Raw genomic sequence first — 288,358 nt, forward strand, 5'->3', positions numbered from 1 at the left:
GCTCTTCTTAGCTCCACCTTCAACAAAGAAACTATCCTGTCCTTCCACTGTAAAGAACTACTCAAGGGCATGACACTTCAGCAGATGCCCTCTCTTAGGAAAGGATCACTAAGGTTTAAACTCCATGTGACATCCATTTGATCTTTTGTGTGCTTGAATCAACAAACTTCATACCTTTGGTAGAAAGTCTCTAGTGTGTTTCCATAGGACAAGACAGGCCCTGATTTTTGAGCTCAAAACCTGCCTGTACATCCACGTTTCTCTAGGAGTATTGAATTAACTCAAAAATAGAAAAATGGAAAAAAAAATAAAAATACATTAAAGTTTTGTAATCTATGGTCCCAGTAGAGAACATCCAGAAAAGATGGTCCTAAACAGGTAGAGGTTTCAACACTTATTTGACAGTGGGCTTCTGAGTGATTGTCTCTGTTTAAGCTTTTCCCAGAGCCCAGAAGCCCAATGGAACAGATTTAGGTTGCCTCCTCTCTCCCCTTTCTCAGTAAGAAAAAAAATTAGGCAGGGGAAGAAGAGGTAAAACAACCACAGAACAGTCTTGCATCAATTTGGAAGTAAAAAGGTAAGTTTAAGAAAAAAAAAAAAGGTATTTAAGTAAAAGGGAAAAGGGTAAATAAAAATATATACAAAACCAGATGCAGCTGGCAAAGGATTCTCTCAATGGAAGATGGATTCTCTTTAGACGCAGTCCACTTATGTATCTGGGACCATGTGGAGCAGGCCAGGCCACAAGGTTAACAGTTCACAACAACAGCAGAAAGGTGTCATAGAGCCCATGCCAGAAGAAAGAGACAAGAAATTGCCCCTCTTAAATAGGGTTGTTCATAAGAAGTGGGAGTGGAATAAACTTTGACTCTCCCCCTGGGAGGGGGACAGGTTTCCCTGCCCACATGGGGTCAGGTTTCTTTGCCCACCTAGGGCTATGTTTTGTTTTTTTTCCAGCCTATCCCTCCTGGGCTGGGCTTAACCCAGCACAGTGATTTATGTGCTTGATTCATTCATGGGAAGAGCCAGCAAAACCCAAGGCAAACAATAAGCACAAGGTCATATTATAGGGTCATATAGGTTCATAGAGTTAACTAGTGAAAAACACCAGAGCCAGTTTTACTGGCAACATGGGAGAAGCTGAGTGAAAGTGTGGAAGATGCATCTGTCTCTCTGGTTGCCAAACTACTGGCTTGATAAGGCTGAGGTTTTGAGCTGCACACTGCTGACCCTGTCAGCTGGTCATTGCTGTGGTGCAAAGAGTGCAGCCTGAGAGGCCAAGGCAAGTGAGAGCTCACTGCAGCTGTCTTAAGGAAAGTATGAACTATCTGTGAAACAGAGGAAGGCATCTGTCCGATAAAGGCAAGAAAGTTTTGTGATGTATTGATTCCTCAGTGTGAATGGATTTAGAGAGAGACCACAATGTTTGGCACTCAGTGATATGGAGGCTGTGATAAGGCATTTGGGAGTTGGGGTGGCTGCTGCACTAGCAGCTCTGATAAGATATGTATAGGGTTTCTGGGACCTTTCAAGATCTTGGTACAGCAATGCTATAATGATATGGATATCAATGAACTGATGCTTGACCAGTGAGACACAGAAACAAAATGTACTGTAAATTAGATGATTTGGGCTTTAAAAGGCAATGACAGGAATAATTTTAGAAATGCCTCCCAAGCTCATTGCCTCTACTTCTGTCCTTTCTCTTTGTCTGGCCAGAACAGCAGGTTGTGAGCATGAAAAGCATAATAAGCTAATACAAAGCTGCCCTTTCTGATTTTTAAAAATATATATTTGCAGTTATAAACATGAACTCTACATTCTGATTTCTGCTTAACTAAGCTTATAACTTCAGTGTTACACTCTTAGGGCAAGTGAACCAAATAATTCCTAGCTAAAATAAGATGACTAGTGTTTATTGAGACTGTGTCCAAACTCAATCTAATCAAATGGAAATCTGTGTGCTTCATTCCAGGAGCAGTGGGACTAAATTAAAATCTGAAAGTTTACTCCAGATTTCCTGGCCGTTGAGTTTTCAAATCGTTAAGGTTTGAGTCCAGATGTTGATATGGAAAACCTGAAACATAGGAAAGCTGGCAGTAATGTTCTATCTCTGAACTTTGAAGGCTGTCATGTTTTTTTTTCCCTGTGGTAAGTGTAAGTAATAGCACTCATGGCATGACACAAAGCCCATAGGACCAATATTTTTATGACATCAGGCTTTTCTTTGGATGAGAAACCTACAAGCAATGCCAAAATGATACAAGAAAAACTGCTCAAGTGGAAGGTTATTTATCTGGAGTCCTACCCCAGTGCTGGAGCTGACCTACATACCTCTCAGTTGTAGCTTCAAACAGGAGCCAAGATGGTTACTCATTGCCAAGACATCTTTCTTGAGGAGATTCCTCTAAAGAGCTGTTCCTGGGAGACCTTTCCACTGGACTGAGGTAGCTGAACAATGGGAGCTCCTTGAAGTGGCCAGGAGAATGAAAGCCCAGATGGAAGTAGCTGGGGAAGTGAAGGGGGCCAAGTGGAAGGAGGACCTGGAGCAGAAGCAGCTAGAGTAACAGAAATTGTACAGCAGACTGATGAATGAGGCAAAGGAAGCAGAAGATAGCTGTGCAGTTCAGCTGACTGAATGCTGCTGCACAGAAGGAAACTGCTCCTTCCAGGAAAGGGCAACCTGCAAGGTCCTGGAGTGGGTGCTGACACCAGACCTCTCACAGAGGCTCACCAAGTGCATTTTTCTGGGCTTGTCCTGAATGTTGTGACCTGATCTGGAGATCGTGTATCTACACGAGTTACAGCCAAAGCTCATGAGAGTAACTTCTTAATCCACATATAATGCAAAGTACACTGAAATCGAAATTAGCAGGGTTGTTTTGGGTTTTTTTTAGTGTTCGTGTTGTGTTGGGGTTTGCGTGTGTGTTTTTGTTTGTTTGTTTAATGTTACTCAAGATCTCAGCTCCTTCATCTCCTTCATCTCCTCCTCTCTCCTTCATCTTAGAAGATCTTGAAAAACAATTATAATTTGTAAATCATTCAAATACTGAAGTAATATATAGCATGGAAAATCACATAGGGGCATTAAACATTGTTTTGAAAAGGGGAACAGAACAAGGTGCTGTTAACAAGGCTCATGGGACCACTTTGATTTCACCTAAAAAAATATGCACTTATTCACCTGAGACTCCGTGCTGAAAAAAGGAGAGAAAGAAACACCTCCAGAAAATAACTCAGATTTTACACTGAACTGAAAAACCCTGAGGAAGGGTTTCTAATCTATCCAGTGTATCTCCACAGACTCCAGAGAGAGCTCTGGACAACTGGCCCCTAATTTCAGCACCAGTAAACTAGGCCAAAGGCTGAAGACTAAGGCAGGATAAAACAATGTGCTGAGAAGCAGCAGCTCTTGCATAATCAGCACTCTTCCTATTTGTGCAGATTAAGGCAGAAATTCCTTGCAGCAAAAATAGCCAGGGAACCAATAGCTAAAGACATGTCTGTACAAAGGGGAAAAGTAAAGGTTGTCTGTGTAAGTTTTTTTCCTGGCATTTCCTAACTTTCGAAAGGTCCAAAGCCTTCATGCTCTTTTAGCATAGCTTGTTGTGCAGATGACAGCTATTATTTCTTCAGAGTATCTCTGTTGCTAGATCTAAATATGATAGTCTCAGCTTCCCGGCCAAAATGGTAATCAAAGCCTGGTAACAGTACTTTGCCATTTGTGTTACCTTTCCATTTTCAGTTTTCATTGGATATGGGATTTTTTTAAGCTTCAGAAATACTCAATGAACTTGTGAACCTGGTTTTAGATCAGGCAATTTCTTATTTAAAGCACAGTATGCTTTCATATATGTGTGTGTGTGTGTAAGAAAATATATTATAATACCCTGTATATTTAGGAGGGCATTAGATAATTAAAACATACCTCAAGCAAGCAGGATTTTTTAGGAGAAATAATACTTCTGTCATGTCTGGATTCTGTTTTTTCATTAGAAGTGTATTTGACGGCTGCTTTCCTCCCTGTTCTGCACCTGTGTTAAAGGCAACCCAGATATTCCCCGTGTCTGGCTGAAAAAGAGGTTACAGACAAGCCCCCTAATTCAAGCATAGGCTGTTTCTGGAGAGGATGTAGAGCACATATCTAAAAAGTGGTGTTCAGCAGCTTCAAAGGAAGCTTTGCAAGGGGTCACAGAAAAGTTCGTCCTGCAGCAGCACCGCACAGCAAAATGCCTTTGACCAGAGCTGCTGCTGAGGTACCATTTCTCATCTTCCCCTTTTCCTGCAGCTCTGGGTGGAAAAGACACATCACAGCATATGCAGAACATACATAATTATATATGGAAACATTATTTATAGAGTATAATTACATAAGTATCACTTTCTTTGGCATGAATTGCATACAGCACCATTCTTCCTATAGTCGTCTCTACTAAGGGAATTAGTTGCTGCATTGATTTACAGACTTGAGCACAAACATTTGAGTTAAAATTTTGAGTTACTAAAGTTATTTTAGGGAAATAGCCATGTTCCACTAAGCTATTCTGGTGAAGTTTCATTGGAATAAAAGATACTTTAGGAAAGATCATTTTGCTCCCATTTCCAACATATCCCACCACATACCTGGACAGGTTGGAGAGCTGGGTGCAGGCAAACCTCATGAAGATCAATAAAATCAAGTGCAGGGTCCTGCATCTGGGGAGAAATAACAACAGGCACCAGTTCAGGTTAGGAGCTGCCCTGCTGGAAAGCAGCTCCACAGAGAAAGACCTTGGAGTGCTGGTGGACAGCAAGTTCTCCATGGAACAACAATGTGCTCTTGTGGCCAAGAGAGCCAATGGGATCCTGGGATGTATCAAGAAAGGTGTGTCCAGCAGGTCTAGGGAAGTTCTTCTACCTCTCTACTCTGCCCTGGTAAGATCACACCTTGAATACTGTGTCCAGATTTGTGCTCCCCAGTTCGAGAAGGACAGAGACCTGCTGGAGAGAATCCAACGGAGAGCCACGAGGATGATTAGGGGACTTCAGCATCTCCCCTATGAAGAGAGACTGAGATCCCTGGGGCTGTTTAGTCTGGAGAAGAGAAGACTGAGAGGGGATCTGATCAATGTCTATAAATATGTGAGGGGTGGGTGTCAAATGGAGGGGGCCAGGCTCTTTTTGGTGGTGCACAGTAATAAGACAAGGAACAACAGGTTCAAACTTGAACATAGAAGATTTCACCTCAACATGAGGAGAAACTTCTTGAGGGTGATGGAGCACTGGAACAGGCTGCCCAGGGAGGTTGTGGAGTCTCCTTCTCTGGAGACTTTCAAAACCCATCTGGATGCATTCCTGTGCGGACTACCCTAAGTGATTCTGCTTTGGCAGGGGGGTTGGGCTCAATGATCTCTGGAGGTCCCTTCCAATCTCTAATGTACTGTGATACTGTGATGTAAGTGGAGAGAGATACAAGTTACACATATTAACACCTGACAACACCCAGAGATTGGGATAGCAAACAGTGCATCATCTCACACAGCAAATACAACAGGAAACCTGCTTGTCTTATGCTCTCTCTTGTGCCTTTTCAGGAACACAGTGGGAATTACCAGATCATTACAATTATCAAAATATTACTGCCACAAGTACTGTGCCTATTTTGCAATCTCCAAGTAATCCAGCATACAAACTAGAATCAATTACACAAATGAAGCTTTAGTAAAATAAAGGCTGCCTTCCTCCTTTACTTATTTTTCCAAATATACATCCAGCCATGGTCTGTCAAAACTTGTCGTCACTGTCTAATTACTGACTAGTTTGTGGCCAGAAGTCAAAATTTGAACCCATTTTGCTCCAACTCAGTAATTTCTTGCTCTGCAGTAGTTTTAAGTGTGGGCAGTGCTTGTTTTCAGTCATTTCAAGATGAGTATCTTATTACATCCATAATCTGATTCCATTTTTATAACATTGACTAAGGACACCAGAAATGTTCAATGTTACTTTCAGTTCTCAGTGATGATTCCTATCTAAACAGTATCTTGCTGTGAATTCTAGGAAAACTGGAAGACACTATTATAAAAAAAATAACTTGTTAGTAAAGTGGGTCTATTCATAGGATCATAGGATGTTAGGAGTTGGAAGGGACCTTCAAAGATCAAGTCCAACCCCCTGCCAGAGCAGGACCATAGAATCTAGCACAGGTCACACAGGAATACATCCAGATGGGTCTGGAAAGTCTCCAGAGAAGGAGACTCCACAACCTCTCTGGGCAGCCTGTTCCAGTGCTCTGCAACACTCACAGTGAAGAAGTTCCTCCTCCTTATGTTGAGGTAGAACCTCCTGTGCTGTAGTTTATATCCATTACAGGGTGCAACAGAGAAGAGCCTGTCCCCTCCTTCTTGACACCCAGCCCTCAGATATTTCTAAACATTTATTAAACCTCCTCTCAGTCTTTTCTTCTCCAGACTAAAAAGCCCCAGGGCTCTCAGCCTCTCCTCACAGGGCATGTGCTCCAGTCCCTTCATCATCCTGGTAGCTCTCTGTTGGACTCTCTCCAGCAGATCCTTGTCCCTCTTAAACTGGGGAGTCCAGGTGAGGTCTCACCAGGGCAGAGTAAAACTCCTGAAATAGACCTCCTGCTAGTGACAAATTGTACCTAACTTACAATCTGTGTAGTTTTACTTATATCACATGCTTGTTTTATAGTAAAACAAGGAAAGCAGGCATGTCTAAGGCAGTGTCTGACAAATTTCAGACATTTAAATAGGAATCATGCCCCAACATCTCTGTCTCTCTCTAGTCACTCTATATCACAACTAGCTGAGACATAGACATTGACATGTGCAATTTGATCAGAAGAATCTTACCCAATAAGTTTACCTTAAAATGTCAGTATATCAAAAGCTCATAGCTAGATGAAAATAAAGGCTTGATCATGTGTATGTTTGCTGAGAGCAAAGGTAAAGCATGTGTGCAGAGCCCAAGGAATAGGACTTATCCTGACTACAAGCACACAGTGAGTTCCCAATTTTCTCCTAAGTGCTACAGCTGCTTAGATGTGTGATTCCATGAGATATGCCTTTTCATCTCTCCCTAACTGTTCAGCAGCATAAACAGCTTAATCTCACACATCATGGTCTAAAATCTAGGGAAGCCAGAAAAAGCTATTGCAGCTGTGGTCTTATTTTCCTTTTTGTTGGTTCATGATCTGGCAGGAAGAAACCATTAACTCCCTTGGATTATCTGGAGGACTTTAACAGGAAAAAAAAATTGTCTCTGTGCTCTTAAACTCCATATTGCTAAACTCAAACCAGGTATTGATTTCAGAGCTTCTGAGAATATCACCAGTTCAAAACCTTTTCCTCACAAAGCAAATGTATCAAGTATGATTTTTAGGACCAATTAAAAATTTTAAGCAGAAAGCTCCCAGCAGCAGCCAAAATAAATCTTTCCTTTGTGACTGCTCTTACCTGCAATTGTTCCTAATCATATTTTCACACATTGCAGTATCTCCCCCACTGGAGAAGCATATGGACACAAGGTTCAGTAATGCTTTCCAACCACTCATATTTTTCCTGCCTTATGGCAGGCCCATACAGTTTAATAAATGCATCTCTGGCTGACCAAGGGTCTGCCAGTGAAAATGCTTACAGTAACAGCATGCCCTGCAAGCCTGGTTATAGCTGCTGCTGTCTGACTTGTAGGTGGGCATTCAGAGCTGATATGTGTTGATAAAGGAAGACAACAGAGGTGGAAGGTGGACAGGGCAGATTCCCAGCACATCCCATCTGCTTTTCTACCTTCAACCATCCAACACAATCAGAAACCAATCCTAACTGCACTGTTAAACTGAATTAATGACTACTTTTTGTCATTCAGATGAAAAAAAGCATCAAGAGTCCTGGATGTTGTCAGCATATAACCATTGTATTTGAACTGACTGGGCCTGGCATCTTGGGCATAAATGCCACCAAAACCAATCTCTATAATTATTTTTCACTGGCAGGGGACATGTGACACCACAGATGGCAAAACACCACATATCTGGTGTACTTTGCTATGAACAAACGTGATTCTCTTGCCTTCCAAACCTGACGTCCCCAAGAGAGAATAAGTTCGTAACAAAATTGAAAGCAACAGCTCCCTATTTCTTTGGTGCACTCTCAAAGAATCTAAAATTATGAAATTACTCTGAAAACTGCTTTAATTTGCAGTAATAAGCCACTGTGAGCTGTACATTGCAGGAGTGGGAGACAATTCTGTCACTTCCTGAAATAAAACTGCCAGCACAGAGGTGCTGAATTAAGAAGTTTTCTCCAAAATCCTTCCACTGTTTTAAACAGACTGCTTTGCACTAACTCTTTCTCTTAATTTTGCCCTAGGCTTGCTTTTCTAATCCAGAAGATGTTAAGTTTTGAGGTCTGAAACCCTTTCAGCAAAAGGGACATAGCACACTGTCTCCTTTGGTTCACTGCAAGTTTGGGTGCCCACCAGGCCAAACACAATGATCCACCTTACAATTTGTGGTTCAAAACATAAAAGACTGTGGTGGGTGAAGTAATTACAATATATGAAACTCTCTGAACAAACTTATATACATTTATGGGAAAAAAAAATTCAAGTTCTGTATTTAAAAATACTGTAAGGACACACACAGAAGAACAATATGGAAAAAAAGCCAGAGTTCAGCAGCACTTTACTGAAAGATTGTGTTCACAGGATCACAGGATGCTAGGGGCTGGAAGGGACCTCCGGAGATCATCGAGTCCAACCCCCCTGCCAGAGCAGGATCATAGAATCTAGCACAGGTTGCACAGGAACACATCCAGATGGGTCTGGAAAGTCAACAGAGAAGAAGACTCCACAATGCCTCTGGGCAGTCTATTCCAGTGCTCCACAACCCTCACAGTGAAGAAGTTCCTCCTCATATTAAGGTGGAACCTCCTGTGCTGTAGTTTATATCCATTACCCCTTGTCCTATCATAGGGTGCAACTGAGCAGAGCCTGTCCTCTTTCTCTTGACCCCCAGCCCTCAGATATTTCTAAATATTTACTAAATCCTCTCTCAGTCTTCACTTCTCCAGACTGAAAAGCCCCAGGGCTCTCAGCCTCTCCCCACAGGGCATGTGCTCCAGTCCCTTCATCATCCTGGTGGCTCTCTGTTGGACTTTCTCAAGTAGATCCCTGTCCTTCTTCAACTGGGGAGCCCAAAACTGGACTCAATATTCCAGGTGTGGCCCCACCTTGGCAGAATAAAGGGGGAGGAGAACCTCCCTCGATCTGCTGGACACACTCCTCTTAATGCACCCCAGGACATTGTGTTGATGTTACTTAACAAATAGTTGAATACCACATTATGATTTTTTAATAAATTATGTCATGGTTGTAGAGATGATAAAGATTAACAAACTCTATTTTTTAACATTTTTTGTTGCTTCCTATTACCTCAAGGTATAACAAAGTGGGAATTGCAAAATACGTAATATTCACAGTCAAGATGGGGAAAAATATTCTGTAGCAAAGCATTAATAATTCAGGTTGTACTCAAGTTCAGAGTTTACTCAGTGGTTAGTATAAAATCACTAGAATGTCAGGTGCATCATGATTCCCCCTTAAAAAGTGGGAAATCCCTCTTACAGTGAGACCCCACTTTGAGTTAGAGCCCAAGCCCCAGAATGCCAATGTGCCCATCTGAGGTGCTGTCATGGAACAGCTCCCACACCCAGGCTCACATGAATTACTCCACAAGCAGGATATCAGGGCAGGGATCATGATAAGGCTTTAGGATTGGCTGCAAGGGCTTCTGCACCCAGTATTTGAATTTCCAGATTGATTTTTACCCTGTGTACAGAGGTGTGTCTGTGCCTGGTTCTTCTCCAGCCAGCAAAAGACTTCTGCACAGGGCAGACCAAGCCCGGGACTGCTTCTTGTCTCATACTAAAAAAATTTTGCTGGATGAATGGATTTGTGTAAAAGGAGTTTTCATTTCAAACAACTGGCATTTTGTGATGACAGTTGCTTTGATGAAAAGTTCTTGGCCACCTCTCATCTTCATAGAAAACTTTACTGAATGTCTCTTTTGCTTTTGCTTTGTGTTTCATTCTCTCTCTGGCATAAATACACTTCTGTAAAACATCAAGGTCAAAGAGGCCACACTCCCACTTGAGGCTTCCACATGTAAATTAAGTGTAACACTAATTGTGGTGCATACAGAGTGTGTGTCATTATCTGCACAGAAATAGTGTCCCTTCTTCTGAGTTCAAGGAGTTCAGATTAAAGATCACTTTTCCTGGAATTCTGCATGCTTTTCTTAAAATCCTCCTGAAAACTTATTCTGAGGCACTTAACCAAGGTCAGATGGACTCTGTTTTTTCAGTCTGTTTGCATATTTGGACAGAGGTTTAAAAAGCTCTTGTCAGTTCGTTCACAGAGTGTAAAGCAAGGAAAAAATTAATTGGGGAGAGAAAAAAAAAAAAGGCAGACAGACAATCACTTCATGAATGAGACAATTAATAGGTAAATTAGACTTCTTGGTTTGAGTCCTCTCCTTCCAGATGTACCCATCTTACACTAAAACCCAAATTCCCCCAAGCATCCTTGGGCTCCTTGAATGACCACAAAAAAGTGCATATTGGGGCAGAAGCAATGTGTTATGATCTAGGTCTGCTTGTTTATTCCCCAACACAGCTTTTGTTCATCTCTCTCTATAACTGCCAGTTTCCACAAATCTGGTAGGAGCATAATTGTTTTGGAAATCTTTATCCCTTTGTTTCGTTTAGTTGAAACAGGCCAAGGAGCTTAAAAGTCATTTACCAAGCAGATGTGAGAAGAAGGCCCAAGAAAAGAAGTGGTATTTTTTTAAAGCTGGTTTAAAAAAAAAAAACAGGAAAATGCAGAGAGTGAGGAACTCCCACAAAAGAAGAACAGAGAGAAATAGAACTGGGATTATTATTAGCATGACCAGAAAAGAGAGAGGTAGTCAGTAACAAGGATACCAATAATTAGACATCCGGGTTAAAGGATTCTGAAAACAATTTGCATTTTAAGTAATCCAGTGCATATTGAAAAAAATAATATCCAAGGTCTTTTCATTTTATTTCGTTTTTATGTCACTGTTCTAAACAGAGATCAAGATTAATTTTTTTTTACTTCTGTTTTTTAATATCTTAAATGTAATTTGAATGTCCAGAAAAGTTACTGATTTGAACTTAAATCTAAGTGCTCAAAGGCTGTGTTCAGCTTTTCCTGATACAGCCAGAGAACAGATGTTTCTTGTTCTTTGTACAAATCAGAGTAAAAATAAGAATTAAATGTAAATGAAACCTATATGCTCTGATGAAAATCACCTGAAAACTTCAGCCATCATAGGTTGTTCATATGTATATTATGGTATTTCTACACACACCTCCAAACAGACAACCTCAAGTTATAATTATTGAAAAATTATCCAATAGCTCAGCACATTTCAGCAGTTCATCATGCTGTTGCTTTGTAAGCTGCAAGGTTCCCATGAAGCCCAGCAACCAGTGATGGATTCACTCCATCAAACAAGGGTTTCTGTGACAGCCACCATCCTAAACTCCTACTATAATCAGAAGAAAGAAAGAAAGATTGTCTGGTTTAATTTATTTTGTCCTATAGCAGAGACAAAAAATAAATCACCCCTCAAAATGATGATTATTCTCCACTGTTTATGAAAGACACATGAGTGATTGTATACATTTAAACTGTACATACCTAAAGGTAGGAAAGATGCTTCCACCTGTAATGCCTGCTTGTGCAGGGACTACACCGTGCCTCACTGAGGAACACACGTTTCTCTAAGCTCGCATCACTACAAACTCCACTCACTGCTTCAAAGGACACAGAAGACTGGCTGAGGGAGCTGGGGTTGTTCAGCCTGGAGTAGAGAAGGCTCCGGGCAGCCTAACAGTGGCCTTCCAGTACCTGAAGGGGACCTACAAGAAGGATGGAGAGAGACTGTTCACAAAGGCCTGTGGTGATAGAATGAGGGGCAATAGCTTCAAACTGGACAAGAGCAGATTTAGATTGGATGTTAGGAAAAGGTTCTTTACTATGAGGGCGATGGAACACTGGAACAGGTTGCCCAGGGAGGTGGTTGGGGCCCCATCTCTGGAGATATTCAAAGTGAGGCTCATCAGGGCTCTGGGCAACCTGATCTAGTTGAGGATGCCCCTGCTTACTGCAGAGGGGGTTGGACTAGATGACCTTCAGAGTTCCCTTTCAACCCAGACCATTCTATGATTCTATGAAGTTTAGGTTCATTTTGCAATTCTGAAGAGCTTCTTGCTTTTGGGGAATTAAGCCAGATTCCTCTTTATATCCTACATTGTGAAAAGACTCACTTTAAGCCTGACATTCTTCATATAGGTTTACTTCTGTCCATATTAATTTGCTTATGTAATTTGTGTTTGCATCTGAAATGTTTTCTCATAGAGTAGAAAACAAAGAATGCACGTGCTGAGAAGACTAAGGTTCAGTTTGAACTGTACTTATTGGTTCATAATTTAATTCTTACCTATGTTGCTTCATGCAACTCCACCCTGTCAAGCTTCTTGTTGCTCAAAAAGAGAAACAAATATAGCTTCAACTCTAATTTAAAACTTCCTTAATTTAGGCTGTAATACTGAAGTTGAGCTGAATCCCTAATTTATTATCTCCAAGGACAAACCAGTATTAGTTTGGTTTTTTGCTTCACTGTAACTTATTTTTGTCTGGCTAATTTACAGGTTTGATTAGCCATTTGGATTCAAAGATTCAGGAAGAAGAAATAAATTTTTAAAAAAAGGGTTAACATTTTCTTTTCTGAAACTGGGTAGAGGATAGAAGAGAACTGGCTTAAACAGGACTGTAACCATAGCTCCTCAAAAAGAAATTTCACTAAGAATGAAAAAAAGCCAAAGAAGGAGCTTCTGAAGAACAAATCTCTATATATGAAGCCACTGAAAGGGACAAAAACACAAAGGAAATGCTTTTGGCAAACTGGAGCTGGGAGAAACTCTTCTTGAAATTTCGAATGGTTCCATTCCAGCATTCGCAATATGAAGCTTGCATGCAGAAGTTCAGGCGGCTTCCAGATTAACAAATATCTATTTTGACCACACCTCATTTAGCCCCATTTTGCTTGTTTTTCTGTTCACTGAACCATGCTAATCAGTACCCTTATCCCTGTTGCATGTTCTGTCACTTGTCAGGCAAACACACTTAGAAGTCGCAGGCCTTGCTTCAGTCCCCTGGCAGCAAGTCAACCAGTCAGCTGGCAAAGCTGGATAATTACTGCTTAGCCCTAAAGAGCTTAACGTCTGTTTGCATAGACTTGTGTCCTGGCAACTGCAAGGCACTGAACCGGAGGGCAAACTTTCTTATCCCTGAACATTTTCTGTGAGGGAAAGGATACAAGAGCCTTTAAGACTGACAAAAAACGGTGGTTACCAAGGAGGATTACCAGGGACTGAGACATGTGGACTAACCTCTATGGTTGACTTGCTGTCATTACAGTGCTGAAGAAACTGCTGGGCTTCATTCTTCCTTGTCTTATGCCTTTATGAAAATGTGTACATGGCTCCACTGGCCCAAAGATGTTTGTTTGTTGGTGTTTTTTTTTTTTAATTGTCTTTGCAGAACTGCTTAGAAGAAAGCCTAACGAATAGGTTGTGGTAGAGACAAGAAAAAGCCCACAAGAAGACATCAGGTTACACATTTTGTGTAAAGCTGAAGCATTCTTTCTTTATTCAGAGCATCATGCTTATGACAAATTCTGCCTTTTTTGTTTCTCCTGATTGTTATTGCTGTTTTTCATGGCTGAAGCATCCTGACTGGCTCTAGCCACTCAGGACGATAAGGAAGATGCTTAAGCAAGATTCAGCCATATTCAGCACTGCTCATCTACTGAGCTGGCTGCAGCCTTTCTGTAATCATAGAATCATAGAATGGTCTGGGTTGGAAGGGAACTCTGAAGGCCATCTAATCCAACCCCCTCTGCAGTAAGCAGGGGTTTCCTCAACTAGATCAGGTTGCCCAGAGCCCTGATGAGCCTCACTTTGAATATCTCCAGAGATGGGGCCCCAACCTCCTTCCTGGGCAACCTGTTCCAGTGTTCCATTGCCCTCATAGAAAAGAACCTGTTCCTAACATCCAATCTAATTCTGCTCTTGTCCAGTTTGAAGCCATTGCCCCTCATCCTATCACTGCAGGCCTTTGCGAACAGTCTCTCTCCATCCTTCTTGTAGGCCCTCTTCAGGTACTTGAAGGCCACTATTAGGTCTCCCGAGAGCCTCCTCCAGGCTGAACAACCCCAGCTCCCTCAGCCTGTCTTCATAGCAGAGGTGCTTCAACCCCCTGATCATTTTCATGGCTCTCCTCCAGACCTGCTCCATCAGTGATGGATGTTCAATCAGTGTTCAATGTGCAGGATGCTGCATTGAAGCAATGGCAGCAGCTGCAGTATGGCTGCCCCACATGTCACACTCGTGCAGGAAGTAAGGTGGTCCTATGACCACGTAGTGGAAGTCTTGAAGGACATCCTTGGTCACTAAATCATCTGAAAACCAAGCTATAGAATCTTGTTCATGTTCTGAAATCTAAAGTATCAAAAGACACTTCAGTATTCAAGTGCAATACCCTCTCTGCTGCTATGTTGCTTGCGCTCCCTTTTAACTCCACCAGCACTTATGCAATTGCACTTACATGCATCCTCACAATCTGTGTTAAACATGATGGATGCAGAGAGACAGAAGTAAAAGGACAATTTAGAGCCCAGTGTGAGCACAGTCAAAATAGTGAGAGGAGCTGCATCCTACCCATTACCAGCACTGCTCTGTGAGTGCAAACTTAAACTCAGGGCTGGATTTTCAACCTGTTTGTAATAAGCTGCGGAGGTCTTCAGAGGCAGCCTAAATTGTTTGTCCAAGGGAACCCATACCTACTTTCTCAAGGTGTTTATCAGCCCTAGGAACTGACCTCATGGTGCCTGACCTCTCCAAAGCATCTTAGATCACATGGCCAAGAGACAAAACAGTTCATGGTCTTTCCTGGAGAAACACTGGCCCTGCTTTGAGCCAGGTCAGATGGGAATCATAAGCAACCTTATACTGGGATAGGAGAGATGTGTATGTTCAGGGAGACATTTCAGAAATGCTTTAAGCTTCAGGATTGCAGCAGAAGCTTAAGAGATCTTCATAGTTTTTGTAAGGTTTTGAGAACCTGTAGTTTGGTGTGTGCACCCCTTGACCTTAAAACTTAGGCACCATGAATGCGTTGTGCCTAATCTTTTTTATCTAATCTCATTTTTCAAGTATATTGTACCTACATTCTCTAAAATGTAGACTTAGAGCCATTGGCCCCACAGGCATACTGGTGATCTGGAAACAGCATTTGGAAACAGGTTGGGAAACACAGTCAAGGTCTTGAGAAACTAGACCTATGTGCACATTGAGACTGAGACATTGATGAGATGCAAATCAAGAATGTTAGATGAAATATTCTGCTCCATTGCTAAACCATAAAGCACAGTTTGTATCTACAATTCCAGTAAATAAATTTTACTTAAGTTATATGTTCTTGACATTAGAATTAGGATAAAATTACTATTTTGGCAAGGCTTCTTTATTATCCCAACCTTTCTCCGGACAGCAAATGCTTCCCTAAATGGCAGAACTTCCGTCACACATTTTACAGTCATCTTCATTTTTCCATTGGAAGAGAAACTGACAGGGTGATTGATGAACCATCACACATGGTGACTTGCAGTTATCAAAACACAGGAAAAAGCTGTGAAGTGCAGTGTGAGCTATTCCCCAGTCTACCAAAAAAAAAAAAAAAAGAACATTGAAAACCTTGAAGAGGTCTAGAGACCCTTGTCACTGGAAAAGATTGAGTTACAGGAATATTTCAAATGAAGCTGAGAACTCAAATTGTCTGTGGTCCAAAGAACTCCAGCTTTACAACTTCAGCTATTTCCTTCGAGCAATTTCTTTATTTTTCTTTCCCCATGTATTGTGAGAACTAATGGTTACACATCTCTTTGGGGAAAACACAACATGAGTTTAAAAGCAAATAATAAATTCTATTTCCATATCACATTTCCTCCAAAGAGTGCTAAATACAGTACAGAGACATTGACTCAACAGCTATCTGCTGACACAGGAGTATTTGAATTAACTATGTATTTTTAAAGTCATTGATGGAAAGGATTAAAAGATTTTAACGTAATGGGATATATTAAGCTCCTGGAGCATAAACAGAATGTGCATAACAAGGCACATGCTTAAGGCAATCAGAATTAGAAATGTGGTCAGAATTAGAAAGGTAATAGGGCAGCTAAGTCTTCTTCGGCTGTTCACTTGTTCTCAAAAGCAGATTAATAATGCCAGGAAGAAGCTGAAAAATAAAAACTTTCAGGCTGACAATAAATAGAGATGCTTTAGGGATGTTCAATTCCTCAAGTATATTCAGACGTTTGGCTTAGTGGATTCACCTTCATTTCAAACCCTTGCTTTATTTTTTTGACTTTATTGTTTAATAAATCTGACCATCTATTTCTCTCATGCATGGCACTTTGTGCCATCTTTACATCCAAGATATCACAGATGGGTGCAGTATTTGAAGTGTATCAAAATCTGTATATGGAACACATACTCTATAGTATGTATATAGCATAATACTATAACATTTCTAATGGCAATATAGTAATTTATACATAATATAAAAAATGCTTCCTTTGTTAAGCTAGCTGTTTCTGTATGTTTTAGGATAGTATATATAAAACAAGTTCAGTGTTAGATCCAGTGTGGGTTTTGGAAATGTCTGGCTGCCCAGCTAGTCTTGCATCACATTTCCTAGACTATCACAGTACCACAGTATATCAGAGATTGGAAGGGACCTCAAGAGATCATCAGGTCCAACCCCCCTGCCAGAGCAGGATCACTTAGGGTAGTCCACATAGGAATGCATCCAGGTGGGTTTTGAAAGTCTCCAGAGAAGGAGACTCCACAACCCCCCTCGGAAGCCGGTTCCGGTGCTCCATCACTCTCACTGTAAAGAAGTTTCTCCTCATGTTGAGGTGAAATCTTCTATGTTCTAGTTTGAACCCATTGTTCCTTGTCTTATCACTGTGAACCACCAAAAAGAGCCTTGGCCCCCTCCACTTGACACCCTCTTGACTAGTACAAAATCATCAGTCCCTCTGACCTTAATAGAGAGTAGTCCTCACATCAATGAACAGCAATGATACTTCCATTAAAAACAAAACACCAAAAGAAGAAAAAAACAATCTCAGAAACCATTGAGCACTTCCTCACAGGAAGTAAAAAGGGCATATGGGTGTTATCTCAAAGCTAGACACATAATTAAACATCCTCTACATAAGGTCACAGACTAAAGAAGAGTTACTTGGGGTCAGGGCAAAGTTTTATCCAGCGAGTGCTTTCTCTCCAGCACTAGCAAAATCTGTTCCTTGGCAGAGAGTATTAGGAAAAAACGAGGTAAGTAAATATGAAACTTCCTTTAATTATTATCCTAGCCTTCAAGCATTTGTAGCTCACAGACTTCCTGAACTGAAGACTGTTGAGCAGTCTCACTTGACTGCTGTCCCTTGGCTTGTTCATGCAAACTTTCAGCAGTCGCAGAAGCTTGTAACAGGAAGCTCTCTGGGTTCAATTGAAAAAGGGAAAATTCTTTTTGTTTGAACTCTTACAAGTAGTGCTGAAAATAAGAAAAAAAAATTCTGACTGTTTTACAAGTTGACATTTTGATAGCAATCAGAAATAAGATAATATTGATCCTGCTTTCGGATAAAATGGAATGCTCGTTTCATCTATGTTGTTCTTTTTAACATGTATTCATAAAACAGCTTCTTGATTTTGTATAGCTTTTCAACAACCCACAGAGTGACTTTCAAATTACTGCCATTACTGCCAAAGAAAACCCCATACTGTTTTTAAGACATTTTTGTCAAGTAATATAAATCCCACAAAACCTGAGATATCAATGTCATTATGTGTTGTAAGGTTACTGTATAAAGGCCAATGTTAAAGCATTAGTTTTAAATCAGCAATAACTTCGTCTTTTAATCACAGAGTTACAGAACTAAAGGCAATTTAGTGAAAATTTTATACCTCATCACATATATGCCATGGTAATTTTTACAATTTTCATATATAAGCTTAAAATTGCTTTATTCATTAGGTCAAATGAAGTGTTTCTAAGATGTCTGCTCTACAGAAAGCAGATGATGATAATGGATATGGTAAACTATTCACATAAAGCTTTCACACTCTTTTATCTTTTATTTATTGCTAGAGTCTGATAATGGAAAATCAATCTACTTTATCCTGGCCATTACTGGATTCAGTCTAACCAATTTTGGTTTGGTTTGGAATTACAAATCAAGGATGCAAGTTCATTTTCCTATTCCAAAACCATTTCAGATTTCTACACATATCTTCAGTGAGAGGCCCAGGTGATTACACCAATGTCACCTTCTTCCAGATGACTGAATAGCTGCATAACTTGGATCAGTTCTTTGCAAGAGTACTTTATTCAATCTCTTCCAGTCTAACCTAAAAAAAAACCCAACTTTCATTCTTTTCCAGATTTTGCTCCCTTGGATATTTTTCTGAAGATAACTTCACAAAGTGCATGCAAAACATACCTACCCACAATACATCAATAATAATATTTATTTTTTTTCAAATTCAACTCTACATATGTACCTTTGCTTAAAGCCTTGACCTCCACATTCTTCTTTCCTCCGGCCTTTGCAATAGAAATAAAACTTGAGGCAAAGCTTAAGTGTGACTCCGTAACCCATTATAACTGGACACAACAGCCTGAACACTTGACCCCTGAACATCCAGGCTGCTTCTTATCTGATTTCCTGGCAGACTTGGCCTGTGTCAGCCAGCAGAGTTCAGGGATAACGCAGTGTTTGCAGTGGGTTCTATGGACAACACTGCTGCAAGACTGCTCCCTACAGACTCTCTCAATGCTGTCTCAGCAGGCTTTGCCCTTTCAAACACTTCATGCTTTCAGTAATGTGCCTTGCATCCACTTTTCTTAAAAAAATGTGAGGAAGAAAACTTAAAAAAGAAAAATCAACAAAATATATTTAAGAGGTCAAAACCTTTAAACAAAAGACAATAAACAGTCACTTCCAAACACAATGAAAGGATACCCCCCCCACACGCCCATCCCAGGCATTTCAAGTATTATGTCTGAAGGTCAAAAGATGTTAAAACAGCACTGAGTAGCTTCACAGCAAAAAGCTATGTAGTGCAGATTGGCCAGCCTGATCTTAAGAGAAATGCAGCCCTAAATAACATGGACATGAGGTAGGACATGCACCCAGGCTTCAGGGTCAGAGGCTGTGTCCTGGCCACTTACTGTTCAGCAGAAGTGCATTCAAATCTGCCTGTGATCTTTGAACAAGAACAAGAATCAGCTGTATGTTATACTGCTTGTCTCTTATCACTAAAGTAGGTAACTCAAAAAATGGCAAAAGTGGTACTGTTAACTGAAAACATGACATTTTAACATGCCCCATTTTAATATTAGTTTGCAAGGACAATGCTCTAAAGCTCCTTACAAAGCGCTATATCTCTTCTGATACCCTGCCAGGACAATTCAAGTCCAAGTTTGTATTGAACAGTTAGATCCTATATGAAGTTCACCATCTAATCTAAAGCTATTTTAGCAGCTTACTGAAATCACTGAGACCACAATAGACAATGTTCTATTTGAACTATTGAAGAACCTCCACCCTTCTGGGAATTCCCAGTTCCCAAAACACTGTGTGTGTATTGCTGTTTCATTTATTGCTCCACATAAAGACTAAATTAAGGGCAATGAACAATATAAAAATTTGCATCACATTATAACTAAATGTCTGACTTGCTGAGGCCTTTGTTTGACAGGATGAGTATACTTAGCCAGATCACATATGTGTGTTAATTATAGCAAGAAAGACAACAAAATGACAATAGTTAAAACAAATTCTACCAACAGGAAATGGTTATCAAGCTGTGATAAAATGTTTATCAGGAAATGTTGTTATGCTATCCAAAACATTTCCTGTCTGTTACACTTTTTGTGGGAAAAAGAATGTCTGTGGTCCTAGAAATAGTGTCTTTGTAAGGAATTAACAGTACTTGTGGAAAATGGTAGAAGTCACAATACTAGTTTCTGTTCTGTTTGCTTCTTTGTATGTAGTACAAAGTAACTTGTAGAGAAAAATGCTTTCAGATGGTACATGGACATTCATTAAACTCTGAATTTCAAACATCAAAAAAAATTAAAGCAAATTTTTCTTATGTGTATCTGAGTGATGCAGTCATGCAGGTATGGAGGCCTTGCTCCTTCTTTTACTGAGACTGACAGTGAATTGTTCTTTCTGTTAATGCATTTTCAAAAGATCAGAAATAATTAATTAGGCTGAAAAACAATACTACTGAAAATGTCAAAAGAGCTATACTCAAGGGGAAGGGGAGATAGGGATTAACTGTTGAAATATCTACTCTAAACAATAATAATGAATTGTATTTCTATAACCATGACTTTTCAGAATTAGAAAAGAATTTTTTTTTTTTTTTAATATAATGGGAAGTACCACAAAATCACAACAAAAGATTTGCCAGGACCAACCTGTAAGACATTACCAAACACACAAGCAAAACATATGATTCTTTCTAGATTTATTGCTCTGGTAGCTGTGTGAATACTAACCTGACTGTTATCCCATTCTTAAAATATCACAGAATCATAGAAGCATAGAATGGCTTGGGTTGGAAGAGACTTTCATGACAACTTAGTTCCAAACCCCTCGCCATAGTCAGGGACACTTTCCACTAACCCAGGTTGCTCACAGGTCCATCCAATCTGGACCCCAACACTTCCAGCGAGGGGGCATTTACAACTTCTCTTCCAGCGCCTCACCAACCTCACAGTAAAGAACTTTCTCCCTACATCTAATCTATATCTCCCCTCTTTCAGTTTAAAGCCTCTTGTCCTATCACCACATGCCTTTGTAAAAAGTCCTTTGGCTTTCCAGTAGACCCTGTTTAGGTACTGGAAGGCTGTAAGATCTCCCTGAAGCCTTCTCTTCTCCAGGCTGAACTTCAACTCTCTCACCCTGTCTACTGGACTCTGTTTTCGTCGCCCTCTTCTGGACTCACTCCATCAGCATTTCAGTCATAGAATCATAGAATCTCAGGTTGGAAGGGACCTCAAGGATCATCTGGTCCAACCTTCTTTGGAAAAGCACTGTCTAGACAAGCTGGCCCAACACTCTGTCCAACTGCATCTTGGAAGTGTCCAATGCCGGGGACTCCGCCACTTCCTTGCGGAGATGATTATGGTGGCTGTGTTCTTGTGAAAAGTTTTCCTCTTGTGTCCAATGAGAATCTCCCCAGTAGTAACTTGTACCCATTACCCACCATCTTTTCCACGGGACTCCTTGTAGAAAGTGGGTCTCCATTTTTGCAGCCTTGACTTTGTAGGTCTGTGAGAAACGTGAACCTGAACAATAATACATCATCTGACTCTGTGGTGGTTTTAACACTATGTCTTTAATTTTCCTTCACAAAGTGAAGGAAGAACAACAGACTGTTTTAAGGAACACAGACCTGAAAACACCCTTGAGCCTGCAAGAACCTTCCGAACAAGTAACTAACAAGAGGACAAGAGGAAATGGCCTCAGGCTGCACCAGGGGAAGTTTAGACTGGATATGAGGAAGAATTTCTTTACTGAAAGAGCGGTCAGCATTGCAACAGGCTGCCCAGGGAGGTAGGTGAGTCACCATCCCTGGAAGTATTCAAAAAACAAGAAGATGCTGCACTTTGGGACATGGTCCAGCGGCCATGGAGGTGTTGGCCAGAAGGTTGGACTTGATAATATTAGATATCACCTCCAGTCTTAATGATTTTCTGATTCTATAACAGGTCCACGTGCTTCTTATTTTTGGAACCCCAAATCTGGATAGAATCTTACCAGAGCAGAGGGAGAGAATCACCTCCCTTGACCTGCTGGCTACATTTTTGTTTAATGCAGCCCAAGAAACAACTAGCTTTCTGGGCTGTGTGGCCACATTGCCATCTTAACACAGAATCACAGAGTGGTAGGAGCTGGAAAGGACCTCTGGAGATCATCTAGTCCAACCCCCCTGCTAAACCAGGTTTGCCTTGCTTAGGTTGCATGGGAACATGCTGAGGCAGATTTTTAGAGTCCCCAGAGAAAGAGACTCTACAACCTCTGGACAGCCTGTTCCAGTGCTCCATTACCCTCAAAGTAAAGAAGTTCTTCCTTATGCTTAAGTGTCACCTTGAGCTTCTCGTCAAGCAACACTTGGATTTTTAAATGGACTTCAGCCACTTAAAGTTTTTAACTATTTTTAGTAATTAGGTTATTGTGAAGTAATCTTTTGATTAAAATTTATATGAAAGACATGTTGCTTTGATTAAAAATTGCTCTTTGTTTGTATTTTAACTACAAGTTGTATCACTTTTATTGCAAATATTTTTCAATTTCCTGTACAATAAAATGGAATTAATGGATGAATCCTAAAAGTGGCAAGGACTTCAACAGGTCATCTGATGGACTTCCATGATCTGAATTAGGATGAACAAAAGTTATTTTATTGCTAATAAAATCTCAAGAGATGGAAACTACAACCTCACTGGGCAGTCTATTGATAACTTCCTTGTTGTTACTGAGCATTTTCCTTATTATGAAAGCTGAGTCTCCTTTATTTCAATTTTTCTCCTGATAATGTAGGGGGAAAAAATTCCCTTTCTTCTGCAATATCATTTTATCTTTTTCAAAACATCTTTTCTTCTTCAGTCTGAGAAGCCCTTTCTGAGCTCTGTTTTAATTGTTTATTAAGTTTAGCCTCCCTTGAACTACTCAGTTGCTTTACAACTTTCTTGAAACACAACTTTCCTGAAACACAACTTTCAAAAACTATTCCACAATTTTCTGGAGCTCCCATAACTGGGAATAATATTCCTTTGAAACTTTCACAGAACGAAAAAAAAGGGCAGCATTTCTTTTCTATCTTAAGTTCCTCTTTTTAAACATCCTAGTGTGATGTTTGCTTGTTTTGCAATGACATGATGTTACTGTACTAGTTAAAATTAGACTGCCTTCTGATGCACTGCTAGTCCTTACCGGCTTCATATCAGCCAAAAATTTAATGAGTATCATCCAGGAAAATATTGTAAAGAACCATGACAAATACATTGGTTTGGACAGAAAACCATTGCTGACTACTATGAACAAAGTTGTCACCATGTATGGCAATGGATTTTCTCCTTCTATTATCTGAGTAAGATCCACAGCTATGAGTACCTCTAATGAAAGACATTGCAATGCAAAATGTCTGACATAGTATCAGAAGCTATAGAAATATCTCCTTTCCTCTGTATTTGACTGGTGTAGCCATCAAACAATATACATCTGTCAGCTAAAATGGGAGAAGCAAAAATAACTGAAGAAAGGCTAGCACTATTGGTTTTACACTACTAATATTTTCTCTAATTTTATTTGAGTCTATCATAGTAGGCTAGTAATATAGTATAGATTAATGAGGCAAGCTGCAAAGAACAAAGCTAGGGAGCATTAAAGTAGTGCAATCAGAATTTTAAGGATGGCTTGGATCTTGGTCACCCTGAGAAGAAAACACATTAAAAGGCAAAACAGTCAAGATAAAGCTACTTAACAATAGGAAATTACCACAAAATTACTTGATGTATTGATCCACAGCAACTCTAAGGTACTTCATGTCCAAGTCTTCCCTTGAAATGAAGCAGGGATATAGTCAGAAAACATAATGAGACTTCATGAGTTTGAAAATTCATGGATCCATCAGCATAAAAGAGGCTTCTTAGACTTTATCTGCTAAGATGCTTTTTACTGTCAGGAAGCAACCTGAAAGCATATTAAAATGTCCAATTGCTTTTTTGGACCTTTGTCCAACAGAAGAAGACAACTGTTATTAAATGTCTGCTTCTTGGCAACTTCCCCTTTCTTTAATTTGCACTGCATCAGTTCTAAAAGCTTTACATAAACTCAGCCCTAAGTCTCTTAAACTTGCATCTCACATCTGTTGAAAGAACTTAGCAGTGTACAGTTGCCTTCCACTTAGATTAATTTGCTTCCAGAAAGGTTAAAATAGGCCTCTTGTGCTGTCTAATAACTCTGCAGATAACAGCAGTTTCCTCTAATGTTCATAACTGAAATGCCAATCCCCAAAAGAACAACACAGGTAATGGGAACTCTGCTACTGAGGTCAGCAGTTGGTTTTATTTTGACCTGAAAGGACTCCTAGCTTTCTCACTTCCTTCCTTCTGACAGACTCTCTAAGAAACAACACCATAAAAGATTTATTCAGCACCTTCATTTTGCAACTGGGTTTAGCAAAATAAGTCTGTATCTCTGCCACCTCTGTCCAAGTTGGGCCCAAGCACAGAAATTGTAACTGCTAAATGAGGACTACAGAAGTCCATGTTTTTGTAGCAAGCCCCAAAATGATACATCAGTTCAAAGCTTTCTTGTCCTCTAGGAAGTACTGAAACCTCTTCCACTGCCTCAGATACTTCAGGGACATCTGTGAATGAAAGTCTATTTGGAACCACGTTTGATGGAGCTGGATGGGTGGAAGTGGCAGCATTCAAGACTGTGTGTTTTGAAGTACTCGAGTCAGAATTCTGTAGCTGATTTTGAACATCAGATTTCTGTGAATTCAAGACAACAGAGGCAGGTGATGTCTTAGGACAATTTGCATGTGAGAAGAGATGATGCTTCAAAAAATACAGAGCTATATTTAGATGTTGCAGACCATAATTTTATTATTTAAAAAAAATTAATTACTACCTCCAAAAAATCTCCACTTTTACTAGGTGGGTCTCTAAAAAAACCCAAACCAAACCAAACCAAAAAAAAACCCCAAACCAAACCTGTTTCACTCTCCTTTTCCCTTGTCTTTTTCTGAGGGAATTACTTAGTAGTAATTCCTCCATCCTTCTCCTTGTAGTATCATGATTATACCAAGGTGTAGTAGACACTATAAGCCGAGTGCTTGGATGCAAAAACTCTCCCTGCCTGAGCTATATGGGATAAGCCCTTCCCTTTCTTTTTTTCTTTTTTTTTTTTTTTGTAGTCCTGGAGAAGAGCATGACCATGCTGCTTTTAGTTATGTAGTCACGTAAGAGCATGATCTCCAAAAGCAGCTGGCATGTGTCTGTAGCCTCCCTCAGGGGAGGCTCCAGACCACTGTACTGTGGCACTTGCTGCTGTTACAGATCTGCCCAGTGATTCCTGGAGAGCTTACAGAATGTGGACCCTGCTGGGAGAACTTGCATCCTGAAACACCACTGCTGTGCTGAACTGGTGCTATGATACTGAAAAAATTAACAACTTCATGCTGAAGACATTGTACTGAAGAGAAGCAGCAGAGATTCTGCACGGAGGACTTTGGAGCTTGGACTGGTAAGTCAGTTAAACGATTTACAACTATTTACAATTCCTGGTACATTCTCAATTAATGTCTAATTATATTTCTACAGTGTACAAAACAATTCTGACAAATTGAAGCAAAACTGACAGTCAATCGGAAAAGAAAAACAGGTCAACTTCAATAAAGTTATTCTAAAGACCAAGAGGGAATGCAGAAATCCAGGTTAAAGGTAAATTAAGAAAGAGACAGGAAGCTCAAGCTGCTGAGGCCAACAATACATTGCAAGAAGGAAAAAAAAGGAAAATACAATCCTGGTATATACTCATAAGAGTGTTTGTAAGATGAGAGAGGCACATACTTCATTCCGTGCTGTTGGGCTCTACATCTGACACTACCTTTAAGAAAGAAAAAAAACGAACTGGAGACAGCTCAAATGAGAGGAAGAAAATGAGACAGGTGTAGAATTTGCATGTAAGGAAATGCATAAACAACTGGATTGGGTTTTTACTTGAAGTCATAAGAGACAGAGACCACTTTTTCACTGGAAAGTGGAGAAATTTGTGGTCCATTTCTGGTTTGACTTTTAGTGGTTCTCTGTTACTTCTTGTTATGTCTTTTTCCATTAAATTAAAATGCTGCTCAGTACCTGATATTTTCTCATTGTAAGGAACCTGTAACATGTAATCACCTTTAAGCCTTTTTTAATAAACAATCTCTTTATCTCTTATTTTCAAACCATTGATTATCTTCATGCAGTCTATCCCATTTTCAGATTCTCTGTCAAAATGTATAGTAGCATTATACACAATGTCTTATTAGTTGGCTTATAATACCAATTACTGGAGGAAAATTAACTCTTAACTACTGTTGATTCCTCTATACATTCAGGACTGATACTAGCCTTTTTTACTTCTACATCCTATGGCATTACACTGTCAGTTTTTGCTCACTGACTTTAGCCCTTTACCTAAATGTTCCAGAATGCAGTTTCTTTGCTTGTGGATCTGTGCCCATTGCTTCTAGATTTAAGGAATTCACTGCATTAAACTGCACTTTCAGTGGGTCAAATACACCACCGGTTCCATTGATTCTAAGTGTGCCCTGCAGCCTAGCTCAGTACATAGCACATTCTTGAGTTAATTAGAGTATAATTTTTAGCAAAATATCCAATACTGTTTTCAAATGTGCACAGAAGAATCAATAAACAGCTCACAGCCCAAGATGAAACTTGTTTTAGGGGACAATTACTCTTTGCTTTACTGCCAGTCTGAAAATTAATAGCTTCAACTGGCTCTAGTTGTTGCCATCTGCTTAGCTGAAATTACCAGGTATATTGTTATATTTACACATGCATCTAAGATCCAGCAAGTTTTTAACCCCTGAACTGTGTTCAAGAAAACAGAAAACTGAGAAGGGAACATGGTAACAGACAACAAAGTTGCTTTGTGTTATAGAGTATTTTATTCCAATTAAAGAAAAAAAACAAAACTGTTGGGCATCACATATAGTCCTTATTGCTTCCACTGCCCCAAAAATTGTCTTCCATACCATGCTCTACACAAATCATTAGGGATATTAAGACTAGGGGGAATGGAATAAAGACGGAAGGGGGAAGATTCAGGCTGGACGTGAGGAAGACATTCTTCCCCATGAGAGTGGTGAGAGCCTGGAATGGGTTGTCCAGGGAGGTGGTTGAGGCCCCATCCCTGGAGGTGTTTGCAGCCAGGTTGGATGAGGCTCTGGCCAGCCTGATGTAGTGTGAGGTGTCCCTGCCCATGGCAGGGGGGTTGGAACTAGATGATCCTTGAGGTCCCTTCCAACCCTGACTGATTCTATGATTCTATGATCTCTTTCAAATGAACAAATTACTCCTGTCAAAAAAACCAACCAACCAACCAACCAAAACCAAAACAAAACAACAACCCCCCAAAAAAACAACAACAACAACAACAAAAAAAACCCCACAAAACCAAACAAACCAACCAACCCTCTCAATTTTATCTTGGGAGAATCAGAAAACATACACCCTTTGCAGATTACAACGAATTTGGATTTCATGCATAGGAAGTTGAACACATTCTGAAGTGTAAAAAACAGTTGGCAAACAAAAAGGAGATAATGACTCCACAGAACATGAGTCAGTGGCAGAGCACAAACCGCTGCAGTAACGTCATTGAACACCACAGCAAAGGTCTCCGGACGTGTACTGTAACAAGACAGCAGGGCAGTTATCACATTCAGGGTAAGAGGCATAACCAAGCGAACGGTCAGCTGTTGCTTTTAGGAAAACTTTTCAACTCTATCCATTTTGGGACCACGTAATTTGAAACATAAGTGTTAGGAGAAGTAGCTACTTTGGTTCCTTCATTTCATTTAGGGATGGGAAGAATATGATTCAACGTCAGAAGAGTATAGCAATGTTTCATACTCCCTTAATAGTCATCTTTGACCATGTGTCTCTCACTATGTGGTGTAGTCACATGCATTTAGCCCCAGACAACCGCTTCAGGCTTGGTGGAAAGTGCTGTTACATCCCTCAATACCACGTTCCCTCTGAGCATCTAAGCCCTCCCAAGGCAGCTACACCATCAAGAGACGAGCATTGGCAGGGAGGACATTAGGAATTCCCTTGTCTGCTCGTCGCCTCGGCTCAGCAGGAATAAAGTACTCCTTGGTAGAAAGAAATCCACTTTGCAGTTAGGACCAACACCCGTTGGGTAGCCTTCTCAAGAGCCGTACCCAAGCTGGGCTCGAAGGACAGAGGCTGCCGCTTCCCACGCCGCCGCAGCAGTAGGTGGATCCCTGGGAGGCGCTAACCCCTTTCATTCCCTCCCATCCCTTCGCTGTCGAGGAGGCGCCTGAGCGCGGCGGCATCTTCCCCTTGTCTCGTTGGAGGGAGGAGCCGCGGCCGCCGCCGCTTGCGGGGAAGGTAAGTGACGGAGAAAGGGGATCGCCGCCACCTGCTCTCCCCCGCCCCCCCTCCGCCCCCTTCCTGCGGGCAGACCACTGCGCGCCTTCCTGCTGAGGAGACACCGTGACACGGCCGCCGGCTGCCGGGCAGCGGCTGGCACCGTTACGCGGGGCTCTGGCGCACGTTCCCGCCCCGCCTCGCGCCAGCCGCCGCCGAGGGGGGCGGTGCGCTCGAGCGCTACCCGCCCAACGCCAGCCACCGTTGGCTGTAGGCGCGCGGCGGGGCGGGCCGGTGGCAGCCATCTGCGGTGCGCGGGGCCTGGGGCCTGCTTCAGCCTCCCTTCGAAGCTTGACCGTGTCGGGGTAGGGCGCTTTCCTTCGCTCTGCCGCCCTGAGCCAGCCCACTCATGGTCGTAACTGGCGAGTAAGGATTAGGGAAAGATGGTGGCGCCTGTTCTGCATGGTCGGGTCCGGTGTGGTGTTGTATTCCCTTGAATTATGTTTCCCAGGGAGCTGGTTTGTAAATGGCTGGTAACAGGGTGTTGGCAGCTTTGTTAGGAGTTCATGTAGTGTTGGAGACCTCTGTCTGTGAGCGTGCATAGGACGTGTGAAGCTTGCAGTATATGCAGTATTGTAGACAAGTGTAGCTTCTTAGCCAGTTACAGTTTTAATGAAGAAGAAGAATACTTTGGGAAGCCAAGGATTATTATACTGGGAGATGGGAGGTTTGGTTTGTACTTCCTTTTGGAGATGAAGTTTCTATTGTCAGTGGATAAGAAGAGAGGGCACAATTAGCAAAGAGGTTTTACTCCAGGTTATAAGTTGAGTAAGGTCTGTAGACAGTTGTGTTTGTGCGTAATCAGAAACCATTTGGGCTGAAGTAACGTTGAAGGATATATAAGCAGACATGGAGGAATAAAAATCCGGCTGAATGTGAGGTAGGAGAACTAATACTGTGCAGATACAAGAAATAAATGTGACAGAATGACATGGGATAGACTGTAAAGTAATAGGAAAAGATTGTGTGGAGAAAAAAGAGTGAAGTACCATTGCTTTGAGAAAAGAAAATTGTAAGAGCTGTTGATGGTATCTGCCATAGACCACAAGTTGGATCTGGGTAAAGGATATTGCTTACTGAGAAATACTATTGGGAATTATGTCACGGGAATTATGTTATAGGTTTCTTTAACAGCATCATTTGGGAAGGACATAGTGATCCTATTGGTTTTACACACAACTACTGTAAGCTTACCGAATAAGCACTTAATTGCTTTAGACTTGCTCTCAGTAAGTAGAGCAAAAAATTCTGAGAACTGGTAAGCTTGTGATTAGATCTACTTAGAGGGGACAGAACAAAATGTGTGCACAACAGCTGTTTCTTTCATATATTTATTGCATTATTCTGAGTTATTCTGTTACATGATTAATATTTTAAATAAAAAAATTTTGAACTCAAATCTTTGGAATCCTTTTGTTTCCCCAAAGCTGGTTCTTTGAACTCATGTCAAAAGGTCAAAATGAAGTTTCAGTTCTACCAAATCAATTATACGGTAAATTAAATTTTATGTAGCATTTAAAATAGACAAGAGCTAACAATTGCATCAGTTGTACTTTATTATATTTGCCTGCATGTATGGATTGCAGGAACTGAAGTGTTTAGAATTTGGCTAGCAATTCAGCAAAGAGAAAGCTTTTCCAATTAATTTTCTGAAAATCTTGTGTCAGTCTCACTAAAAAATGCTGGCAAATGTTTTTCTTCAGCATCTCAAGGTAGATTTAGATTACATTAGATCAGATTTAGAATCATGAAGGTTGGAAAAGGCCTCTGAGATCGTCAAGTCCAACTATCAGTACACCACCATGCCCACCTAACCAAAGTGCCATGTCTACATGGTTTTTTAACACCTGCAGGGAAAGTGACTCCACAACTTTTCCTGGTTAGGCTATTCCAATGCTTGACCACTTTTTTGTAAAGAAATTTTCCCTAATACCCAATCTAAACCTCCCCTTACACAACTTGAGGCCATTTCCTCTCATTCTCTCTCTAGTTACCCCCACCTCACTACACCCTTTCTGGTAGTTGTAGAGAGCAGTAAGGACTGCCCTTGGGCACCTTTTCTCCAGGCTAAACAATCCTAGTTCCCTCAGCTGCTCCTCATAAGACTTTTTCTCTAGACTCTTCACCAACCTCATTTCTCTGGACATTGTGGCAACTCAATGTCTTCCTTGTAGTGAGGGGCCCAAGGCTGAACTTAGTATTTGAGGGGCACAGAGTCTCAATCACTTCCCTAGTCTTGCTGGGCGCACTGTTCCTGATCCAGGCCAGGATGCTGTTGGCCTTCCTTTTAGATAGAGAAATGACATCATGTTCCCAAGAGACTAAGAAAATGATTGTTTTAATATACTTCAAGGCCTGGAGGTAATGGGGGGTTTTGTGGTTTTATTTTTTGTTGTTTGTTTGTTTTTTATTTGTTTATTACTTTTTATTTTACTGCAGAAGTAAACCACTAATTATGTGAATATGACTCTCCCATCCTCCTATAATTCTTTTAAACATTGAAGGCAGTTCTTGCATTGTTCCAGTGAGCTGAAACACTTGATCACCTTCAAAAGTTATTTGTACACTTGTGGCAAGAAGTGTAATTATTTTTAAGTGGAAATATTTTCTGACTGGCACCTTCTTATCAGACTAATTTTGCTGTTGATCTTGGCATGTCAGTTTATTAAAGGTGTTATTTAGTATAAAGTTTGTTACTATTTTCTAGTCTTTGTATTTCTGGCTTTCATTAGGTATATAGTTTCAATTAGTTGTTGTTATGTTCTGTTTATTCAAATCTTCATTGGTTTTCAGTCAAGTAGCCTGAACAGCCAAGGCTTTGAAGTTATTTTTTGAGGATGACTGTAGAGCTTTTAAATGAGGAAAGAATTTGAGATTTTTTTTTTTACTGCTGCTTTAAACATCTTCCTGCTAGTGGATGATGATGCATTTTTTTCAATCTCTTCCACTCTTGTTGCTTGTTGGTAAATAATACACCATTGTATATGTCAGTGATGATGATAGACAACAGTTCTAGGAGGAAAAAAGTAATTGGAATAGGAATAGGAGAAATAGAAAGTATGGGCAGTGTGTCTTACCATCATACAGGACTTTTAAAAGTCCTACGTGATTTTATAAAAATCACACTAGTCAAATTGTGTTGCTAGCCCAAAATCTCAAGATGAGGTTTTTTGGATGAGAGATAGGTGTCTCAGGAATCTACATACGATTTTTCAAAGCAGCTTTGTCACTTACAGCAGAAATTCCGCACCAGACTCCTAACACTTATTTTTAAACCATTGTGGACTTGAAAGATCATGCTCTCTGTTTTCTTTTCTGTCTTCTCACTTCTTTCAAAACACTTCTCCCTGATGTTTGAGCTCTCTATCGCAGTGGTATTGAACCTGCGTTGAAGAACAGTGCTAAGCATGGGTAACAAAACAATATTTCCAATATATTCCTTGCTTTTCATGTGCCCATGTTTTCTTTTGTGTTGTTTGCATCTTTACTGCTTTTGTTCTTTGAAATAGATTTCTAATTAATGGTTATGACATTATAAGGAAAAAGTCCTACTGCATGAGATGGGCCTCTGAAAACTTCAGTGCAGTCATGCTGAAGGTCTGTGCCTGTAGCTAACAGGTGAAACTGGATGTCATGCTAGACAGAGGTCATGACAGACAAGATGCTTTTGGCCAAGTTTTGTTGCTGGAGATTGAAACAATGAAGCTGTTCTATGTCAGATAATTTCAATTAGAAATTTCTATTGGCACTTGCCTACCTTGCAAGGTCAAGGATGGCAGTCTTTCACACTGTAAATACTGCAGTCTTTCAGAGTTTCTTGGATCTAGCCTCTACACTGCATGCAAATTTGCTCTTGGAATTAGTAGGCAGCCAGTGGAGTTTGCATCAGGAGCCAAGAAATCACAGTGTGGTGTCAAGAAACAAGAAGGAGAGAACACTGTGCTTCAGCTGGACTTAGCAGATTTTCAAACAACTGTTTACTGTTTCTCAAGGTCTGCAGTTTCTTGGCAATGGAAAATGCCACATCAACAGAAGAATAAATGACAAGCTAAGTTCTGTCAAATTATTGTCAACACCTGACCAAGTCATGACGTTTCATTGTAAATGAAGACGACCTGGAAAGGAAATGTGACCTGTTCAATAAGAGTGACTGTCTTCTACTGCAAGACAATTTGGATGAGTTAGCATCACTTCATGACAACTCTGGTAGGAAATTGCTGGGAAATTAAGAATAGCAGAGAAGATTACATTCCTTTCCTAAAAGTGTCAGCAAGTCCCCTTGTTTATGACATTTTCTTTCTAGTTTTCCTAAGCCTGTGGTTGGGGTCCTTGGGGAAGAAACTCCAGACAGGCCTTTGATTCAGCAGATGAGTTTCATAAATGCTCAAATTAAGTGGGAGGAAATCTTAAGTGGAGTTCTGAAAATTGTTGTTTGCTTGCCAAGTTCCTAGAGAGACCATCTACAAGCATGTTTACATTCAAATGAGTCAGTGAACCTGTTTTAAGTATTTAGGACTAAATAGTCTTAGACTGCTAATAAAACTTGGCAATTACAACTATTATTTGAGTTCCTTTACTCAGTTTTATCTGTACTGCAGAAGCATATGTGCCTTACCCAAAGACCTTTTGTAGCTGGACTGAAACCAGGCTCAGAACTTTCAGATTCTGAGACCTGAACACATACTGACAGAGTAGGCTGTCCAGATACTTAATTGTACTTGGATTCCAGATACGAGATTTGTGAAAGTTTAATATAAATGTTTTTGTATTAAACTGCTGTCCACTTCCTCAAGGAATGGGTGTTTACAACAATGAAGTTTTCTCCTTTAGATCTTGTGCTTTAGAAATTTTTTGGAAACATGTCTAGTGAAAATGTGTATAAAGTTTTAATACATGAGATACATTTCTTGCTTAACTTTTTGCTTTCTATAATATTTCCTTTTTTTTTTTTTGAGAACATACTGGCTAGGTGTTTTAAAGTATGGTTTCTTAGCAATTATTAGCATGTTATAGGAGTTAGTAGATGAACAACCCCAGTAACTTGTCTGAAATAGCTAGGGTAGTTTCTTCTGCTGTACCTGAAGTATTCATATAGGTTTTTTTCTTGATTTTTTTCATGAAAACACTGGTTTTTTTCTTTACTGCACTCCATATATACAATTGTTATTTTTCTGGAGGGAAGATTCCTATGAGTAGCCAAATATGAATTATTACTATTTTTTTGAAAGTATACAGATAAGAATGATTCTTAGACAGGCTTAGTATTTTGTATGTGTCTTTATTTTCAGTATCCCAAGGTAAATACGGGCTCTCAATTACAGGTTTTTATAACCAACACTTTTGCATATGCAGACATTTAGCAGTCAGTATGTTCTTGTATTAGAATGCATGAGTTTGAATAAAAATACATGCATAGTTTGAGTCATGTACTCCTATGAGGCTACTCAGAAATAAGGTGTCTGCAGAACAGCTTGAAGAATGGAGCTGCAGGGTAATTTTATATAGAAGATGAGACATGTTGCAACTTGTGAGGTCTTGTATGTGATATTGAAAAGTTAGGGCAAAACTGTCAGCATATCTGTGGGACTATGAAAAGTAGCAACCTGGAGAACCTTTTGTTAGGAAACAGATCATAGAGTCACAGAGTGTTAGGGGCTGGAAGGGACCTTGGAAGATCATCTAGTCCAACTCCCCTGCCAGAGCAGGATCACTTCTACCAGGTCATACAGGAACGCATCCAGATGGGTTTCGAATATCTCCAGAGAGGGAGATTCCACAACCCCCCTGGGCAGCCTGTTCTAGTGTTCTGTCACCCCCACAGTGGAAAGATTTTTCCTCATGTTCACATGAGGAAAAATGCCTCAGCTTCCACCCATTGCCCCTTCTCCTGTCATTGGGCATCACCAAGCAGAGCCCGATTCCATCTCAGCACTCACCCTTTGCATATTTGTAAACATTAATGAGGTCACCCCTCAGTCTCCCCCAAAGTAAAGATCCCCAGCTGTCTAAACAGAAGCAATTGATTTGCTTCATTCCTCTGTGGGCTGGTTGAAGGCTAAGGATGGCCAGAAAGTAACATGTCAGCATTGTCATAGAGTGCTGTTAATTGATGCTCTAAAAGCCCTTTAGGCTTTTCTAGTTGAAATGCAATATAACTTATCTTCAAGTTATTGCAGTTGGGTTGGTTGGTTGAGCCTTAAGCTCAACATGGACAAGAAAGTAGCTGGACTTTCACACATGAGCTGAATTTATCATTTAATGTCTCAAACTAAGTGCATTATTAAATACAGTGTGTATTTAGATTTGTGGGTTTTCTTAAAACTTAAGTGTACATGTTCAGTATAGTTGAGCTGCAGCAGTTGAGTTTTTATTCATTTCAAGTACACAAAAATAGGTTTTGGGGTTTTTTTTCAGTAAATTGTATTTGTTAAAGCATAAATTATTATAATATCTAAATCGTTAATTTCATGTATTTTATGTCCTTGATCTAGGCCTTATGACATGAAGTCCTATGTAAGAAGCATGTGTAGTAGTAAGTTAGGTATTTTTTTAAAGGTACTTTGATACTTTGAGTGTAGTATTCCTGTGAAAAGCAAATAAGTAAAATGGTGGCTTCTCGTTTGTTGGATGTTATTCTGTCTGTAGTCAAAATTTGAAAGACATTTAAGTGCAAAGTAACCAGATTTTTAGCATTGGCTGAACAAATGTACCTCTGAGGGGAAGAAAAATCTGTACTACTTTCTCTTGTTGAGTAAAAAAAGAAAAGCTTCAGAGCTACTTATTCATTTTTGCAGTTTTACTGAAAATAGAGTTGCATGGCTCTATGTCAGGAATAATTTAAGAATGGTACAATTGTACATATTTGTTTGTGAAGAAACATCTGATGTGAAAATATGTTTCTAGTCATAATGCATGTCATAGAAATTACACAAGTAATTTACAGGATTTGAAGTATTTTCTGAAGGAGAATAAGTATTTTAACAATTCACAGAAATACAAAAAGGCCCAATTTTTTCTTAACATTGTTTTTCATAATGGCACTGGAATAAAAGCATTTGATGGCTTAACCTGGAAATGGAAAGCTCCAACCAGTGTGCCTGGGAAAAGTGGCTTGAAAAATTATGTCAGCAAGATTCTAAATTTATTTTCACTGCGATAAAGAGAATTTGGAGTATTGTGTTTAAAAAAACTTCCTTTGCAATCACAGTCTGGTTATTGTTACTGTGTGTTTAAGAAAGAAATAAATTTCTATCCAATGATTATTAATTCAGATAAGAATGTGGAAGAGGATAATCTTAACTAATCACTATACAGTTGAATATAAAGCCACAAATGACTGAGCTTTGTGTTGCTTGTTTCTTCACCCCAAATAGTTCTAGTTTAATATTGTGTGTAGTTCCATAAAGTATTGTTGCAGCAATATGGTATGGTGTTTTTACCCACAGTTCTCTCTCTGCAGGGGAACACAAGTACAAATCCATATGGAGGATGAATCTCATCCTTCTCAAGCAGTCGGTGAGAAGGTCAGTGTGTGTATTTGTTTTGAGAATTCTGTACTGCTCTACTCAAAAGGAAGAATTTTGGTTCAGTAGTTCAGTACATTCTAGTAGCTGGTAAGCAGAAAACCAAAGCTATAGGTAGAAAAATGATACTAGCAAAATAAATGTTACTTTCATGATCCATAAAATATTAGGAAAGCAATATATTCATTTTAATTAGAGTGAATTGCTCCTTTGGCTTAGAAGGCTGATTTAATTTAGTTTTAAGATCTAAAGTTACATGTTCCAGCTTCATGTTTCAGCAAAATAAACTTGTTAAAGTTAACTTCTGTAGCATAATTCGAGGAAAAAGCTTCCTCCCATTTTTGTCTTTTATTTCCTTTGAAGACTCTGCATGTAAAACTTTGTGAAACATCATTCAAACTTCAAGCTTAATGATGATGCCTTTTAAGGTGATCTGTATGACAAATCAAACTGAATAACCAGTTTTCAAAGTGATTGCTGAGGTCAAATGAAGTGTAGACATTTTAGGAACTGTTAAGGCATAGCTGATATGCCTTTGGCATAGGTAGATGGACCATATGAAATCTCAGATTCTGGTCTACCTCTGTCTTTCATAATTTTGTGGAATGTAATGAGGGAACTGATCACGTACAGGGCGTAAATATTGGCAGGCTGATAGTTCAAGCTTTTTCATATTTTGGGGAAAAAATGTGATGGAAAAGTGTGAGAGGGAAGAAAATCTTGAAAGTTGAGAGCACATCTCACTAATAATTCCAAAGATATGATTTAGATTATGCATATTTTTTGGTCTGACAAAGTTTATTACTTCTTTTGTTAAAACCAAAACCAAAATCAAAACCAAATCTCTTATCATAAGTGTTTCCTTGGGTGTGTTTTATAATACTAGTTTTCTTTCTTTCCTTCAGTGTATTGTTTTAGTGTTAAGAAATGCTATGGTGTGGGTTTGTTTAACCCTTTAATTATGAGGGTAGAGCATGAGTGCTTTATAGAAGGAGGTTACATAAAAACAGTGATGAATAGATCTGATCCCACTGTGTGCTTGGAATTTAGAACCCACATTTTGAAGAAACCAATATGCTTTTCCAGTAAGGAAATATGTACAATGGAGGGACACGCTGATTATCCTTTGGAACATTAGGATTCATCAGTTTTGAGCAAAAGTGAGATAAAATTTTGTTGATGTAATTGGAAGACTAGTCTGTAATGTTTTCAGTATTCATTATCATATTTTTTGAGTGCCTAAAATCTTCCATAGAATTAATGCTAACCTTTTGACACAGACCAAATTGTTCTGCAATCAGCAGATGAACAAAGCCTCATTCTATATGAATTCATGTCCTTTGAATCTTATAACCCTGCTGTATGTCATGAAGGACAGTATTTGCTAGGACTAGTTTGGACCTACATTCTTGCTGACATTTCGTAACATACATGTCTGATGTCCAGCTCCCTAGTGCCAAATGGATTGTGTCAGCAGAATCTTACTTCCCTTTGACATGTAAATTTGGCTGAAATTGGTCAGTACTTGGTATCAGGAGATGGGGAAAGAACTGGTGTGATCAAAAGCACTTTTCTTTAGTGAGGATGACCAACCCTCCTTTCCCTTCCTCAGAAGTATATTATAAAGAAATGTGATTAGCTGCTATTTGTTTAAATATTTTAATTCAGGATTAATTCAGGATTTATTTCTGTAGTTTCAAATATGATCTATGTTTCTGTGTACATTTTTTCATAGTACATGATATTAATCAGAAAAGCAATATCCTTTGATATAACATGCTGCACACTCCAAACTAGATTTTTTTTCACATCTTTGTTTCACTCAGATGTTGGAAAAATCATGTTCTGCGGTAGATCATTTTGTAAGTTTCTACTTGCTAGAAATAAACTAATTATGCAGTCCTCACTGTTACGTGGTAAACTACATGCCTATCATAGGCAAAATCTGTTTGTACTTACTTTCAGATCTGAAAAGTCAATGCTGCTTTTCTTTCATGTCCAGAGCTTATTTTAGTTTCAGTAAAGGAAGTTTCATGCATGCTTCCTGCAGAATTTGCTATTAAATTTTGATACGGCAACATTTTTCGGATTTGTGTTCTACTAAAGCAGTAGAAATGTTGTGTGAGAATCAAACATTAGCTTGGCTACTTTTAATGCCTGAAGAGACTTGTTACTCTTGTCCTTTAACTGTGAACTCGTCATTTCTCCTTGGATAATCTGGACAATACAAAATTATCTTTTTCCTGTTATTATATATCTACTTATATAAAATACAAATATTCTTAGGAAGTTCCCAAAGATTCAATAGTTGTTGAAGCACAGAAGTATATTTCAGAAATAAAGAAGAAATGAAAAGGTTTCTAAGTTTTCTCAAGCTTCCATTTTCAATGCATGAAAACAAATGTGTATGTTTTTCAAAGATAAGTATGTTCCTGGGCAGATTTTTTAATAGCTTCTTCTTTTCACAGTAATTTTAGTGCCAGAGGAAACACAAAAGTTATTTTCAAGTTTCAGATGATTACTTTACACTTTGTATTAGAATCCTATGCACTGAATTCTCTAAGCTAGTAGCTATGGTTTATGAATATAGTGAAACTACAACCTCACCATGTAACCTCTGATATGGTACTTCTCTCCATGCATACAGATCCTTTCTTTCTGGATCACAGTATATTTTATTCATTTACTTTAATGGCTTCTCTTCAGTATTGTTCTAGAATTAAAATATTGGTTAGTGGCTGAAAAAGTAGATGGTGGTGTTTCTCTAAGTGTTCCTTTTTACTGTGCAAAGATATACATCTCTCTCTGTCTAGGTATTTGTTAACCTTTTTTTATAATACCAGGTCTTGGAGGCATCATTATTGTCAGCCCTGAAGATGCTGGATGTTGGAAAATGGCCAATTTTTTCTCTCTGTTCCCAAGAAGAGCTGAAGTTAATTCGTCAAGCCTGTGTATTTGGCAGTGCTGGGAATGAAGTGTTGTATGCAACTGAAAATGATGAGGTAGTTATCCAAGAGCCTATATTAACATGACATATTTAGTTATCTATGTATCAAGCTGTTCTGAAAGCCAGTTCTATCACAGTGTACCTAGAAAAAATTCCATGCAAAAATGCGTGATCACTTTGCCACTAAAACATTTTCACTTTTAATTAATAGCTTCCTACCACAGAGGATAAAAACAAGATGAAGTCAGACATTTCTTGAAGGTGCATAGTGACAGGATGAGATGCAGTGAATGCAAACTGGAAGATGAAAGATTCTGATTCAGTGTTAGGAAAATAAAATTCCATGAAAGTGGTTAGATCCTGGAGGAATTGTGAGATCTTTTTTCCTTAAAGATGTTCACAACATGTCTGGACATAGCCTTGAGTTAACTGATCTGTTTAGACATTTGATAAGCTGAGGGTTGGACTAGTTGACCTCTGGAGGATGTCCTCCTTTCCAGTTATGTTTCTGTGATTCTTTTATAACAGGTTTTTGTGCTTGGCATGAACTGCAGTGGGTGTTTGGGAACAGGTGACATGCAAAGCACTATTGAACCAAGGAGGCTAGACTCCCTTTGTGGCAAAAAGATAGCCTGTCTGAGTTATGGAAGTGGCCCTCATGTGGTTCTTGCTACAGAAGGTAAAGTATGATCTGAGTATTGTTTTTGCAGATACTCCACTTTTAACTAGTCTAGCAGGTGTGAAAGGTTTGTGCCAGTAACATAAGGATTCCAGGCTGTCAAGTCCAACATATTTTTATTGCTGAATATGATGTGTCAGCTAGCTCTGTTCTTAGATAGTTCTTTTCAAAAGTTTTTCAAGCTCTGTGTTGATCTTGTTACTACATTTGGAAGTTTTTTTTCTTTTTACTTTGCAGTTAAATTTGGAACTTCTGATGGATTTTTAAATTAGTGGCTACATTATGCCCATGTATTTTTGTGCCAACAAAAAACTTTTTGAGTAGTCTAGATTAAATAGCTAAAGGTAGGTGAGGGCAGTTGTGTTGCAAATGTGTGACTGTTGTTTATATTCAGTTCCACCATTTTGTGCAGACTTCAAGATAGACCATTGTGGATGCTTTTATATATGTATCTGTATTCCTCTGAGATTAAAAAAAAAAAAGAGTTTGTAATTTTATATTGTGTATGCATTGGAAAAATAGATTTTAAACTAGTTTCTTACATTTTTATTATAGAAGGAGAAGTGTATACATGGGGTCATAATGCTTATAGTCAGTTGGGCAATGGCACAACAAATCATGGTTTCATTCCCTGTCAAGTCTCTACTAACTTGGTGAACAAGAAAGTCATTGAAGTTGCCTGTGGCTCTCATCATTCTATGGTGTTAACATCTGATGGAGAGGTGAGAATAGCTGGACTAAATCTCTTTCTCTTAATGAAATTCACATATGTGAGAAACATGAAAACATTTTGCACCTAGAGCATTAGACCTTGCTTCTTGCTGTCTTCACAGTGCTGATGCAACAGGAATGTTTCATAAAAATAAAAAACCTGTTAGGGTCTAGCTGCTTTGAAGTGCATGCAGAGTATTGATTTTTGTGCTACATCTGCTTGTAAAAACAAGTTATAATTTCTTTGTAGAGGGCAGCCAGTTCTTTCTTATGCTATACTCTAAATGCTCAGTGCCATTAAATCTGACATTAATATAAATCATGTTCATATAGGAGTTCTACCCACCAAAGTAGAAGTTTTCTATCATTTACTTTGAGATGCTCTTTGTGTCTAGTTAGGTATTCTGCTTTGATTTATAGAAAGCTGGAGATGACAGGTGCATTAATGCTGCAAGATTCCATGTGCCCTTTTACCTTTGATTGGAGGAACATTTCAGAATTTAAGAATGAGTGCCATATTTCTGATAGAAACAATTAAACTGCAGACCCATATATTTTCCTAGATTTTAAAAGAATACTTGAAATCAAAATCTGATTTTTTTTTTCTTTAATGCATATAACTTTTTTCCCTCTTTCAAATATGTGCTTTCAACTGTATGTTATATAGCCTTCTTTCATGGCAATTCTCCTACAACAGGTATACACATGGGGTTATAATAACTCAGGCCAAGTTGGATCTGGTTCAACAGCTAATCAGTCAATTCCTCGAAGAGTTACTAGCTGCCTACAAAATAAAATAGTAGTTAATATAGCTTGTGGACAGATGTGCTCTATGGCTGTGGTGGAGAATGGAGAGGTAAGAAACTTTAAGTGAATTTTCTACTGAATTTTATGTAATACCATGGGATGTAGGTCATTTCAAACTGTCAGTAATGAGCTACTACAGTGAGAAGTATGCCTTTCCAAACTTCCTCAAATCTGTTTAGTTATACTGCCAGTAAAAGCATTTGTCATATATTGTCCTGCACATTCTGATGTCCATCAGCACATCTTTCTATTCTATGGTTTCTTATTGAGAAAGGAGGTACAGTGAAACAGGAAAATTGTTCACTAACATTTAGTTAGTGGCTTTTTCATTTATTAGATTATTTGTAAGATTTAGCAGCTGTTACTTCATATCAACTGCTGAAGTTGACTTTGAGTTGAAGGAATTCAAGTATCAGATTTCAAATTTACTTCAAAATACAGTTTAGAAGTAAAAATAGCATTGTGAAGGTCAGGAGATTTTACTGATTTGGGGGATTAAATCATATCAAAGCTATATACGTATACTTAGCACTTCATGTTAGTTTCATTTTCTCATATGTGAAAAAAACCAAGTCTCTGTCACTGATTTACTGATTTTTAGAGCTGGTATAACAGTCCCACAAAAATGAAAGTGTTGTTTAATGCATTATCCCAGTGCTTCCTTCACAGAAAAATAAATTATTATCTATACTAGAATCTTAAGAGTGTGAGAATAATCAGTGAGTGCTGTTGTAATTTTTATGCTCATATATGCACACTTATCTGAAGAGGAAACAGAATAAAAGTACATTGCACCTACTTGTTTTACTGCAGTACCCCTTGAATCTCTCTCATATTTGTTATCCTTGTTGAAAAGATACAAAGAGGTTGCAGTGTTCTTCTTGGTTTAGTCCTTATGAGCTGAAGATTTTGAACAGCCTGCATCCTGCCTCATTCCATTGCTCCAAACATTTCAGTTTAGACCCTAAGTAGGTGTTGACTGTTTGCAGTAGAACATATGCCACTGAAATTATCAGAGCTCAGTATTTTCCTTTTTTTTCCTTATGTTGAGCATAAAGCTGTTAACAGCCTACTCAAACTGTTGTGCATAGCTTCCTGTTTATACTTGGTTTGGTATGTTTTCTGAAAAAATAGAGGATTTCTTAATGAGATTCCCTTTGTAAAAGGGAAGTATACATGCTGAATTAGCTCTGTGCTGGGAACCAGCCCTATCAATCATTTATTTTCTACTCTTTGCGTTAAAATACTGTTGCTTTACATAATCTCACTCTTAAAGAGCAATATGAACATGTAAGTTTAGAATTTTAGATGAGCGTGCAGTTGGTATTTTAAACAGAAACAGCATCCAAAATTGGCAGTGCAGGAAAAACATGCATGTGTGTCTGTATATATGTATGGTTATATAGGTAGGTATATGTGTGTGTATATATATACGTACATATATATATGTATGTTATATATATATGTGTATATACACATACATATATATGCGTTATACATATATACATATATATACACACATATACATATATATGTATATATACATATATGTACACATATATATATATATATGTATGTGTGTGTGTGTCTGTGTTTGTGTGAATCTACATAAAAAGTATGTGTGGGGACAGGAAGTACTGAAGAAAACTATTATTGTAACTCTGAAGTTGGTTGGATTGCTTTCAAAAAAGAAGTAGGTAGTAGCAAACAGTGAAAATCCCTGCCTCTGTTTTTAAGGTCTATGTCTGGGGTTACAATGGCAATGGCCAGCTTGGACTGGGCAGCAGCGGCAACCAGCCAACACCCTGCCGAATAGCAGCTTTGCAAGGCATTCGTGTACAGCGGGTATGTCTGTGATGCTCCCTGTCAGACTCTTTGTGTGCAGCTGAAAATATGCTCGGGCATGTTCTGCCTTTAACAAAGATATTCCTGTATCTCTTTGTTTAAAGTGCATTTTATCAGAGTAAAAACAAAAAATACAATGGACCTGTCAGTAGTGGAGAAACTGTGACTCCATGGAGTTCAGTGAGAATACTGGCATTGACTTCACTGAGGTCAGGATTTTATTTAGAGGACTTAGAGTGTTAAAAATGCTTGGTCTTTTCTTTCCTGTGAAATGTAGTTTAAAAAAATACATTGTTATTTTAGTAAATAAGGATGTCTTCACAGGCTACTCTATTCTTCATTAACCCTTTTCATCTTTTTTGGTAAAATGCTGCAGTTTAGCATTTTATCTTTCTGCAGACTGAATATTGCTTTAGAATTGCACTCCAGCCACAGTGACTAAATGATGTTCAGAGTATGAGCAAATTTTATCTGACTGCTTTTGTTCAGCAGTTGGTATGATACCATGGTAAGTCTTGCTCTTGGGTGTTTATTGTGCTTTACCAAATAGCTGGACTGCCATCAGTGTAACTGATAACTTGTCTGGCTGATATTTAAAGTACTGCAGAACTGATTCTGAAAGTCTTTAATTGTTTTTTTCCAAAACAGGGGAAACTATCAGGAAAATGACACATTCTGCCAGAAAACATTCATTTTGTAACATATAAAAAATTAGAACCTTGAATACAATTTATTACATTTACTCAGGAAAGTTATGGATTTTGTAAGTCTTTTAAAATAAACTCATTTAAACAGTTTCACATTTAGTTCCTAGGATGTAAACAATAGCTTTGCTGGTAACAATTGCTGTTGGAGAATAAATTCATAAAGTGAATAACCACAGAATGTCAGGTTGGAAGGGACCCCAAAAATCATCTGGTCCAAAATCTTTCTAGGTAATAGAGTAGTTTAAATGAGGCAGTCCAGCACCATGTGAAGCTGAATCTTAAAACTGAACTGTGTAGGAGAATCCACTACGTCTCTTGGGAGATTATTACAATGTCTAACTGTTCTGATGAAAAAATTTCTTCTGAATTATAGATGGAATCTCCCCAGGAATAACTTGTACCCATTACCCCTTGTCTTTTCCATGTGAGTCCTTGTAAAAATGGAATCTCCATTGTCCTGCAGCCACCCGTTATGTACTGGTACATTCTCCCCTAAGCCTTCTTTTCTCAAGGCTGAACCAACCCAGCTCTCTCAGCCTTTCCTCATACAGAAGGTCTTCCAGTCTTCTGGTGGCCCTTCTTTGGACACTCCAGCCTGTTTGCATCTTCTTTGTACAGCAGGGACCAAAACTGAATGAAGTACTCCAGGCATGGCCTGACCAGCCCTGAGTAGAGTGGGACTTCTTTATCCTTGCTGGTAATGCCCTTGTTGATGCAACCCAACATCCTGTTGGCTTTGTTTGCCACAGCAGCACACTGTTCATTCATGCTGAGCTTGTTTTCCATCAAGACCTCCAGCTCCCTTTCTACAGGGCTGCTCTCCAGCCAAAGGGATCCCAGTCTGGGCTGCACTCCTGGGTTATGTATTCCTAGTTGCAAGACCCTACATTTGTCCCTGTTGAACTTCATAAGGTTCTTCCTTTCATTCAGTCTGTCCAGGTCTTCCTGGAGGGTGGCTCTCCCTTCTGGAGTGTTAACCTCCCCACTCATTTTGGTGTTGTCAGCAAACTTCATCAGGGTGCTCCTGATCCCAGCATCCAGATGACTTATGAAGGTATTGAACGTCATTGGGCCTAATATCAATCCCTGAGGGACCCCATTTGTGACTGGCCACTAGGCTGAGAAATAACTACTTACCACCACCCTCTGGTTATGGCCTGTCAGCCAGTTCCCCACTCACAGAATCACAGAAACATTCAGGTTGGAAAAGACCCTCAGGATCACCAAATCCAACCAATAACCCTACCCTACGAAGTTCACCCCTAAACCACATCCCAAAGCACCATGTCTAAACAACCTTTAAACACATCCAGGGTTGGTGACTCACCCACCTCCCTGGGCAGCACATTCCAATGCCTGACCATTCTTTCTGTGAAAAATGTTTTCCTAATGTCCGGTCTAAACCTACCCAGTCGTAGCTTGAGGCCATTCCCTCACCACACAGACCACCTGTCTAGGCTGTAACATGTCAGTTTCTCTAGGAGGAGGTTGTGGGGGGACCATGTCAGAACCCTTGGAGAAGTCCAGACAGACAAAGTCAACTGCTCACCCTGCATCAACTAAGCAAGTTATTTTGTCATAGAAGGTGATTGGGTTCATCAGGAATGATTTGCCCCTGGTGAATCCATGGTGGTTTTTCCCACTCATGTGCTTCAGTTGACTTGTGAATCCCCAAAAGGATTTGTTCCAGAAATTTCTCAGGGATTAAAGTTAGGCTAGTGGGTCCTCCTTGGATCCCTTCTTATAGATGGGGGTGACATTAGCCTTCTTCCAGTCTTCAGGGATGTCTCCTGATCTCCATGACTTCTCATAGATTATGGAGAGTGGCCTTGCAACAACATCAGCCAGCTCTCATAGCACCCTAAGGTGGATGGCATCCAGGCCCATCAATCTGTATGGATCAAGCCCCTGTAATAGCTGACACACCAACTCTTCCTTGACTGAAGGTGAGTCTGCATCTGCATCAATTTACATTTTTGTTCCCATGCCTGGGACCCCACAGTGTTGGTAAAGACACAGGTGAAGGTGTCGAGGACCTCTGCCTTTTCAGCATTATTGGTGACCAGTTCACCTCTTCTGTTTAGTAGTGGGCCTATAGTCTCTGTTTCTGCTTGTTGATGTATCTGAAGAACCCTTTCTCAAAGTTATTGACGTCTTTGGCCAATTCCAGTACAAGATGAGCTTTTACTTTCCTAACTGCATCTTTGCCTACCCTGGTAATGCCCTTCTAATCTTCAATAGATAATGTTCCACTTTTCCGTCTCTAGTACATTTGTCCTTTGGTTCTGAGCAGAGCTAGAAGCTCAGAGTTAAGTCAAGGGGATCTCTAGTTCTCTGCTGCCCTTGCCTTTAGAGGGGATGAATGTTTTTGTGTGTATAGGAGAGTGTTCTTGAAAAACTTCCAGCACTTGCTAGCTCCTTTGTCCTCCATGGAAGCTTCCTTTCTCCTTTGTATTTGTTCTTGTGTTTAGAGAGTGTGAGTGCCCCAGTAAGTATGACTTAGATCCTATTTCCATCCACTTCATTTGCTTTATACCAATTAATACCAAGTTGTAGACCTCTGGTAAAGAACTTAAAGATTTCTTTCATTTCATACACATCATGTGCTTCATGGATGTCAGTGGACTGCGGGTACTTATGGTGTATCTACTTTGCAGATTGTATAAAGATAGGTGAGGTAGTGTTAACAAAGTAAATTGGTTATTGAGGTTATTGATAGCCATCTACCTATAGCATTAAGTCATGCAGAGCTGATAATTTTGCTGCTGTGTATCTGTACGTGCAGCATGTGCTGCGTGTATGGATTGTAAAGGAGATATTCAAGCAACCTTATGTGGGCAACCTGAGGAAGCAGCTCAGCAGAACCAAGTAGGTTTCTACAAGATGGTATGAACTGACACAGTTGTGTGCTGCCATCGAGATGGAGAATTTCATCTCTTGCCTCTTTCTTGGCTGTCTGCTTCTGTTACTGACTTTGTGTGGGGACTGGTGGTCCTCAGGCCTGGCTGTGGAGAGTTTGCTTCCAGTGATGTAAGTTATCGGAGGGTTCGGGGAGCCCTAGAACTGGCAGAAGGAGGGGGCAGTTTTGTGTGGCCAGCAGTCGGAGTGGAGAGGAGCAGTTAGGGAGACCTCACCTGTTTTTACAGCAGTAAGCCATTCACCTTGGAGGAGTTACCTGTAGAACAAGGTCAGTGCAATACAGATCTGCCTTTTTTGGCTTTTTTTCACTGCATACTATTTGTATTTAGCATATAGCTTTCCTTCTTTCTCAATTTCCAGCTATTCTGCTGTACTCTCAAGATTATTTGACAAGATTCCTCTTTATCTGACATTTTTATCCCTCTAAGTCACCTCATGTACTTTGCTTCCATTTTTGGTGAACTTACCTGTTTGGGGTTTTGTTTTCGTTTTGTAATTTTTACACTGGTATAAAATCAATTACATTGATTTAGTGTAATGTGTATATTTGTATTATCTTACATAAAACCAAAATTATTATTTTTTTTTCCTTATAGGTTGCCTGTGGCTATGCACATACATTAGTGCTAACAGATGAAGGCCAGGTTTATGCCTGGGGAGCCAATTCATATGGCCAATTAGGTATTGGGAATAAAAGTAACCAGTCTTACCCTACAACAGTTATTGTGGATAAGGACAGGTAATACTTACCGTCGTGCAGTCAGACATTAGTTGGCATACTCTCAGAACAGCTGCAGAAAATGACATTTCAAATCTATTATTTGGAAGAGGTAGCCTATAATCTTTTTTCAATGAACAGAATCTTCAGTGGAAGTTCCTGAATCTTCCCCATAACCATCCTCGTGAAAGAGGAACTAAACATTCTGAGCCTGAATGTGCTACTTTCTGCTTTGGTTCACATTGTACTTTATAGGCCTTAATTGCAGTTTTCCTTCAGTGGTGTAGTTTCATTGTTTGAAGTCAATGATAAAAGCTTTATTATCTGAGTACATATTTTAATATGCTACTTCTGACAAGAAGTATCCACAGGAAAAGTGGAAAGTGGAAATCTGCACTTTGTGTTACTTCTGCTGTTAAATTTGGTTTATAACCCAGGAGAGATCAGGAAGGAAACAGAAAAAGAACCAAGATTCCTTCTTGATATTGTTGCCTGAAAATTAAGCTTAGATTTTTACAGGTTAAGTATTTTCCTGTAAGCTCTTGATAGGTAATAGGGCAGTTATTTTTATTGCTAATGTAATGCCATGTATGTAAGTGACCAGAAATTTGAATCTATTCCTTACTACTGAGGTCTTGATTTTGGCGTCCTGTTGTGAAGAATAATAAAAGGGAGATGTCCCTCTTAAACTTGCACTTGTGTGCATTCTTGTAAGGAAGAGACAATGGCTCTGTGGTGGAAGGACATGACTTATTTTTGAACTTTGGTATTTCTTTATGTGTGTTTGTGTTTTTGCTTAAATGGAACTGATTTTTTTTCCCCCCAGACACTGGCTGCAGTTAAAATGTTTCTCTGTTTTAATGCAAGTTTTAATGTTGCGTGCTGCTTTTCCCTTTTGTTGGCCAGATTATGCCTTCCTGGTGTCAGTGAGAATATTACCTCACTAAAGCCTGCAAGATTTGTACATACAGCTTTGACCAAGCTGTTTCCCAGCTATTTTCCCCAGGCAGCTGGGAGAACAAGTAAACAAGCAATAGCTCAGGCTGCAAAACAGTGGATTGTGTAATATTGTACACAGTGGGAGTTTTGAAATCCTAACTTTAGGATTAATGAGATAGCCTAGCATAGCTAAAATACACTTAGAAAACAGCTTTTACTGCTGTTTAGCTCTGATTTTTAATTTTCAGAATTAAAGTCCTTTCAATGCAAGAAATAATAACTGTATTTTTAAATTATTTTAATTGAAATTAAAATTTAAAATGTTGGTTTATAACTGTTACCAATAACCAAAGAGGAAAAAGCTTTTCATTAACTTTCAATTATAAGCCAAAGTGCAAATTCCTTTTTTTTTTTTTTCAAATTAAGTATCTCCTCATGTTTTTCTTCATATTTTCCAAGTATCTTCTCTAGAGCTTACTGCAGCCACTCACCTTGCTCCCCAGCACCACTAAGGACTTTCAGAGAGCTGAAACTCGCCACAGCTTTATTTGAGGGAACCAAGGGGCTCAGTAGAGCATGTGCTGCAGTAGACTTAATGCTCTGCTGCAAATGTCCCTTCACTCCCAAGATGCTTCTTCACTAAGAAACTTTCTGAGTATACACTATTGGGAGAAACATTGACAGCTCTTTTGTATTTTGCTAATTAATTCAGTCTCTCAGTCTGCAGTCAGGAGTGCATGCATGCTTACAAAAGTGTTTTGCACTGTAGAAATAGAGGTAGAGAGCTTCTCCACTGCATTTTGTTCTTATGAGAGTCACTTTCTTTTTTTCCTTTGATTGTAAATTCAGGGTTGTGGAGATAGCAGCCTGCCACTCTGCTCACACGTCAGCTGCCAAGACCCAGAGTGGCCAGGTGTACATGTGGGGCCAGTGCCGTGGGCAGTCGGTGATCCTGCCCCACCTCACTCACTTTGCCTGCACCGACGATGTGTTTGCTTGCTTTGCTACCCCTGCTGTTATGTGGCGTCTTCTGTCAGTAGGTGAGCTTAAAGATCTTCTTCTAAATAGAGTCATTAGTGCATAAACCAATTGCATGTATTTGAAACCTAAACTTAGCTTCTTGCACAAAAACTTATACCAGGAATCTAATCATACTCATAGATTGCATTCTATGTACATGGTAATACGGAATCGTAAAAACTGCCAAGGCCTGATGGAAGTGCTGAATGATTTTTTTATTGATGTAGTTTATTTCTGTGGGGAAATGCCTTGGTTTTAGGGAGGGGGGTTTTGGTGTATTTCTTTAAGTTACTGTGCAATGGAGAGCCTGATTTTGAATTTGGGGGCCTGATGGCTTTCTTTCATGCCCATAAGTAGACTGCTAACAATGGAGAGAGTCAAAGTCCCATGTTGAGAATTGGCCACAGGCACTTTGAGTCTCATCACAAGTGACCGTGACCTGCATTTCTGAGGAGACAAGTTGCTGGATCTCACGTTTTTGGTTATAGTCTGATTCTGTGCTGTGCCTTTTTGCACGCTTTAGGAGCTGAGACTGACTTGTCTCTTCATCCTCTCCTACCTTGGCAAGTCATCAGGACTGACTCACTGTTGTTTGTCTCCTGATCTACATGTGGTGAGAATCATCAGGCAGCTGTGTCCTAGCATCTTAACATCTGCGGGACTAGGTGCCGTGGACATCTGCCATGCTTACAGCCCTTCTCTGTCTGTTGTGTTCTAGTGCTTCCACACCCAGGCATTCCCATTCATTCCTCATTTGTGGCAGTTTTAACATTTCTATTACAATCCTTCAGACTGACTGCTAAGGAGGTTCTTGGCTTTGTGCCTTGTCAGTGTGAGTGACCTCTTCAAGTCTTTCCTTGGGTTCACCCTTCACTGCTCTAACAAATAAAAGCACCTATTTTCACTCTAAGAATTTCATTGCTGATCCCCATGATGGTCAGTTTACCTTTGCTGGTTGTAGATTTTATCTGGGATTGTGTATTGGTGGACATCTGAAGTGCCACTTAATGCTGAAGAAGAGCTTCAGCTTTTCCTTAGTTGTTAAAATTACTATTTATTTGGACAGAAAAGGTCTGAATAAATAAACAACATTCTACAAAATAAGGCCTTTCCAGTATCATTATTTCAGGAGGACTTTTTATTATTACATCCATTACATGGATTTCTCATAGGAAGAAATTCTTCACCATGAGGGTGGTGAGACACTGGAACAGGTTGCCCAGGGAGGTGGTGGAAGCCTCATCCCTGGAGGTTTTTAAGGCCAGGCTGGATGTGGCTCTTAGCAACCTGATCTAGTGTGAGGTGTCCCTGCCCATGGCAGGGGGGTTGAAACTAGATGATCCTTGAGGTCCCTTCCAACCCTAACAATTCTACCATTCTCTCTTCCCACCCTCAATCCTTTTACTTTTGCTAATTATTGCCATAATTGGATATACCTGAACATAAGTGACAACCTCTAAATGAAATGAAAAATAATTGTGCTAAACAATGTAACAGTATCAATTGTGTGTTAGCTTTACTAAGTAACATTTATGTTAATTTTCTGTAGGGAATAGCTTATCACTGAACCACAAAAAGCCTGTCACTGACCCACAAAATTTATATAAACCAATAATAGGTATTTTTATGGCAAGAGGACCAAACGTTTTCTGGGTTAAGAACATGGTTTAGAGGGTTTAATTTTGTAGTAGTATTAAAAAAGAAAGTTCTCTGAGGCCAACAAATATGATTGGGGTATGGAAACAGTTCAGGAGATAAAAATTTGTGTGCAAACTATGGAGGAAATTTCAAGACTGTCTTCTAACTTTATAATGCAGGCATCACATGCACAGTAGGATATGTATACCTGTGACACAAACAGGAATATGTAGACGTTCACACAGAGTGTTTCTAAAGCTGGAGTCTAGTAAAAACCCTTTTGTGTTGGTATTTATGTTTGGAGATACTGTACTGGGAAGTTTCACTGCAACCAAAATTTTGGTTATGTAATAGCTTTATTTCTGCTCTAAGACAATGTCTCCTCATGGGAGTATCTTAGAAAATCTTACTGTGATTTTTCTTTGGTTGGTTGGTTGTTTTGGTTTTGGGGGGGGGGGGGGGGGGCGTTTGTTTGGTGTTTTTGTGTGTGTGTTTTTGTTGTTGTTTTGTTGACCTTTTGAGTATCTTATAATAACTAATACTTTTCATTTGGAATAATTTACCCAGTAATGACTGATAGCATTTGCTATCAGATGCAGCATTACACTTCTGAGGCTGTGCCAGATTTTTTTTTTTCCTCTGACCTTATATTGATGAATTAGAGGAATGGGAATTTTGGGGGGTTTTGTAATAGGGATATTTGTTTGGAGTAGGAAATTAGTAAGGCCTGAAGAAAGATCCCTTGTATTTGCCTTTCTGGGGGTTCATACACATAGTCTGCTGGGGTTTTTTTACTCACCTGATAGAGATGATATATTTATTAAGAATGTTAACTGCTGACAGATACCCATGATATTATCTTGAGAAATATTTGTATTACTTACTGTTAATTCCTCTTTTTATTCTAGAGCCTGATGACCATCTAACAGTAGCCCAGTCACTAAAGAAGGAATTTGACAACCCTGAAACTGCAGACCTGAAGTTTCTAGTGGATGGAAAATTCATTCATGTTCATAAAGTTCTTCTCAAAATTAGGTAAGGCACAAACTGTATAGTTTAATATTAACTAACTGTATAGTGCAGTCCACTGTGCTTCATAATTCCTGTTCAAAATTCTTGACGTACCAGTTCCCTTTTCCCTCAGCCATGGGATTCACCTGGTATTCTTCACTGTTATTCTCTTTTTCTCATTACCTTGCTGCTTGGAATTACCAAACATACTGCTTACTACCAGCCTCCCTCCCTCTGACTTGGATTCTCCTTCATGCTACCAAAACAGACTTGACCTTGATTTCTAACCTTTTCTGCTGAGAAAAAGGCTGATTTCTTTCTTCTCCCTTCTCAGTAATCTGAATCAGTTTTTCTTCCCTAACATGCTTGGCTTCCTCCACTGACATGATTTGAAGGGTTTTGGTTATTCTTGCCTGCCTTTCCTCCCACAGGACCCTTCAGCAACTTTATCTTCCCCTCCCCCACCCCTTCCCCTTTTAATCAGATTTCTTATCCTCCTTTTTTTAAATCTTCTTATCAGTGGAACTGAATTTTAAGATGGATTCTCTTTTTGTTCTTAGAGCTTTTTGCAAGGTAACACCACTTTGCAGTGAGATCGGACACATGGCTCTATAGAGTAATCACATTGTTACTAACATGCGGAGATTAGTTTGTTATTGCATGCGCAGTTTCTGCTAGGATTTTCTAGAGACACTGCTTTAGATCTATTTTCCTAACTACTTCTACTCCATCCTCCTCTTTGTTACAATACTTTTTTCTCTTTGGTGTTTTTTTTCTCACAATGCTTGGTTATCTCATCTTCCTTATCACCACTTTGTCTTCTTGCTTTTGCTCCTGAGCGTTGTTAACAGCATCTTGTAAATTTTAAAATTAAGGCTCTTTGTTAATTCTTGCCTGCCTTTTTATTTTGGTCTTTTCTGCTCTCTTCTTACTACTACAAGTTATCTGTATTACTATTTTCTTCCCTTTGCTGATTTCATTAATTGTATATGACACTCATGCCTGTAGCCCACCCTCTTTGGAATGCCACTTGTCCTTCAGCAGATACTGTTTCAAATCTTGTGTATCCCCAAAATGCTTCTGAGGTTCTTTTTCCTGATAATCAGACTATATGTAGCTTTTCCATTTTTATCCTTTCTGACTTTACTTTTCTCAGATTGTATGTCGTTTTGGGAAGGAAATGTGTCTAGTTCTAAAATGGATTTAAATGTTTAGCATTATTAAAACAGTATTGAGGAATAATAAAGCATCAGAATTAATGTTTTCTTAAAGCTTTGTAGTCTCATGGTGCAGCTGGATCAGAGGATAATGTACTCAACAAGGTATTTTGCAGCATTCAGCCTGTTCCAGAGTGTGGTCATGAATGCAGTGCTGGTAAAAGTTCCTTTTCATTATCCAATCATTTCTTTACTGCTTTGGGAGGTTTTTCTCCCTCTTGTTCTACATCTGCTGTTGAACTAGATCATGTTGTCCTTGGTGGTGGTGAAATGGCAGGGCAACGCCCACCTCAGTGAGAGGCTCGCCAAGCAACATACTGCCTGCAGAAACAGATACACATGAGTATGTGGGTGGGATTCATCTGCTCTGCATGTAGCCAGCCAAAATGTGGTGTCTGGTCTCTCTCTGTGAGAGGGAGAGAGAGAGAAAGGGAGAGGGGCACCCCAAAGGATAAGGGATTCCAAAGTACTTTGGAGACTGAGGGATGAGTACCAACTGATTTTCATTTTTTCACTTATTTAAGGGAGCAATGTGCACCATCTTCTCTTTGAATTTTTACTTTCATATGATGCCACTGGGACAGTAGATGATTCTCATGGTCTGTTCCACAGCTGGATGGATAAGCCTGGTCACCAACACTTAACATGAGGCTCTGGGAAACAAAGCCATCTGGTTTGGTCTGCCTCTTCCAATGCCAGAATGTGATACAAGATGTGGTAGAAGCTAGATAATGAGTTTTTAATTCTTTATTAATTTGCCATGATGTGTCTTTATTTAAAAAAAACCCCACACCAAAAACCCCCCAAACCAACAAATTCTTTAAATAATTAGTAAAATCAAATGTGAGAAAGGTAAATGAAGTGACAGATAAAAATGAAAAATATTTATTTCAAGCTATGTTGTCTTTACAATGCAAACTTCTCCCAGCATCATTGAAAGGACACCAACCTACCTTTAACATAAAGGTTTTAGTAAAAGAAAAGCAAATTCTGATGTGGGAGAGTTAGAAAGTAAATAGTAGAAATATAAAAGAGTCTAATTAAATTGTGGCTTTTATAGGAAAAGTTACCTAAGCTAAAGAGACCAAACTGGGAGGCTTGGCTGATAAGCCTGAAGCTGTGCGGTCATTCAGCGAGACCTGGACAGACTGGAGAGCTTGGCAGACAGAGAGAGGAACCTAATGAGGTTCCTAATGAGGATAAGTGCAGAGTCCTGCATCTGGGAAGGAATAATAAACTGCACCAGTACAGGTTAAGAGGCAATCTGCTGGAGAGCAGCCCTGTGGAGAAGGACCTGGGAGTCCTGGTGGATAACAAGTTCTCCATGGGACAGCAATGTGTCCTTGTGGCCAAGAAGGCCAATGGGATCCTGGGGTGCATTAAGAAGAGTGTGTCCAGCAGATTGAGGGAGGTTCTTCTGCCCCCTATACTCTCTCCTTTTGAGGCCACACCTGGAATATTTCATCTAGTTTTGGGCTCCTCAGTTCAAGATGGACAGGGATCTACTGGAGAGAGTCCAACAAGGATGATGAAGGGACTGGAGCACATGCCCTATGGGGAGAGGCTGAGAGCCCTGGGGCTTTTTAGTCAGGAGAAGAGAAGACTGAGAGGGGATTTGATAAATGTTTGTAAATATCTGAGGGCTGGGTGTCAAGAGGGAGGGGACAGGCTCTTCTCAGTTGCACCCTGTGATAGGACAAGGGGTAATGGATATAAACTCCAGCACAGGAGGTTCCACCTCAACATGAGGACGAACTTCTTCACTGTGAGGGTCACAGAGCACTGGAACAGGCTCCCCAGAGGGGTTGTGGAGTCTGCTTCTCTGGAAACTTTCCAGATCCATCTGGATGCATTCCTGTGCACCTGTGCTAGATTCTAGGTGGACTCGATCTCCGGAAGTCCCTTCCAACCCCTAACGTTCTGTGATCCTGTGTGATCCTGTGATCATGTTGATATCATCAGCAAAAAGTCTGAAAACAATTCAAGTATTATGGGATGGCTTTTAGAGAGCAGTAATGAGTTTTAGCATGGCCAGCAGGACTAGAGGGGTGATTGTACCACTGTACTTGGCACTGCTGAGGCCACAGCTTGAGTACTGTGTTCAGTTTTGGGCACCACAGTGTAGTAGAGACATCAAGGTGCTGAAGTGGGTCCAAAGATCGGAAGTGAAGCTGGTGAGTGATCTGGGGAACAACTCTTATGAGGAGTGGCTGAGGTAGCTGGGATTGTTTACTCTGAAGAAAAGCAGGTTGAGGGGAGACCTTATAGGCCTCCACAACTACCTGAAAGGAGGTTGTAGAGAGGTGGGTGTTGGTCCCTTCTCACTGACAGGACAAGAGGAAATAACATCAAGTTATGCCAGGGGAAGTTTAGGTTAGACATTAGGAAAAACTTCTGTTGTGAAAGGGTTCTCAAAGGCTGTAACAGGCTCTCCAGGGAAGGGGTTGAATCTCCTCCATCCCAGGATGTCTAAAAGCTGTCTAGATATGGTGCTCAAGGATGTGGTGTAGTAGTGGCTCTGGTAGAGTTAGATGATGGTTGGACTTGATGATCTTACAGGTCATGGTGATTCTGTGTGAGTTACAGCGAGGTGTAAGTTACTGTGAACTGTAAGCTGCAGAGTATAGTTACTGAAGGCTGTGCTTTTTCCTGGTTTGTATCTTGTCTGTCACAAAAGTGTTCAGGCAAGGTACAAAAGGTAATGAAAAATCTGGGCGAGAGTGTCTTCACTTTAGTTTAGTCCTTGAGTGTAATGATTAAACCTAATGCTAAATTACATATGGACTCTTGACACTGGAATAAATATTACCTAAATTATTAATAATTTCCCTCCTCACAAGCTCATGTTGGGGAAAGAAGAAAGAAATGTCAGAATTATCTAACTTAATTGTAATCTTTATCTATTAGGAACCAGGTAATACATTTCGTAGATAATGTGTAATACATTCAAGAATATGACATCAAAAATACATAGGCCATCCTTAAAGATATTGTAAGTAGAACATAAAATACTAATAACAGAAATGAAGTAAAATTTTGCACTTTATATTTAAGGCTTAAATAAATTAATGTGTTTAAACCAAGAAATCATGTAGCTAGAGTTTATGGTTGTGAATTCAATCTGACTGATTTATTATTTTTTTTTAAATAAATTACATACTGCAGCTCATCTCTCAAGCTTAACTCTTCACAATATACAATCTTTGTCCATGTTCTGTAGGTGTGAACATTTCCGTTCCACACTGAACAACGATGTTGAAGTCATAGAAATGAGTGCATTTTCTTACCCTGTTTACCGAGCGTTCCTGGAATACCTGTACACAGACAACGTTAGGCTCCCTCCTGAGGATGCAATAGGTATTTGCCATAGAGGGAAATAAGTCTAGGTTACAGCTTCTGAAGAGTTCCATTTTTGTGTCCTAACAGTGTGAGCAAAGCAGGGGTTGTTAATATTATTCTTATTAGCATTTAGTTCGGTAACTGTCAGGAAGAAGGGATACAGGAGCAGGAAACACACCCAAGAAGACTGAGTGGTGATGATCCAATAATCTCAAATGTGCAAGATGTTTGAAAAGAACTGTGTCCAGTTCTGGAGCCCCTATTACAAGAGGGACATGGACATGCTGGAAGGTGTCCAGAGAAGGGCCACCAGGATGATCAGAGGGCTGGAGCACTTCTCCTATGAGCACAGACTGAAAGAGTTGGGGCTGTTCAGTCTGGAGAAGAGAAGGCTCCGAGGTGACCTTCTTGTGGCCTTCCAGTATCTGAAGGGGCCCTACAAGAAAGCTGGGGAGGGACTTTTTAGGCTATCAGGTAGTGATAGGACTAGGAGGAATGGAACAAAGCTGGAAGTGGGGAGATTCAGGCTGGAAGTGAGGAAGAAGTTCTTCCCCATGAGAGTGGTGAGAGCCTGGAATGGGTTGTCCAGGGAGGTGGTTGAGGCCCTGTCTCTGGAGGTGTTTAAGGCCAGGCTGGATGAGGCTCTGGCCAGCCTGATGTAGTGTGAGGTGTCCCTGCCCATGGCAGGGGGGTTGGAACCAGATGATCCTCGTGGTCCCTTCCAACCCTGACTGATTCTATGATTCTAACTTACTGTTTCTTGTATTAAGAACTTTTTTTTCTTTTCCCTTAAAAGGCCACTAATGCCATCCTTAAACTTTTACATTTGATCATGAATAAAAAGGGGACTGTTCCCTGAAGGAATTTAAGAGGATGCAAGTCACTAATTGATGTCTAGAATGAGATGCAGTACAGTGGACAAGAAGACAGAACACTTGCACAGTAATCAAAAAGTCCCTTTTTGATATGTCTTCTGGGGACCTTTAAAAATGTATACATCATCTAGGTAAAAAAAAAAATAGACCAAGTCTCTGATTAATTCAGCCTGGAAAAAAATAGGGTAATTGATAAATCTGAAAATAAATTAATGCATTTTGCAGCAGGATAGTTAAAGCTGTATGAATTTTCACAGGACTGCTAGATTTGGCAACGTTGTATAGAGAAAACAGACTGAAAAAGCTTTGCCAGCAAACGATCAAACAAGGCATTTGTGAAGAGAATGCCATTGCTCTTCTTTCTGCTGCTGTCAAATATGAAGCTCAGGTAAGCAGAACCTCCCTTCAGACTAACTGTTGTTTTCGGGGAAATGGAACTGTGTAATGTAAACAGAACTGCATTTAACTGGTGAGGCATGATTACTGCAATTTCCCTTTCTGGTTTTCCCAGATGTTGTTTTCCCCTTTGTAAGTTGTAAAATAACTGTGGCTACTAGTGTTTTCTTCCTGGTGTTTCGGCTTGCGCCTCTGAGTCAGGATTCTTAATCTTCCTGCCTTGTCATCTGGCACAGCAAATCATGCAAATTTCACCCTGCGTTTACTTCTCCACCTTTGGATTTTGCATTGCCTCTTCACTTCCTGAGTTCCACCCAGTCATTTTGTCTGCTGGTGTCTGGTACAGTCATTCTGGTACCACCTTTTACAGGCAGTGGGAGAATATACCTGTGAAGCCCCTCCCTGTTTACAGTTGTGCTTATACAAAACACCCACTCTCGCTATGTTATTTACAATGGGTCTTGCTGACATACAACCAATTACCTATTGTTAGTCTTATCCCCATATCCTGTCATCTGGTCTGCCCTTGGCTCTGGAATGTTTCACCAGCACTCAGCCTGTTATCAGCAGCACTGCAAGAGCTTATATTTTCTGCAAACAGACAAATATTTTCAAAGATGCTTTCCTTTTCTCAATTTATTAGTGCTGTGCTGATTGTGGAAATAACGGTTTTATTGTGGAAATAATGATTTTATTATTCAAGAAGTCTGTGTGTGTATTTTAGACTTAGTAGCCACTGGTATAACTGAGCATCTTGGTTGAGAAGTCCTCATTTTTCTGTTCAAGATTGTTTTGTCAGAATAAAATCAGTGTAATCAAACAGATTACCTTTTAGCAGAGCCAAACTATGCAACTGGTAAAAATGTGGAGTTTTTAAGTGATAGTTGTTTTGCTTTTGCCTGGCTGTGAATTGTAGGATGAAATTTTAAGAGGAGGAGGGGCTAGAAATGTAATATGATGGATTGATAAACAGGTCCAGGTCCAGGAAGCAAGTAGAAAGAAGGAGTGAAACAAAAACTGAGTAAGAAATGTTGCAGTAGCCTGTGCTGTATGGAGGCAGTGCAGTAGCGGAGATAAAATTGTGGAGCAGTTGCAAAGAGGCGTCTGGAAGTCAGTGAGTTCTGTAAATTGAAAGAGGAAATACCATCAGTTTAGTAGATAATGAGATTATCAGATGCCTGTCACAGGACAGTTGGAACCAAGGTATCAGTAACATGGAGAGCTGAGGCAAAGAGGAGTTGTACTTGCAATGTGTTGTGGTGGTCCAGCAGATCAGAGAAGACTGGACGGGAGTGGAGGACTCAACAATTTGATTCTGCTAATAGGAGTTTTAATTAAAAGTTTGCTCTGGTGTTTCTCCTCTTACAAGTTTGCAACAGTTTTGAACATCTTCAAAGCAGGAGTACCTTCACTTGACCTCTGTCCTTGATCTGTGTCAGGTGAAGTAGTTAAAGATAGCCTGGACAAAGTACTGGTGTTTATGAGGGTTGAAACACAATAAAAGGGATTGGCTAGATGACTAAATATGTGTTATCCTCCTCTTCCTTCTATGATTCAGTGTTCTGTTCTGTATCCCTAGTATTCTTTCAAAACAGGTAATATTTTAACAGGATCATCAGTTGATGAATTGGTTTTCCTGCCTCGGGTGCAGCATGTGGTGTGCCAAACTCAAGAGTGCATTGTTGCTCTCCTCCCTCCATCCACAGCTCAGAAAGGGACATAGTGGGACTGCTTCACAGAAGCACAGCAGACTCCTTTATCAAGGACATGGGATAGCCTCTGTGTAAGGAATCATGAAGTAAGCCAGGCTCTTTTAGAGTACTACATGAATATAGTAAAAGTTGGCTTGAGAACCATCTGCACCATCAGCACCTCAGTAGAAAACTGTCCCAAGAAGGACAATGAAAGATGCCTCGTATTTTGGGAGTTAGAAAAGACAATTCATTCCATTTTTTGTCATTAAATATGAGTACTGCAAGTGACAGATTCTAGTGCTGTGTCATCTGCTGCTAACATATCAAATGGACTGAAGGCAGACCTGGCTACTGTATGCTTCTGTTTGTTAGGATTAAAAATGCTTGAAAATATGTTGTCCTCAGAAAATAAAAAAGCATTGCTCCTACCAGCTGTTGTTAAATGTATTTCTAATACACACTGTAGCAAATTTTAGATGAATCATCTTCTACATAACAGAATTAAAAGTCAATAGTTCTTGGGACAGTGAAATTAGTGGCCAGGGTTCTATGGTATGTATGGCCCTTGTCACAGATCAGTACCAGAAAAAGCAGACACTGTCTTTAGTTAGTGCAAAAGTTTGCACATGGGCTGCCAAGCCACCCAGGTTCTGGCAGTAGCATTTCAGAGGTCTGATGAAATTTAAGCTGTCAGTGTCTCTGCTCTTCTATATTTTATGTTTGTTTTTTCTGCTTTTTAAATTTCTTCTTCTATTCTCATTCCTCTTTTTGCTTTCCCAGTGCTTTATGGTGAGAGGTGCAATTTACTGCTGTGCATTGTTGCTACCTTTTTTCTTTTTAAAGGCTATTTTGTGTTGCTTGGCCTCTGTTAAAGCATTGGTTACATCTTGACAGGGGGAACAGACTTCAAACATTCAATCTAAGGAAAAGGTTTCAAAGGGAAATGCACAGCTACGCTGTTGAATTTATATTAAGCCCTGGTTGCAGTGTTCGGGTAGTTAACATAGAATAAAAAAAGGCATGGATTTCAGAGACCTCCTTTTGCTATATATGCCAGTCTAGACTTGTCTCGCTGGCTCCAGCCTTGCTTGCTGCAGAAGGTAATTGATTTTCATTCAACAGCAAGTTGTTGCATAGGAACCAGCTAAAGGGGCTTGACCCAGCACACAGACAGACAGATTGCCACTGTTGTGGGAAGTTTGAGTGGGCAAAATTTGGTCAGAAGGCTTAAGTTTTGTACCTGTCCTGAGCTGAATATGTGAACATTCTGTTACAGCAAGACCAGGCCAAGACAGAACCATTTTTTGCTATCTAGGAATCACAGCTGCCAGATAGGGGGACACAATTCCTGGCTTTGCCATGGAAGTCTCCTTACATCCAGTTTGCGTTCAGCAGGAGACATCAAACGTTACAGCAGATTTTGCTTTTATTGTCAGCAAGAGAAGGGTATCTGCTGCTTTTCACAGGACCACTACTGAATTCAGGGCAGAGGAAAACAAAGGAGTTACTGAAGCTCTAATAATGATATATGGGGAAGGTTGATGGTTTCACTTACTAGTAACTGCTCTAATGAGCTCAGTAAACGTGATGGAGTTCTAGAGTCAATTTAGGTGGCTACTCCTGTTTTTCACAGAGGGGTTTTAGTGAATACTTTGCATGGACACATTTGTGATCTAATCAAACTGTTCAGAAAAGGGACTGGTGAACAACTTGGTATATTCTCTGCTAATTAAATGACAAACCTGAAACAAAAAATAGTAACACTGCTTTCAGTCATTCATATTACCTCAATTTTGTTCCTAGGACTTGGAAGAATTTTGCTTCAGATTTTGCATAAACCATTTAACTGTTGTTACACAAACTCAAGGCTTTGCAGAAATGGACCATGACCTCCTGAAGAACTTCATTAGCAAAGCAAGCAGAGTGGGAGCATTCCGAAATTGAGGTCTAACTACCACCAAACTGAAGAGCATGTCCTCTTCTCTCCTGAAAATACTTCTTTGGAGAACTTGTTTATGGTCACCATGTTCAGAGGCTTGGAGAGAAAGACTCATCGTCCATCAGCTTAGGAAACATGCAGAAGTAGGTTTTATAAAGATGGCTCCAAGGATGCATGGTGGGAGACCATTGCCAACAGTCAGAATTTAACAACAAAAATCTAGAATGCAAGCAAACTAAGCTCTCAGTTTCCTCTCTGTTTTTTTATTATTTTTTTAAACAACCTGCATCTGGGGGTTGTGGGACAGTGACCTGTTTGCTGCTAAACCTTTCACAGTATACTTTTAACACCAAACTAATATGCCATGGTGGGCTACTTTGGACTTGGTTCATCATCTGGTGAAGATACTAACTTGGTTTTCTGAACGTAAGACAAAGTCATAAATTTTTTAGGATGAGAGGCTTTCTAATTGGTGGGAGGATATGTGTCACTTGGTGTTTATTTGGAGTGTGAATGTGTAAGCCCTGAAGAGCTTCAGCTGGGTATGACAGTTTTGAGTTCCTGGCACTTACTGTCTGGTGTTCTAGACAGAATGGAAAAAAAAAAAACGTTGCTTTCCTTACACCCCAAATTCCATGGCACCCTAATGGGCCAGGAAGCATTCACAGTACTTGTCTGGATGTGAATTACTGTGCTCTGTGTTTTGGTACTCAGAAAAACATCTGGTTGCTTGTTACTAAGAAAAAGAAACCCAAACAAAATCTCAAGATAGCGAAGTTCCTGATTGTTTTTTCCTGTTTTACTATCTAGTGCCAGACAAATTATCTTAAGAAAAGTGGAGAAAAAGATAGCTTTGAAGTGATAAAAATAGGTCTTAGAAGTAAACCATAAGAGTGAAATGTTACTTTCCACATGACAGTAAGGACACCTTGTCCAAATACCTCGTTTCAGTTCTCCTTTGGTCAGTCTGTGATGACCAACCATACCACTTAATTTATGTGCCTAGTTTAGTGAGAGAGGAGTTGCCCTCTGGCTATGCCTCTCTCTCATCACTGACTACTGAGGGGACCAGACAGCTTTGGCAGTGTAGATGCTTCATTTCTAACTAAGGTGAGTTGAGAAGAAACCTCACTTGGTGTTGCACAGCAGGAGGCTTGCCTCGTATTACAGAAGATGCCGAGTTCCTAAAGCATTTACTTGAATTTTCGAACGGGCAACTCTGAATTCACCCTGAGAAATTACTTCTTCTGAAATTCTGGCTGGGTGAGATGGCTTAAAGTGCCTTTTGCAGGATTTTACAAATGGAGAAGGCAAGAAGGTGGAAGACCAGGCTCAGTACACTAAAAAAATTACTCATTCAGCCTTCCTGCAGATCCTTGCTGTTGCCACAGAATCCTTTGATGACTTTTTCTTATCCTCAAGTAAGGTTTCTACAAACCTAATTCTCTTAAATGATCACAGCCTCATTTCCTCATTTCTAAAGTAGAAATAACTGGGTTTTGTTATACTGGAAGATCATTTCTCAAACAATCCTGTTCCTTGAGGAGGAGGAAAAGGAGCAGCACTTTCTCAGAGAAGATACGTAGTGGGTAGTGCCTCTGATCACATCAGTCCCTGCAGGTGTGAGCGGAAGGATGAGGCAAGTAGACAGTAGAATTTACTAGGTGGAAAGTTATTTTGGAAATGCTGTGTTAAAAACTTACGTGCTAGAGGCATCTGCCTCTCACTGGAAATATATTGGCTCCTCTACTGCTAATACAAGCATGTTCTGACACCCTCTCAGTGATTAGTCCAACTTCCTCCATCAGTCTACGTCCACACTTAAGCAGCTGTGTCAGTATTTTGTATTCAAACAGCTCTGGTCAAAAACTTTCCAGTACGTAATGCAGTCTCATCAAAACCACAACTTCCCTGGGGAGGGGAGGAGATCAGTTTTGTTAAGTTTGTGTTTCAAAGCCATTGGACTCAGGCCTGCAGTGGAGGTTAATACAGGCAGTAGCACAGTAGCATGGTAGGGCAAACCTCCTATGATAATAGGGTAGCACTAATCATGCCAGAACACAGTCAGAAGACAATGCTATGTGAGCTGGGGCTGGGCGATTTCATGTTTTGGTTAAGTCAGGGATGGCTGGAGTCTGCCCATTTCAGTCCTGGGCTGAAGAACTGCTGGATTCGCTTAGCCATAGCAGCACACAGAAAGAAGGTGCAGTGCCAGAGCCCAGCCTTTGGGTAGCAGTTTGTACTCGATCCTGCCTACATGCATGGCACTGTGCTGGCACACAGCCAGCCCCACTAGGAAAGGGAACCTGCTGCGCACCCGTGTCACTCACAAGGGTCTTTTGCTCACTCTGGCCTTCCCAAGAACTGGTACTACAAAAAGTCTCCCCAAATGTTTCTATTGTTTCACTTAAAAGAACCAAAGTGAAACTGTAAATGTGAACTGTTTTTAACTCAGCCTCTGCTCCATGAAGATCCTTACTCCCCAGAGACACTACTCCATGGAGTGATAGTACTGGAGCATGACACCACTGTCCTGGGCAGGCTCAAGTTCATATCTCAGTAGCTCAACACCTACTGCAGTCAAAAGGGTGTGCTTCCTTAGCAAGGCATTTTTGGCTTAATAGAACCAGAAGTGTCACTTACTTCTTTTTTCAATTTATTTCCTTCATGCTTCCAATTCCAGCCTGCTGTACGCATTAAAGCCTCACTGCAATCTCAGAGTAACTGACAAAAGCCTGGAATTTTGAAGAAAATCATCCTTGGAATGAATGAGGGTGATTCTAAAGATTTGATGTGCCAGTGTTGGTTTTTATTGATGCAATACCTATTATCTGACCTGGATGTGACAGGATTACATTCACAGAGACCTTTATTTATTTAACCTTTCATTGCATGCACTTTCCTTGGCACTTAGAGCTCAATGTTAAAAAACCCCCATCTTGGCTTAGGTGGATAAATGCCTGTGTATTAATGTGCTTGAAATCCAATCATGGGACATCCTAGAAGAAATCAGGGATGCATTTTATGATTTGCAAGATGGCCTGCAACAAACAGTGAGTTGTGGATCTTGCAGATTAAATAATAAAGTGTTTAAGTATGTAAGAATCATTCTGGTTTAGGACACCACAGACAAAAAGGGATTTGTTAAAAGGTGAAAGTAAGGTCAATGTGAATTGTATCTGGGAGTTAAATAAAGGGGGATGGTCCCACTTCGCAGAAAGGGAGCCAGGTGAAAAACTTTCTGAATCAAATGGCATTTGAAAGACAAAGAAATGACAGGGACAGAGTCAGTTGAAGGTTCTCTTAAGTTATGGAAGCAAAGACCTATCGCTGCATTGTTATCCAGTGCCCACCTGTGGTGGTTTGGCTCTGGCCTGGAGGCCAGATGCCCACCAAAGCCGCTCTATCACTCCCCCTCTTAAATGGACAGGGGGAGAGGGGAGGAAGAAAAAAGAAATTGACCAAAGCTAATAATAAGATAGAAGCGAATTTAATAACAATAATAGTCAAAAGCAATAGACCGCGCGGAAGCAAGAGAGAGATGTTAGTCTCTACTTCCCATCAGCAGGACGATGGTCGGTCTCGGGAAGCAGGGCTCTCTAAGCTTGGTAGTTGCTTGGGAGGATGGATGCCATGGACCAATCCCCCCACTTCCTTCTTTTACTTCATTCTTATATCTGAGCTGATGTCACATGGCATGGAATACCTCTCTGGCCAGTCCAGGTATGCCAGCTCAGCCATGTCCCCTCCCAAGATCCTGCCCATCCCTCAATGTACTCTTGGGGCAGGGAAACATTGAAAAGACATAGCCTGGGTACTTATTCAACAGTAGCCAAAACATTGCTATGTTATCAACTGCTGCTGCAAAACACAGCACTGGAGAATTAACTCCAGCTTGGCCAAACCCAATACACCACCTCTACAAGTTTGTTACTGGTAACTGTGTAACCTGCTGGGTTTGTATGATCTGAACCTTTTCCACTGCCTTCCCTAGTACAGCAACGCTTTTATCTACCCCATAGAGACAGGACTCTTGGGCTACCACCTATGATGTAGAAAGTTTACAGCCTGAACATAAAATTATGTTTTGATTTCCTGGTTCTTTATAAACTTGCCCGGTTTAAAAAGACCATTAATAAAACCCCATCATATTTAACAAGTGTGAGTGGTATTTTCCATTTCTTTTTCATCAAAGTGAAGAAAGACTGACGCTTGTAAACTGAGTTGACCATGTATTGAATAGTTGTTGCAAAAAAACCCCAACCAAACAATCAACTAAAACAATGTTTCAGAGAGATATTTTAAAGACTGATAATGTTCTTCAGGAAATCACCACCACCAGATAAAGAATTTGTAAGCAGAATGAAAACTGAGTCTGCAAACAAAGAGCTGGCAACTTTGCACTAAGCGTATTTCCACCTTTCAAAGAAATGAATGCCCATCTTCAAAACACCAAGCATCATTTCTGGAGCAAACACACATTGTGACCAGCTTACTTGTTCCATATTCAAACATTTCACCTTCTACTTTACACCATGATCACACAAGTCATCATCTTCTCCAGCTATTTCACATTTGACGCAGGTCTCTTCCTGCAGCCCCTCCTGTACCTGAAAGCATGCAGGTCACGTTCTGAGACACGTAAGAACAAGCAGCATTTGGAAACAGGGAACAGCAATAAAAGATTAAGGTATAAAACTGCAAATAAGTCTCCATCTCGAGATGGCTACACAGCCAGGCCTATAGACCAAATTTCCCTCAGCATCAGGGAAGAGAAAGGAGCCTGTTGGAGATGCTCTTCACTGAGCCTCATTTTACAGCTTCAGCAGAGACACATTTTCTCCACAGCTTTATGTTTCTCCACAGTGAACAAAGAACTAGTTTGATCAGTGGTGCAATCCTTACAGTTAAGAACCTAGGATGCCCATCACATTTTCTGTCCAACTCTTCTGCCCTGAATTCCAGTTTTCTTTTTTTCCTGGAATAATTTCAATATTCCAGGCTGTTTTGAATACAAGGTCTCACCGTAAGAAAGCTATCCTCGAGCATAGCAAGATTTCCAAATCTGTTAAAAAACTATTAGTTTCCATACACATTTGCATTTGTATCTGCTTAAAAATAAGGCACTGAAAATGTATTTTTAGAGGGGGCAGGGACTGGCAAGTCAGCCACTGCCCTTTGTGCTCTAAGCATTGTCACGACTGCCAAAGCTACAAATAGCACCTCAAGTTCTGCAGAGTCATGAGTCACAGGCACCTATGGACTCCAATAATGCAACAACAGAGAGCCTGCAAAGCTGACATGGCTAATGCCAGATACACAGCCCACAAAGTCATGGTGGTGGCTTACACTGCAGTTTTGACATCCTGGGCTGCTTTCAACAGCTCTGCAAGAGCTGAAAGCAGAGTGGTGGAATGACAGGAACGCTCCCAAACATGGACACAAACTTCACTGGAGGACTGCCTCCAGCACCTCTTCAGGGGCTACAGCAGTGACCCAGACCGTAAGATGGGCCTGCATCTGCCAGGCCCTGGTGACCCTGGAACAAGAGGTCTGGTGAGAACATTTCCAGAACGTCCAATGGAAACTTCTGAAGGTAACTACAAGCCCAAGAGTGCAACTGCTCAGACCTCTGCACCAAGACTGAGTGGCTTCTGCTTGCACAAGCTGCAGAATCATGGTGTTAGTGTGATACAGGAGAACATCATTACCATTATGAAGTTGCTTTCTCCTCTAATAAAAGAAAATTACCAACTATAAATATTTTTAAAGCTATTTTATTTATCTTGAAAGGCGAAAAACTGATTAGTTGTATAAAATGTTGAGCATTTGATGTAAAGCCTTCACTCTGAACAAAAATAATACATAGTCACAGTAAAGAAATAATCAATCTGGTTTGGTACTGGACTCTGTAAGGTCACTGCTCTAGCCAAAGGATCATGGAAGAACTTCAATGGCTGCAATAGAGCTTATGGTCAGTGCACTCCAATGTTAACATACATTCTTTCAGCAAAACACTGTAAAAAGTGAGATCATAAGCATAAGGTACTCCTATTACTCCTGTACATTTTTCAGGAGTAAAGCTGAAGCCACATTGAGACTAAAAAAATAACTCAATTTTATTTGAAAATTTACTGACACATCAGTGTGCTGTTGGCAGAATTTTAGTAGGTCTAGGATTAGCTTCTGTTCAGCACAAGAACTGATCTTTAAAATGTACTAGTTTAAGTACTCTAGGATCAGGTAAACCATTTCTACATGGGTTTAAAGTGTTTGTGTAATGACTAGCAAAGCTTTTCTGCTACAGCTGTTCTAAGTATCTGCAAAAGCTAAATTTCATTAAAATGGGTAATTTAAAAGTAAGTCTTGTTTTACTTGCATTTTAATCTACTGGAAGTAAAACCTGTGCTTTCCCTAACTGGCTGTCTCGCAAACATTTCATTATTGCAAGAAAAATTACACCATTTGGATCAGTAACTTACCTAAGCCCAAAAATGGTTTGGATTGTTTGGTGGTTTTTTTGCTAGTTGCGGCAGTTCCCAAGTTGCCTTCTCAGTTACGTAAGGCAGAAGGATTTTCCCAGGTGGGCTCATTGAGTCTGGCTTCTGTGCAGACGCTGCAATGAGGCCTGTGGGAGATGCCCTGTGCTTTTAGACACCAGGCTGCTCTTACCTGGAACTCAACTGGATACACTACTCAGCTTTCAGCTATAGGTAACAGGTTTGCTGCCTGTTTCTTAAGCTATGTGGTTTGTGAAAAAGTTAAGGAATTCAGGAAATTCTGCACCATTAGAATTCTGAAATCTCCTATGTACCAGGTTGGATGTAAGTTTTGAGGTTCTTTTCTCTTTTTTTTAATAATCGAGATTTTCCAAGACAACAAAGTGCAAATCAAGTACTCTCTCTGTGGGAACAAGCTTCAGCTTCTGGCAAGATTCTCTGTGGAATTCTGGGACGAATCTCTGTGGGCTTCACATTCCCTGAAAGTGAAACTGATAGGCAGTGTAACTGCCCCTCTGAAACGGCCCTGGGGTGAGAGCTGGGGAAGGAAAACGAACAAAACACTAAGTCCTGGTTTCAGTAGTATGGCTCTGTAATGAGTTCACTTTGAACTCAGGTTGCACTTCTGATGTGATGTCCTGACTCTGCAAGGTCTGGGACTGCTGTGCAGTTTAAGTTAATGGAAAGTCAAAGCATTCATTGTATACATAGACAGGAATCTTTGCAGTATCTGGCCCCTTATTCTCAAAATTTCCAAGCAATTAAAATCTAAAAATGACATCTTAAGAAACAAAATTAGTGCATTTCGAATCACTAGCTAATGTTTTGTCTTTAGGCAGAAAAATTCAATCCAAGTAGATTGAATTGGCTTAAATCAGTAACGTTGCAATAAGAAACTAAGACACCTTCCAAGTCTGTTTTTAATTTCCTCAAAAAATATATATAAATTAAATTCAGTGGCTTACTTTGTATATATGCTACATCATAAGGCAAAGTATCATGAAAAACTTTAAAAGTCCAAATGCTTTCATCTAGTAGTATTTGGAAAAGAAAAGCAACTAAAAAGCAACTCAGTTAATGAAGGCTGCAAAACAAAAAACAATCTAAAAGGGCCTGCAGTGCAGCCCCTGGTCCTGAGAAGAATCTCACTTGTCTTCACTGGCTGAGGTATCATTTCCATCATTCAGTTTCTGCTTTTGCATTCTTGTTCGAGTAGATGCTAGAACAAAACAAAACAAAACCAGACCAAAGAATGACATTAAATACTTTCTTCAGAATTACTTTGGACATGACAATTGTAAAGATTTGTAACAACACAGGGAACATAAATTCACTGTTCTAAAGAAACCAAATCCCTCATTTTAAAATAAACATGTAATTGCTTTAGCAATTCTTGCTCATTTTCACACATCTTAAGAAATTCATTCCAACTGTTCCCTCAAGTACTTATTGCTTCTGTGGCCTCACAGTGTCTGTTCTCATCCGCATGGTGGGCAGATAGACTGCATCATGTAGCAATCTCATCACCAGGCAGATGCTCTGGGTGGAGCAGTCCCCACATCCCACCGCCAGCCCACCAGGAAATGCTCTTCCCTGACAAGTGATATAAACAACTGGACTTCTCCACCTCTGCCACAAGTAAGTGATGTAACATTTCCCCTGCTCTAAAGTAAATGAGAGGTGCCTGGATCCAGACTCACACCTATTTCAATGAGCAAACCCTTGCTAGGGAAGAAATTTTCATGGGTAGATCTGTTCAGATTCTACTGGAGGGTTAGAATGCCTGGCCAGAACAAGTGTGCTCCTCTCAGGAGGAGAAAATAAAACTCAGATGTAGGAATGGGGCTGTTTTGCTTTTCATGAGCTAGATCTGAGTTTCATTTGAAAAGGAAAAAACTGATACCACAACATCTAAAAGAAATGTTGATCCACAGTAGAAGAAAAAGCTTCAGGTATTTTAGCATAAAAGAGAGGAAAGCAACATACAAAACTACATACAATTTTCCTATGTATATCATTTTCCTTTACTCCACTGATATTATCTAAAACAGATGTTCTGGTCAACTAAATGCTGCAGAAATTACTCCTGATTGCTACCTGCAAGCTCTCAGCTAAGGACTGTCAGTGGAACATACAGTAAATCCCTGGCAAGCATTTAATTCCATTTCAAGAATTCTAGTGTCATGCTCAGGTTTCCTGTTCACATGTAATACACTGTCTCCTATGCTGCTGTGCCATTTAAGGTCCTCCAAAAGGCTTTTGAGGATTTCCATTTTATGATCTGCATTTTTAAGATTAAATGGAGCAAGCACAAGAAAAGAGTGAGCACAGAAAACTAAGCAAGTCACTGAAATGCCATCAGGGTTGAGCAGTGGTTTTATCTGAGTGGGTACAAACTGCTTTATCCAAGGCACTCGCTGCTGTGCAGCTAATGAAAATAATACTCACTCATTTCTGCAAGCTTTTGTTGGAACTTGGACTCCTGGGGTAGGTGTTTGCTGCAGACAGAAAGCATTATGATTAAAAAGAAGTTTTAAAAAAAAGTACCCTTTTTATCCTCATAATCTAACTTTAAATCAAGGTTAGTTCATTCCAGTGCTATTGCCTTCTCTTACAAAGATGCAAACTCCTTTTTTTCCTATCAAACTAAGCTGAAAAGCTGCTCGATTTCTCATTCCTCTAATGAGATTGACTAAAGACAACAGCATGGTTTGGCACTCAGCAGTAGCACTGGGATGCTGGATGTACAGGCTCCGAATAAACCTTTGCTTCTGACATCAAAGCATCTAACTGACAAATATTATGCTACCACCTCTCATTTAGTATATTTACTCAAGTTCACAAACTAACACAAGATTTCAGGAAGAAGTTAGGACAGAAGGCTCCGAGAAGCAAATAAACAGACATAAGGTTACCAAAATACCAAGAACAATCTCTCACCTCCCATCTGCTTCATCCTGCCCTTCTATATCGAAGCGCAGCCTCTTCAGTGGCTTAGGAGCAGTGCTTACTTCTGCACTGCGTTTCAGCTGGCAGTCACTGTTGCACAGCATCTGGTTTATTTTTTGAAACTTATCAGAAGTCTGAAGTGACAAGAAAATAGGAAAAGAATTGCAAATGAATCCTGAAACTACCCAAACTTTCCAGATTATCCTCTGAAAAGAAAAAACATCAGGAGTTCTAAAACTCTGCAGTTTAAGAATTCTTAACTTCTGTCAAAACAACTAAAATAAAATTTAAAACATTTTACAACTAAAATCTGTGTATTTAAAAGGACTTAACAGGACACCCACCCTGGTAATCTTTGTGCTTACAGACTCCATAAAATACCATGTTAAATCAAGAGACTCTCACAGGTCACTTCTGCAGGCTACCCCCATTCCTCCAAAAGTAACAGGCATTCAAGGTAAGACATTACAGACACTACAAACTCACCCCAAACGATTCACCGATAGACACCAAAATCCTGCCAAATGAAGAAGAGAAGTGGTTATGATTCAGCTGCATTGAGCAATGATTGAAGCATCCCCTAACTTGCACAGCTTAGCACAAAACACTGACAAAGTTTCTTGCCTTCTCTCTGCGTTAGCAGTCCAAACTACACTGTGCTGTGTTGACAAATGTTCATGTTTCTATGCAGGCCAGTGACTACTGAATCGTCACAGCAACCATCACTACACAGTCAGAGAAGAAACTGTGGCTTGAAAGAATAAGAGGTCCCTGTAGTTTGTCCTAGGAAGTCACTGCAGTGCTGGACTACCCAGACAATCATCCTTTGATTGTTACCTTTAGATATTTTCTAATCAAAACTGTGCAGGACTTCAACCTAAAACATACATTAATATTTTGACTTCTGTACACAGAGGAACAGGTGCAATGGGCCTCACTTGATCCTAGTTTGGAGATATTCAAAAGTTAGGCTCGACAGGACTCTGGGGCAACCTGATCTAATGGAGGATGTCCCTGCTCACTGCAGTGGGGTTGGACTAGATGACCTTTGGAGGTCCTTTCCAACCCAAACCATTCTATGATTCGGTGTCATCCTTGTCTCCTAAGAACTAGCAACCAACAGCTAGAAATACTCTGCTCTGTCAAATAAACACTCTGAATCATTTTGTTCCAAAGAAGTATTTTCTCCTTAAGTACGGGTACAAAACTCATGTTTTTCAGGGCTGTGATCCAGAGTCAAAGGTGACAACATTTAAGCAACTAGGGTTAGAAAACCTCTCTTGGATGGGTTTTGTCAGAAAAAAACTGACAAAAACAAAACAAAACAAACAAAACAAGGCCAAAGAAAACCAAAACACCCAAAAAAGCAAAAAATCTCCTTGAGCACACTGACTCAAATGAAAAGTGTTTAAAGATGCCTAAAGATTCTAAATATAGGACACAAACTTTTAACAAGAAAAGATACAATAACGACAGAGTATTGACAAACCAGACTGTGTGGTGTTCTGATTTGCTTCCACTAAAATCCCCAAAATGCCTTCAATTTAGCCCAAGAAATGTTTGTCAACAACTCACCTAGATCTTGGAGTCATCTTTGTGGGTGACTGAAAGCCATCAGAGAACTTGTACGGACTTTTCAAGGGTGAGATGTAGATGTTGTTGCCGGCAGGGACTCGCCGAGGAGAGTTGGAAAACTGGTAAGGGCTGCAAGGCATGTGTGGGATAGGTGACAGAGTGGGAGGCTGTAAAAAAATTATTAAAACAATCATCAGGTTTTATTGTCCATATATTCCTGTCCTATTCAATAACCAATGCTGAACACAACTAACAGCTTACCCTGTTGGAGGCATACTGCAAAATGTTTGTCTTCAGCTTCTGCATAAACACTAAGTTGTAGAAGACTATAATGGAGTCATACTGCTCTTCCCTGATAAGAACACGTTTGAAAGTCTACATAGGGTAAAAAAATCACATGCAGAAAAAAAAAAATTAATATTTGATAAACTCATAAAGACATTCAAAATAACTGTGTTAGATAAGAGCTAAGATTGCAAATGTTGCATAGAAGCCATTTAGAACTGTTCTAAACTGTTGGGATTTTTTTTTTTCTCCAAACATGCAGGAACATCAGAAGTGGCATCTTCTTAATGAACCAGCACAGCCCCCAGTGCAAAAGCAGTCCATCAGTATTGCAATATTTCCCAGATGTAAGCTCCATTTACTTTCACACACAACTTCAAAAAAAAAGAAAAAGGCTTTGCCACTGTGCAAAAAAAAAAAAAAAAAATCACCAAATCAAATACCCCCATTGCATAAGTGTGGATAAAACAGTTGTTTAGCCTTGGAGACAAAATTCTGAAGTTTAGCTAAGATGCACAGATACACTGTGAGAAATTCTGCTAGTAAAAGGATGCCTACAGGTGAGTTAACTGTTTGATTTTTCTATTGACTTGATTATGATTTTGTGGGGAAAACCAAACCAAACCAAACCAAACCAAATTAAGGACAGTAAGGCTATTATAAAGAAAAAATCTTCTTGGACATAGAATTAGGCCTGCAACTTTAATGCATACAGGTCTGTTTGATAGCTGATCATATTTCTATGTAAACTTCTAAAGAAAGTTATCTGCTTGTCTCCCCTTAATGCTCAAGGGAAGTTATATAACTTCTATAAAAAAAACAGAATTTGAGTTGCTTTTGAAAATCGTAGTAGCAGTACACCTGATTCTTGCATAAAGTCTCCAAATAGTAAAAAAGAAGAATGAAGTTTGTTTTCTGAGGAGAGTTACCAAAATATTTTGTGAGAGATGTTTAAAGTGACATCAGTGTCAGAATCAGTTTTCTTCTCCAGAAAATGGAGATGCAGTGAAGCCCAAGTTTCTATTGTACAAGTGCAGGTGAGTTTTCTTCTCCAGAAAATGGAGATGCAGTGAAGCCCAAGTTTCTATTGTACAAGTGCAGGTGTTGGAGTTTTTTTGTTCTAGACAGAGATACTCAATTACTTCATAACACTTTTACAGAAGGGTAACAATAAGAAATTTCCATACCTCTTGATTTGTGTTGGGAAGCTCCTTGTATGCTGAAACTATTATTTTAAATCTAAGATCTACATTCTTTACTTTGCATATGCCATACATGGAACACATCATTATCTGTTGAAGAAACAAGACAGGATAACTGGACATGCAGAAAATTACTTCAGCTTCTTCATTTCAAATTAAGAAATCAATTGATGAACTTTCTATTACTGATTGTGCTCTGTAAACTAAAATGCAACTCAACTTCAAAAGAACTTCCAAGGATGTAAGTCAACTACTGTTCCCTCCATTTTCACAGGGTAACCAACCAATTACAGCTATCTTCTCAAACTCATTTCACATCCTGCAATTTTAGGGTTGAGTAACAAAACATTTCCACAGATGCTGTCTTCCCAAAGAAAATCAGTATTTTCCCATGCAAATTATTAGAAAATTCAGTGAGTCTTCATTATTTTTAAAATAGCTGTAAATGGTACTTGAAGATTCCCCAGTTTGTGACTGCTAGTACTTAACTGAGATGATAGTCTTCACTCTCAATTAATTTCTCCTCTGAGTGATCAATAGAAAAATAAAGACTCAGATTAGTTTCTAAGGACTGTACAATGTCACTTTTTTGTTAATGTTACCTGGTCCAAGTGCCTGTCTTTCATAAGTTCATACTCATTTTGCAATGTGTGCTGGAAGAGGGTCCAGATCAAGGGTTCTAGGTCAGGATGTTCAGAGAGAAGCCGAGAGAACAGGGTGCGCAGTCGAAGATAGGCCAGTAGATACACTTCAGAAACAAAGACAAAAAATAAACTCAAATTGTAGTAATACCAGCATACAAAATAAACAGAATGTGATGGAGCATGCACAACAATTGAACAGTCACTATCTCCCACTACAAAAAAATACAAGCCATCAAATGCAGGTAGTAGAAGCCAAGTTCAAACTAAATTAAAAAGATTCTCCATGCCACAGGCAGTGGACACAGAGAAGTCCCACGCTAAATAATGCTGCACACGTTATGTCACTGTCCATTCAAAAAGAGCCTGAAGAGTCATTTGGAACATGAATCTACTAAGAGTTACCAAGTGGACACAATGGAAGAGGCTTGGGAAAACACCCCTGGCTGGAGAAAGCCAAAATTTGGTAAAGCATTCAGGAGAAGCACCATCCATGCTTGCCCAGTTCTTACACTTCCCAAGACTTTGTGGTCACTGCTGGAAAAAGTATACTATGATGAAAGGACCTCCCCACCTGAGCCCATATGGCCACTCTTACAATCAGCAGGTAAGTGTCCACCAGTTTGAACTTGCAGTGTGCAGAGTGCACGCATTAACCTGCTGGCATCATTCTGCTGTTTCTTCCAGAGACAGGGCAGGGATTGCACAGAGTTTACTACAGGTTCCATTTTAAGAAAAGTTGAGCTCCAAAACCCAAAAAGGATAAATAACAGGAGGTAACACTGACATTTCAGTATGTACAGAAGCAACAAACCTTTTTTGTAGAACAGAGAAAGGGAGGTAGACTTCTGTGGCTTCTGTGTTTGGGAGTTTGCAGCTGGCTGAGCATCTGGAGAAGAAGTAGCACTTGGAGAAGGTCCAGATGCTTTCTTCTTAGGAGATCTCACAGGAGAAAGATAGCTGGAGATTCAACAAATGTTAAGCACTTAACATCACAGGATAAAGAAACAATTTAATACAGATAATGCTAGCAGAAACTCTTCACTCTTACACCACTGGAAGAAATTGCTACTGTATTCTGTTATTTCCACATAAGGAATTTAAAACTCAAGTTATTGATTAAATATCTGATAAAGAGACTTTTTTATCCTAGGAAAATAACATAACAGTTTGCAATTAAAAGTTTTATAGGGCTTGGGGGAAACAAATTCAGAGTTTTATTTAGCTGTATTTGCATGAATAATAAACAGCAACAAATACAACAATTCAACGTATCCTGAGCACCAAGCCTAACAAGTAGGAAAAGAGAAGACAAGTTCATTTAAAACATTAAGGGTGATATTAACTTCCTATTTTACTGGACCTCAAGCATACACATCACTTACAGATCTGCTGCAGTGTGATTATGCTGGAAAGGCATATTGAAAGTGGAAGTGGGCTCAGGCTGATCAGTTTGGCCTTCTCGTTCTTTTGACTGCTTGATGAGATCAAACAGAGGGGACCCCTAGAAAAGTGACAGCAACATTTTACTGAGAATAGACAAAAATTTCATTCCTTCTTCTTTATAAACAACTCCCAAAAGATGATCCCAAACAGAAGATTAATGCTTTGAAATACTTCAGAACACTCATATTTCGCTAGACAAATGTAAACAACCCTAACTCTCTCAGCCTGTCCTCATAGGAGAGGTGCTCCAGCCCTCATCTAACTGCATGGGGGGCTACTTCAGCCTTTGCAGTACCATGTTCCAGAGCTATCTCTGAAAAGAGTTATTAAGTCTCTGCCTTCATGCCTAAAACCGAAAACCATTTTGATTTTAGGTCAATTATGAGTACTTCAGGCAAGGCAGTTGGAATAAGTCTGAACCTCCTAAAAACTTGAGGCAGGAGAAACAGACACAGTTCTGGCTCAAGCATCATTAGTACTACTGCTGACATTGGTAATAAACAGCAGTCTTGCAGAAACAAAGTCTCAGGCTTTTGCTGCTTGTTTGTCATATACAGAGAATAATTATGCTAAGAATGCCTGGGAAAATATTTTGGTACTGTATTTATAATTCATTTTGAAAACATGAGGTTGCTGGCTTCTGGGATTTTCCTTAAGCAGGAGACTCATCCTTGAGTAGAATGTTGCCTTCCAAAAGTGCAGCATCAGAACTGCAGAGGCAGGAGTGGAACATCTAATCAGCAAATATCTGCCTTTTCAGGGGAAAGCAGCACCCATAACACCAGGAATGAAGTGGGCAAAATTCAGTAAAATCAGTCAGCTCAACACTTTGTACATAATGCATCATCAGGTTGTCCAAGGTCTCTTTGAACCTACAAAATGCATGTTACTACTATTAAGACATGACCGCACAGATGACAAATCTTGAACAGGAGCACAACACACATGTAGAGCAAGCTGCATCACCTGGCTAAAGCAACAAGTAAAGGCCTAGTAAAATTAGACTAGATTTACTAGAATTACAACTAGGATTAAATTAGACTAGATTTACTAGAAATAAAACTAGCATTATGACTTCCATCATTTAGCCTGTTCTCTAAAAAAAAGAGGACTGAAGTTCCTCAGGTAAAAATTCAGAGCATCAAGACAAGTGACTTGAGATTTACAGTTTTTCACATTGTGCAATTTTTGAATTATGATTTTGGCAAACTGGAGCTGTTCCCTCCACACCAGAAAAACATCAGTTTCTGATTCATAACCACACACTCTTTTTCTCCACTATTTCCCAACCAGATCAGCTCGTGAGGCTGGTTTGCATGACCTTTCCCTGTACTTAGGAGTGCATGCACTTCTCACTTGTTTCTTCCAGCACTGCCCTTGCTGGAAATGCAGAAACTGGGACTTCTCCATTTCCCATTTTTGTGGCCACTCTTTATCATTCCCATCAGCAATTCACGATGCTCTTAAGAACCCAAATTTCTTTCCCAGAGCAATCACCAATTCATTGCTGAAACATCTCTTGATTCCTTGACTAAGAGTGAGTGAATCCTGCTTTGTTCATGTCACATTTTAGCTATTAATGGCTGGGAATGTGTTGCTTTTAATGAAGCATCACTAGGAGAAAAATGGATTGATAAAGGGGAATGAAAAGTCAAGAAACAGAAGCAAAAGTTACTTATTTTTAAGTTAATGTTTGGGACCAGCAATTGCAGGTTCTCTCTCAACCCTGCTCCAATTTTCACCACACAGAGTGTGATTTCATTAGATAAGGTGAGGAGACAGCAGCTTGCTACCTATGGAAGGGACCTGCCTACTTTTGCATCATTTCCACTTCTGTTTTACCTGCCAGCCCTAACAATCTATCTCCACATAAGTCAGTTGGATGCATTAAACCAGCAGAAATTCAGCAGAAAAAGCAAAATCAGATTTCAGCCAGATCTGCAGAGAATCACAGGCAGAGCCAGAACAAGCTTTAAGAAAAGACAGGGTATCAACACTACGAAGTTGGAACAAAGCAGGATAGAGCAGAAAATGGGGAGTACGAGGTGTCCCACGTTTACTGCCAACAACTTGTTCCATCAGCTGACTGGTGTGTGAAATTACCCCATAGGAATGTATGAAATGTACTGCTGCCTTCCAGCAAGTAGGTGAACTGCAGTTAGCAAGAGGATATTCTTTGTGTAGAAACATCTACTTAGAGAGATCAGGTAGCAAGATACAGCAAGTCCAGTATTTGGGGGGGGGGGGCTCCCACAAATATTAATTGACACTGTCATTAAAAACATGGAAGGATTAACAGGATGTTGTCACCCAGCTGGTCCCCAGCAGTGCAGCCAGCACCAGCAACATTGGGATGCAAGTAAGCACTGACTCAACACCTGCTTGTGGACAAAACATGATCTTCTCACCTACCCTGATGGCAGAAACTTTGTTAGCACTTCGGTTGCATGAGCAGGCAAAGGTTATTTAGTTTTCATACCTAGTGAAATTTAAGGTGGGTGTTTCATCTAACACAATCTCCAGCTTACATCAGAGAGGACTTCGGATGAAGACCTCTGTGCTTTTTCCGAGGGACCCACCACTGGTGCTGGTAGCTTTCTCGTGCACAGCCACACAGCTGGAGAAGTAGGTGCTACACTGATGAGGGACTCATAAAAAGCTGAATACACCAAAATGCAGAAACACACCGAGACTTTTCAATTGCATCTACCCTGCCCACAGCAACACTGATGGGTTGAATTACAACTGTGCCCTCTTTCTTTATAGTTAAACATGAAAATGACTTCTACTTAGTGAATTTGAAGTGAATCTGCAGCTTGCAGGGAGTTTTCAGGGTTATCAAGGTAAACTCTGCATGGTTTCAGTCCCACTATTTGGTATTCAACAATCTACACCTCGCTCAAATGAGCCAAACAGAACATCATTAACCGGACAGTTACCACGCCTTTAAGTGGCAGTCACAGAAGAACTTTAACTCCCCCAGGCCCAGCTTTATCAAACAGGAATGTTTATCAGTAACTTGTTTCTAAAGTGGCATTATACATTATTCACACTATCTTTTACAAATGCTATATTGCTTTTGAAAGCTTTTAAACAGCACTTTAGGTCAACAGGTCACCTCCAATGCACTCCTTTCACATTAAAGGAGTTCTGCAGTTTTTACTTTGATGATCAGTAAGTGATTAATGTTACTAGATGCAGTCACAGAACAAATTTTACTAATTAAGTGAAATGTTGCTTTTAATTTGAGACCTCCCTGCGATAGCTAGAAAAGCTCCACTTTATTAATGTGAAAAGGAAAAAAGCAATTAAGGCCTAAAATTTCTCAGGGTCAAATGGCCACTAGCATCAGATTGAAGAATAAGCATCAGACTGAAATTTGACACACCACCCAGGGTCAACGATAACTCTGCAACTCTAAACTCCATGGAACTTTACATGAGCCTCTGCAGGATGCTTCCCTGCATCACAAGCATCTGCAGTGATTTTTTCCCAGTCTGAAAGCTCCTTTTATGGACAAAACAGGCAGAATTTCTTGTCAGCTAATCTTTATTTGGCTATGGTGAAACTACAAGACACACAGGTGCTTCCCCACTTCCTGATCTTTGCATCAGAGCTCTGTCCCAACAATATGTTTAGCTGGACTTTGGTTTCCACAAAAAGATTAAACAAAAGTCCTAAATCCTTAAATGTGGGGAACAGCTACCCTGGGGTTTTGGCGTAGTCCACTAGTCCTCTGACTACAGAGCAAGCCTCTGAGCAGCTTTACTCTCAGCAGTGATCATCAGCAGTCTGCACTATTTTTAAAACCCTTCTTCACTTTGTTTCCTTTTTCTTTATAATTCTTTTTTTTCTTTATAATGAAAATATCTGTAGACCTTGGTGCCAAGCTCTCTTGGGGTTATTTTTGGACAGGGTAGGAGGCAGGTGTTTGTTTGGGGGTTGTTTTTATTTTATACATCAGTCAAGACAATACATAACATTAAGAAATGTTAATTTCTTAACATGCATGTTAATTTCTTAACTGTATCCAGTTCTGGGCTCCCTAGTTGAAGAAAGACAGGGAACTGTTTGAGAAAGTACAGCAAAGGGCTATGAATATTCATTAAATGGTTTGGGTTGGAAGATTATGTAGTTTCAACCTCCCTGCCATAGGCAGGAACACCTTCCACTAGACCAGGTTGCTCATTCACCCAGGCCTTGAACACCTCCAGGGGCAGAGCATCCACGATCTCCCTGGGCAACCTGTTCCAGTGTCTCACTACCCTTACTATGAACAATTTTTTTCCCCAGAAATTTCAGACAGTCATAGGGACAGATGAAAATAACAACCCAAAACCTCAAGAAGTATACCACAGCAAGACAAACAGTTGACAGGCATAATGAGATATTTGGGCAGGTAGCTGCTTTTAAAACACAGCAGCAGCAAAGTCAAGCTAAATTTAAAAGTGAAACAAATGTAAGGACAAGCCAGGGATTCCATCAACTCCTATTTTTTTTTCTCCAGTTTTTAAGTTTTTTACCATAAAGATTGCAGTCTTTTTGTTAAGACAGTGACACTAATACTATTGGTAGGTTCAAAAATATTACACCGATTGATGATAATGCTCTGCAAAGAGTGACACTACTGACACAGTTATTGCTTTGAAGCTCTGCAAGCTAATCACCAGTTGAATAGTAAAGAGAAAAAATGAACCATGGTCACCAGGCCTGCTCTGTTTGCCAAGTCTGTGAGACTAACTTTCAAAAAATTCCTTTGAAGTCTGCAAGCAGAACTACATTTTAGTCAACGATTTTGTTTAAACTACTCAGGATGACCCTGGGAAGACTGCTACTCTGGAGCTTGCAGTAGGCTCTTGCACCACATCGCTGGGCAGGTTTTCTGCTCAAGACTGACACAACTTACAGTGCTTTTTCTAAAGAAAGGCTCACTGAGTAACTAAGGAGTTAATATTCAGCATGGTAAAGCCTTAACTACACAAATAGTCTAAGTCACTACAAGCCAGCAGTCTGCTAAAAGACAGTCCCAAACTTCTCCATCTTGCTACGTCCACTCTCCCTCCCTCCTCCCCACCAATCCCAACTGCTCTTGAGTCAGCAGAAGTGGAGGTCTGATCCAGGAGCACTGAGGACTTGGTGGTGTTGGTTTTATTTAGTTGGAGGGGGTTTGCTATTTCATTTAAATACATTTGGCAGAGAAGACCTTCATTTTGCAGTCAGAGCAGCTTCCCCATCCAGTTCATCTTATGGCAATGCAAGTGTTTGCATCTTGTCAAATAGAGACAGAAACAAGCAGCTGAAGGATGACATGAGACATCATCTTTCAGGAGCAGTACCAGGGCAGAGAAAGTGAAATCATGTCTCACAAATTCCAAGGTTTCTCCTCTAAAGCAGTCTACCAAACTTGAGGTGGTCCCACAAAAGATGGAAGATCTCCGTATCTTCAGATTAGAGGCTCTGACAGGCTCCTTCAGGTAAAGCTCTTTAAAGATAGTGCCAGTGGGCAAATGGGAATGTAGTTGCTGGCTAAATGACAGATACTAGAAATAGGAATAAATGGCCAATTTTCACAGTGGAGAGAGGTTATCAGTGAAGTCTCATGCTCTCTGCTGGGAGAGCTGCTGTTTAACGTTCACAAATGACAGCAAAATGTGACAGAAGCAGGAAAGAGAAGGCTGCTAGAAATTAAATTATTCAGTCTTAGGAAAAAACTAAACTCACTACAAAAACATCTCATAACTTTCAATGACTGGATGATAAAATTCTATAGTCAATGGTGATAAAATAATAAATGGGAAAATTCATTTAACTTTACATTCTAAAAAAGTGATGAACTTTTTTTTTAAATCCAAACAGAAACAACTGCAAAATCACTATGTCTGCATTGGCTTTTCACAGATCTCAGACAGAAAAAAATACAACTAATTCTGTCAAACATATGACCATCCCTTAGTAAACAACATGAGTCAGAAGTATCTTACACTAAAACATGGAATATCCACAGAGTTACCATAAGACCCTTAAAAAAACCAAAGAAATCTTAATGCAACATGATACATCTGCTTTAATTTTCTTCTAACACCAAAAGATGCATCCGAGCTAGCAAAGATAGGCAAAGATACTAAATAGGAGCACAAAAATCTGAACAGCTTATGCACAAATGAAATGACCGTGTCTGTGTGGTAAAGTATAGCTCCCACGATGATCACTTGGACTTCAGCAAGAAGCTTGAGATAACATTTCCTCAAATCAGGCCAGCATCATTTTTCAGAAAATAACATATAATACCCAGTGCCTTCTCTCATAGCCACATAAAAAAGTCTTTTTTGAAGACTCATCAGTGAAGGGTAACTCAGGATTTAGAAAAACATGCTGGAAAGGCAGAACATTTCCCCCTTAGATATTTAGGGCAAAATGAGTCAGGAAGTTACTGATTTATACTTCTTTTGTTTCCAATTTACACTGTAAGGTCAAACCTAAATGCTTTTCTATGTAAATACAACAGCCCAATATACAATGCTTGGCTACTGGATCTCATAAAGGGCAATTTCTGTCACTACTTCATAAATACAACAGCCCAATATACAATGCTTGGCTACTGGATGTCATAAAGGGCAATTTCTGTCACTACTTCATATAAAATGAGCTGCTTTTAACTCACTCACGAGTTTGTGGGAGAGTAGAAAAATCATGTTGTTTCTTTTTTCTGAAATACTACATACCAGATCCCCCACTTCACATTTGAAAAGTTGCCTCCCTATGGGAAGGCCTCGTGCTACATGCATATGCAGTGAAGCACACACCATACTCAGTATCCAATCTTTTAAAGCCTGCCTGGACGCGCCTGTGTGGCCTGCCCTAAGTGATCCTGCTTTGGCAGGGGGGTTGGACTCAATGATCTCTGGAGGTCCCTTCCAACCCCTAACATTCTGTGATTCCCATTTGAGGCTGTTTTATCCAACCACTCTGGAACTTGAAGCCAGAACTGGGTTTGGAGGCTCCTTGCAAGACCCATGAGGACAACAAGCTGCCTCATGCCTCTCAAAAGCCATGCTAGCTGGGAAGCATACACCCAACTGGGGACTTAAAAGCAAGGTTGAGCTCAGCAAAGACACAGTCCTGTGGGCAGGTCTTGGGTCTTCATAAAGACAATAAGGAAAGCAATTCTCCTTTCAAAATCACAAAAAGTAAGATAACCTAAAAGAAATGTCAAAATGTTGAGAATACTTTTGATGCTCTTTTTATTTGGTACTGAGATACACCTGTGAGCAGGGAGTAGATGTGGTTATGAAGGTCGAAAAACTTGCACACCCTCTGCTATCTCCTTTCTCTGTGTAACATTTGGTCCTTGACCATTTGCTTACCTTTCAGTTGTATTTCTATTGGCATATAATTAAAAACTGCAACAAGCATGGAAAAGAATGTACATGAGTGACTCTCCCTAAAGTATTAAATCAGTGACATTACGCAATACATGGAGAGCACCTATCAACAAAGCAGTAAAACTGACTTAGCTGACAAGGTACATTACCAAATTATCAAAACCTGTGTTCCTTTGATGTCATTAAATTACAAATATCTTACTGTTTCCACGAGAGAAATGCGAGAAATCCTTCAGTAGCAAAGTGCTTTCCTGTTTAAGCTCTCTGAATTTTTATTGTGAGAAACTCTTGGTCACTGGTAAATAGAGCAAAATCAAAGTTTTAACATTTCTGCTGACACCATTACTTTTCACATCTTATTTTGAGAAAATTGAAGTCATCTGCTCCTAGTTTTACTTCCTGAAATTCAAGAAAAAATAAATTACCTTCTCAAAAAGTTTTTTTGAGTGTTGTCTTAAATTCAGTTTGCCTTTTTAGAAGAAATTTCACTGTAACATTCCCACAGAGATCTTACATTTTGCCAACATGTTTTCCAAGAAAAAGTATTTCAAACTTTCTGCTAGTACTACAGTCCAGTTTTGGTATCTCTTAACAATTTCAAAATAGAAGCTCACTGATGACGTTTTTAAAAGGTATCATACTAATTTAAAAACTTGATCATGACATGCATTGTGCACGATTTGACTGAAATATTTGATCTCTGTTTTACTGAAGCTGCATACAACCACGTCAAGCTTGGTACTGCTCACTTTTTGTGGGCTGACTTGGAAGCTTTTCTCTCCAAGGAATTTTATACCACCCAGCTTACAAAAGCCCCCTAAAAGGTTTCCCTTTAGCTCTCAAACTTCAGTGTGCAAAGGTTGCACATTATGTAGAAAATGATGCAATTTGAAGTCTGTTGAATTTTACAGCTTCTCCTATTGTTTGCACTAGGAAAACAAACCTGAACTGCAGAGTAGCCATTTCTTCTAAATCTAATTTTCACATACTTTCTACTTTGATCATTTCTTACCATCAGCACATGGTGCAATAATGAAGCTCAGCATGCTTGAATTACTGTATAGACATAGAGCAAAACCTGCTTCTTGAAGGCACAGTGACTTCAGCTACACCTACAGCCTTGAGCACAGCTAGCATGACTACGGCATAAGCATCTCAAAGTGCATTTTAACTGACAGGTCTGTGCAAGAAAAACAGTACAGATGCATAGCATGGTCAGACAGCTTAAAAGAAAACCCCAACGTTTCCAATCCCAGTTAGAGAGATCTGTGTAACACCTTCCTGCTTCCCACCAGAAGTGAAGAGAATTTTTAAGAAAGGACAGGGAATAGAAACAAAGGGCTCACTTACAATAAAAGAAACAAAAAATTTTAAAAGTTCCCATTTATAAAAAGCTTGTTCAAGGCACCTCAACTATCAGTAGGAGTTCTGCTATGTAGACTTCTCTGTTTCATTTTTTGTTCGCCATTATTTTGTTGGCTGAGTTTTGTTTTACTTGGTTTGAGTTTCCCTTTCAAAGCTGATTTAAATACTTAACTGCTTCTACCTCAGATGTGAAGAACTTTCATAGCCAGAAAGCTTTTTCCATCTATACCACTGAACCTCTATACCACCACAAACAGCAGCTGAGGAAGTTTAACAAAACTCAGAAATTTGAGTAAGGAGTCTGCAGGACAGCATATGCTGCATGCCACTACGTGGATCTCACTCTAACACCACCACTGGAAGAACCTGGAGGAGTGAAACCCTATTGCATGGACAGCTCATTGGGAACGGCAGAGGAAAACTTCAGTTCTCAATGCAGTGCCTTTCTCTGAGCCTAAATACCTTGTTTCAGAGGACTCACTCTCTTACAGCAAAGGATGAGAAATCCCTCATAATCAGAGCACTTGCTCAGAGCATCACAGTATCACAGTATATCAGAGGTTGGAAGGGATTTCAAGAGATCATCAGGTCCAACCCCCCCGCCAAAGCAGGATCACCTAGGATAGTCTGCACAGGAATGCATCCAGGTGGGTTTTGAAAGTCTCTACAGAAGGAGACTCCACAACACCCCTGGGGAGCCTATTCCAGTGCTCTGTCACCCTCGCTGTAAAGAAGTTTCTCCTCATGTTGAGGTAAAATCTTCAATGTTCTAGCTTGAACCCATTGCTCCTTGTCTTATCACTGTGAACCACTGAAAAGAGCCTGGCCCCCTCCTCCTGACACCCACCCCTCAGATATTTATAGACATTGATGAGATCCCCTCTCAGTCTTCTCAAGACTAAACAGCACCAGGGATCTCAGTCTCTCTTCATAGGGGAGATGCCCAAGTCCCCTAATCATCCTCATGGCTCTCCCTTGGATTCCCTCCAGCAGGTCTCTGTCTCTCTTGAACTGGGGAGCCCAAAACTGGACACAGTGTTCCAAGTGTGGTCTCATCAGGGCAGAGCAGAGAGGTAGAAGAACTTCCCTAGCCCTGCTGGTCACACTTTTCTTTATGCACCCCAGGATCCCATTGGCTCTCTTGGCCACAAGGGCACATTGTTGTTCCATGCAGAACTTGCTGTCCACCAGCACTCCACTTTCTCTGTGGAGCTGCTTTCCAGCAGGGCAGCCCCTAACCTCTACTGGTGCCTGTTGTTATTTCTCCCCAGATGCAGGACCCTGCACTTGATTTTATTGATCTTCATGAGGTTTGCCTGCACCCAGCTCTCCAGCCTGTCCAGGTCACGTTGGATGGCTGTACAGCCTGACAGGTGTCAGCCAACCCCCCAGTTTTGTATCATCAGTGAACTTGCTGAGGGTACTCTTAATGCCCTCATCCAGGTTGTTGATAAAGATATTGAACAAAACTGGACCCAGTACTGATCCCTGGGGGACACCACTGGCCACAGGCCTCCAAGTTGACTCTATGCCACTGACGACAACCCTCTGAACTCTGTTGTGGAGCCAGTTTTCAATCCACCTCACTGACCAACCACCTATGCCACATCTCCTGAGCTTTTCTATGAGGATGTTATGGCAGACAGTATCAAAAGCTTTACTGAAGTCAAGGTATATGACATCAGCTGCTCTTCCCTCATCTACCCACTTGGTCCTAACTTCATAGAAGGCTATGAGGTTAGTTAGACAAGATTTCCCCTTGGTAAATCCATGTTGGCTACTCCTGATAATCTTGCCTTCCACGTGGTTAGAGATGACCTCCAAGATGAGCTGCTCCATCACCTTTCCAGGGATGGAGGTGAGGCTGACTGGTCTGTAGTTGCCTGGGTCCTCCTTCTTGCCTTTTTTGAAGACTGAAGTGACATTTGCTTTCTTCCAGTCATCAGGCACCTCTCCTGATCTCCAGGACTTCAAAGATGATGGAGAGAGGTTCAGCAACCATATCAGCCAGCTCTCTCAGCACTCATGGCTGCACCCCATCAGGGCCCATGGATTTGTGTGTCTTGAGATGGTATAAGAGATCTCTAACCCTTTCCTGACTGATCAGCGGAATGTCCACTTCTCTCCAGTTCTGCTCCCTTGCTTCTAGAGACTGAGGTTCCTGAGGACTGGTCTTATTAGGAGTGAAGACTGAAGCAAAGAAGGCATTTACCAACTCTGCCATCTCTGCATCATCAGTTACTGTACCTCCCCTCTCATTCAGCAGTGGGCTCACCTTTTTCCCTGTTCTTCCTTTTATCGTTGATACATTTGAAAACACTCTTCTTGTTCTCCTTCACCCCTCTGGTGAGATTCAGTTCCAGGAGGGACTTGGCTTTTCTTGTTGCATCTCTGCACTCTGTAGCTACATCTCTATAATCCTCCCAACTGACCAGTCCTTTTTTCCAGATATTGTAAACCTCCTTTTTGTTTTTGAGTTTTACTAAGAGTCCCTTGCTTATCCATGCAGGTCTTCTGTTTGCCTTACTTGATTTTTTTTCAAGGGAATACATTTCTCTTGAGATAGGAGGAGATAATGTTTGAACATCAACCAGCTCTCTTGGGCCCCCCTTCCTTCCAGAGCCCTAGTCCACTGCATATTTCCAAGTAGAGTCTTGAAGAGGGGAAAGTTGGCCCTTTTAAAGTCCAGGGTTGAAATTTTACTTATCACCCTGCTTCTTTGTGTATTGATATTAAACTCTAACATGTCATGGTCAGTGCAACCAAGATTACCCCCAACCTTGACATCAACAACTAGTCCTTCTTTGTTTGTTAATACCAGGTCTAGCATTGCACTTCTCCTTGTTGGTTCTTCAACTACTTGCAGGAGAAAGTTGTCATCAATGCGCTGCAGGAACCTTTTGGACTGTTTGTGCTTGGCTCTGTGATCTTTCGAACTAATATCTGAGTGGTTGAAGTCACCCACAAGCACCAAGGCACTTGATCTTGATGCTACTTCCAGCTGCCTGTAAAAGGCCTCATCAGTAGCTTCTTCCTGGTTCAGTGGTCTGTAGTAAACCCCCACAACTGTATCGTCCATGTTTGTATGTCCCTTCATTCTTACCCATAAGCTTTCAACGCTTTTATCATCTCCCCCTGGGTTGAGCTCAACACATTCTAGTTGCTTATAGAGAGCAACTCTACCACCTCGCCTTGTCAGCCTGTCCTTCCTGAAAAGAACATAGCTGTCCATAACTGCATTCCAGTCCTAGGAGCTGTCCCACCATGGTTCTGTAATTGCAACAGGATCATAACTCTGCGACTGCACCCAGGTTTCCAGTTCATCCTGCTTATTCCCCATGCTTCTTGCATTGGTATGCAAACACTTCGGAGACTTAGCAGAGGAGCATCTGTTACCATTGTGGGTGTTGCATAATCCACTGTCCCCTACAGCCCCTGGGATAGCAGTGGAGCTGGTACCCTGCCTCACAATTGTCCCAGGAATGTCCTCAGTGAGGCTCGTTTTTCCCTCTTCCCCCTTCGAAATTAGTATAAAGACCTATCAATCAGCCCTGCCAGTTCTTGTCCCAGGATTCTTTTTCCTCTCAGAGATAAGCAGTTTTTTTCTATAGTCAGCAGGCCTGGAGTCTTGTAGAGCAGTCTGTGATTAAAGAACCCAAAAACCTGCTGTTGACACCAGTCCCGCAGCCAGGCATTAATCTGCTGGATTTTCTTTAGTCCATCATTAGACATAGCTAGTGGGGGGACAGAAGCAAATACTACTTGTGCTCCTGACCCCTTAACCATTCGTCCCAGGGCTCTGAAGTCCTTCTTCATTGATCTCAAACTTCTTTTTGAAATTTCATCATTGCCTACTTGGAAAACCAACAATGGGTAGTAGTCAGTTGGATGGATCAGGGTAGGAAGTTTTCTTACTACGTCCTTGACCTTAGCCCCAGGTAGGCAACAGACTTCCCTAAAGAGTGGATCAGGTCTGCATATAGGACCCTCAAAACCCTTCAGAAGCAAGTCCCCAATGACAAGCACCCAGCGTTTCTTCTTGACTGCAGATGTTTTGACAGTAGGTTGCTCACCCCTAGCCTCTCTGAACAACGTAAACCAGATAAGCTTCATAGCTGCTGCCAGATGGTTCCACTTGCTGCACACTGGTTTTGGTGGAAACAGGTTCACTAACAACAGCATAGCTATTATACAGGAGCACCTGAGGGGGTTCAGTGGCTTGTGGGGTGCCATGCCTGTTACACTTGGCAGGAATTTGACTCCACTGCTCTCCAGCTTCTGAGTCATTCTGTTTGGGAAGATGGTAAAAGAATAGGGAGTGTTTAGTGTCCTGACTACTACACGGCTGATGGGACTGTTTGAAGGAGGGCAGAGTCTGATTTCACTGGTCCAGCTTCCTCTCACACTCCCTAGCATGAAACATAGGTTTCCGCACATCCTCTCCTGCCAGGGTCAAATCACCATCTCTCAAACAAACACCATGCCCCTTCCAGGAACAGTATCAACACAGATTCAAGTGAAAATAGTTCATTTGTGACAAATGTTGTTTTGTCCAACCTTTGTTCCTCTGTAGAAGCTTAGCCGATGGGAAAATGGCTTTTCCTTTTCTAACGTACACTATGTGTTTTGCATCTGAGAGCCTCGCACCATTCCCTCCAAGATTTCAGCAGAATTTTTTTAAATATCACGAGAAGCATGTCCTTTGTCCCTCCTCCAAAGCTCTGACATTTCCTTTCTTACCTTCTACGTATTAGTTGATTGCCACACTGAAAATATAACTGCTAAACATGGTTAAAAATTTATGAAGCACTGAACTCATTTCTTCAGGATATGGGCTAGAAAGAAAAAGCAGTTGTGATGGGTAGGTCAGATGAAGCACTTGTAATTGCTGTTTACCAGTACTAATGATATGCTAAATAATCACTTAAGTGATTGTATGATGCAGAATTTAAAGAAGTTATTTGCTGACTTACACATTTATAAAGCAAGAGTTCTTCACATTAATCAAGGACAAGTTCTGCTTTTTGGCAGCAGCTCTACCCTTACAAGCATTTTCATGTCAGTATTTATCTACACTGATTAGCTTACCAGCTTGAACAACTCTTACAGAACTTCTTTTTTCCTAACTTCTTACATTTCAGTTTTGTAAAAGAAACCAAATGAATACCATAGGGATGATTTTATTATTATTATTATTATTATTACATGAAATCACATAAATCTTACCGAATGACTACAGTAAATTCTTTCAATAGCTTCAAAATGTTATCCTTCATAAATAAGGGAATAGGAATGTGACAAGCAGAGGTTAAAATACTTTTCTACAAAATCAGAGGCCTCCATCTGGCCAAAACTGCAGAGGCTGCAAGCACTCAGTGCAGTAGGTGCAAGTAACTTGGCATGAAAGTAAAACACATCCTGAAGAACACGTCAGTGATCCTGACATGGAACCAGCCTAACTCAGTTCTGGCAAGAGAATACATGCTAAGCAAAAATTTAAACTAAAGAACTGGGGGAAAAAAAAAGGCAACTGTTTTAGAATTAAACAAATTAAAAATGCTTTTCTAGAAGTTCTGTGCCCCTGACCCATTTCATGTTTGTAAGAACAAATAATTCATGAAACTTCTTCCATTTCTTTCCTATCGTTCCTAGTACTTGCTTAGCATAATAGCTGATTTTTATTTTATTTTTTAATAAAACAGTCACGTTTCACACTTGCAAAGTATTTAGAATAAGAGTTTTCAGTCATGGAACATTTGGCAAATGTCTGCCACCTCGAATTAAACTGCATTTCTAATCCATCGATTTAGAAAGCATAGGTTTGAGTAGAGGCAGACCTTGCTCCAGCATTAGGGAAAGCCTTTTAACTTATTTCTTGCATATAAGATGGAGAGAAATTGCAAATGCTAATATTATTTCAATCATGTTTGCAGAGTGAATAATCATGCATTTTTTTTAAAAAAAACAAATGCAAATGAGAATTCAGAAACTCAGGTATTTTGTTCTAATTAAAGTATCTCTTCCTACCTGGCATTTTAGAAATCCCTTTCATTGTATTTCTATCCACTGAAAATCACATTGCTAAGACTTTTTACTAACCTTTTAAAATTTTTCTTCCCTCTGAACAGTATCAATGTCCATTTTTCATATTTTTCACCTTTGTGATCCTTTCTTTTGCTTTTTAGTTCATCCCTTTTAAACCACTCAATCCACAGAATAAAGCTCAAAAAGGGTTTGTGTTCTCTAACTTCTACTAGCCTACGGTAAGATCAACCAGAGTTACTTACATGTCATAATCATCTGATGTCTAACATGTACTTCCAATGCACAATGCTTGCTGCCTCTTTTCCAGGGAACACACTGCAGTACACGTAAGGAAGTTTTCCTGAAGTTATCTATAGAGTGCAGCTCCGAACATCACCTCAGGATGTAACTGGACACCCATTACAAACTGCCAGCTCTCCTTGTCACTGTCCCTAACAAACATCTGTACAATGTAGACTGTAAGGTCTCCGAGAAATACTGCACCACACAGCAGCAGAATCATTTTTTATTATATTTCAAGAAAGCATTTCTGGTCTTGTCATGTGGGCTCATTAAATGACTCCAAAGAGGCAATGGAAATGGTGATTTCATTCTTTGTGCAAAACAATTTTTCTCTTAATGTGGGACTATACAAAGCATCAGAGACCTAAATCAGCAATCTTAACACAGACATGCACACTTTTAGTAACTGCAAAAAAAAAAGAAGAATTTAAAGTTGAGGTTGCAGGGAGGGTTAAGCAGGTTTTTCTTTAGTTCACTTCTCTTTGTAACACTAGGTGTATAAAGGACTAGGTGTATAAAGGTATATAAAGACTTGAGGTTGCTGACTGATGAGAAGCTCAACATGAGCTGGCAGTGCAGTCATGCAGCCCACAAGGCAAATCGTACCCTAGGCTGCATCAAAAAGATCGTGGCAGCAAGTCAAGAGAGGTGATTCTTCCCCTTTACTCTGCTCCTGTGAGACCCCACCTCAAATACTGCGTCCAGTTCTGGCGCCCCATCCTATGAAGGGCACAGAGTTGTTGGAGTGAGCCCAGAGGAGGGCCACAAAGATGATCCAAGGGCTGGAGCACCTCTGCTATGAGGATAGGCTAAGGGAAATGGGTTTGTTCAGCCTAGAGAAGACTCCAGGGGGACCTTATAACTGCCTTCCAGTAGATGCTGGAGAGGGACATTTCATAAAGGTGTCTAGCAATAGGACAAGGGGGAACGGTTCTAAGCTGAGGGAGAGTAGGTTTAGAATGGATTTTAGGAAGTTCTTCAGTACAAGGGTAGTGAGATTGGACTAATGGTTGTAGACACCTCCTCCCTGCAGGTGTTCAAGGCCAGGTTGGATGAGGCCTTAAGCAATAGAGTCTAGTGGAGGAATAGACAACCTCCAAGGTCCCTTCCAACCTAAGCCATTCTGTGATTCTATGACAATATAGGAAACAGCAAGAAAGAGACTTCATGTAACTAATTGAAATGGTTCAAAGAAACTGCTTATACGCTGACATACAGCAGATACTGTTAATAAGCATTTCAGAAATAGAATTTCTGAAACTAAAGTGGCATTTCTTAAAGCAATCTATTGTTCTCAAGTTATTTAGATAGACTGCAACAACAAAATAGCTTGCTACACAAGTATTTGGGTTTAAAAAGCCCTTCTCTCCATGAATCCAGAAGCAGAGGGAAAACAGGACTCTAGCTGCTTGAATTTGTACAAAATGATAGGATGTGCTTCCTCTTTCTGCAAGCAAGAGAGAAGCAGTTGTGTTTTCTAAAAAGGAAATGGGAAAGAAAAACATTTGAAATTCACAGGAATTAGTAACTCTTATGCTGAGTTTCCTTTTCCCTTTTTAAGCAATTACACACAGAGAAACTGTCCTAACTTAGAGAATCTAATAAAGTCATAGTCCAAATACTTTAGCTTTTCTTGCACTTTTAATCATAGAATCATAAAATTGTTTTGGGTGGAAAAGACCTCAAAGATCATGGAGTCCAGACATCAACCTCCACCACCTCCTTGGGTAACCTATTCCAGTGCCTGACCATTCTTTCCATAAAGAAATTTTTTCTAATATCCAATCTAAACCTCCCCAGCACAATTTCAGGCCCATTTTTCTCATCTTATCACCTGATAGTAGGGAGAAGAGACCAAGCCCCACCTCACTACAACCTCCTTTCAGGTAATTGTAGAGAGCAGTGATGTCTCCCCTCGGCCTCCTCTTCTCCAGACTAATGAATCCCAGTTCCCTCAGTTGCTGCTCATAAGAGCCTTCACCTTTGTTGCCCTTCTCTGGACACACTCCAGCAACTCCATGTCTGTCATGTTAGTGAGTGGCCTAAAATTGAACATAGTATTTCAGATGTGGCCTCACCAGTGCTGAGTACAGGCATACAATTACTTCTCTTCTTCTGCACACTGCTGGCTCACATTCAGCTGGCTCTCAGCCAGCAGCCCCAGGTCCTTTTATGCCAGACAAAGGGCACATGGTGACTGTTCCTGTGCCTTTAAGAGTTTCTTCTTGAACAGTGTTCAGCCTTCCTGCATACCTTGGCACCTCAAGTACTGCCTCCCCAGAGCCTCTGTCCACCAGTCTCTGAAACAGGCCAAAGTCTTCCTGCAAAAGTCTCAGGCAGCCATTCAATTGATCCCCCTCTTTACTTCAACAACTGAGAACTCTATCATTTTGATTTAAAACTACAAAATTTTACTCTTCTTACATTCACTAGCCACTGCAATTATCTCAGCATTGTATTTAATAAAGGTTTTTCTATCCAAATACTTCAAACTATGTTTAACAACTAAGATGGCCTCACATCCCGGCACGGAATGTTCTTACACGGAGGGAAGCTAAAGCACAAAGTCATAGAAAACTTTGCCAGGACTGGAACAGAAAATCCATGGCACAGCCTGAAACAGACTTCTTAGCTTCTAGTCCTGTGTCTCAACCATAATAAATTCCTTCCTGTACATACATACAAAGAGAAACTCCAGTAAATAAAAAACTGCTAAATTTCATGAAACTTAATGGATACATAGTAACAGGGCAAAGAAAATACTGTCCTGGCAAGGTTTGTCTTAACTGCAATAGATAGCACAAGTTCTTTTGCACAAGCTTGCTCAACTAAATTAAGAACAAATGGCTGCACCATGATACAGTCATGCCTCTAAAAGCATGAACACTAGTTATGGAATAAGAGGGTTACATACAGCGTCTTGAGCATCTGACAATCGTGCATAGTACGGCTTTGCAAGCACTGTAAGAATTTATTACAATGTTATTAAGATTAAGGGAAAGACCAGAGGAATCAACACTGGTCAAAACAACTCCTAAGAGCTGCTGAGCCTTAAGCCTTAGAAAGTCTCCTAATATTTGTTTTATTTCAATATTTTATTTCTTCATTCTTCATTTCTTCTGCTCAAACTGGACTCAGAATTAAGAGATCCTGCCTCTGTGTCTGAAATGAGAGTAAGCATCCAACTCTATGGCATCTAAGGGTAGAAAGAAGCAGCAACTGTTGGTGGCAGTGTCCTGTAGCCGCCCTACTAACATACTAGGTTGTAAGGGATTTTCCTTCTGACCTCTTGTTCGATGATGGATTAGGTTTGCCAAACAAATCCACAAATCACTTGAATGTAAAGTCATTAAATATCTAAACTCAAGAATCTAAACTCATACAAGAAGTTAAGTGGTAGCTGTTTGAAGGAGTGCATGAAATCTGGTCACTGCTGAGGTGAGAGATCACTTCAAGCATTTCATCAGCTCTTAGATTTAAGGAGCCCACACTCACTGCCTTCGATGTCTCTTCAAGAAGCACTGGAAGCTTGCTGATGGAAATACAATCTTTGCTCATCTAGCACTAACAAGAAACAACAGGTCCTAACTCATTCCCATCTCTGATGCAGAAAGGCAAGCAGACTTAGATTTGCATCTCCCTGCAGCAGCAGCATTTTCTTTAGAGAAAAAAAAAATACAAAAAAACCCCCTCAGCACACAGGGCCCTCCCTGCAGCTGCTTCCTCCTGCCTACTACCACTCCCCATCCCAAAGGAAAATTTGCTTGTGGTGAAGGAACATAAGCAAAGTTATTACCACATCAGTTCTTCCTTCATAACAGCTGATGAACCTTTTTTGAATTATTTTTTAAATAAAATAAGCATAGGGGGTTTACTGAAGGCTTTTCCAAACCTGATGACACAATGAAAGGAAAGCGTGTGAGGAAGTTTCATCCCCACCCATGTTGAAGTCTGGCCAGAAGAGAGGCTGCTGACAACTCCTGCAGCTCAGGGTGCACTAACATGGGTTCTTCTGCTTGGAGAAGCTCACACAAGTTAAAACATTGCTTGGTAACAATCAGCCATTCATCTCTGTCATTCACGCTTTTACACTAAAATGAGTCAGACTGCCTGCTCAGTCATATATCTCTTCGTTGAAACATGACATCCTGTCAGCCCTGGGGATTTCAAATTTTCTTCTGCAGGTAGAGAAACCCTGAAGCTGAATGCTATTTCTGGAAGCATACAAATATCACTTAGTTCTTCAGCTAGTGTAAGGTGCACATACTATTCTGTACCAAAAGGTACAGGGGTGAGAGAAAGTCCCAAAGACAACAGAAGCATATGCTCAGACCCCTAAAATGGGCTGGTAGGACCCATGTTTGTTACAAGAGCAACAGTATCAGCAACAGCAAGGCAAGAGCTCCAATGGATGGATTGAAGGCTGAGGATGCACCTTCATGACCTCTCTGAAATACACTTACTATGTTAAAAAAGACAGTGCCACAGTCAGATATCCCCACACTGTCACTGCGCACTCACACCCTCACCCAAACAGAAAATCAAGTACTGATGAATGAGGGAGAACTACTAATTTCCATTAATTTCTCTAAATACTATATACTTTTTGAAGTTTTGACATGTGACATCAAATGTCTGTACTTCAGGGATTTTCATTCCAGTAACTGAGCCTGCCCCACAGAGTTTTCCTGTGCAAACAGAGAGCAGGAAAACTGAGCTCATAGCTCCCAAGGCCTGATGCAGAAGTCACAGACTTTTACAGGAAAGCTTCCCTATGCAAGGCTGACTGGAATAGAAACAAAAGGTAAAAATAATATGGTAACCACTTTTCTGAGGAAAGCCAGGTAAGGCAACTTTGTGCTAAGGTACAAGTTAGGCTAGACACACAAGAGACTCCGCCAAGCTCACATTTTCATCTCATGATGACTTAGAAGTAGAAAATGCTGTACAAGTTATGGTTATGTATGAAATTTAAAAACAGTTCAAAAGGTTTCATGTGGTTATAGCCTACTGAAGTAAAACCCCTTAATTTCATCTCAAAATCAAGGTGAATTTCACAGAAGAAATTTGTCAAGAAAACTTAAAATAAGAGAGAGCCATTTCTGCATGTTTCTGACATTTCTGCATTTTGTCTGACATAATCTTACATTAAGAAACTATGTCAAAACCCTATGAAAAGTTATTATGCACTCTTCCTTTACAGCAGACTATATAGGTTTTGCCCAGAGCCTTGCTTATGTACAACTGATTAAATCTATCTCAGAAGAACCATGCCACCCAGCCAGATATGAAGAGATTTGTTATTCTAAGACTTAGAAATAGACTGGGTTTTAATGCCAGAAGTCAGTCTATCCAAGCTGTTGTTAAATAGGTGAGTCTGTCTAAATTGAGATTTATCTCATATCTGCTCCAGAAAAGTAGTAAGAGCTCATTTAAAAAATTTACTTAACAATTTAATTAGTTACAACACATTTTCGTCTCACTAGTCAGTGACTAATGGAAGTATTTTGTGCATGTGTGATAACTGCTCCCCCTTTAAATTAACAGAAACAACTGCATAGCACAGTATTTATTTTGTTTTACATATTATTTTATATATAATTATGCACTTAAATATTGAAGAAAATGCTTTCTGTACTACAGGGTTTTTTTTAATCGAAGATTTTATTTTAAGAAAAAAAAATAGAGCCATTTTTCTGACTAGAAATACATCATGGGACATGCTTTCTAATACAGAGAAAGTTAAAAATTTCTCCTCCCCCTGCAAATCATCTCAGATCTGGGAATTATCCAACAGCAACTCAAAGGTCCATAATCTTTATGACTATTTCAGTACTTATTTGTTGAAATTATTTAATTACCAATGGTATTTTATCCCTCCTGATAAACATTGGTGCTGGTCTGTTGAGGGAATCAAGACAGAACTACTCAGCTGATTTCAGGTGATTAATGTGTTACCTATCATTAGCAAATCTATCTGTCAAAAAAATGTTATAGTTAGTTCAATCCTACATAGAATATAAAATCCCACAATTACTACTATCTCCAAAACAGAAATGTTAAGGTGTGAGAGTTATTCAGACACTGAAAAGCCTCATAAGTGAAGAAAAAGCTTTAGCAATGAAGCTTTCAGACTCCAGCAATGCTGACAAAGGACTTTTCAGGAAGCATGGAAAGAGTTAACAGGAGGCTGCAGCTGCAGCACTCTGCTGGTGACCATTTGCACGCCTGCAAGGTAACAGTCCCAGCAGAGGCATTATCAGATTAGGGGAAGACAAACAAACCGAATTGAAACCATTCTTCAGCGCGCCCGACCTCTTCTTCCTGTGATGTCACGCTACAAATTGCCCCAGCTCTTTGCTCTGCTCTCCAGGAGGAGCCAGGCTGTCGAGCAGCAGCTGAGGCGCAGGACTGAGGGCCACGCTATGCAGGAACAAACACGCTCTGGAATTTCATTTCTGCTCTCGCCAGCAGCTGCTTCCCGCCCCGTGGGGTGAGCGAGCGAGAGAACGAGCGCTCGGCAGAGAGGAAGAGCTTGATTCACAGAGAGAAGGCTGAAAGAGGCATGCAAGCGCCGACACTTTGCAGCGTCCAGGAAATTATTTTCTAAAGCATACAGTCCCAGCAAATCTGCTTGGACGAGACTTTGCCATCATGATCTACAGCCAAGAATAAGGCAGAAAGTTCTACAACAGCTTCACCAAAGCGAGGGGGAAAATGGAACTAAGCAAACTCTGGGATGATCTCTTCTGCCACAAATGACAGGAGTTTTGACTTCTGAAGACCGGCTATGTGATTACAAATAGCACCGAGAAAAGAAGAGTGACCTCCTGGTGATTACTGCTGGAGATGTACTCCCCTGCTACAGGGCTTGTGTTTCTTCTCTGAAGCTTTACAGTGCAACAAACTGACCAAAGCACACAGTTCAAGCACATCTGCAAGTTCTTCTGCAATCTTTAAAAAGACTTGCAATAAAAATACCAGAGAAATCTCCAAGTCAAGGGAATTTTAAACATACCATTATAATGGTAAGCTCTAACTGTTCCACTGAGGACTCCTTTAAGTATACTTTATATGGGTGTATCTTTAGCATGGTGTTTGTTCTTGGCCTCATAGCAAATTGTGTTGCTATCTACATTTTTACGTGTACATTAAAAGTGCGAAACGAGACCACAACTTACATGCTTAACTTGGCGATATCAGACCTGCTTTTCGTGTTTACATTACCCTTCAGGATTTATTACTTTGTAGCAAGAAACTGGCCCTTTGGAGACATTCTTTGCAAGATTTCTGTCACCCTCTTCTATACAAACATGTACGGGAGCATTTTATTTCTGACTTGCATAAGCGTGGATCGCTTTCTAGCTATCGTGCACCCCTTTCGATCTAAGACTCTCCGAACCAAAAGGAACGCGAAAATCGTCTGCGCCGCAGTGTGGGTAACCGTGCTGGCAGGCAGCACACCAGCAAGCTTTTTCCAGTCTACAAACCGCCGTAACAACACCGAACAAAGAACGTGTTTTGAAAACTTTTCAGAGGACACATGGAAAACCTACCTGTCCCGGATTGTTATCTTCATTGAAATCGTTGGGTTTTTTATTCCGCTCATCTTGAACGTGACCTGCTCTACTATGGTCTTACGGACTTTGAATAAACCACTTACGTTAAGTCGGAATAAACTGAGCAAGAAAAAGGTACTCAAAATGATTTTTGTCCATTTGGTGATATTCTGCTTCTGCTTTGTGCCTTACAACATTACCTTAATACTTTACTCCCTGATGAGAACACAGACCTGGATTAATTGTTCAGTGGTAACTGCAGTCAGGACTATGTACCCCGTCACCCTGTGCATCGCCGTTTCAAACTGCTGTTTTGACCCTATAGTCTATTATTTCACATCAGATACAATTCAAAATTCAATAAAAAAGAACCGGTCCACCAGACCACGGGATACCACATTCTCTGAAAGGCCAGTTTCAGAAAACTTCATTCAACATAGCCTTCAGAGCATAAAAATGAAAATACTTGACAGTGACTCTACAATATGAATTGTATTAAAAGACTACTGGGACTGAACACACATTTGAAGCCTGCACATTTCTTCAGCTGTGGAAATATATTCTGATACGTAAATGTCACACTTCCTTCACATCAGAAAAGTTTATGATAAGACTGTAAAAGTGTTAAGCCTAATAGTACACAGAAAAAAGTATTTACATAAATACTTGTTCTGACAGGCTGTGTGTTAGAAATTACCTTTTGGGTTTGGATTAGGTTAACCAAAGTCCAAGAACTGTCTGGCAAGTCAAACACAAATGAAAAAGTAGGTGGGTTTTGCTTCCAAAGTTAAAACAATTGCTCATTTTTCATAATTATATTGGTTTCCAAAATGGAAACTGAGAACAGGGGTGAAACTACCTGGTTTATACTGCAGTATTCAGTAGCTGAGGAAAACAGCACCATACTGATTACAGCACTTCAGCTACTGTGCCTGCTCTGGTCTGTTCTCTGCCTTATTCCTCCTCCTTCGTGCACCTTCCTTCTTAGGGACCATTATGTTTGCAGGAGGCTTCAATGAATGGGTTACAAGAACTTTGTTTCACTCAGGTTTATCTGATAAAATATATGCTCTCTCCACAAGCCTGGCCCCCATAAAGTAATTACATTTTCTGGTGGTTTAGGGCAGCTGGAAACAACTCAAACTGGTTTTTCTTCTCACCTCTGTCTCAGATGTCTGTGTAATTATAACAAAATAACCTCTGATGACTGAAGTTAGAGCTTTAGGTACAGCACCATTTTATTGAATTCTTTTGTGAGATGTTCTTCAACTCAACATGACTTCTGAGAAAAAGAACATCCTCCAATATAATTCAATCTCAAAATAATAGTTTCTTAGACCTTTAGCTAACGAGAAATGAGCATGTTCTCATTTACAACAACAACTCGAATAGTTCTTCTAGGAAACTACTTGGTGTCCCACAAAAAAACACAAGACAGTAATTTTCAGAGTGAAGATTCCTCTCACCCTTTGTGTCCTATAAAGATGAAATGTGAGCAGTTAAAATTTCAAATGCTATTTTCTTGCAAACTTCATACATTTTAAAAATAAAACACTCGAGGCTACATGGTGGCAAAATTAATCAGGACAGTTTGAAAAGTCAGAACCATGTAAAAGGAGAAATCTATGTGTATTACTGTTACAAACAGGAATATGTAGATAAAAGTGCTTTAAAACATCCTGCCACGTATGGTTTCCCAGATACTAAGAACATTGTGTACATTTTCCTCAAAATTAATTTAACATTACTGTATAATTAAATAAATATTTTTAAAGGTAAAAGTAAGTAGTATGTGTTGGTTTTTCCTCCCCCAAAAAAACACTGGAGTTGAGAGTAAGAACTGAGAACTGAGTTTAAATGAATTTACACTTCAGATTTAGGGCAGGAAGTTACAGCACATATAGCACTGAGGCATTTTTACCTCAGGGAAGCACAAACCAACGCTGGATAAAATGCATAATGAGCTGTCAGAATATATGGTATGTTATCTGTAGATGGTATGTTACCTGATTCAGTTTACTTCCCTTTGTGAAGCTTTTGCTTGTTTGTTACACATGAAGTGTGCATTGTCTACTACTACTGGAAAACTGAGTTACCCAAAGAGTGTTAGAAACTTACAACAACTGAAATTTAATTTAAGAGCATTTTAAATCTTTTTCCACAGAATTTATGAATGGAAAAATAAAATACTAAGAGCTGAAGCTATAAAAATAGCATAGATACCAAAGTCTGCATAATATGTGAAAATAGGCAGTTATTACAGTTGGGAATCCTAAACTCTTACGATACATATCAGACTTCAGAACGATGCTCAAAAGCCCTAGCAAGAGTAGAAATTCTGTACATTTTCCATATGCCACTGACAAATCCAAAGTTCAAAAGCAGATGCACATCTCTAATATTTCAATGTGTCCCTCTATAAAGATCCTATTTAATATTCCTTCCAAAGACTTTGAGACCTTAATGTCACTGTTGGGTTATGTTTCCAGGCTACGACTATCCTCAAGCTCAGCAAAGCTGTTACTCAGTTTGAGTGACAACTTGTTCAGCAACACCTCTGCATGATAGCAACAAACACCCTATAGCCTCACCCTGGTAAGGAGCAGCTTTTTTTTTTCTGAGATTAGGAAACTGCAGGCAAATAATCACTGACTTAAAAGCAGAACAAGCAGATAAGGTCACATGTATGGGTAATCCACTTCAAAACAGACTTTCCTTGGTTTATCAGGTTTTTTCTCCTTTGCACTAAGTCTCCAGGACAGTAGCTTCCGCTTTTTGCCATAGCATAGTGAAACCCAGCACAGCAGCTTTCTGACCAATTAGCATCTTCCTATCTCCAAATTTGTTTGAAGCAGCTTTCTATTTTTTGTTATTAAACATACTTCACTCTTTCTGAGATAGGGGGGTGAGAACAACAACAACAACGAAAGAATAAAGTCAAAAAAACAACATCTGTCATTTAGAGGATCTGAGTATTACTTGAGAAATTCCTGATTTGACTGATTAAGAAGAGAGGGAGTGAACCTGAACCTTCCACAAGAAGCTGATATAAAGCCAAGCTACCAGCTATTCAGGAGTGGATGAGGTTTTCTCCACCTTTTCTGGTTCTGCAACAAGATTATCCTGGACTGCTATTGCGTGCAGCAATGTCTTCACTGGTACATTCCTGCTCATACCTTTGAGATCAACTCTTCTGTCTCTCTGGTAATAGCTTATGACAAAATTTTAATCTGAAAGGGAGCTCTGTTCCTCTGTCATGCTTATATCATCAGAGCTCCTAAACATCTGAATGTATTGCATTCAGTACTTCCTAAAAGTACATTATTTTTACTCATATGCCTATTGCAGGGGCAGGGCAGGCAGTTTTAGGATTGAGTTTGTAGTGTGGTTTTCTTCATCAGAATGCAGATACTGCATACATCATAAAAACACAATCAATTAAAATACAGTTGATTCCAAGCATTTTTTTTGTCTTAAATCAAGGTAGGCAGACATTGATTACTAGGTAATTAACCATCAGTTCCAAGAGATGCAGAAAAACTTTCTATCAACACCTCTGATTTACTTCAAAATATCATTACTTTAAAAGCAAAAGATATCCCATTTTATACTTTTTACATTCATCTTGAGATTTTAATTTCTGGCTTTCTCAGACACAGGATGCAAGCCAGTATTTGCTTCACTCGGTATACAAGTCTTTGACATTTAAAAAACATACCAGAACCAAGTCAAATACATCTTTATACTTTTCATGTGAAAGTGTTTTTAAAAACCTACCGGATGCTTCAGGCTGGCAAGAAATTCTTAATTGGAATCAACTTCCAAATTTTTCTTTCTTATGAAAATAACTTCAGTCATAGAAATGTAAAGTTTAAAAAAGAGCTTGTGGGATCAGGTAGGAGATATAAACAGCTGTAATAGTTCAGATTCTAAACATTCTGGTCCGCAATCCTCCCTCCAATAGTGGCCAAGGCTGGATGCCTGGGGAAGAAGATAACAGCAGGAGAGCTATACGCTCTGTCCAAACGCTGTCTCACTTCATCAGTGGTACCTCAGGACTTTCTGGGTCAAATGTTTTTATGTGTTCAGCAACACAGCATTTTTATCTTCTGTAAGTGTGTGTGGAACAAAACTAATCTAAGTAAACCTCCTTTTTTTCAGATCCACTAGTTTCATTACTGCCTCCTCATTTGTTTTGGAAGAGGCAAGAAGCACTTGATTGCCATTTAGCCTTTCCATAATACCCCTGATTATGCAGTCTTCTGTCACCTCTTGGAAATGAAAAAGTGATTTTCATTTGCAATTCAACCAGCACCACTGCCAAAGATGAGGTTTTTCACAATGACAAAAAGAAGTCAGCAAAAACTACAGCAAGGTTTACTTTGAGACTGAGATTTTTTATAATCCCATTGGAGCACAGTATCCTCTAGCATTATTTGTTCTTCCAAGGTATTTTCTAGGAGTTTTATTAATTAAGAGCAATTTGTTTATACTTTTCTCGCAGTAGATGTGTTATATACAAGGTTCTTACTCCTCAGCAGATCTGTAAATACTGGTAAGTTCCCTTTTTTGCTAGACCAGTCTCATTTGTACCCCAGAATTACTGGCTCTTTGAGCATCACTGGCAGAATTGAAGATACATTTCAAAAGCTAAGGCAAAATGTAAATCAGAATGATTTTAAATCTAGAAGTTGTAAATGCCTGGACTGCATTTGTTTCCCAGTTATCAGAGTGCTGAAAAAACTACATAAATTCAACTGACAGTCACTGAATTATCACATTTTCAGAATACACTCAATAGAACTCATTTAAGATGAATGTGAATTCAGAAAGCCACCCTTGCACAGCCTAATATTTGTGCAAGAAGTTGGCTGGAGAAGTTTGTTCTAATCCTTCAATTCTGCTCTGACACTGAAGCCTTTCAAATTTATCTCTTCCTTCCCATGCAGTTCCTGTTATACAGCTGCTTATAAAAGCAAGACCACTTCTTCCAGTAAAAACCCCTGAACTTATCACAAACTTTAAACAAACTGAAAGAACTCTGCATATATCATGTGGTCTTCTATAAAACCTACCATTTATTTGGAAAACTAAAAATTTCAGAACTGAGAATTTGGGTTTAAAATTATATTTCCTGTTTAACAAGCACCATAGTCTCTCTAGTCATATCAAAAACTCGAGCTGTCCTGCACTAAGAGCTAAATTTTCTACTGTTTAAACACTAGAATCAAACCACAAACAATTACAAAGGAGGTCCTCTAACAAGAAGTTTTATCTTTTTATGACATGATAAAAGAACACTTTTGCACACACATAGCTTTAAGACTGGCACTAATTCCACCTTTTTAAGCAGCAAGTTACTGACTTAAAGAAAAAAAACCAAACTCTTAAATAATAATATGAGTAGCAGGAGACAACTGAAATTAATGACATTATCTATCCCAGGGTGCATTTATCCTGGGTGCATTAAGAAGAGCATGTCCAGCAGATCAAGGAAGGTTCTCCTCCCCCTCTAGTCTGCCCTAGCGAGGCCCCACCTAGAATACTGCATCCAGTTCTGGGCTCTCCAGTTCAAGAGGGACAGGGATCTACTTGAGAGAGTCCAATGGAGGGCTACAAGGATGATTAAGGGACTGCAGCATGTGCCTTATGAAGAAGGGCTGAGAGACCTGGGCATTTTTAGTCTGGAGAGGAGAAGGCTGAGAGGGGATCTAATAAATGTATATAAATATCTGAGGGCTGGGTGACAAGAAGGAAGGGACAGCCTCCTCTCCCTTGTGCCCTGTGATAGGACAAGGGACAACAGATGTAAACTACAGCACAGGAAGTTCCATCTCAACATGACGAAGAACTTCTTTACTGTAAGGGTCACAGAGCACCAGAACAGGCTCCCCAAAGAGGTTGTGGAGTTTCCTTCTCTGGAGACTTTCAAGACCCATCTGGATGTGTTCCCGTGTGACCTGCACTAGATTCTATGATCCTGCTCTGGCAGGGGGTTGGACCCAAAGACCTGTAGAGGTCCCTTCCAACCCCCAACATCCTGTGATCCTGTGATCTCTGGAATAAAAGTACATCTCACATGAAAACAACAACTGTGGATATGTTAACTCTTCTGCTTTTCAATGAGTTTTGCAAAACCTGCTGCTTTACAAAAGGAAGTCGCATCAAATGCAAGTCTTCACCCTTCTGTAAAATTATTGAACAGTAGTACTATTAATTTTTGGAAGTTTGTCCTTGTAAGCACTTTCTGAAAGCAACTATTAAGTTAATAAAAACTGAAGACATCCTTGGTCACTAAGGAGTGATACTGCATTACAAAAATTACTTATCACAGCATCAAGAACTACACTTGACTAAAGTTGGAAGCATCCATAGTAAAACGTCAGTATTTTCAAAAACTAATAAAAAGAGTCCACCAACACTGCAGATATTTCTTAATGGAAAAAAGTGTTAAGTATATAGCAAAACATGGTAAAAAACCTGAGAATACAGATGGTAAAGCAAGTACCAAAATATTTGCTTTTTAAAGTCCAACAAAAATATACTTCACTAATGAAACCAAACGTGAAAACTCTTGGTCTACTTGTTTAAAGATATTTAACACTTTTTATGTGTGAAAGAAACATTACCATATACACTGTATGCTCACACTGTGTTTCACATGCTCCTGTGGGTGGGAAAACAAAAACTAACAACAAAAAAAACATCAGCAGCTATTTCTGTCCAGGTAAGATTGCAGCAGGCAGGCACAGACAGAGCAGGCCAAACACAAGCTGGTTTTGGGCAGACTAACTCCTGAACAGGAAGGACAGGGTGATGACAGTTAAGGTACTTACTCATGCCAACTTCAGACTAGGTACAGTTTAACTGGAAAGCCTCAACTCTCTTCTCAGGGGTTCAAGAGAACACCACACACACAAGTCCAGATGTTAGTCGGACAAGCACTCAGCTGTACCACAGGTAGATACCAGCCTGAAGCAAACCCATGCTGACAAGAAAAATCAACCCAGATGAAGAGCTTCACAAAAAACCTGGAGGGATTACTGTTCTACAGGACAGCGAACATATGCCCATTCAATAATTCTAAGCAGGAAGATCCTCATTCCTGACAAGGATTTTTTATTATCAGAAAGTTCCTGTAAGACAGTCAGTCAGTGATACAAACCTACAACTAAAATACTATCAATTTATACATTATAAAGGAGTATAAAGGCAGGCACAAAAGCACTTATTTGGCCTACCAAAAAACCCACAAACAAAAAAAAAACAAACAAACAAAAAAAAACCCACCATGCATTTATGCATACAATAAGTTAAGAGCAAATACAGGAAGCAGAGAGGCAAAAAACCCACGTCCAATGATATATAACTTGACAGTTTGAGTTTGACAAAATACTGTTATCCCCTTAAGAGCTTGCAAAATGAGCACGTAGCTGGAAAAACCCCTTCACATCAGAATGTTTGTTTGGCACTTACTTTGCTTTTAACAGTAGCTAATTCTATCTTGCATAGAAAAGCTAACTACAGAATGTCTCAAATAGCACAGCCATAAGGACAAAAAGAGCAATAAAACCTCAGGACCATGACTTGGACAAAATAAGCAAGACAAAATTAAACCCAAAACATTGTTCTACCTATTGCATCAGTTTTGTTTCCCTATAGAAACTTAACAAAACTACACAACTGGAGAGCATGTCCCCATCCAGCAAAGCAGCAGCAGGGATAGGGCCATGGAATTTAACTCAAGCAGTATTTACTTCTGCGTTTAAGGAGAGAGTCACATAAAATTTGCCCCAGTTTGCAAGATTTTACAAAATTATCTCCCTGATATCTAATCTATCTCCCTGAATTTTAATATATTTTTTCCCATGGGCAACCTTTAAACATTCTGACAAAGTGTATGCAATGCTGAGTTTGCTGCAGGATGAAAAGGTGAAGTCCAAACTATCAAGAAACAGAGCAGGACTAAAATGAAAGTCCTACAGCCATGGTATGGCCACCAAAACACTGGAGAATATAAAAAACGAAACAAACACCAACAACAAAAACCACAAACAAACACCAAAAAAACTTGAAAATGAAAGATTCCCAGGAAACTATTCAACTACTTTTTGTTAACATGCTACTAATTATCTGGGCAAATTAAAAAAAAAAAAACACTAAAGCCAAATATATTATGGCCAACTAAGTCATACTTCTGCAGCTATCAGTCCTTGGGAACAGTGTAGACACAGGCAAGCACCAACAGAGCTGGAAATTCCATGAAGCAAAGGCTGTAAAAACCCAAGTCCGTATTACAGCTATAAACCTACAGCCAGGGAGATGATGACACATCCTTTGTTTCTGTAGCCACACTGGTAACAATACAGGACCTCCGTACAAGCAGAAACCACAACAGTGACTACAGGTGAGATTATACAGCACAGGCAGCCACCTAAAGCAACACTAGGAGTAACTAAATTACCTTTTGCTAATGTCCCCCAAATGCTAAAAGGGGAAACACAGTTATGAAAACTAATATTGAGCATATGATTCACTTTAAGTAACCTTAGCAGATGAACATTATACATCTAGTTTAGGTTTGTCATTAAGATAGATAATCTCTACAGTAAATGGAAAGAAGTACCTTAAGAAAGTGAATAATCCCATTGTAAAATACCTGTTTTAATTATAGAATTAATTGCTTTCTGCAAGTGCAGCTCTGTCTCAAGTACAGAAGGAGCCTATGCTGTAGAGGTCTAACAATACAGGACTCATTTACCCCTTAATAAGAGAAACTCTACACTTTAAAACAGATGAAGTAGAGAGAAATTTGAATCCCTAATGGCATCCAAATTTTACAGAATGAAAACTCCACATAGTTGCTGTGTCTTAGGTAATCACTTTGGTCATGTTGATACTTGAATCAAAATATCATCTAAAGGGTTGGGCTGACATGGTGTACCTGCAACAGATAATCCATTAATACTGTGCTACCATAACCAGTATCTTAGAACCCTGGTGAGTGTTTCGTACATTTAGCGAGTGCCTACCAAGAAGGGAACAGATTGCCAACAGACAAAAGCAGAAACAAAGGACCTCAGCTTTAAGTGTTCTGGTTTCTCTTCCAGTAGCCTGGAGGATTTGCTTGCATGGCAACACCCAAGCATGATTAACAGCTTGAGTCATCTTCACGATAAATAGGAGTGGCAGGGAAGATTTTCAAAGTGATGGTGCAGGCAGTGAAGACTACCATTTGCTATTCTTCCTGGTTTTTCAATTTGCCTTCAGCTACTAAGGCAGTTAAAAGTTTCAAGCCCCCAAAAGCAGAGCACAGTTTCTAGAAAAGGAAACTTTTTGGAGTACTAGAAATGCAAGGGAGAAACGCTCTTATGTATTTTATTCATGCATTTATTTGAAAGTGTGTATGTGTGTGTATGTGCTCAAATTTTAAAAAGCATATAAAAATATACATTTATATGATACTATATGGTATATTGACAGATGCTCAAACAGCAACCACCTTACAGACCTCTAATAATGTGCCTTGCATGATAAAGGCAAAATTATGGGCTTTCTAGCCACAGCTGTTACAACTGAAATGTCAGAGATAACACATGACCTTATAACAAAAGCAAAACAAAAACAAAACAAAAAAACCCCACAAAACCACATCACATCAAACCCAAACAAACAAGCAAAAAAAAGACCCACAAAAAAAAAAAACACCACAGACAGCAGAACTGCTGTGATCCTTCAGCACTATCACACCAAGCAGCAGTGGCAGCAGTCACCTCTCTCACATCACACCCTTCTGGAACACGCACATGATGCAAGCAGAAATATATTTAGTATGTACAGACAGAAAACCTCAAATCAGTTCTCAGTTCCTTCTTTCAGGCTAAAGCTGCACCCTCCAAAAGTAACTTTTTTGGAAGGAGCATGGCAAGCATGTGAAATGGCACAGTTCAGTGACCCTTAGCACAGTTTTTCCCCCTGTAAGGAAAATGCCTGGAAAATTCCATGTTAGAAATCACTGTCCATAGCAACTTCCATGCTAAAACAGGATACTAGGTGCCTAAAATCTAGATGATCACAGGAGATGGCTGATATCTGCAAGAGTGATCCAATGCCTGCAGTTCTTGAGGTGCCTGTCTATATACTAGTGAAGTTCCCTAGGTGGCTGATATCCTGCCAGTGAGCACGCTTGCAAATGTTGTCATTCTGGATAAGCTGAACATTTGGTTTTGCCTAAGGCTGTCCCTCATTCACAAATGACGTATTGCTGTATCTAAGGAAAGGCAAAATTTAGTAGGCATGAAAGGAGTGTGTTTGGCATGTACTAGTTTTTCTGCAAGAACCTGGCTGCTGTGCAGAAACACATAGAACTCCTGAAGCCTAGAAGAGAGACAGTAAGCGAATGCGTGACTCATTTGCCAGCGCTGAAGTCGCTCATGGTTGAACCCACAACTACATCTGTAGCTTGTAACACAAGCCAAGGCCTGTCCTAAGGCCTTGAGGGCAGGTAGCAAAGCACAGCTTGCTTCCACACAGCTCAACTTTCTCCATGTCTAACCCATACCAGTAGCTGAAAATAGTCCCTGAGCTGCATCATGACCCGAATCTTGCCTAGGCATTTTCCAGAGGAGTGCTGGCAAATACCAAAACATGCTAGGGAACTGATGAAACAGCACCAATGATTATGGTGCAATATTCAAGCCCAAACTACTGTCCCTTTGATGCCAGTAACACAGACACATAGCCCCAATATCCAGTCCTTGCCGCCTGGCCTTACTTGGCTGCCTGTCAACAAGGTTGGGGAGTCATTCTTCTAACATAATAGTAAATGACTTATCTAGTAATCTGTTGTGTAAAATGTTGACAGTACAACAATTTCTACTTCTTCCAGTTTTAAAATTACTTAAGACATCAGAAAGAGGACTTTGAACTGCATTCAGACACATAATTCCAAAGCAGGTACACATAAACCTAATAAAAACACTACTCAGAAGGATACATACAAGAAAATGCACTCTCACTTCTAGATGTTCAATTCCTCCTTACAAGGAGCACAGAAACCTAAATTGAAATCGTACACTGCATCCAAGGAAATGGGCACTAAGCACTCAAGTACCACGAGCTCCATAATAACTGTGTCCTTGCACACTAAAAGTCCACGAGGTTGCATAGTATATACCACAGCATTAAGATGTACTTGATTGCTGTGGCTTCTTACAGCTTTACCAAGATCTGGATTTGTCTAATGCTTTTTAAGCCAAACATACCTGTTTAAAATTTTTCTCCTTTAAGGAGAAAAGTAGGTCTGCTATTATTTCAGCTCAGTGAGTTTGTCATATGCAATAAAACATACACTCATAAAATGGTATGGGTTTGAAGGGACCTTAAAAGATCATCTAGTTCCAATCCCCCTGCCATGGGCAGTGACATCTTCCATTAGACCAGGCTGCTCAAGGCCTCATCCAACCTGGCCTCGAACACCTCTAGAGAGAGGGAGTCCACAAATTCCCTGGGCAACCTAGTCCAGTGTCTCATCATTCTTACTGTAAAGAATTTTTTTCAAATATATAGTCGAAATCTACCATCCTCAATCCATTCCCTCTCATGCTGTCACAAGGCCTTGTAAAAAGTCCCTTCCCAACTTTCTTGTAGGTCCCCTTCAGGTACTGGAAGGCTGCTATAAGGTCTCCCCACAGCCTTCTTGTCTCCAGGCTGAACAGCCCCAACTCTCTCAGCCAGTCCCCAGAGGGGAGGTGTTCCAGCCCTCCGATCATCCTCATGGCCCTTCTCTGGACCTACTCCAGCAGTTTGATGTCCTTCTTATGCTGGGGGCACCAGAACTGGATGCAGGACTCCAGGTGGAATCTCATGAGAGTGCTGTAGAGGAGAAGAATCACTTCCCTTGTCCTGCTGGTCACACCTCTTTTGATGCAGCCTGGGACATGATTGGCGTTCTGGGCTTCAAGCACACACTGACAGCTCACGAGTTTTTCATCAACTGGCACCTCAAGTTCTTCTCCTCAAGACTGCTCTTGAGCCACTCCTTGTCCAGTCTGTATTTGTCCCTGGGATTGCTCTGACCCAGACATAGGATCTTGCACTTGGCCTTGTTGAACTTCAGGAGGCTGGCTTGTGCCCACCTCTCCAGCCTGTCAAGGTCCCTCTGGATGGCATCCCTTCCCTCCAGCATGTCAACCAGACCACACACCTTGGTGTCACCTGCAAACTTGCTGAGGGTGCACTCAGTGCCACTGTCTATATTGTTGACAAAGACGTTAAACAACACTGGTCCCTGTACTGACCCCTGCAGGACACCACTTGTCCCTGGACTGCATTTGGACATTAAGCCATTGACTGCAACTCTGAGTGCAGCCATCCAGACAATTCCTTATCCAGCAAGTGATTCACCCCTCAAGTCCACACTTTTCCAATCTGCTGACCAGGATGTCATGCGGGACAGCGTCAAATGCTTTACCCACTTTGGGAATATGTGGTTTCCTCAGAAAGGCATTTTTGCCACAATGAGATGCAGAATTTAAACCTAACAGAAACCTTTGGTATGGGACGAGGTATTAACTACACAGTTAGTGGACAAATACATACTGCAAACATTGAGTTATGTTTAATTAATGATACATGAAAAAAAGAGTACTGCAGATTTCATAGTGAATGTTTAATTGATAATAGAACCAACAGAGTTGATTAAAGGAGAAGCATTACAGAGCAGTTTAGGCAATGGAGGAAGTTATAACTAAAGAAAAGCAGGGCTGTCTACTTCTGATACTATTTTAACCATTAAGAGAAGTAACCTTGTAGGGGCATCTTTATCTTGCATCAGATATTAAAATTTCAAATCACATTACCACTCTAAATCACCACACATGCCAATATTGCTCTTCCTTCTTTCTTTAAAAAATACAAAAGCCAATCAAAATACCAAGCATAAAAGAGCAAGACAGCCAAAGAAGGGTAGTGTCAACAGCTGTAGTGTAATGGTTCAGCATTTGCTCATCCCACAAAAAAACCCCACCAAAACCCAGTTGAAGCTAGCAGACTTAAATCTGACTGTAAGTGAACTCCCTTTAGCCCGCCACAGCTCGCCTGTGTGGCTGCAAAAAAACAATGCAGCTGCCTCTGATTCCTGTTAACAGCAAAAGCTACCACGTGACCTTTTAAAACTGTGGTTCTGTAAGGAATACCCCTTGGACTTCTAGTTCTTATAACCTCAGTGGTAAATAGTATTTCAGTCAATAAATGAGGCTTCTCCCTTCAGAGTTCAGTAAAGATTTAAGGAAAAAGAAGTACTTTCCACATGATTTAGACGATATGGGCACCTTTCCCTTTTCAAATTAAGAATTGAGAAGAACCTGCTTTTGGGCTGTTTTTTTGTTGTTGTTTGTTTGGGCTTTTTTTGTTTGTTAAAGGAAAGGATGACCTACAAAAAAAAGTTTGATCTCCTTCCCAAAATACAAATGACTGAATCAGCCAGCTATGCAAAAGTAATAAACATATTTATAATGACTAGCAAAGGAGTGATAAATTATTTTCAGATGCCAGTAAGAAACAGAATCCTTCACAATCATTCAATACAGCTTCCACAGTCAGATAAAGGTCAGATGTACTTGAGATTTTTGCCTTCATAGAAACTATGCAAGGAGTTTTTACTCACAAAAGCTTTGTGACAAGTAAAACTAATAAATTCAAGCTATTCTGTGTTCAACTGCGCTGTCCCTTTAAATCTCATATTGAAGTCCTTCTTTCTAAAGCAGTCAGAAAAAAGGAAGAAAGGATAAATACAGACCTGACTTTTCTAATGAGCAGACAAGTCTTGCAATAAAATACACCCAGCTGTGGGGGAAGGTAAGAATTAAATGAAAATACATGGCAAATAATCAGGGGAATCAAGTTTCACTATGCAATTATTTGTAAATAAATGTTTTTCAAATGCATCTATTCTTATTTACCAAGCTAGACTATGAGCTATACTTCTTTGATTGCCTGCCTTTTCTTGAGGGAATTACTAGTTAAGCAGATACTTTGTAAACCTTGTACCCACAGGATCACAGGATGCTAGTGGTTGGAAAGGACCTCTGGAGATCATTGAGTCCAGCCCCCCTGCCAGAGCAGGACCATATAAATGGTTGCACAGGAATGTATCCAGATGGGTCTTGAAAGTCTCCAGAGGAGACTCCACAACCTCTCTGGGGAGCCTCTTCCAATGCTGTGTGGTGGTTACAGTAAAGAAGTTCTTCCTCATGTTGAGGTGGAACTTCCTGTGCTGTAGTTTACATCCATTGCCCCTTGTCCTATCACATGGTACAAGTGAGAAGAGGCTGCCCCTTCCTTCCTGACACTCAGCTCTCATATATTTATATACTTTATTAGATCTCCTCTCAGTCTTCTCCTCTCCAGACTAGAAAGCCCCAAGTATCTCAGCCTTTCCTCATAAGGCATGTGCTCCAGTCCCTTAATCATCCTTGTATATCCCGGTGATGAACTGCAGAAGAATATGGTAAACCAATCCTTAGTTCACTAACTGGACCCTTCTGGGACACCCGACTTGCAAGTCAGCCATGAAAGCATTTTCTCCTGTTGCTAATTACTTACAGTTTTCAGACTAACACAGCCAGATGTGAGGCACAGGTGGATTTTCTGCACTACAGGACTCATGGCTTTACATTTCCGTGTGCAACCTTACAACGTACAGGCCTCGGATCCTTCACTGTAGTGACCCAGAGATTTAGCAAGCCATTTCAGCATAAACAACGTTTCACTACTCCTTAACTCCCGAGACACCACCCCGCGGCTTGCTGCTTACAGCTCACAGCCTTTCCCTTATGGGCAGCTGGAGGAGGTGGTGGCAGTCAACACAGAAGCAGAGTGCGCACAGGCTCGGACTGCACGTAGCTGCCTGCCATAGCGTCTCAGCTTTTTGAGGGAACCCTGCTGCGCCCCCTAGTGGCAACCTCACCAACACAGCCTGGAGACTGTCCTGCGCCTGGGGAGATCCAGGTGAGATATGACACAGGCCAATGAAGCACAACGGTCCTTAGGTATGTGTACTGCACAGTTCCTTTTATCCCCTCCACTGTGCTCCACTCCACATACCTTACTGGCACTAGATGATTGTTGTAGGTCCCTTCCAAATGAACTGCTGTATTCTATCAACATTCAAATCAACTACATAAGTGAGCTCAGAACAATACCAACCATATACCTCTGAAAACTCAAGATGGATTCAGTGCATTAAAATACACTCAAACAGAGCACTGCGAAAACCTGAAATAATGCCCTGCTTGTTGTTGAAACTATAGTTTGTTTCACAGAAGTTTACAACTACCCCCACAATTTCTGAAAACACAATGCTTTGGATTTTCTAGTCTGAAAGCCTAAATACAAAGCAGAGTATCTGCAAATATCTGGGTATTTATCTGCAAATAAACTGGTAGATATGGCTTATTGCTGAGCAATAAGATGACTTCAAGACAGTTTGCAGAAGATAGCAAGAGCCGTTTTTTGAATGCAGTCAAACATAGTTATCTGTATTACCTGTATGTTATTTGTCCTCTGAATGTTACAATTCTCAAACAAGCACTTTTTTTTCATGTCTGCAAACTTCTTGAAGTACTGCCTGCCTCTTTAAATACTGCCTTATTTTCCCTGTTCCTGTGGACTCAGGTAAAAGGCCTCACAGCCTCAAGTACTTTCAGGTAGTCCTATTCAAAGCAAGAAAAAAACACAAAAAAATTCATACAGCAAAGGAGAGGATAAGTGCATTTCCCAAGACACCAAATAAACATAAAAAAGCATCAGAGGGGAAAATTTACAAGCTAGTACAACAGCTATAGCACTGAACTAGAAATCCTGGGGCACACAGTGTCATGGTGATGAATGTGGAGCTAGATACACATGGCTCTTTCTTGGTTCCCCAATGGAAAGATCACCTTTATAGCAGCGTATTTAGAAAGCCACTTGCACACATTGACTTTGTCAGCAAGGAAAATCAAGCGGCAAGGGTTGGTTGGTATAAGATTCAGTTCAAAATAAGACAGCTGCTTTTATGAAGCCAGCATGCTTCTCCTGAGTTAGCAGCCTGCACACAGACGGGATTCTCTCTCTTCAGGAACAGCAATACTCCTTGAATCCAGGAGCATAACTCCACAGCCTGGTGAAGTACCACTTGTACCAGAAAACAGCTAACTAGCTAACGTTTTCCTCTGAAATCATATACAAACTAAATGCAAATTACTCGTAAAAGACAAATACAAAAACAAAACAAAACCACAAACCAACCAACCAACAAAAAGGAAACAAAAACTTATTTCATGATTAAACTATCTCATTAGTTATGGCATACTGTGTTTTTAAAACAAGATATGGGATGGGTTCTTAAATGGTTGATAAACATCTCTCTGGGCAAAAATACCAGGGTTTACAGTCTCGTTTTGTGGCACTAATAGCATATTTTGCTTTACAAGCAACACACACAATAAAGAAACGAAGTTTGATTTACTGAGAGCCATCCTTAAAAAAAAAAAAAAAAAAAAACACCACCAACTCAACCTCCTGGCATTTTATTTTTGTGGCATCCAAAATACCAAAGCGACAGAAGTGCAAAGCACAACACAAATCTGTATTTTAAAAGCTGTTAAAAAAATGTTTGAGATGTACAGAACTAAGGCCTTACTGCCAAGTGGGAAGAGCAACTGGATAAAAATTAACTTACCAATATAGAGAATTTATTTCCTGTTCTTGCCTTCAAAATACCATTTCAGAGTATTACTCTTTCAGTTCATACCACACTCATGAGATGATGCTGACTTACAATCACATAAATCAGCAGAGCTGTCAACTTCTGATACACCACTTTTTTTTCCAAAACCTGAAGACATGCCAAAACTAATCTTGCTTTGCTCCTATCATTTATTCTGCTAGAAATCATTCTCAGCAAAACCACAATTTATTTTACAGAGTTGGCTGTGTCTTCCTTTTTCTAGATACAGAATTTATACAAGGACAAATACAATTTTAAAACATTACTTACAGATTGCCAGGCAAGAGACTCCATAATTTGATGTTCACAACGTTCTAAATGCTTCATCATTTCCCTCGTTAGGCTTGGCTCTGCTCTAATAAAGCTTTCAACCACTTTGTAGAAGTCAAAAGCTTTTAAATCAAACACATTGAGAATCCATGGGAAAGACAAGTGTGTTTCAGCACTGGTAGTATCACTTTGTGAAGCATTTCCTGCAGAAAAGACAGACTAACATTATCAGGAGTACTTCGCTTCAGTCTTCAAAATTTTCCTTTTTGTATTTACTGAATGATTGTTAGTTCAGAAATCTCTGTGATTCCCTTTTTCTTTTTGTCTGTTTACTGTATTTTATGTATTAGAACAAACAGCAATAATTATCAATAAATAAAAATGCTGTTAAGTACTTTAGATTCAACTTACTGACATATGTAGCCATGACAACCTCAACAGCACATGCCAGAAGAGATGTATGGAAGATGTTATCATTCAGAAGTTTGCTAAGGAAAAAGAAAGTTATTAATACTTGTCCTAACATTAAAATAACAGACTTCAACAACAAGTTAGCGACACATACCTGAAATTATGCACTGAGAGACGCTCCTCCTCCTGCAATACATAAATCAAACAAAACTTAGAAATATTCTCAGTATTTGTAAACACCATGTAAGTATTAAGCTATCAGTACCAAACTCACCGACTTTAGCATAGACTCCATTACTCTGTAATACAGACGTACTGCAAGCTTGTATCTCTGTTAACAAAGAAGAAATTCAGTAACATTACATGAAGTCTTAACAGGCTACAAAAGGCAGATTCTCATGTTTTAATGATTCAGGACGTTTCCATTTTTCAGAAAAGCCACTGTGAAAAAGTCCCTGGTTCCAATGTGCCACCAGTACTGGAGAAGTGTCAAAGGCTAATTACTGAGGGTTTGCTCCGACTGCTATCACACTGAATACTGATTAATCAAATTTATGTTAATTCACAGCTAACAGGATAAAATACAGTGCTGACAGACACAAAACCATTGAGTAAAAATTTGGTGGGACTTTGTTTCCAAAACCCTTGTCGGAAGCACAGATGGCCTATGGATTTTAACAAACTGATTCACTTTGCACCATTTTAGGCCAAGCTACCTTAATGAGTGAAAATACGTTTCCCTACTTGTACTGTGCCCCAAAATTTTCCTACTCTCAATTTTCAGCATATTTCCACCTACTTCCTATTACTCCTTACATATTATTAATAATTCATAATATACTATCTTTACAGAAATTTAGAAAAAATATGTATCAACATTTCTCAAGTAGAAAATAATATTGCTACTTTTTACCATTGATCTGCATGGAAAGAAGACAGTAAGTCAGGCCTCACATCAACCTGGACAACAGAGTTCAAATGTGTAGTACCCAACCAAAAATGCTAGTTACCTGTGAGCCAATTTCAGCACATCCTGGTCCAACTGCTTCAGCAAATTTCTTTTTGAAGATGTGCTCAAGACTTTCCACTCTTTTCAGGATACTATCTGTAGGGTTCACTGTGCAATTCTAACAAGTACCAGAAGGAGCACAGAGGAAGAAACAGTTAAAATCAAAAACCTTTTCATGATTTAATCACATTAGTCCTGCTTCATTTTGTAACACCTCTCAGCTCATTAGCATAAATAAAAGCAGAGTCTTTAAAAGAAAATAGAATCATTGTATACATTCAACTATTTCCAGTAACCACAAGGTCATGTCTCACATTCAACCAGCTGAAAGTAACTAAGATGTCAGTAGAAGCACTGGCATTACTATCTTGCAAGTCAGAAATATGCTTGAGTTGCTCAATGTGGACACAAGTGATACACTGAGTACATCCTCCTTGCCTTTGTTTCCTTTTTATATTCCCTTCTTTTTCCATCTGCTACATACAAAAATAAACCTTAATATTCAGTGCAGTAGCAAAAAATATTTAAGAACTTAGGAGGTTCCTATACACACCAGTTAGATAAAAGTGCCTTCTAAAATAAATAATTACATTTAAACCACCCCAAATAAAATGTACTACTTCAAAAATGGTTGTTAGAAAAGGAGTTCACAAAACATGTGTACATTTTACTCGAGTGTTAATTTCAAGACTCTCTCACAAATGTTCCTTCTAGTCACTTACATTGAAATACATGATGAGCGTATCCGAAGGTTTATCAGTTGCTGAGTTTAAGATCATCATCAACTGCTGAATGTTATTCATTGCAGCTCTGGAAAAAACAGAATAGTAAAAGATAGTAAACATTAAGGTTGGCTTGACAGTTTCCAGAAACTGAACAGTAACTCTACAAACAAACATTATTTTAGCTAATCCAGTTATCAAACAATGTGGGAGGTTTACACTGGTTATTAGAAAAAAAATCTTTACAGAAAAAGTGGTCAGGCATCGGAACAGGTTGCCCAGGGGGATGGCAGAATCACCATCCCTGGCAGTGTTCCAGAAACATGTGGACATGCCACTCCAGGCATGCCACTTCTACCCAAATTCTAGTAGGCATAAGGAAAAGCATAAGCACAGTGAAAAAAAAAATAAAATGAAAACACACGATCCATTTTTATTATGCTCTGAAAATAGTATTTACATCTATTTTATCTACTGCTTTCTATACAAATGACCAGGTATAAATTCTCTCAGGAAAATTATTCAATCTCACCAATTTCAGGGTGTTTTAGAGCAGATCCGAAATGCCTAGGTCCAGAAGGAAGACATTTTAAGAAGATTCAAAATATTAAGTATGGTCCTTTCAACATAACCTGTAAGGGGTTCTACTTAGAGGGTTACTGATTCACTTTCCACCCCGTGCGGGTGATCAGAGGCTTACTGCCATCTAGCGACAGTTCTGAGGCTCTATGAAAAACAGTTACTATGCCTCTAATCAAGCCTTCAACTTGAATTGGCTTAAATGGCATCAGTTTTGGAAAAACTCACGAGGAAAGCCGAAACATGGATGGAGAGAATCTTAACATCTCATTAGAGGTTCTCTCAACAGGTTTAGCACAAGTCAAATCTGTAGCAACATGGAAACTTTGTGCTCCTAGACTTTCTTAATAAAACCTGCATGTCAAGAACTTCAATGAAGTTAGTGAGAGGGCTTTTAAAAACGCTAGTGTAATCAAAAACGGTCAATGAGAGGCTATCTGTACTTGTCAAAAACCAAAATTTGTTGCCAATGACCTTCTTGTTAAATACAGTGAATGTTAAAGATGGTCCAGTTCCTGGTATCAGTTCCTTTTTGTCTAGAAACCAAAAGGCAAACAGATGCCTTTATAAGCAAAAGAGCATCACTGTCTGTTAGAGATTTAAAGTGTAAGACTAAAGGGTCCACTAAGGCAATCAAATAAAATCTTTCACAGTTACAGGCAATTAAAAGTCATTTCCCATACTGATCATTGTCTAATCTCAACTGTATGTCTTTTATTCTTATGAAGAAGCTCTTCAGAACCTCACTGCTGGTGGCTAGAAAACATTTAGTTTCTGCAAATGTCATTTAGTAGTTACAGTGGATGCAAAAGCCCAGAGGCTTTTCATTCTTCCACAAGCACTGCAGAAGCATTTATAGTAAAAACTGTTTTACTCATTTGAGAAAGCTGAAATAATGATTAAGGGTACAGCATTTTAACGTCTAGCATGTCTAAAGCATGCTGAAGTGAAAGGCATTTATACAGTGAGCATGGAACAAAACCTTCACTGTCCAATTGCATTAAGCCTGACACCTTCAGGATAACTGCCCGCACAAACACTTCTTTTTTTGTCCATACAGCACATGGCATTACAGTGGCACAGCTCCTTGGCTCTTGACTGTTCAGGAACTTTGAAGCATGCTTAGGCAAAAATGTAATTATTTTGTCAAAAAACTATGTGACACGAGAGAAATGGTAGATGGAAATCTTCTTTTCTTTGGTTAATGGAACTCAAGCTTGCAGCTTTTCTGCATTTGATTGCAGATCAATCTCCAACTAATACCACATTTCTACCATATCTGTCCACTTTCCTGATACACCAAAATACGTTGGTACTCTGAAATGCTAATCATCCCGTACACAAAAAAATAATACCAAGAAGAAAAAGATCATGGGAAAAGGAAAGTATGTGCAGTTTGTTATCAGGAAAGGAAGGAAGAAGATGCAGAGCTGGAGTAAAGATGGAAAATGAAGCTGGAACAAAATCACTACCATACAATGATAGACTCAGTCAGGGTTGGAAGGGACCACAAGGATCATCTAGTTCCAACCCCCCTGCCATGGGCAGGGACACCTCACACTACATCAGGCTGGCCAGAGCCTCATCCAGCCTGGCTGCAAACACCTCCAGGGATGGGGCCTCAACCACCTCCCTGGACAACCCATTCCAGGCTCTCACCACTCTCATGGGGAAGAATTTCTTCCTCATGTCCAGCCTGAATCTACCCACTTCCAGCTTTATTCCATTCCCCCTAGTCCTATCACTACCTGACACCCTAAAAAGTCCCTCCCCAGCTTTCTTGGAGGCTCCCTTCAGATACTGGAAGGCCACAAGAAGGTCACCTCAGAGCCTTCTTTTCTCCAGACTGAACAGCCCCAACTCTTTCAGTCTCTCCTCATAGGAGAGGTGCTCCAGCCCTCTGATCATCCTGGTGGCCCTTCTCTGGACATCTTCCAGCATGGCCATATCCCTCTTGTAATAGGGGCTCCAGAATTGGATGCAGTACTCCAGGTGGGGTCTCCCCAGAGCTGAGTAGAGGGGAAGAATCACCTCCCTTGACCTGCTGGCCACACTTCTCCAGATGCAGCCCAGGCTCTGGTTGGCTTTCTGGGCTGCAAGTGCACACTGACAGCTCATGTTGAGCTTCTCGTCCACCAGCACCCCCAAGTCCCTCTCCTCAGGGCTGCTCTCCAGCCAGTCACTGCCCAGCCTGTATTTGTGCTTGGGATTGCCCTGACCCAGATGCAGGACCTTGCACTTGTTCTTGTTGAACCCCATGAGGTTGGCTTGTGCCCACCTCTCCAGCCTGTCAAGGTCCCTCTGGATGGCATCCCTTCCCTCCAGTGTGTCTGCTGCACCACACATTACCATGGAGGTATAAAGTTGCATTCTAACAAGAACAAGTAAAGTAATTCAGTTTACAAGCATCTGGCACTTCTCAACACAACTCAGTAAATAGCTTTATCTCTGTTTTCCAACAAATTCACCATGAACTGAGAGCACCCCTCAGCACATGCCCATGGCACATTAGTGACTGAACTACAATGTTCTATTAAAAACAAAACAGCTCCTTTAAAATCAAAACAACTAAAGACGAATAGTTCTAGTCAGGTTATAAAACAAGAGAACAAAGCTTAAAAGAAAAATTCATACCGAACAGGAGTCTGTGGAAGTATAGGGTTAAATTCCTCATCTGGATTATTTTTTACTGGTGTTCTCTTCAACTGTGAGCTACAGAAACAGAAAACAAACTTATGAAGTACTAATGTAATTTAAAATAAAATGTTTTCCATAAAGACTTATTAACCTGCAGAAATATGTGGCACAGATCTTTAGACAATCCAGATGTCCAGCCACTCCAGTTGTTAGAATTATGTAGTTTAAATTCCCAAGTACATCTACTTTGAGCAGGATGTTGGACTAGATGACCCCCAAAGTTCCCTTTCAACTTCCTTTTATTAGTAGAATTCTATTTACAGCAACTTATTTTATACATATTAGCACCATTTTAATAAAATCCAAACTATATGTACTTTTCCAGCATAGATAATGTCACAGAATTATGTTGTGATCTCACACTAGGTGATCAACAGAAATGTTGAATTGCAGGGAATCACTGAAATTTTAGAGTATGACTAAAAGAATTCAGATACACTAGTGTTACTGGACAGCACCAGGGAATGTGCCTGGACCCTGGTAATCAACTGTTTATTCTGCTAAACCATCTGTGGTGTGTTTCTGTCCCATGCAAACTACCACCCCTCCAACAATTTGTGGGTACAGGTCAGAAGTCAGAGTGGCCTGAGGACCACTGCCAACAGGCATCTTTCAAATGTCACCAGGAAGGAGGAGATAGACAGTGAGTCCCCAAGCCATTCCATGCCAGTTGGCCCCAGAGCTGTAACATCACTTCAGGCATATGCAACGAACTAGCATAATATGGCCTTGGATGCCTCCTCACCATTCCACAACTCCCCGTGGATGACAGGGGGGCTTTTACAGAGTAAGAATTAGAGTAGAGCTTCCAAATCCTTTCAGACAGTCAAGTTTTGTAATTATTTAAGCTATAATCTGAAGTAAAGCTGGGTTGCCAGAAATATCTTTGCTGAACTACAAAACCTAGGAGATCAACAGGATACAGAGATCTCCGTTTATAACGCATAGCAGAGGGCAAGGAGAGAAATCAACACAAGTTCACATCTTCAGTTATAAAATGAAAGCAGTAAATGGAAATACTACCTTGTGACATCAGGCTGCAGAGTTTCATCATGATCCAGAAATAATCTTGCATCTATATCTTTGTTGTTGAGATAGAGCTCATCATACTGTTTAGAGAGAACCTCAACCTCAAAAAACATTGGAAAAAAAAGCTTTATTTCATAGGAACAAGTTTGACAATCTACTGAATAATAAAAGCCAGTTCTACCTCATAAATACAATGCTGAAATGCTAAGAGAATGACCTTGGAACTTAGAAAGTTACTTCTTACAGAAATAGCTCAGAGGAAGATTATCGTTCCCATGTACAAAGATAATCTTTTAGAAGAGAAAACAATCTAAAATTATGAGACTTTTTCCTGAAGAAATGTAGGTCTTGACACTAAAAATAGCTACAGTAGGAGACACAGACCTGCAAATCAAACTAATGTTTCCAGGCTTTTAAATCTCTCCTCCCAGAAGAAAAAAGTGTTTATAAGAGCAAGAAATGTAGCATAATTGTCCTTAGAAAAGCTGCCTGACAATCCGCTGCCTTCCTGCCTTTGCTGGTTTGGAGATGAAAGTCAAGACCTAGACATGAATCTTCTTAAGACTTCTAAGTGAAAGAAGAGATTCCTCCATTCCATATTAATATTAGTGGCAGTATAGTTTAAGAGATATAACTATTACTACAAAAACATAGACTTTAATTCCTCATCCACATTGTTGGTTTTGAAATTACTCCTAAAAGTTGATTAGATCCTGTATCAATATGACTTCATTTTCTATGGAAAATTTTGTTGGTGCTTTCTTGCTGTTTGGTTGTTGGCTTGTTTAGGTTTAATTACTAACTAGAAATCTGGAATTTATTAGGGTCAGATGCTAGCCTCAACTTCAAAGCTGTTGCTGTATTCCTGCAGAACTAAGCAGGCACTTCAAATACCTTTTCCCTGAGCCCTTAAATATACTAAATGATGCTATGATCTAGCAAACTCCTTGCTATAAAACCAGACAACAGTGCACATGAACTGAAATTAGTCCCCTCAGTCACAACACAAAGCAAGCTGCAAATACCTCCTACAGTTTGTTCCTCAGCCTCTTTTTTTACCATTGTCCAATTGATTTTCTCCAAACTAATCTCATGGTTAAAACATTGACATTCAAACTATTAAATCAAATATTATCGTTAGATTCCTATTATCACTTCATTTCATTTTAGAAGTTCATTATCTTTTCATTTTTCATGGCTTATGTGTTCTTTTTGTTTAGAAGATTTCAGTCTTTCCTTAACTTTGAGAAACTTCATTCTCACTGCAAAACCCAGCAACCCAGCAAATAGCTGCACTGGGCTAACTGGGGAAAAAAACCTTCAGCGAAAAAGAAGTGTTCTGAATCAGTCTATTAATCACTTCATAAAGCCTGGGCATCAAACACATAGTGAAGACAGATTAAATACTAGCATTAAGCCTCAAAAGCTCTATTCGCTACCTCTGCAACACAACTACAGTAACATGTCTCAATTATATTTAAATTAAGGTGTGTAACTTAAGACTGTGTATTTATAGACTGAATCCACAGATTTGACATTATAATAGTTTTATTTTAATGGCTCATGATCATACATATGCTACTTATATGCCAGGCTTTGCTTTGAGCAAAAGCACTGGTTAAGCCTCAGGAAGTTAACTTATTAAATGTAAATGTGAAAGCTAAATATACCCCATGAATACTGGAATGCCTGTTAAGCCACATTCCAGAAAAAGAATGCATTTTGCTAGATGATGTTAGAAGAACTTGTGCTAAAGAGAATCTCAAGTAATTTGTGTGAAGTAAAGCACTGTTGTTGAACTGTCTTAAATTACCTCTGGTAGGCCATTTGAAGCTGCAATACCAATAGAATTCAAGAAAGGAAGAAAGCTTGTAAAATACACATTTTTGACCTAAAAAAAGAAAAAAAACATTAGCAATATACAGAGGCATGCACTGCTTTCCACGCTTCAACAAGAAGCCCCTCTAATGCACTGTGTTTTGTTTTCAATAGAGCAAAAATGAAACTGCCTATGTATCATGCAGCGATATGCAAGCATGAAGCAGAGAACCCACTGCTGGAACATTAAATGACTAAAATAAAATTTTTAAAAAACCCAGCCAAACGAAAAACGCACCCTTCCCTGCCCTCTTGCATTTCCACTTCCATCATCTGCTTGGATATTCATTATGAAATCAGTCCTTTTTACACAAGAAGATTCATCAGCGAAGGAAAAGGGGAATGTGGTCTTCAAGATCCCATACACAAGCAACGTGCTTGTTGTGGATGTTTTCCCATTGTGGGATGCAGCTGTGAAACCTCAACAGAACAGCCTTGTGCCCGTGTGCTACGTGCTGTGATCAGCATGTAACTTTGTACTGGATTCTTCACAGTTCAGTTTCCCTGGCAAAGTTATCTCCCACACCAAAGCGCTTGGGTTTTGCTGCAAGGGTTTTTTTGTGTGTTTTTTTGTTTTATTTTTATTTAACTACCTACTAGAGAAACTATGGAATGTTAAGACACAGGCATTACCTCATCTAAATTACAATCATGCTCTTTACAAAGGACTTCAATAACTTTTGTATCAGTATCAACTTGCTTTGAAGCACGTGTATTCCTGTTCTGACCTCTTCTTGGAGTGCGAGCTGAACCATTAACAGCCACTGCAGTCACAGCAGACTCTGGAAAGATAGAACCACCCCATGATTAAAGACTTCTTCAGAAAGATTTAATTTTTAAACCCAAAGAAATTCAAATTTTTATTTTTTTCAGGTCCTCTTCTTAAATATTTGCCTTTTCATTGTGTTCAGATGGATGAAAAAAAAACAAAAAACAACCAAAGAACCACAAAAACAAACCAACCAACCCAAAAAACCCCACACCATTACAGGAAACATACACAGACAACAAACTATTTAAAGATTCCTGTACCAATGTTTGGACAGTTTGCTTTTAAAACATAGAACACTTTGCTTTTTAAAAACACAGAATGTAACTAGTCAACCCACAATGTAACAACATTTTCTGTAAGTAGTTTTCAATAAGCATCTGTTGTGCAAACCTAGGAAAGACTTATCTTTTCACAGATGAGTAACTATTCTTTCTACTTTTACATAAAGTAAATCAAGGAACTGACAGAATAACTTCATGTGTCTGAAGGTTAATAAAGGACTGATGAGTGAACCTGGAACACAGTTCTGCAGGGAATTCTTCCTTTCCCCAAATACCTTCAGGCAACCAAGTAAGAACAAATCAGTTCACCTTGAAGAGGGTATCAAAAAACAGTAATTCAGTGAGGCAAAAATTTTGCCTTTTCTTTAGCTCTCATCTGGAGTATTGCGTGCAGCTCTGGAACCCTCAACACAGGAAGGACATGGACCTGATGAAGCAGGTCCAGAGGAAGGCCACAAAGATGATTAGGGGACCAGGACACCTCTTTTACAAGGACATGCTCAGGGAGCTGGGATTGTTCAGCCCAGAGAAGAGGAGGCTTTGGGGAGACCGAATCGACAGCTTTCAGTACCTGAAGGGGGACTACATGAAGGCTGGAGAGGGACTGTTTAGAAAGGCCTGTAGTGATAAGTGAGGGGCAATGATTTTAAACTAGAAAAGAGTAGATTTAGTTTGAATGTTAGGAACAAGTTCTTTACGATGAGAGTGGTGGAATGCTGGAACAGGTTGCCCAGGGAGGCAGTTGAGATCCCATCTTTGGAGATATTCAAGGCTCAGAGGCAATGAGAGCTCAATGAGGCTCTGAACAACCTGATCTAGCGGAGGATGTCCCTGCTTAATGCGAAGAGTTGGAATACATGACCTTTAGAGGTCCCTTCCAACCCAAACCATTCTACAATTCTATGATACTGTCAGCTTAAAATACATGAATTATATTAATACCACACATTAATATTATTAAACCGACACTCTACTAAGCATGGTGATCTCCTCTGTAACTTAATTTCTATTCAGTAACTCCTTTGAGAAGATCCTACAAGCTACGCTGCTTGGGTGGTTGCATCTTAATCTCCTTTTCCTGAGTCAGATCATAAAGCCTGACATCATTCAGCACAATGTGAAGCCTCTGGGTCACGAGGATTTGAACAATACATGGTGTTATTTGCTAAAAGAATGAAGCTCTGTTTGACAGTTTACAGAGCACCTGCACTTATCATGCAGCTTCAAGTTAGAAACCTAAAGTCTTGCACTTGACAGTGATACCTCTATTTGCAATTTAGTCTGAAGTGGCAGTGCTTCTTTTCAAGAGTCAATGCACAAAACCAAAACGTTTCTAATGAGCTAGTAAAGTTCATAGTTTCGCTAGAAACAGATCGGCATGAAAGAGTTCAAATCCAGATCATTTCAATTTAGTATTCTTTGAAAAAGATCTGCTTTATAATTCCTGAAATAAAGAGTAGTACGTGCCTGTCCTACTATGAATAATGAATTTAAATTCAAAATATTAATGAAGGCAGGCAGGGACTTCCTTGCCACAAGCACATCCTTTCCCACCCTTTATTTGTATTGACATTAGACTAAAAGCAAGGCTATTTCTTCTTACCTGAAATAAAAAATTTACTAAATCAAACAAAATATACTCCAAAACATGGAATTTGAAAGAATATAGCAGTAAAAACATCATCTATTCTGTGACATTATAACCCAAGTGGATATTCAGTGGTGAAACAAAGAAATAAAGCAAGAATATTCAGGCTATAAATGATGGTGTTGCATCCAAATCCAGCAGAGGATAAACTAATTAGTATTTTTAAAAATAAATAAATATTGTTTTCTACATAGTATGACTCCACATACATAAATACATCAATTCCAAAGCTTGCAGAAGAAAATATTCAACAAAAATTGAATTCAGTCTTTGAAAGTTACCATAAATGCTTACTTTCTCTACCTTTTTAGAGATGTTTTCCACATTTTAAGTGCAAAACTGAATGTAGAGAAAGTTACTGCTGAACAGAAGGCTTCCAGAGCGAAGACTCGTTATATTTTCACTTGAAATAAAGACACTTGCTAATAACAAAGGGGATGTAATGAAAGCAATGCTATCTACATTTTTTTCTCTACCCTTTCATTTTGAGCTAGCACTGCAATTAGGTTTTCTAGCCACCATATATTTCTTTTCCCTCAGCAACCCAAAGCGAACCTAAAATAATGATTCTCAATCACCTGTGTGGAAACTGAACTGTTATAGCAAAGAAAAACCGCTCTTTTAACAAGCCCTGAACAACTTGTACAGGCAGAGGACATAGCAAATAGATGGTAGGAATTAAAAAAAAAAAAAAACCAAAAAAAAAACCAAAAAAAAAAAAAAAAAACAGACAGTGCCACCTTATTCAGATAATTTAATTCAAGTTCACTAACTCTAAATTGAACTAAAACATTAAAAAAAAATCTATTTTAATAAGCTTAAGAAGTTTTATTATGTTAATTATTTATGTTAGCACAATTCTAATAGAACTTAGCCAATTTACTTTCTACTTTAGTTAACAAAAACTAAAAACCTTACTGTATGGTTCTTTCAGCAGAGCAGTAGGTGACAGCTTGATAAAATATTCTAAGACACACAGCAACAACTGGAAAGAAATCACCAGGTCATCTTCCATTTGCAATACTTTACCTGCAATGTTTAAAAAGGCAGGAAAAAAAAAAAACCTTTGTGAGATGTTTGACTGAATTTTAGAACTAGCTTTGAAAAAAGCAAAGATTTGGAAGTTCATTTAAAAAAATGCTAGAATTAGAATTCAGAAAGCATCACACAGGATGATAATGTTCTTCAACTATTTGCTGGTAGATTTTAGCTTTCCTTACTATCAATGAAAACGAAGGCTAGAGAAACTTTATGAGTTTTGCTCTATGGTTATGTTTGGAGAATTCTAGTGGAAAAGCTCCATGATGTCCAGACTGATTTCAGTGGCAGAGTTGTATATACTTTGCTGATAACACTGACCTGGAGTAAGCAGCAAATAAGATAAATTATTCATTCCTTTTTTGTAGGAGTAGTACAATGAGACAGGACTCCATGGGCTACTACAATTGTTTCATCACTCATCTTTAACTGGACCTCCTGCCTTTTCAAGGAAGAATCATAGCATTCAAAGGACATAATATCAGGGGTTTACTATCTTATAATAATACCTTATTATTAAATGTATTTTATTTATTTATATATGGGTCTATTAAAAAAAAAAAAAACCTGCCAGTGTTTTCAGGTAATAATCAATTACCGGCAGGCTATAAAGCACCTCAGAATAGACAGAATACCAACCTTTCAACTGAAAAAATACAACTTAGAAAGCTTAAATATATAATAATGTTATATATTATATATTTATACACAGGTAGTAATAACAGTGAATAAAATAGCCAAGTTGCATAAATACTGCTGAGTAGCTATAAAAGCCATACAATCAAAACATTCCGGGGTCTGTACTATGAATATTTGTAACAAGGATGCTAGTCCTGTACTGGACACACAGAACAAATGCATACATTCATTTCAACACCATTCACTAAAATAATTGTTTTTTAACAAAAGCTCACCTTTTGCCAGCAAAAAAGTAATCCAGCAATTTTTTAGGACTAATACAGAATTGAGTTCAGTAGAAATCCTGCAGAGACACAAAAATAAAGACTTTGCATTAACAGCTCTGTAATTATTGAAACTATAGCTTCTGAAAACATAGAATCACAGATATATCTGGTTGGTAGAGACCTCAAAGACCATCCAGTCCAACCTTTGACCCAGTACTGAAGAGTCAACACTAAACAATGTCCTTTAAGCATCAGGTCCACATGCTGCCTGAACACCCCCAGGGATGGTGACTCCACCACTGCCCTGGGCAGACCATTCCACAGTTTGATAAACCTTTCAGCAAAAAACTATTTCCTAATATCCAGCCTCAGTCTCCCCATTTCCTCTAGTCCTGTTGCTTGACACCAAGGATTAGAGGCTGGCCTCCTCCTCACTCCAACCTCCCTTCAGGTAGTTGTAGAGAGTGATGAGGTCTCCCATCAGCCACCTCCCCTCTAGACTGAACAACCCCAGCTCCCTCAGACACTCCTTGTAGGCACAGTGCTCCAAGCCCTTCACCAGCCTTTTGACCTTCTCTGGACATGCTCCAGCACCTCAATACCCTTTCTATAGTGAGGGGCCCAGAACTGAACACAGTACTCGAGGTGTAGCCTCACCAGCACTGGGTACAGGGGAATGATCACCTTCCTGGTCCTGCTGGCCAGTGTTTCTAATGCTTCCAGGATACCATTGGCTTCCTTGGCCACCTGGGCACACTGTTGACTCATGTTCAGTCAACAGTACCCCCCAGGTCCCTCTCAAAGTTGCAGCTTTCCAACCACACATCCCCAACATGCTTCAACCTATCAACAATTTGAGACAATGTGCTACATTTCCTGTATCGTTAAGTTTATTAATTATCTCTCATTCTATTTCCTATGTCATCATAACTACACATTTAAAAAAAAAAAAACGTCTCTGCAAAGCCATTTGAGAATCAGGAAGTAACTGTTTCATCCTTGGAAAAGAAAGTGAACGTAGATAACTCACTTAATTGTTATAAAAGCTTTTCTCCCTCTTGTGCTTTCGACTAAGGCCCTATTCTCCAATCACAGTATAAAGTCAAGCTCATTTGGGAGCTGCTAAGGCATCTTTTCATCCACTCATCTGTTATTGTTATTAGGAATCTTACTCTCCAAATATTTGTTTCTACCATGCCAAGACACCAACCATTGTGTGGGGATCCTTCATGGACAAGCGATTAAACATACATCACTTCTGTAGCTCTTGTCAACTTACTGAAATTTAAAGTCCCCACTAAATCTAAATTAAACCTATGACAGACTATGACTTGGGTTAATCTTAATGGGTTAAAAGATAACATGCTGATATGCTTTACGTGTGATCTCAACAAAGGCAATTTTGGAAAGTCAAACTTACTCACTACTAGGTTGTTCCAGATAAATAAGGCCACAGGTCCTAGAAAATAAAAAGAAATTCTTATTTTTAAACACTTTCCTGAAGCAAATTATGCAGCATCTTTGATTTCGACGTAGCATAAAAATACACCAGTTCACAACATACTATTCTTACTTTTAAAAAATGGTGACTCTCAGAGAAGAGAAAAAGAGACCAACTACAGCCCTGCCTGAGGGTTTGCATGCTTATGTCAAAGCTTAAACAGCAAAACAATTTCAATTTGTTATAATAGAATTTATAACTGTTTTCTTGCAAGAGTTGTATGTACACTGTTACTCAGCTTGTAAAATAAGCAAAATGTTCTGTACACAGAACACTCTATAAAGGGACATCTTAAAACCTTTACTATTTCTGCAGCGTCACTGCAAGCCTTGTGGTGTAATGTTGCTCCGTAATCATTCTAGGCACATGTCATTTCAAGAAATAAAGTTTATTCAGAAACAAAACAGGAAAAGATCTTTCAAATCCTGTTTCAAAAAAAAAAAAAAAAACCTGCTACTGCAGTACAAGTTCCAAGAAAGGAAGTGAAGAAGTGTTAGAAGAGGAGCAAAACCAAAACATGCCTGTGTAAATCTGCAAGGATGCTTTTACAGCCCAGAAAGGACTTACAATTAGCAAAACCAAATTACTTACAACTTTCATAGAACTTTAGAGTTTTAAGGGAACTATGAACTTCATGAAAATATTGTGATATGCATGCTACTCAGAATTATGCTAAGTGTGATGGATTGGACTGTGAAAAGACAAATCTTATATCACACTTATACCTTCATATTTATAAACTACTTAAGGGCAACCTGCTACCTCCTTCACATGTCATATAAGAGGTATTTGAGAAATTGTTGTGGTTTGGGAGGCAAAAATGCTACAGCAACTCAACATTCCTGTTAAGTGAAATAATACCATAGTGTTTTGAGGCAACAGAATCAAGTAATACAAGAATCACACAATAATATTGTGATGTTTAATAATATGAACAGTTTTGCACTGACATATGCTATAGAGAATTTCACTGACCAATTAAAAATTACCTTGGAGGATATCACATCCTGCCAATATGCATCTATGCTAGCATGTATTAGCCTGTAAAAACATTTAAAGCCTTTATCATCTCTCTCTGTGCAGCACAGACTGCACCAAATTACCATCTTGGAGTAACAGCAACTCAGAAAAGCATCCATTTGAGAATCTCTTCATTTTGAAGTTACAGACAGAAAGCTCTTAGCAGTCTGCCATAAGCACATTCAACTTATTCTTGATTCAACTTGATTTTCATTGAATGGTCAACTAAACCACTTAGGAAAGTATACTTGGATTACAAGTGAGAATAGCTAGTAGGAGAGAGAACCTATCTTATCTGCACTTTCTTCTTTTCTAGAGCTCCTTAGAAAGAACCTCTTGGATCAGAATTTGGGAAGGTAAAAAGGAAAAGTCCACTACATTAAAAAAAAAAAAAAATACAGACACACTACTAGATTGTAAAACAATCCTCTTTATACCTGTGGAAAGCTTAACAAAGGGACTAGCAACAACTTGCCATGCTGCTGAATGTTATTTGTACTGCAACAACACGACTGTTTAACAGAGCATTGTAGTAGTGCCTGAGTAAAATGTAAGATGTATTTATTCAATGCATGTAAGCAGTTCAGTTTCACTGCTCTGTAAATATTACCACATGGAGTTTAAATGGACTGTTCTAATACACAATTCAAAAAACCCAAATACTTAGATGTTGACAGCCAGAAAGAATTCATAATTTCAAAATGAAAAATGTGTATTACCTTTCAAACTTGTGGTATAGTGCAAGTAATACATCATATTTCTTTTTCAGCCTTGATACAGTGCTATCAACTTTAGTGCTTACAGTATCCATGTTAACATCCACCTCTTTCAGAAACTGAAAAAATGTGCTCACACTGAAAAAAAGGAAAAAGATCAGAGATTATCATAACTCTGAGAATGAGTATTTTGAAATAGCTCTTAAATTAAAAAAAAAATCCAACCCCATCAAAACCCATTGCCTTACTTCTGTGTGGACTCCAAGCATATTCTTACTAGCAATGACTGAGCACCTTGCTTTGGGAATCACTACTTGTTTGCCTCAAGCCCCAACTTTACGTTTTCCACATGTAGGAATACTGTGCAGACAGAAAAAGAATTTTCTTGGCTAGCAGAGGTATCTCTGGAAGCCAGAGTTTGCTAACCAGACACACATATTTCTTCATTGTTTGCCAGTAAAACTGCAAGTACCCAAAAACGGGTATCACAACTTTTGTTCTACCTAAAAGTTCTACTTCAGAAATGTTCTTACTACACTAAGAACATGAAGCTTGGCTCCATCCATGCTAAAGAAAGACTGAGGAATGAAAACTGAGACAAATGTACTGAATTACATGAATTTCTAGTCTTGCTACAGGTACGGGGGGACAAGGACATCCCCACCCTTGGGAAGTACTATTACACAGGGGAACAAAGTTTTCCCTGCTCATTCTTGTAATATTATGGCCATCAAGAAAGCATCTTGCACCTGTGTTCATAACCCAGATGAACATATTCCTAAAAATTAATGAGGAGGAAGCTATCAAATATATTCAACTGTAATATATATATTTTGACCCTTTATCAGAATATAGTATCCTGAGAGATTTTTTTCATTTTTGTCATATTAAAAACATAATATAAAACCACTCAGGAGTTTATTTAGGTATTTTGAGGTTTTTTCACTATGAAATGAAAGAAAAGAAAAAAAAAATAAAGATACAAAAGCCAAAAAAAAATCTTTCCACATATCTGTGTGGCTCAAAAGGTTAATATGACTGGTAGATATCTCTGCCAGTCTTCTGTCCTTTGAGTTCACAAAAAGCTCAGGGCTAACAAGCAATTGAGTATTGCTAAAATGAAAAATCAGCAGAATTATAGCTTACTCTTTAAAACCCTAAAGGAAAAAGTCTCTTTCAGTTCACAGCACAAGTTGGTCAGTACTCAGGTCAAACATGCCAATCGGCACTGCACAAATGCAATTAGATGTCAGCCATGCGGCTTCAAGTAGAAAAGGTGTGGAGAAGTAATCATAACAGATGACTTCCAGGAAAAGGATATTCTGGCCCAAGTCTGGGACTACCATCACAACATAATCTCCCTTTGACAGCATGTTCTGCCTTTGCCTCCTGCCCTAGGGCACTGAAAGGCTCTGCTACGGCATATGCTTTCGACACATGGCAGTTAATAGGCAGATAGATTGGTCTTAAGGAAAAAATTCCAGTGCCAACACAAAGTATGCCTATTGCTGTTATCACCTTAAAAAGCAAAGTATTTCCCTATAATCTTAATTTCTGTATTATAACGGCAACAATCCCTTAGCAAAAAGCACATACAGAAGTACATAATTTAGACTAGCATTAAAATGTTTGAAAAGGAGCAGCATGCTGGCCAATTATTTGAAAAGTAACATTTTTTTTTCCACTTTTTGATTTAGGCTAAGCTTAATGGGGGGGGAAAAAAGGTTTCATAGAAAATCTTGATATAAGGAACAAAAGGAAAATCAAGTTAGATTGATTAGGACTTTAGTTTGAGCAAGAACAAGAATCAGCCATGTGCCACAATAAAAGGCAGTTACAACCAAATCAAGTGTCATCGCTCCCTCAATTCTTAATTTACCGAAATATTCAGAACTGCCCTAAGTAACCTTCATATTAAAATCTGTGCCTGATATGCACAAAGATTCAAAATGCTTTAGAAACATTATCTTTATAAAAATGTTGACTGGTTAATGGTTAAAACCTATATTTACACACTTAAATTCACTTACCTTATGCTTATACTTTTCAGAAGCTCTGTGAAAGTAAATGTCATTTCATCTAGATCAATTGCTGCAATAAAGATGCAGACTCCCCATGTTTCTTTCTTCTTTTTGTTATAAGCCTTTTAGAAAAAGAAAAGTTTTTATTATTATGCCAAAAAAGGTAATATATGGAAAGCATTATTTTGTTCAAACTAGATTAGAATGGCAAAACGAAACACCCACCAGTAAACATTTGACTATGATAGCAAATTATTCAAAAACTGAAAAGCTTTACAAGTTTTACATGACAGGTGAAAGATCAAGCACTTCAAGTCTTAACTCACACAATTCAACACCCATACAATTCAACAAAGCTTCCAAAGAGAAGCTTTAGTTCCACTGAATGTTTATGCAAAGCAGAAGCCATGATTTTTATTTTTTTTTTTACCCTTACTGTATTCAACCATAACAAGACAGTGAAGGCTAAAGAATCAGGAAAGAAGCTACAAGAAATAAAGGAAAAAAAATCAATATAAAGAAATAAAGAAAAAAAAGGCAATAAATATTCATGAACTTTATTCTCCAGCTAGGTCTCAACCCCTTAGCACAGCTGAACCACAAACCCATCTCTTTGAGTAAGGTGTGGTAGTATCAAGCACCTTCAAGCGTTTTCCTACCGTACGTTTACACTTAAGGTCTGTCTTCTGCATCTTAGCAGTACGGTACAAGCTGTTAACAATCATCCTTCGCCATGTTTTTCTACACTGCTTAGTTTTAGCCTGCTCCCTGACCTACTGTTTTTCATTTCCCTGATCCCTCCACCTGGCTGCCTCCCAAACACCACCAATGCAAGCCACAGGGACCCAGTTCACTCTAGAAAATATTCCCACAAGGCAACAGCAATACAACCTTGGCTCCCTCCATCTTACGTGGTTTTCCAAAATTACCCCAGAACATTCTGCATCCTCAGCACTTATCACCTAGATTGGAAGGCACCTCTAAAGGTCATCTAGTCCAATCCCCCTGCAGTGATGAGGGACATCCTCAACTTGATCAGGCTGCCCAGAGCGTTGTCAAGCCTCACCTTGGATATCTCCAGGGATGGGGCCTCAACCATCTCCCTGGGCAACACTAGCTCATGTCCTCGCTGACTCAGCAGAGTCAACAGGACAAACAGCTTGCCATGCCCATGGGTGACACAACGCTTTCACTAACATGGATGGGTTTTGTTTGTTTTCAATTTGTCTGCAATTGTTCAGCTTCTTTCTTGAGACCAGTGTATATACATCCATGAAGACTGGCTGGGGGTGCCACTGAAGAATGGAAAGTTTCATTGGTGAGAGTTACAGTACAGGCCTGCATGCTGAAGCAACCAGCCACCTTCGTTATTTAAAGTTACTTTCTTCCTGCATTCCTACTTAAATATTTCTATGATGTGTGATGCTTTTTACAACAGAAAATTATTTGTAAAATAAGCTATTAGAAAACTGGGAGTCATTTGATTATACATAAAGGAATGGGTATTAGTATCAAATAATCACTGTTTCTGTTTACGGGAAACCCTCCCTTTTTAGATGCTTTATTTATCATACACCATCACCAACCTAAAGATGAGGCAAACAAAATTACTTTCAAGTGGGTTTGGCACAGAAGAAAGGCTTTGGTTAAAGATGCACTCCCACCTTCTCAGTCACTGTCAACAGTCACTGAAACACAGAATTAACCAGGTTGGAAAAGACCTCCAAGATCATCAAGTCCAACCTATCACCCAACACCCAACACCATCTAATCAACTAGCACTAAGTGCCTCATCCAGTCTTATTTTAAACACCTCCAGGGACGGTGACACCACCACCTCCCTGGGCAGCCCATTCCAATGGCCAGTCACTCTTTTTGTGAAGAACTTCTTTCCTAAGATCCAGCCTAAACTTCCCCTTGCACAGCTTGATACTCTGTCCTCTTTTTTTTTTTGCTGATTTTCTGGGGGAAGAGACCAACCCCCAACTACCCTTCAGGTAGCTGTAGACAGCAATAAGGTCTCCCCTGAGCCTCCTCTTCTCCAGGCTAAACAACCTCAGCTCCTTCAGCCTCTCCTCATAGGGTTTGTGCTCCAGACCTTTCACCAGCTTTGTTGCCCTTCTCATTCAAGCAGCTCAACATCTTTCTTGAGTTGAGGGCCCAGAATTGGACACAGTACTCAAGGTGTGACCTAACCAGTGCTGAGTACAGGGGCAGAAAGACTTCCCTGTTCCTGCTGGCCACACTATTCCTGATGCAGGCCAGGATGCCATTGGCCTTCTTGGCCACCTGGGCACACTGCTGGCTCATGTTCAGCCTACTGTCAACCAGCATCCCCAGGTCCCTTTCTGCCTGGCTGCTCTCCAGCCACTCTGTCCTCAGCCTGTAGTGCTGCATGGGGTTGTAGCCAAAGTGTAGAACCCAGCACTCACATGTGTTAAATCTCATGTTGTTGGACTCTGCCCATCTGACCAGCCTGTCAAGGTCACTCTGCAGAGCCCTCCTACCCTCTAACAGATCAACCCCTGCTCCCAGATTGGTGTCATCTGCAAAACTACTGATGATGGACTCAATCCCCTTGTCCAGATCATCATTCAAAGATACTGAATAGGATCAGGCCCAACACCGATCCTTGGGGGACACGACTACTGACTGGCTGCCAGCTGGATGTGGCTGGGCCTTGCCCCCCAGCCAGTTCTTAACTCAGCACAGAGTACACCTGTCCAGGAATTCTTTGCTGACAGGTACAAGAAGCTACCAGGCACATAAGAACAAAAAAATGTCCTGTTGGATGAGGATCTATTTTCCTGTATTAATGTCTCTGTGCGCCATAAAAAAACAAATAAATTGAAGGTTAAGGCTAGCTGGTGACCTACCAAGAAGAAAGATGACTACTCACCTACTGAGGACACCACTGCCACTGAGGTCAGCTGCCCTTGTTTAACAATTAAGTTCCCTTCGATTCATGCTCCTGCAAACTCAGACTGTGACACTGTTCCATAAATACATCTTGTAGGGCAGGACTGAGTGCTAGGAAATGGTGAAATCGTTCCTGGTTTGCTGCCTGTCCAAACAAGCCCAACTCTCCTAGGCAGCTTAATCCCTACTCTGAGAGGATGAGTGCTTGACAGCTATAGCAATGGTTTATTTGGCAAGAGCAAAGTCTGATTTTGCAAGAACAATCTTTAAACTCCTTATCCAGTATGGTGCGATTAATAACTCCTTTATTTCTCCCAGTAAACTAGACAGCAGCCTCAGAAGCAGTCTGTCATTCCACTAGATTCAAACCATTATGGTGAGTCAAATGTTAAACAGGACTATCGCCACATACACTGCTGCTGCTGCTACAAGATGCTTTGGGTATCTTCTCTCAACCAAAGAGATGCTGGATCGCTTCTGGACTAACAAAAATTTTACAGAGAACCTAAGATAAACAATCAAACTATTTTTTCTTTTATAATGACAAAAATGTAAGCAGCATCTGAGCATGCCCATCTCTTAACATCAGCTGCATGAAGGAGGACCTATCCTGTTCAATATCTTTATTGATGATCTGGACAAGGGGATTGAGTCCATCATCAGTAAGTTTGCAGATGACACCAAGCTGAGGGCAGGTGTTGATCTGTTGGAGAACAGGAGGGCTCTGCAGAGGAACCTTGACAGGCTGGTCAGATGGACAGAGTCCAACAACATGAGATTTAACATGTCCAAGTGCCAGGCTCTACACATTGGCCACAACAACCCCATGCAGCACTACAGGCTGGGGACAGAGTGGCTGGAGAGCAGCCAGGCAGAAAGGGACCTGGGGGTACTGGCTGACACTAGGCTAAACATGAGCCAGCAGTGTGCCCAGGAGGCCAAGAAGGCCAATGGCATCCTGGCCTGCATCAGGAATAGTGTGGCCAGCAGGAGCAGGGAAGTCATTGTGCCCTTGTACTCAGCACTGGTTAGGTCACACCTTGAGTACTGTGTCCAGTTCTGGGGCCCTCAATTCAAGAAAGATGTTGAGCTGCTTGAATGAGTCCAGAGAAGGGCAACAAAGCTGGTGAGGGGTCTGGAGCACAAGCCTTACGAGGAGAGGCTGAGGAAGCTGAGGTTGTTTAGCCTGGAGAAGAAGAGGCTCAGGGGAGACCTTATTGCTGTCTACAACTACCTGAAGGGTAGTTGGGAGTTGGTCTCTTCCCCCAGAAAATCAGCAAAAAAAAAAAAAAAAAAAAAAAGAGGACAGAGTATCAAGCTGTGCAAGGGGAAGTTTAGGCTGGATCTTAGGAAAGAAGTTCTTCACAAAAAGAGTGACTGGCCATTGGAATGGGCTGCCCAGGGAGGTGGTGGCGTCACTGTCCCTGGAGGTGTTTAAAATAAGACTGGATGAGGCACCTAGTGCCATGGTCTAGTTGATTAGATGGTGTTGGGTGATAGGTTGGACTTCACGATCTTAGAGGTCTTTTCCAACCTGGTTAATTCTGTGATTCTGTGAGGAGAGCAAAACATGAAAGAACACTGTACTAGAACTCTATCACCAGCCACTGCTGCTTAAAACACACAAAGGGACAGGTAAACTGCAGCTTCCCCAGAAAACAAGACTATCTGCCCATACATGAAGATTTCTGTAATTTAAATACATAAAATATAAACAATAAAAATCTAAACATCATGTGGTAAGAAAAGGGAAAGAGATAAGGAGAGGTCCTCTTGGCAAGTCCTCCTCTTCACACTTCTTCCCTCCCAAAGACATTTTTCAAGTTCACTTCTACAAAATGAGTTAAAGCTGACTGCAAAACAAACACATGGTGGCTTCACTCCATTCAACTGTTTTGCCAGCATCGTAACTGCAGGGGAACCAATCCTATGACATGAATTAACAGTTTGTTTACAGACAAAGCTAAATGATTCATCCCAGATGGGCCTGAGGGCATGGGAACGGACAAAAGACAAATTCACAGCCAGAAATTAATTTCTGAGGGTTTTCTTCTTGACCACACTCTGACTCAAGATGTTTGTTGATACAGCAACACTACAGAGAACAGGCAGGACAACAGCTCAAGGTTTGGTTTTTGCTGTCAGTCGATTTCAATAAAATAACTTCAAGTGACCTTATTTCAACTCATCAGGAACTCCAAACCCCAAAATATAGTTTTCTGCAGGAAAATATCTAAAACTCTGTAAAAATATTTATTTTTCATTCTGGGCTTACTATTACTACTATTTAATCTATTTTAGCAAAATATTAGCTTACCTAATTCTAGTGAAAACAACATGGAGGAGTCATATGCATAAAATGCTCAAAGTGAGGTACTGTGAAATCAGATTCTTGTTCCTGTTTTACAGATGTTGTTGCAAGGTGTTAAAGGTACTAATACAAACACTTTCTTTAAGAGGTTCTTCAGTGCTAAACCGCTCACAAGAAGGAGAGGGTCACAGAAATTCTCAGATCTAGTTTACAATTAGAGATGAGACTGAAAGAGTTGGGGCTGTTCAGTCTGGAGAAGAGAAGGCTCCGAGGTGACCTTCTTGTGGCCTTTCAATATCTGAAGGGGGACTACAAGAAAGCTAGGGAGGGACTTTTTAGGATATCAGGGAGTGACAGGACTAGGGGGAATGGAATAAAGCTGGAAGTGGGGAGATTCAGGCTGGAAGTGAGGGGAAGGTCTTCCCCATGAGAGTGGTGAGAGCCTGGAATGGGTTGTCCAGGAAGGTGGTTGAGGCCCCATCCCTGGAGGTGTTTAAGGCCAGGCTAGATGAGGCTATGGCCAGCCTGATGTAGTGTGAGGTGTCCCTGCCCATGGCAGGGGGGTTGGAACTAGATGATCCTTGTGGTCCCTTCCAACCCTGACTGATTCTATGATTCTATGTTTATTATTCTGCCAACACTGGTAACAGTTTTGATGACAGCTTACAAAAGTAAACCAGGAATAGAAACTTCAAATGATGTGTAAAAAGTGGTCAAAAGAAATGTACATGAGAAATACGTAAACACAGATGGCACATGAATCAAGTGGGATGTAGGATGTCGTACTGTAAATACCAAAAACCTGGTTTTTGAAGGGGTGTCATAGATTGAGTTTAATCTGGTGCTGTTATTCATACCATGCTGCAGTCATGCCAGCTTCAAAAATGGAAGTGCTAACTGGAGCTAAGTATCATAGGGCTTGAAATTCATGGGAGGCTTCCTGTTCTGGTTGCTGCTTCTGGGTTCCAGGTTCTTGGGTGCTGGGTTTTTTTCCCACAGGGATGGTGGCAAGACATGTGGGTGTGGGGTAGCTCACTGATTTTCAGTTTCTGTTTTATGCTGTGAGTTTTTTCCTGTATTTCACTGTGCTTCTTTTGCAAACAGGCTATCATGCACTGTATTATTAGATTGATTAGATTATTAGATAAGGTAATTATACATATGTTATATGGAACTCTTAGCTCTGTATCTCAACCCCGAGTTTTGTGTGTTACTTTTCCCCGACTTTCGGGTTGCAGGAGTAGGCAGGTTAGCCCTTGCACTAAACCATTACATGGGGACGATGGGCAACTTGTTGGCTTGTTAAAACCTCAGCCACCACAGTAATTAGTATAGAGAACTAGCTAGATGATACAAGAAACATTCACAGATATGTTTATGATTGCAGAGCAGAATGATGGCAAGGAAGAAGAATCAAAAAGCATTCAAAATAGAAAACTGATCAGAATTAAGACCTGTAGGAAAAATTTCCTAGGAAAAAAAATTCTGTAAGTGTATTGTACGCACTGCCTCCATTTAAGAAGTTCTGTGTAAAGACAGTTAGATTCTCAATTTTACAGCAATAATGGTTTTTAATTTTCTATTGAACATTGTCTGGAATGGAAGGTTACTATTAGTTCTCAATAGATTAAATCAAACTCAAACATTATGGTAGCTAAAAGTAATGGAAATCAATACGAAGACAATGGAGCACATGAAAATACTACTTCTAACATGGAAAGTTCTCATTACACTTTCCTCACATGTAACATGACTGTAGGGGACATCAGCCTCCCTAGGATGGACAGATGGTAAGCGAAAAAGAAACTGTATGCCAGTTAGCTATGTTTTTGAAATGCAAGGGCACAACACACATGCAGTGCATCTCCTATTAAGACACTAAGCATCACCAGCGAGGGGCCATGGTAATGATTTATGGTTGCTTAGCACTTTCAGTAGCTCTTTGTTTTTTAGTAACAGAGGATCCTACAATATCTGTAATTTTGCAAAACTTTAGTAGATTCAAGTCCAGTTTAGCTGCAGTTCTATAAATACGACACAAAGATCTAGACAGAAAAGAATTAGCTCATGTATTTCATGCTTTTGTCAAAAGCAAGACTCTGTGTCTTTTAACATCAGGGAAAGGTGGTTTACCAACTACAGTGCTTTCTTTTTTTCGTAAGAAACTATAACCAAAATGAACTAACTTAATTTAAATGTGAAATTGTAGAGATTGGGAACATCTGACCTGCTGATCACTACCTTTTTGGTCTATATAGAGCAGCCCTGCTATATTTAAAAATTCATTATTTCATTCCACCACTTAAGATACAGTTCATCTTTTAAGATTTCTTCACTAGGATCATAGTTCAACTTGTGCCAATCAAGTGCTCTGCAGCATCTTCATACCTATGTAACTACTCAGTTGGAGAATTTCAGAATGTAAGATGGGCAATTAGAAATAAGGAAAGATGACAGAAACATCTTCAGATGCTAGAGACTTTCTGAATGGGGAAAAACTCACTAAGGCAGCAATAATATATTCTCATGTCCATGGGTATAGAATAAAGAAAACTGTCTTGAATTATCACAGAATCACAGAATGTTAGGGGTTGGAAGGGACCTCAAAAGATCACCTAGTCCAACGCCCCTGCCAGAGCAGGATCACCTATACCAGGTCACACCAGAACACATCCACATGTGTTTTGAGTATCTCCAGAGAAGGAGACTCCACAACCCCCCTTGGGCAGCCTGTTCCAGTGCTTCATCACCCTCACAGTGAAAAAATTTTTCCTCATGTTTACATGGAACTTCCTGTGCCTCAACTTCCACCCACTGTCCCTTGTCCTGTCATTGGGCATCACTGAGAAGAGCCTGGCTCCATCCTCTTGGCACTCACCATTTACATATTTATAAACATGTATGAAGTCACCCCTTAGTCTCCTCTTCTTCAAGCTAAAGAGCCCCAGCTACCTCAGTCTCTCCTCATAAGGAAGATGTTCCATTCCCTTAATCATTTTTGTGACTCTGCACTTGACTCTTTCGAGCAGTTTCCTGTGCTCGAGCAGTTCCCTGCTGAAACAGATTAGTGTAGTACTTTGGGAAAAAAATCATGGTCAAAGAAGGTTAAACTAGAAAGTACAAGCTATGCAGACTGCAAATCTTTCATCATCAGAACATAACAGTCAGACACTTGCTAACAACTACTCAGGAATTCATGAGTCTGAACAGCAGAACAGTGGGCCACATTTCCCAAACAGTGCTATGAACAGCAAACCAGAAATGAAACTCTGACCCACATACTACAGGAAGTTGGGCTGATGAGGTTGAAACACACCCAACGCTATGCCTTGAGGTCCTTGGCAGACTCCAATTTCTATCAATTTCTTAACGTAAATTTTCTTTGCCAGTTTGGTTCCAATTTAGTCACCACATCATCTGTTCCTCACATTGGTTCTTTCCAACACATTAAACAATAATTCACTCCATTTTCTCTTTCCTCCTTACATGACCCAATATTCCACTTTAGGTTCACATCTTTTTGGTCTTTAACAAAACAAACCTTAGCAGAACATAACACCCTGAACTTTTTTCCTAGCAGTATTAGTATGGATTTTTCCTAGTCTTTCTTACACCAATAATCACATGCTACTCACCAAAGCACAGCAGTAATTCCACTAAAACTAGTTACTCCATCTAGTGTTTACAGGCACTATCAACTCATAACAAAGATTTTTGGGAAAGTTTAAAAAAATTCAGAGAAGCAAGCATCAGAGCCAATTATTAAGCCAATAACTGTGGGTATATAAGTTTTGAAATTAAGACAGTAAAAACTACAACTCTAAATCAAACATTGTTTACATAGGTAGCTTGCTTTGGTAAACAAGAGAAATTACAGAAAGAACAGAAGTCTTTGTATGACAGGAATGCAAAAGCTCTTATTTATATATACACTTCCACGTTTACAATAGAATTCTAAAAGCACTCAGCAGATACAAAAAGAATTTAAAAATTAAACATTTTTCCTGTCATGCATCAGATACCTTCACACCATACACCAACAGCACTGATTCAGTACACTTCTGGAGTAAGTGTTAGGAGGTTTGCCTAAGAGATTTCAAGTTATGATTTTATTGTAGAAGAGTGTAATTAAAGTCTGGCTGTCACAAAGAAAAACTTTAACATTCTCAAACTATGACGGAAAACACCACCATATTTATAATGTTACAATGTTTGGAACAATCTCTCTCTGCAGCTCTAGTTTTTCCAACTACAAGTCAGACTCATTCTCCAGAAAGATCATGTGATCATCTCTGTCCATCACCTTTCTCCTCATAGAATCACAGAATCTATCTGGTTGGAAGAGACCTCAAAGATCGTCCAACCCTTGACCCAGCACTTCTCACACTGGTTCAGCTGTTGCAAGAATTGAACTGTGCTGGACTTGATGATCTTAGACATCTTTTCCAGCCATAAGGATTCTATGATTATGAGGATTACAATTCTGTGAGTCTTAGGATTCATGTCCCAACTGTGATTTGGTGCAGCTGTATGTCATTAACTCAAATTGCTGCAAAAACAAGTTAAGTTGAGAGCACTATAAGAAAAGCAACAGTGCAGAGCTATGCAAAGCTAGAAAGGTAAAATTTCAGAAAGAAATAGGATCATCAGGCACTCAAATATTCAAAAGAAAAAATGTCAGTGTGGAAAGGTGTGACACCCTGAAGGAAAAAAAGCAGTGAGTCAACCAGTTTTGGAGGTGTCAGTGGCTTCAGGCAGTGTTGGCACAGAGGAAGTGGCTTCAGCAAGTGTTGGCGCGGAGGATTCGTTCCAGGGAGCAGCAGATACCAACTCTTCTCCTGACTGATGTCCACCTGGACAGTAAAGACTCCTTGGTTGTCTCACTGAAGTGCAGGCTTAGGCTGACAGGTCACTACATCCTACTAATCTTTTGTGTGTATATGCCAAATAATAATTAGTTTGTACTTCTAAGCTGCAGAGCTTCTTTGCATGTGATTACATGTACTCTAAATGACTCAAACAGAACAGTACTAAGATACTTCCACTTTAAGTCACTAAATGTTCACTGGGCAAGTGATACAGCAAATGTTTAGACTAGGTCCAAGCCCACATCTGCATCACAAATCTCTACCAGTTATCATAGTACCTTACACATTTGGGCACTACTTTCTAGTTAGTGTTAGAAGCCCCTTCACATCCTCAGAGCCTCAGCCATAAAGAACAAGACCAGTGTGCCAGGGAGAGCAAGATCTCAAGTCTTTAAGTTCTGTAAATGGCTCGAGAGTGAGATCATTAGATGCCACCTCTGTTTCCATTAGTGGTCTAATAACTTAAGCTTCAATTCAAACCAACTACAGGGTTAAACAGAAGTGTTCTGGTATGCATTTGTCTCAGCTGGTGTTCTACTATTTCCCCGTTTTCTTGAGAACAGAAACCTGCTATATAAGAAGCTTCTGTTCAGTTCAGAATTGAACAAGTTAGCATTGAACCATGTCAATCAAAACACACATAGCTGCTGCTTGCGGGACAAACCCTGGGACAGCCTCTCCAACACACTATCTTTACCAGAGGGGAGAAAGGAGTGGGCATTTAAATACAGGCTCTTCCTGAGTCCCTGCAACCTGAACCAGAGAGCCACCCTGAGAAGCACTACTCCTCATGATAACAGCTTGACTTGGAAAGAGAAGCAGCAATCATCCAGGCTGTTAGTTTGCTTGACTTCACACTTAGATGAAGCCAGCAATGGTGTCAGCTGGACGCAGCAATTCCAGTGCCTGCCAGCCCCTATGGAGGCACACACCTGCCAGCTTCCACACTTCAGCACCTTGCTGATACATCAGAAAGTCTGAAGAAAAAAACCTTGGTGTGAACTATGATCTAACACAAACTTCCTCCTATACACTGAAAGGCTCCTGGCATAGGCCTCAACTGCACTTTAAGTGCAAAACAATTAACATTAGCTATATGTCATAATGAAGATCTAGTCATTGCTCTCTTCTGAACAGGTAAAGGAAGACATCTTCATATGCTGAAAAAAAGGGTTGCAAATGCCTTGTGTTTTATTTGGCCACTGCTGGCTAGCGATCAGTGCAAATAAAGTCTCACCTGTAAGTGAAATTTTGCAGAATTATACTCAAACCTGCCTTTTTTTGTTTCAGGTTTTTTTTTTTTTCACTAGGTAGAACTCACCCCTCTTTCAGATCATATAGAGGAGCTCAATTATGTTTTTAAGTAAATGTCTCCTAGGAACATCTGTAGCCAGAAATTGCATCTGTTACAGAACAAGCTGTACAGTCTCACTTCCGTGCTGTTACTGTATTGTGCTGCAAAACTCAAATGCATCAGAGCTAGTATACCCATACCCATAACACTATACAAGGTGTAGAGTGACAGCATAGCAATGGCAGGTCAGCTGAAGTTGCAACAAATACATGGATAGTAACCCATATAATGGGAATAATACCCCAGCTCATTATTTTAAATCTAATTCTGTTCTATACACCAAAACTTTGGTCATTATTTAATCATATTGTAGATGTTCCCTGAATTAGTTTGTTGGGATAGCAGTAGCAGACTGAGAAGGGAGGGAGGAAAGTCAGGAATGGGTATAATATTTTAATCTGTTTACACGTACCCAGTGATTAACTTTGAACAGAAATACTTTAATGGTAAGTGCATACAGATTAACATTATGCAGTAGAAAAAAGTTTAACACACATCCTTCTTTCTGCAATAGCCTTCTCCAGACCCTTTCTGCAGCCTCACAAAGAAAGATGCGGTGAGAAGAAATGCATAGAAACACATAATGACATGACTCGTATAAAGCTGACTCGGACATATTTGAAATAACTTGCTGTTTGAAAAACTAGCTGATCACATAGTGTTGTTTTCTACTGTCATTTATTAGCAATCAAAAAGATTTCCTGTGTCTCTACCTTTATTGGAAAATACTAACAGAAAAAGGAACTACATAGACACCAGTTTATCGGGACGTGAATAAAAAGATACAGAGATGTGGTGCTAAGGGACATGGTTTGGCACCAGACTTAGGCAAGTTAGATAATGGTTGAACTTGACGATCTTAAATTTGTCTTTTCCAACAGATTCTTTGATTCTAACATCCAATTTCAGTCTAACTGCACTTGAGACACAATCATACTGCACAAGCCTTGGTTGTAAGACATTTGGCTCCCAGTCCAGCGTAAGTACAGTTTAGTACTTCAGTTCGGGCACAGGATAGACATCATTCAGCAGAGGTCTTAGCTACAGGCAGCAGGTACTCACCAGAGCTCCATCCGCAACCGATAAGCTCTCATACGTCTTCCACGCTTTTTCCCTCACACTATCCGACACTTTCAGAGCATTGCAGAGGGCAACGAAGTCAGCTTCACCAATTTCGAGGCTAGGGAAAGCAAAAGGCATCAACAGCAGGGTCTCCATGTAGCACAACAGCTATATTGCACAGCACAGCTAGGAGGGAACGCCAGCTGCTGAAGGACGCCCCGGGTGACACCGCCCCACTCGGCAGAAGAGCCAAAGACGAGGCACAACCCGTAGGCTCGACGCAGAGAGCCCCGGCAGCGCAGCAGGGGTACGCCAGCTCCAGCCGCGCGGCAGCCCGACCGCTCCACCAGCCCTCCCTGCCGCGGCGGCTCCCGGCACGTCCGCGCAAGACAACCCTGGCCCGGGCGGCGCTTACCGGGGAGCGGCGGGCGGCGGCGGCGCGGAGCCGCTGTCAGGGCTGGAGCGCTGGCTCCGGGCGGCGGCGCCGGCGCCCACCCTGCGGGTGGGCTTGGGCGGCATGACGGCCCGTGCGCGAGCGGCCCTAGAGGCACTGCCGTTCAGCGCCCACCGCGGGCGGCAGTAACGACGGGCCGCCGGCTGCCGCTCCCCTCCCCGCTGCCCAAACCGCGGGAAAACTGCGTCACCGCCAGCCGTCACTTCCGGGCCGGCTGCCGCTCCCCCACCCTACCCGCCGGCGAGGAGTGGCGACCGCGCCCCCGAAACACAGACCGGCTTGGCGCGCCTCGGAACCCGGAAGGGAAAAGTGCCCGCGCCAGCCTCTCAGCCAATGAATGCGCTTCTTTCTCCGCACTAGCCAATAGAAACCGGCTCCGCTTCGTGGTCCAGGCAACTGGAGCGAGGGCGCGGCCGGCGGATCGAGGCCCGGGGCTCGCGGGAGGGGCGGGGCTCGGCTCAGCTCCCTGAAGGTAAGCAGCGGGTTGGTGGAGAACTTTGCAGCCGCCGGCGTGTACGAGGGCGGCCGTTCTCTGATCGGCGGCGTCTCTCGCCCTTCCAGGCTCGTTTTACATTACAGCTGGAGTCAGAGCTGAGGACGCAGCAGGGAAAGGAGTGATGGCATCCGGCTGTCTCCTGACTGAGGGAGAAAGGACGCCTTGGCGAGGTGGTCAGTACCGCTTCCACGGGAACATGAGCACTTGCGTAGAGATCCTCCTCCAAAGCCTTTCAGTCGCCCTAGAGATGATAGCCTGGCTACTTCTGATATTGCAGGCACTCAACAAGCTGAGAGCAGAAGAATAGACGTATATATAAAAATAACTATACAGATGTAGAGCAGGACAGAAATCCTGACAAATACTTTATGACTATCTCTCACTTGGTGTTCATCTGAGTCATAAAGTATTAATACCATGCATTACAATTAGGTTTCATGTAAGACATTCTCCAGCATTTTGGCATCGTCTGGATTTTAAGCCAATGACATTCAAATTCAGAAGATCCCCTAATTCACAGATCTATTCTGCTGTCTGCATATCACATATCTGCATTTAGAAGGCAGATCGCTGCTGTAAGCCAACACACATTTTCATATTTTTATGAGTTTCTTAGAAAAAGCAATAGTATTGCATGTAAAGACTCTGCACATATTTATCATTTGTCTGTAAAGCAAATAGTGAGATTGCTGTCAAAGCTGAATTTAAAAAAGAGTACAACTACTGTATTCAATAAGAATTCACTAGTATTTTTAAGATCCATGCACTTTATTAATTTGTTCAGCCTTTTCCTTTATAGTCATTAACTTACGTAAAGGAGAACAGGCCATTTTTCTGGTTCATAATTAGACTTAAACCAATTACAGTAAAAATGCAAAACAAATGGGACTTCAGGCAAAGTACATCAAGTGAAATATTTGAGTTGCAGACTGTAGTGGAATTTAGACACTTCTTATGATTGTAGTAAAACTGACACTAACTACACTGTTTATAAGCACCTTTTAATAATTCTTGTAATCAGATGATAGCTACATGCTGTTGAAGATTCATAGTGTAGAACTGCATGTCATCTAACACGGACAGCTAAAGCACATCAACCAGCTTAGAAAAGTAAGTTAAAAACCTAACCCACAGATGAATCCATTGCTCTCTCCTCACCACTGGCTTTAACGCACAAAAGAATTTAAAATGAGAGCAAAGCATCCGAGAAAGTTTGGTCACAACACTGGAGCTGTCAGCAAGAAGAAAACACGCCCTCTTGGGTAGCTTCCCTCACAGCTGCTTTAACATGCTTTTAGAGCCAGAATCTAGATCATCCAAATGACAGGCAAAGAATTTGTGTTGCTCTCATACCCCTTGTGCATTAGTGCTTAGGGAATATCATATCCTTTAAAGAACTGACAACCAGCCTCAGTCTAAATATTAAGTTTATAAAATTGTTAGTTTGCCAAGCACCTTTGCAAATCCAATTTTAAGCACTTTTACATCAAGCAAGGCACTAAGGGCTTCCCTCCATAAACAGGTGCAAACAAAATATAATTTCAGAATGCTTCAAGGAGAGGCAGCACATGAATCAAGCTACAATAATCTTAATCCTCCATTCTGGAGCCGCAGATGTAGCAACTATATCTAAACTGCAGTAAGAAGACTTAATGTATATGTAAGTACATATAAAGAAAGGCACATGTATGTGTAAAATCAGATATAAATTGCTGTACTTCCCCACACACACCTTGTTAGATATACTGATTTCAGTGTTTTAATCCTGTATTTTGAAATGTTTTAAACTGAGCCTTTGAGCTTTCAGAATAAAATGACAAAGCAAAGAAGAAAAGCAGTTCTTTCTGGGAAGAAAAAAAGTCATCTGACCTGACAATAGCTTTATTCCAAACATCTTTCTAGAGCAGTTTTTAAAGTGCAGGTCAGAGACAAATGGCAGTCTGTGAAACACTGCCCAGTCAGCCAATCCTGACTCATTGTTTCCAGCTGCTACACAATCTTATGTAATTTTATTATCTTAATTTTTCACTTAAAACTGTTGCTATAGTTTCATGGCAATTGCCAGTGGGAATAGCAGTCATGCCTTCATTGAAATTGAAACCAAGCCTTTTTATTTTGACTCTTACTGCTTAGATACCAGAGAAGCTTGCTGCTTTTTTAGCCTTCATAAAAAGGAAATTCCTGTGACAGAGAAACTTAAGTGCACCTCATGGTCTACCAAGACTAGCTGCTGATTTCTACGTTATCAAAGAACTTTACCACTTAAGTTACAATTATAATAAATTTGCTTCCTCTGGAGGTGTACAACAGGAATGACACTAAAACCACTAAATTGAGAGCTTCTGGATATTAGTCCAAGTACTAAATATTTGTCAGATTTTTTGCTTGAATAAAACCCACAGGTTGCAAAATCCATAAATGATAAAAGTGTCTACCTGATTCATACCCCATTTTCCTGCCTGTAACAGGCAGAATTAGCCAGGGAGGGTAATACCCTCTTCTCCTGCCCAGCATTTTCTGTGTAGACATTCCTTGCACTGAGCAACAACCACCATTCTCCCACTGCCAGCATCACCTGGAGCCCAGCTGTCACTCTCAAAGCCCCAGCACAAGCGCTAACAGGAACAAGGAGTTGACAGACCTGCCCCAGTTCCCTACAGGCCAGCTCTTCTCCAGCTGCTGCCCTAAAGGCCCCACGCCTTAAGAAAGACTTCTCTGGAGCACCATCTGGAGCAACAGATGGACTTAAGTAATGGTCCCACTTCGAGAGTGCCTCAGTGACACTAAGGCTATGGTTTGAATCAGGCCTTTTCCACTCCCAGCTTGACTTCCCCGGTAACTACCACAGTCTTGCCACAGCACTGGATCAGCTCTGACTTTGAAGATGGAAATGGTTGATGGGTGTGAGGGGATGAAGCTGGCTAGTTGTACTCTCTGTTGGTAAGTCTGGCCTTTTAATATCATTAATTAATTAATATCACCCCGCCTAAAGACTGAGTTCAAATAGGAATGATAAAAAACATTTCTAAAAGTTAGTATTTCTACAGTTACCTAAAATCCATAGGGACCATGACAAATTTCAACCCATTACTCTCAAAACAGAGATCTACTTGTTAGATGTTGCCTCCTCTAACAGTTCAAAGCCTCTTTTTATATATATATATTATTAGTAAAAATACTATTTTCACTCCATATTTATACACATCTGTGACTTGCTTTTCTTGGAGTGCTACGTAGTGCACTGCTGCAGTCTCAGATACTGCAGTGATGAGTTTAAGGCAGGAATTTCTACCAATAAAATAACCAAATTGCTACTGAAAGGATACTATGAGTACTGTTGGTGGATGGAGGAAGTTCTCTATGTACAACATCAATATGCAAAACCCCACATCTGTGCTAGCATTGAGGACCAAGGTGCTAAAAATTAAAGTCCATGACTGGTGATATTTATCAAATAAAGCCTCAGTGCAAGTGCAATTACATCAGAAAAAGCTAATCATTGCTGATGGAATTCTTGCTTTGGAAGGTGTCTGGACATTAAATATACCTTTGCATCCACAGCTCTTTCACACCATGTGCTCTGTCACCCACATACCATCCTGTGTGTCCCCAGCAGGCAAACTACTTCTAAGCCTGGGCACAATCTGGCCCTTCATCCTGCACCCCCTCTTCATGGCAGTTCATTTTGGCTATTACTGACAATTGGTAATAAAACAAAGGTCTACAAACAAACCAACCAACACAAACTCCTTGTTGCTTGCAAGTACACAGCCACGTTAACAACCTTGCTACAATCCCTTCCTTCCCATCCTGCTCAGTCCCAGGTTCTGCTTCCTCTCTCTGCGTGAGAAAGCATGTTCCAGCAGCGGCAACACCCTGTACTGATGCTGGCTGTCTCCCCAGTGAGGATGTTTCCCATGCCTCCTCTTCCAAGATTTCCTACGACCAGAAGAAGCAGAATATGCTTTACTAGAAGTGGTTCTCTGGAATAAAATTAATGTTAACTGACAACCTGAAAACCAACTGAAAATTAGCAACCGTAGCCTGCAGTGAACAGATAGGAAATTGATCTAAATCTACCTGTGATCTTGGGGTTTTCTCTTTTTGTTAAGAGTGAGCCTAGGATAATGAAATTCTTTAACCAAGGCATGGCAGTGGAATACTCTACTGAGGGGAAAACATTTGTGTATAATATTCCAGCAAAACTTATACCATGAAAATACAAAACTGTTTTGCTTCCCTCGTAACATCTTCCTAAAACATCCTCCTAAAGCTAGAACAAACAATGCCAGCAAGAATACAGCTCTGCTATTTCTAAACCATAGGCTTCTGCTAAGACAGACATGACAGGCTTTCATCCTCCCACACAACTCAGACCAAAAAAAACATGTACTCACCTTTCCAGAAGACAATGCTACACTCAGTTGATGCCTTTGATAAACTTCTGTTGGCTTTCATGGTTTCTGATTCAGCTGGAAGTAATCTTCAAATACATGAATTCAGCCCCTACATTTTGTCTCTGCAAGTCAACACATCTCTGTGTGTTGCTTCAGGAAACCCTGCAGCTTCTCCTTGTACCAGATAACCATACTTTTGCAGTTTTCTATGCTGCAGGCCTTCGGTATTTATTCCTTCGTGCCAAAGCTTGCCCCATGGCTCTTCATTTTTATCTAGAGTAGGAAGGAAGACTTGGAGCTTTTATCATGCTCTGCTTGCCCAGATCATACACATCAACTGGTGACAATACCCTTAGACATGCAAAGACCTACTGAACATCAATGCCTGCTTGGGACCCACGAGAGAGCAGCACAGCCCCCTCCACCATGTAAACACAGTGGCACAGGATAATAGCACTTTGATTTTGCTGCTTCAATGATAAGAGTGTGTCTCGGCATTAGGGTTCATTTTCTCTCTTACACAGAGTTTTAAAAATATTTGCAAATATATTTTTCCAGTGAGGTCATTTTCATACTAAACATTTTCTGTAATTCCTTGGGCTAGAGAAGTGGTTTTCTTCAGTATAGCATGACTATATTTATTCTACTCTTAGAAAAAGCCCAGGCAGCTCCTAGAGCTAGTTTTTCCCAAGGATTTGTGTCTCATGGTTCATTGACTTTGTCTAAGAGGGCAGAAGTTCCAACAGGAGCTTTTTCTGCACCCAGGGTGTTTTAGGTCTTCTCATACAAACCGCCTGGCAATTTAGTAAGACATAAGCACATGATGGGAGCTTTCCTTTTAGTGCACACAAGTTTCTCTCTCTTTCTCCATGCTCATTATCACACTACTGATAGAAATAAATTTCCTTCTGCTATCCGAAAGGATCGAGTTATCAGGGACACAGGCATGCAGCAGCATAGTCACATAAACCTGTCTGTAAGAATAAATCTGTTTCTCCCTCCCTTTGTCTCCCCTTCAGCAGCCTTCTGAAGTCTCTTACTGAGTTTTATTTTTAAAGTAAGTTCAAGATGATGGCAGGTTTACTTAAAAATTAGCAAGTTTAATGTTAACTTACAGAAAATAAGGAATGGCATGCTCATGTAAAGGTAGGAAACATACTTAAAAACACTTCAGCATGAATCTTTTCTCATACAGGGTTCCAAAAAATGCATCCTGTCCTGACATATATTTGACCTTTATTACAATCACACAATTGCAACATCCTGCATGTTCATAGCAAAGATTTTCCCAGTGGACTTTCCAGCTTGCTTACATCTATAACAACATGTAGTTATCTAAATGCAACTTACACTTGGGCATCTATCCTCTATCTATGTGAGGCTTTATTTGATGTTCATGACTGCCATGCACCACCCAAGAACAGATTTTAGAAGTCCAACCTTCGGAAAATAACAGGTTTTATTTTAATATCTAATGCACCTACACTAAGACTAAATTGTAAACGAAGCCAAATACAGATGAAGAAAAAATTAAAAAAGTATTGTATATTTAAGAAACTTCCTTTAAAACAAATTATTTTATCTCAGTCCAAACATTCACAATAGCAGGAAGCTGGATGATAGCATGTTTACAATTGTTTAATAGCGCCAAAAGCAGTAAAGCATCCTCCCACTATATTAAGAAAAGGTCCTTTAAAAGATCAAAAAGTAAGATTAGTCCAAAGCTTTTTGACAGAATCAACCTAAGACAAAAGATTTGGACGCTTATGGTGCATATTATTTAAATATCAGTTTAAGCATGCTTTTTTTGCAAGCAAATATTGAAAAAAATTCTAGTAAATATTCCTACTTTCCTAAAAAAATCAATGCTTAAAATTTGGTCAGAAAGACAACTCAGTTCCCAGATCATGAAACCTTAGAAGTGGGTTTTGGGAAGATTTTCCAGCCTTGGTTTTGAGTGTTACGCCCTTTTTTTCTCTCCTGTATTTTTTTTTTCCAACCAGCTTCAAAAGAGCAGGCACTATGATAGATCTTTTTTCTGCCCTCTCCCCTATAAAAGTTGCTATTATGAAGGTCTCAATTATATAAAAAAAATAAACTTGCTTTACACTTGTTTAAGCGTAAGTTGCGTGATAAGAGAACGGTATTAGTGATATTTGAGCTAGCTCCAGATTAATTGGCCAAGATGGATGACACAGGCTGGGAAGGATGCCATGAAGCTGAACAAAGGGAAATGCAAAGGGCTGCATGTGGTGAACACTCCTGGCTCTCAGCAGGGTCAGCCTGACTCATGACATGCTCTACATTATGTACATCATTTGTATTTGCACTCAGGACAGGGGTTTCAGACATAAGAAAACATGTTAAGTCAGCTTTGGATCTCGATTCTGATTCTCTGCATCATGAAATTACCAACCCAGAATTTAAGCAAGCTGCACAATACTGCCTTTAAATGAAAAAGGAACTGAAAAACGTGCTTCTCTTCATATTTAATTTCTCAGCCATCACCTATTCAGTTTTATCTTTTTACTTTTAAAAATAAGACTGCAAATAAAAAGCATTAATGTTAACTTCAGTCCACTCCTCTAAACAACAAACAAAACTGTATCAGCAGAAGAAAACACAAGACTTTTAGACAAACAGGTTTATAAGGTTTATTTTCCATTGCACGTACATGGATTATATACAAGTTAGTAACATAAGTTACTTCTTAATTTTCTAAAAGATTGTTACAGCAAACACTTGCCATTTTAAAACATCAACTCAGAAATCAATCTAAAAAGGTAAATATGACAATATTTTTAAAACAAAACAAATTGCACTTTGTTAGGGAAAGTCAAATACAGGGTTGTATATATGCTGTAACAAACTATATAGCAGATAATAGTACAGTTAGAAGTAGCTCTTGCAGTCCGTTTGTACATTAATAATTCTTTTCAATTTTACTTAATTAAAAACTGGTGGATATTTCAAATACTTTTCCTCTTCCTAGTATTCAAGATTGATCACATGAAATGCACTAGCAACTAAATCTATACAACTGCTATTAAAATATAAGAACACCACACCTGAAAATAAGGGAAAAACTAAAACATTGATTTTACATGTATCGTGAGATGAAAAGTATGGAAGGTGTTCAGCAATAAAGCCCTGTCCACTACTTACATAAAAGAAGATTTTAAAAAATAATCACTGCACACAATACAAAGGGTGGGGTCATACTGTAGTTCTTAAGTCTCCTGGAGCAATGATATTCCTCATTACTGTTCACAGATGAGGGTTTCCATGGCAAACTTGTTCTCAAAGTGTCTAATCTTTCGGCAATTGGTGGCTTCACGCTTCTGAATTCCTGTTTTGTAGTAGTAAAGAACAGTGGAGGGTAAACAGAAGAGGGGAAGCCGTACATCAGAGACATCATAGTTTTACATCTCTCACCAGAAACCAGACCTATCCCTCTTCAATCCCCCTCCTCGGAGGTAACACATGTAGGCATGCATTCATACTTAGAAAATCAATAAACAAGCAATAATCCTGAAGGTGCAATGAAACAAACTGCAGTAGTGGTTTACTTAAAACCAAGCTGCCAAACCCCCCCACTAGCTGGTTTTAACCCAGATCAGTTCCTGATCTCCCTCTCTCTGCATCTAGAAAAACACTTGAGAGGACATAAGAAAAAAGAACGGCAAAGATATAAACCACTATAGGCAAAACTAGAGTGGAACAGTAGCATTTAAACAACATCTTAGAATTGGAGAAAACAGCATTTAACCAAATTTGACCAAACTAATGCTCACTGCCAACCTATGCTCACCATTTATTACCGTAAGATCAGCATACTGAATTTTTAATTTGATTTTGCATTTCAACGTTTCATTTTAAAACATTCTTCAGAATTATTTTTAGAAAATGCGTTTCTTTTCCTTGCTTCCCAAGCAGTCAGATTCTGCAGTATGACTAAATTAAACTGCTTCTGTGTGTGCTTGCACATCACATACAGCTTTTTGAAAAAGCAGCAGCAAATTGGAGTGAAAATTTTAAGATGGTGTTTAGTAGGTTGTCAAGACTTTTCCAAATGGTATTTTCCAAACATTTTCCATAAAGGAGTGCCAAGCACTACGATTCTCCTGCTAAGACAACTCTCACTTACGTTTCACTGTTGACTTTCTTTAATCATAGAATAGAATCATTAAGGTTGGAAAAGACCTCTAAGATAAAGTCTGTCAACCCAATACCACTAATGCCCATTAAACCATGTCCTGAAGTGCCACATTTATATGTTTGTTGAACATATCCAGGGACAGTGATTCCACAACCTCTCTGGACAGCTTGTTCCAATGCTTGACCACTCTTTCACTTTTTCCTAATATCCAATCTAAACCTTTCCTGGTGCAACTTGAGGCCATTTCCTCTCATCCTATTGCCTGTTACCTGGCACAAGAACTACAACCTCCTTTCAGGTAGTTGTACAGAGCAATAAAGTCTCCTTCTCAGCTTCCTTTTCTTCAGACTAAACAATCCCAGTTCCCTCAGCTGCTCTTCATAAAGCTTGTTCTCTAGGACCCTTCACCAGCTTTGTTACCCTTCTCTGGACACATCCCAGGACCTCAATGTCCTTGAAAAGAAGAACTTGCAATTCTGTACTTGGACTACAAGGTTATGGTTTCTTATATACTGAAGAGTTTTTTGAGTGTGGTGGGGTAGGTCAAGAAACAAGATTTAAAAAGAAAAAAAAATTACAATGAAAGCCTGAACCCCAGGAAACATACCCATGCATTTTAGCAACTCCTAGCTCACTGGGGCCTTGAGCGCTTCTGCACAATAAAATTAGTTTTCCATACCTACACAGAAACTATCAGATGTACTTAAGCCCACGGAGCCAGTTATTGCAATAGGCAATCCTTGCTTTAGTAGGAGTACTTCCTTTCAACACAATCAAGCCTATTTATTGAACACAAGTGGCACTGAACTTTCTGCCAACACACACACACACACAAAAATCACTAGAGGCATATTTACCTTTCATGGCTTCTTTGCGCTGTAGTTTGTATGTTTCCTTGCCACGGCAGAGGCGGTAAATAAAGAATCCCAGCTGATCCACATTTTCAATGCGATCAGTAACAATCATCTGTTCATGAATCAAGTAGGACTGAGGCAAGTACGTTCCAGCCTGTTGAACAAAAGTGTAACAGCTCTGTCAAAAGCCATCTCTTCATGGTCTAAGTACACAATAAACACCTTGCAACGTTTTTCTTTAATACTGCTGTGACACATCTTTGAATTCTTTCAAATATGTATAACTGACAGAATTTTGTCCTAAATATGCAAGCGTGGCTACACTGCACTATAGAAATATGTAATGATTATATTCAAAAAGGTCACAAAACTTCCACTGATGCATATGTCCACCATCCTCCTGCTACAGCAACATCAGCCTTCAGGGCAGAAGAAATGTTTCCTTCTAAGAGCTCCTACTGTCATGGATCAGGCCTCCAAAGTTTTCACTTAATTAACAGTCCAACAGACTTCAGTGGGAACTAATTCCAAATAGGAGTAGGCAAAAGCATGTATGGAGACACTCTTGTTGATGAAGCATGCCAGCTGCAGTCCACGGGGTTTGGGAAGCCTTCAGCATGTTAACAGCATGGCTCTCAAGCCAAATGCAAGATGAGACCATCTAGGTCCCTAAGTTATTATGGCAACTTCCTCAACTGTTTATATGGCAAGATATTAGAAAGCCATGGTGGTATATCAGGCATTTTAAGGCAATGTAATGAAAAAGTAGAGCCATGATGACATGGCAAAGACTTCCCCAAGCCTTTTCTAGCCCCTTCAGTGCTATTTAGCCACAGCTGAAATGATGGAGGAATTTGGCTCTGTGAGCCTCACCATACGCAGCTGAAGATGCACACACTTAGCTATCAGCTGATTGCTTAATCATGCCACTGGTATATCAACAGCAGCTTTTCTTAAACATTATTTCATTTAAGAAATCCTTTTAATGTGATTCTTACTCATGGTAGTAGAGAAGGTGTTTCTTGCTTTCTAAAAATAAAATGATCATTTATTATGGAAACAAATTCAGCTTCTGTGGCAAAAGATCACTGTATTTTTTATTGACAATAAACAACTTGAAATATCCATTGTATAACAAGACTCTCTTTTCAGTCCAGATGACATCTTAAGAAGCTGATGAAATGCTATTCTTTTTAGAGAAGAAAGGGCAGACTGTATTAAATTCCTTTAAATTATGAACAATTTCTTCAGCACACACTATGGTGAAAACAACAGATTTTTTTTTTTCTTTGAATAAGAGCTTGGAAGACTTCACACTCCTAAATTATTGCACTCATTATTTGGAAATTACATCTCTGTAAATTACTGTCTCTTAACTCCTGGTCTCTTCAACTTCAGGAGAGAACCCCAAGGGAGCCCCAGAGCAAAGCCGCAGTACAGCACACTGGCAGGGCTGCAGTGCTGACCAGGGGCACCCTGTGAGGACACTGCTGGGCTTGTGCCCTCCAAACCACATGACCTCCCAGACCACCCCCAAATCTGGCATTCTTGGCACTCCTGGGGGGCACAGGAGAAGAGGGAGCTCAGTGCAGGAATTTTATCTGCCTGGCTGATGCAGGAGCAGTTACCCAGCACTGGGATCCAGCACAGCCACAATTAGCATCGTCTGAGATATTCTGTGCATCGCACACAGTGAAAATCGGGCAGCTGGCTCAACAAAGGGAACAAGGTGACTACACAAATGTACCTGGGTTTCAGCCTTGTTTTCCAGGACAAGGACGCCTTTCACAGTCTACATATTCAAGCAAATTGTATTAATCTATACAAATGTGGCTCTTTAGATTAAAATGATGGATTTTCTTAAAAACCAAAACAAAACAGCCCAGAGCACTTCCACTTTCATAAAATGTCTTCTACAGGTAGTCAGAGCTCGTTTTAATGAACACTTTAATTTCACACATTTTTCTCCTTGAGCAACCAGTGTGACTGCACTCACTTTGTGTTTGTGCAGAATAGTTTCCCAAATTTCCCCAAAACATTTAGCCTGATTTTCTCAGACTTTAAATGCTCACAGCTTTTTTGTTAATACAATAAGAATTAAACAGATGTCTCATAAAATTAGGGCACTGACTGTTGGAGACAATGATCAAAACAGTTTCCTTTTGCACAGATTTTCAATTAAACGCATGATGCCTAGTTATCCTCTTACTTGTAAACCAAGCGTATTTGCTTTAGTCTAATGACAAACTAGGAAATTAACAGATTTCAATAGTGGAGTTTCTGTGACCTAAAAATGGAAACAAAATAATATACACAAAACAAAAGAAGAAAAGGGTTGCTGAGTTTTACAGATAACACCTCATCTTTCTGTACAGGAAATGAAAGTGCAGATAAATATCCAGTCTCTAAATATACAGGAAAAAAAAAAGCAGCAGAGGACTTATTTGTGAAATCATTTTTCACACAGGTTTCATTTATATACACAAACCACTCAGAAATGGCTAAAATGGTTCATGGAGTCCTAATTCCAAAGCCTTGTTTGAAAGCTTATACTAACAATTCTAAAGTTGCAAACAGCCAGTGAAATAAAACTCTCTCCCCAGATCTTAAACAGAAGTTAGTTTATCAGCTCTCTTCCCCACCCAGATTGTTTTCCTGGTCTGCAAAGAAACCAGAAGGTTAAAAAACAAGGTAAATACTATTTAACTCTGCATTAAAACTATACATACGTTAAGAGTTAGAAATATAAAGATGATTCATATTAAATCAGTAAGATACTCCATTAGCTGATCTGTTTTGGCCTCCCCAATTTCACAGGCCATTACATTTCGCTCAGTTACTACTACTAACAGAACAGCATGTCCTTGTGGTAGTGACAAGCAAACCAGCCAGCACCAGCACCACAGGCTAGGCAGCAGTGTTCAATTATCAAACTCTCCTGGGAAGCAATTCAGAGTTGCCACAACATTATGCTGAAAACTCATGTTTGGTTGTTCAGTGATTGTAGTGTCTCAGTCCTTTTGCTTTTAAGGACATTGAGGCTTAAAGAACCAGGAATCTGGCTACACTAAAACCCCTCTTGCTTTTAAATGGGCTTCACTAATCACACAGCCCAAATCCTAAACCTACAAACCTCCCTGGAAACAAGAAGATCCATCTTAAGAATGCTGGAAGCCTCATGAACTCGAATCCAGTACTAGTCCATCACATCCACTGCCACATCTAATTCCCTCAGCATGGAGCACCCTCACATACATCATCCTCAAGACACAAGATCAGTTCAAAGCAGGGGCTGACCCAAGGGGCTTATGCTTTAAACAATGCCCATGTTAAAGGGATTTCCTCGTATATCTACTTTAATCTTCTCAGCTAACCAGTCTTAGCCCAGCACATACATGCTTCATGATAACTTTAGTCACAATGGATCATAGATTAAAAACCACATAGATTACTATCAAAGAGTTTAGGTTTACCACATTTACGCAATTTTGTCAATCAAATTTGGAGCATTGAAGAATGAAATCAAGTTTGTCTTCCTCTGAATTAGTAATTTATTCATTATTATAATTAAGAAGTTTTTAGACTTTCTCTTTGCACAGACCTGTAGTGATCAGTTAAATTTCTAACATGTGCCTTGTGTGACTGCCAGAGTTCTGAGGAAGGAAAAGAAAAAGAAAAATTTATCTTCTTTCCCTGTTGTAAGCACAAATTACTTATGATTTAACCGTACCTTGATGTTGATGAGCAGCTCCAGGAAATTTTTTGGTGGCATAACAACTGAAGTGTTCAGAGGAATCACATAGCACTTATCCAGGCTAAGGTCAAGATAGGCAGTGAGTCTCTGTTGAGGAAATAAATTCACATACATATTTTGCTAAACTGCTATTGCCTCATATTGTTCCTCAAATTATTGTTTTGTTCATTATAAAGCCTGTCCAAAAAACTGCAATTCGTGGCTAAGAAAATGCAGAAATAAAAAGCAGTCTTGATGAGGGTTTAAATCTATGACTGGGATTAGTGCAAAGCAGCAGGCAATCAGTAGTTCAAATACACTACAATAATGGAATTACAAAGGTGCATCTGTCCTGCTAGGGAATCAAGTACAGTATTCATTCATTCCTAGTGCCTGCATCATGAAGCAAGAGGGCAAAAACCTTGCTCTCTTGTATTTTGTTATAGTGTAAAGGTGAAATGCTGCTGGCAACAACAAAATATAGAAGGAAAAAAATCCTGTTACAGAAAGGTATCCCTGCCCATGGCAGGAAGGTTGGAGTAGATCTCCAAGGTCCCTTCCAACTTAAGCCATTCTATGATAATGCAACAACAATAAAAAAAAACCCCAAACCTTTTGCTTTCAAAAATACTGCTGACTTAAAGTATTAATGATTATTCACAGCCAAATTACTGGCTTTGCAGTACCTTAACTGCAATTTTTACTATTTTATAAAAACAGATATAAAAACCCAGGGAATTATCCTGATGAATCTTGTGGCTCTGTTCAGTGAGCTGTGTGTTTTACTGCATCTGTTCTTGCTAAAGAAGACATTATCTCAAGCTGCTGGAAAACTGTAAGGCTGCAGAAATATATACAATACTGAGCACCAAGAGCCCAAAAGTCAAAATAATACCAGGACAGCAATTATCAGTGCAACTTATCTCATTACATGGGAGTTAAGTGCTGTGTCTATGCAAGTGATCCTTGCACTGACCTTTAGAGCAAAGCCTTTAACCCATTCAAACAATAAACTAAATTTCTAATATTATCTTGTTCCTATTCACTTCTTACATACTGCTTGCCTTTTTTATTTTTTTTTTCCTGGCATTCCCTCTTCAGAGGCTTTGCTCTAACTCTTAACAGAAGCTCCCTATTCATGAGTATTTTTAAATGACATAGCTTAAGAATGCAATGTTTTCCTCCAAATCTGGTGATGAATATTTGATAGATAGCACTCACTTTGCCTGGAAAACTTTAAACTTTATTCTTTTTTAGCCTTCCTTAAAAAAGCTGTTCAGCAAAGTCTTCAAACATTCACAAAAATTTTGCTTCCTGAAAACCAACTGTAGAACATTTCATCACTGTCAGACAGCTTCCATCAGGCTGACACAGAAGGGCTTCTAATTGTTTTGCAGCTGTCATTAATACCAAGAGTTGTAGGCCTGTCAACTGCCTTAGCAAAAATGTATTGCTATGATTCCTATCAACCCAAGTTGCTCCTAAAAAAAAAAAAAAAGGGAAGAAATAGCTGAAAATGCTTTAATGTCCTAATACAACAGTGCCTTTAGGAATCATAGTAGTCTGTGATGCAAAAGGAAGATTTAGCTTCTGCTAGGCTTCCTATAGAATCTGGCAAGTGAGCTTCCTTCCCTTTCTGCTGCTGCTTTGGGGTTTTTGAGCCATGCTAGGAGAACATCTCTGGGGGATGCTTCAACATACCTGGTGATATCAAGACACCATCAGCTCCTGCAAGTTGAGGTTGAAGCTATGACAGCCCTTTTCCTGAATGTCCCTTGGCACCACAGCAGTTTGTCAAATTCTAAATTGGTGGACACCAAGAACTATATTCTCTTTACTTCCTCATACTAAGGAAAGGAAATAACTCCAAGGTTTTCTCCCTTTCTAAAACCACAACTGTTATTTACCAATGGTGGTTTACAAAATACCTCATGATGATTGTATAACGCTGTACTTTGTGCGCCCGGTTAATAACTGCTTGCAGCCTGCTGCTGATCAAAACATTTCTGCTGCCTCCTCCACCCTCCACTTTCCCCCATGACAATAATTAGAGAGTACATTTATCAGGATGACTGAGGGGGAACATTTTTCAAGTTTTAAATGCTTTCAAGTCTTCCAGAAATATCTCTTACCCGGTGGAAGTCATGGACGATATCAGCAGGATCACTATCAGCAAACTCAGGGACTGGCACACTGATAAATTCAACATCTTCCTCCTCCAGGATTTGAATATTTTGCTCAATTGTGTGGTAGCGAGCACTCTGAGCCTCTGCCCCAGGCTCAGGTAAACTTAAGCCGTCTTCAATGTACTTTATTCCACAGAAATACACACCACCCTGCTAAAAATAGTGAACAACCCAGCAACAAAAACATCAGTAGCCTTGTTTGAAGTTTACAACTAATATTCTCAAAGCATTGTGGAAAAGAAAAATTTGTCAGACTAGATGAAATGTTTTTCTTTTAATTTGATTCATACACCAAATTAGAAGCCAGTTGCTATCTACAACAGAACCATGGGTAAAATCTTGATAGTACCAAACCCAGAGGGATTCCTTCCCTTGAATTCAAGGAAAACAGGATCCCAAAACCAGGCTCTTAAAATCTAACCTTCAATTTTGCTTCTAATTTTGCTTTTGTTTCTTCTTAAGGACATTGCATCTTATTGTTAGAAAAACAATGAAGTTCCTACTTCTATATGCATGCATACTATTATTATTATTTACCTGCAGTCAATAATTATAATTCAAAACATTGAAATGGGTCATCCAACTCACCCTTAAAAAACAAGTCTAACTCTGAATTTGGTCCTGCTTGCAGTCTAGAAGACTTCAACAGTTTCCATCCAACCTCAATTATTCTGTGAAGTTGCTTAGTTTAAAAAGGCTTCAGAATTTTTGAAAGTCCATTTCTAAAATACTTTATTTAAAGTTGTAAAAGACAAAAAAGGTAATGAAATTAACCAATTTGTGACCTTCTGTCACAGTATATATGGCAGATTACCTAAATGAAGAGTAAAATAAAGGCCTGAATCAGAGAAAATCATATACCAAATTTGTAAGACAGAAAGTTCTAGAAACATACAATTTATGCATAGACATGTCATGAATTTGAAGTCTGACATTGAAAACATCTTCAGCGCAATGTTAGCCCAATTCCAGAATGTTTCCTTCAACCCAGATCTGATAAACAGCACTTTCAATTTCAGCTAGCTGGCATAGGCAAGGTGGAGCACTGTGGTGCTAAGCACAGATGAACCATGTGAGTAATGCAGCAGGCACTCAGCCACTTTGAATTTGTTAATCCACCAAGATATGCTATGCTGTTTAAGCATCATTTGCAACACTACTGCTCCCCTGTAAATTAGGCTACTGTAATCGCCAAAGAGACTACAAACTGCAAGTTCAGCTAGAATTTCTAATGTTAATCACTGTGCCTTCCACATTAGCAGCCACAAAAACGAGGGGGGGGGGGGGCAAGGAGATCCTGACAGCAAGGATAAGAACACAGAATTTCTACCTTGCAATTATGTGCATTATCCAGTGGGCTAGAGGGATTCATATTTTGCTTATACTCTCTTTTTCTGACCCTGTGAACCTTGCAACCTCAGCAGTTTCTGAAGGAGAGAGGGTGTGCTCACACCACTTGGGGGAAACTGTCACTGGGCAGAACTGGATGCACTGGGCTCTTGCCCAAGGAAGACAATATTTAACTCAGATCTTCCATGTTTCAGGTAAAAGCTCCACTTCCCTTCCTTCACAGGGCTTCTCTTGCAGCAGTGACATTCCTTGAAAACTGAAAATACATTTTGTCAGAGTTCTAATCTTGTCAATGTGGATTCAACTTGACAGAGCGTGACCACGTTGACTGCGCTTCTCCCAAAAGCCCTGCAGGGCCTGTACTTCTTATCCCTCTGGAGGCTGGGAAGAGTCACTGTACTGCTTTGATAAGCAGTCCCTTTCATGTGCAATAGCAGTACCCTACGCATCCAGGAAACCTGGGGTCAAACAAGGAGGCTTTCAAGGGGTTAATCTGTCTCCAGTACTTGGCACTCTGAAACAAGAGAGAGAACAGGTGAAAATCTGGGACACCACTGGGGTTCCTAAACCTGAGTCCTATTTAGGTATAATCCTTTCTCTGCAAAGTAAGATTTTCAGAAGCGTTGCTCTCTTTTACTTGCCAGCTTTGTTCCTGCTCTCCTCTGCTACGTTCAGAGGAAGCGATACAATTTGCCTTTAGAAAAGTTGAAGTTTTAGAAAGCTAAGAATGGGAGTAGCAAGGCTACTGGGTTTAGTCTGTTGCTCCTCTCCTGTCTTCTAAATGTAAGGCCTAACAGAGAAAAACATATCCCTCCCATAAGAAAATGTATTTGACTTACCTGAAATGCAAAATATTTGTACAGATAAGCACCACCCAGGATCACACCAGCCAGCATAAAGGCCAAGCCAAAGCACATGCACCAGCACCAGGCCCTCCTCTGCCCAACAGGCACAGCAGCATCCTCAGGGTCCTGCAAGGCATCAGAGAGAGACCTTCAACACAAGATGTGTATGACACTGCATGATGTGTATGATACTGTATGATACTTCAGATACTGCATCTATCAGAAAAGGCTACAAGCATTTTATCACAATTGTTTGGAAACATTTTATTTGGTAAAGTTTAAAACAGATCTGTTTAAGTTGAAGTTCATGAAAATTGTACTAAGTCATTTTTAAAGCCATTGTCACTGACTAAATCAACACTTACGTCTTAGAGAAAAATATAACAAAATCTCCCAAGATATCTAATAAAACACAGTGAGCCACATTACAGACTGCAGACAAAAATATTAGAAAAATATCCGTTCTCAGGCAACCTCAATGCAAAAACAGCAGAGCAAGGAAGTCAATTCAGAAAGGTCAGATATTTTTTATCTTGTATATGCAATTTAAGTGAGCCTGAAGAACCAACAAAAGATCAAAGGTAGTAAGAAAAGAGTAAGATATATCCTTTCCTGTGGTGTTTCATCAGGATGAAAGACTTTACCACCTCTTTGCTGGCGGAGCAACAAGAGTGGGAATGAAAAAAAGATGCTTTGTAAGTTGTTGTTAAGGAAGCTTTCTGCTCTAAGACAGCTTCAGCCCCAATTCTTCTGTTGTCTGTGTTATGCTAAAGGCATTACAGGATGTTTCCCCTTTGGGGCACTAGTTTGCATAACCATGCAGCCCCCACAGGCATCCTAAGCAATAACTGCTGTTTGCAAAATGTTTCCTCTATAAGGGACATTACAATGCTCTTTTCTCTGCCAAGTGTTTGCATAACTCACATCCAAAAAAACAAAAAGAAAGGAAAAAAAACAAACAACACACCCCCACCCCCATCTTTGAGTCACCCTCTTCCAAGCCATGACAATCCAGGGAAAAATATTACAATTCACATATATCCAAGGCAATTCATTACCCTTTTGTAACCAGAAAACTCAGTGGGGGAAGGTAAAAAAAAAAATAGAATTATGACCAGGGCAAAATCATCATGGCCAAACAAACAAAATAATAAGAAAATGGAGGAAAAGCATGAAAGAAGCACTTGAGAAGGCATTGATAGCTATGATTCTGCCTTGTGGGTTTTTTTTCAGTATTTGATGATTAGGATGAGTTGTCTGTGTAAATCCCCTCAATGCTTTGGCCCAGTTGAGAAGGAATTCCTCTCATCTGGCCAAAGCCATGTAAGCAAGTCTGACACCACATGGAAAGTGGACTCTCCCTGTAAAAAGAAGGGAGAAAGAGATACATCCTGACAATGACACATTACAACCATCCTTGAGAGCAAGAAGTAGTGTTTTAGAGGTACTTACTTCTTTTCACTGATTATAGAGGGAGATTCCTTGGTTAATAAACTAGTCAACTAATTCATACATAGCTAGAATTAGGTGGTGTGAAACCCATCTTTCTGTTACACCGCAAGTGACACACAAGTGGCAATGCAGCTTGTTTGCCAGGTAGCAGCTGCCAAAATCTGGCTCAGAAATATTAAAGTCAAACTGAAGATACTTCACAGATTCTGTTTTATGTTACCTTGCAAATTAATGCAGTAAATCAGATTGTAAAATCTCTACCTTTGGAGGTTTTCAAGACTCAACTAGACAAAGCCATGGCTGATAGTGCTTTGGTAACCAACCTGTTTCTAAAGGGAGTTTGGACCCAATGACTTCCAGAGGCCCCTCCCAACCAACATTTCTGGGATACGCTGCAAGACAAAGTGAGTGGGGCTAGAAAATAGTTGTTGTGCACTCAAAAAGCAGAATAGAAAGACAAGTAACAACTAAGTTTTAATATATTTACTAATATATTTTTATATAGTTTTATATATTTACTAATAACTTACAGAATCCAGTGTAAAGAATTACCAAGTTACTAACTGCATGTTTTTTAACCTGTTTCCAAAGGACATAATACCCATGGTAATCTAATTAACTTTCAGGTCAGGTTAAGATTCACTGTGGAATCTTCTATAAATCATCTCAATTATAAATCTAAACCAGGTAAAACAAGGATTTTTATTTTTATGTTGCCCCACATCATTAGGTAACTATTTCCCTAGATATTTCAAAGAATAAAGGACATTTGATTGAAACTTTTTAAAACAGCTGTCATTTAAACTGTTTTAGGTTCATGTCAGATGGATAGCAAACTGACTCTGAGATACAAATGCCAAAATATTCCCTAGTGAAGAATATCTTTATTCTTTCCCAGTGGTGTGCTTTTATCCCCCACTTCCTTCTGCATTTTTTGACTCCAAGCAGAATTATCCATTAGTGGAATAACTGCCTCTTCCATTTTCACACAATTTTTTAAGTTCAGAAAGACTAACAAATATGTATTTGGGAAATAGTGCAGAAGGCATACACAATGTGAACACCTACCTGGGAACAGAGCTTAATGTCAAAATAATTTTGCATAGGCCACAAAAATAATCAGAAAAGGGAACATAACTTTCACCATGCTAGGAGGAACCTAAAGGACAGGTTTATCAGTATTCCAGCCTAAATAATTTTGCTTTGCTATATGATGTGACAGATGTAAAGAACAGATTTAATTCAACTCTTATCCTCTAACAGCAGCTAAATTTTATCATTATTTCTGAAGACATCCCTATTGGTGATACATTAAGCTATTTTGTATTTGTAGCTGCCTATTGCATTGATTTGCCCACAGTCTACTGAAAGCAGCACACCAAATATAGAGCAAGAGTTAGCCTTTTGCTTAGCAGAGTTCACAAAAGTACTGCATCTCAGTAAAGAGGAACCATAAGCATTAGGTAACACTGAAAATATTTTATGCTGTTGAAGAACACAGAATTGATTTCCTCTTTTGAATTTGAAAACTCAGAACACTGCCAAGCAGTTTAAAAACACCTTAAATTAAAATATTCCGAATAACCTATTGAAGGTAAATTATACTCATATTAGTAGCTGTTCTGTGGCTAAGCTGACTAAACTTTTGTACTGTTGCCATGACAGCTTAGTTTGAGCTGAATTGACAAAAAATAACTCAGCCCTCCCTGTATGAATCTGATCCTCTGCACTGCAAGAGAAGGATGCTCACCCTCCTTCCAGGTAAATAATTTTCTCAGAGAAAAAACATTAAGTGAAAGTGGATCCCCACTAAGAGGGACAGTGCTGAATTAGCACCTCTTCCCACTGCTACAACTGCCCTTTGTTCCCAGATAGCAGTGTCTGGCTTCTGAAGCCAAAGCACATGAAATTGCAGTCTCACTCAGTGATTTTTCTCTAGGTCAGCTTTCTACTGAGAGGTATCTGAGAAAAGAAAACATCATGTACTTGAAGACTGACCTCTAAAGATATATACTTTTGTGAACAGTAACCACTGCTGTTGTGGTCCTTTTCTTTCCACTCTTCTGCTTCAGCCCTACCCCATGTACTTCTGCCCCTGTGGTGAATCATCAACCTTAAGATGATGCCACAGAACTAACCTTCTCTGATGCAAAATGCCTTAAGAGGAATTGGATGCAATCCCACTACTGGCTTGTTTCCCTTGATGAGCTGATTGTTCTAATTGGAAAACATTTGATTAGCCTATTTCGCATGGCCAAGACATAAAACAAAAGCATCTCTCTACCACTTTTACACTAGATCTACAGTGTTAAATAGTCCAGAACTTCCCAACCTGAATAGCTTGAAGCTCTAAAGGAACAATTTTTACATGAGAAAAAACCTAAAAGTATTAAATTTTCTATTATTTGAGATTGTGAGAAGACAGATTTGAATCTTTCCAAAGAACATCCAAGATGACTGCCATTTTCAGCAGCAAACAGACCATAGCAGCTAATGTAAAGCTGCTGAAACACTTTGGAGATGGACAAATGGTATCACAAACTACTTACCAAGCCACTTCTCAATTACAGAGAGATCTTCACAAGAACCTATTTATGACAATTTATGACAACTGGTCTGGAGTGGATTACAGAAGAAAAAGTTTATACCTCCTAAACATGCAAACTTTACCAGATATTAACAAGCTACAGGTCATATATTCTCCTGCTATTTTCAGTTCAATTTTAATGCTACTTTTTTCTTTAAGGAAATGCTAAATTTCAAATTGATGTTTGGGGGTAACATGACGAAACTCTTTTAAGAAGCTCCAGTACTGTGCCACAAATGTGTATCATTAGACTTGATCATTATTTAGGTTTTCCCCTTGAGCCTTTTGTACATAGTAGCATATAATTGCTTTAACATTATAAAAGTAGTCTAAAATGTTAAAAGGCATATGTCTAGCTCATATTAAACTGGGTGAGAATATCAGACCTTCTTCCTTTGCAGAAATTAAGGGTACATCAACTATATGATTTAAAAATTAAAAAAAAAATCATATGAATCAATTAGGTAAGAATCCACCTAAACCTGATACAATGGATATACTGTGGGCAGTCCACAACATGGTTGACTGTTGTGCACCTATGCAAGAGATAATGGCCCAAATTTAAAAATAAGTACAATGTCAACAAAAATAATTTTAGGAGGGTGAACTGTCTTTTGGAACCAACAGTATCTTTGATCCATGGAGAAAACAAATGCAGAGTTACTGAGTATCACAACTATTACTAAAAACTTCTGCACAGCATAATACACAGACCATCCATGATTATGCATTTGAGATAACAACTAATATACACACACACATAAAGGCTTAAAATTCATGTGGGTAGCACTGGATGGAAGCTGTTCAAAACCGTTTTCTTCTGAAGTCCTTTGTGTGCCAGTTAGCTCACAGGGATGGACAGAACGCAGTGGGGCAGACTGAGCTTCCTGAAGGCAAATATTGACCGACTGCAGCTTTAATTAGTGGAATGGGGAGAACAGAAATTGATGACTCCCTGAAAGTGTTTTTTAATGAGGGAAGCTAAAAAGTCTTTAAATAAAATACTGACCAATGGCTGTGTAAACTGAATTCTGTTGGTTAGGCTTGCCTGCTCTGACTTGTAAATCTGACATCTGTAGAAAATCCTTCTAAAAGACAGTCAATTTAAAAAGAACCTAATTTAGAAAGAGGTCTGCATTCCTCCCATGGTATTCCTGCCTGAAGACTGCTCTAAGCCTGGTATTCTATTTATTACTTGTTGCAGATGGGAAATTAAGGCAGGCTTTTGCAAGACTCTAAACTTGGCAGATGCTGTGAATCTAGAAGGCCATCAATACTGATCTGATTCTCAAGCAGCAATTTTATGCTTCCTAATAAAATTAAATTTAAAATACAATGATCTTTTAACTTGCTAGTTGGAAAAACAGACTCCATATACAATAGATGCCTCAGACATCTCTTGCTTATCACAAGGAGTGACGTGTTTTTTCTACTCAGAGATGAAGCCTGAAAACAAGCTATGGTTGTTCATGCACAGTTGATATCTGAACACTGCAACCCTTCTGTGGCAGCACTGCCAGTTCCTCTCTTCCATCAAGATGGACAGGGACGTGCCCATCTGGCAAAAGGCTCTCTGCCTAAAGAATAACACAAAAGTCAGACCTTAGTTCTGGTGTTGCTTGCTGCAGTCACGTAGCATGATTAGAACATGCAGATAATTGATTAGAATCGTCCCTGGCAGTTTTTAAGGCCAGGCTGGATGGGGCCCTGAGCAACCTGATGTAGTGTGAGGTGTCCCTGCCCATGGCGGGGGGGTTGGAACTAGATGATCCTTGGTCCCTTCCAATCCTGACAATTCTATGATTCTATGATCTATTAGGTAGTTGGCACTGTCAACCTCTTCCTGCATTCTAATATCTGCCTATGTTCTATAAAACACTACTGTACATACAAAATCTGTTGTACAGCACTAGGAAATCTAGCAGCAAGAAGCAAATACATTCCAAGAGATTTCCAAAGTTCAAAGTCCAAGGTCATTTTTATGTTAATCAAATGCTACTTCCATCAAATAATGGCGTTTATTAAAAAAAGAAGTGTCTGACAAATTATTAATTTCATGGTTCAAACATCATAATCATCATGGAATATCAGCATTAATACAAGCAGCCAGTTCAAGATCATCTTAAAAAGAGAATCAGTGCTGGCAAATAGGAAGGAAACTGGATATATTGGGAAAGATAGAGGTGAAGGAAGAACAAGACGACATCAGAAAACAGGCAAGAAAAGGGGAGCAGGAAATAAAACTAGAGAGAAACATGGTGAAACATGAAGAGTTCAGTTCCTCTGCAGGAAGTCAAGGAAAATTACAACTGTAGTGAATGTAAAGGATGTGAATCAGCAGTTTACCTACAGCTACATGATAAAGGGAGAATAAAAGAAGTTGTCTTGGAAGAGTAATTCTGCAGGTCTTAACTGATGAGTAATCCTCATTTACCTGAACACTGCCTTCAATTTCTGAGATAAGTTATTACTGCACTTGATAGCATCCAGCAATTACAGAGGACAGGCAAAGAGGAAGAAACCTGTAATTATTTGGTCTGCTGTTTTGATTAAATTTGGGAGCAGTGCTGTTAAGAGTATTTATTTTTAATATTAACTTTGGTCCTATACAGACTAGAAATTGGGAAAAGAAGAAAAAAAAGAAGGAAAAAAAATGAAAGCCCAACCACACATATTTAAACAATCTGAGAGGTCTGTCTTTGTAAACCAGACAGTGTCTTTTTTCAGGTGATTCACATTTACATCATCTTTTGGCTATATCCTCATACAGGCTATCTACAGCAATTGTACAACTAACCACACAATATATTTTACTTTTTTCTTCAAATGGTGTTTCTCACATTGTTCCTTTTAGCTCTATCCATTTCCCAAATCTCCCAAAGTGCTTCTCTCGCTATCAAGCCTAGTAGTTTAAAGCCCTCCTGCAATTTCCTTCTTATTCATTGTCTATGTCCTTCCATGTTTCTCCCTATCCCAAAGATCAGCGAAGTCCTGGGCACAACTTATTTCCATTTCCTCCCTTTATTAGTGCTACAAGATAAACTATTCACCCCACCAGTGTGCCACATTCTTGGGAAGAAGAGCCACAGAAATGCTCTACAGCTTCAGGTATAAAGCATATTCTAATTCCTAATAGCAATCTAATTTCATAAATTAGAATGATGGAATTTTTTTTCTGTATTCCACACCTATTTTTCAAGTAGTTTAAGAAAAATGTTCTAGTGCAACAGTTTGCAAGTCACAGACTGAAAAATACAGATGAAAGCTTGCACAGACATCTGGCAAGAGGTGCCTGAAGGATTTTTTTTTTTTTTAAACAAGAAACTCCAAGTCTAAGATGTTACATGGGACATTTTTCAGAATACACTTTGCTTTCAGAAAACAAAATCCCCACACCCTTCATGGTTACAGCATGTCAAACACAGCATTTCATTATACTGTCCGATTTTGAAAAATGCTTAATTTTTACACATTGCCAAAATAAACCCTTGTCCCCACCTGCACTGCATTCTTTAACATTGACTTGTGCTCTTACCATAGTTATAAAAAACCTGCACTAAATAAATCTATGACTTTAAATGCAGTATTTCTCTCCATTTTATCCTGAATTAGATCAATGTTTGAAAAAGGAACTTAGAAGGTTCCTATTCCGCTTAAAATGGATCAATACTAAATTATCTTTTTGACCTTGACTGTTCCAGTTCTTTTCTATTCCTTATCCTGCTCACTTCTTATGTCTGACATGTCTCTGTTTTTTTCCTATGACTGCCTGAATCTCAGACATCAGTATTATGGAACGCTATGTGGATTTAACCTAGATTTCTCTCAAGGCTATTTTCCCAAGCGGTGATGGCTCTTTCACCCAAGAGATCTCATTAGCATGCACATATGCACCACTGAGCCTCAGAATTTAATAACTCTATTCCCAGATCAGCCACAGATGGTATGTCATCTCATGCAAGTTAAAAAAACCACGTCCGAGTTTCTCTAAGAAGTAGAATCACAGAAGCTATGCAGAAGGCTTCTAGTCCAGCCTCTTGCTCAAAAAGAGGATAGACTTTAAAGCCTGTTCAGGTTGCTCAGGAGTTCTCTTCCAGTCAAGTGTTCAAAACCTTCAAGGACTGACACTTCAAAGCTTCTCCAGGTATCCCACTCAGCTTTCAGTTATCCTCAGGCTGAACATTATTTTACTTATACCCAGTTAGTAGCTCTCATTTTTCAATTTATGGCTGCTGTCTTTTCAGCCAGCTCTCCCATGGCAGGAGGATACTGTAAAATCTCCCCACAGCCATCTCATCTACAGGCTGAACAAGCCTCCACTGGACACTCCTCACTGAGCATGTGCTCCAGCCCCCAACCATCATGGTGGCACTGGCTGGACCTGCACCAGTTTGTTGATCTTTTTTTTGAATCAGAAAGCTCTCAGCTTTCAGCAATGCTAGGGACTCCTGCCCAGCTGACTGTCCATCAGGAACCCTAGGTCTTCCTCAAGCACACTGGCATCTCAGCGAGGTGGTCCCCAGCATGTCCTTATGGACGAGTCTGTTCCAGGTACAGGACTTAGTGTATTTTTGCATGTTATTTCTGGAACTCGTAAGGTTTTTCAGACCTTCACTACAGCCTGTCCAGGCCCCTCTGAAGGGCAGTCCTGTCCTTAGTAATACATACCTGGCTAATACATGTGTTAGTGAATTAAGATGCAAAGTACTTGTCCAGCAAGCAGAGCTCTCACAATGGAAGCCATTCTACATGCAAATACAGAATAGCATTGAATTGGTAGCACTTATGAGGGTCAGCACAGAAGAGGTGACCTTGAAAGGCTTATGTCCTTTCTAGAAGAAACTGTTCTAACAGTTCAATGGATTTCACTCCAACAGAATCATAGAAACTGTTTTGGTTGGAAAAAATTCTGTAAGACGATCGAGTCCAACCATCGACCTCACACCACCAAGACCATTAAGCTATGTCTCAAAGTGCCATGTCCACATTTCTTGAACACCTCCAGGGACAGTGACTCCACCACCTCCCTGGGCAACTTTTCAAAGCCTCCAGCACGTGGCTGCATCACACCCTGCAGACGCAGAGGCAGGCCAGTGTTCAAATGCCTCAGCAGGCAAAATAACTTCCCAAAACTGCAAACCTTGGGCAAGACAACTCACCACACTGTGCAATGGCCTCGAAGTGAATTTCAGCCTCTCACCCTGCAAAGGTACTGCATTTTCAAATACGTGAATGCAAGGGTTTTCTATGTAGTCTGTATCTTTTTAGAAGTTTCTAACTAGACCTTTGTGATTCAGCAGCCATGTAAGATCCAATCCAAAGATCAGTGCTCCCTTCCCAGTTATGATCTCCCCAGTGTACACTTTTTACAGTCATGCCACCATCCCATTCTATTTTCAGAACAGGGGAGAACCACAACCAAAAGCAGGAATTTTCTGAAGCCTAGGATGAAAGCAATTGCAAAATATCTAACTATTTGCATTCAAGGAACTCTACTATTACAATGCCTGTGGGTCTTATTTTTCTGTGTATACTTCTTTTATTGCTTGTTTGGAATTGGTTTTGATTTTGTTTGTTTTGTTTTATAAAATCATAAAATTGTTTCAGTTGGAAAAGACCTCTAAGATCGAATCCAACCACTGACCTAGCACCATGATCATTAAACCATGGCTCTGAAGTGCCATGTCTACACATTATTTTAAATGCCTTGGGGGATGGTGACTCCACCACTTCTCTGGGCAGCCTACTCCAAAGCCTGGACCACTCTTTCAGTAAAGAAATTTTTCCTACTATCCAACTTAAATCTCCTCTGCTGCAATTTGTGGCCATTTCCTGTCCTTCTATCACCTGACACTAGGGAGAAGAGGCCAACACCCACCTAACTACAACTTCTCCTGTAGAGAGCAATAAGGTCTCCACTCAGCTTCCTTTTCTCCAGTTCTCTCAGCTGCTCCTCTTAAGACTTGTTCTCTAGAGCCTTCACCGACTTCATTGCCCTTTTCTGGACACACTCCAGCAACTCAATATCCTTCTTGTAGCGAGGGGCCCAAAACTGAACACAGTATTTGAGATGTGCCCTCTCCAGTGCCAGAGTATTGAGGCTGTATACACACAGAGACACACTATTTGGAAAGGACAAAGTGTCAATTTATGTCTTCCACAGCATCTATACTAACCCCTAGGCAAGTATTACTTTGCCATTCTTTTCATGGTAAATTTTGTAAGGCACAAAGGACCTTTACTTTGTAAATGCTGCATGGATCACTCAGATAGGAGCTAGAGTCTCTGTATGTTCATTGTGGTCCAAATCCTAGGCCACATGGGTCTGCTGCAAAACCATTTCTGACTTCATTGCATAGCTCAGTCTTATTAATTATCTCATTCCTTTGGTTTACCACATCTGTAAAATTAGGAGAGATATCTGAGTTTTATAAATTAGCCTGCTTTTCATCTGTTGATTCAAAGTAATTTCCATTGAGGATAAAAAGCAGTACATAAATAGTAAGAAAATGAATGTTGTATTATTTATATGGATAAGGAGACTAAAATCAGATAATGCTAACCTCTGTCAATCACAGAGAGAAAAAAAAAAAGAACATACCTATGCGCTAGCTAATAGAACACACTATTACTTATCCCAGATGTAGTTCTTATGTTTGAAATATAATATTTTGGAAGCACAGAATAAAAATTTTTAAAACATTTAAAATAACTAGGACCTAAAAATGCAGTATTTGCTTTTGAAGTTATTTCCTGAGGTCACAAGAACTATTTTCTTTGTATGTAAGCTATTTGGTGCCTGTAGCTAGTGGCTACTGGATAGAAGATACATAAAGGACTTGCAAATATTCCAAACCTGCAACTGCAGAAAAGTTAAACAAAAACATGACTTAACTGTGATTACCACTGTTCAAATAACCATTAGCATCAAAATACTAATTTTTATAGGAAAAAAATTGAAAATGCCACACAAATAACACAGAAAATGTATTCGAGTCTCTAAAAACACAACCGTTAGGATTACATTTTCAACTGTAAGCACTTCACAGAAATAATTACCAAGAAAGAACCCCACATACACATTATATTTTGAAATTAAACTTTCCTTGGAATCAACATTCATCTCTTGGATTAAATATTCATTATAATGGAAGGAGTCTAAACCATTTCCCTTGAAAATATTGTTGATTCCAAGCAAATTTTTTTCTTTCAAGTGTTTGTTTATACAGGAAAGTTCAGCTTTTCATCTTGATCCACATCTTCAGAAATAAAAAACTGTAGCTTTTCTCACTGTAAAGAACTTCTGGTTCAAACAACCTCCATTTAAGTGGTCATTTCATACCATTTTGGAATGTTAATATCCGAACTAGTTCTTGAATCTTATCAGGAAGAAAAGATTATTCTCTCACAGGAGTGAACATAAGAGAAGTATTTATGGAATTAAGTGTAACAATACACTACAGCAGAGGATATTTTTTTCTAGATACTGAACTGTACAGAGCTTCATCTAATTATGGACTCTGCTGCATGACAATATTAAGCAAAAAAAAAAAATTTAAAACCTAAATACATTTTTAGGGCAAGAGGCATCAGCCAAGTATAAATTTGTTAATGCAAAAAGATAAATTATTTAGTGAACTATTCATATAGTCTCAATGCTCATCCCTGCACTGAATTCATGTGAGCTGTAATGATATGTATTGACATCAGGCCTTGCTCAGTCAGAAATGTAAATGACACAGTGATGAAGCAGTTATCACAAAGGTCTGGTAGAATACATCCTGTCTGAAATATTAAGTATCATTCTTCTGGGAAATGGTTGTGTTTCCCAACTAAAGCTTTGTATTTGTTATTCAGGTCAGGAAGTGATGAGAAACAGAAAAGTGAGATATGGACCACTGACAGAATTCTGTCCCACAGGTTCATTTCCATTGCTGGGAGGGATGGGGACGACACAACCTCTTCCAGACTACTTTCTGAACTTTCTAACTTGTAATTCCAAATTCTTAAACTTATTTCAAAGGAGCAAGAGAATTACCTGTCACAAATTTTGTTTACATAAACTCAATTTCCCTGAATGTATGCTTGCAGGTACCCATAAAACCAAATATGTAACAGAATCCCAGATATCCTTTGTGCCTGAGAGTTTTCATCTGAGATTTGGAAGCTTTTCATTAAAATATTAGCAAAGTTAGGGAGGATAAGGGAGGGAAAATTAATTTTGTTAGGAATTTTTTATTTCTGGTCCTCTTTTAAATAATTATGCCTTAATAAAGAATGCTTTGACAGACAGCAGAAGCTGGTTGGTTTAATGACCTAGTTGCATCATGGAAAATACAGGAAAACACAAAGACTGCTCTTTCACCAGCAAGTCACTGGTGAAAGGCCTACAGAAAATTTGCTGGATGAGAGTTATTGAGGGAATAAGGAATCTCATCCAAGAAAAAAGAAGAAAACAAACAAAACAATCCTCTACAGACACGTCCCATAAAGTAGGAAAATCTGCTTTCCTTACAGCAAAACAATAAGTAAATTACTACTTACTAGTGTGTATACTAACATAAAGTTTATATATATATGTTCCCTAGTGTTTATATATACACACACACATATAGAGAGTATAGCAACTGTAAAGCTAACACCTTTATTTCAGAAACATGTAACACAAATTACACAAAATTCAAGAGTATTTCTACACAGCAAAATAGCACTCATTAGTTGCTCAACAGTATTTCCAAGGTGGACCTTCTTTTACTTATGGTAAAAGTACCTATTTTAGTATGCTTTAGAAAAGATTAAGCTGAACTAAAAAAAAAAAAAAAAAAAAAAAAGGAGTAACTGATATAAAATGTAATAAGGAATAAATGCAGAAAGCTACTATAAAAAACATTCTTAACATTTACACTATCACACTGAACTGTCTGCAGACAGCTGTAATACATAGGTGTGAATCCACTCCACCATGCACTCAAGACTTGCATCTGTTAAAGATGTGCTCACTCAAGCACTCCAAGAAAATAAAACACAAAAGGCTGCTACCTAACCCGGCAGAAGGGAGCAACTGCATGAGAGTTACTGAGGGCCCGAACAGCTTTGGGGAAGACTTCATGTATTTAAACAGACTCTGCAAAATCTCTCAAGACTTCAACTATGCTCAGAATCATCTTTGGCTCTCCAAAGATTTATTGTAGGGAAAAATGTTAAAATATCATACCTTGTTTGCTTGTTGGGAAACTGGATCACAAAATACTTTACTGTATAGACACTGAACAAAGCTGAAAAGTAAATGTAGTCTGAGAATCTTTACTAAGTATATTATGTATTTGGGACAAGAATTATGGTATGTAAGGATTATGCCTGTAGGAGTAGCAGTTTTAATGGTTGCATACAGAAAGTATAGAGCCACTTTCACAACATGCATTAATGCTGACAGGTGATTTATGCAGAGGCAGGATTAGCAATCTTGATTTTTAAACTCCTTTTATAGTAGCATATTGCAATGCGTAAGACCACTGCCTTCTGCAAAAGCTTTTTTTGAAGCTGTTGTTCCTTCTCTTCTTGCATCTTCCTCTCCTTCCTTCCTCAATTACCTACCTATTGGTATCTGCATCACAGTTTATTAGGCAAATTTTGGCGAGATCAGAGTATTTCTACTGCCACATAACCAGCATATTTTGGCTGCAAATGCTCTTTAGCAAGCCCCAGGACGAATATACATTCGAGAGTAATCCTGCAACAGCAGAGCAGTTGTCTTCATGACACCATGCAGGGACAAGCAGCAGAACAAAACCATCAAAGAACTATCCAAAAGGCCTATTCCACAATATTTTATTTTCAGAGTATTTGGCTTTATTTATCAATATCTCTTGCTCAAGCCCTTGGAAGTTCTTGATAATAAAATTCTGAATGTGCAACTCTGATGAGCCTCTTCCATTCTTGTTTCTATTTACTTCAAAGCCAGAACATCTCCCAGGGCTTCATAAATGAAAGCTCCATAAAACGCTGTGTAATATTTTTCACATTCGCACTTGTGTCCAGATCTATTTAATGACCTACAGAAACAATGTCTGTAAAGGTACCAGAGAGGAAAAAACAAACACCTTATATATGCTGTTTTTATTAGAAAAGGCAACATTCAAAGACTGTATCTTGCACTCAGCCTCAAAGGAATCAAGTTTTGCAGTGGCCCTCAATTCCTTTTATTTTGTCTGAAATCTGAGAATAACCCCCAGACTTAAAGATCCAAATAAACTCTACAGATATATAACTCATCCTGTTAATCCTGGATGAGTTGCATAGCCTTTTCTACTAAGACTACCGATTACACTACTGCGAGATCTGATTTTGGTTATGCTCTAACACATGCAAGCTCAAACAAAGCTTATTCAAGAAAATTTTGCACTTTAGTAGGTAGGTGTAGGTCTGCAGTTCTGCAGAGAAAAGACAGAAATGCGTCAAGAAGAATGTCAAAGGCTTGATGTTCCTTAAGAGTGCTCTTTCGCTTTTGGAATTTTCAACTGTACAGAGCATCCACTCCTTGCAAGTTATTTTAGGATTGTCTTAAGCCTTCTTCAGTCATGATCGACTGCTGCTAACAGTGCAAGAACTTAAAGAAGCTACTACTGTGAGACCAGACCATCTTTTGACCTGGTTAATAAAGGCCTGCAAACCTCATTTCCAGGTGAGAAAAACAGTACTACAACATGGGTAAAGTTAAGGTAGATCCTTCTGATGTATCCCATCCTCAGCTGCAAGAATTTACAGCTGTTAATGAAATCATAGTCAAATAGCACACTTCCGTCAGTATCTGGACAGGGTCGGGAGAATTTGATCCCCCGTGTACAATTTGCCAGATGTATTTGTTTGTTTAGCAGTCGGAACAACAAGCCAAATGGGTAGGCTCTGTGAAACACTCATCATCCAGGGCAGATCTGGACTGCAAGGTAGTATGAAATCCCCATTTTCTGGAACATGTAGTCTGTGTCTTGCTTACAGGGTATCAAACTGATCACCAAACCTGGGGTCAGAAAGGAACTCCATAGCTCAAGCCGGCCTTGGGAAATCCATTACCTTCTAGAGAATAGCACTCCCGCATTAGGAACAACTAGGCACACAGATCACCTAACGGATTTCCCGTGATTGCAGGCAATTTGAGCAATGATACTGTCTCGTATGTTGTGGAACACTATTCTAAGGGCCTTGGTACCTTGGTTGGAGTTTTGTAAGCGCAGTATGTCCCAAAGAAGAGTGAGATTTAACAAACTGCTGTACCAGGAAGATGTCACTAGAAAACGTCTTGCAGTCATCCCCTTGGCTTTGAAATGACACCGGATTGTGCAGGTTAAGAACATGGCCCCATGAAAATCATAGCAAGACCTACACCAGGGCACAACTTCATGCTAAAAACTCAGATAACTGTCTTCCCAGGCAGAAGTTCATCACAATGATTTAGTAAATCAATAAACAGTATCTCCTTGCAGATCCAATCTGGTAATTCAGAGGCCTGATGCACAAAAGATTGTGAAGGAAATGAAAACAGCAAGGAATGCTTTTTATATGCAGCTGGCTATTTTTCAAGTTTTCATTCTCTTTCTGAAGAGCTCAGAGCAAATTACGCTGCTCCTAATTAAAAACTGGTTTGGATTACAGCAGCACAGAAACTGCAAGCAAAACCCTTTATATTCTGGGCAGCCCAGCAAAACTTTAAAGGCCGCTGCTGTTTCCTTCTTTGCTGCTGTTTGAAGACGACAAACGCAGGCGACAGAGACTGCAGTTTGGGTGCTGTTTTGGGGCGGGGGGAGGCAGCTCTTTGTTCCTTTATTTAAACCAGCCCAAGTTTCAAGGCGAAGTTCGCTGTAACACACAACCACCAAGCTCCCCAAACACGCTGCGGCGCAAGCCCGGCCAAACCTCTAACATCGTCGCCAAATACTCCCTACCCTGAAGCATTTTACGTTTGCGAGCTCACTACCACTTCGCCGGATTTATCTGTGGGATTAAACACGCCGTAAAGACCAGATGCGATTGAGCCTTCAACACAAGAACCAACTTCTGCGACCGACCCAAACACAGGGAAGGGCCGCCCCGACGTCCTCACCGCAGGCAACCGGCTGTGGAGCGGCTGTGGGACCGGGTGGGCTGCCGGGCTCGGCGCCGCCGGCCCGTCCCCGCGCGCCCGGCTAACCGCAGCACGCCGGCCAGAGCAGCCCCTTGCGGGGCCGGCCCCTCAGCTTGCCGCGACTCGTAGCTCCCGACGGGACACCGCGAAGGAGAGGAAAAAATCTTAAAAGCCGAGTTGGACGCGGTCCAAGCGCCGTCGGACTGAAAAAAAAATAAAAGCCAAACCACCACAAAAATCTCTAAAGTAGAGAGAAGCAGAGCTTTAAAGCTCCTTCTCCTGTCAGCCATTTTAGAAGCGTGAGCTGAGAGGGGCGGCGGGGCAAACCGCTGCGCAGATTTCCCTGTTGGCCCGCCCGCGGTTTATCGCCGGAAGGCGAAGAGCATATGAAGAATAAAATCGACTCCAGCGCGTTTCCCTCCCTTCGGCAGCACCTCGCCGCCGAGTGGAACGGAGCAGAGCGGCCGCTGAGCAGCCCGGCCAGCCCCAGCGGGTCGGTCCCCCGCCGCCCTCACCTTGGCGTCCGGCGGCAGTATCAGCACCTGGCTGTTCTCCTCCTCCTTCTTCGCCGCCTCCTTCTGCGCCAACGCGGAGTTAAACGACACCTTCACCATGGCCGCGCCTCAACACCCACACGCAGGAGAAGGAGGACGAGAAGAAGCCTGAACCAGCAGAGCTCTGAAGACTACCTCTCGCCTTATCGCCCCCCCTGCTACCGCCTCACCGCGGCTACCGCCCCCGTCCCCTAGTCAGGCAGCCGGGGAGGAGGGGAGGAGCAGAGGAGAAGAAGTGGGCGGCGACCTGCGACGGGGCGGAGAGAAGAGAAGGCGGTGCCTGACAGGGCGGGCAGGAAGGGAGGAGGAGGGGGCGGCAAGGCCTAGCCCTCTGCCCGCCCAGTTCAGCCTGCTGCTGTGAGGGGGCGGTGGAGTTGGGTTGGTCCGCTCAGCGCCTCCCCACTCGGCGGCTGAGGGCCGCGTGCCCTGCGGGGCTCACTTTTGTGCCGATGCCAGGCTGTGCCCTCGGGCAGCATCGCCTGCAGCGGCCTGGTACTTCCAATCTGGCTTCGGCGGGGAGCCGCGTCTCCTCGCCTCTCTCAGCCTGGCTCTTCTCCAAGGCCTTTGGACCCGGCCTGTGCCTCACCTCAGGCGCGGTGATGACCTGGCAGGTTCTGGCACCCTGCTGTACCTGCTGTTGGGTTGCATCCTCGCAGGGGGTGCCACGTTCCCCGAGGGACCAGGGGTGGCACAAGCTGGCTGGTTCACCTGGTGCAGCGTCTGCATTTCTCAGGTCACCAATTTACTATTTTTTTAATTAAAATTTGTGAGTGTTGTGGTTCACAGAATCAAGAATGTTAGGAACTGGAAGGGACCTCGAGAGATCATCTAGTCCAACCCCCCTGCCAAAGCAGGGCCACACAGGAACTCATCCAGGCGGGTCTTGAATATCTCCAGAGAGACTCCACAATGCCCCTGGGCAGCCTGTTCCAGTGTTACGTCACCCTCACAGAGAAATAATTCTTCCTCCTGTTTCCATGGAACTTCCTATGCCTCAACTTCCACCCATTGCCCCTTGTCCTGTCATTGGGCATTGCCTACAAGAGCATGGCTCCATCTTCTTGGTGCTCACCCTTTACATATTTATAAACATGAATGAGGTCACCCCTTAGCCTCCTCCAAGCTGGAGAGTCCCAATTCCCTCAGTCTCTCCTCCTAAGGAAGATGTTCTACTCCTTTAATCATTTTTGTGGCTCTATGATTGACTCTTTCAAGCAGTTCCCTGTCCTTGAACTGAGGGGCCCAGAACTGGACACAATATTCCAGATGTGGCCTCACCAGGGCAGACTAGAGAGGGAGGAGAACGTCTCTCGACCTACTGACTATACCCCTTCTAATACAACCCAGGACACCATTGGCCTTCTTGGCCACAAGAGCACATTGCTGGCTCATGGTCAACCTCCCATCCACTAGGACCCCCAGGGCCTTTTCCCCTTCACTGCTCTTCAACAGGTCAGTCCCCAACCTATACTGGTACATGGGGTTGTTCTTTCCTAGGTGTAAGACTCTACATTAACCCTTGCTGAACTTCATTAAATTTCTCCCTGCCCAACTCTCTGGCCTGTCCAAGTCCTTCTGAATGGCAGCACAACCCTCTGGTGTGTCAGCCACTCCACCCAGTTTGGTGTCGGCAGCAAACTTGCTAACAGTGCTCTCTGTGCCCTCATCCAGATCATTGATGAATATATTGAATAGCACTGGTCCCGATATTGGCCCCTGAGGGAATCCACTAGTTACAGGCCTCCAACTGGACTCTGTCCCATTGACCACAACTCTCTCCCCAAATGCTATATAGGCAGTGTGAAAGTGGAGTCCAACTGTGTTAAAACCCTCGGCAAAGATACGAAGAGTACCAGTAAAGTGGAGACTTGACCTTCTCCTGCTTCCTTTCCAATGCAGTGAGTGTAAGAAGTGAAGTGTACCCAACATGCCTTCCTGAGTAGTGTGCTCTTCAGTAAAACTATGTGATGCATGCAGTTATGTTGTGGATATGGTTATAGTCTGCTCTGAGAAGGATTAATTTTCTTGACTCACCTGGCTAGAGTCTGGCCAGATTTCCTGGCAGGAGCTGTGCAGAACAATATTTCTCATAGTAAGATACCTAGCAAGCAAAATACAGTCCTTGAGCTCAGTGGGTGCTCTGTGTCATGGAAGGACCATGACATGGCCCAGTACAAATCCAGACAGGCCTTAAGATGTCTAGACAGGGTCGCTTTCTCTCCCCTCCTTCCTGCAGAAAAACAGGGCAACACGGGAAAAGGAACAAAGGGGACAGGACTCCTGCCTGTCTGGTAAACTAGATGTTTATCTGGGGTGAGAGCAAGTAAGCTGGCCACTGCTCCCCCAGATACAAAGTCCTTGCTTCTGCCTTTTATGGTTGTAGCTGGGCAGAATGCCTTTCCATTGGGCAGCTACATGTTAGCTTCAGTGCCCCATAGGACCAATTGACCTCTGGCAATTTGTGTATTTAGAGTGACTTGGTAGTCATCTTTCCTTGCTCAGGCCTGCTGAAGCCTTGCCTTGCTTCAAGCCTACATTGGACCTATCTCGTAGAAGCTGCCTCAAGTGCCTGGTCCAGAGCCTGGGATAAAGCCACGAGCCATACACATGCAAGTTGGAGAAGCACGAGCCTAGAAGCCAGAGCCGCCTTAGCCTGCTTCCCCTTGCCACCAGAATTGTGCTGTGCCTCAGTTTACCCAGGAACCAAGCAAGTGCCCATCGCGAAGAGCGTCGTTAACTGCCTGCCATCCGCTGAAGCCAGACCAGCCTGGGACCATGCAGTGAACCTTTCCTGCCAGCAATCCGCCGTGACACACCTTACGAGAGCGCCCCAAAGCTAACACAGCAGCAGCAGCATTCCCTCATGTGGGTGAAACTAGCTGTGAGTAACTAATTCACTGCCCTTTGGGTTTAACAGTTCTTATCGAGCCTTCCCCCTGCTGTAATCGAGCCCTATCTGCTCTCGGAGACTTTCTCTTTCCAAGTTGTTGCCTCCTAATTTGCATAGAATAGTTTATATTTGCCCTAAGACTGCATAATTCCCATTGTAAATATATCTTCCAACCATACAACAATCCTTTTAATGACTTTTAGCATATTTCATTAATAAAGGGTTAATATTTTTATTAATACCCATTTGCCATATCATTTATTAATTATTGTTATGAGGGTAATTAACAAATATTCCTCCCCTTGACCACAGAATCACAGAATCAATAAGGTTGGAAAAGACCACAACAGAAGGCAAACCACGATGATTTTATATGATCTCAAAATAAAACAGCTGATGGTACAGCTTGCACCCAAGACTGCAAATTGCCCCAGGTATTCCAAGAATTCAGTCTACCTACCTTAAAATTCATCAGAGGTTAACTGAATCATTTGTGGATATTTCACTAAAGGATAAGATGTCATGGGTGCCAAGGAAGACAGAATACAGAGAATTCTTTAGGCACTTTCTGACCATGTTTAGTATGGTCCTGGAGGTTTTTTCTTTAGTAGGAACTTCATAAAAAGTATTTTAATGTTCCACATTAAAAGCAGAAATTACTTTAATACAGCTATCATAAGCTACAGTTTCCCAGACTACTACTATGGATTTTTTTTTAATTTATTTTTTTAATACTTAGGACTTTGTTGTCCCACTCTCAGATTAAGAAAAGCACCAGGTGACACCTCTGCTCCCTTTTCAGTGGGAATCTGTGCAAGCCCTTTGTGTCTTCAGGACAATATTTATCCTGCAAAGGCTGCAGTTCAGTTTCGTTTTGCTTTGTTCTCTTTAATGTTCTCCTTAATTCAGATACTTCTCCCAGAAAGATAGGCATGCAAAAGACAGGCAAGCCTAAGGCACGGCATTTTATTATCTGTGTCAAAGTGTATCTCTTTCCCCAGGGCAGCATACACTTTTATCTTTCCAGATCAAATATACTCTTGTCTGCTTTTTAAATCATGTTTACAAAATCATGGTGGCTTACCACAGCTGAATTAGAGTACCACCCTTACAGTGTTGTCACTTCTGACCTTGCTTTGAGCAAAACTTTAGGAAGTTTGGAGTCTTTTCTATTAGAGAACAGAGAAGGAATAAAGCTCCAGGAGAACATCTCAGGTTCTATGTTCCAGGCTTTGTTTTTGCAGGCAGCTGAGGTGATTGCATGGGTCCATTCCTCCAAAAGGAAATCTTGCCTCATCTTTTCCTCATCTTGTCCTTCATCTTCCCTCTATATCACTTTTCATACTTCACTCCTTCCACCAGCAATCCACCCAGTGTGTGTGCCACATGTAAGATCTGTGCATAGCTAAACTTTCCCGGGTTCTTTTTCTGCTGGCTTGGTGTGTTATGTGAGTTCAGAGGGTTTATGAGTTATGTCAGTTCAGGACCAGCCCCACCATAAACAGTGGGCCAAGAACAGGTGGGAGGATGGAAGTGGGGAGGAACAGATACAAGAGTATATATATATAGATATAGATAGATATATATGTATGTATGCATGTATGTATTTCAGCATACATACGACTATTAAATTAGCTCATGACATCTCTCAAGACCACAGCCTCATTTTTTTCTCAGATAACTAGGTGCATCTCAGTTTATATCCGGACAACTTTCTCATTCTCTCTCATATTTCTGCCCTTTCTCTCTCATATACAAGGCTTCATGTCTGTCAGTCCACTGCCCCATTGTTTATCAGATCTCAAGACCCTCTAGGAACAGATGACCTCCACCGTTTAGATCTGCATGTTTGTGTCCTTGAGCAGAGGTTTTCTATTATTTCAGCTGGTACTAAAAAGGGGGCATCTCACTTATTCCTCATTTACTCTGAGTGGAAAATGGCTATCATATGCATCAGGACTGGGAATCGCATTCTCTTTCTGATACCTGTCATGAGACGTACCTCTGCTTGCCCATCTACAACTCAAAATGCATGCTATCTCTTGCACTGGGATTCTAAGTTTCTAAAATGCCTATACTAGACAATCTCCGAATTCAAACACATAAAACCACAGGAGTTTTAAATAACAATTTGTCTTCCAATAAAAAAGACTGTTTTGAGGTGAGGAGAATATAGTTGTTATAAAAGTTTCTTTTGTAAAGCTTTGAAAATGTAGCTGAATATGGAAAGTTCCATATGGTGTCACAGTATTTTTTAATTGTTTCTTCTACTCCTCATTTCTTGTTTACTGCATGACATTTTGATATGATATGTCTTAGTTTCCCCTTAACCACTCTTCCCAGTTCTATGTCTATATATATCTAACTATGTATATCATTCTCTTTTTTTGGGGCAGGGAGGAGACAACCGAAAGTTGTTTCTGTGACACATTTCTTCACTTTGCTTTCTTAGCTTGAAGTTGAAATCCATTTATGCTGTTTCAAGGCTTTTCACACCATGCCTGCCTCTTCCTCTCTGCCCTGTTCTGCTTTCCATCACTCCCTTTCTTCTCCACACAGTCCCCTCAGCTTCACCTGAAAGAAGTCTCACATGCTGAATTTTCTTACCCAAATGACCTGCAATACACTTGCTGTCACATTGTCCCTTTTGTGCAATCCCTGAATTCATTCACAAGTACTAAGAGTACTTGTCAGTATCTAAGATTTTAGACAGGTTAGTACACAGGTAAGACTAGTAGCTTGACTTGTCTAATTCCGGTAACAAAACCCTGCATTAGGAATGCCACTTTATCAGCAAAAGGAATTGTTTGGCGGGTTTTTTTGCCATTGCTTGATGTGTTGATGTGGGAAATATTTTCTGGATTGTTTGTTTTGGTTAGATAGGGGAATATGGCTACAGCAGTACATTTTTTGCTTTGTCCTGAGTTAAATCTGCTACCAACTCCAAATCTGTAACAACTCAAAAAGAAAGAAAAAAAAATCCTGATGGCTAAAGCAGAATTGGAAAAATGGTACTTATTACTGTCAATATAGAATCATAGAAACATTCAGATTGGGAAAGATGCTCAGGATCACCAAGTCCAACCAATAACCCTACTCTACAAGGTTCACCACTAAACCATACCCTCAAGCACCACATCCAAACGACCTTTAAACACATCCAAGGTTGTTGACTCAACCCCCTCCTTGGACAGTACATTCCAAATGCCTGACCACTCTCTCTGTGAAAAATTTTTTCCTAATGTCCAGTCTAAACCTACCCAGTCGTAGCTTGAGGCCATTCCCTCTTGTTCTATCACTAATTACCTGTGAGAAGAGACCAGCACCAGCCTCTCTACAACGTCCTTTCAGGCAGCTGTAGAGAACAATGAGGTCCCCCCTCAGCCTCCTCTTTTCCAAACTAAACAGCCCAAGCTCCTTCAGTCTCTCTTCATAAGATTTATTCTCCAAATCCACAACGGATAGGATAGGCTAGGCTAGGCTAGGCTAGGCTAGGATAGGATAGGATAGGGAAGGCAATACATCAGAAGGCATATAATTCTGTTTATCAGTGTCTATATTCTTTTTAATATCTCAGAGCCTGCTGAAGTTGGCCAACCAAATGGTACATAAATCTTTGCCATTCTTTAGCTTGCAGATGGTCAGGATTTCAAACTGCTTGTGTTCTCACATATTTTGGGACCTAACCATTACAGCAGAATCCCCAATTTTTATTAGTCTCTAAGCAGTCTTGTAATCCACATCTTAAAAACAACATATTTTTCACAATCTGTCTAACATGTAGCCAATAAAACAAAGCATGAAATAAGCTCAACCAATCTATTTCAGGTTGGCTTATGCCTCTCAGCACCTTACTCATCCCTGCTGTGAATAAAGCCCATTAGAGTGCATAAATGGCACCACAGAAATGAATTACACCATAATCCATCAAGCTGCTTTGCATGGCCGGCTTATGCACCCACATGGAACCTCAGGGTCCACCAACACACAGCAGCTTGCCTGACTGGGTCTGTAGTTTGTCTGGTAGGAAATTGCCATATGCAATATGCAGAAACATACCTGAGTGTACAGTACCCAGCTGTATGCTATTAATTTCAAAGAATTGTTTGCAACAGGAGCCAGATCTTCCTTCATTTGAAGGCAGTGGAAGGACTCTCATGTTATTCTCTTCTGATCCTGTGCTCATGTTCAATATAAATGTTTTTATTTCAGTTCTAACTGGGTGTCATCTATTAAAGTGCCAGACTGCAGGAAGGCAGCCTTTATATTAATTTATCAACATTTTATTGCTTGTTAAGCATCAATGATTTGGCCATGAGTGAAAAATACTCAAAGATTGTTGCTCCCCCAGGGATTTTATAATCTCAATCAGATACAGAAAGAAAAAAATCTCAGGGAAGCTAAGGACACAGAATGACTTTGAAGACTCATTCTCCTTCCCTTAAGCTCTTCTCTCATTTCCATTCATAGAAATAAAACATGCATGCAAGCTCTTGTCCTGTAGTATCCTAGCAGCTGCTGACTTCTGACTGGCTCAACAAATTCCATTTCCCCCCTTTTTATATATATTAAATACATGCTGCAAATATCTTCTGCCTTGTAGGCTTTATTAAGCCCTTTTGGTTTGTCCATTAGCACCTGAAACTGTGAAGCTATCAGGTGCAGGTGGTTCATTTACCCCAGAACACTTGCTTTGGAAGGTTAAAGATTAATTCAGCTTGCTCCATTACAGTATACTCTAGTGTCGAGTGTTGTAATCTCATTTCTGTTTAGACCTCAGGAGTTTTGTCTCCTTTTGTCTCCTTTCCTGATGTATCAAATGCAAACTTCCTCACCTAACCTTCCAGATCTTTCCTGGCTGGTTCATGGCCCTGTCCATACTAATCATTTGATCTCATGGCAGGTCCTACAGATCATTACTGATGTAAACTTTCTTTTCTTTGGCCCTGGGTCAACCACACATAGAAAGAATTGTCCTGTGCAACAAAAAAACATGATATTGCTAAAGTTATGTGTGTTCTTAGCCCAACAGAAGAATTACATCTGTGGCACCTTGGTCACGAAATATTTGTAAAGTTGACCTTATCTCATACTTCTTAGGCATATCACCTCCCAGGGGAGGTGGTGGATTCCCCTACATTAGACAGTTTCAAGGCCCAGCTTGACAGGGTGCTAGTCTATCTCATTTAAGTTATATTCTTACCCTGAAAGATTGGACTAGATGATCCTTGAGGTCCCTTCCAACCTGGTGTTCTATTAATCTGTGAATAATTCATAGCACAGCAATCAGATTTCTAAATAATGCTGTCCCTTCTAGGTGGAAAACATTTTGAAAATAGAAAACTTTACAAACAATAAATTATATAGATTGTCAGTGGAAACATGGTATTTAACTGGTCATCTGCCATCAAATCTGAGGCTCCTTGTATATTTGTGAATAGCTCCACTATTACACAGCTTGTCAAGATCCCAATACAGAAACTATGGATCATTTCCATTGCCTTTTCTCCAGTTAGACTGCCACTGCCATTTGCTTTCAATAAAGAGCTGCCTGAGTAAAGACAATAGAATCAAGTCCCATATTTGAAAAACAAGAACAAACACAAATAAATATGAACCAGGAGTGATGCAGCAGGACTCAAAAATAAATAAATGAAAGGAAACAGCAAGAGAAATAGACAGTTTAATGAGACTAGGAGAGTGAAAATTAAGACAATTTTCATGCTAGTTTTAAATCCAAGTTACTTTAAAAAGGGGTAGATGTGGTTTTGCATATCGTGCTTTTCTCAGTATGCCTATGGTCTATCATCTTTTGGTTTGGAAGGCCTAGAGAGATGTTGTTCAGTGTGAAAAGATCTTTGAATAAATCGCATCATCATATTTGCTAGAGTCTGATTTATCCTCTGTTTTGTACTAGTTATGGGCTGAATTTGTGAGCCCTACACTCAGCCTCATGGTACTTCTGTCTTTAAAGCAGTAGCTTCTGAACATGTTTTCTGTTCATTTCTCGAGTTTCAGGGAGTATTCTTGGCAGGAGTGGGCAGAACTCGATTTTAGTAAATACTTAAGAATGAAAAGGGAAGGGAAAAAAATAGAGGATAGTTACATTAAGAGCTTTGTATCAGAACTAGGGTCTCAGGCACTTTTCTAAATGTATAGTGGACCAAAACTCTATTAACACCTTCCAAGATAACAGTGCCCATCCATCCTCTCTGTCTTTTCAATACAGCTGGGACACACTCACACTCTGAATAGTTCCTCTCCAAGACATTAAAAAACCCTTAACGATAGTAGGGGAATAGATATGAACCCATCCTTGGGGGAAGGGAGTGAAGGAGATAGGAGGGGTCTGAATTGAAAAGAAATAAAAGAGCACAGTCCTTAGTATAAGGAAAGTAGGGTCAACTAAGCCATGAGTAGAAAAAATAAGACAGAATCCTTGTAGTGGGTAGGAGTGTAGATGGCATGCAAAAATATTGTAGACAGAGAGCCCATGACATGGGAAGAGAATTGAGATCTTACCAGGAAAATCCTCTGTGGAAGGTGGGAGATGGAAGTGATTATTGTACTTTTAAGTGTCACCTAGGGAGGTTTCTTGCGTACAGTATGAAAGGTGGCTTTAAAAAGAACAAATCTTACATATTTGTGGAGTGAGACAAGACAAATGGTGATTCCAGTAGAGCTGGCTGTTTCCAGGAACCAGCTCCTCTGAGGCCCCTCTTCTTGTAAATTCCCCCACATTGCCTCAGGGTGACTGGAGACAGGAACTTGTCCTCTAAAGATTCTTCAGGAACTGGGGTGGAAATGGTTTTCAGGCAGATCCTCATGGAGGACAACTAACCCTAGCCCATTCCACAGGCACCATGAATGTGATCTTGCAGTCTGGCTGTCTTACCTCCTCTGGGGACCCACATGTCACTGGAGAAGGGTAAGCAAGAGTGGGCTCTGCTAGGGCGTTATATCCTCGTGGCCTGACTATTTTATAAGTTATGGCAAGTTGAGTTTAGCCTGTCCAGCACTTTTAGAGTACATTCTAGCCACAACAGAATTAACAGATAGTGAAAAGACAATTTACAGGGAGCAGCTTCTCAGTATTCCACCAAACCAGCAAGTAACCCTGCACATGTGGCTGGTCCATCCATACTTCAGTATGCCCCTGTTTTTCTCTCTCTGACAATGTAAAGCTGTTGGTATCTTTTTAATATTCTTCTGCATTATTCACAGATTGCATCAGGGTGGAAGGGACCCTCACAGGTCATTTTGTCCAACTGCCCTGTAATGAACAGGGACACCTCCAACTAGATCAGGCTGCCCAGGGCCACATCAAGACTGATCTTGAATGTCTCCCAGGACAGAGGTTCAACCACATCCCTGTGCAGACTGTTCCAGTATTTTACCATACTCATTGTAAAGAATTTCCTCTTAATGTCCAACCTAAATCTACCCTGCTCCAGGTTAAAACCATTGCCCCTCTTCCTAGGGTACTTCTAAACAGTCCTTCCCCTGCCTTCCTGTAGGTCCCTTTGAAATACAGAATGTAGCAATAACGTCTGCCCAGAGCCTTCTCCTCCCCAGGCTGAACAGTCCCAATTCCTTCAGCCTGTCTTCACAGGAGAGGTGCTCCAACCCTCTGATCATCTTTGTGGCCCTCCTGTGGACCCACTCCAGCAGGTTCATGTCTCTCATGTGTCATCACACAACAGTTTGTATATTTTTCTAAACTAACACATTCAGTTTGGGCATTTACTTGCACTGCTACTAAAACACAACCTGGACTGCACAGCTTCGAACAGCTTTCGTTACAGAGCAATTAAATACTTAGTGACACAGGATCTTTTTTTAACACTGTGATTATAACCACTGACTTCATCTAACAGGTTCATATCTGCCACCAGCACAGGAGTAATGCTATGCTCTCAGTACCTTCTTGGGCTCACTTGTTTGTGCTTTGGAATAGATACATGAAAGGCAGATCTGGCTGGGCACTTTTACCACCTCTATGTGCTGTAGACAGAGGCTTCCCATTTGAAGGGGAAGCAGTAGTAATCTTTGAAGCAGCCGGTTGCAGTGTGCCAGTAGCCCTTTGACAGACATAGGGCACAAAAAACCCATGTAAAAGCCCTTAAGGAGAAACACTAAAGACCCAAAAATCTATGAGAAGTCAAGGAAATAGTTTCTGTTCCCTATCCCTGCAGATTTTGCTGCTCTGAGTATAATGTAAAACTCATTTAGACAGGGGGTATAGAGTTACCCAAAATATGATTAAACATTAGAAATGGATAAGGCTCAATTGGACTGCATGAATTTTTAGAAACCTGAAACGATGGACACAGGACACCACAGTGCTATGTGCTGTACAGACACAAGACAGAAAGACTCTACTTCTCAGGACTGGCCAGTTAAGCTTAAAACGGGAGACAACAGAACAGACAAACCAGACAGGACAACTCAGGAATCATGACAGACCTGCATGACCATTTACATACTGTTGTCAGCTCTTCTTAGAAAGAATACTTTTGAGAAGTGTAATGAAATACTTGAGGGCCAGTGTAAATGGCAAGCTTACTGACATTTCTGAAGAAAGTCTTCCCAGGCGAAAGATGTGGGAGGCAGAAAGCATGGAGTTTTCCATCTAACTAAGCCATAGCATTAGCAGACTCCATGCCTATGTTTGATATGCTTGTGTAGCCTCTTTCAAGGACATCAAGAGAAGTAAGAAAAGCCACATCTTCAGTGTAATGCCATGGGCTGGTTGGAAGTGTGGCAGCATGGGGGGATTGAAGAAAATGAGTCTGAAACAGTGTTCTGATAAAGAAATATCTAGAGTGTCGTTGAGTGTCTCCTTCCTAGATACCGTGGGGGTCTGTGCCTTAACATGCCCCAGCAGCATACTGCAAGTACATGCTATTCCCCACTTTGAAGCAATCCTATTTTTATTCTCTTTGGCTGAGATCAAACCTGGATGGAGAAAGGGAAATGGACCTTTGCAGAAATGCAGTGGTTTGCCTGTATTGTGAACAGGCACATAGGTAGCTCTGCATCTGCACAGTGCCAGTAATGGAATAATAGAACTATAGGGATTGGAAGGGACCTCTGGAGATCATCGAGTCCAACCCTCCTGCCAAGCAGTCAACAGAGTAGGATGTGTCAGTAAATTTCCCCCTGGAATTGCTTTTATTCAGTCCTGTTCAAGTTCTTGCATGGTATCCATTGACTTGATGCTGAGTGGCTCAGTGGTAAATGAAGCATTGTATACTTCCAGCTTGGGACATGGGAGAAAATAAATGGGTTTTCCACTCAGGAAAAAGAAAATAACCTTGTTCAGGAAGGAAGGACATTCTGAGCAGTCCTTTCACAATATCTCCAGGCAAAGAAAGGACCCTGTTTTGTCCCTTAACACTTCTTCCCTCAGAGCTGGAAGTCAGTCTTGACCCATGGGAGCTCCTTTTAGTATCCAACTTGATTGCCATTGGCTGGACTCTTCCCTCCCAGAATTTTGGGATACCATGATTGGCAAGCACATGTTTACTGCCCACTTATTATGAAAAGGGGCAAAGACTGGTCATAGTGGAGAGATATAGTGGAGAGATATGGTGGAGAGATGCTTGTGAGATGTTATGTGTGAAGTACAAAAGAAATAATAAAGTATGCCTACATAGCACATGCAGAGCATGCAAACTTTTTGACTGTCCCAGACAGATCACCTTGAAGCAATTTCCTGATGTAAATTAGCTCCCCTTGAAACATCCCAGAAAAAAATGCCAGTCTGGTGCAGGGAAACTGAAACACTCATCATATATTTAGAGTAATAATGGAAATGCAAACAAACAAACCAAAAAACCCCACCAAAAAAACAACTCATCTATAGGTGGCTGTAGAGAGAGCTTATAGATGGAACTGATCATAGGAAGGAAATGTGTTGGTTTCTCAGATTTTGTATCATAAGTTGTTTTCTCAAAATGAGAATTTAAATTGCACAGACTATTATTTTGCAACCATAATATGAATATATAATACCATAGTATCCAGAATGGTTCTGTAGCAGCAAACAGAAATGAGGGAATGAATCATCCTGGAATGAGATCAAAATCCTGAATAAAAAACAAAACAACAAAACAAAACCCCAAACCAAACAAAAAAAACCCAAACAAAACCAAAAACAAACCCTGTGCCTTAGTCTCATATTTGCCAGGAAGTTCCCTCATCTGAATGGCAGCACTAATGGAAGTTTTTCACCCTACATTGCTGGCAACAGGAAATATGTGGGGTACTATGGCTTTCAGGGTGTGACCCTCTTCTGACCTTCCTCTTCTTCCCCCTTCCTTGTCTTCACCCATTTTGATCCTGTGTCTGTCCAAATCACAGAACGTTAGGGGCTGGAAGGGACCTTGAAAGATCATCTAGTCCAACCCCCCTGCCAGAGCAGGATCACCTTTAACAGATCACACAGTTGCAGCACATCGTACATCCTTCTTTTTCCATGCACCTGAATGTCCTTCCAGTGGACACCAGGATGCAGGAAGAGGGAAAAAAATGGTACATCAGAACCATTACTCAGTTCCTTAGATATATTTAGAGTGTGGCCAGGGTACATTTTAGGAACTGAAAAGTCTCTGAATCCACAATTTTAGACACATTCAGAGGGCACAAGTTGCTTGATAAGAGCTTTCAAAAACTAGAGATGAAACTGTGTTTCTTACTGCCCTCTTTACACTTTACAGCAAAGCAAGGAATGCTGAGAACATCAGCTCTTTTCATAATCAGATGAGTGCACAGAGAGAATAATTATTTCTGTTTATTAAATCATGTAATTTATTAAACCAACAAAATCCAGTGAACTGATTCAAGACCATCTGTCCATGTTAATCATAAGTATATGTTCATAGCATTGCATCATTTGAATAATGACCATAGGTGAGCAAACATTTTTAAAGGAAGATAAATGTAAATTCTTTGTGTGGGCAAACTGAGGATCACAGTCCTCAGGCAGGACTGGCCTCTAGATGCCTTGTCAATATCATAAAATAGGAATAAGGAAAGAAAAAGAAAAGTAACTGAGAAGATGTCAGGTTTTAACATATTTAATATGTTGACTGATATAAATCTAAGGCTAATAAAAAGCATATATTGACTTCCAGTTACTCAAGCTTTGCCCTGTTTAAACAGTATTTTACTATTTTGACTCTTCCTCCACAGACTTTTATCAGAAGCAGAAAAAACAATGATCAAAATATGCATTGCAATGTTTTCCATAAAAAAAAAAGGAGAAAAGCATTTTTCTTGCATTGAGGGATGAAAGGCTTTTAAATCTGCTAAAGATGGCTCTCAGGCCTTTCTTTCAGGCCCTGCACTGCTTCTGTGATACCTGCTGACATCACTGCTACTTTAGAGGAGCATAAGGAGTCTACCTTAGTTTAAAGGTGAGCTGTGGAAAGGAGAAATGCTGACAGTTGGGCCTCAAATGCGAAGGAGAAATTGATGTCAAAACCATCTTTAAAAGAACAAAATGGATAAGCAAGAGTAGCAAATAATTAGACTTTAAAGGAGATCCTTTCTATACTCACAAATTGATATTAGCTGTATCCACATTAGCAATTGCAAGACCCTAAGGCTATGCCTGTGCTGGTAAATGCAATGTGCTTATGATCCCACTGAGGTCTGCTGTGACAACACGTTTTGTTAAACTCCCTCTTCTCCCTCACAGGGTGACCACTTCCAAATTGCTTACTGGGAATGGTTCCTGAGTGATTACCATACAGCATCTACAAACTGTGTAGGGAAGGGCTGCAAACCCTTAGGTCAAGCATCAGAAGATCCTTCTGATAGGATTTGTTGCCAGGGATACTTTCTCCAGTTTAATAATCTAGGTGCTCAAATTCTAGTTCCAGGAGACATTTACTATTTGCTTCACCAGTATAGGTAGGACAGCACGTTTGGCTACTACCATGAATAAATGTATTGAAGTCAAGAACTTATAATAATGAAAGTATAGAGCTAGAATATTGTATATATGTAAAACTACAAAATTATTAGTAATTGTTACTACATCAGTCTCTGCATGCTCATTTGTATTTGTTCTGTGAAGCCACAGACCTCCAAATACTTTAGATCAGGTGGCTATTTATATGCATTGAGTTTCTTCCACACTTCAGGGATTGACATACTGTAGCTAGCGCATAGACATTAAAAGTCACCAGGAATACACATTAAAACATTGTGTTTATTTCTTCTGCAACTGAAATTTACATTATATTTCTGTTAGTACTTCAGTACTTCACAATGTTCTGACTCAGAAAATTGGTATTATGAATTGTTTCGTTTTGGGAAGGTAAGGCCCTCACCACAAGACAGTAGATTGTTGAAAGTAGCTAGAAACCCACAAGCCCACCAGAATGTTAAAGACAGCACAGTTCTGTTGTGTTCTTCTCCAATAAAGTCTTTTAATTCAGCCATGGGGATAGTATATTTTATAGTTTCAGTAATGGACGTACCAAACCTGCTAAGACCTAATTAATGTGGGGTTAAGGAAAAGACATACGAGACTACAGGAAGTAAAATGTTCCTTATTCAAATTCAAAAGATAAGTTTCATGAACATTCTCTTAAAATTAAGCCATAGTTATCAACCCTCACCTCCTGGTCACACAGGATCTGGTTCTATATTACAGGCCTGCAGCAAAGAAAGCAAAGCAAGAGAGCAGGAGACAAAATTAGTATTTATTTTTCATTCTTTCGTAACCAAGTATTTCCATACACCACACAGCAAATGAAATCTGTCTTCCAATGCATTTTTATCTCACAGTGGGATCCTCTGGTGGTGCCACTTCTGAATGAAACTTTTCATGAGATTGGGACATACAATATTGCTCTCCTGTGTAGACTCTCTTACGTCTAACATGGCTGCAATTGATGGCATTTTTTTCCATATAAGGCTGTAGACTTCCTCTCTGCTATAAGTAATTGTTCATTTTTATAAAATACGAAGGGACCCAGGATGTTTGAAACCACTATCTTTATGTGAAACTGGGCTGAGAATGGCCAGGAGTTATTTGTAAAGGGAGGACAGACAGACAGACACTCAAGAGCACACATATGCTCAGAGCATGACTGCATCATCGTCATTTCCATAGAAGCTAACAATAAATAAACAAACACAAAAGTCTGATTTCACAGGAACAATGTCTGCCTTAATTGTAAAAGTTCAGCTGAGCTGGAACCTGGTTAACCACATTTTAATGCTAAGCATATCTGAAGACTCATGCTGCAGGCCTAAGGCAAGCGTGTTCTCAGAAAACATGCTGCACACCAGGAACTGAATGGAGCCACAACGAATCATCTTCTTTCGTACAACCAGATCCTGAAGTGAGGTGCAAAGACCATACACACTGTGGCATAAGTGTGGAAAAGCAGAAAATGCAACCAGCATCCCGAATGGAAATATGGAATTTCTGCTGCTCCAGTGGTGACTCAGACCCGCTTTTTTCACCCTTGCCAAGAAGCTCAGGATACCTCCTCTTCAGAAATCACCGGCCACATTATTGAAATGTGCACTTCCCAAATTCTGTCAGAAAGTGCACACATTCTCTTTCCAAACCTTGCCCCACATGGGAATTGAATGATTCCATGAGGAATAATCTGGAGTCCAGGGTTCCTACATCTCTTTACATCAAAAACAGCTCAGCGACAGATGCTGTTGATAGGAACTCTGTGTATATACCATGTAGAAATTATTTGGATGAGAAAAATCAACTTCAGTAGAAAGGATGTTGGAAAACTCATGTTACTGCTGTATGGGAGGAGAAGAAATCTGTCTACCACAGCCTTTACAAAATTACAGTGGGTCACAACTTCTCTGAGTGGATCTCGTTCCCTGGGTTTCTGGGGCTCAGAGACAGAATCAATCATTTTTCTGTCCAAGGAATGTGGATGACTTTGTAATCACTCAAACTGTATGTGCTGTTCCTTGGGGGTGAAAGCCTGACTATTGGCCACCTGAACCACTTCTGTTTGGTCAACAGGGAAGGGCGAGAGCTATGACCAATGAAAGAGATCTGTGTATCTCTTAGAAGCTGGGCCCATTATGACAGCTGACTGTAAAAACTGTGACCTGACAGTGAACAAATGTCAACTCATTTTAACAACGGAACCGTTAGACTGCTGTTCCAAGAGAGGAAGTTCTCAAGTAGGTATTTTATCATTTAAGAGACATTCTTCCCTACTGAATGCAGGCTTCATCACAACATTTCCTACTATTGTGGCCTAGCATCTGGGTTACTGCAGCTTCCCTCCAGGGAGCTGGCGATACAGATTCTCCATAAGCTTCGAGCACATAATTGGATTGCTCCCTTAGCAAGCAGAATTTCCTGAAGGGGAAGCACACTGCATCACCATTCCACAGCCTGGCCAAGGTGCCAGCAAGAGCCAAGAACAAAGCTGGTTCTTGAATCTACAAAAATTTGCAAATTCATTTGGCCCATAATGTGTAGCACTAGAAGTTTTGCAAGGCTGTGATGCAGGAGTTCCATGATTTAATAATATGTTTTGGATAGCAAAGTCCAAGGACAGTTGGGCTAAAATTTGGCAGGAAACTCAGCCAACCTAGCAGCTTCATGTTGCAAACAGGCTATGATCCTGTCCCTTTCCTCTAATTGTTGCAGTGCTCATTCCACTAAGCCAGGTGACCAAGAAAGCTGACTCAGGCTCCTAAGCCCAGTAGACCACTCACTTTTTTGGGGCTTTGTTTTCTGACATGATTAGCAAGACAGGCTGACCCACTCAAAAACTAAGTGCAAGATGAATGCTGTAATTGGTGCAAGGCATGCATTAGTGGCATGTGCCTATGGGGAAGGAAATGCAGGAGAAAAATAGATAAGCAGCAGCAAGCTGCTGCAAACTGTTCAGCTTCTTTCAGCATCACATGAAACTTCACCCTTGGGCCTTGCTCATTGACAAGTCTTTTTTTTTTTTTTGACTCATGAAACCTTACAGTGGGTGATATCTAATCTGTTTTGGGACTCAGTGTGCAGTTCAAAGTTTTACGGTACAGGAGTTATAGTTGATGGCAACCCACTGGGCAGATAACAGTCCAAGCTGTACCTTGGAATATGATTCCAACACAGCATAACCAGCTCTAAATTTGGGCTACTGTTGCCTGATTCCCTTCCCTTCTCACACATTTCTTCCTTTCCTGCATGTTTAGGCCTCATGTCATGTATAGCATTGGTGCCAGTGGAATCAGAAGATGAACCAAGCTCAGGGAGCTGATTTAGCTAGAATCTAACCTGTCAGAAAGTGGTTTGTTTCCTCAGGAATCTCTTTTCTGACTCAGACCACTGATCAAGTTCATCTCATGCAAGGGGTGGGGTACAAAGCTTTTAGCTCATGGCATTAACAAAGGAGAGGAAGATATGTTTCCTTTTTAACAACCATTGAACAGAGTGAACTTTAATATGCATAGTAGGCATGTTTTCATGCTCAGGCGCTAGGAATGAAAAAGGAAGATTCACATGAGACTCAGGCTGAGTATTTTTTCTCTAGGCAGGTATCAGGAGCTCTCTCTCCCATTCCAGGAACAGAGAGAGTTAGACAGCAGTGCATCCTTTCTTAGCAACAAAACCTCTGAGTAAGGGAGAGCAGCATCTGTTGAAACCAGCCAGTGGGAAATGACAAGACAAAGAGGAGAGCTGAGATTCTTCCTCTTCCCAGATTTAGACTTCTGCACATACGAGACTGGAACATATTTTGAGCCCTTCTTCTTTTCATTCGCTTCTAGATTTAGGAAACTAGATCTTGCCCTGGGGAACAAATGCATGTCTTGATGAAACACGGCCTCAAGGGAGAAATACTTAATGGTTTGAATATCCACCCAAGGGCAAGAGATCAAGATTTTAGCTACGTCCTCCCCAGATGGACTGTGTGCAAACCTGCAGCTCCCTTCTTCTCAAAGAAGAGCTCCTGAATCCAGAGCTAGGAGGCTAAGCCTTCCTTCCCACATTAGAGACCTGTGGGCAAAAAACCCACTAAAGAATCACAAAGCCAGGAAAAGTATAAGCAATAATAAGCAGCCCAACTGTGCACCTTAATTATAGGGGTGCTCCCCTGAGAGATGGAGGTTCTTGGGTGCCAGTCCTTGATTCCAGCATAGATTACATTTATCCAGTGACTTCTTAAAGGAAAATGCATAAACAAATCCAAGGGCAGGGCTATAGGGAAGGTATTAATTCTTCTTACTCACTAATTCCTTTGATTTTTCAAAACACAAGACATTTGTATAGTTGCTAATAACATGCTGTAAATGCCTAACAGCTTCAAGCAGGAGAGAGAACGAACGCTTTGTTATTCTAGGAAAATAGATGTGTATTTTTACTGTAGTCATAACAAAGCAGGCTTCAAGCATTCCTCTACATGCCAGTTGGGTTGTTTTTCTCATCACAGATATTCATCTCCCAGCAGTCTGTAATGACTTTCTGTATTCACGTGTGATGCATTCTGACAGGATTTTTACAGCTAAAATTTGGTATTTCAAGAAATCCATTTACAGTCTGGCTTTGAATATAGCACGTGAAGTTACTTCCGCATCACTTCCCATTTTATTTTCTGCAAACTTTGTTTAGCATATTCCTGAAACCTTGCATTGGAAAGGACTTGTTTCAATCCTCTTTCAGTTAATAGAAGTTTGTCATCTCTCCAAAAGACAGAGGAATGAAGTTTGACTGAGAGTTAGATTCCATTCCTCCACAGTGTTTCTTCTGTGAAATTAGAGCATGTCAAGTGTGTAGATGTGAACACAAGATGTTGTTATTCCACCGGGAAGGAGGATTGCCAAAGGTCAGTCTGAATGAAACTGGGGACACTGAAGAGATTCTCCAACTAACCTACCTCTGATGTTCAGATGTTGAAACAAACCACAGCATTCTGTTTTGACAAAAACAAGCCTTGAGGCAACCAGACACATGAGATTAACAGCAAGTGCTTGTATGAGGACTGCAACAAACAGACACTGAAACCAGGAGGGAAAAAAAGTGAAAAGAAAGAAGAAAAGAAAAGAAAAGAAAAGAAAAGAAAAGAAAAGAAAAGAAAAGAAAAGAAAAGAAAAGAAAAGAAAAGAAAAGAAAAGAAAAGAAAAGAAAAGAAAAGAAAAGAAAAGAAAAGAAAAGAAAAGAAAAAAGAAAAGAAAAGAAAAGAAAAGAAAAAAGAAAAACACCCAAAAAACTCCAACCCACAAAACCACTCAAGTCTCTCTGCAAAAGTTTTAAGGTATAAAGATTTTTAAGGACAGAATTTATCAAAGTCTGAAATGGTTTTCTAACTGCTTATGTCGGAACAGAGCTTCTGTATTATTTCCTTGCATACTCTTAAAGTCCTGTATTGACCCCTCCTGTTTACAAAACTCTGTAGCATTAGGCTACTATTTATAAAAGCACCATTCCCTCCTTCCAGTTCTGCACTTCTTGTTTTCTTGGCACTTGTGTTCAAGCCAGGAACAAGAGCTGGGTGAGAAGGAGGGTTATGAGCTTAGAATTTTATCTCTGCAGAGCTTAGTATGGTCCTCTCTTGTAAGGCCACATCTTGCTAAGGGGGTTGTGCATTTCGGTGAAAGAGAGGCAACTGTTTGTCTAGGAAGGTGACAGAACTAATGGCCCATGTGAATTCACAAGGCAAGAGTTTCATGTGGGTCCCTAAAAGGACACCTTTGCGAGGCATCTGATAGCCTGGGAGAAGTAGAAATCCCATTGGGACAGGATTGCCTTTTCAGAAAGACAAAAGCCAGTTTGTTGATGAAATACCTAATTTTCATGAAAAATAATTTTAAAAACTGTATTCCATGACAAGTGGTGTAAGTTAATAGAAAGAGAGGGCCTTAAGCCCCTAAAACAACCCAGGGCATGTGACTACATGTAGAATCTGGGTCTGGAATACCTGACAGTATGTTCGTTGCTTGGGGATCTAGAAGAATGTGTCATGCTTGTCTTTTGGCCTGAGTTTATTTCCCATTAAATGAAGGTGTGAAGAAGTGGGTGAGGCAAAAGGATAGGTTGGTGTACACCCAAGGCTCACCCTCACATACCAGAGATATGTGTCTGGACTTGGGACTAGTGGAAAGGCACTTCTGGGTTCTAGAGTTTAGACACAGCCCATGAGATTCTCTCTTTGTTTTCAGCCACATGTAACAGAATGGTATAGTCAGTGCTTGCAGGAAGAGTACAGTGTAGTGCCATCTCCAGCAATAACATCTAATCTATGCTAATCATGTAGGGAGCTGTTTGGTGTATCTGGAAGGATCCTCTCCTGTGACAGTAGAGTGAGTGGTCATATCAGAAGCAGTCCAGTTAATCCACACAACTGCCCACAACTCTATAAGCATCCTGCCTGTATCCGTGCTGGATGCAATTCCATGTTTGTGGAAATGCTCCAGGAACAGCAGAACTCTGCTGTTTTTTACAGCACAAAATGTCATGGCTTGGAAGGCAGGGTGTATAGAACCACTTGACAACATTATCAGCATCTAGAACAAATGTACTTGTATAGCCCTAGCACAAATGTGTCCCCAAGACCTCTGTCCTGCAAGACTGGAATCTGCCAGGTACTGCATATTCAGGCCACAATCTACCAAACAAGTATGTGTTTAATTGCAAGCAGCAAGTCCAAAGCTTAAAGCTAAACACAGGGAGAAGCAGGCTACTGAACTGAGGGTAAAAAAGCTCAGCACTTCACAAGGTTAACCCCTGGCAGAACCAAACCTTAATTTCTTGAAGTACCATAATTGCTCATGTGTCTTTGAGGCTTGAATTTGCAAATGAGGGTGTCTGTTATTTCAAGGTGTATGACTCAGGCTCTTGAGTAAGCAGAACAAAATCTGAGACACAGGAGAGGTAGAAGCACAGGGGATACTGTGGGGAAAGAAGCAGACGACTGAGTAAGAGGGTTCCCTGGGGTGAACTCCTTGCCACACTACCTGCAATACCTATAACTCACTGCCACAGCATCCTTTTCATTACCAACTTTATTACTAGATAATCAGCTGCGATTTATGAAGCACTTGGGGACAAGAATTACATGCAGTCCTGCAGTCTCATCCTGGCCACCTCCCCTTTTACTGTAATCATTATATCTCTTACTGGGGTGGAGGAAGGGCAGGCAAGGGATTATAAATAGAATTTAATGAAATTAAGAGAAACAACAACATGGAAATTATTCTCCTGTCATGACACTTTTCAGGGTCTGTAAAAACATGACAGTGTGCTGGTTGCTTTTCATATTCTGCATTCAACACTACATTTTGCATATACGCTTTATGGGCCAAAGTCCATGGCCACAAAGTGGCTCTCAACGAAGCATTTTCCAATGGGAGCACTGCCATATAACATATGAAGTTCTGACAAGCAGCTTGGACCTGAGCAAGACTGTCTCCATACAAGGCAGAAGAGATGATTCCTGGCACAAGAAGCTTAGATTAAACAGGCAAAACACCCAAGATCATTTCAAAAAGCCCTGGATATCAGTAATACCATAATGCATGACAGATTATTTTCATTGATTGCCACCTATCTAGCACACTGTAGCATGATAAGATTGCGTTGCTTTTAATGACCTCATGTCAATGCTATGTTACAGTTTGAGCTTAACAGGAGATGTGACACAAGTAAACGGCAACTGTAGTTAGGATCTGTCTACTGGAGGGAGGTTTGGTGCAAATTTGAGATGTGCTCACCAGTTCTGCATTGAGAATCCTGCTGAATGGCTTAGTCCATTTTGGAAGCAGATGGGGTGACTCTCTAAAAGCCTCTCTCAGCTACTTAAAAGCATCCACATAAGTCACTAATGAATGACTGTTCAATTTCTTTCAGTATCTATATTTGTGGGTGGTCAGGCGTATGGAAGAAAATAGTATGGCCCTACTACACTAACCCCTGAAAAAAATCATCTACAGACAGACGTAGTAAATCTGGCAGTGTGGTATGTTAATGTCCAAATAAATAGCACAGTCCTGAAGCAGAGATCCATGCATGTAATTGTACAGCCTGCTTCACACGGGACAGACTCCTACTGACTGGAATAGTTGTTCCCAGGCTTAATAGTTATGAATTCTCCCCTCGTTTCACATGGAACCAGCATTGTTAGTAGTTTGTTAGATTTCAGAATCTCCCGTGGGATCCTACTTGGCTGCTGAGTACAAGTCAATCTGTAATTGCTTTTGGAATAGTTTATCATACTGTTTTCTCAGATGCCAATAAAAGCTTGCCTCACTTCTCTCAAGATTCATCTTTCATGAGGAGTTTTACCTCTACCAGTCTCCCACTGCTAAGAGAGAAACAATTTATTTATTTTCATTTTTGCTCTTGGAGGTGTCTAAACAAATTTTCCTTTTTATCTTCACCCTAGAACTCTGCCTTCACAGCTAATTTAAGACAGCTACCTCTATTTCTGGCTGGTGTTCTGCTCTTTCTGAATATCATGGGCAGAAACCAATGTCAGTTTGAGATATCTGAAAACCTGTCTGGAAATTGCATTACTGTGAAGCAGGCGAAAATCTGAGTAGCATCTTGGGGATCAGAAAATGAACTCACCCAAAAGAGAGGTGACCTAGTATAAATGGGAAGAGATGACAGTGTTATCTTTATCAGGTAATGGGGCACAATAAAAGGATGGGAAGAGAATCAACCTATCAGCCTTGCTGAAATTCAGCATGTGGGAGAACAAGGATTGCTGCTGTCATTGCTGCCCTTGGATTTTTTTGTGAGGGGAAGTAAGCAACTCTAAATTTCAGCCTGGCTTCTGAGGAAGCTTGTGTGGGTGTCCCAGCAGTGTTTGGTAAACAGGTTTACAGCAGGAGCCACAAGGAAAATATTTTTTTCCAATAAACAAGTTTAACTAAATGAAGACTCAAAATTAATATGTGTTGGGTGGTTATCTCAGGAGTCTCATTATCCCTAATTGGATGTTTTATTTAATGAAGTAGTCAGCATTAACTTTTAGCTTGGTGAGGGAAAAGATACCATATTTAATTGCCCCCAGATTTTCCTTTATTCCTGGGAACGCTTGGCAGGACTGTGAATATCTCTAGTGGCCAAGCTGTCAAACAAGCTTTCTGTTTTCAAAGGACATTATTATTTTTTTCTCTTCCTCACTATCCAGGGCCAGTTTTGATTCTGTTTCCCACTCAACATCTCCTACTTCATAGGCAGCACAGGTCCCAACAAGCCCTCCAGCAGACTGAAAGCCACAACTGCTTTCTGCCTGGATGGCTTCCTGTCTTGAGGGCTCTTTGCCCAAATTTACACCAGCAGAAATCAGTGTCACTCAGGTTTAATATAGCTCAAAACAGAGCTAATTTTGTGCTGGAAAGATACAGAATGGCATACAAAATTTTGGTTTGGGCCGTATGTACTAGTGCTTCACAGTCCTTCCACAAAGAAATAGCTTTGGTTCATAGTATTACCTATTTTTACCTTATCTTTAACCTATTTTAGAATTATAACTTTTGCTTTTCTTTGTCATCTCATCCGTCTAAAATCACTATCCCACATAAGTGAGCAGGGGAATAAAGATTTCTTTTTAAATAGCAACAAGAAATGGATGATTTATCAGAGACATTAAAAATATTAATGATGTAAAGACAGTTTGACAAATAAGGGATGATTATTCTCATCTCCACAGGCCAAAGTACAGCTGTGGCATCCTTCCAAGCAGTGCTCAAGATGACTGATTTCTATTTTAGCTGGTGTTTGACAGAAAGAATTTTATTTTTGCATTATCTAGGGGAAGTGGAAATGAGTTCTGTCTTTCTTCCTACTTGCTTTCCTTGCTTATTCTCCTGCCTTTTTATTAGTACTGGTTGCAACATTTTATTAGCATGGGGTCAGACACCTGAGAGCCTTCAGGAGTTACATATCTTCTGTAGTCAGTATTTTTCATTATTATTTTAAAGTGTGGTATACCAAACACTGACCAACTGAACACTTGATGTTTAGTTTCTGGAATGTATAAATAAGAAGACGGATGAAGAGCACTGTAGCTGGGAAAAGATATAGACTGAAACTGAAATGTATCTACCTTGGCCTTCTTACAAGAAGTTCTCTGCAGCTCAATTTCCAAGTTCCAAAGTGATTCTCTAGTTCATGAAAAGTAAGGTAGGAACACTGGGAGTTAAGAAGTCACAACAGTATGTTTGAAGAAAAGACTTTGCATCAGAGGAATCCTAGGCCTGCATTTCATTTAAATAGGAGTAAGAGTGGCATATGACATTCCATCCCCAGGCCACATAGCCCCTTTTGTGGAGTGGCCTAGCAATGGCTAGCCCTGAAGTCAACTGCTCCAACAAGCTCATCTGACAGAAAACAAATCCACCAGAAAAATGATTTTTCCATTGAGCTACTTTGCTCACCAGATTCATTCTGCAGTCTCACTGACACTGCACTTCACTCTGCTGGGTTACACCCATCCTGGATGGGGGCTGAAAGAACCCAGCCCCCCAGGTGGACAAAAGGAACTTGATCCAGGTGGGACTTGGTTCCTTCCCCCCACCAGGAGAAGGGCTGAAAGGTGGTCTATTCCACTCCCCCTTCCTGTCCAGCAAGCCTATAAAAAGGGAGGACATCTTGCTGCTTGCTCTCTTTCCTGCCTCATCCACTCGAAAGAACATCGCTGCTGCTGCCACCTCCTGCACTGACCACGTGGCCAAGGCCTGCTTCTTCCAACTGAATCCACTCGCATCCAGGGGGGAATACATGGCCATCCAGGCTTGGTTTTGTATATTTTCCCATTTACCCTCGTTCCTTACCTTTGTGAACCCTCCCTGTTACTGATATATATATATATATATATATATTTTTTTTTTGGTCGTCGTTGTTAAAAATTTACCTCTTCTACTTCCAAATGGATTCCAGACTATTTCTTTCGTGAATTTACATCTCCTCTCCCCTACCCCTCTCTCCCCCCCCCCCCCTTTTTTTTTTTTCTTTCCTCCCTCTCTACCTTGCTGGGAAAAAGGCAGGGAGGAGGAATCTCAATCTGTTATCATTTGAGCTCCTAAACTCCAGTCAGAGATCAAACCAGCACACTCACGTAAGTAGTAGCTAGATGGAATAAAGGGCTGGAGAGACATGGAGAAGACTGCACTTTTCAGCATTAGCCCATGGTCGTACTAAATTAGTTGTAACTCTGGTTTTATGAACCACACATGGTTGCATTTGATGAGATTAGGCTTCACTCACAGGCTTCACTCACAAACCCAGAGGGAAATGAACACACACACACACACCCCCTCAAATTAAATATTGCTTAGTCTTATTATTGAGTTGAACTGGCTCATGAAAGCATATGGCAAATACCAAGGAGGAGCTAAGGGAGGGTGAAAATCTGCAGCTGGGAGATGAGGAGTTGGCAACTTCTTGGTGTTGGCGAACTATTAGATCAACTTAACTGCTCATGGATCTGTCCACAGGATCTGGAAGAGACAAATCGACCGAACAGGATTAAACCAAGCTATTTTCACTTGTGCTAACTGCTTTTTAATCATACATTCAGTATGTCACTGAAAAGACACTATGAAATGAAAGAGCTCTGAAATGTCTAATAGTCTCACTGTGGATGGAAAGATATGTTCATGGCTACACAACCTAAAATGTTTTCAGAGTACTGAAGAAAAATTAGCAACAATGCTTAGTTATTCAGGAGGGGCATGAGCTTTAAAAAGCAGATCTGGCTCAAGACCAACTATGAAAAAAGTTTACTCAGGGGAAAGAAGGCCAGAAGTACTGAAGAAACAGAGGAACCAAAGCTGGGGAAACAAGAGGCTCTGTTGTTTTCTATGGGCAAGTGTTTCAGAAGTCTATTTAGCAAATGATTCACTCAGTCTTTAAAGCAATTGGCCCATGGGGCAAGTTTGAGGCACAAGCCCATTTCATGCAGCTTTTCGCTTTGCAGTAGATGACCCCTCTGATATAGTCTGAATGGCCTTCCGTCTCTTGGCAAAGGCAGGCATTCCCTTCTGCCTCAGGTCTCACTCTGTCCTCCCATGTAGAGGTAGGAGCACAAACTAAGTCTCTGCCTATGGACCTGCATTTCCCAGCCACTGATGCATCCTCAGGGGTAAGGAGTAGGGAAGGACTGGCCAGCAGAAAGCAGATAGATGCCCATGTTGCCTGGAAGAGAGGCAACAGTTTGAGAAGTGGGGAGAGAAGGGCAGCTGCACCAGTGAAAGACTGATGTTTTTGGCCTGGTTGGGTGGGAGAAGTACTGCTATCAAAAGGAAGAAAGGGAACAGGCTCCTGGACACAAGGAATGGGAAAGATCAGCCTACGACCAACCCATACTCACACCTTGGCCTGTCAGTTTGGGTGTCCTCTTAATGCCACTAGAGCTTTTAGCTCTAGTGAAACTATTATTATGGCCCTGAAATATGTAGGAATATTTCAGGTCTTAGTAATTCAGATGTCAAAAAGAATATAAGGAACAAAATTATTTAGCAGAAGAACTGCTTTGTTTTCAAAGTTACTATTTCTATTTATGCACCCATATAGACACTAACAAATCAGTGAACTGGATGCACAACCAGACAGCGCCACTGATTACGTCCTTCCTTGAACAAAATCAGGGAAATACGAAGGGGGAGGGAAGCAAGCAAAATATATTTAAAGAGCAGAACTATTTGATGAGATTTTATCTGCTATGTAATTTAAAGAGAATTCCCAAACTATCTGCAATCAGAGCGTAGAGGGTTATTGCATATTGTAAACAAATTTTAAGTAACTCCTGTTGGCAGAATTATCTTCAGGACTGCCAAACATCATTGCTTTATCACAAATCTCATAATGCTGAATGTCTTGTTTAAACCACAATTCAAAGAATCACTGACTAATGATTTTTCCCCCCTTTGTTGTTGTTTTTTTAATAAGTGTAAATTTCTCAGGGACTTACTTACTGCAGGAGGTGAAAAGATAATCAGAGTAAATACCAGAAGAATCAGGGATGTTATCACTCATCTAGTGCTTTCTCTAACTGAGAGAGAAGATAATCTGTTTGCTGGCAGGTTTTGCAGCTGACTGCTGACAGCAGAGGATCATAGGGTCTGATGGCTTCTTGCTCTTCCATGAAAGTGCTTGCCCTGCTTATAACCCTGGCCTTATAGATTAGCTTTCACTCCATGCTCCCTCATTTGCCCTCCACCTCAGCTTCTTTCTCAGTCTCTTCACATTACTGAAAGTTTCATGACTATAAAAAACTCCACTGGCTTCACTGTGACCCCACCCAGGGCTAGAGGCCTGTTTACAGCACGAGCCCGTATACTGCAATGTTTAAAAAAACCCACAGCACTTTTTAATTATATCTCATCTGCTGGCAGGATCAGGGGCAGGATTTGCATGTTACCTGCCCTGATCATCATGCACAGACCTCTATAATGGATGCAAAGCTGCCTTTAACCTCCACGGATAAATAGGTCTGCAGAGGCAGCACCATCAACAGATCAGGCAGGCCACCGATAGCTCCTGTCACTTATGTGACAGACTGCCCAGGTAGCTCTTAGCTCTGATTTAAATTCAGGTTTTACATTTTCAGTATCAGACACTTAAAATTTCTTCATCCATTAGTAAAACACCGTTTCATCCTCCATCAGATAAAATCCACAAAACAGATTTTTGGACATGACTATCAAAAAACTGAGTTAAAAAACTTAAGATGTAATTCAGTCATAAGCCTTTTCTGAGCAGTTTGTTTTCTGGGTCTTTAGCATACATCTGAATCTCATTTATAGAGTCTTCTCTTGAGATCCGAGGAATGGAAATACATTCCACAAGCAACAAGCAGGCGATCCTTCTGTAAAGGAACAGCTCCACGAGAGGGCCTTTACGAACACACATCTAATCCCATCGAGGCAAACATGACCTGCTTTCCCTCACGCCCACAGTTCTCTCGAACGAGCACCGTTCCACTCGCTCAACAGCGCAGCCCTGTACCTCCTCGGCCCCACCCGGCTCCCCTGCGCCTCAGCCCCTTCCCGCCCCGCGAGCGCGCCCTCTAGGGGGGAGGGTCAGGAGCCGCCTTCGCGGCTGCCTGTCCGCCCTGCGCATGCGCCCGCCGCAACTGGGCAGCCGCAGCTCACACCTCCGCCGCTGGGGGCGCTGCTGCCCGCCCGAGCGGGCTTGGCGCCGCCGCCGGGGGGTGGTTCTCGTTGGGGTCCACGCCCAAGATCGTGATGGCGGCGGCGGCGGCAGCAGCAGCAGCAGCAGCAACCGGAGGTGGTGGGGAGCGGAGCAGCACTCGGGACCGGCTCCTGGCGGCGCTGGAGGATCTTGAGCTCTTGGCCAGGTACCGCGCTCTGACCTCCTACGCTCAGTGTCCGGATGGGAGGGCCTCAGGCGGCGTCGGGGCGCGGGGGTGGAATGAGGGTGCTCGGCGCTGTAGGTGCGTGGAGCCGCCGACGGGGGTGGTTAGAGTAGCGGGTGCCCCTGGGGTAGGACTGGGAGGGAGACGGCCTGACCCGACCCCTAGGTGCGCAGCGAGGCGGTAAAGTGCCCGACCCGATTGCATGCGTTTTCCTGCTCTCTTGCCCTCCCCAGGCCATCTGCTGCGGGAGAGCTGGATAGGAAAGCATCGGCAGCGCATTATTTCCTATTTTCAGAGCAGAAGGAGAGCTTCCTTATTCTTCCATTTGCCCTTCTTGGTTGGCACCTGCATTTCGTATGAAATGCACCGACGCGCACTCCACACCCCGAATTTAGGCTTTTCATTAGTCACTAAAAATGATGCTGTAGTGGTGTTGTATGGCTTAAGCCATTCTGGTCATTGCCTGTGTTACTGTTAAACTCACTCAAAGCAGCTTGCAGAGCTCGTCTTTGGAGTGGTATAGATGCTCAGGTCCATGTGCTTAAGGCCAGACTAAATGAACCTCAACCAGGTTGTGCTCCATATAGTGGAGGCACAGCTGTCAGTGCAGTTAAAGTAGTTCCTGATTAGTTTCCTCCTCTCCAGGAGAGCAGGAACTTAGGAAAACTTTTTCAGAGAGAATAACCCATATTATGTGGCTGGCTCACTTATATGACAACCGCTAGTAGGACAACGGAAATGTATATCGGTCAGTTGCTTTTGTTGTTTCTGACTAGGTTTTCAGTTTTAGATTTTATTCTAACATATGGATTGATGAAGAGTGTGTGTTTTTGAAAACAGAAGACCTGTGCTATATCTAAACAATCTTTAATTTTTTTTTTAAAAAAGTCTGGGAGGTAATATTGTACTGTAATGAATGCAGAGCAACTCTCAACAGTGTATAGTGAATCTTCCTGCTGATGAGCAAAGTGTGGCAGTACTGTGGAGCTAGGCCTTTCACAGTCATGATGTTGGTTTGGTGGTAGAGGCAAAAATTAAGCAACATATATAATCTGTAGCCTTTGTATATTTTTGAATCTGCGTCTGTGCATTATCGAGCTAACACAGGACAGAATGACACAGTCTTCCATGACATCAGCCTTGATGGTGGTAGTTGATGTACTTAAAACAGTCTTACTGGCTCACTGCTGGACAGGTAGAATAAAGCTTTAGTGATAATCACAATTTTGTGTGTTCTTTAATTATTTTAAACCAATTTAGTGTTCAGGAGTGACTAAAAGACCTAGACAAAGATGTTATTTAGGGTTTTACTGGTGACGGGCTTTTTCAGGCATTTTTGAAAAGTGCCTTTAAAGTTTTTAGTCCCACTGCTGTATCGGTTGTACATCCCCCTGGATCAAGCAGTGCTGTTCCAAGGACAGTATCATCAGAAAGATGTTTGTGTGTAACATTGACCTGCCATTCATAGCCTTAAAAGCCAAGTAAATTTGCTGAATTTACAGAAAATGCCTTTTTGCATCATAGTCTTACTGTTTGGCGAGTTCCCTCTGAGGTTCTTGGTGGCTTTTCAGAATGGTCCTAAAGTAAAGGGGTACCTGAAAGCATGATTGAAGGGTTGGTTTGAGAAGCACTTCTAACCTAGTACCAGATATTGTTAGTTTTTTAGTATTTGTGGGCGTTTGATATGCAACTGATGCACTGTTGTGGAAATATGTCTTCTTGTAAAAGTAGTTTCACAGCAAACTCTTTAGATGGCTCAAAACCGAAGTGTGAAACTTCCTCTGTTGGGAAAAAATGGAAAAATTAGGAAAGCAAAACAGTGAAGAGAACTTTAATGCCATCTTGCTACAAAGGCAATAGAAGTAGGGTATGAATATATTTCATTGTGTTGTTTTTTACTTTCTGCTTCTGGATGTGTCCTAGGTGGTTCAGCAGAACCTTAGTGCATTTCATGAGTACAAGTGCACATACGCACTTCAGAAGCTCAAATAAAAAAGAAGAAAACCTGCTGCACTCCTGAAGCTATTCACAGAATTACTCTTAGCATTGTGCTATGAAATTATTATAAAGTACCCAAGTCTGTGAATAGTTTTGTAATGATACCAGTTTTCTGACAGGTTTGGAATGACTTGAAGTGATTTTCACGTAATGCTCTAGGAAATTGTGTAAACACAGACTTTTCCTTTCAGGGAACTAATTGAAATTTTGGCAATTTCAAGAAACCAGAAGATTCCACAACCAGGAGAGGAGAGCCAGGTGAGCTGACTTTCTAAATTGTATTTCTCTTAAGTATGTGCAGTCCTTTACTTAATTCTTTTCCTTTCTTTTTCTCTTGCTTGCTTGCGTGGCCCCACTATAAAGGTATTCCTGGTCCACATGTTGGGTTTTGTTCATTTGTTTTATGCTTCATTGATCTTCTTCCCCATTCGGGGGTCATTGGGTGATGAATGAAGGCATGAACCCTGTTGCTGTGTAGCAATGAGATTCCAGAAATGTAGAGAGCAGAGAATCTCAGAAGTCCTCCCAGAAGTCCTTTATTGCTGCCTTGTAGAATCCCTCGCATTACAGAGTCTTGGAGTCCCACTTACAGAAGTCCCAGAAGCCCTTAACAAATGAAATTGCTAACAGAAGTCCTGAGAATATCCCTCACAGCATCCCCACACCAAAGCCCTAACCGAAGTCCCTAACAAAAAGATCCTTGAGAAGCCCTGAACAAAAGTGCCTATTGCTCGGAGTTTGTTATCAATCCCTTAACCAGTAAAACCCAACCATATATATAAGCTAAAATCTTTTCCCAGTAAGAGGTGCCAGCATGTCAAGGAGGTGGCTTCTGCAGCATGTTCCAATCAAACGGTGCTAACGTGAGGATGTTGTTCTTGGCACACATGGAATGTTACTGTTTTGCTCTATGCAGTGGGCTAAGGAATTGGTCAGCTAAGGAATCATGCACTCTGCATGCATCCAGCAGCTGCCCTCAGAGCAGTGGCTGCAACACTTCATAGGCTGTACCTGCAAACAGAGGAGGAAATTTTGTTTCATTTTTCATCCAAGCAGAAATAATTCAATGGATGTCAGTTGCTTTTCTTTGCATCATGATTGAAGGGGTGTGATTGTGCTAGCTAAATTAGAAGTTCTGCAAAACTCTCGTTCAATAGATCCTGGAACTGCTGATTCAGAGAGATGGAGAGTTTCAAGAGCTAATGAAGTTGGCAGTTGATCAGGGGAAAATCCATCATGAAATGCAGCTTTTAGAAAAGGTGGTAGAAAAGCGAGATAATGATATTCAGCAGCTGCAGAAACAACTAAAAGAAGCAGAGCACATACTGGTAAGTTCATATGCTTTTGAACATCTAGTTCTGAAAAATTGTGATAGTTTGAAAAGATTTAAATATTTAAAACTTCACGAGAGCTTAGTGGTTGTTGTTTTGTTTTGTTTCAGTATTCAGATAACATTATGGTATTCAGTTTTGATTTATAATGCTAATTTTCTTCCAGATCTACTTTATTTCTGTACATTTTGAAAATGTTCACAGAATAGCTTCTTTCTTAACATGCAATTAAATGCAGGGGTTTATTCCCAGAGCTGACTTTATGTACGACTTTACAAAGGAAAGATGCATTGGAGGTTTAGTTTAATTTATTGGTGTTTGGTTTGGTTTTGTTGTTGTTTTGTTTTGTTTTGTTTTACCACTAGGCAACAGCTGTTTATCAAGCAAAGGAAAAGCTGAAATCAATTGAAAAGGCAAGAAAAGGTGAGTATCCATAATTATATATACTGTTGCTAGTGAGCTTGAGTTAAGGTAATTTTATTTAATTCTGCCATTGCAGATTTCGGATGCATTATAGGTAAACAAATTGCCATTTCATTATGAACCTATAAGCATTTTCTCAAAGCCTTTTCTCAAATTCTTTGTGGCAAACATATCTTAATATTAAACTTAAATTGAAGTGTCTCAGTGCTCTTCCTGGACTGATAATAGTACAGCAAATTACCTGAGTACATCACTGAATTGTTTGAGTAGGTGTACTGAGGGAAGGGAGGGAGTGTGTGCATGCATGTTATATCTGAAAGACTGACCAGCTGTTGTCCATAGCAATTACTGTCACTCTGTGACTCTTACCAAACTAATCTGACTTTTTTGTGGGAGGCATTTTCCTGGTGAATTTTTTATTTTCTTTTTTTTCAGTATGTTTTATAATTTTGTTTATACTTCCTTTATCGAAAACACCCAAGAAATTTCCTGAGGTTTCTATTACAATAATATAAGCATATGCAGAAGAATCCATAATAAAGCAGGTTCTGAAGTTTTCTTATAAATTAGGCCTGTCAAGGACACTGCTTAAGAGATTGGTTTGGTTTTTTCACTAGGTTGAAGAACTGTTGACACTGAAGGTGTACTGAGTTTGTGGCCATAAAATCAGTTTTCTGTAAAACTCATCCTTGCATAGCCCAAGAATCCTCTAAGAAGTCATTTGGTTGAAACATGGCTCTTCGATCAAGAAAATTACATGTCCAATATTTAATATATTAGTGTCCAATACTCTGAAATAATTGAATGATCCAATCTCTTGAGAATATAGTAACTTTTCTTCCATTCTTGCAGGTGCCATTTCCTCTGAAGAAATAATTAAATATGCCCATAGGATCAGTGCTAGCAATGCTGTTTGTGCCCCTCTGACATGGGTACCAGGTAAGTCATATTTATGACAATAAGTTTTTTGTGTGTGGGTGGTTTTTGTTGTTGGTTTTGTTTTGTTAGTTTTTTTTAATGATAAAGCATTGTCAGTACTCAGTCTTCTAGAATCACAGAATGGTAGCCTTTAGAAGGGACCTCTGGGGATTATCTAGTTCAACCCCACTGCTAGAACAGGTCCTAGAGTAGGCTGCATAGGACTGTCTCCAGACAAATTTGAAATATCTCCAGAGAAAGGGACTTGACCATGTTTCTCTGCAGTCTGTTCCAGTGTTCTGTCACCCTCAAAGAAGCTTTTCCTTATGTTCAGATGGAACTTACTATGTTCCAGTTTGTGCATGTCACCTCTTGTCCTGTTGCTGGGTAGCACTGAAAAGAGTCCAGCTCCATTCTCCTGACACTGCCCCTTTAGATTATTTATAAGCATTGATAAGATTCCATCTCATGCTAAACATCCCCAAGTCTCTCAGCCTTTCTGTGGATGCTCCAGTCCCATAATCATCTTCACAGCCCTCTGCTGGAGTCTCTCCAGTAGTTCCCTGTCTCTTTTGAACTGAGGAGGCCAAAACTGGACCCAGTATGCCAGATGTACTTTTACTAGGGCAGAGCAGAGGAGGAGGAGACCCTCTGCAGCCTGCTGGCCATGTTCTGCTTAATGCACACCAAAATACCATTGATCTTGGCCACAAGGGTGCACTGCTAGTTCATGACTAACTTCATGTCCACCAGTACTGCCAGGTCCTTCTTCACAGAGCTGCTTTTCAGCAGGCCAGCCCCTAACCTGGACTGGTGTATAGGGTTATTCCTTCCCAGGTGCAAGTCTCTGTACTTGTCAAACTTCACTAGTCAGCTCTCTACCCTGTCTAGGTTTTTATGAATGGTAGCACAGCCCTCCGGTGTATCAGTCACTCTTCCTAGTTTTGTGTTATTGGCACACTTGCTGCGGGTATGATCTTATGCCTTCTCCCAGGTCACTGATGAAGTGTGTTGAACAAGACTGGACCCCCAGTATTGGCCCCTGGGGTCAGCTTTTATACAATGAGAAATATTGGAGCTGATCAGAGTAACACTGTTTTCAGCTGTTACCTGTTTCTGTTGAAATATATCTAAAGTCCTATAAACTTCACATACATTGTCAAAGGGCCATGAAATCTGCATGCTTTTGTTAATTGATTGGCCTTTTCTGCTCTCCTTTTTCTACTGAATATTGACCTAAATTATAGTAGAACGAAGGCTGTTCCATATGCTTGGTTGTGTGTTCTGCCCCTTACAACAATCTTTTCAGAGGATTTTAGTCATCAATGCACTCAAAAGAGGTTTCAGTTTTCAATTTTAGGAACTACTCACCTTGTCCAAAATAATAATGTGGGTTTTTTTCCCAATTTCTGTCCTTCCTGTTTAGCTGTGAAATAACAGGGAAAGCAAAGTTATCTTCTAAACATGAGGGGATTTTTGTTTGTTTAATGGTTATGGGTTTTTTTAAATGTACTTTTTTCTGCCAAGTTTGAATGAACAAAGAAACTCAATAAGGGAAAGACGCAGATCTGAGTTTTAGCTGAACAGGTGTGGTGCACATTGCTGATCCAAGCAATCAGAGTATTTTTGTCAGGAAGCCAAGCATTGAAGAAGCAGTTAAGATCTGCAAGTCATCTGTTAGAAACATTTTAAAAACCGTTTAGAAACATTACTTTTATTTCTTAAAGGGGACCCACGTAGGCCATATCCTACAGATCTGGAAATGAGGAGCGGTCTCTTGGGTCAGATGAATAACCCATCCACCAATGGAGTTAATGGACATTTACCAGGGGATGCACTTGCAGCTGGCAGACTACCAGGTAAGAGAAACAGTTTTGTTTTGCTTTTCTTTATTCCTTGTACAGTCGTAGCAATTACACATTTTCTTTAGCAAAGGCAAATCGGAGTTAATGTAGACTGTGGCCAATGTTGTTCCCTAGCAGTGAAGCTCTAGCAAATAAAGTTAGCAATTAGAAATAGCATAATTTTGTTTCACTTAAATTGTACCACAGATGCAACAACTAAGTCAATATAAACAAAGCTCACTTAGTTGCCCTTCAATTAAATTGCTGTGAATGAAGTGATATCAAGTCATATTAGAAGCATTTTCAAAGCAGATTTTTCTTAACAGTGATGACAAGTATGGAATTGTGAAGTTGGAAAAAAAAAAGTGGTTTATTGTCATTCCTTCCCTTTCTTTAAGCCTCCACTCTAGATAATAAGACTCTTTGCTTAGAAATTGTGGATTGAAAAGACATTGCAAAGGACAACTGTTGAGGTAGTATCTGGAGTGTAGGAATTGAGCTTTCATCCCTTAACTGCTTAGTGACATGGGCACTTCATTGATTTAGTAGTAAATTATGGTAACTGAATCAAGAATTCAGTGGTTCTGTACCTGCACAACATCAATCTACCATGGTTAGACTAAACTGCACAAAATCTTACTTTGAGTTTGTAAACCTCTAACAGTTCTTACCTGATTGTTAAGCCATTTGAAAGTGGTATGAAAAATGGTTGTCGAAAATGATGTGGAATATATGAGACCCCTCTCTTTCATTGGAGAAAGAGTAAACTTGGATTTTGTGTTGCAAATCATCTGTTTTAAGTTCTGCATTATGTCACTTTCTAAACCTTCTGGTCTTGGATATAACCAGTCAGTGAGCTTAATAGAAGTGGGATTCTGACATATGTCCATAGCCTCCCACCAGGAGAATGAGGAAGGGCCCATGTATCTTTTCTGTTCTTTTGAAAAGGGTATGGTCAGAGATGATGTTAAAGTCTTCTTCATGGAGTTTGAGAATTTATTTGCATAAGTTTGGGTAGAGCACATCTGAATGGTTCCTTTGCTCCAGGGGATGCAGGCTTGTTCCTTTTGAGTGCTGTCTCTGTGAGAACTGAGCTTCCTTGAGAAGCTGGGAGATAGGACATTTAAACTCCCCAAGTAAAGTTAATTGAATCTGGGTCTTCTATGTTAGGGGAAATCCTCTAATTACTAGACTGTCAGGTAAGAGGGAAACATGAAAACTTGATGTAAAAGAAAGGCTGAATCTGTAGGCATGTCCTGAGAATGCTAATTACGGGATCTAGTCCTTTTAGAAATGTCTACAGAGAGATGTCCAGTTACTGAGCCCTTACTGAGACTGCAAGCCATCCACTGGACTTCGTGTCCTCAAAATTCTGAGGCTGATTAGCATGCAACTTCAACCTGGTTTAATAGTGGACTGCTTCCAGCATTGAAGCATGTCCACAGGATATAAAACACTGGCTTACATACTCATCTGGTTCAAATAAAGTTGATTAACTTCACTTCAGGGTTGGCTGACTTCACTCCAGCTGAGATGAGATCACCTAAAATGGACACAGATCTGGCATAGAACCGTAGAATTGTTTGGGTTGGAAGGGACCGCCAGAGGTCAAAAAGCTGCATTATGTCTTTGCATCTGCTGGTGGGTTGGATTTGTAAGCTAGGTAATGCATCTGGTATTGGGGGACTGTGACTGTAGTTCATACCTGGAATCTTAGGTGTCTGCAGGCTTAAAGATCAGAACCTACTGTTTGTGTTGAGTATTGTTTCTGAGTTAGGCAGCGCCTCAGTAAGAGTGAGTGCACCATACATGACAGTGCTTAGACAGTGTCCTCTCATTCTATACTCTTGTCATGTGTGGGTGGGCTTTTGTTCACTTCTGACTCTGCCTAATTGTTTCCAATTCTTGCTATAAGCAGGAGGTAACTGGGATAGACTTAGATACAGTGCTTGGTAATAAGTGGAGGAGGACCGAAACAACAATAAGAGCATAATTTGAAAGGAAGGGACCAGAAATTGCATGTAGATGCATACTGCAGCTTTGAAATGGGAGTCATTTTGGGGACAAGGAAGGGAGAGACTAGGAAATGTAGGTATATTAGTAGGGAGTACAGTATGGGGTGACTTTGGGAATAGGAGAAAAGAAGAAATGGTGAATGCTGAGCAAAGTCAGAGGCAACTGAGTGTGGCCTGGTTAGGGCACAGTGGGGTATTTCCACCTCTTAAGTGTCTCTGTTTGTGGTCCTTATTTTGTAGTAGGATTCTCTTCTCTGTTGTAGTTGATGCACTATATTTGCTATTGAAAAAAAACTATACCAAAGGTTTTTCAGCCAAATTGGTATAAAACCTTTTATTCTGAATTTCTGTGGTCTACTCTTATGGGTTTGTATTGATCTAATGTTTTAATCTGCTTTTGTGTGCTGACAAAGGATGACCATTTTCATAACTTGCCAGTGGTTGTGAATATTAAATCAGTTCAAACTGCTTGGAAGGTGAAAAGTTCTGTATGAATATATACTGTTTTGAAGTGATGAGAGATCAAGGCCCACCTACACAATTGTGCCTTTTTGCCAAAGTAGGCACAGATAAAATGGCTCCATCACAAGATGTTTTCCAGCTGTTACTGGAAGGTTTCATTTGTCCATAATTCAGAAATAATGTAAAGACTTGTTTTAATTTTAAATTGGAATTCTTGTTGACCTCTTGAATTCGTTGATACACAGTGTTGATCATTGATTATGCCCCTTTTCTTCCAGATGTGCTTGCTCCTCAGTATCCTTGGCAGTCAAGTGATATGTCAATGAACATGCTACCTCCTAATCATAGTAATGACTTCATGTTGGAACCTCCAGGACACAATAAAGAGAATGAAGATGATGTAGAAGTTATGTCAACAGACTCCTCAAGCAGCAGCAGTGACTCAGACTAGGTACAGGAGGGACAGTATCCCTAGTAGACCTTTCCTGTGGTGAAGGTAGGCTGGATGCTGTTCATCACAAACTACAAGACCCTTTTGTTAACGCTGGCAGCCCTATGTAGGGAGAGGGTAACTGCTGGCTCAGAAATAGGGTGACATTTAAAACAGTGGACTTCAGAATTACTTTTTTTTTTTCCCATTAAGATGTTCAGGTGAAATGACTGGGAGCTTTCTGCCAGAGGACAGATGTCAGTTTCCAGTGATTATGTAAATGTGTGAATGTGTATGTTTCAAGAGGGGCGTGTGTGAGTATATCTATATTTACTATACATTAGATGATGAAAGTTCCTGGGAAAAAAGGTGTAAGGGGAATCCCCTTGTATGTTTTGTTAGTAACTTTACTCTTTTGATGATAGCCTTTTCTATGGCACAGAAATGAGACATAAAATTTGTAATTTTAATATCTTTTTTGTTACTGCCTAAATCCACATTCTTGATCATCCTGTGTGTGCTGAGAACAAGAATATGGCAATAACACGTGGAAAAATTGTTTGTAATTATTGTAATATATAATGAATGATTTGTCATAAATAAACCCAGCTTTCATGTAATTTTAAGCTTCATTTTGCAAACTTTCAATCCTAGAGGAGTTACTGAGTAACCTCAGTACTCAGCACTATTTATCCCAGTATGTGGTTGAATTCTGGTTGAGTTTCCAAAATTCATACTCCATTTCCCCCTTGACAAAATGCCAAGTCAGTATTAGAAGCAGCTGAGAAGTCAGGAACTGAAAGTCCGATCTTTTCAGCAGAGTGCCTTTACTAGGTACTCAGCCGACCTTCAGGCAGTGATGTAGTGCCCATTTGCAACTTTACCAGTGCTTTGGTTAAGTATCTTGGAACCATGGAGATGAAGTGCTTTGGGGCATGCTGCAGGTTAAGTTCTTTTCAGTTCAGAGTGCTCACGGAATCTTCATTCATGTCACCTATAATTTTTTAAGTTCTTTGAACTTTCTAATTTGCTTACTTCAATTGCATGTTTTTGCCTTGGCTACAATGTTCTTTCATCTTCTCAAAGACACATTCCTTGGCTTTCCTTTCCTTGTTCTGTTTTGCTTGTGGAGTCATTTGATGACAACTACTTTTTTCTTTCATTTTCTGATCTGAGAAGAGGGTTACTTATGGGACCTGTTACTCATGGCAGTTACAGGTTTCCACCCTGCAATGAGTCTTCCTGAAGCACAGATCACAATTCTCTCCAGTTTTCCATTTTGCAGATTCCTTGCAGGAAGTAGCTGATAAATCAGATCCTTCCTTATTTGCTCAGACTATCTTTCAAATACTGCTGGCAGAAACACTGATACGTATATCCAACATATGCACAAGTCCCATAAGGAAACGAGAAGGACACATAACACAGGACGGGTAGAGTTCTTTTAAAATAGAAATTGAGAATTTGGGTTTGTCTCATCTGCTCCTTTTGGAGATATTTTCAGAGTTATTAAAATTTCACCTCTATTTTGCAGTCAAAAGTTATTAATATACATAAACATTTTAACCTTTACTCAGTATCAACTTTTTCTCCTTGGTGTTTAGCCCTAATGTCTTGATATTGAGAACTGTATTTCCTCTTTTAATCCATGTTAATACCAATACATCTAGAAATCATCCTAGCTAACCTTGTCTACGCCTGTTTTAGTTCACATTGCCTTTTCTTAAACAGGTGCAATCAGAACCATACACAATATTGCAGAATACAATTTCTTAATGGGATGTGTATTTTGTTCCCTAACGCCCCCCCCCCCCCCCCCCCGAATAACACATTTTGTGACACAACCAAAGCTTGCTGGTCACTTCTGACTTCTCATTTATAAAGACATTCTTTTCTTGGACTGAAATACAAAAATAAAGGTAATTAATGCTCATGGAAAGTGTAACATACAGTCTGCCCCAAACTCATACATGGCTGTATCATGTGATTCACTAATTGAACTACCATGAAGATGAGTGATTGTTTCCAGACAAAAGTAACCGTGAACAGCAGCAGTGACCACTGGTTTTGGGACCAATGTGTAACATGTAAGAAATAGGTAAGATGACAGCACTGCCCACTGTTCACTTAGAATGAAATTACACTGGGTCTAAGATGGTTCTCAACCAGACATTGGTGCTCCAAACAGTGTACTGTTCAGGAGTATTTTTCTCAATGTTGGATGCCATTTTAGGTAAATTCTATTCGCAAACTACAATGTTTTAACTGTGTATTCTGTTATTCAGTGGCTTAGATGTGTGCATAGGAAAATTTCTCATTTAGCAAAAGTACCAAAAACCAAAGCAAACAACATTTAGTGGGAAGGACTGAGACTTAGTAGTTAAAAAGTACTGAGAATCAAATTTTCTAGGGAGGAAAAAATATAAATATATATGTACAAACCAATTTATTTGTTAGGATTCCTGACAACTGATTGCAGTGTAATGTGCTGTAGTTGTTTAATCAGTCTGCTTAGGAAAGATAGAGAAACCCTGGCATATGGAAGCACTGTTTGTGTCCTCATTTCAGTAACTAGTTATATATTTACAACAGATAAAATGAATACAACCATTAATGGTAACAAAATATCTACTGCATGACAAACTGTTTTACTGTGACCTTGTTTTTCCCATCAGGAAATAGATTTAAAATTGCACTAAATCATGTTAATGATTTTTTTTTTTTCCCCCCTTTCATTATTCTTTGGGACAGATGGGCAGGACATCTGTCAACTCTTCTTACAGCCTCTTTGTTGACAGCTAAATGGAATAATTTTCAGTGTGCATAAGGTTGCTTTCCAGAAGAAAGCCTCAATTTTTGTAACAAACAAACAAAAAGCTTTCTACAAAGATACAGTAGTAAAGGAATTTTCAGTGGTGTTTCCTGTTTCAAAACATTTATAGCATTATCATCTTTATTTACTTCAGAAAAAGAATATCTGTCCTAAGGGAAGTTGTGGGTAGTTAATACTTCAAATTCCAAGCAGAAGGCTTGTGATTGTCAGTAGCATCATTGTATCACCTGGTATCATTCCATCTGCTTGCAAAAAGCCACATCCATTTAAGAAAATGTATGTGCAAAGTAAGGAAAAGCTTTAAGTCCTTCAAGCTAATTTCTTCTAAGAACTCATAAGTCAGTTCAATATTGTGCTTATTTTTTTATTCAAAAGAAATTACAGAGCATTTTGTACAATACTTGAAGACAGGCAAAAACTGTTTTAAAAGAACTCTGACAAGAGCCAATTAGTATTTTTTAAAAAGTTACATCCTAAAATGCATTGCGATGTCTTAATGACTGCAGCTGGAAAAGAATCAAAGTTGGTTACAGACTCTAGGAAAAAAAAAAATGAAAAATGTGAACTCTGTTTTTGTATTTATCTTTGTGCATTGTGATTTTATTCACTAACAATTCAGGCATACACATCAAAACAAAAATTTAACAATTCTGTCAAATCCCATTAGTGACACAGAATTATACCTGTTTAATTCTGACAACTCTCTTTAGCCAAAAAGTATGACCCTGCCATAGAGCTGCCTCTATAAAAGAGGTTAGATTGTATGATGTTTGTGTTAGCCTAGTAGAACACTGTAGGTACCTCTCCATTAAACTATTAAGACTTTAGTAAAATGATCAGGATTTATCAGATTATCTGCAGAGATGTGAAATGCTTCTGCAGATAAATTCTAATGTAACTGAGGCTGCAAACAGAAGTCTGTACTGAAAGGAGGTGGTAATAAGGGTGAGGGAATTTTAATTCTGTACAAGCCACACACAGGTTTTGAACTATGTATGACTATCTGCAAGGGAACGAGGCATCATCTGTGATAGGCGTCTTTTGTTCATGATGGTATCTTAACTGAGGCTATGAGACAAGGCTGCTAAGTTTAAAAACCGGTCCAAGATTTATAATTACAGGAAAGCAGGATGATATACAAAGTAGTTTTTTACGTAAAAATCAGGACAGTGGTTTAAACAAACTGGTTTCTCCTACGTCTGATGGTGCAGCTGTTTGTGTGTAAGCCTCTTCTCTCAGACTAGTTCTGACTTTCAAAGGTCTGTTATTCTACATAAAGACTAACCAGATAAAACACTAAGATTTTTCTATAAAATAAAGCATTAACTGTTAACTGCCTGAGCTAGAAATAGTTCTATAATGAAAGACAACTGTCATGTGAAAAATGGCACTGAAACTTTTTCTTTCTGCTTTGGAAGGGGTAACGTTTTCATATGGGCAGAGTGAGCACAACATATTCTTCTCTCTTTTACACCAAAAAGCAGGTCTGTCCTTTGCTACATAGCATATAATTGGGTTTTTACCCTAGTTGGTGACTTCCTGTGTACCCCTTTAGGTGATCGAGTTCTTCTGTAAAGGGATTGTAACCTTGCTCTCTTAAACAGCGTAAGGCCCAGAACAGTTGATCTGCTGGAGGAAACTCATCCCATTTCACCCATTCCCAACCTGCAGAGAAGGAGGAAAAAAAAACAGAAGAAAAAAAACCCATCAAACAGAAAAAGCCACAAAAAACCCCCCAAAGCCAGACTATAAAAATCCATCGCAAAACAATTCTATCTCTGCAGGTCTGGTTGGACCGCACTGACTTTACCCACACAAAGTCGTGTACGCAGTTACTTTGAATTTTTTGCTTTCCCACGTTTAGCCCTGACCCTGCCGGAAAGCCACCGGTTTCGCGGATCTGCAGGATAAAGACAGCTGTAGCCGCCCCCCGACCCCATTATGTCAACGTGTGAGGCCGTAACGGGCAGCGTGAGGTCAAGCCCGCACTCCGGCCAGGCCCCTCACCTTCGTTCTTCTCGGGCTCGCGGTTGCGCGGCTCCGCCCCCGGCTCCGCCTCCCCCTTCATCAGGACGGTGACGTAGTGGTAGCGCGCGGCGGCGCAGGTTGAGTTGACTGTGGACGCGAAGCGCACGTTGTGCAGGCGCAGCGCCGCCTCCTCCAGCGTCTCCCGCTCGGCGCACTCCGCCAGGCTCTCCCTACGGGCGGGAGAAGGTACGGCCGCCTCAGCAGAGGAGGAGGGAAGCGGAGGGACAGCTCGGAACGGGCTGCCGGCTCTCCGCTCCGCCGGTCTGCGCGCCTCCGGGGGCCGTGAAGAGGGAAGGGCTCAGAGCTCCTACCCGAACTCCAGGTGGCCTCCGGGGAGCTGGTAGGTGCCGCCCCCCACTGGGCCTTTCCTCTTGCCCAGGAGAACGCAGTTGGGGTGCGCGGAGCTGGTGACCACCACACCTACGCCGATTCCGGGCCGTGGGGGCTGCGCCGTCTCGCCCATGACAGTCGTGCGTCCTCGGGGGACGCTCCGCCGGGGTCAGGCCCGGAGCACGCAGCAGGCGGGGGCGGCTCCTCCAATCAGGCCTGATTTTGAGAGGCCGTTGCCAGGGGGTTGGAGGGGGGGTTGGTGTTGAGAGTGCGCAAGATAACTCCTGTGCGCCGCGGATGGTGATGGCGTCATTCGGCAGCGAGGCCTCGGGCGCCCCGTCCCGGTCACCCCCCTGGGGAGAGGCAGCGCGGCGCGGCTCCCCTCGCCTCCACCTGGTGAAGAGGCTCTGCACCCGGTGTTCGACGGCTCTGCTCGGCCTATCTGTCAGCGGTACGAGTGCAGGAGCTGCACCTGTGAGGAAAGGCAGGCTTTCAAAAGGAACAGCGAGCTGCTTGGTCGGCGAGATGGCTTTCCTTTGTTGTTCTGTTGGGGGGGGGTTGGCCCCTGAATACATAGGAATTAGTGAGGTCGCTGAGAATTGAAAATGCATTTGTGCAAATGAGTACCAAAAAAAAAAAAAGAAAGCTCAGTTCCTTGGAGACCAGGGTGCCACTTGATCTCTTACTGCAGATTTATTCAGAATTTTTAAAAATGGCCCCTCATAGGTTAGCCCATGGTTTCTACTGCTTGAAGTGTCTGACAGTGGAGAGTCACTTTGAAATATTAAAAAAATAAATCACAAATTTAACTAAGTTCCAGAGACAGAAAAGGTTCCTGTTGAAATCAATTTCTGCAAGGAAATGTTTAGCTTAGTTTTTACTTTTTTTTTTTCTCCCTAACTTAACTGAAATATAAACAACTGCAAAGCTAATTGCTGTTGGACCAGCCTAATGGTCAGGGATGAAGCATTCATAGAATGGTTTGGGTTGGAAGGGAGCTTAAAAATCATCTAATTCCATCCCTCTACCACAGGCATGGACATTTCCTACTAAACCAGCTTGCTCAAGGCCCTGTGCATCCTGGCTTTGAACATTTCCAGCCTTGGAGTCTCCACAGCTTCATTATTCCTTTGTGGGTCTTTTGAGTAGTTTTTTGGTAAGGTTTTAAAATACTTATGTACAGATGTTTTTATTTACTTATGGAAATGGCAGGGACAAACTGACTGAAGATAAATCACTACTTTCTGTGAGATTAGTTTTCTGAAGTTTAATTGCCTGAACTGTTTCAGTACAGCATCAGATAAATCCCAGTGTTGGCATGAAGGAAACGTCAGGAGCATATACCTCGGAATGATAGAAGCAAGGCTGCACTATGATGGTATTTGACCGTGCTCAGATGTAATGTCAGCCCATGCTCTGAATTACTGTCATCAGTAAATAAAATATAATAATGTTGGGCAAATTGAAAAGCTAACTTTTTGTAAACCAAGCTCATTGATTTATATCTACTCTCTAACACAGCTGAAGTATCTTAAACTCCAGATTAAACTTCAGTCAGTTATGTCGCTTCTGTATTTACATTTTGAGATTACAATAATCTTACAGAAGTCTTACCAAAGACTCCTCCTTACCCACTAAGTTCATTGTGGTCTGATATATTAAAACAGCACAAGGCTGTTCATATGAACAATGAAAGCATTCTACTTTCTGTCTATGCTGTTTTCCTATGTCTTACACCAAACAACATTTAGAAACAAGCCAGAGGGTGGCCTACTGTCATTCTATTTGTATCTCTTTTTAGTACAAAATATATTAGTACAGTTCATTGTACTTGTTAAGAGTGGTATCAGGATACAATTTCTTCCAAATACATAATTATGTAGACTATAAAAACTTACAAATAGCCATAATAATTGTTAGTAGGGTGAGATTTTTTTCACTTTCTACTATAATAATGATCACAACAGGGTCACAGGCTGGTGGGTGTTGGGAATGACCTCTGGAGATCAGCTAGTCCACCTCTACCCTGCTGAAGCAGGGTCACCAAGAGCAGGTCATTCAGCATTGTGTCCAGGCAGATTTGGAATCTCTCCAGAGAAGGGGGCTCCACAACTTTTCTGAGCAGCCTGCTCCAGGGCTCCAGTACTCTCATAGGAATAAAGCCTTATGTTTAGGTGGTACCTCCTGAGTTCTCACGTCCCTTGCCCCTTTTCCTGTCACAGCATCACTGATAAAGAGTCTGGCCTTATCCTCTTGACAAAGTATTATTAATTTTAAAGAGTTTGAAATAGCCTTTTTGGGATAAGCTTTTGAAATCCGCTTTTATACAGATTTTTGTATTTAATTGTTTCATCTTGTGGTTTTGGTCATTAACATAAAGAATACTGTTGGATGAAAATAAAACATGTTTTGTTGACTGAATCTGTCCTAAGTGATTTCACTTTAGGATTTATTTAGGACATGGGGGTGCAGTATCAAGTGAAGATATGTCAGTATTTGTTATTCTTCCCCTGATGCGGGGGTCAATGGGTGATGAATGAAGGCACAAACCCTGTTGTTGCATAGCAACAAGAGTCTAGAAATGCAGAGAGCAGAGAATCTCAGAAATTCTCCCAGCAGTCCTTTATTACTGTGTTGTAGAACCCCTAGCATTATAGAGTCTCAGAGTCCCAGTTACAGAAGTCCCAGAAGCCCTTGACAGATGAAACGGCTAACAGAAGTCCCAAGCGCATCCCTTGCTGCATCTCTACACCAAAGCCCTTGCCAGAAGAAGTAGCTAACTAACAGAAGCAGAAAGTCTTACATGTTCTTCATGCAAGTGCTGTTACTGAAGTGGCTGTGCAGTGAACTGGATGAGTGAACCGATCTGGCCCCAAGAATTTGTGTTCTAGCATGCTGTGGGCAGCACAGGGTAGGGGTGGGACAGAGATTAAACAGCATGAAGCAAAGCCTTACTCAGCAAATGGGAAAAAATCATTTTTTCAGCAGGATGGCTTCCCTGCTATGATCTATAGCTCAGGTATACAAGCAATTGCATTGGCATGAGGGAGGCACTGAGTATGGTGTGAGAATTGGTGTGAGGAAGACAGTATGAGCAGCTGGGAAAACTAACCATGCGAGTGACAGGCTGGATTTATGTCAGATTAAAATGACTACACAGTAGTTCCTTAAGAAGAACACAAATGGAGAAATGAGGTCAGAAAAGCACACAGTGTACAAAAGCTGCTTGAAAAGCAGCTACACAGAATACATCCATCTTTCCAAGAATCTCATGCATGTGGTTCCCTGGCAGTGGAATGTACTACATATTCACATTCACATAGCAGAGGTATGAGCTGGAAGATGTAAGGATTATGTTTATCTCACATTGCAAAGCTGGCGTTCAGAAGTTGGGTGGAATGTGGCAGCAGCACAATGCATCAAAGTCCTGCCCGCAGAGTGACTGAAACATGAGCCTAGAAGATATACGGATTTTCCCCCACTTGCATTCAAGCAGCTGGTCGTTATCCTGAATCATAATGCTGAAGATTTAAAATTTAGAATTGTAGAATTGCTTCAATTGGAAAAGACCTTTAGAGTCCTCAAGTCCAACCGTTATCTAGCTACCAAGGCTTGTGCTAAACCATGTCACTTAGTACTGCATCTATATATCTTTTAAACACCTCTAGGGATGAGGGTTCAACCATCTCCCTGGTGAACCTGTTCCAGTCTTAGATAACCTTTTAAGTGAAGAGTTTTTTTCTAATACCCCATTTAAATCTCCCCTGGTACAACTTGAGGCCATTTTCTCTAGTCTTACCACTTGTTACCAGGGAGACAGTTAACACTGGTAACTTTTCTCACTTGTATTTTCTTAGCAATGCTTCAGTGATACCTCATGCTTTCACTAAATCACCAAGTCTCTTAACATAAATCATCCCTTGCTGTAAAGTTACCAGTTGACAGAAATTCATACCAGAAATTAGGCAATTTATGATATGTTGTTTATATGTCAAAATGTATATAAACGCTGATCACATGCACACAATAAAATCCTGAAGTACATTTTAGCAAACTGGCGATAGGCTTTAATCTTAGTTGGATGGAAAATGTGTTTCTGCCATTGTATGTCATTCTGCTGAGAGCTGAGCCATGCCTGAAAAAGCAGTGCCAGAACTGTGATTTGAAAGATGAAGCGAGACTCATGCTAGAGCAGAGTTAAGGTGAGACTGGCAGAGCACTAGAGGTGGCTGTTTAGAGAGGCTGTGGACTCTCCATCCTTAGAGAGACTGAAAGCCTGACTAGACACTGCCCAGAGTGTCTTGTTGGAACCTAGCCCTGCTTTGAACAAGAAGGAGCATGAGAGGAAGAGGAGGGGTTGGAACAGATGGCTTTCAGAGACCCATTCCAACCTAGACTGTTCTGTGATTCTTGGCAGTAAGATTTCTGCCTACAAACTCATTGTCCTGTGCTAATGCAGCCCACTCTCACAGGCCCACCTCCCACCATACAGACTAGAAGGAAAGTAACACAAAAACCTGTGTTGAGATAAGGAGTTTGATGAGATGATACGCTGTACAGTTAGCTTAGCAAAAGTAGAAGCAGCAGCAGCAGCCAGCACTAAAACACTTCTCCCACCCAAGCAGGCAGCAGCCCAGTGGAAAAGACCAACACCCCAAAACTGGAAATGGGAAGCGGCAACCAGAAGAGGAAGCCTCTCATGTTACAATATGAACTTCAAGCCCCATGATACTTTGCTCCAGCCAGCACAGTTCATTTTGAAGCTGGCATGACAACAGCATGGGGTTGAATATACATCAGCATATTCAACTCAACCCAGGCCATTCATGAACTCAGCACTTGTAAAAACACAGAAATTTGTTAAAAGGTCTGCAACTTTTGATTCAAATAATGATTTAATTTTTTTGGTTCATGGAAGCAAGTAGCACCTAACTCTGATGTGAGAAGCTACGCTAATTTGAAGGCCATTCATCTCAAAGCCAAGAAGGGATGACATCACAGAGGCCTGCATATGTCAAGTCCTTTGGGACCTCCTGGGATGTACAGTGCTACATAAATATAAATACATGTAGATGATTTGTATTGCATTGATTTGTATCATCAAGATAGGCTGTCAGCCCAAAAGTAGTCACTGTCTTCATGACAATTCATAAAAAATAATGGTATGCATATGCAAAAGCAATAGAACAAATTAGAGGTGTGCTGTGGTGAGAGAGTTCTGCTCTCTTTGTTGCTTGATAAGTATTTCTTTGCTCTGCTGTATACAGACAAGATTGACTCATCAGAACGAGTATAGGTTATGAGAAAATCCTGTTTTATTTGTAGTACTGCCATTAACCTTTTAAGTGACCTTGGGAAATGATATGCTGGCAAAGGTGGATTGTGCTCTAGTTTCTGTGAAACTTCTGTCTATATTCAATTCCAGGGCAGACTGAAACAGAGTAATATAAGAGCCCATCAGCTCAGGACAAAAATTCAGCAAGGACAGTACCTGTCTGTCCAAAGTGGATGTCTGGAATACAATAGGCAACATCTTTGTTGGTGGCATGGACAGTGGGATTGAGTTGCACCCTCAGAAAGTTTGCCAATAACAATGAGCTGCACAGTGTTGTCTACACACCTAAGAAATGAGAGGATGTGCTGAGAGAGTTGGAATTGTTTAGCCTAGAGAAGAGAAGGCTCTGAGGAGGCCTTATAGCAGTGTTCCATTACTAACAGGGGGTATACAGGAAAGATGGAGAGGGACTCTTTAGCAGGGAGTGTAGTGATACTACCAGGGGTCACAGTTTTAAACTGAAAGAGGGTAGATTTAGATTAGATATTTGGGATAAATTATTTATTGTGAAGATTGGTCAGACACTGGAACAGCTTGCAGATGAGTACTTTCCTGCAATGGAGCCACAGGCAGACCTGGTGACTAGCAAAAATCCAATGTGTGTGCAGAGGAGCACAAATTTCAAGTGCCTTTTAAATTTTTTCCGCCCTTAGCAGAAGGAAGTCTTTTATCAGCTGTGGTGGAAAATTATGGATGGTCTATCAAAATTTTGCAGCTGCTTCCAGGTTCAGTGACATGTACTCCTACCTTGCTTGTCTGAAGGGCAGAGCTAAGCTTGCTGCAGTGTTAACAGGTGACAGTAACACTAGAAGAGCAAAAAACCAGAATGATTACTCTGTCTTTTGCAATGCTCACACAAGGAGAAGCTATGATAGTGCATTTTCATTTTTAGAGCCAAAAAATGCACCTTGTCTGGCTATTGGATAATTCCAGTTACAAAACTCAGGAGAATCACAGCTCCAGCATGTCTTTCTTTCAAATCAAATCCAGCTTTGATGTTCACAAGCATAGAGAAATAACTGCATTTTTCCTTATTATTGCAAGAGGACATTTCTCTTTCCCATTTCCCAGGCCAGTACTCTTTTCTTAATTACTGAGGGTTTTTGTTTGCCTTTTTTTTTTTTTTAAGATGAAAGCTTCACCTTCTTGTGAATCAGAAGATCTGTTCACCGCTTTCTGCAGAGATGTCCACCCTCTGCTTAGACTTGGTACTGACTTGATTCAAGGCCACCATGGTAAATGTGCACATAGTAAACTGCAAAGCTGGAGGTGCAGCTTTGAGCTGTGTGAGGCAGAAACGTTCTTTTCTGACATGGGTGGAGGAATGAAGATGGGCTGAAAAATAAGTGCCTAGAAATATGGGGTCTTCAGTTCAGTTCAGTAATGGATGTGTTTGAGGTTTTGCATGAAGACACCCCGAAATAATAATAAAAAAATCCTCCAAGTAGAAGTATTGACAAATTTTCCACTTGGAAGCATAACCAGGGCAGGGATGGCAGAAGTGAGCTGGGACCCTCTCCTCTTTTCTGACATACACGACGTCAGCCGAGGCCGACGTGAGTGGGATGGTTATGGATGTATTACAACCCTTTTCAGGATCCCTGTCGGAGAACAAGCTTTTCTGAAAACAAAATCGTTGAAAAACCAGAGCCTGAGCAGGCTGCCCGTCCCTCCTCAGTCCACTCCGACAGGGGGCAGCACGGCAAACCCGAGCATGGGCGGAGCCCTCGGACACCATAGAGGGCATTTGTCATTGAGGGAGAGGTGTCGCGCGTGCCTTTCCTGCTCCACCCTGTTTCTTCCGCTCCCCCGCCCCGTCTCGTGGTAGCGCATGCGCACTGCCAGGGGCACCTGAGGGCGAAGGGGCTCAGCCATGGCGGCCTCCATGATCTGCAGCCGGGTGTCGGCCGGCCTGAGGGGCAACGGTCTCCGCGCTGCGCTGGGCACTGCCACGGCGAAGGTAGCGGCCGGTCGCGTGCAGGGGCGGGGTGGGCAGGGCAGGGCCAGATGGGGTCGACTTCGGTGGCGGCCGCTCCTTGCGAAGCCAGAGGAGCAGCCGTCCCCAGTCCCACCGCCGTCCTGCCCTGTTGCGGCGGCGGGGCTGATAGCTCTGGCTCGCCTGTGGCGCAGTTACCCCCCGCAGATGCTGGCAGGTCTTCGCAGCGTAGTTCCCTTTTCCTTCTTTTCCAAAACCCTCTCTCCTAATTTGCTTGGAAATCCCACCGTTTACCTCTCCGCCGTCACTTTACCCATACGAAGTGGCAGTAAACTCTTCTTCCAGCTCGCATCTCCCCGGTCTTTGCTCTTGTTTCTGGCGAATGCTTTTTAAGGGGTGTGGACTTGTTTTTGGGTGCAGAGCCCCTAAGAAGCAGTGTAAACGAAGAAGCTTGGGAGTCTGAAGTGTGTCACTCTCCGTGCGACTTTTTTCTCCTTTCACACATATGGAGGAAGGTCGCTTGGAGTTCCCCTCTCGTATTACGTACAGCCTTCCAGGGCCCGGCTGGTCAGTCAGTGCCAGAAACAGCAGCTACAGCCTTCAACAGCTCTCAACTTATGTTTCATGCCAAGGAAAGGGCCCCCTGTTTGCAGAAGAAATCCTTTGGAGGTTAAATGGGCCTTGTTTTGCTAGCTTGAAATGCTATAGTGCAACTCGTGTTATCTGCATGCCTACTTTGTTTAAAATGAAACAAAACCTTAAAAATCGAGTCTGTTACAAACTTCCTAATGCAGACTTATTTTTGTGGTGTTTGTGCCAATGGTACATACTGAAAAGATAAATGCAAAATTTTGCATGTCTCTAAGTTAATTTTGTAGACTTTTTGCCTTGAATCTTGCAGTGATAATCTGTGTCCACGGGCTAGCTGAATTCAGTAGGTTCACAGTTTTGTGTGTGTGTAAGATTAAGGTGTTGTTCCTATATAGTGAAATGTGAAAAATGCAGCAAACTTATTTTACGTTTGTTGTTGACAATTTTATTGTTATGAAACCTACACATGGACTTGAAGACAAGATAGTTCTTTTTCAAAAGGCATTGCTTGTGTAGTACTGCTTTTGATGTTTTACAATCCAAATCAGTTTCTCCCTGAGTTACTTTATACAAAACATATATCAGAAGTTCTTGGAGTTCCCTACATCACATTTACAGATGAAATTAAGACTCCTTCCACACAGGAACTTCCTGGATTGGATATGTTATGTTTTACTTGATGTTTGAAGTGTTGAAAGTTATTTTGCGCTTTTGGCAACCTTTCTGATTCAGTGTAGATGTTTGAAGTAGATTGTAGCTGTTTGTTTTTTCTGTTTCACAATAGTCATATGAAGACTGAATAGTCTGTTCGGTAGCAAATTAAATTCACTGTGTACAACCACTGAAGGTGGTTTAGCTTAGTTTCTGCTGCCCCTCCTTCTCAGGGCTTAGTGCTTAGTTTGTCAGACAGGCAGTCTATCAAAACTTTTGAAGGAACTTTTTCTGTGTGCTTTTCTCTGTTCCCTTATGCTTTCAAAATCCCTCAAGATTCATTTCCCTACAAATATATTACATTGATGCTAACTAAATACTCAGGCACTTTAGCCCTCATCAGCACTCACAGCTTCATCAGTTCTTTCCTGCTACTCCAGTAAAACCTCACAAAACCTGATACCAGACCTGGCATAAATGACTAATGTGCAAGGGTGGTGTATAGCAAGTGTAGGATTAAGTGTTCAGGTGTTTGCATTGTTATACTAAATATGAAGACTTTTCTAACATTAAAAAAAAGTGGGTGTTTTTGTGGAATTTTTCACAACACAGTCACATTCTATTTTCTTTTTGTTTTCTTTTTCTTCAGGCGCTTGGTGGAAGTCCAGGAATACTCAGTAATCATGGGTTTCAAGTGCAACAGCAACAACAGAGGAGGTTGTCACTACATGAATACTTGAGCATGGGACTGTTGAAGGAGGCTGGCATTTCTGTTCCACATGGACTAGTTGCCAAGACACCAGATGAAGCTTACAAAATAGCAAAAGAAATAGGTATAATATTAAAAAGAACATATGCAATATAGATATGATACAAGGTGTATAGAAGTGATGCAAAGTGTTTTTCCTGGTTAGACGTTTCTTGGAGTTTTGAATATACCTTCTATTTAAGAGAGCCTTTCCTGAGATTGCATGATGCAAAATTTTAACTTCATTACTATGAAAGAAAGTTGTTAAAATACTTCTGAGAATGGTTTAAAACTTGGACCCTCATCTTCTGTTAGGGGTAAGCTTGTAGCATGATCTAAACTTCACAAATGGGACATACCTCTTTGCTTACATAAGTATTTGCACTGATCTGCTGGTGGAAAATGAGATAACCATTGCCTATGGCTTTTTAATAGATAGCAAGGAAACTCGCAGGTCAGGATTCCTTCGATTTATTCCTTGTTCAGAGAGGAGTCCTGTAACAAAGCAGGTAGGTCTGGCTGCTGGTTTATAGCTCTGTCTTGTCCATGTGACGTCATAGGTTTGCCTTTTATCTGGAGTATGTGATCATGTGTAATTTCTTGGGGTCAGGAAAATGAAGTTCTGAAAGAATGAGTTAGCATCCTGTAGTAAGCTAGAGTAAAAAAACCCAGGGCTTCTACTTTGTTTAAATTGGTGAGTATTTGATGCTACGTCTTTCTTTGGTACTTGAGATGAGGAAGAGAAAACTTCCCTAAACATGGACAGGCTGAAGGAGCTTGAGTTATTGAGGCATTGTATAAATGTTTTTCAGAACTCATGCCAAACGGTGACAGATTAACCTTTCAGATTTTGTTGTAGCTAGTTTTCATTTTTATGTACTTAAAAAAAAAAATCAAGCAAACTAAATCTCTAGCAAAACAAAAACAAATTTCACTTTTTTTGGACCACCTGCTCATTGTTATTGTGTAAGAGCCATTGCTGGTAAATACAAAATTATCTTTTGCTTCTTCTTATGTGTTAAACTGGTTTTTCAAATGTTTTTCTAAGCCATTGTGAAGATACTGCTTTCTATGTCTCCAAGGTGCTGATCCACATGTTCCTGATAACCTTTAGTCAGAAACCTGCCCTCTGTACGCTTGAGTGTTGCATTTGGTTTCTTTCCTTTGGCAAATACCTCAGTTTAGTTAGAAACGGGTAACTTTTTATCCCAATATGTAACAAATACAACCTTCTCATTAACAGAGTTCATCATAATTTAGCTGCGTTTGTAGCTAAATCATTGTAATTCTGTTGCATGAGCAAAGCCAAACCTTAATTACAGGGAAGAGGATTATCACTGCAAAGTAACTAGTGCATGGTAGAATCAAACTGAAGCCTATCCTAGAGCCAAGTCAGAAGAACGCACTAAATATTCTTTAAAGAACGTAAATAATGACATTTAATGGAGTTTATTTCGAAGTGATGCTTATCTTGAAGTTAGACAAAATAGTCTGGAAGCCAGAAAGGTTGCTTCCTTACCCCTACCTAGTCTTCCTTATACTACATACGTTTTTCTGCTAAAGACTAAAATGGCCTAAAGACAGCAAATTGTTTACCTGTATGTGAAGTAAAATAGTGTTTGAACTTGCATTATATTCTTCCTTATAACATTTTCCTAATATTTTTAAAGGAAATGGAGCTGAACTCAGATTGTGAGCAACTTTGGAGCAATAACAGCAGATCACTTACAGTTTGAGTCTTAGCAAAAAAATTGGCATGTTTTTCCTTATTTCTTAAAAACTTGATTTCTGTTGCAACTATCAGATTTCTTAAAGTGCTGTTTTCAACTCAAATTTTTGTTCTAGCTGAATTCTGCAAATGATTGTTTTGCTTTTTTTGCATTATTAAAATGTTTTTCTTATCACAAGCAGCTTTTCACTATAAACAGCCCTTCCTCTCATTCCACGTAAATTGTTAGCACATACTGGTTCATGAAACTATTATTCTTTTAAAATAACTTCAGTCCATGAGAGCAGATTTGGACTCCTGTGAATACCACTTCTTGTTCACTTTTCCTTGTTCACTGTTTCTCAAGAGCCCTGGATCTTATTTGTGCTTAAAGAATGCATTCTACTCAGAGTTGCAAAGACTTGTCTGATGAAGTCTTTAAAGACTTACTGATTTTTTTTTTTAAAGAGTATTTATAGCTGTGGGCTTTGCAATATGTGCCTTTTCACATGCTACATGAGTGTCTCACTTAAGTTTTGAAAAAAATGATCTGAGTATATTCTTTTCCAGAGTGTTGATAAGAGCCTGCAGAATGCCTTGATTATTGCCTTGAAGTTTATGGTTTCCTCTCAGCCTGTGTGTGCATTCCAGCTAGCACTGTGACTGACTGGTGCTGATCTAGAAGCTGATAGGAATTTGTTATCACAAATGCGACTAATGAACCGTAAGACTGTTTGTGAAGAACAGATGCTTAATCAGTTTGATAGCAGATAAGTCAACAGAATATGCTCTTCGAAAAGCGTAGTATTGCTATTTAAGGCAGTACCTGTGAAAGTATGCCTATTGCTGTCACTGAAGTTTTGATGTTTCCTGACGCCTTCCTCTGTTAACAGTTGTGTGGAAGGGAGTGATATACTGTATGCTTGTAGAAAAGTCTGCTTTTGGTTTTTTGTAGCATGTATTTCTATCCATAATGATTTGCAAGGTAAGACTTCTGAACTGTGTCTTGAAGTTTCATGCTCTGGCAGTTTCAGAGGATTTTAAGATAGTGAATCCCATGGCAGACTCCCAAATTTTAGTAGAATAAAAAGCTGTATAGAATAGGAGTTGGTGAGAAACTGAATGCATAGCATTTTACCTCTCTACACCAGAGTTCTTTAAAGGAGATTGAAAGTAATGGAGTCAGCTCCTACTTTTGCTATTACAGTGTAATAGATCAAGTCCATCACCTTGTTGCTGTGTTTTATAAGGTATGATCTTTTTTGTTATCCTTTCTACAGAATTTCTTAAGTAACTGGCTTGGCTATATTCCTGTGGACAGTTCTGTGATTATTAGATTATTCTTTTCAGACCATTTAACTTTTTTTCAATGCTGTTAAGACCTTCTAAGTTCTTTTCAATATTTTGTGATTTATTTGTATTTGTTAAAAAGAGTAATACCTAAAACCGTGTAGATTTATAATTCTTTTGGTCTCAGCTTTGATTTAGTCAGGAGACCAAAGTTTAGTACAATGTGCACAATGATTTTCTTGGGTAAAGTACTATCTTTGTCTTCATTAGCTCCTTGAAAGAATAGGTATTCCAGGCACTGTGGCACAAAAGCTGGGGTGGTTTTCTTCTTAGTTGTAACAGGTTAAAGCGCTGTAAATGGGTTAACTTGCCTGTTTCGCCCCCCGCCCCTCCCCAAGAAGTGAGGGAACAGTAACATACACAAAAAGCCCCTCTGGGTTGAGAGAAAAAGTTTCTGAAGTAAATGAGATCATAATAATACAATGCACAATTAACTTAGCTAATAACATAGTGTACAATTAACTTAGCTAATAACACAATTCACAGTTACATTAGCTGAGTCTATTTGTAGAAAAAAGCACAGCATAAAGCAGAAAAGCATGAAATGAACTAACCAACTCCCACCCGTCTTGCTGCCATCCCCATGGAAAAGAGCCAACACCCAAAACCCTGGAACCTTAAAGTGGCAACCAGAACAGGAAGCCTTCTATGTTACAATCTGAACTTCAAGCCCCATAATGCTTTGCTCCAGCCAGCATTTTAATTTTGAAGCTGACATGACAGGAGCATGAGATTGAATATTAGCAGCAGATTCAACTTAACGCATGACGTTAGTGTATGTGACACCTTCCTTGGTATTCTGTGATGAAGTTTTTTTTCTTTATTTTGTGTCGTAATGAAAGGTTGCATCTAGTTTTTGGTTCCTAATACATTTTGGCTGTTTTGCCATTACCAGTTTTCCCAATTAGTGAATTATCTGCTTGACTATGTTAACTCATTTCTTTTAGGTCTTCAGGGTGTCAAGCTCCAGTGCGTTTATTCATAGAATGGCTTGAGTTGGAAGGGACCTTAAAGATCATCTGGTTCCAAACTCCCTGCCATGGGCAGGGACACCTTCTGCTAGACCACGTTGCCCAAAGCCTCATTCCAGCCTGGTCTTTTAGGGATCAGGCATCCACAACTTCTCTGGGCTTTTACAGTGTGTTGCCACCCTTATAGTAAAGAACTTCTTAATGTCTAATCTTAATCCTCCCTGCTCTAGTTTAAAACCATTGCCCTCTGTCCTATTACCACATGTTCTTGTAAAAAGTTCGTCTCCAGCTTTTCTTGTAGCCCCTCCTTCAGGTACTAGAATGCTGCCAGAAGGTCTCCCCAGAGCCTTCTTCAGGCTGAACAGACCCAACTCCTTCAACTTGTTCTTGTAAGAGAGGTTCTTCATGTCTGTCATCTTTGTGACTCTTCTCCAGAGCCTAAGAGATCCATCTCCTGCTTGTATTGGGGGATCCAGAACTGGACACAGTACTCCAGATGGAGTCTCACAAGAGCAGAGTAGGAGGGGCAGAATCACCTTCCTTGACCTGCTGGCCCTGTGTCTTTTGATGCAGCCCAGATACAGTTGGCTTCCAGTGCATGTTGCCCGCTCATATTCAGGTGCTGTAGGACATGGATGGTGATCTAAAGTGGCAAACTCATGCAGAAATCTCTCAAGTGCTAAAAATCCCTTCTGTAGTGCTCAGTGTTAAGTACTTTTTTTTTTCCATTTATGTTTCTGTTTACCTGTTCAATATCTAGATTACCGGTGGTAGTCATTTAGGAACCAAACATTTACTTGGATTCTGGTAAATGCTACTTCTTTGGCATCTGAACCTTCATTTTGCATCATTCTTTGCTTTCTTCTGGAGCATTTCACTCCTTTGAAGTTCTAATATCAAAGCATGTTATTGATAATTCACTAATTCCAATAGCTTGTCTGACCAGCAGATTCAAATACTGGCCACTTAATTTTAATTGCTTACCTTAAGCTATTGCCAAAACCATCCTGTCTTGTGAGTTGATGAAAAAACTTGATGTAGTTGATTAATGTCAGGAAGTATTTGTGTAGAAAATAGTGTTTTCTAATAGTGAAACATTTTGTTAGCTTTCTGGAATGTTGTGATCCTTTCAATGACAGTATGAGGCACGTAGTTATTTCAGTAGTCATAATTTTGATTTGCATGCAGTGATTCCTCTAATGCTCAAAAGTTTCAGATGCTGAAAAAATGCAATTCTGAAGTTAAACTCTAAATAACTATACTTACTAACAAAGCACAGCAGTATACTCTCTATGCAGAGATTCTCTGCCCATGTTGGCAGAGTTAGAGTTAGCATTTTCTGTGTTGGGACTTCTGTTGATAATATGTTGTTAGTTAAAAGCCCATCTTTTCCTTCCCTAACTCCAGTAAATGCACCTATATTGTTTAGAGTTGTTACATCTGTGCAACAAGAAGAAAATTGGTTTGCCTTATAAATGGAGATATATTCTTCCTGGAACTCAAAACTTTTAAATAAATAATAACTGAGGCAAAATTTACGGGTCTCTGTCTTTCTCAGAGTATAGTTGAGTGGTAGTTGAAAACTTGATTGGCACTCTTGTTATTAATCTGTTGGTGCTCTTTATTGTTGTTTGTTTTGTCAGAACAAATTAGGCTTGCATAGTTATCAGGAAGGTGCTTATAATATGTGGAAAGCAGTACTGCTGCTACAGTCAGTGTTGGACAGAGAAGTGGCAATTTGACAAAAGTCAGAATGGAAACTTGTAAAGCAGAACATTTTAATAAAGGTTCTCTGCCCTAATCATCAGACTTTCTACTTGCACAGAAAACTTCAGGGATATGACGGAACAACAAACCTTCTTGTCTCTTAATAAGCTTACCATAAGTTTGTATTTTACATAGATCAATGCATGCACACGCACAAGAAGACAGAGACCTTTCTACTGGTTTGTAAACTTAGGTTATGGAATCAGAAATTATTCCTCCTAATGAATATTAGTAGTTCTAGAAATTAGGATCAAGATGTTTCCTGGCTGTGTTACTTTTTTCACTCTCCAGTTAATAAACCATTGCTGAAGGTGAAACTTGCAGTGTTAGTACTGTTTTCATTAGTATCTACTCTTGATTTTCTAAATGCTTCCTGATTATTTTCAAGGTATTTAACTTGCACATTTTTAGTGGTAGCTACTATTAATATGGAAATACAGCTCTTGACAAATGTTGAGTTCTGTGCATTGGTCTGTGTCCTGCTTGCCAGAGCCATTAGCTGTACTAATGGTTTGTTTTGCTCTGCTGCCCTGTTTTAAAGCTTTACAGTTTGTAACTGCTGCCGAAAGTAAAACTTCTGCTTTCTGTCTTACTCACTTCAGTGTACCTGTTCATGTGCTTGTCATAAGTGTACAGGCTTGGAAAAGTACTGTCTGCTGGATTAGCTTTCATCTTCAGTGAAGCCCTTCTAACATGTTTCAAACCATGATTGCCCAAGTGTTTATGCTGGCGCGAGAAAGGAGGTAGTAGTGAAAAGCTGAGGATAAGCAGCAGAATAGGACTCTGCTGTGGTGTAGTGTTGACTGGAATAAACTGCTAACTTTGTATAGTTACGTGCTCTAGGGCAGAAGCTGCTGTTTTTCATTGAAACAAAAGCCTAGCAGTATTTCAAAGCTACGTAAGCAAAACCAAGGGCAAAACTACTGATACTCAGTAGAAAACTGTTAGCTGCTGGTTTCCAGATTTTTTTTTTCCTTGGGTTACTGTGCATCAGCAGTTCTCTGCCATGTCAGATTGTGTGACAGTGCTGCAGCTGTAACACTGCAGATGAGGTGTGAGAACAAACATTTCTGCCTTCTAGTTTTAGGGTCACTTTATATAGAAGCTGTAGGACAAAAATGTTTATCAAACAATAAATTCTCTGCATGGTTTAAGTTGAGGTTTTCTTGGGACATGTTTTCTTAAAATTTGTTTCAGCTACATCCATGCAGCTTAATTGCTTATAAGCAACTGGTCAAATAACCCTTGAAGTGTTAGGTGTTTGTGCAGTCAAGCAGCCAGTTTGCAGTGCTGTAGGAAAACAAATTACAAATCTTTAAAGTCCTGCTCAGTTAATGCCACAGTTGCTGCATTCTGTAAAGTTTGCCAACTTTGCTATGGCAAAAACTGATTGTGAAAAGTTCAAAAGTTGTTTCACACATGCTTTTTTTTCCTTCTTAATATCTTTATATGTTGCCATAGTGTAATCATGCATGATAATTTAAATCTTAAGAAACTTATGAAGGGATCAGGGCAGTGGTGCATCTAGCCTAGTAGTCTGCTTCTCATGATGCCAGAAGAATATGCTGTTTAGGGAGATTGTTAGCCTGGGTATTTTCTGCAGTCCGTAGCCCTTGTTTACCCCCAGCATTCATAAGTATGTCAGGAATATCAGAGGGGACATCTATGCCCAATTCCTTTTGAATCCCTTATTCTTCCTTTATGTCTTCTGGCAGGCTTCACTATCTTCTCTATAAAGGTGTGTCTTTTTTTTTTTTCTTGTCCCTTTTGAAAACTGACTTCCCTGACTTTCCCAAAAGCCAAAAGGTAGCTTTTGGGTTTTTTTGGTACAGAGCAGGAAGCTATTATTTATAAACTTAAACGTGAGGCTTGGTGTTTCCTAAAGCAGGCTTTGTACTTAAAGAAATTGTATAAAAGTTAAGTCTTGTTTTGTGTGACTCCTATAAAGCATGCTAACTTACTTGATTGTCAGTACTTAGTAGCTATAAAACATACTTAATTCAGGAACTGAAACAAGTATTAGATAATAGACTGTAGTAACTCAGGGTGTTCTTGTGAGTTTCTAACCTTGATTCTTCTTGTGCCAAAGAATTCTTATCAGTTGTGAATTCAGAGATCTGTTAAATAGACACTCAGGAATTAAAATCTACAAGTAGCTAGTCAGGAGTAGTAAGATGAGCATTCCCTTTGCTTATAGTAACCCCAGATAGATTTTTTTTTTTTTTTTTTTTTTTTCCTGGCCAGGTAGGATGCAGGCCAAAATCAGAATGATCACAACTTTTTTGTCTGCCATGATTTTTTCAGTATGTATAGCGGCTAAATGTGCTCGAGTGCTGTGATTTTCTTAGGCTTTCCCATGGCTGCCTTTTCCACTTCCAAGAGAACAGCAAGTTCTTCCTCTGATCAGAAAGACCAGAGTGGCTCAGCTAATGGTGGCGTGAGAAAAGATGGAATGTGCCATGCAAATGTAATTGGGGAGGCAGCATCTTACAGTCTAGCTGCTGTCTGCAGTAGTGTAGTTGAACTTCTATAACATATTAGGGCTTTCTTTTAAAAATTCCTTTATCACAATGAATTGAACTTTTTTCTTTTTTTTTTTTTTTTTTGTCTTTCAATAATGCTTCAGAATATCCGAGCTGATTTTTGAGCATATTCTCATACTTTACATTTTAAACCCAAATGCACAGTCTCCACTACTTAGAATAATAATTTTGTACAGTATTTTTGACTAGTTAAAGCCTACTGAAGGGATTCCTCTGCCAGCTCTGGGAAAAAGAGTGGATTTTCTTAGGCTTCTGACTTCGGCTAAGCACTGACTTTCTGCTAAGCTTATGTATTAGTGTTCTGCTGGGAAGCCACAGTGGACCTGTAAGTTGACTTGGGCAAGTGCTGTAGTTACATAGTGCTAAGAAGATGGTGGTTACAGGTGTAAGCAATTTCACTCGATTGAGGAAAATCTTGCATTATGGTGTCAGATGCACAATTTCATCATATTAAAAGTCTGTGAGATACCATTTCTTATTGGGCTTTTAATAATTTGTGGTTCAGATGTGTAAAGAACACTTAAAAGTATCAACACTTTCGGATACTAACTGACCAAGGTTTGTTGACAGAACAGTCTAAAGCTACAGTGGGTGGTTTAAGACTTTTGAATAACCTGTGTGAGTTACAATGCATTCTTTGATTCACACGTTTGGTTTACATCAGGGTGGGGTGGAAAAGGAGGGATAAAATGAAAACAGCCTTTATTGTTCTGCCTGGGACAATTTGTTTTAGTAGTAACAGATGACAAATTTTGGGTTTTCTTTCATTCTAGGTTCAAAGGATCTTGTGGTAAAAGCACAGGTTTTAGCTGGTGGTAGAGGAAAAGGAACATTTGAAGGTGGCCTCAAAGGAGGAGTGAAAATAGTTTTTTCGTAAGTTGTTTCTGAATTATCCAACCAAGTGGAAAAACTTCAAAGTTTCACATTATGAATGGATCCTGTTACTAAAAGTCAATGTTTTATTAATTAACCTTAAAATAACAAAAATTAGATAAGTGTGGGGTTTTTTTTTTTGTTAATATTGCTTCTGTTTTTCCAGCAGTTGCTTTGTCACATTCTGAGCTTCTTTTATTCTAGTCCAGAAGAAGCAAAAGATATCTCGTCCAAAATGATTGGAAAGAAGTTGTTTACCAAGCAGACCGGAGAAAAGGGCAGGATATGCAATCAAGTATTTATCTGTGAGCGCAGATATCCCAGGAGAGAATACTATTTTGCAATAACGATGGAAAGGTCTTTTCAAGTGAGTAATACTACAAATAGAATTAATTAACTTCTTATAGCTGATTATTTTTTTTTTAATTAAAACCCCCCCAACACACAGCTTGTTTACTGTTCTGAAAATCAGAAATATACGTAAGCTGAATTTTGTTTTGTAGTGTCTCAGACTATACTATATTGAGGCTGGAAGTGAGGAAGAAGTTCTTCACCATGAGAGTGGTGAGAGCCTGGTTGTCCAGGGAGGTGGTTGAGGCCCCATCCCTGGAGGTGTTTGCAGCCGGGCTGGATGAGGCTCTGGCCAGCCTGATGTAGTGTGAGGTGTCCCTGCCCATGGCAGGGGGGTTGGAACTAGATGATCCTTGTGGTCCCTTCCGACCCTGACTGATTCTATGATTCTATATGATTGCCGTAGCGTTTAAATGTTTTTAAAAAGGTAATGCTACACTTTAAGGAATAATAAATGATTATTGCTAGCCTCAACTGAAATTCAAAGTCAGATGGCTAAAGGGGAAATGGGGTGGAATGAACGCATTATTTTCATTTTTGGTTTTATTTTGCACGTGTCGACTGCTACTTATACTAGAGTTTAGTTTAAAAATACAACTTTGTATATGCATGTAAATGTACACAACATTTAAGAGTGTCAGGAACAAGATAAGACAGTCTTTTGGAAGAGACAATGGTTCTGGATAAGTAAACCATCCTTTTATTCCAATCTCTGGAGATACATAGAGGTGCATGGGTGTGCTCCTCAATTCTGAGTGTGCTGGTAGCTTCCTTCTGCCAATACACTGCAGAAGCTGGTAAGAAAATTTGGACTTAGAAGTCCGTGTTCATATCATTCCAGAAGATGAAAGCCATAGTCTCTCCTGCTTGTATCACAGTATATCAGAGGTTGGAAGGGATCTCAAGAGATCATTGGGTCCAAGCCCCTGGCCAAAGCACTTAGGGTAGTCTGCACAGGAATGCATCCAGGTAGGTTTTGAAAGTCTCCAGAGAAGGAGACTCTGCAACCCCCCTGGGCAGCCTGTTCCTAATACATGCTCTGTATGTATTAGGCTAGAATTCAAACTCAGTTACTCAAATTGTCAGTGTATTTTCTGACTGTTCCCTTGTGGAGCCTAGATTGCTACATTGCCAAGTAGCTTCAACAAAGTCACAGTAACTTGTAACTGCATTTTCTGAAGCTCATCAGAACCAGAGTTTGGTCTGAGCAGGTGCTGCTCTTGGTAATTAGAGGAGTATCTTTGGCATGAATATGAAATACTTTTCTGCGGAGGAATGAGGAAACTAGTCTTTTTCTGTTATTTTTTTGTTACGCAATCAGGAGTTAAATGTTGTATTTGTCCCTTCCTCTGTAGTGTCCTTTCTGATAGGAAAGTACCAGTTATGCTGAGTTTTGGTGCAGTTAGGTGAGTTGGACACTTACTGTCTGTTATGTTCGGAGGAGGGAAGATTCAAATGTTACAGTATGGACCCCAGATTTGCCACAAGGTGGCATTAAAACGCTGCAGATGGCTGGATTTTAGAGTCTTAAAATAATCTAAACAATAAGCAAGAATCCTAACAGAAATAAAATTTATTGTAATTGATTTAAGCGAATTAGATAAACATTTTCCTCACTTGTTCTTGCTCTCCTTTAAAAAAAAAAAGTAGATCTTACTAGTGTATAATGAGCAAAACTGTGTTGTTACTGTCTATTAATAAGGATGTGCTTTTGTTTTTACTGCTGACTTTAAGTCCTGTTTTCAGATGTGCTCCTAATCACTGTAGCTTGTCTGGGATGCTTATGAATGAGGAAATGCCTTTCAGAAGGAGGAAGTGTAAAGGTTGAATAGCACACTGTGTATTCCTGATGTTGAAGATCTCTTCCTTTGAAGAAGGGGAAAAGCCTGTAAATTAGGTGAAAATGGACCTTGATGTCTAGGGTGTCATTTGCCAAGAGGGGCAAGACTTCTTATGTTTTAAGCAAACCCATTCACTTTGGTCAGTTCTGTGAAATGATGAGTTATTTTTATAACACGCTTGTATCTTCCTGCCTCTTCAGGGTTTGAATATTCAGAAGTGTTCATTGTGTTGAACCTTGCTATTAGATGTAGGATAATTCACCATTTGTGTTTTCATTTGGAAGGAAGGTGATGGGAGGGGAGTAGTGTGGTTATTGAGCGTGTTCTCTGAACTAGTGTCACCCTTCCTGTAGTTAATTTTCAACAGTTATTAAGACTGTTTAATGATTGAAACCTGTGCTGGTAGGAAATGGTGCCTTAATACACCAACTGCCATGCATGGGCAGTGATAAAGCAAGGTAGGTTGCTGTGACACGAGTGTATCTGGAGGACTGCTCCTGTGGGGAGAAGTCTTTTGGTTCTGTGGTAGTGAGTCCTTGATGCTTTTGTTGAGGTTTAGATAGATTTAAAAAAAAAAAAAACCACCTCTGCCACAAATGCTAGCAATTCTGGTTTCTTAATGTTTTATTATTGAATAATTGAGTACTGTTTTGTCAGAACTCTGTGACGTGCTTTCGATGGTGGCTGTAGTTATTGAGCTTTATAATCCTACTGAACAGAAATAGTTTGCAGCAATTTGTCACTAGATTCTGCAGACATAGATTTGTCCTTGGAGTTGGAATATATGAGTGCCTGACACTTGATGTGTTTTTGTGGAGGAGTGAGTGAAGAAGAGGGAGATGAGAATGCTGTTCTTTTTCTGAAGACAAAAAGAATGTGATTACTCAGTATCTTTCAACATTTAAAGTCAGTATGTCTGTGTTAATTGCTCTATTGCAATAGTACATATATAAATGGAAAGTTTCTTGTTAGAAGAATTGGACTCAACATACACCTTAAAGTTTTATAACACTTGAAAGTGTTATAAAAGGCTTTATATAGGTGCATTGAATAGATAATAACAATTCTCCTCAGAGCATACAAAAAAAATGCCCAAATGAAAAATTTCCAGCTAACAACAAGGTTTTATTGCTGTGAGGTAACTCATGGGAAGAGCTAAGTTTCAGTTGTGTGATATAAAATTACTTACACCTTTTATTTTTCCCTCCTCCTTTTTGTTCTAGGGTCCTGTGCTGATTGGCAGTTCTCAGGGTGGTGTTAATATTGAAGATGTTGCTGCAGAGAATCCAGATGCAATAATTAAGGAACCCATTGATATTATAGACGGCATAAAAAAGGAGCAAGCTGTTAGGGTAATTGTTAATGTGAAAAAGCACACATTAGTGAGGATGGGAGGGTTGCTTCTCAGTTTTGTAAAGTGTGCATGTGTAATGGTTTTAAGACTGTCTTTTTAATTTTTCTTCTCAAAGTTCAAGCAGAGAAAGTGAAAGAATGTAAATAAATCACTATTGGGTGTAAGAAAGCAAAATAATGATTATTCTAAACACTTCCATTGGAGAGATAGAAATGTTTAAGAACTACTACTCTAAACAAGGTTGGGGAGTTGGGCAGTTCTCAGCTTGCTTGCTGGGCTTCTGTCTATTTCTTTTCTGGCTGAAGATAACACACTGACCTTGACAAGCTAAGTCTAACAGCCTCTCTGCTTCTTGACTCTGTGCCTTCTGCCAGGGGAGTCTGGGAGGATTCTTTCTGGCTGGGGGTTAGGACCCTTGGGGAAAGCTCCTTGGGGGAGAAGCAAAGAGGGCTTGGTTGTGCTTTTCTGTTGATTGTACATATTTGTAAATGTTGTGAATAGTGTATATTTGTACATATTCATTGCATTTAATCATAGATTTGCTTGTAAATACAGCTTTCATTTGCTTCCAGACTGAGCTAGCCTGGTTATTGTCGGTGTGTGAGGGGGATTTCAGCTCTCACAATATTACAGCATGTGTTCAACGTGCTGAGCTGTCTTAAACCCTATTGATGTTGTGAAGTGCATTCAAACTACATATTCAGGTCTTTTCAGGTGATAGTGTAAATCCAACTCTGCATGGAAGTGCTTAATCTAGCTTTGTGAAGGTATATGATGATGACTTTTTATTACTTCATTTTAGGATAAATGCAGTGTTTTGTATTAAAAACAATTTTTTGGAACCCAAGAGTTATTTTGTTTCCCAGAAGACAGGAGAGGTTGACACTTGAAATAATAGCTAAACTAAGACATTCACCATGGGTAACTAGATCAAACCCCTAACATCGGTTAATTGATAACCAATCTTTTACTTTCAGCTTGCCCAAAAAATGGGATTTCCTCCTAATCTGGTGGATGAAGCAGCTGAAAATATGATCAAATTATATAATCTCTTTCTGAAATATGATGCTACCATGATAGAAATAAATCCTATGGTGGAAGATGCATCAGGAGTTGGTAATGTTTCTTCTTTGTATTCTTATGTAACAGCTTGATATTTTTGAAAATTTTAGGGTAGTTGCTTTGCACTGTTAAAATTTCAGATGTTCACAGCAAGATGCCTTAGCATTAACATGGTGTTGAAACACATTTCACAACACTTATAAATTTGAGAATCTAAGCATAGTAGCATGCTCTTAATTAAATAGGATCTGAAGCTTCCTTAAATGATTAAAATAACCCAAATCCAAAACTATGAAATAGCAAAAGAAAGAGAACACATCTTCTGCTCTAGAGTTTTTGGCTATGTAGTATAAGGCATTCCTGGAAATTGGGTCTTTTAAAAATTCATTAATTGAAACATCAGCCATCTTGTGTATTCAAAGATTTTATTGTAAAAGTAACCAGAATAGTAGCACCTTCTAGAAATATCCTGCCTTTACTATGGCATCAGAATTGTGTGATGTCTTGAAATACTGTGGGCGTTTAAGTGATATCTTGATGCTTATCAGGTTTTTATTATATCCAGTTGAAGAATAGTTGATTAATACTCAATCACAGCCAATTCCTCTCACCGAAAAAAAAATAATTCTGTGGGGAATATCTGTTCTTGAGTCATGTAGTTACTCTGCTGTTACTGTGTGCAGGGTTGGGTTTTTTTTTGTTTGGTGTGTTTTTTAATGCTTAGATGAACAGTCTCCCATCTGTTTCTTGTGCCTTGTCATTTTTATATTATCTGTAGTGAGGGGTAGAAATCAAGTCTTAAAGTTTGTACAGACAGAAGCTTAGTTCTGATGTAAAGAATACACTAGTTTTTTCCATGTCACCTGCTATACCTAGGTGAAACTTACTTTTTGTATATTCTTCTGACATCTTTTCTTCCCACTCAGATGTTTGTTTTTTTTCTTTGTTACTGTGTGCTGACAGGCATGCACAAGCATCTAAAAACAGAAAACAAAGGTTAAAAAAACCCAAACCAACAAACCAGAGCTTCTATATGGATTAATTTTATGCTCATTAAAGAAGCATAATTTGCCCAGATTTATCAAACTGTTGGAAGCTGTTTTGGTGTTGCAAAAAGTACAGTTATCTTCCTTTTTGTGCAACTAACAGGACTTAATTGATTGTGTGTGTAAACTGGAGAGACTCTCCAGCTGTTGTTCCGGTATTAAATAATGGTTTGGTTTTGTTTTCTTTTAGTGATGTGTATGGATGCAAAGATAAACTTTGACAGTAATTCAGCCTATCGTCAGAAGAAGATCTTTGATTTGCAGGATTGGTCGCAGGAAGATCAAAGAGATAGGGATGCTGCCAAATCAGATCTCAACTATATAGGATTGGATGGAAACATAGGATGCTTAGGTATGTTCTATTTAATTACTTTTATATGACCTAATGGATTTACAAACTGAATTCCTAAATGTTATCTTTATTCTCATAGTCAATGGTGCTGGTTTAGCTATGGCCACAATGGATATAATTAAACTTCACGGCGGAACTCCAGCAAACTTCCTTGATGTTGGTGGTGGTGCTACAGTGCAGCAAGTGACAGAAGCCTTTAAGCTTATTACCTCTGATAAAAAGGTGAGGGAAGAGATGGCGTATTAAGGTCATACACAGTGGTAAATTAGGCTATGAATTACAAGATGATGCTTTCGTGCATGTTCTCCAGAAAGCATTTTTTATAGGCATAGAGTTAAAAAGTAAAGAAAATGGAGATGTTAGTTTAATCTTGGTGCAAGATGAAAGAAGACCTGGAAACCTGTTAATTTTTTTTTTCTTCCCTGCCCCCTTTTCAAAAGATAGGTTCTTTTGGCTGTGTACTGAGTAGGCAGCTTTGTGTTCTTTGGTTGAAGTTACATCTGTACTTGAATCTTTCCAGAAATCTTAGAAGCGTCCCCCAGCTGCTGTTGAAGTAACAGATTCATAAAGGTCAGAAAAGACCTCTAAGATCCAATTGCCAACCCATCACCACCAGCCCACTAAACCGTGTCCTGAAGTGCCGTGTTTACATTTTCCAAACATGCCCAGGGATGGTGACTCCACTACTTCCCTGGGCATCCTGTTCCAATGCCTGACCACTCTTTCAGTAAATACGTTTTTCCTGATATCTGATAATCTAAACCTCTTGCCTATCGCCTGTTACTTGGAAGGATAGACCAACCCCACCTCACTACAACCTCCTTTCAGGTAGTTGTACAGAGTGATAAACTGTCCCCTGATCCTCCTATTTTTTGCAGCCTAAACAATCCCAATTCTGTTAGAAAAGGCTTGTAAGGAATGGCTTTCTTCAGGTTCTTTCACAAATTGAGGGAAGAGTGAGTCACATAGGCATGGAAAAACTGAGTTACAGAGAAAAGAAGAGAAGAAACAAGGAAGGTTCTGGGATTTGTTTATCTGGAACTAGTTCTTGCAATGCCAGTTCTCTGCTGATGCATGGGCAATGGGTGTCCAAACAGACTTCTCAATATATCTTTCCCTTTCTTCCTTTGTTCAGCTGTTCACTCTTTTATCAAAAAGTGATGGCTGCAGCCAGGATTTCTGGTGCTTAAAGTCAAACAGCAGCACAGCCCACTGATGTCATGGACTGTACTCCGGCTGGTATTCTGGGTTCAGTTCAGTGGTTGGTTGGAACAGCCTTCTGGGGTGCCAGTATAATTTGTGTCTACCCATTAGTAGCGGGAGCAAGAACAATGTTGCACACATGAGGTATTCTTAGTTGCAAGATAATGAGAACCAAGCTACTGTTTATTAACCAGTTGAACATTAATGTTTTGTTAAGTCTGTTCTGTCCTCCAAGGCTGTCTACTTATTTTTGCTCCTATTTTATTCCATCTTCCACTGCTTGACCATGATCTTTTTATCCCTCCTTTTCACCACTGGAATGGAAAAGACTTTTCTCTTGACCTCATGAATAAAACATATTTCAGATAGCTGATCTCTAACCATGCCAACTTTGAAGTGAATGCTATAAACACTGTCTTGTGTATGAGCTTTGTAAAATTCCTGTGTTCTTTAGCTTGGCTTCTTCAGTATGGGGAGATATTAGTGTGGGAGGTCCTTCTTCTGGAGCAATGTTAGAAATGGAAAGATAAACAGCTGACAGGTTGTTAGATGACTTCACTGAAGTTTCATCTGTTTGATTTGATTGAAGAAAAGTTAAATTATTCTCTTTATTAATCATGCTCAGAATATGCTGATGTACAGCACAGGCTTTCAACAGAACATGGATGTGTGTCTTTTCAAGTAGCTATTACAGATTACACACTGAGTAAGAGAAAGAGCTATTGCCTGCAACTCATGCTGGATTGAAGGACAATTGGAAGTTTCCTGGGACGAGCATTTTGCAATAGGATTTTCCTGAAGTAACTCTACTGTTGTATGTGACTTTGCAGAACTGTGCTTTTGTTGTTGGTGTTCTCTAGAATGGAAACGTTCCTTGTCTTTTGCAGTCTTGTACTGCACTTACGGAGCTTGAATTTTCCTTAGGCTGAAAGGCTGAGTGGTGCTTTTATCTGATGTGCCTCTGGCCATTTTTAACATGAACATTGTCATTGATTCTGTAGGTACTTGCTATTCTGGTAAATATTTTTGGTGGCATTATGCGATGTGATGTGATAGCACAAGGCATTGTTACGGCAGTAAAGGATTTGGAGCTGAAAATCCCTATTGTGGTACGGTTGCAAGGTGAGTGTGTTCTAACATATGTTAAATATATCTCTGTCCGTACTGACAAATGTTCTTGAGCTTGTATTTTGCAAGCCCTATAAGTTGCAGACTGTGGAAAAATAAGGCAAGCCTTGAATTTAGATGGTGAGGATTTGCAAGTTACTGAAAACATTTCCTGCTTTGATAACTACCAAAGTTGTTGTCTTTGAGATTACTTTTGGAACAGGCTTCCTTGAGACTATGAGAATACTCTGGCAGTAGTAGTCTTCTGTTAAATAATACTGGCATTTTATCTGTTTCTTAAGGTACACGAGTTGATGATGCCAAAGCTTTGATAACAGCTAGTGGCCTCAAAATTCTTGCATGTGATGACTTGGATGAAGCTGCAAAAATGGTAAGATAGCTGCTTATGAATATTCTTTTCAGAACATAGCATCTGTTGCAGAATATTGAAAAGTTTAAACCCCATTCGGTCAGCTAAAGGCAGCTTAGGTTAAATCACAGAGCCGGTTATTATCAGGGTCTTAAGCAAACGTTTTACAAATTAGTAAGTACCTGTTTTGTAAGGAGAGAAACTAAGCAGTCAGAAGCTATTACATCCCAGAAATGTTTGTGTTTCAGACTTTTTTTTTTCCCCCCCTCTGAAATGCAGGTTGAAGAAGCAGCTTTTGAAAGGGTGACAGGTTTTGTGTTTGTTTTTTTCTTTACGTTGCCCATAGCTAATTCCTTAAACAGGTTTATGTAAGGTGATGCCTAGAGTGGGATGACCAAATGGATAAACTGAGCATTTGAAGCAGTGATTATAACCAGTGATGTTAAAAGTTTGGTTGGTTGGTTTTTTTTTTTTAATACTTCAATTTATGGGCATCTGTTGAATATTTTTCTAGCTAACTAGTATTTTAGGTGCCTTTAAGTTAGGCAATATACAGAAGAAATACTAAAGATGTGTAGGAAGAGAATTTTTCATGTAGAAAAGATTGGGGGCATCTGGTAGATTTTGTATCGGGGGAAACTTATCAATCTTTTTTCCTAAAGAACAACTTACTTATAGTATTTGATTTTTAAGCAGGAAATAATTCATAGAGGTTCTGAGTAATTATGCAAGAAAAGTTTGGGATCTGTCAGGTATCAGAATAAGATCTAGAAATGCCTGTGACAAAACCTTGGAGGATAAATATCTTCTAGATACAGAGAATCCCTTGTAAGTAGGTACCCCAACACCTCCCAAGGAAACATGGTGAAACAAAAAGTTTAAAACTTATAGCATAGTATCAAGATACATGCCTGTAAATAAGAACCAGGCATTGTATAGCTGTGTGAGATGTTTTCTGAAAGACTTGAATGAGCTTTCATTCAAAAGTGATTAAGAAGCAATAATTCCCTCCCCCTGGTCTTATTAATGATTTTCTGGCATTACTTTGTTTAAAAAAAAAAAAAAGGTCTAATTGCCTTAAGTTGGGACTGTTTTAAAATTAAATCTTTATTTTCTATTTTTCAGGTGGTGAAGCTCTCTGAAATAGTAAACTTAGCAAAACAGGCTCAGGTGGATGTTAAATTTCAGTTGCCAATTTGATCTGAGAGGTGTCATGCCAGCATCTAACATGTTCTCTGAAATACTGTCTCTTCTGTATCTGGGATATTTTCCATGTTTTGTGTGTGGAGGTTTCGATTGTTTGACAGGCGCACAGACTGCTGTATCTGCTCGTTAATGTTACAATGAGAATGGTCAGAGTTCTTGTGCAAGCGTGTATTGCTGATATTTAATCCTTCCTAGTGGTTCTCAAGCCTCCGGTTTCCTCTGCAGAATGTCACTTGCAATTTACTTCTGCGTTGTCCAAAGTAAAGCTTCTGGTTGAAAAGTAATGACTATGAATAAATTCTGAAGTTACTTTGCTTGTAAATTTGTATTAGCCTTTGTCAAAAGTCAATACGACTAGATTATCTTGTTGTCCGTGTGGAGAGATGTATCGAAACGGTATTTTATATTGGAGACAGTTCTTCTTAGCAGTATAATGGATGTGAGCAAACCCAATCATTATTTATGAACAGGTGCATTTGAACTTGATCAGAAACATTTTTAGGAGTACTTCACTGAAGTGGCTGGTAACTCTTCTGGACAACGTGTTCAATCACTACAAAGTATACTGTAGCACTTAGATTTTCACGATTTCCGGACCTTGCGAAAAAAACCCAAAACCATCAGTTAGTTTTCTATATGAACAAGCATTTACTAAACTTCAAGGAGACAGAATACATAGAGTATTAAAATATCTATTGTACATTGCTAATGAAATTGTACATTAATAAAATGTATCCCAAAACTCCTGCTCTGTTTTTCTTTATGTGTCTCTGCTTGAAATAATTTGATATACTCCTGGATTAAAGCATGATTTAAGACAGCAGACTAGAAGCTTTTTATGACTAAATTTTCAATAGCATGTATGTTAATTTTTTTCCTCCTTGAACTGCATTGCATGATTAAAAACATGTGAACTCTCTTGGTGTTGAAAAGCTTGGACAGATACCTTGCATGTAACATGTTATTAAAGTGGCTGTAATTGATCTCTGCACATACAAATATGCAGGAAAATGTTGGTTTGGGGGAAAAATGCTGCTTCTACTAGCAAATGTAGTATTACCCATTAATTTTTGTTACCTTGAAATGCTGTTGGTTTTTGGCATTACATAGAATCTGGATAATGACCCTTTTATCACTTAGTTTCCAAACAATCTTAAATTACTGTTACTCTTTAATTTTTTTTTTTTGTTTGTATTTTGTAGGATTTTTATTTTAAATGCTATTTTTGTGGCTAGTGATAGTGTAGATTTGCCAGCAAATAGTGCCTTGTCCGTGGTGGGATCTCAAAATGGGAAAACATAATCCTAAAGGATTTAACAGGATTGTAGAAAATGTTGGAAAGCTTACAGTCACACACAATTTTGAGGTAGGTGGTGTGTTAAATTAAACTTTAATCTGGCATGGTGTATTTCAGTATTTTTTTGCAGTACTAAAGAAAATAACCAGAAAATAAACTCATTTTGAATTTAAGCTGAATTATTCTTGATCTTATTGGTGTGTTGTAACTGACTGTGTGCTGTTGATCCAGCACGCTAAATAGGGCTTGTGAGTATGCTTGGAATTGCTTTTATTCAGTGGCCTTGAATGGATTTACAGAGATAACTTGTCTGAATAGATTTGAGCATTGAATAATTTAGAGAATATAATTAATTCCTGGTGTTTAGATTTGCTTCTAGCCTTATATTTTTCCCTTTAAAAATCAGCATGGAATGGTAATGTTCCAGGTGCATAAGGAGGCCATTAAAAAAACAACCAAACAAAAAACCCCCATACCTAAACATACCAGCTTAATTTTTTTCCTGAATCAGGAGGAGGGAACAGTAAGACAAAAGTGACTTGATGTTGCAAAAAATGACAGGCAGGAATGATCTTTTCGTACAAATACTAGACTATAATGGAGGCAAAACTAGATCCTACTGTTAATCCAGAATTTCTTTATAGGCTATTAGAACATATAATCAACCAGGTTGGAAGAGACCTCCAAGATCATCCAGTCCAACCTATCACCCAGTGCTATCCAGTCAACTGGACCATGGTGCTAAGTGCCTCATCCAGTCTTTCTTGAACATCTCCAGGGCTGGTGAATCCACCACCTCTCTGGGCAGTCTATTCCAATGGCAAATCACTCTCTTTGTGAAGAACTTCCTAATATCCAGCCTATACCTCCCCTAGCACAACTTCGAACTGTATTAGAACTGTTAATAGTAGTTGCGTAGGGGTGAGGAACCCAAGGCAAAGTAATTTCCTCATCTTTGAGAAGAATATAAAATACATTCTCAGTTATGTTCACAAATAATAGACTTGACAGAAAGCAGTGGTTTATCATTAGTATGATTCTAGAGCCTGTAATACTCCTTTTTAACAAAGGATGAAGAATAAGTGTGGGATAGGAAGGGGACTGCATACAGATTCCTGTTCAGAGTGTACTCCTAAGCACTCCTAACTCTAGGATAGCAATCTGTAGAGTGGAAGATGGCTGCTTTCAGTTACTTCAGCAATGCTTATGGCTTTGTAATCCCAATACATCCTGACTGGAAGAAAAACTAATTTCCCTTTGGAAAAAGCAGTGTGTAAGGTCTTGGACAGGGTGCCAAGGGTAGGTGGGAGGAGCGTGAACAGGACTGTGATCAGGGTGTGATATATAGATGGTGTGTGTAGGTGACAGGCATGATCCTTTCCAAAGAGAGGGATCTGGAAATGTTATTTATTGTTCTTTTGCTTGGGGAAGAAACACAATTAGTGATTGACTAATTTGTCTTAAGTATCTTGAACCTAAGGCATATGGAGATTGCTTTAATTAACAAGGTACCAGAGTGCTATTTGACCGATTAATTCTGTGTAAATGGTAAAAGTTCTTGAGACTTCTTCACCTAAATCATGTTGCAACCAAGGGATGTGAATCCATTGCTGTGTAGTAGATAATTTAAATGCCCAAAGCTGATGTAGGAGCTATCTGAATCTACTTAAAACCTTACAAACTACCTAATTACCCATGCTGTACTGCAATAGTAATAATAAAAAAATGCATAAGAATGGAAACATACTAAAATTAGTCTATATAGCCAAAGGCAAAATTTCTAACAAACAAACCATGAAAAATGTGTAAACAGCTTCTTACAGATTCTAGTAAGAGGAATTGTAATGGTAGAAAAAGGAATTCATCTTAGATTGTGATAGGTTCATAGAATACCAGGTTGGAGGGGACCTCAAGGATCATTTAGTTCAACCTTTCAGGATAAGCATTTAGTTTAAATGAGATGGCTCAGCACCCTGTTGATCTAGGCCTTGAAACTGTCTAATGTAGGGAATCCACCACCTCCCTTGGGAGTTTATTCCAATGTTTAATAGTTTGAATGGTGACTTTTTTTTAATCTGACATCCAGTCTGAATCTCCCCACTAGCAACTTGCACCCATGACCCCTTGTCTTTACCAGGGAACTCTGTAAGAAGGGAGTCTCCCTTCTCATGATGGCTGCCCTTTATGTACTTGTACATGGTTATGAGGTCTCCCCTAAGCCTTCTCTTAAGGCTGAACAAACCTGGTTCTCTCAGCCTTCCTTCATATGACAGGACTTCCAGTCCTCTGATCATTCTTGTGGCCCTTCTCTGGACCCTTTCCAGACTCTCTGCATCCTTCTTGTGTAGCAGGGACCAAAACTGTACACAGTACTGAGGGTGTGGCCTGACCAGTGCTGACTGGAGTGGGAGAATGTCATCTTTATCTGTGCTTGTGATATCCCTATTAATGCAACTCAGCATCCTGTTGGCTTTCTTTGCCACTGTTCGCTCATGTTGAGCCTTTTGTCCACCAGGAGCCTGAGGTCTTGCTCTCTTCTGGTGCAGTGGCTATCAATGCAGAGTTTTGCAACTGTTTTGAGATATCATGAAAACAAGTGCCTTTTTCTAAGAATAGTGTAACCACTACCAGATTTGAAATTCAGAAATTAGCTGTTCTGATGTTCCACAGCTACTGAAGTATTAGACTCGTGTTGTATTGTGGTCAATAGGCTTGAAGATAGCTCTGGTGGATAGTAAGGGAAAATCTTAGTCCATAAGAATTCAAAAAGGTGAAGTGTTTTCTTTTTTAAACTGAATCAGAATGCATCAGGTTTGAGGGGATCCTTGAAGGTCATCTTGTCCAACTTGCCTGCAGTGAGCAGGCACATTTTGCTCATCAAGTTTGACCTTGAATGTCTTAAGGGCTGGGGGTGCCACCACATCTCTGGGCAATCTGTTCCAGTATTTCACTACCCTTATTGTAAAAAAATTCCTCCTTATGTCTAACCTAAATCTACCCTGCTCCAGGTTAAAACCATTGCCCCTTTTCCTACTGCTGCAAGCCCTTCTAAATAGTCCTTTCTCAGCCTTCCTGTAGGTCCCCTTCAGTTAAAAATAGAGCTGCAAGTTTCCCTGGAGCCTTCTCTTCCCCAGGGGCACAGTTCCAACTCTTCCAGTCTGTCTTCGTAGGAGAGGTGCTCCAGCCCTCTGATCGTTTTTGTGTGCCTCCTCTGGACCTGCTCCAGCAGGTCCATGTCCTTCCTGTGTCCCTCGAGAGCAGGACACAGTAGTCCAGGTGATGTCTCACTAGAGTAAAGTGGCAGTTTTTATTTAATGAATTAAAACACTTTCTATTGTGATATTTTGGTGAAACAGTAGACTTCAATGGAAAAACAGACAGTAGGATTCTATATAGTAGTCATATAAATAGTATTGGTTGACATACACAGATTTAGTTAAAACAATTCCTATGCTAGAATTCTAATGTTGAGCAATTGGAAAGAAAAATAAAAATAATAAGCTCTGAAGGAGATGGGAATAAAGCTGTGTTCCAAATTATTAATAGGTCTAATTCATTTTATGTAGGAAAGGACTGTATAGTAACTCATAGAATCACAGAATTAACCAGGTTGGAAAAGACCTTCAAGATCATCAAGTCCAACCTATTGCCCCACACCATCTAATCAACTAAACCATGGCACTAAGTGCCTCATCCAGTCTTATTTTAAACACCTCCAGAGACAGTGACTCCACCACCTCCCTGGGCAGCCCATTCCAATGGGCAATCACTCTCTCTGTGAAGAATTTTCTTCCTAACCAGCCTAAACCTCCCTTGGCACAGCTTGAAACTGTGTCCTCTTGTTCTGTCACTGGTTGCCTGGGAGAAGAGACCAACCCCCACTTGGTTACAGCCTCCTTTCAGGCAGTTGTAGATGGCAATAAGATCTCCCCTGAGCCTCCTCTTCTCCAGTCTGAACAACCCCAACTCCCTCAGCCTCTCCTCACAGGGCTTGTGCTCCAAACCCCTCCCCAGCTTTGTTGCCCTTCTCTGGACACGTTCAAGCAACTCAACATCTTTCTTGAACTGAGGGGCCCAGACCTGGACACAGTACTCAAGGTGTGGTCTAACCAGTGATGAGTACAAGGGCACAATGATTTCCCTGCTCCTGCTGGCCACACTATTCCTGATGCAGGCCAGGATGCCATTGGCCTTCTTGGCCACCTGGGCACACTGCTGGCTCGTGTTCAGCCTACTGTCAACCAGTACCCCAGGTCCCTTTCTGCCTGGCTGCTCTCCAGCCACTCTGTCCCCAGCCTGTAGCACTGCATGGGGCTGTTGTGGCCAATGCATAGAACCTGGCACTTGGACATGTTGAATCTCATACCGTTGGACTCTGCCTTGAAGAACACCCTGCATGAAAGAGAAAAACTTCAGGATGATTAAAGTGAAACTGTTGAACTTCAACTAGCTAGTTAGCTTCTTATATTGTGCAGATGAAGCTAACCCTGGGTTTAGTGGAGGCTTAACTGCAAGTTTAGAGTATTCGAAACAAATATTTCAATTCATATATCAAGCTGATATGAACAAAAGAGAAGGTTGATGCTGGATGTGCATGAAACAATAGCTCACCTTTGAGCTGGGCAGGGACTGTTGGCATAAGGCAGTAAATTGCCAAGATTTTGTAGCAGAGAACCTGTGCTTCTGTAGCAAGGCTTGCTTCTAAATCATGGTTAATCACTTTTCCTGATAGAGACTGTTATCGCAGATACTACATTTAATAACCACTATATCCCATCATGGCAATCTGCAGCATAAGAAACTTGTCTATGGCCTAGTGTTCTGTGAAAGATCTGTCACAAGGTTTTCATTTTGTGAGGGGAGGTTGGGAAGAGAAAAACATGCAGCTCAACTTGCTTAGTGAAGAGAGACAGGCCACGGGAAAGGAGAAGACATGAACTGATCATTCTCAGCAAATTACCTGGCAGTCGTTTGAAGTACCAAGCTCCTGAAGAAGAAAGAGTTTACTTCTAGATTTAATTTGAAACTAGCCTGGATAGACAGCAGCAGTCTTGGTGTGTACTTGCTGCAAAACTTTTATTGTGATCTGTAAATACCACTGAACTTCAGTTACTGCTGTTTTACATGGCAGGGACTGAGTGTTAAAATGTTAATGAGGTAAAATGTTCACCTAGGAGGCGATGCCTGGGCAAGGTGTTAGATCTGGAGAAGCAATAATGATGCCTCAAATATACACTCTCCCAGTCAGCAGTGATTTGGGGTTTGGAGCACTGGTAGTCAGAGGTAGACACAACTAGTGTAAAACTATTCTAAACTGGCAGTTTTAGAATAGTTCCTGGGAGTTCTTTTCTGCAGGTGAGCTTTAGCACATCAGGTGCACTTATTTCCATTTGAAGTGAACAGCTGAAGCATCCTGTAATCTAAATAGATATTTTTTTAAGTCAGTTGAAATAATTACTTTTGTAAGATGGTACGTCATAATCAAGCAAACCTTAAAATATAATAGGTTTTATTCAAATGTGTGTTAAAGTGCAAGAAACCTAATGAAGTGCCTCGACACACAGGTGTTCTACTGCTTGGTGTTTCCCCCTCCACCAGCCCATTCCCATTTACAGCCAGTGGCAATATACTCCTGTAAGGAATTGGCTGGATGGTCTTATCCAGAGGGTAGTGCTCCATAGCTTGAAGTCTGGATGGAGAGCACTGACAAGTGGTGTCCCTCAGGGGCATGTACTGGGACCTGTACTGTTCAATATTTTTATCACCGCTATAGACAGTGAGACTGAGTGCACCATCATCAAGCTTGCAGATGACAACAAGCTGAGTGGTGTTGTCCATATGCCCAGAGGGTTGGGATGTCATCCAGAGGGACCTGGAGAAGCTGGAGAGGTGGGCCCAGGTGAACCTCATGAGATTCAACAAGAGCAAGTGCAGGGTCCTGCACCTGGGTTGGAAGAATCCTTGCTATCATTAGAGACTGGGGAATGAGGTGTGAGAAAGCAGCCCTGTGGAAAAGAACTTGGGGGTGCTGATGGATGAGAAGCTGGGCATGAGCAGACAGTGTGCAGTTGCAGCCCAGAAGACCAATCACGTCCTGGGCTGCATCAAAAGATGTATGGCCAGCAGATCCAGAGAGGTGATTCTGCCACTTTGCTCTGCTCTGATGAGACCTCACCTGGAGTGCTGCGTCCAGCTCTGGAACCCTCAATACAGGAAGGACATGGACCTGACGGAGCAGGTCCAGAGAAGGGCCACAAAAGTGATCAGGGGGCTGGAGCACCTCTGCTCTGAGGAGATGCTGAGGGAATTGGGGTTGTTCAGCCTGGAGAAGAGGAGGCTCTGGGGAGACCTAATAGCAGCTTTCCAGTACCTGGAGGGGGCCTACAAGAAGGACGGAGAAAGACTTTACAAAGGCCTGTGGTGACAGGACAATAGGCAATGGCTTCAAACTAGAGAAGGGCAGATTGGACGTTAGGAACAAATTCTTTACTATGAGGGTAGTGGAACACTGGAACAGGTTGCCCAGGGAGGTGGTTGAAGCCCTCATACTCCAAGATACTCAAGGTGAGGCTCAAGAGCATTCTAGGCAACCTGATCTACCTGAGGATGTCCCTGCTTACTGCAGAGGAGGTTGGACTAGATGACATGTAGAGGTCCCTTCCAACCCAAACTATTCTGTGATAAGCAGGGAATTATAAGGCAGGTTTTTACCATGAAGAACATGGAATAGAAAAGTCACTCAGATGTGGTGGATGGTATGAGGCCAGTAAGCATTTTTGTTCACAGAAATAAAATCTTAGAAGACAGACTGTAATGAGAATTGATTTCTTGAAAAATCTTGGGGGTTTGTTTGTTTATTCTTGTATTGTTTTGTTTATTTATTTTAACCTAACTCCAGATGTAATGTTTTAAAATGCAAGAAGGTCTACAGATGTTGACAGAGACAGAGGAAATGATGTCTGAGCAATAGATGCACAGCAGAGGAGATTCCTAACACAGAGTTGTGATCTGTTGTGTCCACTGGGCAGATAATTTCTGGAATGCTGTGTTTGGTTTCACAGGCAGTAATGAGCTCCTTGGCACTAGGACAGCATAAATTAAAAATGCAGGAAGAGGGTCTGAGGTGCTGTGTATTAGACTCTCTACTGTTTCTGGTAATTCAATTTCCTTAAGGGAAAATAAGTAATCTTCAGCACCACCACTTTCTCCTGAGCTTGTGTCATACTCTGGACTAAAATGATCTTGTTTGGTCTTCATCTGCACTGAAATTCAAAAACACTGATGAGGGGCCTTGTCTGTGTTCTTGTTTCCAGCAGTTCCTGTCTCTTGTTGTAGCTTCTGCTGCTGCTTGAAATCTTCACAGTGACAAATGCAAGGTCCTGCACCTGGGTCATGGCAATCCCAAGCACAAATATGGGCTGGGTGCAGAATGGATAGAGTGCAGTCCTGAGGAGAAAGATTTGGGAGTACTGGTTGATGAGAAGCTCAATCTGAGCTCAGAAAGCCAATTCTGGACTGCAACCAAAAAAGCATGGCCAGCAAGTGATGGCTTGGCCCCCATGTTTATGGCTATGCTCATAGTAAAAAGTTAGGGATAGTTTCATATTGACTCTTCTTTGGACTAACTTCCTCCATAGCAGATATGTGTTGGAGAAAGCTGGTTAGAGCAGTCCAAACTAGAAAGGCAGTGATATAAAATATAATCAGGGTGGACAATGAGGTGTCCTTAGCTTGATTTGGTTTAGCAGAACAGACGTATATTAGATCTTCTCTGCTGAATCACATCCCTCATTGTTCAGAAATGCTTCCTTGCTCCCAGCTGGCAGGGAAACCTATTGCCTCCCTGAAATTTTTAGCCTCTTTGACAGCAGAAATGGAATTCTCTCAAGTCCTATGAAACTGCTGCTTTCAATCCAGTCTGCATTCCCGAATTAGGGAGGATATAAAGGGAGAGAAAACCATTGTGATGTGCAAAGATAATAATGCTGAAAAAATGGAGGAGGGTGGGCTAGAACTACAGCTGGATGAGCCCTGGTTTTAGCTGCATTGTATTTGGGTTACATTATTCAAATGTTTTACTGAAGTTTTTTCTTGCTTTCCCAGTTCATGTTGCTCTGCTCTCCTTCACTGTGGGAAGCTCTGACCTTGTGCAAGGCACTCTGACTCTGCTGTCAGCTCTTTCTGGCCACATACCCCTCTGGACAGCACGGCTGCTGGGCTCAGCTTTCCCTCATTCAAGTAGTGTGCTCGGCAGTAGAGCACAACAGTGATACATGCAAGCAAAAGCAGGGTCAGGGAGAACATGGAATAATTTTCTACCAGCTAACAGTTCAAAAGCTGAGAGATTTGATTACCTTTTTATAGAGCCTATATTACATGTCCTATATTGGCCATTTGCTGTCTCAGTGGTTCGTATACTTCACACAAGCGAATGTGGCTTTCTACACCTCTGCTCATTTACCTGGCTCTGAAAAGTACAAGGTGGTTGGAAGTATCCTGGTTTTACTGTAATTACACAACTTCATCAGTATTAGCAGTGGTAGCACAGCTTCTGATACCAGATCTGTAGTTTCCTGCATTTAAGGATTCTCACCAGTTGACATGTGCATTGGGTGAGCTACATCAGCCCAAACCTCCTGGAGCAGAGCAGCGTGGTTTTGTCTTTAACGTTCAGAGGTATCTTATAATTACCTCACCCTTTAGATTAACACACAGACAGAACTTTACTTGAGGCTCTTCTCTGTTTTCAGAACTCATTTTTCTCTGCCTTCACTACCTTTTCATGTCCTCTTTTAATTTGGACAAGTCCATATTTGACTGTCTCGATTTTCATCTGGATGCAGACTGCAAAGTTAATAAGGTATTTGGCAGGTAGAAACCAGACTGTGAAGACCAGTTTTGGCAGGCCCAGCCGCTATCTTGTAGGAGGTTTGTGCCACTTTTAAACAAAAAGTCTGCTGGGAACATGTCTGTCTTGCAGGTCCTGCATGCCAGGATCCCCTGCCTTCTGCATGTGAAGGTCCCACATGCTCTGCAGGCCAGGTTGAAGAGGCTGAGCAGCAATGTGGCTGTGTGCTGTTTGCCAGGGCACCTTCAGGAATTAGGAGTTCATCCTTAAGGAGTGGACTAAGCTGAGGAGAGAGAATCCCTGGCTCCAAGACTAGAGAATGCTGAGTGACTCAAAACACAATGCTGCTCAGATAAATTTTTAACCTGTTAGCAAATAAAAGTGTTCAAACTGGTCAAGGCCAGAAGCAGCAAAGTTTAACACTCACTGCCTTCTTTGGATATTTTTGTTCTGTTCAAATAGCTGAAACTGAACTAAAGATTGAGCTTTGGTCACATTACAGGGTCAGATTTTTGTCAGCAACTGCCTTTTCTTGGTCTTGGACCTTTGTCTCATGCATAGAGACGTTCACATGCACATGCAGAGCAAGCACATGGAGAGGTAATGAAAATAACCCAAAGGCCCCAAATTCACACAGCTGCAATTGAAAAAGAGGAGAGAGATCTCTTCCCCTTGTTTGCGATATACGAAGAGCGCTGAAGCGCAACACACAGCTATGCCTGGCTCCAGAAAAACTCCTTTCCAGTACACCCAAACCTCTGTGGTCATGTACACACCAGTCAACAAAATGCACGTGACCTCACTCTGGGCTCTGAAGCTGACTGGTGTGGGTTGCCTGTGCTCATGCTGTTACGCCCTCTTGCCCTCTAGAATGGAGAGGATGTGGTTGAGAAGTGATACCTCACTAAACATTGCCTTCTGCAATGAAATGACGAAATGACTAGCTCAGGGAACAAGTGGAGAGCAGAGTGTGCTGTTTATCTTGACCTTAGCAAGGCTTTTGGTGCTTGTAGAAAAAGAGGTGAAATATAGGCTAGGTAAGTGGATATGGTAGGGGGTGTGGGGGTGTGTGTGGGGGGAAGGTGTGAATTCAAACCTGGCTAAACAGCTGGGCACAGGGGACTTTGATCAGTGGCACAAAGTCTAGCTGGAGGCCATTCGTTAGTGGTGTACCCAAATGGTCCATACTGAGGCCAGTACTGTTTAATGTCTTTGTTAATGATCTGGATGGCAGAGAACACCCTTGGCAAGTTTGTTGATTACACAAAACTGAGAGGAGCAGTTTGTAAATGAGATGATTGTGCTGCCAACCAGAGGGATCTCTACAGGATGGAGACATGGGCAGACAGGAACCATCATGAACTTCACTGACACAAAATGTGAAGTCCTGCCCTGGGGGAGGAACAACCCCATTCACCAGTACACATTGGCTGGAAAACAGTTTAACAGAAAAGGCTCTAGGTTTTCTGTTGCACAGCAAACTGACTATGAGCTAGCAATCTGCACATGCAGCAATGACCAACAGCTTTTTAGGCTGCTTTAGGCAGAGAGTAACCAGTAGGTCGAGGGAGGTGATTCTTCCTCTCTATTCAGCACTGGTGAGGCACACCTTTAGTACTGAGTTCAGTGCTGAGCTCATCAGTACAAGAGAAATTTGGCTTTACTATAGTGAGTCCAGGGCAGGGCCATGATGATGGTGTAAAGACTGGAGCCACTCTCATTTAAGGAGAGACTTAGAAAGCAGGGGCTGTTCATTATGGGTAAGAGAAGGCTCAGGGGCTCTTATCCATGTAGATGAATGCCTGATGAGAGGAGTAAAGAACATAGAGCCAGGCTCTTCTAATTGGTTCTAGGGATGAGGCAAGAAGCAGTGGGCACAAACTGAAATTCTGTTTAAGCATGAGGGTTTTTTTTTTTTACTGTGAAGGTGGTCAAGCACTGGCATGGATTGTCCAGAGAGGCTGTGGAGGCTCCATCCTTGGAGTTATTCCCATCCTGCCAGGACATGTCCCTTATCAACCTCTAGGGTAGTTGAGTGAAAGGAACCTTTGTTGAAAAGAGTTATTGACATGCTGGCAAATTCAGCTTGAAATGAAAAATGCTTTTTGAATGAGACAAATGGGTTTGTAGTATTTATTATTTATGGTATCTATTTTACCAGTATTTCCTACTCTACGAAGAAAGACTAGCTTGAAATGTGGGATTCTCAGTCCACTAACGTTTGTAATGTTACTTTTCAGGGAATGAAAGCTTCAAAATGAGACACAGAAAATTTACTTGCAACAAAACAACAATTTAAAACATATTTTACTGGGGGGATGGAGTGGGGTGGGGGAGTGGGATTCCTACTGGGAATCCCGCTTTTTCTTCTCCAAACTTGCAGAGTTTTTGGATGAGCATTTTCTCCATTTTTCTGTACTTAAGCAGGGGGGAGGGAAAAGCTGCAACTTGGATGGTAATTGCTCTCTTGGTCTATGTTTTGATTCATATTCCAGCTTCTGGCTCATAAGGAGCAGAAGGGAACAGAGGGATTTACAAGGGAGGTGTCAGCTCTACTTTTCTGTCAGATGAGAGACTGAATGGGGCACTTGAGGGAGCTATTCACCTTCCCAGAGAAATGGTGAGGAGGAAGAACATCGGTGAGCCTCTAGAACAAAGCACTAAATGAAAAGAATAATTTTTGACAGATGTGAAAACTGTTTGTTTTAAGGAAAACCATTGTTGTTATAACTCTGTAAATAGAATTGTCTGAAGTACATGAAGATTGTGGGTAAAGTGTCGTGGGTAGATCTTCTCTTGCTTATGCTGGAGTTAATGCTGGAGTGAGAATAAATGTTATTGAGTTAAAATATACTAGTTTTCGATTTTGAAAGCCTGTTCTCAATATGTGAGGGCTTTTTGTACAGAACTATAGTGCATATAGCTGCCTGTACGTGCAAGTAGATGCAGTACTGGAGGAGAAAGAGACAGAAATATCATTTCAGTGGCTGGAGGCCTCAGGACAATCTAAGGGGAAAAATGAGCCCGATCAAGGGGAACAGCAGCCTCACTGCAGGTTTTACAAGGATATCTGAGACCTCCGAAGTCAGGCCCTCTCTAAAGCCTGTGCTTAAGAGGAACCTTTCTCTGCTGAGGATATGAGAGATTGTCAACATTAGTTTTTATGCCTCTTTGATTTCAGAAGCTACCAATGCCTGGCAGCTTATTTGGTTAGCTAGGTATCTTTAATGCTCAGTCCCTTTGTTCTTTCACAGTACATTAGAGTACTTTAGAGGTTGGAAGGGACCTCCAGAGATCATCGAGTCCAACCCTCTGCCAAAGCAGGATCGCTTAGGATAGTCCACACAGAAATGCATTCAGGTGGGTTTTGAAAGTCTCCAGAGAAGGAGACTCCACAACCCTCCCTGGGCAGCCTGTTCCAGTGCTCTGCCACCCACACCGTAAAGAAGTTTCTCCTCACGTTGAGGTGAAACCTTCTATGTTCAAGTTTGAACCCATTGCTCCTTGTCTTATTAGTGCGCACCACTGAAAAGAGCCTGGCCCCCTCCACTTGACACCCACCCCTCACATATTTATAGACATTGATGAAATCCCCTCTCAGTCTTCTCTTTTCAAGACTAAACAACCCCAGGGCTCTCAGTTTCTCTTCATAGGGAAATGCTTGAGCCTCCTAATCATCCTTGTGGTTCTCCCTTGGATTCTCTCCAGCAAATAAAAGTGGGTAGTTGATGGACCTAAACTAGAGAAGTCTGTCATATAGGTTTCTAAAGATATCTTAGGAAAACAAAATAACACTGCATTTTGCTAATGTGTTCTAATATAATTTCTTATTCTGCACTTGGCCATGCTTGCTTGCCCTGCTCACACTGTGTATTCCAAGACTGATTATATATGTTAGTATTTAAATGCTTCTTGGAAGTCTTCATGGGATCTCTTTTAGATTTATGTCTTCCCTAGGTTCCTCTTTCACCCTCACTTTTGATGGATCTTCATCCTGTGGTGAAGGTCAAGCCTTTTCCATATGAAAACCCTTCATAATTCTGTGGCAAATCAGATGTCCTTTTAGGTTCCCAATGAGATCAAGGACAAGTCGTTAATCCACCACGAGCTGAAAGGTTCTTCTGTCCCTGAGAAGGAAAGGTAGAAATAGCAAAGTGCAACATCTCTAAGCTCTCAACCTTGTGTTTGCTATTAGTGTACAAGCTGGCAGTCACAGCTAATACAAGACACTGATGTGAGCTATTTATTACTAATTTCTGGGTCAGACCAGATGTTTTGGTAGCCTCTTGTTTCGTGGAAGTAGCAACCAGGTGAAGATAGGTGACTTCTTGTCAGGCCATCTCCGTCTTGAATATATACCATGACAGAAGGGAACAGGGAGAGGATTGTGGCAGCTTTTCTCCTTCAGAGTACAGCCCCAGTCTTGGGAGGACCTGGGAAACAGAAATCCACTGTCTGAATGGAGATGGGGACCAAGCGTGTTTCTTCTGATGCTGGGAGGTTGAAGGCTAAGAATCCAAACCCACTGAAGCAGATGTTCATGGGGATGGTGAAATTGTGCTCCACTGGGCTGGAAAATATGGACAAAAAGGTTGGTTCCTCAAAGAGCCAAATGTGCTCTTTTCTAGACTAAAGTATTTCCTCAGCTGTTAGTGCCAGCTCTTATTTAGGAGGATCCTGTTTTGTATCTGCAAATGAAAAGAGCTGCTTGGTAGCCAGCCAGAAGCAAGGCTACTTAATTTAACAGTGAAAAGTTTGGAGAGATGGGGAAAGTTTGCTAGAAAGCAGATCTGCAATACAGCAGACTCTGTTTCTTCTTCATGCAACAGAAAATCCAAGAAAAATTTGAAGGATCACAGAAATATATTTCATGTATCTAGATTTACTGAACCGTACAAGATCTAGCTGCTAGAGAAACTAGAGTGTGCAGACCAACTCTGCATTTACTGTGATCCTTCCTCTCCTGAGTACCTTTGTCCATGACTGACAGCCCTTGGACCACCTTGGATTTCCTTGGCTTTAAGATGGAAAGGCCATTTATGTAAGGGTAGGCTGGTTCTAGCCTCCTATACCTGAAGCCCTGCCAAATAAATACATAGACAAAAAGTAGTTTCCTGAATGTCTCCTCCTGGGTTCATCTCACTGCCTAGAGAGTGAGTGAAGAATCTCCCCTACAACAGATCTTCAGTGACTGGAAGTAAATACATAAAAACACCAGTGCCAGATGCAGGGTTGTGGTAGTTTCAGGCTGTGCCTGGAAAATTTTCCACGGATCTTGAACAGAAGGTGATAGAATGTAAATAAATTACCATTGGATGCAAAAGGGAAAATAATGATAAGGTCTAAATAATCCCATTGGCCTGGTATCTAACATAAAGCTGGTTGTATAAATTAACTTTATTTTTGCCTTCTTTGCTCTAGCTGGTGCTTCTGCTGGCTTTTCTGACCTTGGCAGAGTTTCTTTGTTGTCACTAAGTACTAGCAGCCTACTCTCTGCTTTTCTCCTTTCTTTTCTTGTCCCGTGTACAAGGGGGAAGGGGGAAGGAGGAGGAAGCTGTTGGTTCTTGTGTTGTTTATAAATTGTAAATATATGTAAATATTGTATATTTTGTACATATTCATTGTATTCCATATTCTAAGATTGTAGTTTTTCTTGTAAATGCAGCTTCATTTGCTTTCAACTGAGTTGGTCTGGCAATTTTATATTGGGGGGAATTTCAACCCACCACAAGGGTGGACAATAGCAGCCCTGTAGGTGAATCATCTGAGCAATAAGTGTCAGATCACAACACTGCTGAAAGTTCAGAGGCCACATCAGCAGGACACACACATTCAAGTAACTAGGAAGGAATCATTTTATTAATGATCGTCTGTGGTGGGTTGAAAATCCCCCCCCAACATTAAATTGCCAGACCAGCTCAGTTGGAAGCAAATGAAAGCTGTATTTACAAGCAAAACTACAACCTACAATGGAATGCAATGAATATGTACAAAATGTTCAGTATTTACTATATTTACAATTAATGAACAGCACAACAACCCTCCTGGCCAAAGACGGGGGGAGCTGCAACAGCATCTCCCTTTCCTACCTCCTCCCCTACCCCCCATGTACACAAGAGACAAGAGAGAGAAGCAGAGAAGTTAATACCAGTCAGAACAGTGCAGCCAAGGTCAAACAGAAGCCAGCAGAAGCACAAAGTTAGTATCTCCCTGTCCAAGGAAGCGAGAAGAAGAGGAGATTTTTTTGGGAACCCAATCTTATGGTAGATATGTCCATATTCCAATAGGATTGTTTAGAATAATCATAATTTTCCTTTTTACACCCAATAGTGATTTATTTACATTTTACCACTTTCTGCTCAAGATCTGTGAAAAATTTTTAGAGGCATAGCCTAAAACTACCACCTTGCTGCTAGACCACGCTTTCTGTTGGAGCGTCTCCTCACAAAAAATGCTCCCCATGCTGCCTGCTGGCACCTGTCAGCTCTATGGACTCTGATGAGTCAGCTACCAAACTGGATTCAGAAATGTAAATATTCATTAGAACAGTAATCATTAAGTGACTTCAATGATGTATGCCTCAGTCAGCACCCCCTGTTAAACACAGCCTCATAGGTGTTACAAATAAAGGGGTAATAAGATGAGAAATTAATAATAATATATTAATTATTTATTAATGTGACTCCGCCTCCCACTGATACTAAGATTGTAATGGTTATAAAGCTTTGGTATTCAGCTGAGAATCATCTTCACAATTGGAATGGTTACAAATAGTTTGAGAACAGTGTTTGTAAAAGATCAATCCAAAAGCAGTAAATGTTACCCCACTAACAAAAAGGAGGAAGTTCCTGGAGGCTTTAGGAATATATCAATTACTCACAATGCTGTTTGCTGATTGTGGGAATTTCTCTTTTGTCTCTTTTTACCAAAAAATCCTCCTGAATTGCTTCTGCTGTTTATAATCCATGTGCAGGGGAGCAAAGACCCAGGAGAGAAGAGTGTGTGCTCTGCAGCTCACCCGTTTTCATAAAGCCAAGCTAATTTTTGCCATGTGTCACCATAAAGCATGCCCAAAGCCAAAGCAAAAGCCCATAAACAGGTAACCATCAGTTCTCTGCCTGAACATGGCCAGGCTTTCTCCAGCAGGGGGTCTGTGCCTGGCACGTGGATCAGCGAAGGGCTCATGTGAATCCACTCATCCACAGGCCTGGGAGGGAGAGGTATCTCCCCTGTCTCCCTTCATCCCAGCTTCTCTGTTTCCCCCCATCCTGTCTTCCGGGGGGGTAGGGTAGGGATTTTGGATGTACTGCCACAACGGGACACCCCATATCCTCACAATCTACCTCACCTTACCCCAGCTCATAGAATAAATAAATTCTGTGGGTTTTTTCCCCTCTACCAGCATTAATCTTGTGTATTGTGTAATTACTGGTGATTTTGGAAGACTCAGGTACCACAGTTTGTGCTCCACTCTCATGGCACAGCTGCCCAAACCTTACATCCTCAACAACTCCTCTTCACCCACACCAATACCTGGTCGTTTCTCTAAAACCTCTGCAATGCTCTTTGGCATTTCTAGCCTGAGGTTCCATAGCAGAAGGAAAATTAAAATTTAGGGCAGCATTAAGTTAATTAAACTTGCCATAAAGTTAATAGCACAAAGAATACTGTGCAGACTACATTATTAATTTTAATGTTTTATTCAATAAAACTCCATTTTTAATGGGCTCAGTGTTACTGGAGGATTTCTACCCTGCTTTGAGAGTTTCATGGCACACAAAGTTTCTGAGGCCCTGTAAATAAAGTCAAAGTAATTTTCACTCCAGTGGCAAAAGATCCACAATTAGTAAAAGAAATTAGAAATCTGTAGTTTCTGGGAAAGACAAAAATAGTCAACCACGGGAAATAAAATTCCTACATAGTGAAAGGAATTAATTTATATTCATCAACTTTCCTGTTATGTCATTTCCTAGAACTCCTACTATTCTCCCCACCACCTGTTTTGCCCATTGACAAAGTGCCAGTTCACTTTATAAAGATTTTTCTGAGGGTTTTGGTGCTGAAGCCTTGCTGCACCATTGTGGCACACCACAGTTTTATCTGCACAGCTCTGCTCCTGACCACGCTGCAGGAGATTGCTATTTATGAATAATGCAATGAAATCGTACACAGCATGAGGGTAGAACTCTGAGGCCGTGTGCTCCTTCAGGTTGATTTTTTTCTTTAAGTGCAGCCAAGCAATAGCTAAATAACATGGTTCAAAGAGGTACAGCTCTTCCATTCCAAGGGGACTGTGGATTATGGTCTGAAAGGGCTAGCGCAGAGTAAAGTGATGGGCACAATAACCCAATGCATGCTTTGGAAAGAGACAGTGGGAATGTAACTTTCCCTGGAGAAAGGAAGGAAATTAATGAAAACTGAAACCATGGCACAAACCCAGCATTATTAAAAAGGAAGGCATAAGGAAGAAATCATTAGGAAATGTGCAGCTATTGCTGCAACACAACACAAGGGAGAAAGGAAGACCAAATGAGCATATTAGGTGCTTTCTGGCTTAATTGCTGCATTTATAAAATATTATTGTTGATGTGGGAAAGGGCAGACTTCAAGGAAAACTGCTGCTGGATAACTATTGAGCTTCACCTTACTATTCAATCTTAGTGCCTTGCCTGGTGCAATGTGTAGAGATATCATCAAACTGGCAAAGCTTCCTTCTTTTTAAATCTCTTAGCTCAGAGGAAAAAGGGGCCAGGTAACTCAGTCTCTGTGGAAAAGCATGCTCCCAAAATCCTCAGGACTGCTATATCTGCCTACAAGCTTTGCTATTTTCTTGCTTGTGAACCTTCATCCATTCTGAGTTTTTCTGGATACCATCTAGGTTTGACAGCAGGAGGAACAAATAATTTAAAAAGTAATTCTTTTAATGGTGCCTGAAACATTCTGATGCCTTTCTGTTAAAAGAGAAATGTTTTGAAAAAAAATCTCCACATCCAGCATGAGTCTCTGGATCGGTGCTGAACCTACTGGTGAAGAGATGACTGTGGGGAAAGATCCCTAGCATTTGTGGTGGGGAAAGATCCCTAGCATTTGTGGTGGGGAAAGATCCCTAGCATTTGTGGTGGGGAAAGCTTGAAAAGGAGGGGAAGTGCAGCAGATGCTGGGGTTGGCTTTCACTCACCCAGCTGCCTGTGCGTTTGGGAAGCTGTGGCTGGTGTCCTCACAGCTGAGGAACTGTGATGGCACCCAAAGAACCTTGTGCACAGTCAAGAGCCTTCACTACACCTCTTTCAAGCTGCAAGGGGAAGAGGGGCTTTTGCAATGCTGTTCTTCTGTGTTCAATTTACTCCCTCCACTGAAGCTAGGTCTTCCACATTATGGACATTTTGTGCCTGTGGATAAAGGTGCTGTGAACAGTCCAGCAAAGTTGGGCGGTTTTAGGGGTGAGAGTGCAACAGATGTTGGGTTTGCCAGAGCTGGAGAAAGGCTTTTTGATGCAATACTTCTCCATGTAGGTGCTTCTGCCTGAAGTCTTCTGCATCTAGGACAAGAAGACATCTTGTTCACCTCTACATCTTTTTCACCCTTTCTTCCCTTCTCTACCTTCTTTTGCCACCTGCCTCATTCACATTCAGCAAAGTAATTGCATTTACAATATTATTTTCCTGACAGCTGGAAACAATGTCTAAAACTGGCATTAAAAAAAACAAATGCATCAAGAGCCCACTTATCCAGGAGAGCTAAGGGTATTCTTCTAGATCAGCTTCTTTATTTCCTTTCATAACAGAGATTTTTTCTAGTTCTCAACCATTTCCTGTTTTTTCTTCTTGTGTACTGGCATCCCTGTAGCATGAAGGTTGGTAGGTCTTGCCAACATGCATCACACCAGAAGCCTGGGGAAAGCCTTTAGCATCAAAAATAAAACTCTGATCCTGTGGCTGTTTGAAGAAAGGTGTGAAAAGTAGACTTTTGTAGTGTAATATTCAAGTGCTGCAGTGCCCACAACAGAGCTGCTGTCTCCAGGAGTGGAATTCACAAGCCTGAGCAATACCTAACGGGTGAAGGAAAGAGACCTGGGTGCACCAAAGTCAGTTTAGCATTCTTCATCAGACTCAGTGGGTAAATGAGAAAGCACTGAAGGTATTCCTGAAATGACTCTACCTGCTACCATTGCGTTTATACATGTTGTTTGATATTGATATGTTGGGGCTTTCTCTTTCTAAAAGAGAAGGTGTGAACAATTAAACACTTTGAAGCAGTGTCCTTAAGTCCTTACTCAGGAAATAAGAGACGGATTATAAGTCTTCTTTAACCTGAAAGGACTTGAAGTTATGTTGCCCCTTTCTCATTTTTGCTAAATCTTGCAGACCACAATAACTAAGAAAAGAAAATAATCAATTTTCCTGATGGAAAATACTGGCACTCCAAAGACTGTGATAATGCTGAAGCTATAAAGATGAATACCTGTGGTAACAGGAGACAGAAGGTGCCTTCAGCCAAGTCCAGACCTTCCTCAACATCTACATCTGTCAGGATGTTTAATCCAGAACCTGAGGGCTCTCAGTCCTAAGGAGGTAGGAGAAGATGACTAATCCACACAATATGGTGCAGGACACAGTGCTGGAATGAAGGTTTGGCTCAGGAGCTGCTGTGAGTCCAAGCAGGGGTTGTTGCTTTGCATGACTGCAAGCTGGACCCTTGCACAGAAGTAAGATGTTGCTGACAGCTGGTTGGAGACATTGACACTGATGCAGGTGCCTGCTGGGGTAGGAATAGGAGCTAGGAGGTTCTCCTGCACTTGGGACTCCTGTGCCCTTTGCTGTTTGCTCAGGCTCCCATGTACAGGGCAACTCTTGTCTCACCCAAGTGCTGAGCTCCCTCTGAGCAGAGACGACCAGCCATATCCCAAGACTATATTTGCTGAAAAGCAGCAGTCTGGGTGTGGGCAGTACAAGGAAGGGGTGGTACAGCATGAGGCTATACACTGTCCTGCTTTAGGCATTTACACAGAGAGAAAAATTACCATTGAAAGGTAAGATGAATGTAGCTAATGACACATTGATACCCAGGGCTTCTTTGGCATCTCATGCTTGAAAGCATTTGCATAACCATGCTTCAAAACAGAGACCTATGACACAATGACAACTCCAAAGAACCACAGAACCACATTTAACTTACAGTGTGCTGTGTGTGCCCACTGGCCTGTCAGAGTGGTATTTTTCATTTACTGGACGTGAAGCATGGATTGATTTACAACATGTAGCTTCAGGTACCAACCCTGCCGAAGAACACAGTCCATGTGGAGTGGTTAGAAAAGCCACATTGCACAGCTAGAAAGTGGTCTTTTCCTTGGGCAAAAGGCCTGTGGTGCAGGTGGCTTGTTGAGGGATTGTGGCAGTTTAGGCTGGGTGCCTCCTGTTACTGCCACATTAAGTTACACCTCCGGTGCCCCCAGTGTCCAACCCAGTAGGAGGACACAGGAAACAGCATATTTCTACCCATAAATCCTGCGCCCTGTAAATCCATCTGCAAAGCCATTCTCTTCCTCTTTCTTCCCTCTCTGCTGCCATGGCAGATGCTCCCTGTTGGATAATGGTGGGGGAGTATCTCGAGGTCTCTTAGACCTGTCTAGGGCTAATGCCAGGAGGAGAAGTGGGGGGGGGGGGGCAGTCTCAGACCTGGCCAGCCTGAGACCAGCCTAGCAGTGGGGAGGGGAAGAAAGAGCCCTGGGGGTTTGGGTATACCCTCAGGTGGGGAGAAGGGAAGTGTTGGGAGGCTTTTGGGTATAAGGGACTCTGTGCATTTTGGGATACCTTTGCCACTGTCCTTTGTAGTTTCTGTAAAACACTAATTTCTTTTTTCCATTTAAACTTTCCATCACTATCCAATCCATTTATGTGAGGGTCATTCTTTTGTCTCTCTCAGGGCAATAGAGGATCTGTCTGGCTCTAAACCAGGACAGGAAGTAAGCACACCTAGCTTCTGCATGTTCATTCCTCAGCATGACTTCATTAGAGGATGAGGAGATCTACACCTTCAGCATCCAGCCTGGACATGAGGCTTCTGCAACATCAACCACTTTGCCATTTGCATTCATTTGTGAGTGATGTCCCTGGGAGAAAATTCTAAATGGAGACAGCTCATGGTTATCAGTTCCACTGCTTTCACATTAGGACTCTACAGCAGCCATGGAAATCCAAGGCCAAGAGTTTAAAGTAACTCTCCTGTGCCTCTTGCAAACACACAGAGAGAGACAATGTTATGTGCCTGACTGAATACATAAATACTTTTAGATGCAAAGTTCATACAATGACATTTGAGGATGCTATAATTCTGTGAATACTAAGACATTGCTGAAAACACATTTGAAGTCTACATAGTAACTTGGGATGAGGGCTTTGAGAGAAGCTTGCAGCAACAGTCATAAATGTCAGCACTGTTTCAGAGAGGCAGGCAGTGGAAGAGTGCCAAATGATAAGCTCTGGTTCTGGTTTTGCAGTGTTTACCTTGTTTGCTTGGATTGCCAGGCTGAAATTCAAGAATCAATCATCAGACTATGATGGACATATTTCGTTATGGTACAAGGAGCCTCAAATGTCTTTCATGTACTGTGTGCTGGGAGGCCTTTGAAGTGTCTTCAGGATGGACATTAATATCCTTTCTGCCTCCAAACACTTCACAGAATTAACCAGGTTGGAAAAGACCTTCAAGATCATCAAGTCCAACCTATCACCCAACACCATCTAATCAACTAAACCATGGCACTAAGTGCCTCATCCAATCTTATTTTAAACACTTTCAGGGACAGTGAGTCCACCACCACCTCCTTGGGCAGCCCATTCCAATGGCCAATCACTCTTTCTGTGAAGAATTTCTTCCTAACATCCAGCCTAAACCTCCCCTGGCACAGCTTGAGACTACACCCTCTTGTTCTGGTGCTGGTTGCCTGGGAGAAGAGACCAAACCCCCTGGCTACAACCTCCCTTCAGGTAGTTGTAGAGAGCAACAAGGTCTCCCCTGAGCCTCCTCTTCTCCAGGCTAAACCCCCCCAGCTCCCTCAGCCTCTCCTCACAGGGCTTGTGCTCCAGACCCCTCACCAGCTTTGTTGCCCTTCTCTGGACATGTTCAACCAGCTCAACATCTTTCTTGAATTGAGGGGCCCAGAACTGAACACAGTACTCAAGGTGTGGTCTATCCAGTGCTGAGTGCAGGGGCACAATGACTTCCCTGCTCCTGCTGGCCACACTATTCCTGATGCAGGCCAGGATGCCATTGGCCTTCTTGGCCACCTGGGCACACTGCTGGCTCATGTTCAGCCTACTGTCAATCAGTATCCCCAGGTCCCTTTCTGTCTGGCTGCTCTCCAGCCACTCTGTCCCCAGCCTGTAGCACTGCATGGGGTTGTTGTGGCCAATGTGTAGAACCCAGCACTTAGATGTGTTAAGTCTCATGCTGTTGGACTCTGCCCATCTGACCAGCCTGTCAAGGTCCCTCTGCAGGGCCCTCCTACAGGGGACACGGTCTCACTCCATGCACTGAGCAGTCACCACTGAAAAACAGAGGATGCTTGTGTACCAAAGAAAAGAAATACAGATGCTATACCAAGCCTACTTGTTTGTGTAACAGTGTTTGAGGCTAATACTATATGAGAAGCTCAGGTAGAATTATTTGGAATTATTCCCAAGTTTCTCACATAGAAGAAATGGCTCCCCATTTTTGTTTTACTTTTGCGTTAAGTGTTTATTCTACCAGAGAACTCTATATGTGCATTGATTGAAAGTCAGTTTGGAACAGTTTATATGTATTTTCAAGGATTTTACAAGTAAAACCTTGGAGAGAAATTCTCTGCAGTGCTTTCTGAAAAGTTCCTAAAGACAGGACATGTTGACTGGTGTGCAATGGGCAAACCAGGGAGCACACAGCAATAACCCCAGTGCTTCCTTGGAAAGCTGGGTCCTGACCCTGCCTTTGCCAGAGTTGCAACACAAATATTTTTCAGTCCAGCATTTCTCTGCTCACTTGCTTCTTATTTTCTGGATAGCTGAACTGTGACTCAGACACTACATTCTAAGAGCTGAAACTCTGGACGTATGGAGATTTTTTTTCCCTCAGATTGTGCATATAAAATGCTATTCAAAACCAATGACTAAAATACCTGATTCTGGGTCTCCCAACCTAAGGACTCAGAATTTGCAAAATTTCACTCAGCATCTTGTCACTTCTCCTCCTACCTATGAAATGGTAAGGGGCTTCATGCAAAGAAATCAACATGATAATGATGGATCTGTACAAATATCCTGGTGATCAGAGCAGGGCTTAAATACCCCTCTGTGCCTCAAAGGTTGAACTCTGAGCAACAAGAAAAGAGCTACATGTTGACCCGCTGTTCATAAACTGAACTCCATTCAGAATGTGCAGTGAGTGAGGTGAGCATCCCAAGGCAAAAACCCCAAACCAACAAACACAAAAACCCCACATAAAATATTGTGATTGAATTCTAGCATGACACAGGTGAAAAGGAGGGGTAAAATGCAGCCTGCACAGGGCTGCCTTTGCTGCACTCAGCACACTGTTGCTTTTTCCCTGCCCAGGGCAGCAATGGGCCCTTGAGGAGATCTGGCAGATGTTATTGCTCTGCCACTCCATCATTTTTGCCAAAGTGTGGCAGACAGGAGAGTTGCCTGAGGACTGGAGAAGAGCCAATGCCGCTCCAGTCTTCAAAAAGGGCAAGAAAGAGGTTCCGGGGAACTATTGACCAGTCAGCGACACCTCCATCCCTGGAAAAATGATGGGGATGCTCTGGAGGGCATCTCAAGGCACTTGGAAGAGAAGAAGGTTATCAGGAGTAATCAGCTCCTAATCAGTATCAGGACTAATCTGATAGCATTCTATGATGCCATAACTGAATGGGTAGATTCAGGGAGACCAGTGGATGTAGTCTACCTTGACCTTAGCAAGGCCTTTGACACCATCTCCCATGACATCCTAGTGAGCAAGCTCAGGAAGCGTGGGATGGAAGAGCAGACAGTGAGGTGGATTAGGAACTGGTTACAAGATCGAGTTCAAAGAGTGGTGATCAATGGTTCCAGGTCCAGCTGGAGAGCTGTAACTAGTGGAGTCGCACAGGGATCAGTGCTGGGTCTGGCCTGGTTCAACATCTTCATCAATGACACTAATGAGGGCACAGAGTGTCTGCTCAGCAAGTTTTCTGATGATACCAAACTGGGAGGCTTGGTTGATACACCTGAAAGCTGTGCAGCCATTCAGCAAGCCTGGGACAGGCTAGAGAGTTGGGCAGAGAGGAACCTAATGAGGTTCAACAAGGATAAGTACAGAGTCCTGCATCTGGGAATGAATAATAAACTGCACAGTACAGATTGGGAGGCAATCTGCTGGAGAGCAGCCCTGTGGAGAGGGACCTGGGAGTCCTGATAGGTAACAAGTATCCACGGGGCAGCAATGTGCCCTTGTGGCCAAGAAAGCAAATGGGATCCTGGGGTGTATTAAGAAGAGTGTGTCCAGCAGATCGAGGGAGGTTCTCTTCCCCCTCTACTCTGCCCTGGTGAGACCTTGTCTTGAGTACTGCATTTAGTTTTGGGCTCCCCAGTTTGGGAGGGACAGGGACCTGCTGAGAGGGTCCAGTGGGGGTGCTACAAGGACGATTAGGGGACTGGAGCACTGCCTTATGAGGGGAAGCTGAGGCACCTGGAGCTTTTTAGTCAGGAGAATACAGAGGGGATTTAATAAATGTTTATAAATATCTGAGGGCTGGGTGTCAGGAGGGAGGGGACAGGCTCTTCTCACTTGCTCCCTGTGATAGAACAAGAAGCAATGGATGTAAGCTGCACCACAGGAGGTTCCACCTCAACACAAGGGGGAACTTCTTTACTGTAAGGGTCACAGACCACTGGAATAGGCTCTCCAGAGAGGTTTTGGAGTCTGCTTCCCTGGAGACTTTCAAGGCTCATCTGGATGCATTCCTCTGTGACCTGAGCTAGATTGTATGGTCCTGCTCTGGCAGGGGGATTGGACTCAATGATCTCTTTGTGTCCCTTCCAACCCCTGACATCCTGTGATCCTGTGAAATGAAGTGTATCCTGAAACTACTTTCCAAGTTTATTTTGTAAAAATCATTTTGGTTGGAAAAGACCTTTAGGATTGCCAAGTCCAACCATTATCTAACTCTGCCCAGTCATCCCTGCCTTTTTGAAACACCACCAGGAATGGGGATTCAACCACCTCTCTGGGGAGTCTACTCCAGTGTTTGAGAACCTTTCAGTGAAGAAGTTTCTTCTAACATCCCATCTCAACCTCCCCTGGTGCAACTTGAAGCCATTTCTTCTCATCCTATCACTTGTTACTAGAGAGAAGAAACCAGCCTCCCCGTCCCCCCCTCCCCCAACGTAATTGTAGAGAGCAAGAAGTTCTCCCCCCAGCCTCCTTTTCTCTAGGTTAAATAAATCCAGTTCCCTCAGTTGTTCCTCACAATATCTGTTCTCCAGACCACTTCACTAGCTTTGCTGTCCTTCTCTGGACCTGTTCTGGACCTCGATGTCTTTTTTACAGCTGCATTCTTTCTTGCTTTATCAGACAAATTTTTGCCTTCAGCCTCTTTCTACACTCCTCTATTCAAATCATCCTTTGTTCTGTGAAGAATTTTTAATCAATTGATTTCTAGTTTTCAGGTAATAATATCAATTTCTATTGTAAACTTTACTAAGATAAAATATACCAGCCTGAGGCAGGTGGCTAGTGAAGAAGGAAGCTGGCTACTGAAAATGCTGCCTACCGTGAACAAAGAAATAAACTTGACTCCAAGACTTCCAGCTCTCTTCAGTCTTACAATCTGTTCACCTTCGTCCTCTAACTTTGCCTTGAAACCAGAAGAACCAGCAGGAAAGAAATGCTGCTGCTAGTTGTGAAAGGGAATCTCTAACAGAAAGTTGTTGCTTTGTGTACCTTGATGCATGAAAAGCCATATGTGACCAAAACAGAGCCCAGCAGAGGTGTACTGCAGGTGTGTGCTGTGGGATTTACATAACTTCTCTGCTCTTATGACTACAAAGAGACTGGCACGTGACTGTATCGGTATATTTGATTTTTTTTGGACCCATCAACATCTGAAGATGTTTTTCCTTTAGAGCTGTTCAGAGGGTGGTTTTTTTTCTTGTTTTGTAACAACCCTGTGCACTTTTCCACATTGGTGTCTTTTGTTAGTTTTCCCTTTTCCCAGTCACCATGACAGCACAAGGCTAAATCCTACCAGAATATTGTTTTCTTTGTATTTTACAGCAAGACTCTTGACTCTCCAAATAAGGAAATGAAAAGGGGAAAGAATTCATATTTTCCATCTGTTGTAAAACTTCTCACTGAAATTGCTGCCCTTTAAAGCAACACCATACTACATCTTGCTCTGAAGCACTGCTTAAGAGATGATAAGGAAGTAGACTGCTTATATAGATTGTCTTTAAGGAAGACAAACCAAACCAAAACAACAACCCCCCAAAAGCAGATGTAAAGATATGACTCTGATTAAATATATTGTGGAAGAAAGATGTCCCAGCCCTTACAGACTCCTGTAGTTTTGAAATGTTGCTCTGCAGTACTGCTGAGGTAGTTTAGCTACTTTAAAAATTGCAAGTTTCCTTTCTATTTTAATATACAGTTTTTTAAAGGTTATCAGAGTAATAAAAATGTTTCATTTTGTTCTAGGAAAAAAACAACTTGGCTTTAAGCCACCATGTTCTGTGAGCAAGTGGAAGGATTGGGTAGATTGGACTAGTTAGGCAACCCACACCTAAAATGCACTTTCCTGAAGTAAACCTAGTAATAATCCAGAAGAAGAACAGCAAAGAAAGAAGCTAAGAAAATGCAAGACCTACATCTTTTTCAAGCATTCTCTTTGTTGCCTGTGGTGGCAAAGCATACTAGCTGATGCATCCATTGATACTTCTAAGCATGTGTCCAAATGAGTTTGCTGGTCTGAAATTTTTCATTGAACTTTTTGCAAGCCTAACACCCTTTCCCCTGAAGCTGTCTTCTTGAGATAACCCTGATATGCCCTTCACACTTCTAGTTGCTGGCAGCATCTCAGTTCCTCAGGGTGGGATAAAAGAGAGAGTGGCAGAGGTGCAGACTTTTTTTTCTTTGCTCTGAAGCAATAAAACTGCTTCTGGCAATCACAGCATAGTTTGCTTTCCTTGGGGTTTTTTCAAGGTTTTAATGACATGAAGAAAAATATTACTTTAATAATTGACACACATACATTTTATGGCATCTCAGAAGTTTTTCTTAAGGTTTCTCTAATATTTTGTGGTTTCCTTTGAATGCTTTATTTTGGGTGGATTTTCAGGATTGCAAATCAGTGCTTCATTTCACACACAGAGGACATCTGCATTACTTGGTGAGCCCCAGCCTTAGACCTTTGTTTCAGTCCTTCCTGAAACCTTCTCATGTGTTGTTTCTGTATTTTCTGGCATAGCAGAGTCTGATGTATTCACCTCTTATAGCCCAGATACGAAGACAGGTTTACTAAAATAAGAAAAGTAATTAAAAATGTGGAAGTGTTTTGTTGTGTTTTGTTGTTGTTTTCTTTAAAAAAAAAATATTCTGGTGGCTCCAAAAGATGTCTATAGAAATATTTCCAAGAAAGGACTACAACAGTTTTCCTTGGGGCACTTGTAGCATATGTGAGCCAGACCCGTCTGTTTGTTTTCAGTTATTTAATTTTGAATTGTTTGTCATCAGCAGTCTTCACAGAGGTGTTCATCCTTCTTGGATACCCTGAAAACAAATCAGAAGCTATTTTGGTGTTTAACAATAATTGTTTTAACTACCATCTCACTTAGAACAATTATTTACTCATCAGTGTATCAAACTTAAACACGCACAATGGATCCTGAAGTAGAAGAGCAGTGTGAAATTCACTGTAAGGCCATACCAATTTTACAGAATCAGATTTTTTGTTCAGGGAGATGGTTTGTATTCAGATAATAACATCTTTATTATTTTCTCTTAAAAGCTTGTTGCTGCCAAATGCAATCCAATATTCTTTTAAGCATAGTGGGTACTGCAGATCCACTAAGCAGTGCCATATTAAGACAAAGCACTTGCCCTTCACAAGGAAATCTAGAGGTAGATGTCAAGTACTGTTTGATGAACTGTCTAGGGCAGTCTCCCTTCATTCCTGTCTCTCACTTGACTCTTTTGTTAGGGGACTCATAGTACAAGTTGATGTAACCTTTAGAGAGATTATGTTCAAAGGGCCAAGAACTCTAGGTCCTTTCCTTCACCCTGCCTTAATCAGTCTCATCCATTTGCTTCCAGTTCGCCATTTGTACAGGATAAGTGCAGTGACAAGAGCTGTGCCTAGTAAGAGGTGATGCTCTGAGCTGATTTGAGGTGAATTTTCTTCATTCTGTGCCTCATAGCCTTGTGATGTGAGCTGGGTAGAGGAATTACTTGGAGCTCTGCATAAGATCATAGATGATGCAGGTTAGAAGGGAGGTCTTTAGTCAACGTCCTTCTTAAAGCATGGTCGATATTGATTTCATAGAAGACATCATTTAACTTATTCTTAACTTATCTTTTCCTTCAGTGATTATTCTTCACCAAGAATTCTTTGTGACTGTTGAGACTGCTCATCTCCTCTGCATAAGCGTGGACAAGCATGCAGGACAGCAACAACTGACATTAATTTCCATTGCACGGGTGAGACATTCTAAACAAAAGAGTTATCTTCCTCCTCCTCCTTGTAACTTTTTCAGAGAGCACAATTAAATCCCTAACTATAAAATTCATTGCATTGAGTCATCGCCAAGAGAGATGTTTCCAAAGGATGTTACTTCTAGAACAAAGAAGAATGCAAGAGACTTCATGTAAGACAATTCCACACTTTTTGATCTATCATCTTTGGAAAATGCAACCTTCCAAAAAGCAGTTCATCCTTTTCTCACCACATCTACCAGGTTTAAGTGATTAAAGTGATTCAAATGATGATGCTTTAACTTTTATGATTCAGAGTCAGCTCCAGTTCAAATACTCACTTGCCCCTTCTCATGGTATCTTGCTGGATTCTCACTGACATTGATCATCTACCAAATTGTACCAGAGGAAAAATGCAATGATTTTGTGAGTAGGTGGGTAAATCCTTTCTTAAGCTGATTGCAGCTTTTGGCACCAAGTGAGTTCACCATTCTGTGCAGAACAGCTCTACTGGCTTTGCATTTGACTGATGTTCTGTCATGCTGGCCAGGACTTTTCTGCTTCTGGAAAGATAACACATCAAACCAGCACTCTTCTAGCAAATCCATGGCAATCCTTTCGAAACACTGCAAATGGCAATCACAGTGTTTGGGCAAAGCCTGTAGGTACGAGTTCTCATTGCGATCCCAGGTAGGTGCAATATCTCTTGTAACTCTACTGAAGTACTGCATCTACATGTTTGTGTGCTACTGAGAGATTTTAAAAAGCAATTCTTCAGGATGTATACATAAGTACTATTAATATTATTTTTCCCACACCTGTCTTTTGTACCTGGTTTTATGCCAGTAGGTGGCCACGTTTTGCCTCTCAAACCATCTGTCTGAGGCACCATACAGCAGCTCAGGTATACCTTTATCTGTCATCTTTGACCATTAGAGAACCCTCCCCATTTTCTGCTTGTTGCACAACCACCTCACCCCTTCCCATAAAAACCCTTCACCGATTTTCCCTAAGGATCTCTGCAGGTCCTTTTATTATATTGGTTACTAACCATTTCTGCCTTGGAATATCCCCAGTGCCTCTGCCCACCTGTGCACCCTCCCTGGCTTGTTGCCTGCAGATTAGGTCACAAGCCGTGCTCTCTCAGGTGCCCCTAAGGAAGTCCCTGTGCCCCTTTTATGGACCCTCCTTTATTTACCTGAAGCCATGTGCAATCCTGTTGAGGTCTTATTGTATGTCTTCACTAGTGATGGTTTAGGCATTGAGAGAATAAGGGCGAAGAATAACAGAAAGATGTTGCTATCAGAATAGTTAGTCTTGGAGTCAGAGAGATGAGGGCAGTGCTGAGGAGATGAGGTTCATTTCTTGCATACTGATCTAGGAAGTCAGAGGGCCAAACTGAGACAGAATAGAGACAGCCCTGATTAACTTGCTGGCTAGGTTCAAGCTGTGCTCTGACAAGTAGCCCAATGGAGCTGGACATAATTAACAGTAGAGGTGTGACCTTGTACCATTATATGCATCAAACACATGCATAATGTCTTTATGAAATAAATTTACAAGAGAAAAGGCATCACTTACTTTTCTCTTTGCACAATACCATATGGTTAACACTATTGAGAACAAGCATTTTTATGTATCCGAAATTCTTCAGGAGGAAAATTCCTCTGTAGATTCTCAATATTGCAATGGATGGAGAAAGAGGTGGAGTGCTTCAGAGCTCATCTGCATTGCTAACAAGTGACCTTCTTTGTTAGCTGGTTTAATAAGACTGACAAACAACAAGATTTTGTGCAACTTCCCTACTGATAAATGCATGGGGAAAATGTCACTCGCTAGTGTGTTGTAGGAAAATTTATTCATCTTCTTCATAAGCCTTGACCTGCCAGTCTTTTTCATGCACAGCTTGCAAGAACAGATTTGATTAAGTGAGCCAAAAGGCTCCAGCCACTACATTGGTTTCTTTTTCATGAACTTTACTGAAGCTTCACTGCTCAGGAATAAACACAAATAATCAAACTGCCTTTAGAAAGGCATGAATAGCTAGGGCCAAATGAGTGATGTCAGACTACAAGAATAAAAGCAAAGTATGAAAAGATGCAATCTATCACACATTATAACCAGCCTCCTTGGATGTGCCCTCTTCAGCTTGCATTGTGAAGAGTTTTAGTCCAGCCAGTTACCGTCATTTTTCTACACTGAAGCTCATTTCTCTCTGCCTGGCCCCTGCCTTTTTTTCCTCTGAGAACAAAACACTCAGAAAGAACATTTCTTTTCTATTTAAAGTTTTTGCATATTCCTGTCACTGGAAATTTGTTAAAAGTGAACTGAAGTCTTCTCCAGAAGTTCAGGTTCAGGACTTCATCACTTACCTCACGTGGATGTCCCTGTAGGAACCTTGGCTCCATTACACAAGATGCTATGTAAAATCCAAGAAGAATTAAATAGACTTTCTGGTTTGCAAAACAAAAACCTTAAAGTAGCTTGTGAAGCAGTTGGGGTTTTGGGTATCTTGTGCACATATTGCATTAGTTGTAATTACATTCCTCTAAACAGGTGCCCTCTTCTTTCCTCCCCACAGGTAACTTCTGGATGTTTAACAATATCTGAGGGCAGATAGTGCAACAAGAGCTCCCTGTATGCCAAATAGAGATTATACCAAAGTACTCTTGCAAAGGGATTGGGAATATGCCAAAGGTCAAGCACTATTTTAATTTGAGGGTCTTCAGACAGATAGTACCTGTGTCAGATATCAGCTCTGGATGAGAAAGATGTGGGAACGCAGACTCCTCTTCCTTTCAAGACCTTCGAGGAGACATTCCTTATGTCTGTGCTCCAGTTGGGGAGCTCTGGCACTTATTTTAGGGGGCTAGTTCAGACACCTACAACCTGGATGTGAAATGGATATCTCTACTGGTTTTGTGTTTATAATCAAGGGCAGTGGGAAGCAATCAGCTGACTCATATCCCAGCAATTTGAACTCTGCTTCTACCTGGCAGGCTGTCTTGTTGCTATTTTGAAACAGGTCAGATCCTCCTAGAAGCCTTTATATGGCACCATTCATTATGTAATTCTGCCAGTGAAGGCTCACTGAAAGCACTCTGGTATTTTAAATGCTGTGGGGGAATTTAAACTCATGTCAGATATAAAAGATACAACTATTTAAACAAGCTGATAGTTTCTGAGTCTAACATGTGACTGATTTTTGTAAACCATGTATTGTACAAGTCTGTGGTTTGATTTAATTTCTGTGCCTCATTATGGATTTTAGACTTCAGTCCTAATAAAAACTGTTTGTTATACTTCGAAATGATGTAAGAAAATATTCATCTCTTGCTGAGGAATTAGGAAAGAAAATAAACCCTGTTCCTGTTTTCCTAGTTTGAACAGATATTTAATTACAATGACATGCCTTGGGCAAAACGTAATTAATACATAATTTCTCTATAACTGCAATTAATGGAAGGCTTATGACTGCTGAGCTACAGAAGGGACTGAAAATTTCTTTCTGATCTTACTCATTTTTCATCTGATCATCTTTCATTACTTTCTCACTGGAAGAGGGAAGCTTTTTTCCTGATCATTCAATTTTAATGTGTACTGATGGATAATGCCCTGCAAGATCTCTGCTCTGCCAGCTTTTCAGTTTTGATAATTTCCATTGTGGCTTGTAGCCTGAGCAAATGCTATGTTAAGGCTTTGCAGTGGAGCCAATGCATCCTCAAACAGTTTTCCTTGTGGAAGGCTCATCCATGGATGTGCTGACTGGTGTGGGATGGGTTGCCTCCTGCCCTCTTTGAAGATGGGATACACTGCTTTGTGCTGGTGTGGCTTCTTGGATTAGGGAGTTTCCTGAGGTGTGCAGAGCATAAAGATGTTGACAACTGTGGGATCTGCATTCATGGACATCATCATGAGAGATGTTATGCCCCCTCACTGGAATGGGCTTGTAATAAGCTGAGGAGGCAGGGCGCAGTGTATGTCCTTGTGGCCAAGATGTCATGGGGAGGCAGATGAGCACAGACATGTTTACCCCCTCCAATCACAAGACCTGGCCTTATCCCTCTGTGTCACTGGAAACAGTAACACCTGGGTAGTAATTAAGATGACAGAAGTTGTCACACTATCACCGCTTTGTGTGAGGTAACACTGTAACTATGAACACTTACAGCCATACAGGACACTGACATTGTAGATGAACACTTTTCCCGGTGGGATAAACCTAGCCTAGGCTTTCCCTTCCCTGCATACCTTCTTGAAAGCAAGTTTTGAGAGCTTCACCGCCAACATGCCTGTCTCTATCGGCTCCATGCTCTTCCTGTTCCTCCTAACTCGTGTGCATTATTATGACTGATATGACCAGCCTTTCCACCATTCTTCCTTTCTTTCCATGTGGTGTGAGCTCATCTGTTTATAAAGGTGAGAGCACTTTCTTGTCTCAACTCCTTTGGTGTGACCTATTGCTCACATGGTGCCCGTGTGTATCAAACCCCACTTATTTATTAAAATGACACGTTGTCTTCTGCAGTATTGCTGCTCTGTCCCTCAGATGCTTTGTTTTAACTTCTTCTTGAAGTGGTCTGTAAACTGCTCAAGCTGATGATCTTTTCCATACGATTTAATTTTTATAGTCTGCAGAGAAACAGGAGTTGCTGGTGTTGAAACAACTTGAAGACCTGCCAGGATCAAACTAACCTCACAGTGTGGCCAGATGTTAATGATAGATAATGGAACTAGATTCATTATGTGCTGGTTCTCTGTAAGGATCCTGTATAAATGCATG

General features: G+C 40.5%; 7 protein-coding genes across 10 annotated transcripts; 4 read left to right on the plus strand and 3 right to left on the minus strand.

Moving 5' to 3' along the window:
* The first annotated feature begins 35,894 nt into the window (after positions 1–35,894).
* LOC128967137 (RCC1 and BTB domain-containing protein 2) lies at positions 35,895–61,345 on the plus strand. 2 transcript variants are annotated; one of them, XM_054381173.1, is made up of 12 exons: positions 35,895–35,939; positions 38,783–38,941; positions 39,415–39,565; positions 40,121–40,287; positions 40,974–41,132; positions 42,821–42,928; positions 47,151–47,293; positions 49,061–49,251; positions 51,778–51,904; positions 56,318–56,454; positions 57,569–57,699; positions 61,205–61,345. In XM_054381173.1, exons 1-12 carry the CDS (start codon positions 35,898–35,900, stop codon positions 61,343–61,345), a joined length of 1,656 nt encoding a protein of 551 aa, XP_054237148.1. In that variant the 5' UTR covers positions 35,895–35,897. The 2 variants fall into 2 exon arrangements, with proteins under 2 accessions (XP_054237148.1, XP_054237155.1); XM_054381180.1 differs by lacking the exons at positions 35,895–35,939; positions 47,151–47,293; positions 49,061–49,251; ... (2 more) ...; positions 57,569–57,699; positions 61,205–61,345 and adding an exon at positions 43,007–43,050 and having other exon boundaries at positions 38,816–38,941; positions 42,821–42,932.
* A 7,408-nt stretch (positions 61,346–68,753) lies between these two features.
* RB1 (RB transcriptional corepressor 1) lies at positions 68,754–146,872 on the minus strand. Its single transcript, XM_054389824.1, has 27 exons — positions 146,769–146,872; positions 146,354–146,471; positions 133,849–133,961; positions 131,822–131,956; positions 130,002–130,040; positions 128,591–128,658; positions 127,557–127,667; positions 124,571–124,719; positions 123,873–123,950; positions 122,051–122,160; positions 120,968–121,045; positions 117,755–117,842; positions 117,034–117,150; positions 116,298–116,354; positions 116,178–116,209; positions 116,024–116,100; positions 115,613–115,815; positions 75,878–75,996; positions 75,307–75,452; positions 74,454–74,599; positions 73,837–73,941; positions 72,626–72,739; positions 72,365–72,531; positions 71,276–71,306; positions 70,781–70,923; positions 70,289–70,338; positions 68,754–69,059 (listed from the first exon to the last, which is right to left on the minus strand). Exons 1-27 carry the CDS (start codon positions 146,870–146,872, stop codon positions 68,986–68,988), a joined length of 2,772 nt encoding a protein of 923 aa, XP_054245799.1. The 3' UTR covers positions 68,754–68,985.
* Positions 98,038–99,060, plus strand: LPAR6 (lysophosphatidic acid receptor 6). The gene has a single exon (XM_054389836.1). The coding sequence runs from the start codon at positions 98,038–98,040 to the stop codon at positions 99,058–99,060; it is 1,023 nt and encodes a 340-aa protein (XP_054245811.1).
* Positions 146,873–154,370: 7,498 nt separating the features above from the next.
* Positions 154,371–181,735, minus strand: ITM2B (integral membrane protein 2B). Of its 2 annotated transcripts, none has more exons than XM_054381225.1 (6): positions 181,500–181,735; positions 164,822–164,953; positions 162,579–162,782; positions 160,444–160,554; positions 156,717–156,867; positions 154,371–155,049 (listed from the first exon to the last, which is right to left on the minus strand). In XM_054381225.1, exons 1-6 carry the CDS (start codon positions 181,596–181,598, stop codon positions 154,961–154,963), a joined length of 786 nt encoding a protein of 261 aa, XP_054237200.1. In that variant the 5' UTR covers positions 181,599–181,735; the 3' UTR covers positions 154,371–154,960. The 2 variants fall into 2 exon arrangements, with proteins under 2 accessions (XP_054237200.1, XP_054237192.1); XM_054381217.1 differs by having other exon boundaries at positions 162,579–162,785.
* Positions 181,736–210,621: 28,886 nt separating this feature from the next.
* On the plus strand, positions 210,622–220,472 carry MED4 (mediator complex subunit 4). Its single transcript, XM_054399425.1, has 7 exons — positions 210,622–210,734; positions 212,942–213,008; positions 213,908–214,078; positions 214,447–214,504; positions 215,357–215,443; positions 217,150–217,281; positions 220,022–220,472. The coding sequence occupies exons 1-7, from the start codon at positions 210,622–210,624 to the stop codon at positions 220,192–220,194; spliced, it is 801 nt and encodes a 266-aa protein (XP_054255400.1). The 3' UTR covers positions 220,195–220,472.
* A 3,105-nt stretch (positions 220,473–223,577) lies between these two features.
* On the minus strand, positions 223,578–225,503 carry NUDT15 (nudix hydrolase 15). The gene is made up of 3 exons (XM_054385200.1): positions 225,346–225,503; positions 225,014–225,204; positions 223,578–224,671 (listed from the first exon to the last, which is right to left on the minus strand). Exons 1-3 carry the CDS (start codon positions 225,495–225,497, stop codon positions 224,526–224,528), a joined length of 489 nt encoding a protein of 162 aa, XP_054241175.1. The 5' UTR covers positions 225,498–225,503; the 3' UTR covers positions 223,578–224,525.
* A 7,069-nt stretch (positions 225,504–232,572) lies between these two features.
* On the plus strand, positions 232,573–255,194 carry SUCLA2 (succinate-CoA ligase ADP-forming subunit beta). 2 transcript variants are annotated; one of them, XM_054399586.1, is made up of 12 exons: positions 232,573–232,630; positions 234,383–234,405; positions 234,527–234,710; positions 243,738–243,837; positions 244,042–244,204; positions 247,253–247,381; positions 248,361–248,499; positions 249,682–249,843; positions 249,923–250,065; positions 252,048–252,168; positions 252,456–252,544; positions 253,649–255,194. In XM_054399586.1, exons 1-12 carry the CDS (start codon positions 232,573–232,575, stop codon positions 253,721–253,723), a joined length of 1,386 nt encoding a protein of 461 aa, XP_054255561.1. In that variant the 3' UTR covers positions 253,724–255,194. The 2 variants fall into 2 exon arrangements, with proteins under 2 accessions (XP_054255561.1, XP_054255553.1); XM_054399578.1 differs by lacking the exon at positions 234,383–234,405 and having other exon boundaries at positions 232,573–232,659.
* Positions 255,195–288,358: the final 33,164 nt, after the last annotated feature.

This window comes from Indicator indicator, chromosome 1 (genome assembly GCF_027791375.1).
Source record: "Indicator indicator isolate 239-I01 chromosome 1, UM_Iind_1.1, whole genome shotgun sequence".
Classification (NCBI taxonomy): domain Eukaryota; kingdom Metazoa; phylum Chordata; class Aves; order Piciformes; family Indicatoridae; genus Indicator; species Indicator indicator.

Excerpts from the sequence above, each read along its gene's own strand:
- LOC128967137 (XM_054381173.1), top strand. The coding sequence starts at position 35,898 with ATGGAGGATGAATCTCATCCTTCTCAAGCAGTCGGTGAGAAG. Across the intron at positions 39,566-40,120 it reads TGTGGTTCTTGCTACAGAAG|AAGGAGAAGTGTATACATGG; the intron begins GTAAAGTATGAT and ends TTTTTATTATAG. Across the intron at positions 51,905-56,317 it reads AAAGTTCTTCTCAAAATTAG|GTGTGAACATTTCCGTTCCA; the intron begins GTAAGGCACAAA and ends CATGTTCTGTAG.
- LPAR6 (XM_054389836.1), top strand. The coding sequence starts at position 98,038 with ATGGTAAGCTCTAACTGTTCCACTGAGGACTCCTTTAAGTATACTTTA.
- RB1 (XM_054389824.1), bottom strand. The coding sequence starts at position 146,872 with ATGCCGCCCAAGCCCACCCGCAGGGTGGGCGCCGGCGCCGCCGCCCGG. Across the intron at positions 127,668-128,590 it reads TACTTTTTTGCTGGCAAAAG|GTAAAGTATTGCAAATGGAA; the intron begins GTGAGCTTTTGT and ends TAAACATTGCAG. Across the intron at positions 72,740-73,836 it reads TTCCCAACACAAATCAAGAG|ACTTTCAAACGTGTTCTTAT; the intron begins GTATGGAAATTT and ends TACCCTATGTAG.
- ITM2B (XM_054381217.1), bottom strand. The coding sequence starts at position 181,598 with ATGGTGAAGGTGTCGTTTAACTCCGCGTTGGCGCAGAAGGAGGCGGCG. Across the intron at positions 164,954-181,499 it reads TACTGCCGCCGGACGCCAAG|GACCCTGAGGATGCTGCTGT; the intron begins GTGAGGGCGGCG and ends GATGCCTTGCAG. Across the intron at positions 162,786-164,821 it reads ACAAATATTTTGCATTTCAG|CAGGGTGGTGTGTATTTCTG; the intron begins GTAAGTCAAATA and ends CACTATTTTTAG.
- MED4 (XM_054399425.1), top strand. The coding sequence starts at position 210,622 with ATGGCGGCGGCGGCGGCAGCAGCAGCAGCAGCAGCAACCGGAGGTGGT. Across the intron at positions 213,009-213,907 it reads AACCAGGAGAGGAGAGCCAG|ATCCTGGAACTGCTGATTCA; the intron begins GTGAGCTGACTT and ends CTCGTTCAATAG. Across the intron at positions 217,282-220,021 it reads TGCAGCTGGCAGACTACCAG|ATGTGCTTGCTCCTCAGTAT; the intron begins GTAAGAGAAACA and ends CTTTTCTTCCAG.
- NUDT15 (XM_054385200.1), bottom strand. The coding sequence starts at position 225,497 with ATGGGCGAGACGGCGCAGCCCCCACGGCCCGGAATCGGCGTAGGTGTG. Across the intron at positions 225,205-225,345 it reads GGAGGCCACCTGGAGTTCGG|GGAGAGCCTGGCGGAGTGCG; the intron begins GTAGGAGCTCTG and ends TCCCGCCCGTAG. Across the intron at positions 224,672-225,013 it reads CGAGCCCGAGAAGAACGAAG|GTTGGGAATGGGTGAAATGG; the intron begins GTGAGGGGCCTG and ends CCTTCTCTGCAG.
- SUCLA2 (XM_054399578.1), top strand. The coding sequence starts at position 232,573 with ATGGCGGCCTCCATGATCTGCAGCCGGGTGTCGGCCGGCCTGAGGGGC. Across the intron at positions 249,844-249,922 it reads TGGAAACATAGGATGCTTAG|TCAATGGTGCTGGTTTAGCT; the intron begins GTATGTTCTATT and ends TTATTCTCATAG. Across the intron at positions 252,545-253,648 it reads TGGATGAAGCTGCAAAAATG|GTGGTGAAGCTCTCTGAAAT; the intron begins GTAAGATAGCTG and ends TCTATTTTTCAG.